Genomic DNA, 256,182 nt, shown 5'->3' with positions numbered 1-256,182 from the left:
GTCATGCCGGACCGAACTGCCAATTCTGTTGATTAATAACGCCGCGTTGCCAAAATCACCAAATTTATCGATAAATTCGAACAGAATTGTCCGTCTTTTTGGAACAGCATAGATTCGTTTGTTGACATCCATTCCGAACAACCTGGTACAGAAGCCTGCCAAAACATGATTGATAGGAATACATCCTCACGTGACGATGAAGTTAATTTCTGGGCTCGTGAATTCATTCTGTATGCATGATTTGAACATTAAATTTACTGTAAAGATTTTTCTGCTCGAGGGTGAATCATAGAGAAAACCCTGAATGGTTCACTGGAAAAAAGAACACATTGGATCTTGAGTCCAGACTCTTAAAAACATCCATAGGAAAAAATACCCTTGATTCAATCAGATTTAAGCCTAAATCAAGAACCAAGCCTCTTAATTTGAGCGGGTTTCCTTTCGATTTAAGCTTAAATCTGATTGAATCAAGAGTCCTTTTTCTTGTCAATGTTTTCAAGAGTCTGGACTCTAGATCCAATGTGGTTTTTTTTCCAGCGAATGGTTGGACCAAAAGCATATCACTGTATTTCAGCTAATAAGAGGCGCTATAATTCTACGGATTCTACTTGAATAGGGCAACGAGCAACTGAATTCCACCTCGACAGAGCTGTAGACAAAGTTTGGATTTTCGTGCAACTACGCGCCTGAACTTTTGAACTCTTCGACCGAAGAAAACTTTCGTCATTTGACGCGAATCAAGCGGTCTTACGCATAAAATGTTAAAAATCACTGTTCTAAACGATCATTGTAGTGCTTTTTCCATTAAAATGTGCCTATAAAACGATAAACGAGTTCAGAAATGTAAGAAAATAAAACAAAGCCAAATAAATTTCTCCAAACTAAGCTATTTGAGGCCAGGGCCAGTTTAGAAAAATGGAAAAATTGACTTCCCATTCAAGTGAGTTCAGAAATGTAAGAAAATAAAACAAAGCCAAATAAATTTCTCCAAACTAAGCTATTTGAGGCCAGAGTGAATTTAGAGGGATGGAAAAATTGAATTCCCATTCAAAACCGAATCCAAATGGACATTCACCATTGAGTTTTAAACATTCCACACTGCACACTCATAAGCACACCGAGATGGAAGTAAACATTGGGCCTGGATTCTCTTGTTTCAGGCTGAAATTATCGCGAAGTCACGAAGCAGCGGAATCGGAGCTAACGAATTGACAACGTTTTAATATGAATGTTGGATCGGCCGGACAGACCATACTCGACGTCCGACTCTTGAAATAATCAACCCCCATTGAACATTAGCGGTTCGCCCGTCAACTGGTCACCGCCCCCACCGCAACCAAAGCGCGGGGGGTGGAAAGGATCCGAATTAAGACTTCATTACCCCCCGTTTATGTTCAACATGGAGGGAGCTAATAGGGTTAGGTTCGTTGATTACCTGGGCTCCGGAGTAGGGCGTGTTGCGTGTAGCATCCACGTCCGGCAAGGGGTAGTTCATCAGTCATCCGTCGTCCGGGGGTGCTTTCGAATCGAAAAACAATCGAGGTCCTCCTTAGGGGCTCCTTCCGGTGCATAATCATATTTGGAGCATTAATCATTCCACGACTGCTTCCTCGACTCAGAGTTCGAAATTCCAACTTCTCTCATAAACATGTTACTGTTGATGCGACGATTTCACCCGTGCAGTTCAAGTCATGACTGATTTTAATTAAAACATGACGGAGTCGGCACTTAAAACTCTTTTTCCAGGAGACGCGATGCTACGGAAAATACGAGAGAAAGGTTTCAAGGAACAACAATGAAAGGAACGCGACCTATACTTGGCGCACAAAGGCGCGATGCAACTATTCGACCACCCGAGCATGGCACAGTATCACTCGATATTGAAGGCGAACTCAACGCACCAACTCAGACGGCTAATTTCTGAAACAGCTAAAGTCGCTGGATTTTAAGGACGAGGAATGAAACATTTTGAGCTCGAGTCAGGTCATCTAAAACTACCTGTCAGACAAAACTGATGAAGTGAAATTAATGTCTTGGTCTGATTTAAAATAAAAATGCACGAGAGAAAAATTGAAAAGGAGGGGTTTGCAGCTTGAAAATTTGGAGACAAAAACTAATATTAAGTAAACGTGAAGAAGTAAAGATACAAAACTATAAATGTTCTTTTTTCCTTCCTCGTAGACGACATCGCAGTTGAAATCCACGAGGTTTGGCTGGTTGCGGGAACTTTCTCTGGGACAGAGCGTTTATCAGTTGGATTAGATACATATCTCTGGCTTGATCTTCAACTTGACCTCAGCATAGGTTTCGGCACGAGGTACACGACTGATGCTACGTCACGCATAACCACCATCAATCAGTCGCGATGCAACTGAAAACCTGCAAGGCGTTGCACCTCGACAGTTCATCACGCGCAGGTGACCCCTCATCGTCTACCGACAGGGTTGCAAGTTAAGTAAAATTTCACATCCACGAGACTTTTCCCTGGTAATTCCTGATTTAACAACAACAACGTATAAAATTCTTTGGGATTCCTGATTTTCCTCAGCTTCACGAAAAAAAAGTCTTGCTGCGTCTGCCGAAATCCCCTAATTTTTTTCCATGTATATGTATATATAGCGCTCTACGATTTTTAACCACCTTCATTCTCTACTAAACCATGACTCTTCGGGAATCTATGAACTCTTATCCATTTTGGAATGCTTGTCATCCTTCCATCTTCTCATTGGGCGCCCTCTAAGTCTTCTCCCAAGAGAAATGAATTAGATCCCTCTCCTCTAACGCATTAACATACAAAACATTTGATACCCTCTGCATCCAATTCCTTGACTGCTCTTAGTTTTTCAAGCTGTCCCTGAAATCTACAGCCCGAACGGTTACTGTCGAGGGAAAAGTTGCAAAATTCTATGGAAGAATTAAAAACTGTGTGCCAACGATTAATAGGCGTAAGCGACGCATATTCTAAAACAACATTTACAAAATCCTGGAGCGAAGAATCTATTATTATTTCGTAGGAACCGCATTGCACAAAATATTTCAAAACTTTGTACCTTTGCTAAACCATGCAGGACATCGGAGAATGAAAAACGTCGCGGGATTGAGTTTCGGAAAAAAGATACTCGTGGGTTTATCCTCGCCCACAACTGACGTTAACCCTTCATTTTTGAAGAGTTAGAATTACTTTTCTGTTTCTAGGGGCTTTAAAAAATATTTAGCCTCACTCGGAGAGCCGCTCATTCAGCCTCTAGCTGAAATAAGGGTTATTTTGGGAAGAGAAGAAATGACAAAGTTAATTTGAGGGGCTTGGAGGACAAGCCGCATGAGTGCAGTTTTTAAAAAAATTGGGTTATTCATGAGCTCGACTAAATCTAATTAGAAAGTGTTCCTATGAAAAATTCACAATTGAAATCCAACTTTAAAGCATTAAAAAGTGCGTGTAAACTTTCTTTCCGCCTTAAGGCTGCATGTAAATTTGAAACTTTTCTTGAAATAGCAGAAACTGCACTTAAGCGCCTTGACCTTCAAGCTTCTCATTACAAATTGAGGACCATGCCGGAAGAAGGGCGTATCTCGAGATACGCCCTTTTTTCAACATTCTGCTTTTCTGATTCTACGTCGAATAGTGAGAGTATCCTCCAAGTTTGAGAAAAATCTGTCGATTTGTTACGTGAATAATTGACCTGTAAAGTACACCGAAGATACGCCCTTCTTCCGGCCAACGAACTTTCTCCTCTTATTTACACATTTTGCCTTCCGTGATATGGATTTTTACCTGTTTTCTGGTGAAAGAAGTGTCACTTCCATTTTGTTCTCATTAGAAGGAATAGTTTTAGCCGAATAGAATGATTATTTATTCATTTTTATTTACTGTACATCACAGAACGTGAAATGTGAGAGTTACGATTTATTGCACATATTACATTAGTAATGTTAATGCAGTCCGAAGCTTTAAGTTTCGGAGTTGTTCGGAGTTGCAAGTTTATAAACAAATTCTCGTGACTCTATGTATGTTTGATGTAAGATACACAAGTACGCGATAGTGAAATCTCCCAAATGGCTGCTGTGATGACGCGCCGCAGCGTGGAACTTCCTACATATATCAGCCACCTTACTCGCAGGCGCGAACGTATACTTCTCGAGAATATTACGAAAAAATATTGCAGAAACTTTGCAACATCGGACAGATCTTAAGTTTTTTAATCAATAAAAGTGGAAATCTGTCGCATGAACAACTACAGAATATTCAACATGGGTTTTTTTTATTGAAAATGATTACCCGGCGAAGCGCTTGGGGGGTTGGAGTGGGAAGCGGTCAAGGGGCGTACCTTATCTGAGAGTTAATTAAATTTGGCAACATTATAAGATCAATGAAGCTTAACAGACAAGAGCTTACAGAATTTTCATCAGATACTCTTGAAAAATGACAAGAAAAGTTCTCTATAGGGGCATTTTTTTTTTTTTTGAATGATTAAATCGACGCATTTTCCATCCTCATAAAATTGGAGCATTCGGTGATGAAGGTTTGGCCATTGAAAAGTTCATTTTTACGGACAATGTATCAAATTATTAAGCAACACTCGGTTCAAACATATAAGGAATTCCACAGTTTAAAATGACAACCAAAGAAAAGACAATAATTTTAAGAAGAAACCGCTATACCAATAAGGTTCATTTCTGGACGATTGGCAACACAGCATATCCCATACCGTTGGAAGGGGGGGGGGCAAGATATAATTGATATTAGACAAACAGAATCCAATGGGTGCAATTCGTAACCAATTGAATGTTCGACCACCTTTGGAGACCCTCCAGACTCAATAAGGAGCAACAGCGGATTATAACAGTTTTCCGACGACAATAACAATGCACTTTTCTCATGTACGTGCAACCGGAAAAGTTCAGTTTTTTCCGCTAATAAACCTCCGATTTTAAAAAACTATAGCTCGTTAGAAAGCTGAAGAAATTCTGCAGAAACCGTTTTCTTTTATTTCCTTTAAATTAATTTTGTCACGAGATACAAAAGAAGGAAATCAACTTAGTAGTGAATTTAGTGTCTTCAGCAATCACAAGTGCGCCCAGAAAAAGCTGGGTTTCTCTGCAACCAGTGACCCGATCTTTAAAAACTTTGGCTCGTTAGAATACTGAAATGTATTAGCAGAAAGTCATTTCCCCGATTTTCTTCTTTTTCATTACTTTATGAGTTATCGAAGAAAAACGATCCTCTTTTTTATCGTACATACAAGGATTCCGAAAGAAGGGCGTATCTCTGGCTTACTTTGTCCAATGATTACAGAGGGCAAATTATTTATTTCTTTTAAACTTTTAATGGATTTCAAAGCTGTAGGATCTAGTTTAAGAGAATTGACTTTGGTTTAACCAACTGCTGCATTTCATTTTTCGGGACACCATTTCAAATCTTCAAATGCGTTTTTCTAACGACGCTGAACCTTGTACATACGCCCTTCTTCCGGCATGGTCCTCAATTGATTCTTGAATCGCTTCAATTTTTGAATTATTTTTCTGTTTCTAGGGGCTTAAACAAAATGTTTAGCCTTACTCGGAAAACCGCTGATGCTGAAATAGGGGTTATTCTGGGCAGAGGGGAAATGCCAAAATTAATTTCAAATTGATTCTTCAATCGCATGCTCCTCTATTAGCATTTAAGCATATAGAAAATCGTTTCTTGAAAAACGCATTCGATGGAGGACAGGTGACATGGTGACAAGCCCGTTGCGAGGTGCCAGGGCGTGAAGAGAAGCGGCAATGGGTGACGGCCGATGCGGAAGCGATGGAGGGTGGCATGAGAACACGGTCGTGAACGTGGGAACTCTCAGTTGGGCGGCGGAGATAGTGGCTGTCTGTCTACTGTCTACAACCCACAAGAACATCTTCAGCACGGAGGAGATGTGGAGTGGCCGTCGGGTTGGGCGAAAGGGACGCCGTTCCCCAAGCGCTGCCCAACAACTTCACGGCTACGTTTAATCTTCGGGAGAAGAAGGAGTGGAGGGCATACTTGCCAAAACAGCACGCAGCTCGCTTTTCAGAAGGAACCACACATTTACCTCGTTCTCCGAATGTCTGTAACTGTGTTACTGAGAAGTAAAGCATACCGTTCTCCTCCAAAACTAAAGGAAGTTTAGTGACCTGGAGGGGCTTGAAAGACAAGGCGCATAAGTGCAGTTTTTGACAAAATTAAGATACAGATTACAAGTAAAACTAGTCATAGTTCATATTCACTGGAAAAAAACACATTGGATCTAGAGTCCAGCCTCTTAAAAACATTGACAAGGAGAAGGAATCTTGATTCAATCATAAAGCTTAAATCAAAAGAAAATCCGCTCATATTAAGAGGCTTGGTTCTTGATTTAAGCAAGTGTCCGATTGAATCAAGAGTACCTTTTCTTAACGATGTTATTAAGAGTCTGGACTCTAGATCCAGTGTGTTTTTTTCCAGTGTTCTGTAAACAATTAACTCCCAAATTCAAATTTTTAAGCATCAAAAAGTCAGTTTGATCTATCTTTCCGCGGTAAGGATCCGCGTAATTTCGACTCTTCGCACGTATTTCTCGACATAACAAAAACTGCACTTGCCCTATTTCCCGGTCTTAAAATCTTTGCAGATGGTGAAAATTTAATCTGTATTCTCGTTTGCGACACTGTGGAAGCCTAAAACATGGGAACCAATCAGAAATTGATTCGCATTGTCTTTACTGTCAGTATAAAGGGACTCTAGTATTCAGGGTCAAGCTCGACTTTTACTTCGCGAAGCATCGCGTGTAAATTCCCGGAGTGGCAACACGGATCGATGCACGGTGTACGGTGCGGTCGGGGTGGGCGACCCGGGCCGCGCCGCGGTAGATCTGCAACCCGCGCGGCGCTGATGTTGCGAGATTTTAATCGGGATCGGAAACCCACGGAGGCACGCCCGAGACCGTTTTTCGTCGACGCGTTCGACCGGACCGAACACCGTCCGTAAACTCGGCACTTGATCGGCTTCCTTCCGTGCGCTACCGACTGGGCTTATTAGTCGGGGCTAAAGGCCGTTTAGCCTTGTGCAGCCAGTCAAGGGCTCGGCGCTGCGTGCCGCTCTTCCGCTCTCGCCGTCCGATCGATTTATCCTTTTAGCTCGGATTTAAATGTTAATGTCCTACGAATCGTCGTCGAGGGTTGGAGATTATAGAAGGTGTCTGCTCCTCAGCGGCCGTCCGTAAGTTACGTAACGCTCTATGGATGGGGGGGGGGGGGGGCGCGTGGAAATGAGCGTTACTCTATTTTGTTTTCTATGTATTAAACAAGGTGTCTAGTTTTTTTTCACTTGGGGAAATCCTGATTTTTCTTGATTTTTGACACCTAAATCCTGATTTCATAATTTTTCCAAATCCTGATCAAATCTTGATATTTGCGGAGAAAAATTAAAATTTCTACAAAAGCGCATATGTGAAAGCAATCCGATCGGACGGCCGAATTTTCTCAAATCCTGATTTTATGACTGATTTTGCCTCAAATTCTGATGGACCTTAAATCCTGATAGATTCAGGAAAATCGGGAAAATCCTAATGCTAGACACCCTGTTAAAGGATAGAGACCTAAGTCACGATCCGTCACGACCAGACCCCGTCTGCGAGATCGAAAATGCCGAAAAAGTGCGTTACATAATTTATGAACGCTCCAAAACTAGCATTTCTGAGGTTTCTTCATCAAACAAATCGTAGTTCCCCTCACCACAAAAGAACGTATATACACTTTAATGTTGCCAAATTTCCTCTCGTAAATTGCAATTTTCCGAGGAGAATATTCGGCACTTCTAACTAAAATGGCAAAACGGCACTTCTAAATGTCACTGATATCTCGTCTGATCATGCGTAAAAATCGGAAAAATTTCGGACAAACATTGCGCAAGTAAGATACTGTTAAAAATTGAAATGTTTGAGTCAATCTTACAACCTTGGAATGGGGTTCCGTTCCTCCGTTCGGGGGACGACGAAATAAGCCAGAAGTTCTCCTTCAGAAGTTCGTAAAAACCCACGATGAGATTAAATTTCAGTCGTTCCCTCACGAAATTATTTTCTAGTTACCTGTTTACCCTAACGTTTAAGGATCAAATTTTTCCCCTCGCAAGGGTCTCGAGATTTTCCGGCTCCGCGGAAATTCCGGAAATCATTGCGCATTATCGAAGCACGCACGGCTGAAATAAAATCAGAAGAGTACACTCTGCGATATCCCGTGTCATAAGAAATCGGATTCAGATGTTTTCTTGATAGGCAGGAGCTTTATCAAAGGGAATATCCTCGATTTAACCGGCGTCGCAGGAGCTCACACGCGTTGGGCAAACAGACGTATAATTTTTCCGCCGGGATACGGATCCGGCCGCCGGCCGGAGGGGGTACATAATTTCACTTTGAAGACAGTTAATGCTCGAGAGGGGGGAGGGGAGGGGGAAGGAACAAACAACCCTTAATAAGGGCGCCGACGACAAGCCGCCGCGCCGCCGGTGGATGAGCCCCCAACAGAAAATAAATTTGAAACCAGAGATGCAAATAAATTACGTTACGTTTGGAGCATGTAACAAGCTTCGCAGTTACTTTTCGTCCCTGTTTTTCATCCCCCGCCCTTCGAGGGCCGCCGGATCAGGGCGCCGTCTGTTTTCCCGGATGTCGCGCTTTTTGGACGTGTGAAACGGGATAAGGGTGAACCTTGAACTCGCACATTGAGGCTTTCTTACGAAAAGTTTGCCCCGATTTTCAAATTAGAGATACAGCTGTTAGGTCATAGTTCGGCGAGAGAGAAAGAGGGGGGTAGAGAGGGAGGAAGAGTGAGGACATATACATTGAATATAGACTCTTTGAAATCGGAAATGTCTTAAAATTGTTGATGCAGCTTAACCTTATGATGTCAACTTGCAGTCAAATGCTAATGTATACTTATTCAGGTGATAAAACTAGCATATTTGCATTAGAGAGTAGAAAAAAGAAACGGAAGAAAATAGTGTTGAAAGTTCATGAGTTCTGCCAACACTGTCGTGAGAGGGCATTAATTGATACATAGTCTGAAATTTACACATGGTGGCAAAATATTCTTGAAATTGAAAATTTTCAGATTCGTCAAGGACCCCAAACGAAGTTTCTGAATTTTTGCATTTTCTGGCTCTTTAAACATTCATCGGCGTGGATTTTGTTGCGATAATGTTGGGACGTATCGCGAAATAGAGGATACAAAGTGTTCGTCGGCTGTGGGGGAAAATATCATTCACTGAGTGACCTCTATGTACTTACCATACAGACTTTACTGGTGTTGGTTTTTCAAAGAAATCATCACCTTCTACGCACATAGGAATAGGTATCACCGTTCGCGTCTAACTTCATGAACAATTTTGCTCGGAACTCTATAAATTATTTCTTTAACTTTCCTTGTTCATTCAATTCAATTTTCTTCCACAGTCTCCTCCATGTACAAACTAGAGAGGATTCAAAGAGGCTCATCGATTATCCCGACTTGCACCTCCGGCCAATAAGAGGGCCGGAAAAGGCATCTTGAGCCTCTTCGAAAGCCCCAGCTCGTACGTGAAGAAGAGCCTCATCGATTGGAGCCGAGTCTCGAGAGCTGTGAAAACAATGAGACCCATCGTTATCTCCGGGAATCTTGAGCTTGCCGGCAAATCAAACCGGAACGTCGGAGACCGCGACACCGCGAGTGTGAGTTCGGGGGACACGCGACAAATCCGCAGCCGCCGGGGCCGGGGGAAGATAGATGAGGGGACGGTAAAAAATTAGACACTTAGAAGCGACAAGCATTATTCTCGGCTTCCCCTCGCCGCTCTTCGGCAGAATTCCGCGCGAGACAAATAGCTCAAACCACCAATGAAGTATTGTTACGCCGAAAATCCGCCGACCGGCCCGACCCACAGGCGTCTCCGTCAAAATCCACCGTTGTTGTCGTTGTTTAAGTTCTCAGTTCAATTTCAGAGTGTCTTTTGTTTTGGGAAATCCTGATGAAATCCTGATTTTTGACTGTTAAATCCTGATCTCATGATCTGGTCAAATTTTGATCCAAGAAACACACAAATCCAAGAAAATTTTCAATAAGCTTCACCAATAGTGATTGACATTCTTCTCACAAAAACCCACAAAAAAAAGGGAAAAGGAGGACGGGGGACCGACCTTATTAAGTTATGCTAAATGTTGAATTCAAAAATAAATGTCAAAATTAAGGATTTGACGTACTAACATGAATCAAACAGAAATGTTGCCACCGTACATTTCATTATCAATTATCACTCTCTTATTCAAACCTTTAAAATTGAAGAAGAAAAAGAAATGGACGGAGTTAAACAGAAAGGAACCAAGCCACATCTGGATCGAACCGAGAAAAAGAGGTTTAAAGTTTGGCTCCTGCATAAGGCTCAATGTAAAAGATAAACTTCAAGTTCAATTTCTGCAAAATTTGCTCCATCAAAAACTTTGAATTTTTGGTAATAGATAGTAGAGCAGTGGTTGAGTTCAAAACCACTCATAACTCAATTTTTCCCAAAATGTGGGTTGGTTCCTTTCTGCTTAACTCAGTCCAAATATAAAATTATATTTTCTGTACAATAAGAGCAAGGAAATGTCCTTTTGAGGTATTAAGCTGTTCTAGTCCGGAATGATCCTTGGGAAATAATACTCAAAATTTAATAGACAAAAGGGATGATTTCGAAAATCTGGCAACACGAAAGCGTCCGACCCCCTCACCCCCAGCGACAACAATAAAAAGGAAAGGGGGCGCGGTGCGGAAAACAAATAGGCCGATGTCGGGGCTGCACCGGCACCGGCCCGAAGAGGGGCTTCAGTAAATAATACCGGAATAAGAAAGCGCGAAATAGCTGTACATCAACGGGCCGCCGTAAGTCAAGAACGGGAGGCGGCCGGGAGGGGGGGGGGGGGGGCTTTTCAACTGTCGCGACTTTGCCCCCTCGCCGCAACCCGCTCATCACCTAAGTGGCGCTTTATCGGATGTTTTTTGGCACACCGGACTTATTGTTAGCCGCTCGGAAACCACCCCGTCGGATTTTTCTTGTCGCCTCTCTCGGCCTTCTGCCGTCCTAAGGAAAAATGCCGTATAAGTCTTCAGGCGCTGCCAAATTTCCCTCGATAACGTACGAAATTCCTGGAAAACTTGTTGGCATTTTCCCTCCAATTTTTTACACACTGGAAAAAAATACACATTGGATCTAGAGTCCAGACCCTTGAAAACATTGACAAGAAAAAATACTCTTGATTCAATCAGAATCTAGCTAAAATCAAAATGGAATCTGCTCAAATTAAGAGGCTTGGTTCTTGATTTAAGCAAACATCCGATTGAATCAAGAGTATTTTTTCTTGTCGATGTTTTTAAGAGTCTGGACTCTAGATCCAATGTGTTTTTTTTCCCAATGCAGGAATTCATTTTCAATTTACTCCGGAAAAAAGTCGCTTGGATCTGGAGTCCAGACTCTTAAAAACATCGACAAGAAAAAATACTCTTGATTCAATCGGATTTTTGCTTAAATCAAGAACCAAGCCTCTTAATTTGAGCGGATTCCCTTTTGATTTTAGCTAGATTCTGATTGAATCAAGAGTATTTTTTCTTGTCAATGTTTTCAAGAGTCTGGAATCTAGATCAAAGCTACTTTTTTTTCCAGTGTAATATACAATATCTGAAAATGTCAATGGAAAATATTCATAACTCTCCTCACTAATTGACATTTTACTGTGGGAAATTTGGCAACTCTCGAATGGTCATATGGCGTTCTTCCTCAGCACGGCAGCCTTGCTCCGGCCTCCGATTGGTGGAGCCTATGCTATTTCTAGTTTTCCACGAGGGGAGACTCGGTCAGAGACAGACGGGCCTCATACATCAGAGCTTCGGTTTGACCGCTCTGGAAAAGCTTTTGAGACCGTGACTCCGAAAACTGTCGCGTGAAAAGTAACTTCTCTCGATAAAACTGCTCGGTTATTTATTTCAGTCATACAATCCCTTCATTCTTCAAATGAGGGGCTTGGAGACAAGGCGCGTAAGTGCAGTTTTTGCTATTTTCGAGCAAAGCGTGTTTGGAGTTTTGAAATTACATGGATCCTTATGACAGGAGGAAGGTTAAAACTGACTTTTTGATGCTTGAAATTTGAAATTTGGGGGCGCATTTTTCATGGAATATGCATTAAGACTATCTTTACTTGAGATCATTAATATTTCAATTTTTTCAAAAACTCCACTTATGCGCCTTTTCCTCCGAACCCCTCAAGGTTCAAATAACAGTTTTGACGAAAATCAAATTACATTTTGATCGGCAGGCTACAAAATCTTTTCTGATCAGGGAAATTGGCTTTTCGCGAGAAATACGGCAACAATTAAGACTTGGGAAAACTTAATTGTTTGGCGACTTAAACGCACGATTCGGAACGATGTTCTTGAATTACGAACGTATGACAAGTTTGACTTTTAGCCTTGCGAATATTTCAGATAATTTCTAAAGCACCAATAAGTAAGTTTCCTATTGAAGGCAAATGGCTAAAATCAACTTGAGCCAAAAATCAACTAAAAGCTACTTCCCAATGTGATATAGAGGAATAATAAAGATTCAAACTGTAAACTATCTCTTGTTTTTTCTTTTTTCTTTTTTTTTTGCGAAAGAAATATCTTAGACTCGGGTGCTCTAAAACTTAGTCAGAAAACGAATCGATTCAACATTTTTGGCGTCGATGTTCATATTTATTCCCCGTTCAATTTTACTGTATAAGATAAGTTCCTCTCTTGAACGTTAAATTTGTAGAATTAGTTCACCAGCTGGCAATTCATCTTGGTCCGCACATGGAGCGGTGATTGATGACACAACACTTCATACAGATGTTTTTAACCAAACTTTTTGCCTCCGAATTCTCCCTCACTGACGTGGGAATCTGATACATCAAGTGAGTAACTCTTGAAACCTACCCAAAATTTCACTCTCGATACAGTTAGTCAGTCGCTGTCTCGTTTACTTTTTCTCACGACCAGCACGACCTCGTCTTTAAATTTGAAATCTTCTTTAGAGAACGATTACAAAAGGAAAGTAACTTTGAAGTCGCTCGGTTATTTTTCAAAACTTGTGCATGCTGAAAATTTCAGTTGAGAGAAACTATCGGCGGTAAACGCCGCAAAAATCATTTAGTCACGGGTTGGATAAAGATGAGGAAAGAGTATACCGAAACACGCAAAATATGGACGTATCCATATTTTGCGTGTTTCGGTATACTCTTTCCTCATCTTTATCATAACAGCACGCGAGATGCGTTCTTCCGGTTATCACGGGTTTGACTTTAAAATGGATTTAACTAAAATATTTTACTCTCATTTTGAGCAAAAAGCAATGGTTTTTTTCCCTTCTTTAACGTAATTTTCTGTAGTTGCCTCATGGCTAATTTTAGCGGGTAGAAAGCACGGATACGTCTACCTTCTATCCTCCTTTTATCTCCCCCTCTATCGTCCGCTTCTTTTCAATTTTTTCCCGGAAGTTTGAAGAAAATGGAAGATACAAGTTTCACTTTCGAGCCCCTTCCCCCGTCGTTCATTTTAAAAGAAGCTTTCGGGTTCCTCGACAAACTCGAGTTTATGATGATTAGCTGTGGAAAATGCACCATTCGACGTTTCACGAAGCGGACCATTGAACGTCAAAATATTCCATCGCAAGACGATAAGACGTGATGGGAGGACAGGGGAGTCGCGACGGTAAGGGGGAGAAGGGGTTTTAAATGATCGACTTGATTCTGCGATTCGGGCTCATCTCGGGGCATTTTCCACGGATCCACGAGGAAACACGTGCTCACGCCTCGTGTAACGGCCTTTTTTCGTCACCGTATTATTTTATTAGCCTTTATGTCTCCCCAGCGGCGCACTAAGGCAGTTGCGCGTTGCCAACCGGCAGAAAAACGCAAGAAAAGAACCTCTATGCCTTCCTGCTGATCACATTCAGCTATTTTATCCATTATACGCAATCCTGTTTGCTTTTTAACTACGCAAGAAATTTCAAATTGTAATGAGACTCAAAAGAGAAAAAGTCTCCAAAACGCTATTTCTCACAAATTGAATTTGACCCGTAAATACGGCGAGGAAATCTTGAATATTTGCAAGGTTAAGATTTTCAATATTTTAAGGCAAAAACAAAAATTGAAATGGTGGTATATTATATTCAATCTTTAATCCAAGTTCCAACGAATCAAATACAAGGCCGGTGACTTTTTGTTACAAGGGACTCGTGTTGCATTCAGCAAAATTGAAGGCATAAATACTTTCCTTTTCAAAGAGTCGCGCCGCATATGCTTCAAAGCGCAGCGAGAGGCATGCTAGTGAAAAATTACACTTTGAGTAGCTTTTCTTGGCAAGAAACCAAGACATTAAAAATCTTGAATAATGTACCACAATTATTAAAATTCGTTCCAAAAACCTACTTAAACAAATTTAAAAAATGACATGTTTCTTGATTCCACCGACCTCTCGAGTTAATTGATTTCACGCGGCACCCCACCACGAGATTGGAAAACATCGACTGTGAGCCCAATTCGGCAACATTGCTCCGGAATCACTCGAACATTTTCCGTTTTAATTCCAGGCCTAGTTCATTTCCACGGTTTTCCCGCCGTTTCGTTCCCGCGTTCTTGCAAGGAATCGGCAATTCCCTGCGGCTCCATTTCCCGCCCCCGCCTTATCCCTCAAACACATGTTTGTGACATTTTGAAGCAAGTTTGGTGTGGCCTTTTTTTCTCCCTCTCCCTTCTGTGTGCGCCACACACGATACTCGAATATTTCTGAGGAAAACGTCTTGTATCTACCTTGGATTTTCTCGATCCATTTTGTTTCGACTTTAACGAACTTTCGACTCAATTTTCTGGTTACATGCATTTCAGGGCGTAGTCCTTGTTAGGGGACGTTCCTAAATTACGTAACGCGCTTTTTCGGCATTTTTGACCTCCCTCCCACATTGTAACGCTTTTGTTACTTAAGCCATTATCCTTTAACACGTAAAAACAAAATTGCATGATACTCCCCTCGAGTCCCCTTTCACCCCTAGAGCGTTACGTAATTTAGGGACGGCCCTTAATGGAAATCTGCGGAGTGCCTGATGTTCAGCAAAAAGAACGAAACAAATTAAGATATTGAAAAAAGTATAATTAGTTTGATGTAGAGTATGTATCTATCAGTAACGTCTCGGCTATCGCAACGAAAGCTCTGTGTGGAATCAGCATTGAACGTGCAGATATCTGAGCTTTGAGTACGGTATTTACAGGCAAGAAAATAAATTTTGTATTACTTATTGTTAGATTTATCAGTAAGGGTGCGAAATTTCCTTTGAAAAATGGCTTCGAAAAAATGAAAAGAAAGTGATTTGTGGACGTGAAAGAAATTTACTCTCACAGGTAGCTCAAAGACGACAAGTGGTTTTTTATGCAGGAGGCAGAGCGATTGTGATTCCGAACTGTGCTGAAAGAGACCTTAAGAATAAAAGGAAACATGACGTCTGAAGTTTAGAAAAAAATACAAGATACACATATGAGGCCTTATATGTAGCAATGGCGGATGTGAAAAATTACCATTTAGAAACACGCTTAAAAAGCTGTTTTGGTCACACAAAAATGTAATATGTTTGGCTCTGACATAATTTACAGATCTCGAAGATCACATCTCAAATATTTTCTCAAAATTTTCTAGATGCCAAAACAGTTTCTTGATAGTGTTTCGAAAATATAATTTTTCACATCCACCGATTTTTCATATGATACTCATATTTTGATTCGAAGTAACTTAAATTGCATAACCTTTAAAATAAAATTAAACACAGAGTCTGATTTAGAAAGGAAGGGGCACGATACCACTATTTCAACGCCGCGAGTAGCTCAAATTGCATAGCCGCAGAAATACAGGCGAACATGGTGAGCTCGTATGTGATGCAACAGCAACAGCCGTAGTTTTATTCATTTGGGTAAAATGATGTAACGAAGGTGTGGGTTGGTTGGATGCGAGTGAAAACTGACCCTGGTGCAAGTGTCCCTCGTGGTTCGTGACTTTTCCTCGCCGGTAAGCAGATCCCGCCCTGGCGATTTTGGATCGAAAAGCTCTCGATGACTGACGAAGCCGTACACCCTCTCATAAATTTCCCTCTTTTTTACGCTGCGTTAATCAAACAAGGGCTCCTGAGTACCCTGTTGCCATGTGGACGAGCTGGTGAAGACATCCAAAAGCAGATCGTTTCAGCTGTACGGTTTACAAGAGATTTTTTACGGGGATACACATTTGAAGTGCATTACTTGGCGTATAATGGATGTGTTTTGCTTTTTTTTCTTTTTTTTCGCAAAGATTTCAATTAAAACCAGTTTTTGGAAAAATTTATTCGATACCTCAATGTTAAAACTATAAACTAGCACTAACCACTAACTACTAAGGTACCTATTTTTAGTCGTCTGGGAGTGATTGGTTCTTTTCAGATATGAAGTTATATTTAACTAAATTCCAATAGATTTTATTCACGACGGCGAATTGGCCAACGATTAAATTTGTAAAAACCGGAGGAAAAACGTTGCTCGGTGCAAAAATGATATTTTCCTCCTCGCAAAAACGTCTACACTTTTAGAAAGTTATTGACGTGTTGATGCCGTCATCAATTCGATAGTTGATTTTTTAAACACCACTGATGAGATCATCGACATCACGCTGACCGTTGGCCTGAACATCGGATCCATCGGCTACTTAACACATTAAATCATACACATTTTAGTCCATCAGGATTTAAAGTTTTTCGTTGCTCCCACCCCTTCTTTTGCTAGGCATAACCGTATCTATCGCCGCGTTCTGATGACATCCAAAAATGCATATGCTGCTCCGAGAAAATTTAAAACTAAAGCTGGCAACCGTAAAAAACGAACGTTTTCACTCACACACGATCGTAGTAGTTACTTTGCGAACAACGACTTCACCATCGACAGGGGGGCTCCTTCCTCCTCTCCAATCCCCTCTTAAACCTGAACGCAAATTCATCTACTCCGGGTCACGTACTGTTTACTTAAACTAATATTGCCCCCCCCCCCCCACCATGTGCCCTCCGCTATCCAGTATTCCCCCTTTCACTCTCGTTTCTCCGCGTGCATAGTTTGATTTTTCAACAAAATTTCCAGTGCGTATGTCTATTACTTCCCCTCTTGGGATCTCAGAACTGATTATTTACCTCCGAGATCAGCTTATCTCTATTTTTTCGAGTTCAGGTCCCCCTCTACCCCTCTTAATCCCTATATCTGTCTCCGTCGGCGCGCCGTGTCATCCTCGTCATTCGGTGGAAATTGGATTTGGTTTCGAGGTGTGGGTGTGGGTGACCGCCGTTGGTGCGGTGAGAGGCCCTGAAATTATTTCCAATTCCACTCCGTTTTTGTCAGGAGGAATTCCGCACAGTGGAGTTGACAACGAGCGAAGGTGGAAATGTTACACGATTTGAACCTCCGAAGAGAGATGAAATGAACTTTGCAACTTTGCAAAATTGTTTGTGAAATTAACGGTTACTAATTAAATTTACATAAATTTTATTTTAGTTTCGAAATTAAAAATTATGTTAGATGTGTAAAAAGAGATACTTAAATAAAAAAAATACTAAATTTTCAGAGTTAGAGTAATCTATAATAAGAACTGATATTACCACCTGATAGAGTGCCAGCAGCTGCGGTTAAACTTAAAGTAATTTAATTTCGTTTATTGCTTTTTTCGGCGCTAATAATTATAATCAACTTTTTTTAAGAATCCGTTTAAACCTTTCATGAACGCGGATAAGTTGGTTGATCTTCATTGTGACAGGTTTTAAGAGGTCCCGTTCAAGATTTCATGTTTTTTGGGCACAGTGAAGCCATGTTCTTTAAGGAGCCAAAGCAATACACATTTTGGAAGTCATAAAATTAACGCGATTCTTATCTCACCGCACCAAAAAAAACGAAAAAAACCAACAACAACAACAACATGCAGCGAATCACACATCAGTGGTAGAAATGAAGGAAAAAACTTAGTTCAGTTCATAATTTTCATTTTTTAAAAAATGAACACTTGACATCCTCACCCCTCTGATTTTCTGCGCTTCTTGTGCATGCTTTCCCGTTACATGAAGGTTTTTTCAATTCTACGGAAAGTAACTTTTGATTATTTTTCATTTTTTTTAAAAGTAAAAAATCTATATTCCTCCAGGAAAATTAAATCCAAGCAGAGATAATTTTTTAACACTACTGATATTTTAGTTTTCAGGTTTTGGAGTCCTCCAATAGAGACGAAGCACAGCAGACTAATTGTGGACTGCATTTTGCAATTTGGAGCTATAATTTTTTTTTTTTTTTTTTTTTTTTTTTTTTTTTTTTTTTAAGAGCTTGCGCACTCTAGGTATAGTTCATTGGCCTTAGTCGTGTAGACAAACAGCCACCGCTAAATGATGGAAAGTTTAACATGAGATTTGATTACTGATTATGTGGGATTCTAGTTCCTGGTATAGTTCGATTTCAGTTCTTGCTAAGATTCTGACTCATCTAAAAAAACACTTATGTGCATAGGGAAACTAATGTCACATTCGTTGTTTTTAAACCGGGCTAGAATCGATAGGTCCAAATTGCAAAATGTAGTCCAATTTATGGTTGAACGTCTGGACTCGAAGCTGCGTGTCCCACTGTGCGATGGCTCTCCCCTTGGAGACGCGCGACGCCTAGTTTGCTATGGAAATTAGAGTATTGAAGTTTTGTTTATTCTAATTTATCACCGGTCCTCCCCCTTCCCCTCCTTTTCGGCCCGTGATTGTATTGTTCATTGACGAGGGGAGCCCCTTCCTGCCCCGTCCCTCCAGATTCGGCCCCGAAGTCACCGACTTCGGAGGCGCATCACGTTCCAAGGTGACAAATATCGAAAATTAGTTCGCATATTTGATCATGTGACCAGGATACCAATGAGACGGCAGCACTCCGCCGGAAAACTTCTTAACTATACACTTCACCCCTTAGGATAATCCTACAGAACATGGAAGATCGTTCATCTCATTAGAACGTTGGCTCTTGGATATCATTCGAAGTAGCGTCATTTTCGGGGCCTTCACACATGACGGAAGGAAAGAGAACCTACAGTAACAGCCTACACAATTCTTGTCAAATTTCCTTGGGAGTAAAGAGGAAACAAAGTAATTTACATTCCTGCTTCACATAGCGTGAACAACATAGTGAGGGAAAAAATTGGTAATTACCTCTTAAGTTACAACAAGATTTTCAAAAAGAGATCGTGAACTTCAAGAGGATTAGCTAATTTTCAACTTCCTTCACTGATCCATTAGTTTTATATTTCAAAAAGAAAGAGAGGGGCAGAATGAATTTAAAAAAACCGATAACTCAAAGTATCTGAGGAACATCTTCTCCGAAATTACTGAGTACGATGTCTGGGGCAAATACTTTTTTTAATGGTTTAAAAAGTTAAATCCCATATTAATTCAATCAAAGATACTTGTTTCTCTCACTCTGTGAACAAACACACGTGTCAACGAAAACTGTCTCAACGAATGAGATGAACATTTGCTCTAATGTTAGGGAATATTCGAGGCGTGTACATTTGGCAGCCTCGGGAATTTCCAGGAAAGTTCGGAAAATTTCATTTCCTTTAAGTAGAGGTCCTACACCTGATGAGCTGCGGAAGCCCATTGAAAGTTGGATCAGTGAATAGATAATTCGTTGCTAGTGTTTTCCTGAACTTGGACACGTGCGTAGATGAGCTTTGGGGCACGTGTCTTTCTCTTGAGAAGAGTGGAGGAGAGAGAGTGGTTAAGGGGATATTGTTTTGCTTTTCCTCTCTGGGTCGCGGAGAAGGGTGGAGCAAAAACTTGGCCGGAATGACACTTGAGAGCTAATTTCTTTCTCAAATTCTTCTCTCTGCTTTGTTGCCTGGTGGTTGTAGAATTGGTTACCCGTTATTTTCAAACATTGCGAGTGGGTGGGGGGGGGGGCAATCTAATACATTCAATTACGACAATAAAGATACGTAGTTTTAACGTTTTTCTTTACCTGCACCTTGCTATACTTACTTAAAACTTGAATATCTCGAGGTATCGTGAAAGCTGTTATACTCTTTAAGTTGGTTGGTTTTAGGTTTTGTTGATTTCATTGCGAACGTTACAATATTTGCTGCTTCTTCGTTCAATTCATTGGTATTTGGGTAAAAAAAGCACCTGTTGAATTGCGAGAGGCATATCATTGGTACTCCACCTACATGTTTTTGCTGAAGTTTTAGATCTGAATCTTAACTTAAAATTGTATTGGTAAAATACATTCATTTGCTTAACAAGGTGGAGAAATGGTGCTGGGTCCACACCATTTCGCGGGGAAACAAAGCCAAGAAATACCAAAAATTAAAATTAGAGTCAAAAATAAATTTTTAGAACTATAATGCGTACCAGTACGAAACTGGGGGGGGGGGGGGGGGGGGAGTGTTCAGCTCAGGCAGTTTGCAATGGAATATTAAGTTGGAGTCACGCCGAGAGATCTTTACCGGTTTGGGCCGGTGACTCCAACTTAATATTCCATTGCAAACTGCCTGAGCTGAACACTCTCCCCCCTCAGTTTCGTACTGGTGCGCATTAGAGTTCTAAAAATTTATTTTTGACTCTAATTTTAATTTTTGGTATTTCTTGGCTTTGTTTCCCCGCGAAATGGTGTGGACCCAGCACCATTTCTCCACCTTGTTATATACAGTTTTGGGCCGCTTCTTAGTGTTTAATTTTTTCATTCATTTGCTTATTTGTAACTAAGGTTTATTAAGAAGTAAAGTCAATTTAGAGGGGTAAAGTGATTTGATAATTGCTAAGGACAGAGCAGCGTATTACAGGGGAGAAACCCCTTCAATGGCTACAGTTATTGATAACCGTTAGGGTAGGGATGGAAAAATTCAATCTTTAGATGGCAACATTGACTCTAGATTCCTTCGAAATTCTGTTCCGGGCTAAATTGGCCGGAAAAAGGAGTTATTCAGCCTGTAAAATTAAGTAACGTGGGGAGGCGGCCGAGACTGGGCGGGCGGGCGGAGGGGGCTACTTTTTGAAGGCGCGTTTTAATAAAAATAAGCTGCGCAGTGTACAGCAACGTTCGAAGAATGAGGGTCCACCCGGAAGAGCTAAGTCGTAACGGTAAGTTATTGGGCCACTTTTGGATATTACGCAGGATGGGACTAATTTCATTTGCGATGGCTGTCGAGATTTTTCTTGCGTCTCTGGTTCAGAATGTGCTCGTTCGAACTTCAGCGATTTCCGGCATAGGCCCTATGAGAGGAAGCGCCGTGAAGTGTATAGGATACATTTTCTGTAGTAAAAACTGCAGTTCTTGGCACTTATTATGTCTCTCTAGTATACTATACTCTAATACTAAAATATATGCATGGCATTCTCTCTGTTGAGAACATGCAAGAGGGAGGAGGAGAAAATGGCATGAATACATTTTAGTTTTTTGTAAATTAAAATTTCACATTCCTCGTCTTTTTCTTCATTCTCCTTGTGAGAAAAAAGAACTTTAGGTAAGGAAAATGGATGCGAAGTACAAATTCCTGATAGTTTTGAGGCTGACAAGAGCTGTAACTTTTTAAAGATTCGTGGGCAGAGAGATCAGCAATTCTTGGTATTTGATCAAATTACGAGACAAATCTCTGTAAGGTAAAAAGCTTTGAAGAAAAATATAGTACACTTGAAATTTTACAGATTTTTAGATTTCTTGTACTCCATTTTTCAGGCAAATTACAAGGAACTGCCCCAAAGATTATAGAATTTGATTGCTGACATCCAACTTTCACGATCCGCTCTCAAATGGACGCTACTACTACTACAATAAACATTGAACGATGGGTACAGTAGTGGCAACAATTAAAAGCTGTCGTGAAATAAATTCTGTCATAATTTAATCACGTTGCAAGAGCCTACGACCAAAAGGGTAGAATAAATGAAAATGGAGCGTAAGTGTTGAGATTCGATAAAAATAAGTTTAGTACATTTAAGTTTAAAAACGTCAAATTATGAATTATCCTGAATTTATGACTGATTCGGGGACGGACGGATCAGATCAAAACGGAGTATCGAACGCTTGACAAAGGATGTATATTTTGTACAAGTCGTGATACCATTTCGCAACATTCTCGACGCCATACCGAATGCAGAACGAGACCCGAGTAGCAGCGCGAATAAAATACTCTCACAGGGCCAAATAATGATTCGTGAGATCTCAAATCTGCCGGGGGCTCATAAACGAGTTGAGTTCATTTCTCATACGTTCGCAATCGTCTCGTCTTAGGTCCGATATCTAGGAGGTAAACGCCGAGTCTCGAAAATTGCGCGGGGAATTAGATCGGCGTGAATACGAATAAACCGGGCAGAAAACGAGTGCCGGAACACTCTTGAGTTTTTTACCAGCATGCCAGATTCCAAAATATCTATCGCCCGCAGAGCAGCGAACTTCTTCCATATTCCCCAAAAACGAGGAGATGATCATCCAATCTTTTAGCGATAACTTTCTTTAGGTTAGAGTCTAGGGAAGTATCACTAATGGATCGTATTCGATAGCGGCTCAATGTATCGTTTGGTTAAAAAAAATAAAACAGAACCTCAAATCAAAATTTTAGGATATTGATCAGAAAACCTGAAAATGAGAAATTTCGTACGTAGCAATTTCACTACTCTTGGCCAATTAGTACTCATACGAATCAAAAATCTATCTCAAAAAACCCGTTCCATCAGGCTACTCAATTGATTTTGGAGGCTATGTGTACGTTTTGAACCAATCGATATCGATACAATCTCACTCGTGTGATGTATCGAATACAGTCTATAAAAGAAAAGATAAAAAAAAAACTAGCGGGAAAGCTCTAATACATTCGCATTAGAGAAGCGCTCAGCGTTTTTCTATGCAGACGCGTTTTTAAGATCCTTAAAGGAAATGAGCACCATTTAGGCGAAAAAATTCGCGCTCCAATATTTCAACGATCGATTTTGAGAAAACTACACTAACGCTAAAAAAATAAATTGTAGAAAAACATTTATCGTCCTCCGTGCTATAACATCGGAAGCATTCAATAAAGATATCACAGATTAATCTATTCTAAATATTTTAGGCCCCTCTCCGCCTTCTTGTTGTTGTGCTGGTGCGCCATTTGAACACATTGCCACTGGTAAAATTCAAGAGGCAGGTTGGAATCATACACTGGACAAAAAAACCGCTTGGATCTAGAGTCCAGACTCTTGAAAACAATGACAAGAAAAAAATACTCTTGATTCAATCGGATTTTTGCTTAAATCAAGAACCCAGCCACTTAAATTAAGCAGATTTCCTTTTGATTCAAGTAAAAATCCGATTGAATCAAGAGTATTTTTTCTTGTCATTGTTTTCAAGAGTCTGGACTCTAGATCCAAGCGGTTTTTTTTTCTAATACAAAGCGCTGAGGGCTTATTAAAAACCCTAGATGGGATATTTCCCCAGACAGGTATTATAACGACATGTCATCTGACAACACCTCAAAGTTCCTCCTGTATTACCTTAAAATCCCCCGAGGGGGGAAGGAGTAAGGTAAGGGGTAGGCGTGCACGGAGGAGTCGGAAGAAATCACCGACGTGGAGAATCCACTGACCCGTTCCGCTGCGCACTACCACCACCGCACGGGAAACAGGACAAATAAGGGGGGATCGCATCGCTCTCCAGGATTCGTCGCATGGGGGTTGACTTGACTTCCGTGCCCCCTCAAACTCATCCCCAGTGACCTTCAGACTGCACAACTATGACGCATTGCTCGTACAAAGAGCAACCGAAATCAGAGACCTTAACCAACCGACGAACTCCGATGCCGAGTTTACATAGATACATAAAAATGCACTGGCTCAGATTTCAGTTTATTCAAAGCATTTTCTATTTATGACCTAAGGAAATATGAAGGGCTCTTTCACTTGCCACGCTTCAAGTAGCATTTTTCAACGGGATAATCGCGATATTTTGAAATTAAACCGCGATTTCTTTTTTGCTATTTTTCGGCGAGAAAATCGCTAGGATCAGTTTATACACGGAATATTCTATTTAAGACTTCAGGATGTATAAACGAAGCTCTAATACTTGCCACTTCTCGAGTAGCATTTATCAAGGGAAAATCGCGATATTTAGAAATTAAACTGTGATTTTTTTACGATTTTTCGGCGACAAAAATGCTAGGATTATCAACATCAGAGCAATTTCTTCCATCAAACCGCAATTTTCAGCTCTATCAAATCGTGTTCGATAAAATCGAAATTTTATCTCCATTTATCACGATTTTTTGTTGGATAATATTGCGATAATCTTCGTCGATAGAATCGCGATTTCGTTACAAATTTATGCGATGATATTGCAATTTATCGAAATTTTTCATCCCATAGCACCGCAATTAATGAACGCCGATAAAATCGCGATGTGTTCTCCGATCAAATCACAGTCTACAGCGATCTCTGCTACTTGGGTCCAGGGAAGACGCTACGTGAAACAGTGAGATACAAAACGTTTAAGATCGTACTGTCGTGATACCATAGAGAGCGGTAAGTGCATGAGAGATGAACCTCGAGACCCATAAAAGCATGTACTAACCATGGCTCATACAGAAATGCACTTACTGCTCTCTAACCATGGCTCATACAGGAATGCACTTACTGCTCTCTTCGCTATCACGACAGCACAGGGGATGCGATCGGTAAACTCGAGGATTTCAGCGCCATCTCGCAACGTCGGCCGGAAGCTCTTCCACAGAGACTGCGGTTTTCCGAAATCACTTCCTCCGCGCGCACGAATAAGCATCCCTCCGCCCTCCCTCGACTGACAAATTGCAATTAGGCTTCGTTTTGAGACCGGAGGATGAACTAAGGTCGCGCCGAGGGCACGCCGCGAGAATGCAAACGTTTGCTGCCGGGAGCCGGGCACCGGGACGGGGAGTCGGGGCCTAGAAAATGGAACAAATAGCAAATATTTCAGCCCCGGAGGCTAATACACCCGCCGAAACGTGAGTTGAGTAACAGGAGGTAAATCTTCCTCTCGCCGGAGTTAGCGGGGATTAAGACGTCACAGGATAACACGGAAGGGAGGAGGGTGTATTTTAAGAGCCCGAGGGGACGCGTGGGGCTGTCCTCGATCGGACGACACCCAAAAATATATATGCTCTGACCACTGAAATCAACACCGTCCAATCATGGCCAATAATACAGTAATGGTAGTAATAGTCCATAATATGAACGTATTTCTGCCAAACGGAAGTATGTGCATTAAGACATGAGCCCTAAGATCAATTAGAATATATGCATAACAGGGCTCACACCATAATGCACGTAGTTCCGTTTGACAGAAATACGTCCATATGGTAATTGCGTCTGTAAATTCCAAGTATCTTTTTCAACATTCAACATGCGATGAACCCAATGTCACTATCAAACTTCTGAAACTCTTTGCCTCTCTATTTCTCTAATTTAAAAATCTAAATTTTGTAGATACACCCATTTTCAAAATTCTTTGTAAAGACGTTAATAGCTTATGACGCTGAATGTCTTTAAAAATTAACTAACTAACTAACTAACTAACTAACTAACTAACTAACTAACTAACTAACTAACTAACTAACTAACTAACTAACTAACTAACTAACTAACTAACTAACTAACTAACTAACTAATTAAAAATGCTTGGGTACGGCTTGGTATGCTTGGGTCTTCTTTGTTCTTTCAAAAAAAAAGAAGGAAAAGAGAGGGAAAAATGAATCGGCAAAAGAATCCAAAACTGAAGCTTATAGGTTAAGAAAAGGCCGTTACTATGAAAGATTTTGATAATTATTTGAATGAATAAATTGTACATTCAATGCATTTTTAATACAGTGTATATAGATTAAAATATAAAAAAAAATTTGTCATAGGTTTAGTATGAATGTAGAATTGTAGACTGAAGGTATCAAAAAAATTTTCTTGGAAATATGAACGAATGTTCATTCTACTCACGGGCAATCAACTTTAATACTGAACCCATAGCAAGACCAAGTTTAGTAGCTCACCTGCTCCTGAAACAAACCAAACGAGAAAAATTATTATGGGCAAATATGTACGCAGATGAAAAATTCCCGCTGATATTAAAAGCTCTGCAAATTCAAGGTGTGTAAACTGATTAAATATACATGCTCAACTGAAGCTGTAAAGAAGAAACTTTTTCCTCAAAGATTTTTGGAGAATTTCAAGTCGCCGGCGCGGCGTGCTCCCCTGGTATGACCGTACCTCTTTCGGCATTACAGCGAGTTGTTTCGGAATGAATATTCACTGGAACAAAAACACATTAGATCTAGAGTCAGACTCTTGAAAACATTGACAAGAAAAAATACTCTAGATTCAATCAGATTTAAGCTTAAATCAAAAGGAAATCCGCTCAAATTAAGAGGCTTGGTTCTTGATTTAAGCAAAAATCCGATTGAATCAAGAGTATTTTTTCTTGTCGATGTTTTTAAAAATCTGGACTCTAGATCCTATGTGTTTTTTTTCCAGCGTTTCGGAATGAACATTGGCGAAACCTTCAAGCTCGGTCAAAATCTACTTCGTCCATACACAGTTCTAGGAGAGCGAAATACGTTCAGGCGTATGATATCAATCTGAAAGGGTTAAGGGGTCGCGCGTTGACAATTTCGCAATTCGGTCCATCTCTCACTCCGGTTTTATTAAGGGCCTACCTGTGACGCCGCACCGACAAGATCCCGAGAAATAACCGACGGATGGGGCGGAGGGGAGGAGGAACGGATTCCTGCCTTTTTCAAAAAACCCAGTGGGAGGGAGCTATCTCACCGAGGATTAGTTTTCACTCGAATACGTATTAAACTATACTTCGCCCCCGCAAAAGAGGAGAAAAAACCGCGGATTTAAGCAGCCTTGCCACATTTCCTTCTCACACGGAAAAAAAACTCGTGTAGGGGACCCGAAGTTTAGGTCATATGGATCTCTGAAGTTTCAGATTGAGCATCTGAACACTTCAGGTCTAGCTGTCGAGGTTCAGATCACACATCTGAAACTTCAGTTCTTACATCTGAAGTACTTCAGTTCTTACATCTGAAGTACTTCAGATGTGAGAACTGAAGTTTTTCGGATGTAAGAACTAAAGTTTTAGATGTGTGATTCGAACCTCGACAGCTAGACCTAAAGTGTTCAGATGCTCAATCTGAAAACTTCAGAGATCCATATGACCTAAACTTTGGGTCCCACGCACGAGTTTTTTTTCTCATATCTGTGGAATTTTTGTGAATGCTGGACGTAAGAACTCGGTATTTAGACAAATCTAGTCATTTTCAGTCGATCAAAAATATTGAGCGATTGATTCTTGCAGGGTGTCTACTAAAATAGGCTGACCAAAAAACAGTACCTTTATAGAACTTTATCAGTACATTCCCAAGAAATTCAACCTCCTCGACAGCAAAATTCAGTACTTTTTCAGTACCTTCAATTGACGGAATGTCAAAAATTTCAAAAATTTGAGTCCCTCTCTCAAATTGCGACAAAAATGACAAAAAAAAGGAAAAAAATCCGAACTTCATGCGGAATTTCCCCACTTTTTCAGTACTTCCGGAGAGCTGTTAAAAAATCAGTACTTTTTCCGGACTTTCCGTAAATTCCGGACTTGTGGACACCCTGCTTTGACACGCGCGACTTACAAGGTACGTTAATTCATATGTCATCCAACCGACAACGTCGAGAGGTTAGATAAACTGGAGAAAAGAGAGCAAAAAATTCAATTATGAAAACGAGTCGAGAGAGGTAGCTGGGTGTCGCAAGCGAAAGGGTGAGGAAGGGATCCGAGGCAGGAGATAGTAGGCAGGTGAAGGAGGGGCCCGGGGGTGATGGCGCGGGGAGCGAGGGGGGATGATACGGATAATCCGTATCGATTATCAAAACCGCAAGCTTCGTACTAGATATGGGAGGAACAAATTAATTTCTGAGCCGGGATCAAAACCGCACGTGGGAGGGGGCCCAATCCGGGTGCGGCTCCGCCAGCGGAAGGACTTCGGACGGCCACATCCAGGGCCCACTTCCCACATCCAACATCACCATGAAAAGCGCACGGAAAAAGACACATTTTTGTCATCCACTCCAGGTGCAACAGGGAGCCAGTGCTCCCATTCGATGTCCGTCAAAAGTTCCGGAATTCGGAACTTTTTTGTTCCAATGGAGATGTTGCATGTGTGAGGAATTTACGATTTGACCGTTGATTCTTATGTAAAAGTTCGCGAGAAACACGATGTGGCCACTGGTTTTCTCTGAAATCAACTTCCAAGCTCAAAAAAAGCTCTCAAGTCGAGGCCAAAATGGAGGGATATCCCACGCTATCCTGAGAGTCCACCTCTACATCAAGACAAACTCTCCATGCAAAGATAGGGAGCAAATACATTGACAGGGCTGCCACTTGATTTGGGGACTCCAAAACTGAAAACACGGCATCACTGCTAATGTATTTACTCCCTATCTTTGCATGGAGAGTTTGTCTTGATGTAGAGGTGGACTCTTAGGATAGCGTGGGATATCCCCTCCATTTTGGCCTCGACTTGAGAGCTTTTTTTGAGCTTGGAAGTTGATTTCAGAGAAAACCAGTGGCCACATCGTGTTTCTCGCGAACTTTTACATGAGGATCAACAGTCAAATCGCAAATTCCTCACACATGCAACATCTCCATTCCCCCCACTCCATGACGGTCAAAAGTTCCGGGATTCTTTTAGTTAAAAGTTCCGGGATTCTTTATAGATTTTTCAAAAGTTACTGAAAATTCAGAAGGAACGAAACATTTCGGGAATGCAGGATAGTAAAACTCGCAACGAATGTACTGAAATACTTCAAATTATTTTTCTTTGGTTCGGCAGCTACGTCAATGAGCGGAGGGAAAGGACATCGCCGCGCGTGGGAGGATGAAGAGGGATGCGTCGAAGGGAGGTTTACAATCCGGGGGTTGAGTAACGAGTGGTTTTCGACAGGTAATAGATACTTGGGGCGGGGCTACTGTATTCAGGACAGAGTTTCCGAGCATTGTTCTTCTCACGAGAGGATGAAAGCTTGAGGACAGATCTCTGGCTCCTTTTAAGCTCAAGCGAGGAGCAAGGATTTGGCCGCCAGGTATCTATGACCTGAACAGAGACTTCCACTTTGAAGGAGCCAAGAGAGGACGTTCCAAACAACGAACGGATTGTTGCATAGACTAAAGACTGGTTTATTATAGGGTGGATTGGGATGAAATGATACCATTGTTTGATTTGAAAATCAAATAGAGAGAAACCTATTTTTTGCTCTTGGTTGAAAGAAGAAGAATACTAAAATTAGCCTTTTAACGATACGCGATGATTTAAGAGTATAGAATATCCATGTTTGGTGGTATAAAATGTGGACCTCAAGAGTCTGAGTTTGCATACACTTGAAAAATAGAACTAAAACTAGCAATCTCCATTGCCCTGTCTAAAAATTATGCGATCATTATTAGTTCAATATTGAAACAACGAAGAAGTCTCCGTATTCAAGTTATCTTGTGAATTTTCTGTTATTGAGCGAAAAATTTTAGAAAATGTTGAAGACGGCTAGAAGATTTTGTTGCTCCTTGCAGAAAATTAATATGATTACATAATTTCTACACAGGGCAATGAATATTGCCGGTGTTGGTTCTAGATTAACTAATCCAAAAATAAATTTCGTCCCAAAAAAGAGAAGAAATCTTATTATTTCGGTTCAAGGGACCTTCGATCGGAAGATTAATCGGCTACAAGACTGCATTCAGATGGACCAAAGATCACGCGTACGAAAAAAAAGGGAAGAAAAAAGTCATTGAAGGGAAGATGGAAAAGCCAATCTTTCGACAGGGAGGGAGGAAGGAAAATTTCAGCGAGGCTAGGGGCCGAGGCCACTTAAAAAACTCGACCCTCGGATGAATTGGCACCACGCCGGGATGAAAGGACCCAAGCGGCGCCGCGGTGAAAAACCGATCGAGAGGCAAAAGGGTGCTACTCCTTGACGCGAGAGAAATTTCTGATTCATGATGGATCGGTGCCGACCGATTATCAATCGTCAAAGCTGACGCTTTCCACCCCGACCTTCCTGCCCGTGACGAAGTTGTCTGCGGGGTGACAGCTTGCCACGACGAGTTCACGAAGTTCACTTGTTGCGAGTTATTAAGGATACATTAACGTCGACTAACGAGAAAATTATGAGGAAAAAGTGGGATGATCCAACAATAGAGTCAAAAATATACGGCTAGGTCAAAGTGGATATGCGACTCGTTAAACAGACTACTGCTTTGCCTTTTTAAAAAAAAGGCATTGAAAAAGGCATTGAGATCTTTCAAAGTAGAAATTATATATTTTCAATTAATTACAATTTAACTTCTGTTTTTGATATCGTATTTTGTGGTTTTGTTCGTCTCAATAAAAAAATAACATGATGAACTTCACGTGATAGCAATGCAAGCTTGGACGATTCATAAAACTGATTGTCAATCGGCAAAATATATAGGTACAAAAAAAAGCGAGAGAAAGAGGAAGAGAGGAAAAGAGGTATATTAGGACTTATATTTTAAAAAAGAGCAGCAGCATAGAAGACTTTCGTGTGATTACAAGCTGTATTGCAAAAATTGGTTGGCAGATTGAACTTCATGCAAAAGGTTTCGTTAAATGATTAACCCATTTGTCAAAAATAAATTACACTCTGTACAAAAAGCAAGACGGAATAATATTTTACTGCGTGCTTCATCTCGGTGATCCCATCATTTTGACCTGAGTTATTAAACTTCAATATTAACAAAGTTTTAAGTTAGTTCAATAAAAAGTCGAAACAAAAAAAGTGCATTCTTGATAAAAAAAAATGGAAGAGACAACACTCTCCTTCAAGTTTCAAGATATGCAACATGCTTTCACACACGTTAAAATAGTGGTATTAAAGCGCTTCTAAAAAATTACTCTGCGCCTTGCACCAACCAGATTTTCTTTCCCAACGTTGAATTTTCTGTTGATGCTGCCAATTTGAAGGGGGGAATACTATAGTGCCGACATTTTTTTAATATAAATCAGACAATATTCGGGAGACGCTGCGTGGTATTAAAATCATAATACAGCCTTTCTGAGGAAGAGTAGAGGCAAAATTATTTACGCGTTATGCGAGAGCGGGAGACACTTCATGGAAACTTCATTACCACAACACCATAATGCGAGTATACTTTATATACGGGGATGAAGTTGACCAAGTCTGGTAAAGGATGATCTCCAAGTTTGAGACGGCAACAGAGACAAATGGCGCGACGTCCACTCGAAAATGCACCTTCTCGAAGAGGGTGAGGGGTGCAGGCGATCAATTATATATGACAACCCCAGAGTTTAAGGCCGACTCGCGCAGGATGATTTCGACGGTAAAAAAACTAAAAATCAGGGTGCACCTTGCAGTAATCCTAAGTCCTACCCTATGATTGATTGCAGTGTAGGCTACCGGAAGGTGGGAGGGGTGGTATCAAGACGTGCGCACACTTTACAAGCGCGTCCGCGTCGCGACGATATGCTTAGGGGACGTCTTTAGAGGAAACGTCACCGTCGCGACGCTCATAGTGGCGTCCAGACGCTCTGCGTTGTTGTCAGTTCGTGAGGAAAAGGCATGTCCTCTGCTAGTTTGTCATAAAGTATGTCCTAGACTGGTCCTATAGTACCTGTATAGGGATAGTGCGGGCATGTCGCTAATTTTGAGGTTAGGTCATGGAGCTTTCAGAACCCAAAAGGGCAAACAAGCTATGAATGCAAATTATCCACGATAATTAATTATTACAATTGGATTGCATTTTGCCAAAAGGACCCGAGAGCATTCAAACGTCGCTAAGATGGTGCAACTGTTGTTACCTTGCAAATATAAACTAATCATCTTAAACGAGTTTTATCTTTACTCTATATAAACTATAAATCCAGACGAAAATTACCTTTGTAAATTTAGTTTTTTGCACGACTTCAGCAATTGTACTGGAAAGAATGTAAGTTGCACAATCCTAGCAACATGGGAATGCTCTTGGTTCCTTTTTGCAAAATGCAATCCATTTGTTAGACCCGTCGTTTGTAAAGCACGTATTTGACTTAGTTTTTGCATTAATTGACAATTGGACGGAGTTAAACAGAAAGGAACCAAGCCACATCGAGATCGAACCGAGAAAAAGAGGTTTAAAGTTTGGCTCCTGCATAAGACTCAATGTAAAAGATAAACTTCAAGTTCAATTTCTGCAAAATTTGCTCCAACAATATCTTTGATTTTTTGGCGATAGATAGTAGAGCAGTGGTTGAGTTCAAAATCACTCATAACTCAATTTTTTCCAAAATGTGGGTTGGTTCCTTTCTGCTTAACTCAGTCCAATTCGCTGTATAGACCTGGGACATCATGTATACTGGAAGTAGGTAATGACATTGATTCCCGCTCATCAGTGAAGTCAAAAATATTTACTGAGAAAAATATAGTAAGAGAATAGCTCCGATGACAATACACCTCTGGACTGCAGAATATACGCATTCTCATCAAAGCTTTACGGAAAACGCGCGCTCTGGTACAGTCGCTTGCTTTGTGAACGAGGCTTTCAATGTGGCTGAAAGAGCGAACATTGGTTGACGATATTCATAAACTCGCGCAGATCTTAACCTGACTTTTTTTCCCCAGGGACACGAAATCAAATTCAAACATCTACAAAGCACTGAAAAATCTCGGCACTGTCGAATTAACGATCTGACCCTTTATTGAAGAAGAGAAGTTTCGGAAGGAGTGGTGGGGCGTGAAGGATCGATTATCGATATTTCCCCCATTTGAAGCTATGGTAAAAAATCTATTATTAAGGTGTTCATTGCGAATACCCTTTTTATCGATCATTTTCCATTGGTTTAAATGGCAGATCGATCGATATACCGCAAAAACTTGAGATTCTGGCTTCGTCCGGCAGCGGCGCTGTGCATGGGTAATTAGGGCCGCTGCCTTAAAAAGCGTCGTGGAAAGCCACGAAAAGGGACCAGTATCAGGCTTCCTTACTTTGTCGGCGCCCGCCGCGGCCTTTGAGTCGCTCGTCCGACCTCAGGCCACAGCTTCCCGGGGCAAGTGATTGATAGCCTTTGGATATCGACCTTCTAGCTCGATGTTGCCTCATTGAGAATAAAACGTAAACGCAAAACGTACCTGACCGGAATGTTGAGGATATTTTTACGGTGATATGTGGAAAACTTCCTTAAAATCCGCAATAAAAGGAATATGGATTATTTTTCATTAACTACTACGAAGTTAGGCCAGCTAAGGATAAAAATTTAAAAAAATAACAATTCTTCAATATTAACGAACTTGGTGAAGGTAGAAGTTAGCGCGTTCGATACATGTCGATGCCTTTTCAAAAGAATCGAAACAGAAGATGTCCTGGAATTCTTTTCCCGCACAAAATTCCAAATTTTATTCTAGGATGACATGACCATTATGATTACTAGAACAGTAGGAATTGAGAGTAGGAACGGAGAACCTTGAAAACATATTTAGGCATTATTAATCCACCTTTTTCTGGTTCAAAAGGGAGGTATCGATGAGATTTTATTGAATACTTGACACAATTGAATTAGTGAAAACGAAAACACACCAACTAGGTAACTCGAAAATGCTCAACTTCCATTAAAGACAGTTGATTTACACAAAGGTCGTTGAAGTCAGCACATCTGTTCCAACTAGAACCTTTAAAGTGTCTATAAGGTCTTGTCTTTCGGCAGCAAAAATCTTTTTCTTAAAGTAACTTCTTCACCTACTGTGCAGTTTTGTGTGTGTTTTGATTATTTTCATTTTTCCGAGTTGGTGTGTTTTCGTTCTCACTGATTCAATTGTAAAGATTGCTAACATTTTTAAAACGGAGATTTCTCCAAACTAATACTGAGGTATTAACCTACATGACTATAGTTATAATTCAGTTCAGGATCTTCCGAAAAGTTAGATTCCGGCATCGTCGCGTTGTTGAGCGCAAGATGAAGAAACTATTTATAACCTGTCAACATAGCTAGGCCTGTTGCTCGACGCAGCCTCTAACCTCCAGCTGGAGGTTCGAGGGTTGATTAAGATGTCACCGAGTCCAAAGTTTCTTTACCCATTTGAGTTTACTTAACAGGGTAAGAGGGACGAGAGCCTTTCAAAAAAGCCTTGGTCTCATTTTAGACCGTCACGTGCCAATAATAATTCCGACTCTGTTCTAGACTTTACTCCCTTTCTTGCTACTTTTTGGAGCGTCATCGGGTGGGTCGTTACTGCATAATTTTTTTCAGGACTCTCACTTGCTGACGCCGCTGGTCCGAAGAAAGGATATTCCCCTTCGTACTTGATTTTGACGGGACACATTTTAAAGCTCGGTAAGTTTCATAATCATGAGTGAGCAGATCTTCCAGAGACCTGAGTCCTTTTTGGATTTGTTTGCAAACATTTGACCTCGAAATGCTGGGTCACAAATCCATACCACTTGGATGAAAGATAAGTTGACCGAGTTTAAACAGAAAGGAACCAAGCCACATCAGCTATTGCCAAGTTATACTGGGCAAATTACATTTTTTACAGAGAGAAAGTTTGTTCTGGATTTCTTTGAAAATTTTAAGAATTTGCTTCGTACCATGGAAAATTTTCACTGAATTTGCAAGAAAATTCGCGACAACCGTTTTTCATGTATCTCCAATTGACGAAATATCGAAAATTTTCACAAAATTTTGAATTTATCGCTCAAATATGCGACGAAAATTGTACAAAAAAATTAAAAAAAAAAATCCGGACCTACTTACGAAATTTCTGCACTGTTATCAGTACATGTCCGGATCCGCGCCTTAAAAAATCAGCACTATTTCCGGAAATTCCGGCTTGTAGACACCCTGTGGAAGTATTAATAGATTGAGTGCTCGTCGAGTCGGCCTCCATATGAATGAACTATGAACGAAATACATACAATACACGCACCCTTAGAGGAGACCACCGCTGGAAAGAACTTAATCCTTTCATGAAAATTAATGGCCGCGACATCCCTCGGTAAACGGTTACCGCGAGAGTAACTGGACCACCAGCACCGAACGCGGGGAGGGGGGACGCGTTGCGCAATTTTCGAGGGACCAAAGCGGTGGCGTCTAATCCGAAACCACCCCTGCTACGCGGCCGGCTAATAGAAAAACACTAATCCGGCTTGCGCCCCGCTAAGGAGCCGCTTTTCCGCCGACTGGAAACAAATTACTCGCGGAAAAAGCGAAATAAATCCCGGGGAAAGCGCAGTTTCGAATTACTTGATTATGAATAATAATAAATATTATGAGAGCGGCGGGAAAGAAAGCGGATACACTTTACATAACGCCGGCGCCGAGTGGATTAGTGTCATTAGACCTGGGCTCCTCCCTCCCTTTCAGCTTGGAGGAGGGTGGCGATGAGGGGAGGGGGGAGGGTACCCTTAATGCAATCAGCACCCCGCTCAGTGACACAGATTGAAGTATCGGATTTATGTAACGCGAGGGGCACGGCGAACAATCGGCGAAAAATCAATCCGCCCAGATGAAGTCAACACATTGCCCGGGAAATCTCGGGATGAAAAATAACTCTGCTTGCTTTTAGGGCCATTCAGAAAATGAAAATATGAGCGAGTGTAGAAAAACTTTAAATTCACCCGGATAATGATAAAAACAACTGAGGAGAGCAAATCTGCTGATCGCTGCTGTTCTGGAACTTTGACTAACAATGCAACTTTTTGTGAGTTAAAATCAACTCAGCAGATACTGAGCAACGCCCAATCCCGTCCAGGATAAAGGAATTTGGGAACTTAATTGAAATGTATGATTAGAAATTACTCATCCAGTTAATTTGTTATACACTGTTAAATAAATAAATAGATAGATAAATAAATAAATAAATAAATACATGCCAAAAAAAAAACCCTGAACACACCGGTCAGGATCCCCGAGTTTGAAAATGATTTTGTTTGAAACCATTGAAAATGATTGAGTTTTTTATTATTTCTCATCTGTGGAGTTGGAAATATTATTTGTTTAATTTATTTTGACTTGTACCTCGATTATTTTTTCAATCATTTTACCATTTTGTCCTCAAACATGCCGTAAGAGATACAGAAATGCGCTAGAAAACATACGGGTGTGCTTCTGGCAACACACCATATGGATGAAAGGGAATAAGGTCAAAATACACTCACTGGTGTGTTCAACTGCTATTTATTTCTAACACTAAGTTCGAAAAATCTAATAACCATACAAAAACGTTTGAACGCCTCAAAATATTCTTTAAGTCGGATTATTTTTCTCAATTTTGGCCTCTGAGATGGCACTTTCAACCAACTGTTCGGCGCTGAGGCACGGAGACGCTCACTTTTCATCCCTTGCGCGAACACAACGTCGGAGGGATGCTCTTTGGCGATAGGGAGGGGAGAAGGTCGTTGTCTTCCTGCCTCCAATTTGTTTCTGTTATCTTGTCTGGTGGCGTTATGGATATCGATTTGAGGCTGCCGATCATAATTTACTTACCGAGACAGGCTGCAATTTCGTGCGTCCCAATGTCGCAGGATTATCACTGCGAGTCTGGCTTCTGCGAGTCTTGTGAGGAACGTATTTATGACGCTCCTGGTAGACTACATCTGCGCGTATGCACTTGATCTTCGTTTCACCTTTTTACTCGGGGTCTCGTCTTCTCCTCCGATAACATTGTTACAGACTTCGTGCAATCTCAGAGATGAGGAATCAATGTCCTCTCACATGCAGACTGTTCGTCACGAATTTATTTGCAAAATAACTTCAACCTCCGACAGAAAATTCGTGTCGGGCTAAAATCAGAGAAATACCTCCGCGTGGACTTATGAGATTTGGTCGAATTTTTCGACAGGTCTGGCAGTCTAGCTCTCACTATGACAACCATGAAAAACTGAAACATGTATGCTGGCATAACTTAACTTTTGACCAAGACATCACACTTAAGCATTTTTTGCCAAAGATGCAGGGACATACGATGAATCTTAAGTCCAAAAATTTTGACTCCGACTGTTTAATGTGACGTCCTCTTGTAATATTTCGGTCGAGCATAATACCCACTGGTAAAAAAAAAAACCTCTTGGACCAATGCCGCATTGCATTGACTCAAGAGTGCAGTTTCTTGTCGCCGGATTTAAGAGTCTTGAACTCTTGTTTCAAGCGGATTTTGCATTGATTCAAGCGGATTTTGCATTGAAACAAGAGTCCAGACTCTTAAATCCGGCGACAAGAAACTGCACTCTTGAACCAAGAGGTTTTTTTACCAGTGCACTTTTTAATAGACCTGGTTACATATTCTGGTAGAATATAATTTGCTCATTAGATTTTTATGGTTATATACTCGTAGGTGATACAAAATACGAGCATTTTTACTATTCTCTATTTTGTGGTATTTTCCACTGGTTTCAGTTATAAGAAATGCTTGTATAGGCTCGCGCGAGAAAAAGAATATTTCCTAAACATCCTGATGCAAACATCGTCGTTTCCTTCACGAAAGAGCGTAACTCCATTTCAAGGTTGCCAGGCTTTCCCTCGTAAATTGCACATTAACCAGGAGAAACTTGGGCACTTCTAACCGAAAAGTACACTGGTTTTTCCTCAGATTTCATGCAAAAATCAAAGAAAATTTGAATTAAAATTGCACAGGTGCATTTTTGTAAAATATGCTGGTTGTTTGAGTCAATTTGGCAACCTTGGAATGGAGTTACGTTCTTTCGTCCGGGAAGTATCCTGCCCTGCTAAGGAAGAACGGCGTACGAGCCTTCAGGCGTTGCCAAATTTCTTGTGACAAATCATTAATTTTCAGGAAAGTTTGTGAATGATTTTCTTCCAATTTCTTAGATAATTTTGTTCGGAATATGGCCTAAATTTTCTGAAAATTTCAAGGGAAAATATTCATAAATTTTATCAAAAATAAACATTAATTCACAGGAATTTGGCAACTCTCAAATGTTCATACGGCGTTTTTCCTTAGTACAGCAGTATCCTGAGGATGTTTCCAATACGACGCGAATGATAGGAAGATGCGCAAGGGAGACTCATGGTCACGGTTGTCAACTGTGGATATTGACACCGGGATGACAAAAGGGGCTCGGGCACCTAAAATATTGCCGTGGAAGTCATCTGGTCGCGGGGAAGGGAGCGCTGACAGCCCTGCGCTAATCCCTGCGACTCGTTTCGCGGGGGCTCGGATTCGGGCGTTATCGGGCGCGTCCCATCTCCGCGGCTATCGTCGCTGTTCATCGCCCCCCCCCCACCTCCCCCCGGCCCACCCGATCGCCCCTAATTAAAAGTCAGTAAAAGTCGGGGTGCCAGCCACAACAGCCGGTCGCAGATGAGACTTCGCACCTTGTAGCCCCGCGATGGTTTACCGAATATATTCCTCTCATGCAGTCATGCATGCGTGGTTTGCGCACTGGAAAAAAAAAACCACATTGGATCTAGAGTCCAGACTCTTGAAAACATAGACAAGAAAAAGGACTCTTAATTCAATCAGATTTTTGCTTAAATCAAAAGGAAATCCGCTCAAATTAAGAGGCTTGGTTCTTGATTTAAGCTTAAATCTGATTGAATCAAGAGTATTTTTTCTTGTCGATGTTTTTAAGAGTCTCGACTCTAGAGCCAATGTGTTTTTTTTTTTCCCAGTGCGTGAAAGGTAACATCATTTTCTCGACAATGAGAACGAAAATAAGGAAGAAATGAGGGAGAAAAAACATGCTTGAATACGTGTCCCAAGGTGGCGAGAATACTTAATTTCCCTCGTTTCTTCATCATTTCCTGATCCCGAGGCAGCTATTTTTGGACGGTTTTGTTTATCCAAAATTTTCTTTAAAAAACGGAGAAATTCTTGAAGCTCAAAGAAATTGGTATTTGTTTTGGGGGTCTATTAATTGTTTCTTTGCACTTTTTATAGCGCCGAGTCAATGGCGCCGACCACCGATTTTGAAAATAAAATCTCTTGGAGGGAAGAGAGGAAAGGCTCTAGGTTTTGAACACCAATTTCCAAAAACAAAAAACTCAAGAGTTTTTTTTTAATATTTTTCTTGCCTTCACGATGATTCTTGGAAAGTAGAAAATCCACTTCAAAGGACACAGAGTCAACACAGCGTCTACGATCCTGGTGGTAGATCATTTCATGGCCACAGGTTCAATCAAGATTTTTTAAAAATTTGGAGCACCAAAACAATAAAAGCTGATGGTATACAAAAAGTATCATTGTTTGCAGGATTACAGTAAACCGACTTGCAATTAAACTGCGTCATCCGACGTTATTCTCTTTCGTATTTAGTCGCCTGTTCGTAAAAATATCGAAAACTTCCATCACGCATTTCGGATGCCCAGTCAAGCATCTTTCACGCATCCTCCATTGTGATAAGACCAACTATTAAGCGACTAATTGTAAGTTTTGCCTCGTTTATCAATATTAGGACCAGCAAGTCGACGCTGTGCACGCTTTCGATTCGGTTCAAAAGCTAAGCGCGCGGTCAGTAGATCCGCTCTGCCGTGCTAAGGAAAAACGCCGTATGAGCCTTCAGATGTTGCCAAATTTCCTTTAACAAATCACTAATTTTCAAGGATATTTGCGCATATTTCCCTTCCAATTTCTCAGGTATTTTTGCTTATAGTTGGATCTAAAACGTCTGAAAATTTCAAGGAAAAACATCGACAATTTTCCTCAAAAATAAACATTTTATCGGAGGAAATTTGGCAACTCTCGAATGTTCATACGGCGTTCTTCCTCAGCACGACAGCGCTGCCCTCGACACTGATTGGGCGGTAAATGGGACAGGGATGGGGAGGGGGAGGGGGCGGGGGCGCATCTAATGGAGACGAATGGACACTATGTCGATTTCATCGCATCGAATCGGGATACCGACTCGGGGTCACCCCACACCCTCGGCCACGGGAACGCATTCGCTACGCTACCTACGGAGCACGGATCAACTCGTTACTTATGATGAACGTACCGTAAATGCTATACGAGGAAGAAAGTTTGGATTTATAGGAGGTCACTCAGCGGAAGGGATCTTGCGATTGTATCAACAGAAAGAGCCAGTCTGTTTTAGGGATGGATTAGATTCGAATTTGATCGGGTTCAGAGGTTGGGCTGCCGTCATGGGATCAATCCCTTACGTAGCTAAAACGGAGCCGGGAGACTTGGGACTCGAATATTGTGCGAGTTTTAAGTTCTAAAAAGAGGGTGAGAAATGGAGAGAAAATCCCAGCAGATTTTGGACCCGATGACATGATTGTGTGATGTTCTTACTGCAATTGAAAAAATAAAGTTCATTCTTTGACTGATAAAATTCAAAGCTTACAACGAACTTTCTTTGGGATCTTGGCACAGTATCAAGATCCGCAAACTGCATTTTTTTTCTTCTTCTTTTCTTTTTTTTTACGGAGTGGCGTTTTGTAAATCGCAAAATTGTGGCAATTTGTGCGTAAAGATACATGAAAGAAAAGTCATATTTTTGGCATTTCATTTTTTTTTACGGAGTGGCGTTTTGTAAATCGCAAAATTGTGGCAATTTGTGCGTAAAGGGACATGAAATAGTCATATTTTTGAAATTTCAAAGGAAACAGGGGTTTTTAAAAAGGGGAGGTCATAATTTGAAAAATGGGAAGGCTTAGAACTTTCAGCATACCTGCAGGCACTTGACTTTCATTGATTCAAATAATCCTATCATTTCTATCCTTAAAAAAACGGATCGTTCCTTCGGTTGATGGCGATTTCTCAGCTTCACAAAATATTGGACACCGCTCAATAATCTTCCGTTTGATCAAACGATTCCTCAATCTAGATAAAAATGTAAATCCGCGTTTAAAATGGGGTTTTAGGCGTGATTATTCCGCTCGACAACACTGGGAGACGTGAATCAAATTTGACGAATCCATCGTAAGCCGATACGTCTGCGGCGGCACGGTGTGGGGTCCCGAAAGTTGGGAAACGAGTTCCGTTCCACGCCGTTCCCCGTCGAAAACCGCACATTACAACGAAACACACGCGGTCCGGGCATTCCGGCTATCTCCGGTATCCTGTCCAGCCCCTCCCCCTTCCCCACGACCCCTTATTTCGATGCACCGATGAAATCTGCCGTCCACCGAACATCAAGCATCGTCCAAAGCTCGTGATTTGATTGTTTACAAGCTTCGCGCTAAAAGTTGACAGCCGGACGAGCTGAAATATTCGACAGAGTTGATGTTTCACTTAAAGGTGCCGAATCCTCGTCTCCATAACATTATTGCATTCGTCTCCTCCCAAGGAAATATTTATGACCTGGCAACTGTGTCCTGGTGGAGGGCAGCGGAGGGAATATTTTGTCATGATAGCATCGGTTAAAAGTTGAAACACTGGAGTGGTGTCCATTCAGATTGACATTTCAGCCGGTTGGGAGAAATATTTTCCATTCAACCCAGTGAATGATCACAATGTATCTTCCAAGTCGGAACAGAGACTTGTGTCACTGCCGCGGTCCGACCAAATGTAAAAAATATAGACGATTTGGGGAGAAACGAACTAGCAAAGGGTGAACTTCCTCATAGACATCATAGAGAATATTGCAAGTTCATTCAACGATTGATAATTTTATTACTTCGGAAGATTTTTGTATACAAGAATTGGAGCCTTCTTGCAAGTAAACATTTCTTAGAATACGAAGAAGACGTAACGTAAATCGTACATTAAAAAGACAGAAAAGAGACTTTTGTTTAAATGTTTGGATAAGAGTGTTAATTTCACAAAAACGCGTGCAATGAAAGATCATTACATGTGCGTGAGAATTTTAAATTACTTCTCTGTTTCCTCACATTTGATACGCCGCGAGATCTCCTCCACTAGGAGTAAAAAAAGTAAGAACAGACGGCGGAATACTCACGGTTGGAAGGAAAAACTGCAGTTTCCTTACGAAAAGACGAGCATAACATTTCGCACAGCTCGAGGATTCAAAGGAACCCGAGTCGTTGAGGGAGTTAATTTACCCGATGTTTACTTCATCATTCTTCTCAGGGTATTACCCGCTTTTTTGCGACAACCACCCCCCCCCCCCCCCCACCGTCACTTTCCCTTGCTTTTCTTCGCCGAGTAGATGTAGATTAACTTCTCTGGATGACGTTGACGAATCTTTGTACGGAGTGCGTAAGACCGTTGCCAAACCTGGCCAGCGAGACGTACTCTGGATGATACTTCACTTTCGGTTTATATTTCCGTTGATGCAAGGAAAATAATTCGAATGAAAATAATGTTTTGTATTCGTAACAACACAATATTGACTGCCTAATAGAGCGATGGCTGGTCAAAGCTTAGGGAGGATCGCAGGGCAAGCGATACGAAGAACAAGTTCAGTATCTGGATAAATTGGACTGCATTTTGAAATTAGGAGCGAAAATTTCTGGCTCAGTTTAGGAACAATGTATACACCAATGTCCAATAGTTTCCCTTTGAAACTAATGAACTAATTAACTTTGAAACCGTAATGAAGAACTCGTTTTTTCGTTCTTTCCAGTTTTCTTTTCTTGGTAGGTTGTATTGCCTCCATGATTTGCACGAGCACGACTGTCTAGCCCTTGCTCATGAACGATCAACCTGGAATCGAAACTTACGATAGCTAGCTGGATAGTTTTGGTACATAGACAGTTTCACTACGCCGGAGATCAGGGTGTCTGCTAAAACAGGCTGGTCAAAAAAAGTACTTTTACAGTACTTTTTCAGTACATTCTCGAGAAATTCAGTACCTCCTCCAACAGAAAAATTTCGTACTTTTTCAGTACCTCCATTTGACGAAATTAGAAAAATTTCAAAAAATTCCGGACCTTTTTGCAGAATTTCCGCACTTTTTCAGTATTTCCAGACGCCTTTAAAAAGTCAGAACTATTTCCAGACTTCCCGGAAATTCCAGACTTGTAGACACCCTGGACATGAGATCACTTCCAATCCCTTCTAAGCGCTTACATGCATTGAGAGAAACTTTAAAACGCTTGCCTCCAAAGCATCAGATCAAAGGGTATTTCTCAGAAATATGGCTTCATGAGTGCGAAATCAGAGCTCCGTCAGAGGAAAAGCACCGGGGTACACGGTAAAGTAATTATGTGATTGTGCGCAGCGAAAACGGGGCGGGGGTACTTAAAACGTCATTAATCAAAACTGCGATCGGTGAGCGCACGATCTGCACGGTTTTCGTGGGTCCTAGATGAAGCAGAAACCCAGGCGGATGAGGTGAGGTGGAGAATCCAGATGCCAGTGAGCTACTCTGCCGTGCTAAGGAAAAACGCCGTATGCACATTCGAGAGTTACCAAATTTCCTTCGATGAAATGTTTATTTTTGAAAAAAGTTATCAATATTTTTCCTTGAAATTTTTAGACTATTTAGATCAAATTACGAACGAAATTCCCTGAAAATTCGAAAGAAAAATGTTCATAAATATTCCCGAAAATTCGTGATTTATCCAAGGAAATTTGGCAACGCCTAAAGGTTCATACGACGTTTTTCCTTAGAATGGCAGAGTGAGGTACTGCACCGAGCGAGAAAATTCTCCTGAGGTGCGGCAACCCACCTTCTGGCCCGAAAGGCGCATAGCTCATCGTTCCACGCGCCGTCGCGGAAAATTAATGACTGATAGCTGAATCGAATACAGGATCCGCCGAAGAAGTCTTTCGAAATATCATTTTCGTTATGATGCTCTTTAATCTAACAGCATTGCCGAAATTTATCTCATGTAAAAGGCTTGGGACACAAGGCGCGTTAGTGCAATTTTTGCTGTTTCGAGAATCACGTGTTTGAAAATTCGAAATTTCACGGATCCCTATGGCGGAAAGGAAGTTCAAACTGACTTTTCGGTGTTAAAAGTTGGAATTCGGGAGCGAATTTTTTTACAGAATATGCATTAAGACTAGTTTTACTTGAAATCATTAATACCTCATTTTTTTCAAAAAATTTACTTGAGCGCCTTGTCCTCCGAGCCCCTCATTAAAGATGATAATTTTTTTCACGACGACGATTGATTTTATAGAACTCAAGCGACTTGACAAAAATTGTGGGTCTTCTGATTCAAACAAAACTCAAAATCATGGTTTTGAGACTTCAGGGTGTCTACTAAAACAGGCTGACCAAAAATCGGTACTTTTACAGTACTTTGTCGGTACATTCCCAAGAAATTCTGTACCTCCTCAACACAAAAATTCAGTACTTTTTCAGTACATCCAATTGATGAAAATTGAAAAATTTCAAAAAATTGAATTTCTTGCTCAAATTGCGACAAAAATGACAAAGAAATTAGAAAAATTCCGGACATATTGCGGAATTTCCATACTTTTTAAATATTTCCGGACCGCCCTTAAGAAATCAGTGCTATTTCCAGACTTCCCAAATATTCCGCACTTGAAGAGGCCCTGGACTTGAAATTGGCAGTTTTACGTTGTAAAAATGTTCCCTGCTTCTTTGAACACGCCAGAACTGCATCTGGTGACCGCTTGCCTCGGAAGCAATATGCTGAGTTTGCTCTGCTCTGGCCTAGCTAAGCGTCATCTTTTGCAGAAAATGAAGAAAAGTAATTTCCATCGTCAGACATCGAAAATAAACAGAATCGGAGACAACTGACTCCGCATCTCGAAAGGCTGCACGACACTTGCGCACACTTTTCGTACCGATAACGGTTGCGCACAAAATTCCGAATTTTCATTTGCGCACAGTTTTACCGATAACGTTTGCGCACACTGCACTATGTGGCAACGCTGCACCTACGCAACGCGAATCACCCGGACACCGGGCCCGGGTTTGTTATTGTCGGCGAGGTGCATTATCGTGTTGTGATAAGGAAGGTCCACGACAAAAGGAGGAAGAGGTGTGTCTGGAAAGGAGTAACTCAGTAACCTGCGGACCGTTGCTGTCAACACAGTGCCGAATTTTAAATTGTTTTAATGTGCAACTTTTTAACGTGTTTTAGCTCGAGTTTTAAACAGTTTTAATGATAATAATCGTTTTTAATAATCGTGAGTTGTTTGACAGCATATTTTAAACCGTTTTTATTCCTTTATTCGCAAGTGTGTGTGAGTGTATTTCAGTTAAAATTTAATAAAATGAGTTCTGATACGGGCTTTCAGATAATGAGAAGCAATAAAGGCAAACCAATGATACTAGTCGAAGGCTATAAATTCCGACAATTTCGCGTTAAAAAAAAAATATACATTGGCGGTGTTCGAAAAAAGAGTGCCGGGCTACGATCAAAACAGATGTACCGATGACTACTTTGCTTGAAACGACCAACAAGGAACACAGACCGCAACATGCTCCACCAAGTGATAAAGAAATCGAGCTGCAGCTTATAAGAACCAGTCTGAAGAGAAAAGCAACCGAAAATCTAAATGAACCACCATTGAAATTGATACGCCATGAGGTTGAGAATTCAAAAAAGGTAACATTTTCTGACCTACCGTCCCTTTCACAGTCCAGTTATCGCGCTAGAAAAAAATTGAAGAAACCCGTACCAAAGAACATTGATGGGCTTTGGACGGGATGGCCAGTACGGTAACCTCTTCCGATGAAAAGATTATTAGAGTTGATAAAAAACATCAGATTGTCGCCGTAACATGTAAAGAAAGAAACCAAAAATCTGTAAGTATAGCCAATACTATTTATTCAATTAATTTAACTATTTTTTACATAATTCATGTGGAAATAAGCACCTCACACACACTCTCAAACTCACTCACTTCTGTTTCATCACTCGTTTACTCGCCCCCTCTGTTCGGTTTTAAACAATGCGTGCGTATAAATATGCTCCGTATAATGCAGCGTTGCCACATAGTGCAGTGTGCGCAAACGTTATCGGTAAAACTGTGCGCAAATGAAAATTCGGAATTTTGTGCGCAAACGTTATCGGTACGAAAAGTGTGCGCAAACGTCGTGCACCGTCTCGAAAATGACTCTCCCCATCCTTACCCACCAACATCCGATACCACACGCTGCCAAGTTTCTTTCAACTTTCAGCTTTCACACAAGCATCTCTGCAGGAGTTTTTCACACGTTGGCAAGGGCGAAGGTGGCCCTATCAATTTCCTGAAACCCAGCAAAACGTATTTAATTTGTATTCAATTTCTCATCAATATTGTATCACTCGTGCAGGGCCCTCTTTCGGGGGAAACTGAACCTTCTTGCGCTGAGCAGCAGGCGCACTGTGTCAACAGTATCATTTTTAGACCTTTTCCCACCCTCCCCACCCCGGCGCCCGTAATTTGTCCCCTTCGAATCAGTTTTCTTTTTTCAATATTTGTATTTTTCCTCCCGGTTTTTTAGGGATTTAATAACAACTGTGAAGTTTGATAAGTGGGTGCATCTGTGTATTATTTTAAATCGCTCCGCGATTTTAGCTCGATGCGCGGGTTATTTAAACAGATGCTGATTTCTCAGACCCGGCGCGGGGGAGCGTGTATTTTTGATTTATTTTAAAAAGTTCAACTCCCTTTCCACACCATCTCTTCGCTCAAAGCCTGTCTCGTTCCGATGAAGAAACAAAAAGCTGATCATTTTCGATTTGATGCGATTGTTGCGTTGGGGACGCACAAGATGAAACTCATTCCCCCGATGTTTCAACATTTCAAAAAGTTTTATACATGATTTTACAAACATTGAACCCTCAACAGAGTATAAAAAAAGACTTATTTTGAAAGTTAGAGTAGATAATCTTTAGTTTGTAGAAGTATTACAGTTTTGTCTTTTGGAATAAGACGTAATGCGAACAGAATAAATTGAACGCATAAAGCAAGGAAATTAGTTCCAAGAAAGGATGAGGCAAATTAAATACTTTTGGATCCAGGCTTTTGAAAGAATCTACGCACTACAGGAGCTTGATGTGAGTAATGAGTGATGAATTGCAAAAAATTGAGAGGGGCCCATACGACACAAACTTATAAAGTAAATTGCAATGAGTTAAAGTGGGTTCATGTTCACGGGGGAAATAGTCCTACTCGCAGTTTCCGATTTTGCCGAGCAAAATACTTTTTGTGTCAAGATCTGTCAAGAGAGTGGCCCATTACGTGGAGTATTTCAGTTGTAAGAACGGAAGTTGCCTTGTCATAAACTTCGTCTGGGTTTGGTAATATCGTTTAATATAAACATACCTAATCTGTACAACACACACTTTTGATAGGAACGGAAAACTGAAATTTTAGAGATGGACCTTCCAACAAATAACCATTCAAGAGTTTTGCAATTATTTTTTTTTTTTTTTTCAACCGTTCATAAACTAAAATAGAATCAATGATGCAAAAATGACGCCGGCAAGTTTCAAACATTGCACGCGAGTTCGTTGCGCGTGCACACTAGTATAAAAAAAGAAACCCTTAGTGAGGATTTTGAAACAGGTGGCGTCTCACTCTCTCTGATCTCGCAGCTCCACCCGCAATCTCATTAACGAATAACTTCCAAAGTTGAGCACGAAGTCCGCATCAAAGTATAACGAAATCACATTCTCCATCACATTCTTCGCGGGGACACATCCTCGGATCCCTCCGATGCATATCGGTAAATTATTCCGCAGATTAAATCGAGCGGGACGCGATGGCATCCAAATCGACAAAGACCGAGAAATCACCCCCTTTCTCCCCCCCCCCCCTCCCAGATCCGCCCGACTCAAATTGATAGGATAGCCCGGCTAATTAAGTTAGTCGTCGAGTCCGGTCGGTTAATTAGCGCCATCCGCAGCCAGATTCCACGCATACCCCTCAGCCACCCCCACCCCCTTCCATCAAATCCACTCCCCCGTCCACCTTTTCGCGGCGATCAAATAATTCCACCCCATTGTATGAAGCTGTTGCGAGTTGGACGACGGACTTATGAAACGCTTCGAGCACACATTGTCGAAGTTCACCACCTCTGCACGAGAAAATAAGCAAGAAATCAAGAATGTATGTTACTTAAAATAAAAAAAAATAAACAGGCTTCTGGAAAACAGACTCATTGCACAATCTCTGATCAACCTGAATTTTTGGGCGATAATACAAATTTAGCTAGAATCAACCCAGGTGCATTTTATTTCGCATGTTCCCTCCTTATTTGACATATCTTAACTCAAAACGCAACAAAATTTATTGAAACTTTCTGTAAACTTTTCCATGTAGAATACACTTTACAATTTTGAGGAGGAATATAACACTGGAAAATCAAACACATTGGATCTAGCGTCCAGACTCTTAAAAACATCGACAAGAAAAAGTACTCTTGATTCAATCAGATCTAAACTTAAATGAAGAACCATAAGATTCTTAATTTGAGCGGATTTCCATTTGATTTGAGCTTAAATCTGATTGAATCAAGATTCCTTTTTCTTGTCAATGTTTTCAAGAGTCTAGACTCCAGATCCAATGTGCTTTTTTTCCAGTGCAGCTATGGTTTTACGATAAAAATGTAAAGCCCAAAAGAATCGTACAACACTCCTCTTCGGCTAATTTTTTTGAAAGCGTCCAATTCAGAGGACAAGTTTCAGGCAATACTTTCAGAAATTCTAAAAAATTGCAAGTGAGTAAAACACATCGGAATTTTCATGAGTATGAGGGAAAACTCCAATTTTTGTTAACGCATTCAGTTCGCTATCTCCTATCAAGACCTATCGTCAGGCGTGGACAAATTCAACGGGTTGCTATGAAATAGGAGCGGATAATCAGGATGTCCAGGGTGCACATCGCTGCCCATCCTTCAATAAATTGGCCTCGACGTGACATTTACAGCCCTAATTCAGCCCCCTCGCCCACCCGCCCGACTGCGGTTGCGTCCAAACGCCCCCGCCCCTCCGCTCGCTCGGCGGCCGCAATTTACGGGTCTCCGGTTTTCAATTCGGCCCCAATTCGCGGCCCATTTGGTTAAAAGCTTTCGCGCTTGTTTTCGGTTATTACACCCCCTCCCCTCCCCCTTCCGCCATCAATATGCTCCCTCGATCGGACGGTCTTTCGGTGTCGGCTGTATCCTTGTGGATGCTCTATGAGCGGCTCTTCGCAGATGGGCTACTGGAGGGGGGGGGGGGGGGGGCGATCGCACATGGGGCTTGGGCGTTCCGATCGAGATCAGCAGGGCGCCCCGTCGTGTCATCCGGGGGATGTTGCTACCGAAATGGACATTGTTGTCGTCGCCTGGTTGTCACAATGAAATAGTTCGGGGCGTAAATGGACTGACCCACAAAAACTGTTGGACCTGGGTTCTATTAAGTTACCGGGGGTTGCGCCTCTCTGGCACTTAGTTACCACTGAAAACCTAAACCTCCCAGAGTTTGCAAACACGGAGAAAGGATATTGAGCTACACGGTTGACAGCTATAAGAAAGCACCGAACAGTTCACTCAATCGACTTTAAATTTACTGCATAGGGCGCTGGGCAAGGTGCAAACGGAAGCTGTCTTTACTGCATATTTTCTCTTTAAAATTTCACAAAGCGAGGAGCTCATCAAATCTACTCCGGGTAATTACTACTACGGGTAACTACTAGGTAATTTAAGTATCTTTAATTAACGTTCAAGTGCAAAATTACAAGGGACTTAATGTAAAAGATTTTTCTTTAATTTGTTCAATGTTGGCTGCGATCTTTAATATCAAGCTCTGAGGTTTATTTCCGGACTTCCCGTTGCGTGAGTGGTATCTGTTATTGAGCCAAAATTTCTCCCTTTGAGAGGGCAGAACAATTTGTGGTGAAGTCAGTGAAAACTTTAAAAAGCTAATGAAAAAGAACAGCTTTGTGATGCGTATTATTAAGTCAACTAATGGAATCTTCGTAAAATAGTTTTAGGCAATAACTTACATAATGAGGAAAAATGTGTGTGGGAATTTCACAAACCTGCAACAAATAGACAAAAAATTAAATTAGTGTACATGCTTAACGAAACTCTTCTCAAGAGTTAAGACAACACACAACACTTGGTAAACAATTGAAAAATTCATATAGAAGAGGCTTTTCTGCACACTTATGAAGCAAATTTCAAGACTGGAATGGTTAAAAGTATTGAGAACTTCAGGACGTAAGACTATTTTCAGGGATTGTTGAATGATTTTAAATCTTCACTGAGGAAAAAAACACATTGGATCTAGAGTCCAGACTCTTAAAAACATCGACAAGAAAAAATACTCTTGATTCAATCAGATTTAAGCGTGAGTCAAGAACCAAGCCTCTTAATTTGAGCGGATTTCCTTTTGATTTAAGCTTAAATCTGATTGAATCAAGAGTATTTTTTCTTGTCAATGTTTTCAAGAGTCTGGACTCTAGATCCAGTGTGTTTTTTTTTTTCCAGTGTTGCATCCTCCAATGAAGCAAACACTCTCGTAAACAAAAAAGGAAAAAGAAAAAAAAACAACTGTAACGTTGGAGTAAAATCTGCTAATTTAAATGTAAATTCTAACTACGAATATCATCCGAGTCTGATGAAAATGCGCCGCAAGCGTTGGAACTTCCGCGACTTGCCTGCCAGAGCCATTGACTCCTCTTGGCTTCCAAAGTTGTGACACCGTCGGAAAATCCATCCAGAAAATCGGTGGAAAACATCCTCGGAGCGACGGCTCGGAAGCACCCGAGAGACTCATCTTCGGTGTGGTGGACGCTCCTCGGATTTAACACTTCCGGGGGGGGGGGGGGGAGGCGCAGCGTAGGCGGATGGAGGCAGGGGGGGCGTTAAAACGGACAGGTGTGGGGGTGGGGGGAGGGGGCCGAGGACCCCCGCAAAAGCGTGCTCGAGTGCTGAGTGCGACTCCGCGCGCGGCATTAAACTGCAGCTCCAACTCGGGTCGATCGTTTTACGACCGCGTTAATATCGGCGGCCACTTAGGTGCCGAGATGTTGCGGCCGTTTCAACTCCTGCTTATTAGTTATCGCCGCGGTTGATTCGATTAACGCCGGCCGTGGATTCTCATTTGCTAATTGAAATTCGGGCCGGGTGCTGTTCCGCGGAGCCCCCCCCCCCCTTCGCCCCCTGGCACCCCCCCCCCCCGCGCCCTGCGGTCGGACGCAGAAATCCCGACGTCGAAATATTGCGGGCGACTGAGTTACGGCGGGCGCGGGCCGTCCGAAAATATTCACACTCCGTTTCGAATTGAAGTGGCCTCGCTGCGATTTATTTACTGAGTTCAGCGGCGTTGAATGGAATTTAGACGCTCGGGGTGGGTAGGAGGAAAACTGGATATTTACCTACCCTGGACTCGGAATGAAGGGATACAGGAAAATAATAATTTTCGATTCCGCGTTTAAATATTTGGCGACGACACAACTGGTGGAAATTGCGTAATTAGCAGAAACATCATTCGAACATTCGTGCGGTGATCGGCCCTTAACATCGAGCCAGTCCGCTTCTGGTAGAAATTTGAAATCTTATTTTGCGTTTTCTTCAATTTCGATTGAGAAAATTTCCCTTGTCTCGTCAACTTACTCGTTAAAGAGCTTCGCCGATAAGTTTAATTCCCAGAGAATAATTCTTCCGTACATGAAAAGCAATTTGAGTTGACTTTGATGATGAAACTGCCTCCTAGATCGTACAATATTTCCTTAAAAAGGCAAAACGTGGATTTAAAGGCCGCTATAGACTGACATTGGCGCTAGCTCACCCTCTCTAAGAAGTAAAAGATGGTAATTGTAGCCTTGATACTTTAATAGGAGTTCATTTCAATTCGCGCTCAGTGCTCGTCGGCTTCTTGGAGCCATCATCAGGCATCACAACAAACAATCATAAAAAACAGAAACAATATACTAACAAGAATGTTAACTCATGATAAGGTATCAAGGCTACAATTACTATCTTTTACTTCTTTAAATTAGATACCTATACCAGTGTGTCTACTAGAACAGGCTGGCCAAAAATTGGTACTTCTGCAGTACTTTTTCAGTACGATCCAAAGATTTTCAGTATCTCCTCAACGGTGAAAATTCAGTACTTTTTCAGTGCCTCAAATTGACGAAATTCGAAAAATTTCAATAATTCTAATTTCTCGCTCAAACTGCGACAAAAATAACAACAAATTGAACAAAAATTCCGGACCTTCTTGCGGAATTTCCTTCCTTTTTCAGTACTTCCGGATCAGTGCTCCCATTCCATGTGCGTCAAAAGTTCCGGTATTCTGAGCTTTTTTGTTCCAATTTCTCCCACTCCATAAGTGTCAAAAGTTTCGGGATTCATCTTAGATTTTTTCTAAAGTTCCAAGAAAGTCCCGGGAAATGCAAAAGATCCGGAACATTTCGGGAATTTCAAAAGTTCCAGGATTTCAGGAAAATCTCAAAAGTTCAGGGTAATGGGAGCACCGATGTTCCGGATCGCCCTTAAGAAATCCGTACTATTTCCGGAATTCCCGGACTTGTAGACACCCTGCTCAGTATACGTACAAAAATTATGTTTAAATACCTCTCTAAGTCTCTGCTCGATGAGCAAACAGCTTCAAGACGATAAAAACGCAAATCCATGCACCTTCGCGAGACGCCGGCTCAAGACCCACGGCGCGGCGCGGCGGAGGATAATCGGCGTCCGGTATAGGTGTTCTTACGCGGAGCCCCAAGGCGTTCGCTTTTACTCATCCGAGCGGATATCGAGTGGAAGTAATCCTTTGTTTCAAAAGCCCGTCCGTGCGAGCTTTCACCACTTTGCCCCTTTTTTTACCCGCTTCCTTTTTTTTTAAACCCTCACAGGTGGAGTGCACATTGCACCACCACCACCGCCACTACCGCTACCAACCCCTCCACCCGCCCGCCAGAACCTGGTCGGGACAATGCCAAGGGCACTTGATTTATCAGCCCTTTGTATCGGGGGTTTTCTTCGCGGGGACACGCTTCCGTTCGCGGCTGCCATGATGAGTAAGGAACTTGGGATATTATGCGTTATTTCACGACGAAATTTTTACGGATTCATGATCACACTGGAGAAAAACTCCGGCCGTGGAAGCCGTACTTACGGGCTACAGGCGTACCGTCCGCGTTCCGGGCTTAGGGGCCGAAAGTTCCGGGCGTAACACCCGGAGCGATCGAAATTACGGCTTAAGCACCTGGAACTTTCGGCCTCTGAGCCCGGAATGGACGGTATTTCTACATAGCCCGTAACTTTTTTTTTTCAGTGCAATATGTTCGTGTGAGCTTTCAGTATGATCATGATACAGGAATTTCAAGGTTTTCGAGGATTTTTGACGAATCCTATCCGGCAGCACGAGAATTTCAAGGTCTCATCCGAACGTTTTTGGTTAGTTTTACAAGAATTTACGAGAGATATTCTTGTGAAAACGACTTTCACATGTATCTTCCCCGATATCCGTTTACACTTGCCGACAAAAACATTATGGTGACCAAAAATGTGATGCTGGTATTATTTTTTATGATTACGAAATCGATAAAACTGTGGAAAATTGTAGACACGCAAAGTAAAGACTAACCATCTGAGAATTTTCGAATTTTTTAAACAATAAGTATTTTTCTGAAATAAAAATTGACGAAATAAAAAAAAATTAAATAATACTCGAAACTAGTGAATTAGAGCGATATGTAAATAGGATTTGATATAATTGGACGTATTTCTGCCAAACGGAACTATGTGCATTATGACGTACACCCTGTGACCCATAAGAACAAATGCATAACAGAGCTCACGTCATAATGCACATAGTTCCGTTTGGCAAAAAAACGTCCATCGGAGAATTCCTCAGGGGAGTAAAAACCATAAAGACGATCTGGCAATATGCATTCAGCCTCTGATGCTAGGGAACAGCGACCGTGGGTCTCCTGAAATAAGTGCTCACGCAAAAGAATCTGCTGAGTTGCACTTTCTGGAAAATCTACCATTGTCTAAACGGAATTTTTTTTCTTCTTCTTTGCTTTACACACCTTTTTCCGATGTTTTACCCCGGAGCTAGATAGAAAAAGAGAAGAAAGGAAAGAGAAAGGGAAAAGCAACTGCAATAACAAAAATTAGAGAGTCCAAAGGATAGATTTCATGCAGCGGAGAACTGCTCAACTTGAAACCAGTGGCAAGACGTGAATGATAGACTATCGATATTTCCCCATTTGAAGCTGTGGTACAGAATCGATCATCAAAAATTTCGTTGCGAGCACCCTGCTTGTCGATCCTTTTCCGTAGGTTTAAATGACAGATAAATCGATTTACCGCAAAGCACGTTGCCACTGGAAACCACTCTCCGATTACATATTAAACCGGATTCTCTTTAAAATACCTGCCTTATGTTAGTTGGATTGCAGGCAAAACACATATTTCGTCAATATACGTTTTACTTTAAAAGTATGAGATCGTGTGAAAAACATGTATCAAAGCAAGTGACTTCGTGGCGTAAGTTAAAAATGCCTTAAAGAAAACTAATTACTGAAAAAAGCCATTTATTTCTCGCATAGGGCATGATACTATTCCAATAAATTGGTACGACCATCCAATACATCGACCTCTACTGAGGTTTTTTGCGTGTTAAATCCCTGTCTCACGTCGAGTATCCAGTTTCGCAGTGATCTCTCGGAATTTTAAGTTTTAATAAAGCTCAGAGCACAAGATTCCGCCATTAAATTGAATTAGACCGCACCCAAAAGGCAAGCAGGGGAGGAGGGGAGGCTAATAAAGGGCGACAAACCGCCCTTGTTTGCATACTTGACTAGAATCGTGATGCTCGCCTCTGGCAAGTACCGTGAGGGGAAAAAGAGAGGGCAGCATTGTCGGTGCCATGGTTTTCATACTAATTTCGATTGGCCGATCAGGGAAAACGTATCCAAGCTCAACTACGGTTAAAAATTTGAATCCAGAGAACACTGAATCCACTTTTTTTTTCGCTAGGAGGTTTCTTCTTGAGATACTATTCTAATAACTACGATTCTGAACATGAATTGCATGGTTGCAGGAGCTTCCCCCACCCAAGAACGGGGAACAATGGGGGGGATCCCTAATATAACCGGGAAAAAATGAGGGAACCCTGTGTATTGGATGTTTTCTATTTTCGTGGCGTTTTACTGGATAAAAGTCTCGATCTGGGGAAGGAAATCGTCAACTTCCAGGCAAAATATCACAAGCGCCATGCGACGTTTAAAAATTTCCGCCGCCATTTTATTTTTTTACAGAGAAATTGTTCAACGAAGCTGTCCGAAAATTTCACTGAATTTTCTTTGTGCTGCCGATAAAATTTAGTGAAATTTCCAAACAGATTCAACCAACAATTTCTCAGTAAAGAAATAAAATGGCGGCGGAAATTTTTAAACGTCGCATGGCGCTTGTGATACTTTGCCAGGAAGGTGACGAAATGTTCTTTCCTTCAGGTCTTCGAGAGAGGCTGATCATGAATGTTGGTTGGAAAGTGGAAAGAGGTAGGTTCGATTTGAAGAGAGACTTGGAACTTTCTGCAACGTTTTCGAGCGCGACGTCAGGCACGCGTTTTTCCTGGCACATACAGTTGCGTAAAGCTTGAAAAAGAGGATATCAGGGATCGATATTTTCGTGATCATGAAAAGAGCTATCATTCATCGATTCGAGTGGCGTAGAGTGCTTTCCGATACATCGATTGATCTGTCATTTGAACGTATGGAGAAGGATCGATAAAGAGGGTGTTCCTTGACCTTAAAATCGATTCTTTACCTTAGCTTCAAATGTGGAAATATCGATCATTCACGTTTCGCCACTGATCGACTCATGCTGCACTTTTCCTTCATCAAAAACCATTGAAAGAATCGATGCAATGCAAATTGAACAAGCAGCGGTGGCTTCAAATCTGACTTCGGTCCCGAGGGAGCTGATCGTCAAAGCATGACCCCCTCCCTGAAGGAACTGCCGCACCGCGCCACGACTTTCTTTTCATCCCTCTTACGGTCTACTCCCTTCCCCGACGCCTAATAATCCCATTCAGCAACCCTCATGACGAGACTCTTTTTTCACTCGATTTTCCAGATTTCCCTCGACTGCCGCTCACCTTGCCGTTGCTGCGGCCGAGTGGAACACGGGAGCCTTGTTACCCAGGTGCGGGTTACGACTTCATCCCTCGAAAAATCCGCGGATGAAATTTCACGCTTACGACGATCCGCCGCGCCCTCTGCCGGATTGAACGAGTACCGGCGCTCGGCATTCCCCATTAAGACGAAAAGAACAGTAATTGAGGTAGCGCCGATGTAAAACATCCGGCGTGCAATTAACCGTGCGTCCAGATTCGATTAAGCGGATCGCCTCCTGTTTACGAGCGTACCGACGAGTTATTGAGGGGGTGAGTCGTCGTTTCCAGGCGAAAGATCGTAACTACATTTCAACCAGCGTGGCGTAGATTGCGATGTATTGATTGTTCTGCCATTTAAACCTGAGGTAAGGAATCGATTATTAAGGTGTTCGCTGCGAACACCCTGTTTATCGATCCTTTTCCATAGGTTTAAATGGCATAACAATCGGTGTATCGCAAAGCACGCCACACCACTGCTTTCAACGTTGTAAAATCGGTATCCGTGACTTATAATCGCACAAGAAGACTTTGGGGCATTTCTGGTTGAAAATTTCACCGATTTTCCCTCTGAAAAAACTGAAATCAGCAAAATTATGGATGGGAATTACGATCACATTCCTGACAGTAAATAGTTGAGTGAGTTAATTTGCAACCTCGGAACAAAGATACGTTCCTTCGTCTGGAAAATGACAAAGGAAACCTTTTATTTACAATGATTTTGAGATTTTTGTATTCAGGCGCCAAATTTTGACTTCGGAACGAATTTTCAATTAGATATGCGTTGAATTCATGTGGAAAAGCTGCTTTATATATATAGCAAATACATTTCAAACGATTCCGGAAAATATTATTAAAGTTTTCAGAATTGATCATTTTGAAATCTTGTTAACTTTTCGAGATCTGTTTTCATGCATTTAAATTATGTTGACTTAACAGAACTTTTTTACCCTGAGACAGTTTCGAGAAAATATTTAACGGTGGGCGAGAAAAGGTGAAAAAGGCCCTGTTACAAAACTTAGTTAGGGAAGGCAGAATTGAAAAAACATTCAAGTTTTTAGATTTCCTTTGATCTGAACTCTGTAGAGGTTGAAAAGTTCGATGCCGATGTTACGATGCACGCCTCGTGCTTCGGTGCTTAGGTCGTTGCTTAATACCATCCTTCAGCGAAAAGGAAAAAGATAATAAAAAAAGAGATATTCCTGCATGCAGAACTGCAAGCCAAGTGGAGGAAGCTCGAAAGCTCAGAAGTTCAACAAACTTACCCTGTACCCTCGTTTCGTGAAAGCGCCTCCGTTGGAATCAATTGAGAAGCCTCGAACTTACGAGCGATTTGATTGCTTAAGCTCAGGACCGAGCTTCCGCGCACGCACGGAGTACGGATTGCAGCAATCCTTCTCTCTCCTAACCCCTTTCCTGTTTCAAACGGAATCATTGATGGAGGATGGGGTTTGGGGAGTGGGAGGTAAGTGCGGAGGATTCGCACGTGACAACAGTGAAAAAAATCAGAAGAGGTACGCTCGGTTTGGTTACTTTTTATCGTCCTCCCCATCCACCCCCCCCCCCCCAACCCAGCCTCCCCGGAAAAATTAGATTGGGTACAATACGGGCGATGATGAAGAGACTCAACCCTTCACCCTTCCAATCTAACAGGCCCGGCGGTGGTGCCGGTTCTGAAATTTTTCCCGGATCTCAATCTCAATTTTGCTAACTCAAATGTGTGCATGTTGAGCACGGAGATATAAAACTACGTGCCTGACCCGAAGTTCAAGACTTATGAATCTCTGAAGTTTCCGCATCTTGCATCCGAAAAATTGAGATCCAGCTGCCGAAGTTCGTGACACGCATCTATGGTATTCCGATGATTTGGTTGACTCCCTAAAGTTCCAACCACGAAGTACCGAAAGACACTTCAGATGTGAGATCAGGACTACTGAAGTATGTGGCTAGAAATCAAGTTTTCGGATTCACGATCGAAAAACCTCAGAGAGCCCTAAGAATTGAATTTCAGGTCCCTTAAACGAAGTATTTTCTTTTAAAGGGGTGTGAAAAAAGAGCGACAGACTCGGTGCCTGACATTCTCGACAACTGCAAATTCGGACACTTAAAAATTGAGGCTATAGCACCAGTGGCGTAACGGACTTCCGCTGGGCCCCCCTGCAAAATTTTTTCTAGGGGCCTCCCAAGTCGATAAAATTCCAAAATTATCTCCTCCCTCTCCCTTCCTCACCCCTTCCCGTTTTTTCTCGTATGATCTAGGCCCGCAGCCCGAAAATTTTTGAGAAAATCAGCCTTAACCACCAAAAAATCAAAGTGGCAGTAGCTTATATCTTTTTACCTTTAGGTATGGTATGTGCAGGATTTAGCCTACTTTTACTTTATGTTCTGAGGTGGAATTTGATTCACTTGCATGTTTGCGCAAATAAATATATTTAAAAAAAAAATAAAAACGTAAAAGTACCCGATTAAATGGAGCCCCTAAAGGATCAATGATCTAAAGGAAAGCGGGGGCTCAGCCTAGGCCCATGAATCAAAGGGCCCCCAAGGCTTTTAGATTCTTGGGCCTCCCAAAACCCGAAATACGAAAAGTGGAATCATTGAGTGGACATGGGAAGGCAGGGGCCCTCCAGCAAACAAAAAGTTAGGAACAGTCCAAAAAAAGTATGAAAAACCCCGAGCTAACAATAAAAATCAAAGGAAGAAGCCCCATCTCGATAAGTAAAGGCCCAAAGTTTGAAACCAAAGCTGAGGATCAAAGAGAGAGAGAGAAAAAAATTCCGGCGGCCGAGGGCCCCCTAGGCGCCAGGGCCCCCCTGCATAGCAGGGTCTGCGGGGGCGCCCGTTACGCCACTGTATAGCACCCTTGCTTAGGATAATTGGAGTGACGCAATGTATATGAGGACTTATCTGTAACAATGGCGGATGTGAAAAATGACCTTTTCGAAACACATTCGAAAAACTGTTTTGGCATCGAGAAAATTTTGAGAAAATTCCTACTTGAGATGTGATCTTCGAGATCTGTATATTATGCCAGAGCCAAACATTAAATTTTTGTGTGAACAAAACAGTTTTTTAAGCGTGTTTCGAAAATGTAATTTTTCACATCCGCCATTGTTACATATAAGGCCTCATATACATTTTTTACTGTAGACGTAAAACGATCAATGTTTGATTTAGAATAAGAGTGTATCCTGTTCCGTGACTAAATGTGTATTCGAGGGAGCTATATGGGAGACTCTTCAAGTCAAGGGATTCAAGTTTAAACGTTTCCCAAACTTTGATTTTTTACATTTAAGGGATGTCCCCGTAAAAGGAGGTTCCCTACAACTATAGTCAGGTTGAATTTCGGCGTAAAAATCGTCGCCTACCTGACATAAGGGCGTAACTACAATCTGCGATGAACCCTGGGCTCCATACAATTCGATGCTTTTCCAGGCTCATCTCAATGTGTACGAGTAGTTACGCCCTTATGTCAGCCAAGCGACGAAATGATCGACTCCTGGTAAAATGGCGTCAGCTCAATACGAGAAATACCGTTAGCGTTTCGGCAGGATTTGGGAAACGGCTCCAGCCGGCAACCTGACAAGCTCATTGACAAACGGAGAGGAGAATGGTCTTCGACACGGCGTGACGGCCCTGATGAGGATTAATAAATAATGACGAATAGGCATGTAACGCACGTTGCTCTTGTTACCTGAGACACGTAGTGACGTCGACGCTAATTTATTCAGTTTAATTAACTCCGGGCTCCCCCGGCCCCCGCGCAGGGAGGAGGGACACGGGTCTCCGAGAGGGTCGGATCTCGGATATTATATTCCGCGCTAATTTCGGCAGGCCCGTCTCCCGCTTGTCAATGAGCTTTCGGCTTTTGCTCCGAGTCACCGCTGCCAAGGCGAGCTTTGATGGAGCGTTATTGACAGTCCCCGGCATTTCGTAGCGGGGTCCCTGTACCGGGTGGACAATGTATTCATCCTGCATGATTGATCAATTGTCTTCAAATCGTATTATATTAGCATACAGAGCGATTGCCGGCAACACTTGGCTCGAATAACATTCTATTAGCGAGCTTCCAGGCTCTAACTACGTACCATTACTCACGGATCAAATTACAGAGATACGCAAGGAACGGCGAATTTCAAAAATACGAACCAGAGTTGTACAGAAAATGAAGAAAAAACAAGAATTTACTTGTTGATTAATTGCGAGGAAGACCAATGGTTTCACAGCAGATCAAGAACCGTTAATGTTGTCTGAAATTGGTATATTTCAAGTGATTAAACCTATATCGGGGGTTGATGAACAATACCACCTAACTGACAATTTTGGCAAAAGTGAGTTAGCAACTTTGCCACGCACATTCTACAATATACACTACGCAAGTCGATGGTTTTAGTTTTTTCCAATTCTTTTGAGGGGCGCTGTAATCAGGCTGAAATGTATGAAAAAATTGCAAATCAAACCACCTAGTGCGACAAATACACAAGAAGAAGAAGAAGAAGAAGAAGAAGAAGAAGAAAAAGAAGAAGAAGAAAAAGAAGAAAAAGAAAAAGAAGAAGAAGAAAAAGAAGAAGAAGAAGACGAAGAGGAAAAAACCTCAAAATTACAAAAATGGCGAAGTTTTCTCTTCGTCCTGCAAAATTATCAGTTTGCAGTTAAGCGGTATTGTTCCTTAGGCATCGATGATTAGCTCCTTCTCTTTTTATCACACGGAAAAAACGAGTTTAGGGCTGGTACCTGCGCCGAAGGTCCCAGCTCTAATCGGGTAGGTAAAATTGCTTCACCTCCACCGCCATAGGAGCAGGCCCGGCGCGCGTAGAGCCCAAATCTACCTGCTCCAGGGTTCAGCCCTACCTGGTAAGAGCTACACCCTGTCCAGGTAGGGCTGGGCCTTACCCGCGCAGGGCCTGCCCCTGTGGCGGTGGAGGTGAAGCAATTCCAGGGCCCAGCCCTAATCTCGTTTTTTCAGTGCAAATGAGCTTCGCGACGAATTTTCAGTCTAGCTGTGTTGGTTGGCACGGATATTCTATTTTAAAAATGTGTACAAAGTTGTGATTTTTTAGATGAAAAATTTTAAGCTTCCAGAAGACAATGAAGCCTCAATCTGGTCTTCATCCGTCAGTGAATAAAGTTAAGAGAAGAGGGAAAGGAGTCTGAGTCTTTTCGAGTAACGAGAGACTACAGACACCAGAGAAGTATCAAAAAATCTTCAAACTTCCGCGGAAGCTTCACGTTATTTTCCGTCGAGTTATTCTCATGATTTCTTCACTCGGAGGTCGGAACTTTTATTGCGCGATACTTAAAGAAATCTTTAAGCCGAGCGCCGACGGGAAACAATCCTTCGCGGAGGAGCGATTCAAAATCTGCTCCGGGCCAAACTTCGGAGACAATTAATACGCAGCAAAGAAACGCCCGTGAAGAACAGAAAAGAGATTAACAGATAAGACGCAGGATTAATGCAACATCAAACGGAGTCTAAGAAGGGGAGGATTTCAGCGAGGGAAATTCGCTTTCATCGCGCATCTAGTTTGTCATCTATATTTTCAAACTTGCGCAACATAGTCGCCAAATATAGAGAAAAAACGCAGGAATTTTAAAATTGAATTTTCAGAAATCCTAAAATTCCTGATCTCTGAAAAAAAACGCATTCAACGGCTCAATATTGAGAGGCAACGCTTAGTTTAGTCATCGGTGACGAACTAAAGAGGAGTTAAAACAGTGTAAAGTGTGCAACATTTTCTGTTCCCTGCAAACTTTTCTGATCTACAAATCGTCGTCCCCGGTCAAAAGAACGTAACTCTATTCCAAGCTTGCAAAATTGACTCAAATAATTCGATCCTTCAAAAGAATATACCTGCGCGATTTTTGTCAAAAATGTTCCTCATTTTCGCACGAGACTAGATGAAAAACCAGTGAAAATTATAGTTAGAAATGCCCACGAACCTAAAGTTAAAACTGTAATTTCCAAGGGGAAATTTGCCAACATTGAAATGTACTTACGTTCTTTCGGGGGGAAACGACGAAATGTGAAGCTCCCCGATTTAAAAGGAAAGCTTTTCTTTCTCCCTACATGTTGTCGCCTTCCTAACATAAGGGCGTAACTACACTCGAGGATGAGCCCTGTTGTCCATATAACTCAGTGCTTTCTCGGGCTCAACTCAAATTGTAGTTACAACCTTTTGTCAGTAACTCAAAATCTTATGAATCATCTTGAAATCATCGTTGTTGATATGAATCTCGATGATAAAACTAGAAACATGTCCGCCGCGACATAAGGTTTTCTTCAAGAGTTATCTTTTGCAAAATTAAACAAAACATTTAAACAATTATTTTGAAGAATACATCACTGCTAAAATAACCGGCAAATCTGCAAGGGATCCTGAAGGACGCCGAAGACGCAGAGAAGGCTCCACCGGGGGGAAAAAGAACATAGATGAGGAAGAGGCAGCGCTCATAACCCATAATTTATCGGCGGGACAACGCTGGAAGCGATGTAATTTTTTCCTGACGTCTATCAGACGTCTAATCAACTCCTTTTTATCTCCGCAGTCACACTTTCGAGTCGGAGGCCGCCGGGGACGCGGAAAAAATGTTTGCATTCGGCCCCTTCCGAAAGAGCGGCTGCAACCCGCCCGGCGCTGATGCGACGCCGGTCCCGGCCCTGTCGGGGGAGCCGAGTCTTTATCTGCTGCGGACAAGTTGCTCGCTCGTTAGAATGCGAGGCGGGAGACGCGACGAGAATAAAGGAAGACGGCATGCCTAATGCCCTTCCGAATTGCTCAAGCAACCCGCCTCACACATCTTCTTAGATGAGTTCGTTGGCCTTAAAGATCGTCTACACGCGAATCGTGAATCGTTCATATTTTCCGACTCCAATGGCTAATCAGAGGCGTATGTTAAGCATCTAACGTCCTCGTCGGTTTTTCGAGTTGACTGTCATGCGAGCAAATTAAATACATCTTCATCTTTGACAAAAATCATTTTTTGAAAGAGGTGGAAAGCTATGTCGATTTAATAGACATCTAATACAGCAAATCACCGCTCATGGGTCCATTTTTACAGGATTGAAAGTCAGACGAACCCAAAAATGCCCTACCAATTCAGGCATTTTTCTTTACAGGTGGGAAGAAAAAACTACGGATAGAACTTTGGTATCAGCACACTCGTCCGAACAAATTATTTTTCTCTACAGTTTTATAGCAGAAAGTTAATTGATTCGTAAACTTCAGATCTATTCATTTTTTTCGTTTATGATAAACTATTTTTATGCTTTCCTGTGTTTCAGATTTGAAGGTCACCAGCGATCTTGAACTGTTAACTGGCAAAGTCAAAAAAAGGTGAGATAGAATTAAGAGGAAGTCCCCAAATTTAATAAGGGTCAATCAGTCAAGAAGAAAAAGAAGAAGATTAAGAATACGAGAAATAAAATTTCATCAATCTTAACTAAAGCGACGAAAGATACGCGGTTAGCGCCGTCCTGTGATATAGTCAAAATATTTTCAAGACGTTAACTTTTATATTAACCTTCAGATATGAAATGATTTAACGAAAATAAGTTGACGCGCTTCGAAAATTTTCAACCGGGATTCATAAAATAACACAATGGCTCATCCATTGATGTAATTACCGGTTTCACTCATTGGTGGGTGCGATGATTACAATTCAATCAGTGGCGTGGCGTGCATAATTGATTATCGATATTTCCTCATTTGAAGCTATGGTAAAGAATCGATTATTAAGGTGTTCGCTGCGAACACCCTATCTATCGATCCTTTCCCATAGGTTTAAATGGCAAATCAATCGATATATCGCAAAGCACGCCACGCCACTGAATTCAATGTAATTCAATGTATCTTGGGCTGAAACCGCGAGCGAAAATCGCAACACCGTGAATTCGTGAGCCATGAAAGCGACTCGCTCGGACGGAGGTGGACCCTGGGGAGCCGGCTATTATTTAAAATATTCGCCTTGGGCGATCGACGCACGAACCGCCACGCACCCACGTCTGGCGGGTGGCCTGTCCGGCTTCAAGGCGCTTTTTATGAAAACTGACTAAATAAAGGCGCGGACCGCATTCCGGCTTCTCGTGGCTTTGTGGCGCGTAATTTCGGATTAATATTTAAACCGTCCTCTCGGCGATACGAGCAGTCGACAAACGGGGGAGCGGACAATGCGCCTTCAAAATGAATGATGTGACCAGCGTTGCCGATGAAACATCATTACACAACATAGGGTAAACTTCAGCAGAGAAAGAGGTAACTTGCTTCCGGGGAAATTTCCCTCGCTCTTGAAGCACGTTTGATGGGAGTCAACTGCAAGAAATCAACGTGTAGAGCGTCTGGTCGGTTTCGATACAGCTAGATGTTGGCAACGAATTTAACCCTTTATGGCATAGCGTTACTTCTTCGTAACAACGCACTTTTCGGGTTTTTTTTTTTTTGTTTTTTTTTAAATTTAGCATTTCTCTGTGGCTAATTTTGCAAATTTTAACAGATTTTTTTTTCCAGAAAATTTGCAACCAAAATTTTGAAATTTTGTGGAAAAAATTTGAGACTATGATCTGACGAAGCTATCCAGCATGGATCTGTGCCCCCCAAGAATCCGACACTGCATTAAAAGGCCGTCTGGCAGGTGAACTCTAGCATTTTCCGAAAAAAAAACTTAGGTGACTGAAGAACGATTTCCAGACGTTTCGCAAATGAAATGTAATGTTAAAGGGAGAGTATTAAAGGGAATCTGTGTTAAGTACATCGCAGTATAGATATGAAAATGGGAGGACTATGGAAGCTACGGGTTGCCAACTAACAGTAACATTAGCTTACGGCGGAAGACACTTAGATGCAGGCTTTAGAGAAGACTTTCGCACTATAACTTAGGACATTACAAACATAAAAAGATATCACAATATTCCGAGAAACAAAATTTGCTCTCCTTTATTTTGTTACATTCTTCAAAAACCTCAGTAAAAATAATAATATTGCGGCCATGATTTAAAAGGACTAAATTGAAGAACTAAGAAGAAATAAATTCGAAAATAAATGGGATTAAATGACTAAGAGAAATAAAAGAAAATACGCTCGCATTGCAGGTTAGTGGACGGGAAATTCGTAAAAGAATCGGAGAGAGAGGAGGAGAGGGTAAAAGAACCAGTGAAAAATAATCAACTGGAGCAGACTTAAACGTTCTCGGTAACTACAAACTACAAGGGTTGCGCGTCGCACAGAGGTACCGAGATCCTCAGTTCGAGTTCCACGCCAGGCACCGTTGGAGTGCCGAAGTCGGAGAATTGTCTCCCTCTAAACTTGCAGCGGTTGAATTGAGGGAAAAAAATAATTCTGATAACAATAAAGTCGGTTGAGCCACACACACGCTCTAGTGAATCGCAAGAATCAGATTTGCCCTCATCTGGATGAATATGCAATAATACACCATACGTATCAATTTTTTCCGCAGAATACACATCATTGCTACTATGACTACGCTTATACGAATTGGCAGAACTCTTATAAAGATGTTTTTCTTTTTTGGGTGCAACTTCTTTTCTTGGAAAAACTAAGAGGAGTTAAAACGTCTTCTTATGGAAAGAAGGATGTGAGACTAACAAAAACTAAGAGGGGGGTGAAAAGGAAAATCGCACGTTCTTCAGAAAAATAGAGGAAATCACATTTAGACTGCATTTCGCGATTTTGAACTACAGTATCTCGCTCAGTTCTGAAACTAAGTATGTATACCATTAGTTTCCCAGTGCACATGAGTGATTTTGCGTATCGATCAGAATTTCTGAATTCCAATTATAAAATCCAGTCTATTTGGTAACAAGTTGCCACCGTGTACGCACAAACATGGCACCATGTTCCACCTCATTTCACCAAAAAAGCAGTTTTTGACAGAACTCTCCTTGAGGGCTCCCAAATGGAATTCCTATTGCATGCGTTTTGGAAAAAAATAACCTTTTCGTCACTAAAAAATCTTCATCTCATCTTCCGAACTTTTCCCCGAAACCGTCTTCGATTCGGCACTGTGCGGCGAGGGTTGGCGGAATTTCCTTGACCGCAACGCTGTCTGCATCCCGTCCCTTGCAAAACAATACACGTCGGTCGTCGCGCCCTTAAGTGCTTTTCTTTGTTACTCTGAGGGGGTGCACTCCGCGACCCCCAGCCCCCGCCCCCTCCCCGTCTACGCTCATTAATTCCGCTGATCTTTCGCCGGGCGACCGCAGCCGAGCCGGGCGCAGATCTGGCATCGCGAAATCATAACTTATTCCATCGGTAATTAACGCGGGTTTCCCGCGCTTGATCTCCGCTAAGCTTCCGACGGATTCCCGACAGTGGCGAGGCGTGAATGATCGATTTTCGATATTTCTCCATTTGAAGCTATGGTAAAGAATCGATTATTAAGGTGTTCTCCTGTATCGATCCTTTTCCATAGGTTTAAATGGCAGATCATTCGATACATCGCAAAGCACGCCACGCCACTGACGGATTCCCGACTCCGGAGTTGAGTGGATTCTCGCGGAACCGTAAAATGCCTCCCGCAGACCCGTTTCCCGGACTATTATACTTGTGCGGTAATTGTTCTATGAAGAAGGGGTGGATTTGACCTGATTTTTCTGCGATAACTCCCTCCTCAACCGCAACTTAAGGTGCGCGTTTTAATGATGCGGAGAAGGCGAGAGCAGATTTTTAAGCTCCCTGGCACGGGAAAAACTTAGTTACAGGCCTCCGACTTGAGTTCGCAAGCCATGTCAAAGTTTTCGATTCCTAGTGTCGATAAGGTTAAAATACTCGGTACAGCTTACCAAAAAATTGGTTACGTGAGCCAAGGATCGAAAAATTTGGTCAGGGTGTCTACTAAAACAGGCTGGCCAAAAATCTGCACTTTTACAGTACTTATTCAGTGCGTTTTAAAGAAATTAGTACCACCGTAGCAGAAAAATTCAGAACTTTTCCAGTACCTCCAATTGACGATATTAGAAAAATTTGAATTTTTCGCTCAAATTGGACAAAAATTACAAAAAAATGTAACAAATTCCGGAACTTCTTGCAAAATTCCCGCACATTTTCAATACTTCCGGACCGCCCTTATAAAATCAGTACTATTTCCGGACTTTCCGGTATTTCCGGACTTGTAGACACCCTGTTGGTGTAGCATATGAATCGACGTCTACAGTGTATTAAAGTACTAACAGGAGTGACATCCTGAGAGACTGCGTTTGAGAGGTCCCAAATTAGGTAGATTTTGTGAGGATTTACGTTCAGCATTTTCGATTGAAAAAATGGCGACGTTTTCCGAAGAAACCCAAGAGAAAAACCTGATCAGCATAGAGAAAGTTATACGGCAGGCACTACTGATGACATGATAATGGGCTACGGGCTCCAAATGCACGATGCTGAGGGGGCCCTGAAAAATTTCGGAAAAAGATCGGAGTGCTTTCTCCAAGTGAGAATCGAAAAAATAAAATGATTGAAAATTCCTATCAGAAAAGTAAGAACACGGGATGTATAAGAGGAAAAATTGGCCCACGGGTGAAAATCGAGTGATCAATAAAAACACAGAAAATCGTCTCAATTCACGTGGAGTGAACTTCGTTCCGAGTCTCGTAAGAACTGGCGACGTGATGCGACAGACGCATTTTCGTTGCACTTTTATGGGACAGCTGAAAATTGTTTTCGCAATCCATCAGAGAGGCGCAAGAGGGGGGGGATGGGGGGCTCGCTCCCAAGGTCGCGAAATGCGCGTTCAGGGCGATTATTTTTAGGCCGGTGGCGCGGGCCGCGTGCGTTTAGCTCCGCTCGTCCCCGCTAAGAACCTCGTTTCTCATTCTGTCGCTTTCCCGTTTTTCGGTCTTCCCATATGATTTACAGCTCTATCTCTGACTTCCACCGCGTTGCCTCTCTCACTAAAAGCAACAGCTGAAGTTTATAGTCTTCTGAAAGGTCTTAAGGTTGCAATTTAAAGCGAACAAGTTGCAACAAAGTAGTTGCAAAATAACGCACGAAGTCTGAAACACAATGTGCACAACTAGGCGCAGAGTACTTTATGTAATGATTACAATGATATTCGATTTTTAAGACCAACTCCTTTTTCCGATCGACTGTTTTAATGAAAAACTTTCAGAGATACTTTGTTTTTGATGGAATAAAATACTTAACATAGAACTTGGAAAATTTACAAAATTAAACGAAAGCAAAAACATAAGCAAAAACATATGGAAATTATAAGGTCAAGGTCAAGTTTAGGAGTATTACGCCAATACCGTATTTACTGACAATGAGTGTAGATAATAAAGGGACTTTAGTCTAGTGGATGTTTGTCGAAAAGCGTCTTTCTTCACAAAGAGTTGAAATGATAAATATATAAAGATAGGATTATGTTTAAATTTTTTTCGTTTTTTAATTATTTTCTGTTTTATTACATTATGGTGATACTTTTTGGGCTTTTGGAATTGCATTCCTGGAAATAACGAGGTAACTTGTTTTTAAGATCTGTGATTCGGGACCTTCGTCAGTATACGTCTCATCGTAGGCAACTAAAATGATGCCGTTTCTTTTGAAAAAGATGTGGCAACAATGTTTGATGACTCGGTGTTCCCAAAATCCCCCAACTACATTATAACGTTTCTAGCTCTCGGCCATTGATGCTCTCCTTCCCATTTTCGGGACTTGCACATAATTGCACCATTCAAGTTTGAGATGCAGTAACCTATCTCCCATCTCAGCCACGCGATAAGATACTTATGGCATAGTCAAATATGATATTGCCTATAGTCAATTTTAAAATTTATAAAATTCAAGAGCTGAAGGATGTCACACAGGTGAAGTAGACGATGGGCGAGTCGACTACGAACGATTAGAAGAAACCTATAAAAGGAGAAGGGCGATGGACATATAAGGGAAAGTAATTATGTTCATTCTCCGTAATTGTATGGTATTGAATATCGATGGAACTTCCATCAACACTGGAAAAAGAATCACTTTGGATCTAGAGTCCAGGCTCTTAAAAACATTGACAAGAAAAAGTACTCTTGATTCAATCAGAATCTAGCTTAAATCAAGAGCCAAGCCTCTTAATTGAAGCGGATTTCGTTTGATTCAAGCGAAAATCTGATTGAATCAAGAGTATTATTTCTTGTCAATGTTTTCAAGAGTCTGGACTCTAGATCCAATGTGTTTTTTTTCCAGTGAACTTCACAATTTAATTCGTGCTCAATGTGTCTGTTTGGTAGCCACACTGAATTATTTCAAGGAAAAAAAAACGTAGACGAAAAGTATGAGCAGTAAATAAGCAGATTAATTCCTCCTTGTAGTCATAACTTCTAGGAATCCTATTCAGATATTGATAATCTGAGTTTCTGCAGGTGAATAAGAAATACAAAAATTCTTCCCGTGCCTAAATTCAAATATTCAGTCATTTGTAAATGCTGCAAACTTTTCGCCAACATCAAAATGACGAAAATTTCAAAACATTCTCAGCAGATTGTGGCATACGAGCAGGAAAGATGAATCATCGGATACCTCGCCGCCATGAACAGACAGGGTGACTGAAAAGTCACACTACATTCCAGTATTTCACATACGCAAATTACTCGTGATATAACGCACATAACGACAAATTCTGCAAAAATTGATGAAACCGCAAGGATACATTTTTATAATAAAAGTAAATAAAAGTACAACTCTACTTTTTTAAGAAATTTCCCAGCTCGAGGCCGATACGCCGCAGAAACGGCGTCGCTTTTCCGTCTCCCGGTACACACGTATGCTCGCATCGCATCGGAACGAGCACGCTTCCGCGGCTGACATTTGCGAGGTGCCGTTGAGCTCATTTCCCAGGATAAATAAACGCTAACTAACCGTCGCGTCGTTGAGCGAAATACTAATTTCACCCTCGAGCCCGCACCGCGCCGCGCCGCACAAAGGGACGAGCCCTTCAGAGAAATTGGACATACATTTAAAACCAAAACCGCTTATTTTTGCAAGAATTTCGTCCTATGCGGAGTGTTCATTGAATGAGATTTTACGAGAAAACCAATGAAACCACTTCTAAAACCCCTACAGGATTATTTTCATTTTGGACAATCCTGATGAAATCCTGATTTCATAATTTTTCCGAATCATGATCAAACCCTGATTTTTTGCGGAGAAAAATTAACGGACCTATAACGGATTTTTCACGAAAAAGAAGCGGACGGCCGACTTTTCTCAAATCCTGATTTTAGGACCGATTTTTCCACAAATCTTGATGAAATCGGATTAAATACTGATTGACCTCAAATTCTGATAGAATCGGGAAAATCCTAATGCTACACACCCTGCCCTAAGTTCCGTGTTGACAAAGATATGAGCTTTAAAAGTTTCGGCATTTTGTCCAAAATCCCACCGATTCGAACCATTGTGCGCCGCACCACATCGACCTCGCTCGCCAAAGCTCACGTGAGTGGGTGTACGAGCATCTCATCTCATAACGCACGTAGTTGATAGGTCGAGAACGCGCTGCCATTCAGCGTAATGCATGCACCTGCTCAACGGACGGGAAGAGTCTGCATGCAACACAATTTGGCATATTGCACATGATTACAGAGGTAGAATTCGACATTTTAACTGACAGGCGGCATGTTTCGTTCATATTGCTTGTTAAATGTTCAGTTAATTAAGGTCTTCGGGCGAAGGTAGGAATATTGGCCGACTCGAGAGAATATAGGGATTTTTTGCGGATAAGGCTGAATATATTCGCTGTTCCTCGTCAAAAATGTTGACGGTGAAGAAAAGAGCATCTCTGTTGAATTTTTTTGATATGCATGCACGCGGGAAAAAAATAAACACCAAGTTTCGATATTGCAAAATCATTAATTCCCTTTCATGAAATGAATCTTTGAATTACACGTTTTATTTTTTACCTTATTTTTTAAGATAATATGCAACGAGTGCTGATTTATGCTAATTTTTTTCTTCTTTCAATTCCGTATTTACAGTTACCAATTACTTCCGTGATACGTATTTTTATTATATATATTCAGGAATTACTGGAGAGTTTACTCACAGAGGGGTGCAGTAAAACTTTGGTCTTTGTATTGAAAATAAATTGTGTATCATCGGAGCATTTTTTGAACACAATGTCATTGTATGCTGATTCGACGCTCCATGCACATTTAATACCAAAATGTGATGCCATCCTGCGGGCAAACTCTTCAATCGTGAAACTTAAGCGTGTTTCACCAAAAAAACTCAAGGCTTAGTCGTTCCTTTTGAAAAAATTTGGTTTTTCTGAATTATGGAAACGTTATTTTGCTATCGTTTTTTAATCTTAAACTTAACAACGGCAAAACGACGCTTCTTTAACTAAAAATAAACTGATGTTGAGTTGAATCTGCACGGATGTAACTCAAAAAAACCAAATTTTGTCGACACGAAACGACGCTTCAAGTCAAAATAATGTCTCAAGAAAAAAAATTCCCAGTGTAGTAGTTAATTTGTGTACCCTATATTTAATGTCACTGGCCTACATGTAGTTAATGTAAAACTTCGGTAATATGAGACATGTTTCGAGAAGGAACTAAATCGGCATTGTGATTGATATTAGTAATTACAAAAGCTAATAATATGAAACTTTTTCATTTTTAGAGAGTCCCGAAATATCTACGCAAAACACTTAGATGACAACGAATGAAATTGCAACGGAGCATTGCAACAGTGCCGGGAGGCGCCATTGAGCTAGTTACTCTATGTAAACACAGCTGTGGTGCTGTGGGCCAAGTTGCTTCATCACTGCCATCGTGGAAGTGAATGAAATAATTCCAAGCTACCGAACAAACTTCACGCCGGAGTAACGGTCCACGTGATGGTCGTCATTGCGTATACAGAAATAATACGGCCCATGTCGTGCTGTGAGCATTGAACCCGGCGAGCATTGAGTTCGATGCAGCGATCGATTTTTGCGGGCACCGCTAGACCGCTACGCGCGAGATGCGAAAAAAATTAGTGACATTTTCGACGCAAGACGATTAGCGCGGTTTTCATCTGTTTACAAATTTGCACTGTTTATTTATGTAACTCGTGGTTTCATTCACGACCGCTCGGCTTCTCGATGACGCCAGCCGTTTGCGATAATTCAGGGTCAATGACAATTTCCACGCGATGGAAACCTGCGAGAGCGTATTCAATGCATCATACAGTGAATGAACTTCAGTTCCAGCTGAGGGCAAACAAATTGATAGACTTATTTTAGAGAGGAACAGTATTCGCTACTTAAATTCTTACGAGAGTACTTCCAATGCTAAAGTAAGGAAAACGTTTTTTGTCGCACTTTGAAAGCTGATTAATCAGTTTCAAGGGAACTCGGTTTAAAAAAAATAAAAGAAAGGAGAGAGAGAGAGAGAGAGAAAAAAAAAAAAAATCAATGAATTTAAAAACTATGCTAGTTTATTTCATTATCATTACCACTATCCTTAACTTCTGAGAGTGAAATAATTCTTATGGAGTAAAAATATATAGTTATCATTCATAGTGAAAGGGTCGAAGATTTTGGGGGGGTGATATGTGTTAATCATCGATTATCCCACATGAATTCCAAAATGTAAATTCTTGACTGTAGTATTATATCAGAAGTGACTTTCAACTGCTTATGGATACGCATTCTTCTAAATGAAAGAATTTGCGAATAAAAGGGTGCTTATTTGAGTTTAATCAAGGCTGAGGATGAATCGAATAACATATCCTCCCCCAATTTACATTGAAAACGATCACTCTGCTGAAAGTGTTAGAACAAATTTTCATACTGACGACATCTTGCTAAATGTAAAATAAGAGAGATTGAACTTAAAACGATAGGGCACTAGAAATCGCTGAGAGGGAACGGATGGAAATCAAAGCGAACGTTTAAAGAGAAGGTCTTACAATCTTAGATACATCGATCTGCGTTTTCAATTTGATTTATGATTTTATTCTTGAAAGTAAGAATATACTTATAGCGAAATTATGCTTGCATCTTGAAGTAATCCGGTGAGACCCACATTATTTCATCGTTTGTCTACCGAGTGTCTCCATTATCACCGGAGACTTCAACGCAAGGGTAAGACAATAAGACACATGGCCGTCATTCGGAATTAGCGCGGAAGAAGTTTTGAAAATAATTCGTTTCTATTACGAATCACTTCGTTAAACTTCTTTTAACTTTAAAAACTTTTTAAATTAGAAAAATTGGAGATACAGGCATAAGAAAACAAGCATGTTTAAAAGAAGAATGTCTCTACATCATATTTCATATTCCACGAGAAAGCACACGTCACAGGCGTGGTTATTCCCGCACTGGAAAAAAACACATTGGATCTAGAGTACAGACTCTTGAAAACATTGACAAGAATAAATACTCTTGATTCAATCAGATTTAAGCTTAAATCAAAAGGAAATCCGCTTAAATTAAGAGGCTTGGTTCTTGATTTAAGCTTAAATCTGATTGAATCAAGAGTATTTTTCCTTGTCGATGTTTTTAAGAGTCTGGACTCTAGATCCAATGTGTTTTTTGTCCAGTGCGATTTTGAAACTGACGCACATTGGATCGAGTCAATAGGAGAGGTCGGACAAAATTTGGAAACTTTAAACGCTTATGATTCCATTTATACACAACTTTGAGGTTCTAAAAGTGATTCCATTGGTTTCCTCGTGAAGTTTCCTCGTAGAAGCTCTCTTTAAAATTTAAAATGAGACGAAATGAACATCAAAATTTGCAAGTTCATCAATGTTTCAATCAAAAATTTCAGGTCCGACCTCTCTAATTGACTTGTTACACTGTGTGACGTCGGAAATTCCAGGAATCTCGGCATCGCGGCCTCCTCGTTGTGGGAATGGCGTCTGCACTGGAAACGACGTCTTAATTCCGAGCTGGACCGGAACCACCACGCCTTTCCCGAAAACGAACCCATCATTTACAATTATACGCTATCGAAAATAATCCCGACAAATGAGAGGGGGGGGGGGTGGGGGGGCACAGGGCGCGCCCTCGAAATAAGCCGGGTCCTCCCCGCCGGACGACGATATATTATCGGAATTAATTTGACTGTTGAACCGATAAAAAAGCGCTCGTTCCGACTCTTGTCTGATGACGCCTCGCGCTCGCGCCCGCGCGGATCCAGGCTCGAACCGCTCGGGGAACGCCATCGATGTGATTACGCCCCGATGGTTCAAGGCCTCCACCTGACGATTACACTGATGGATTTATGACACTTCAGAGAATGTAGAAGGAGTGTTGGGACGTGAGGATAGGAGTTTGCGCGAAGTAAAGGTCCGTTATTCACAAAGAAAACACATTGGATATACAGTCCAGACTCTTAAAAACATCGACAAGAAAAAATACTCTTGATTCAATCAGATTTAAGCTTAAATCAAGAACCAAACCTCTTAATTTGAGCGGATTTCCTTTTAAATTAAGCAAAAATCTGATTGAATCAAGAGGATTTTTTCTTGTCAATGTTTTCAAGAGTCTGGACTCAAGATCCAATGTGTTTTTTTTCCAGTGTTCAAATGAAGCATCTGTTTCAGCGTGGTGACTAATATTTAAATCTATTTCAATCTCCTGACTTTTCTAAAAAAGAATCCTTAAATGATTTCCGCGTTTACCAACTTTCCGTGGTGTTAAATAAAAAAAGCTATCCCTCCACTATTTTTGGAACAGAGATTTTGGCTTAAAATTAAAAAAAAATACCTTAATAATTTTATTCCGTACGCTTAAAATGAGATTGAGATCTGTTAGTATGCTTGCTCCTGCTGCTTTGGCACGCAAGCTCTCTCAAGAGCCCCCCCCCCCCCCCCCCCCGCGCCCCTCGATCCCTACTTACACCGCAGAAATTGAACAAAAATGAAATGGTGGATGCCAGAAGTTATGCTCTGAGCTGAAAGAATGATTTCACCCCGCTGTTCAGGAGGATAGAAAGGTTCATTTTCATTGAGAGCAACTCACGAATTGAAGATACTGTGAGGATATTGGGATCACACATTTTACCGCGTGAACACTTTCACAAAGATATAAGTGTTTTCTTCACATACCTGAAACAGAAAGAAATAATCCAAATTAATACAGTGTGATAATTGCATACATAAATTATAGGATAATAATTAAAATTACAAGGTCAGAATGTAGATACTGTACAATGGGATAAGTATGTCCTGTACTTTGAAGAAATGGATATCGTAGAGTGACATGCCACACTAGAAAATTCCAACAAGAAGAACCCACCACCTCGGTTCAGCAAAGCGTATTTATCAAAGTTCTTGCGCTGAGAAGTGGGAAATGATAGAGAAACAAGTTTTATTGTGATTAAAAATTCTCTGACTTCTTAAAGCGTTTTTTTTTTGAGAGGTGAGGGGCGAGAGAGGGCGGGACACGATTTTTCTTGAAAAATTCTTTCCACGAAAAGCTTAATGCGCTCAATCTATAGAATAGAAAAATGCAATGTTTTGTCTTGAAAAAATTCAAAATTCCGTAGCAAGGTTCCCTGACTTCTCAAAAAAAAAAAAAAAAAAAAAAAAAGTAATCTTGTACGGATTTCAACGAGAAATATTTTTTTCAACTCGGTCAGTCCCTTGGAATTCGACATGAGTCTTGCAACAGGGTTCAACGAAATAGCAGCCCCCCCCCCCCCGCCCAGGTCGGCGCGTACTTGACAAAAGCACTACTTCAATTAGGAGGCGAGTTCTCGAGCTTTTGTGCCCCCGCGATCACGGCCTTTACGAGTCCCCGAAGACGTCAACAGTGTCGCTCGCCCTGTGTACATGACGCCACCAACCAAGGAACAGAGCTTAAACCTTTGCGCCTCGCCGAACTTTCACTTTACAGCCTCCTTTCCCTCCATTATACGATCGCATAGCGAAGCTGCTCTATGAGAATTGCGGAAAAATGAGAAATATCATGGACCAACTTTGGAAAAGTAATGCATTGATATCACAATTGCCTCGTATTCGTGAGACATCGTACGATGATTTCCTCTGAATACTCTACTCAATACCTGGGAGGATATACGGTTCTGTCGATAGCTTTCAAAAAATTAGCACACTGGAAAAAAAATCCACATTGGATCTAGAGTCCAGACTCTTAAAACATCGACAAGAGAGAATACTCTTGATACAATCAGATTTAAGCTTAAATCAAGAACCAAGCCTCTTAATTTGAGCGGATTTCCTTTTCATTTAAGCTTAAATCTGATTGAATCAAGAGTCCTTTTTCTTATCAATGTGTTCAAGAGTCAGGACTCTAGATCCAATGTGTTTTTTTTCCAGCGCACTAAATGCTACTTGGACTAAGGTTACCATGACCAAAGGATCAACGCGTAAAAATTTAAAAGCCTTTAGGTGGAATTTACGGTACTTTTTTCCGTGCTGAAAAGAATAGTTCTTGAACAATTTAGTGAAAGAAATCATACTATTTACAGCCACGTTTAGGGAAAATCTGCGTTGGCAAGTAGTGAAACTGAGTATTTTGAGAGAGAATCCGAGCTGAGTGAAAGCAATGAGTTCATTTTCATTTTACTCGCTTCGTCTGAAAGTGGGACAGTGTCAGGAGTGGCCAGTGTCAGTTCTTAAGTTGCAGGGGTTACAGGCTGTTCTTCAGTCTAAAAACCGCAGCTCCGAGTATAGAGCCCATTGGCACTTGCGAGTTTCTGCGCTGGACTGGTAAAACTGCTCATAACTACGTCGAAGAGGAATCCGGTGGTCGCGTTGTTGGCTGGATCTCTGGGATCGCGGGAAAATTCCCAAGAATCTCGGAATCGGATTCCGATTCGGAGACAGCGGGGATCGCCGGCCGGCCGTCGCGTCGCTTTCACGTGTCACGGCTAATCGAGGCTCTTGTCTGACGTCCGGCACTTGCATACCCATGCAGCTGCGCTCGAAAACCTCCTGGATCGTCTTCTTCTATTTCGCGAGGATTTTACAATAACGGTCGTGAATCTGAGATTGATCTCCACCAGTCTCATTCTACAATTCGTCGTTTCTTGGACGAAGGAACGTAACGCCATTCAGGGTGTCTAGCAGAACAAGCTGATCAAAAATCAGTACTTTTGCAGTACTTTTTAGTACATTCTCAAGAAATTCAGTACATCCTCAACAGAAAATTTCGGTGCTTTTTCAGTACTTCCATTTGACAAAGTTCGGAAAATTTCAAAAATTTTAATTTCTCGCTCAAATTTGCTACAAAAATGAAAAAATTCCGGACCTTCTTGAGGAAATTCCGTACTCTTTCAGTACTTCCGGACCGCCCTTAAAAAATCAGTACTTTTTTCGGTTTCCGAAAATTCCGGACTTGTAGACACCCTGGCCATTCTAAGGTTGCAGAATTGACTCAGATAATTCAATCAAGCATGTACCAAGAAAAATGTTTGTCCGAAATGTGTCGTATTTTTGCATGGGATCAGAAGAGAAATCAGTGAAATTTTCAGTCAGAAATGCCCCAGATTCTCTTGGTACAAATGCAATTTGAGAGGGTTTTGACGACATTGAAATGAAGTTCTTTCTTGATGCATGGAAGGGACGAATCCGTTATTTTCAAGATGAAATACCGTGGCTACATTACAAAGGTGCGAAATTTTCACTCGCAAATTGCGTTTACACAGGGAAACTCTTAGAGACTTTTAACCGAAAATTTTACCGATTTTTCTTCTGATTCCACGTCAACGTCAGAGTAATTTTGGATAAGATTTATTCAGTTATACTCTTGCAGGAAATTCAACTTTATGAATCAATTGTGCAACCCCGGAGTGGAGACACATTCTTTCGTTCAGGGAACGACGAATGGTTGACGTTTACATGAGATGCAGTTTCAAATTTATAATATTGCTGAACTGATTGAAGATTTGAAAACGCTTGTCTTCCACCATATTCTTGACGAAGATTTCACTAATTAGTAAATGGAGGAATTCCTTTCGGTTATTCCTTAGGGACCAATTCACCTCGAATGGTCTCAGATACTTCAATTGACGACTCGACAGGTTCGATAACATCTAACAGGAAATGTGACATCTCACAGGCTGCATGAGGCGCCACCAGCTTATCCTCGGGGGCTTGAGAAAGTTTCGTTTTCTTCCTCTTCTTCATTTTTATTTTCTCCTTCTAGGTCAGCTTCTGGGTTTTTGACGATTAAAAATCAAACCGATATTTGGGATCTTATTCCTATAGAATCACTGACAGCTGGTAAAATAATGTCAAGTCGTAAAATACTGAGCAAATCAGCGAAGGATGTTTCGTGGCAGGTTAGCAGCTGGGTGAATTCAAATAAGGGTCAAATTCCAGGTTCAATTTCCTCCCAAAATTTTTTTGTGAATTTTTGGGCAAACCAAACTTTATTTTGACTATCATTAGGTGTAGACTTAGGAAATATAGCTCGTCGAGCTTAATAGTTGGGCTTAAACCCGAACTTCCACCGTCAAGTGTATCACTTCCCAAAATTTGCTCTAATTTTGCCTGATTTCCCAAATTTTCGTCCCAGAGGTGACATATGATACTTTTAATTGAAAATTGAACACAATTGTCATAAAAGCATCATCGAGCACTAAATTAAAGCATATTGAAAACATGTAACCCTTTCATATCTTGCAGAACCAAAAAAATTGAGGAAAAATCATCCATCATTAAAGATATCTGGAGCTTATTCTGCTTGTCTTTTAGACAGTTCCGTCTGTTTATCAAAATGCGCACTGTTTTCCTTTGACACGAGAAGAAGCTTTTATTTCTTGGAATATTGCAATACAAAATGCATCAAAAACACCGAATTTTAAAACTTCGAGTGGGCGTGTACCCGCTGAAGTGGAGATAAAGCCAGGAAAAGTTTGAGGACTAACACCGGGCAACGTTTTTTTATTTTTTTATTTTTGATTTTCCGAAGATTTGCCAATGGTTCTGGAGTAGATTTTTGGCGCTGATTCTGAAGAACACCTCCATTTAACTGTATCAGTGCGATTTATCCTGGGAAAGTTCGGAATTTTTCCGGAGAAATCGGAATTTTCCTTAAAAATCTAGCTTTTCCAGTAGAGTCAATTTTCCGTAAGAATCTATGCACGATGGAAAAAACCCAGGAATTTTTCGATTTCGTAGCTTGAAACCCTATTGCACCCCTATTAAAATTTCCTTTCTTTTCCTAATAACAAGGTTTTCCGGTCCAGTTTAATTAAAATCAATTAATTAGTCACCGAGATAGTGTTTTAAGCCACGGCCACCATCTTAGATTTTCGAATCTTGGAAATTTGACTAAAAGTCGAGTTCCCCATTCAAAAATACCCGCGGGTACCAAGTTTCGCGTAAATCGCTTGATTAGGCGCTGAGGTAGCATTTTAGGCTATGTCCGCCATCTTGGATTTTTGAATTTTGAAATTTCGACTAAAAATTCAAGTTCCCCATTGAAAAATACCCCCGGGTACCAAATTTCACTTAAATCGACTGATTAGGTGCTAAGATAGCATTTTAGGCCACGTCCGCCATCTTGGATTTTCGAATTTTGAAAATTCGACTAAAAATTCGAGTTTCCCATTTCAAAATACCCCCGGGTACCAAGTTTCGCGTAAATCGATTGATTAGGCGCTGAGATAGCATTTTAGGTCATGTCCGCCATCTTGGATTTTAGAATTTTGAAAATTCGACTAAAAATTCAAGTTCCCCATCAAAAAATACCCCGGTGTACCAAGTTTCACTTAAATCGGTCGAAAAGAGCGCCTACAGGGCTTAAACAAACAAGTCTCAGTTGATTAGGCGCTGCGATAGCATTTTAGGCAATGTCCGCCATCTTGGATTTTCGAATTTTCAAAATTCGACAAAAAATTCGAGTTCCCCGTTGAATAATACCCCCGGGTACCAAGTTTCACTTAAATCGGTAGAAAAGAGCGCCTACAGGGCTTAAACAAGCAAGTCTCAGTTGTAACAGTTTTCCACTCTGTCCCACTAAACTGGGACATGGGACAGGATGGAAACATATGGGACAGGATGGAACGGGACAAGATGGAACGGGACAGGATGGAATAAGCTGTTTTTTAAGCTTATCTCTAACAGTAAAGACAATTTTGGTGTTTTTTTTCACGGAATATTTAGTAGCACATCCTAGAGGATCGGAATAAGAGAAAATTTTCCCTAACGCACACTTCGAAAGTATTTTACGAGCTGATATTAGTGTGTGTGTGTATGCTTGACGCCCTGTTAGTTATCGTGTGTAGAATTCTGTTTGGCATCGTTAATGGCGTTAATCTTGCACAAAAATTTGCGAATTTCAGAATTTTTGCCATCTACGACGTGTGAACTATTCAATCAAAACAAAAAAAGTCGTTTTTGGAAAAACCTCAACGTTACGGCAATCATTTAGAGCTTATTACATCGTTGCCATGTCTCTCCTGACTGTTGCTGACTGTTGCTCGGGACAATGATTCTAGGGCGTGAAAAAGTTATTGATGGAGCAAAAAAGAAATTGACATATTTTTTTTCTCAAATTCAAAAGCATTACCTATCATCTCCGATAAAGTTTTCTCAAATAATCACTCTGGTTATGCTGCAACATCGATTTAAAGTCAAGAACCAGGCACGGGGGACACGCAAATTTGGGACAAATATAGGCAATTTGCACATTCAAAGTTCTCCTAAATTTTTATTTCAGTCCAAATAAAGTGGGAAATAGCATGTAATAGTCAACAATAGTGTGGAAAATGAGAAAAAAATTTGATTTGCCCATGTTTCTCAGATTATGACGATTAAAACAGCTCGGGACACCAGATTAGACGCTTATTTGAACTCACCCAGCTATCCCAGGAATGGACCGCATTGAGCAGAAAGGCAGGAAGTATTTTGCAACGATGATGTCACTTCGTAACTTCTTCTATCTTCAGAAATCGATGTATCTGCCTTTTTGCTGAATCTGATCTAAATATTTCTCTTTTTCGCTGAGGAAATACAATCTTCAGCGTGTCAGCTATCCACAGTGAGAAGAGGAGAAACTAGGATAAATAATGGTAAATGTTTCAACATTCGCTAGGTGATACAATTGTCCTGCGAGAGTAATATCAAATGTATAAAATTAGAGTAAAGTCCTACAAGCATTGTTTGGGACACCAGAAAGAGCTCTTAAAAGGAGCGTCAAAAGAAGAGATGTCAGAGCTTGGAAAGAAAATACAGCAATCTAAAATTAATAGACTCAACTCCTTCGGAACTCCTACCGAGTGCTGTGATTAATGGATTGAGATTAATTGGTTTAACTACTGCGGATTGGTTTTGAAAAGGAAATTAAAACGCGCTTAATTGATAAAAAAACGTGGCCGGCGTTTTTTGCGTGACTCGGCGGAATTTGAAGTTTCGACGGGAAAGCCCGGGTAAAAAGTTTAATGAGATCAAACCGAGAGATAAGTAACCCGACATCTGAAAAGCACGGAAGAGAGCAGACAGTTTCTAAGCTGAAAGTTTATCTCTGAAAGTTTATTTACAAGTCGTGCGGACGCCTCAAAGGAGCTACCTTCGGGGTTGCCAACTGATTCGACGAGGTGTTTGACGCTCACTGATTAATTCCTTAGCAACGGGACAATTTTGACAAAAAATTACGCTGACCCGCTTCGTTAGTTTACAATTTCCAATATGGGCAAATGAAAAAGTGGCCAGTCAAATAACGAAAAAAATAAAAAATCATAAGGCATTTCACATTACAATTATAACCGAGGTACTTTACTGCAGTTTCTCAGGAACAGAGGAAGGTATGTTACGGAGTGTTGATTCTGACGAAGATCTAGCAACACGAACCGGGAAAAATGCAACCCGGTGCGAAAAAGTTACAACTACAAGAGAAAGATATTCAGATCGGTGTCTTGTTCCGGCCCGCACACGTTTCAGCATTCTTCAGCATATTTTCCTCTCTTTACATTCCGGGTGTAAAAGAATTGCTCGCATACAAACGGCTTAAAGTTCCTGGTTTCAAAAATGACGTAGAAATTGAAATAGTCAACCGAATAGGGAAGATATAATAAACCGTCCTACAATCACTGTTTCTACTTAATAATCTCACATGATTCCCGTGCATATTCAGTGGTACGCCTGAGTGCAGCTTCACATTGAAATTCCTCCAGATCTCTCTGAAGTATCCGCGAAATACATATAACAGTCATTTAAGGTTGTTCTTTTAAACATTAGAGCTCAAAAAATCTGCGATCCTATTTTTCATACGTTGCACTGTCGAATATTTGCCTAACTTTTACCACAAATGAGCATGCACTGGTTTCTCATAAAATGTGATATCATTATTGGGCCTGATGGTATAGTTATCTGATCGGTTCAAGCTGCTTTGAGTAAAGTTCTTGTGAAAATTAGAGATTATTATACCGTATGAGACGCACAAACTGGTGACTACCTCATACCAACTATACTTTCATGGCATCTTTTAGTTAAAATTGTGTAGTGTTCTTCTACATTAAGACTCTGCCAATAACGTTCGCAAACGTTACTTCTGCGGTCGCGGTCGTGTCCACACGATCATGGCTCTCGGAACTTCGGATGAAATTGTTGCAGTGACTTAACAGAATTCACAATCAGCTATAACTTGTTCCTAGAACTCCCCAGTTCGCGGAACTAGTTCGTCCAAACTGCGTTACTGTGGACAATACCCAAGAACTGTTGAGTATTCCTAACCGAGAGTTCCACTAGTTTTCTTCTAATCAGGTGCAAAAATCAGAAATATTTTGAACCGAAACTGGGCAGCCATATTCTTGTAAAAATTGAATTACTCGATTCAGTTTTGCAACCATGGAATAGAGCCCCGTTGCTTCGTCTAGGATACATCGATGAATACTAGCTGGTCAGTTGTCACACCCCTTCGGTGATTTGCAGCAGCTCAAGTTTGAACGTTGTCAGACTCGTAAAATTTACTTCCACTTGGCTTCAAGGGCGCGCGAAGGGACACGAAAAGACCAGAAATCAAGGAATTCCAATTAAAATTCGCGGTGGGTCGAGTGTCGAGGAAAAACGCTTTTTTTGTTTAGTGAGGAAATATCCGGGAGCCAAGAGGAATTTCTGCATTTCCGGCTGCAGGCACACGCGAGGTCACCCCGCGGAGCTCAAAGGCACAAACGTGAAGTCAAGTGTGCGCGCGGATTAAACCCTTCTTGGGGTTGACCCCGGGGCCCGGGTCGGCGATGGCGGGGGGACGATTCATCTTCGTAACAAGAGCCGACAGAGGCGAGATTAAAGGGACGATAACGTGGTCCCGGGGTGGAATTGAGGTTGGAAGCCGCGAGCCGCGCCGGCGAAGGGGTGACACGTCGACGGCGACTCTCATCTGCTCCGGCCCCGGGCGCTACTAATCAACGTGGCTTAGTCGCTTAGCTGACCGCACCGCACCGCAAGGTGACGCAGATCAAGGGGCGCGACCCGCTACCATTCAAGAGCACCCGTGATGATACGCGAGTTCCTGGAAAGGATTCTAAAGGAGCGCGCAGGGAGAGGGATAATAGCGGAATAAAAACGGGAAAAAAGAGAGAGAAAAAACTTGTGTCTTGGAAGGGGTACCGATTATTTTAAAAATGGAGCTCTGGGGCCGTTCCAGTATTAGGTAAGGCACTTGTGGAGGGGGGGGGGGGGGATCCGAGCTTTTCTTACGGAGCCAAACGAAGGGGGGAGGGGGGTCAAGCCAAGTCTTACATAAGCTTTCCGCTGTAAAGAAGACACCCCTGAAAGTCCCCAATTTCGGTTTTTTTATAACTGGTAAACGCCCTGACAATTAAATTGCAATTATTTGCTTCTTTTTTTGCCTAAGTTGATTTTTTCGTCCACAATATGACCAAATGAAATATTGAAGGCTGGCAATTTCAATTATGTGCTTTTTTTTTTTGCTTAGTTGATTTTTTTGTCCACAATATAACGAAATGAAATATTGAAGGCTGGTACAAAAACACCCGTCGAAGCCAATAAAAATTGCAAGCCTAGAGCTGTTAAAAATTGACATGACAACATGCATGCAAATATTTAAACACTGCTGAGTTTTAAGTATCGTTATGGATTGAAGGCGCATGCCTTGCGCGACAGATCTTGAACTTGAGGGAATTTGGCAGACCCAGGGAATATGAAACACGAGGTACGAAGGTGATACACAAATACAAATAAATGAAACTAAAATTAATAAAAATCAAGCACAATTGGATTATAAAACACTCGTGACTAAAAAAAAAAAATAAAAAATTCTGAATTGCTCTCTGATTATATGACTACACTCAAATGCCACTAATCGTAATCGCGTTTGGAAGAATCATTTCGACCCTTGAATAGGAAGCGAGGAGAAAGACACGGGTGATCTAGTTTCACCACCGCATACAAAGTAGAAAAAAACTGTCATCTTCTGAAATGGGGATGCAGTTCAAACCCTTCAAAATGAACCTTTGAGTGATTCGAACCCCCCGCCGAACAGAGCACTTAAAATCTGTGCTACACAAACACTTGCGACAAACAGATCATGTTTCTTATAGAACGGTTTGTATATTATCGATGTCTGACCTCAAGCTTCGGTGAGCTGCTGGCAAATAACGTTGCCATATCCCGTGTTATAATCGGTTTTTAAAAATTACTAGCTGCTTCAGCTCGCTACGCTCGCTTGCGCCGCTAGCCGGTGGCTTCGCCCCCTGGACCCCCAGTCACTCGCTCCGCGAGTGAATGTTGGCTCGCTTCGCGAGCCAAATTTTGCTACTACGAGTAATTAGAGGACTTCCTGGAGGAAAAATGATAAATTCAAAAACAAAGAATAAGAAACTGATAATGATAACCACCTACTTCTAGAAAAAGAAACATCTTTGAAAAATAAAAAACACTCCTTGAAAAGAAAATCAAAACACTTTGTGAAAATTTAACGGTGCGAAAGGGTGAACATTAATCACCGATTCTCTTGGAAGAACACATGAGCTGCTGTAAAAAAGTTAATTATTAATAAAACCTGTGCTGCCGTAAAAAGGAAAATTATCTTCTGAAAAATACACATCAAAATTAAGTAATTTTCATGTAAAAAAAAACTATAATGATAAAATCATGAAAGCAAAACTCTAGACGCACTACTGAGAAACCTGGACAAACCGAAAACTGATTATGAGCAATTCGACGGAGGAAATGCGTAGTAGGTGTTCCGAGTCAGACGGCATAAGAAAGGGAGTGATACTGACAAAGGACCCATGCCAGAGCAGAAGGGTGACACGTACTAACGGCAGGTAGGGATGGGTTTACGTGGAGAGGGAAACGGAAAATCAGAGGGTGGGAGGTCCCCCAACCTTATGACTCGTCCAGCGGCAAAGACGAAAATATTTCGTTATCAAATCGAGGTAAATTTTGCAACGTCGGTCGCGCAAATTGAAAAACTAAGGAATGTTGGCACGTCTACAGCCTAAAAGCTTTCATTCAAAACAAATCCGAGCAAAATCGGTCCAGTAGTTTCCGAGATCGAATTAGCACAAACTGTCCAACGTCAAAAACGCAAGCATGTCGTTATCAAATCGAGGTAAATTTTGCAACGTCGGTCGTGCAAATCGAAAAACTAAGGAATGTTGGCACGTCTACAGCCTAAGAGCTTTCATTTAAAACAAATCCGAGCAAAATCGGTCCAGTAGTTTCCGAGATCGAATTAGCACAAACTGTCCAACGTCAAAAACGCAAGCATGTCGTTATCAAATCGAGGTAAATTTTGCAACGTCGGTCTCGCAAATCGAAAAACTAAGGAATGTTGGCACGTCTACAGCCTAAGAGCTTTCATTTAAAACAAATCCGAGCAAAATCGGTCCAGTAGTTTCCGAGATCGAATTAGCACAAACTGTATGAGGCCAAAAAAGGCCTTAGGATATTAAATATATAGAGAAGATTGGGTCAACTCAACAGGCAAGATGGTCATTATCTATTCGGCGATTTCCAGAGGTATGTACCTCCTCTCATCGTCTACATTTTTAAAAGCAGACCTGAGACCCTCATTGTGTCATCCACCTTACATTGTCAGACTCAAGACATTAAATTCGGTCAATTAGATGAGATTCAACATGAATTTTATTGGAGCGATCGGAAACAGTGGGCCGATTATTGAAATTGATAGACAAAGCTGAGACAAAGAAGACAAAAGGGATATGGAGCAATCCTATTGGTGGAAGCGGGTGGTTGCAATGGACAACGGAGGTAGGTGATAGACTAACTAACAGCAACCAACGAGGGAGTGGGACTCTTTAAATTTTCTCCCTTAGTCTATAAGAACCACCCATTTCAACCGATAGGATCGCACTAGACTTCCTGTGACTTCTTTGTCTATAGCTTTTTCTATCAATTACAATAATCAGCCCGCCAAGATTTCGGCCCCTCGAAAGTACTCGAACGAGTTGACGATTTTTCTATCATTGTGGTCTCGTAATTTCACTTAAACAAGAAAAGCAGTGATTTTGGAGTCGTTGCATTCACAATACGTTGATTGATTTGATAACTGACCAAGATGTCTGCATCGCTCAAGTGTGTGCTTTCACCGACAAGATGACGATTTGACAACGCAAGCTGACTGCAAATGATTTCCTCCCCTGAGGTCAAACCACGCTGTATACATATAATACTGCACCAAGGAGTTAATCAAAGTCATGTTTACTCTGAAGGTCAAGGGATGGAGGGGTTGGCGGCAGCGCTCGATAACCACTAAACGGAGTGCAAGTCACGACAGGGATGCGCATTGCGCATGAGCAATGCCCCTTACGTTTCAGGTTTCCCTGCGTGAAATCACAATTTGGACACTAGTAGATGGAGAGGGATCGACCGAGTCTTACGCTAAAGCAAAGTATATGTTAAGAATCTAAGTTGCTCCGTGAGATTTTATGAAAAAGTTATAGAAAAGATACATTTAATTGGGTATTCTATCAAACGACTTGCTTGTGATTAGCCCGATATATATTCTTATGGTATAGGTCATGCTAATGCACATAGTTCCGTTGTGAATACGTCAATTGAAGTGCATAATTGCGAATGCGATAAGGAACGAAAAGAAGGTGAGACCGCCATTAACAGGAACCGAACCTTCGAAAATTTGAAAATCGAGTTGTTGCCACCCGAGAGATGAGGGTTGATGAATATTTTGGCAGGTTTACCTGAAACCACAAATTTTCAAAAACTTCACAGAGACATACTTTGTTTGGAGTCAAAAAATTAGAGCTTCCTAGTTTTTAGGGGAAAAACTCAAAGTAAATTGTGAAAGATCCCTCTCCAAAATTCAAATTATTGACTGTTTCTCACAGGGATTCATTTCTTGCGTTGAGAGAATTTGGTGTCAGTTATTTGCACCAAAGCAATCATTTTTTCGTGTATGTATGTACACCACTGAAACGTAGGTAATTCTTGGACACCTGCAGTAGACCCACTCAATACTAAAGTATGTCTTCCGGATTTTTGCACGAAATAGCGACACGTCTTCGTGACAGCCCGAACATCCTCCCTCCTTCCCGCGCAAATTCGTCGGAGCATGAATGAGGCAATCCAATGAAATATGGATACCGGCTCCGGGCTCCGCGTTGGAACCACACCTGCCGTGCTAAGGAAAAACGCCGTATGAGCCTTCAGACGTTGCCAAGTTTCCCTCGATAAAAACCGAATTTACTGGGAAAATTGTGAATATTTATTTCCAAAATTTTCAGACAATTTTGTACGTAATTTAATCTATAATATCTGAAAATTTCAAAGAAAAATATGCATGAATGTTGTCAAAAATACATGTTTCATCGAGGGAAATTTGGCAACTCTCGAATGTTCATACGCCGTTCTTCCTTAGCTCGGCAGCACACACCCGGGGCAAATAAATGGGAGCCCGAAGAGATACTGACATTTGCGCAGCGTCAACCGCGTGAGAGGAGCGCCCCCCCCCCCCTCCCCGCAGCGGATGAGGGGGCGGGGAAGGGTCAACATGTAATATTCATAAAGCTCATGAGCCGCGGGAAACGCCTGAAAGCTTTGATTTTGAGTACCACGAGTTTAAAACGCTTGGCCAGATTTACTTTTTGTGCTCATCGTTGAATGGATGAGTCTGCGCCGCCGTCACCGCAGAATTAATTCTTGTAAACAGTTGATTTTCATTCCGTCTGTCGGCGGTTAATTTCCCCGTTATTTGTGTCTTGACGCGGCCCGTAAGTCTTTCGATGTTTTGTTAATCGATTATAAATTATGGCCGGGGCTAGGCGCGGAGAACAGGAGGCTAATTTTACTCACGAAATTTGCGCAAACATAGGTTCTGTCGAGAAAAATTTGCGGGGACTAAGAAGCATGATGCAACATAGATTATGAGAAACAATATTCAAAAATCACGCATCGCTGGCCATGAGGGGGGTGGCCATTTGAAATTTTTCAGTTGCCCTCCGCCACCCTCCCCCGGAGGGGATCAAAAACTGGAAAGTACCTGAAGAAGTTTCCCCCTCGATATGAGGAAAAACGTCTTAAACCGCAAGTCTATATCATAATTAGAACTAAAGTTATGGCCAGTGGTGCGTGACCCTGAATAACCCTGCACTGGAAAAAAAAACACATTGGATCTAGAGTCCAGACTCTTAAAAACATTGACAAGAAAAAATACTCTTGATTCAATCAGATATTTGCTTGGATCAAAAGGAAATCCACTCAAATTAAGAGACTTGGTTCTTGATTTAAGCTTAAATCCGATTGAATCAAGAGTATTTTTTCTTGTTGATGTTTTTAAGAGTCTGAACTTTAGATCCAATGTGTTTTTTTCCAGTGAGCTCATTTTCAGCTGCAAAAAACACGTATATCTATACACGTTTAGACTTCAATCGGACGCAAAAACACTCTACTTTGACGATGATGAAGCCAAGAAGCGAGGTGAATTTCATTAGAATCGTTTAGAAATGATAAATACAAACATCATGAAGAGAGCATGTACCAGAGATAAAATACATGGCATCACATGAACCGGAGTGCTTACCAGGTGCGACGACTATCGATCGTCTTAAATCGTCGCTCATCGGACGTAAAGCATTATCTCGATTTACTCATGACCCCCAGAAAGCATGGATTATATGTAAAACAGGACTCAAGTGGAAATCGAGATACGCCCTTCCGTCGAGGAGCGAGGAAATACGTGACGTCATCCGAAGCCGCGGGAACCTAGACGCGCCTCATCTATAAGCGACTGGAAGAAGATCTCAAAGCCCCGGATGGCTTGAAAACGGTACCCGATCGCGAAGCACCTCACGACTGCTCGCCGAATCAAAGCGTGCTCGTCGCGCGTTTGACACGCAATAATTCCTCGGCGACACGCCTTCATTCATCATTTAGACATTCATTAACATTCGGCGGGCGTCCGGATTTCTTTCCCGCCACTTCCGATCTCCGACGAGCGGAATTGCCCGATCGCATCGGAAAAATCTCCGAATCACATATACATTACAGGGTGTCGCATGGTTAAACGGATGAGCAGTGAGAGCGTGTTGAGCAGGTCAAAAATGAAAAGTTTCAGCTTCTAGGTAGTGTTTTTCATCGGGTAACCCCTGTTTGAGCGATGACCTTTATAATTTTTGATAAAGGATAATTTCATTTCAATTTTAATGACGGTTATACAGACCAGGACTCATGGAGAATTACATACTTTTTTGCTCTGAATCCATCCCTAGCTTAGAAAATATCGAAGTCTTAAGTTCAAGTTGCAAGAGATTTTCGGGGAGGTCTTGGATCCGATCAGGATGAAAACTTGATTCGCCTCATTCTTGGACATCCTGGAATTTCTTTTCGATTTCAAATTTTGATATTGTGGAGGCCATTGATGAATTCAACGTTAAAAATAAATGTGTACACACATTTTTATGAGATTTGATTCATAATCACCGCAAAAAAATCAGAAAAGACGCTAACTTTCCCCAAAACTTTGGAGGCCATGGCTTTCACTGAGGCCACATTGGAAAAATCACTTCACACGGGATGACAAGTATATTCCTGAGGGCTCTCAAATTCTCAGAATTTTTCCTGACTCCTCAAGGTGATATTATTTTCTTATATGAGACGATCTCTCATTTAAATACTTTTCACAAGAATTGTAAGGTGTATGGTGCAAAATTTCTTGAAATCGAACGAATTCAATCTTACCACTGTAATTAGAAAAACATTATAATGTATCACAGCTAAATTCCCTGAATTTTCAGAACTGGGCAAATTTCCCTGACCTTTCAAGAACTTGTCACCCAGTAATGGAGAAACAAATTTATTATTCCTAATAACATTAGACCCTGCTCATAGAGCCAGAAGGTTCAACCCTGAGACACCCTGTATGCGTTCCATCCCTAGACGGCAACTATACGGGCTCGAATTTGTTTTCAATTAACTCCGGCGCGTTCCGGAGGACTGCGACAATCCCTCCCCCACCGATCCGGGGCCCGGGTACTCCGGAAGCAAATCCCCGCCACACGCCGCCGATAAATCTTCCGGAGCACTCATAAGTCAATCCAAGGGGAGCGATTCCCGATTCCCGAATTCGGGATTCCGGGACCACCGTCGCGCGTCCCGTAAATCCGTTTCGTAAATAATTCCCGGGCGCCGCGACGCGAGCGATCGATCGTCGATAGTCACCGCTATCGGGGCGGATAAAGCGCCCATTATCCTCCTATTATTTTCGGCCAGATTTTTATCGGTATTTTTATGACGTCCTTTGATGGGACGTTCCGGGGGTGGTCGGCCATTTATCAGCCGCCGCGGTTGGTTCCGCGTTTCCAAACCGTCGGCTCCGGTGCCATGTATCGGTCCTAAAAAGAGAGCGAACAAAAATTGCTTTCGATATTTCTATTGTCTGAAGTTGAAATCGAACATAAAACATTTTGCAAAAGTGTAAAATTTGATTCCAACTCATAAATGGAAAATACTGAGTAGATTGGATATCATCCCCTGTGATTGAGGGAAATTAAGAAAATAATTCATTCTGCTAAAATAAATGTGTTTACATGGGAAAGGGCGCAATAAGGTGATACATATTTTCTTACTATTCACCCTATTTTTCTCCGATAATCCATAGGAGAGAAAAAACTGTAGAAACCCCTGCAAAATCGGCTCATCAAGTACTTCTAGATGGGCAATAAAAGTTTCTCATGCAAATTTAATATTAATTTACCATCACATTCGACTTGCTGATATATAGTGTCGCTAATGATGTCCGTCCTGCACGGACGAAACGCATCCGATTTTAAAAAGCACGTGATTTTGAAGTGCATGATGTATGCAAGTGTCTACAACTTGTTTAAATTTTAATGAGGTTCGTGTGCGGGGTTTCCTAGTATTTTCATTCATTCGCGGGACACTTTTCCAGATCGCTAAGTTTGATTTTAATAACTGGAAATATTTCAAAATCACCAACTAACCGCACTTCCGCACTTTGAAAGTTCGTTTTGTATCAGTTCGGCAACAGCGCGTCACGTTAATGCCCACTGAGAGCGTTCGAGCGATTTCCGGTGATGAGACAGTAAATTATGATTTAAGGTTGTCTCTTTTCGGGGGCACAAAGAAACGCTTTATCGCGAGCCCTCTTAGGGATGAGATCACGCCCCACGCTCCAGCCCAACGAGTCAACTTAATATCGAGATCAGATAATATTCGGCCATCCGTCGGCCAATGGCCCATTCAATGAGGGGATACAGAACGCGGGAGCGACATCGGAAAACTAGGATGATCCGAAATGTCAAATTCTTAGCTGAATAGCAGTAACTCTGACTTTGATCGGATTAACTATAGATTTCAAAAGTGCGTGTGCTTCACTTGGAAGGAAAAACGCATCAAATTTCCACTTGAGTTATTAAAGGACCGTTGGACTATCTAATTTGATTGTGCTTTACAAAACAAAGAAGAGAAAAAGGCTGAAAGGTTTGAAAAAAAATGAGAGAATTACTCTGTAAATTTCATTTGCGTTGCATTTTCAAAAATTAAATTACAAGGCATTGCAGTTCTACTGAAATAATTGTGTAAATTTTCTTCATTGAAATAGTTACTATTTGCGTTGCGCGCGCTTATCCCCCCTCCCACCACCAAAACAGTCTATTAAAAGAGAAATTATGTTTTGATCTACTTTCAGTCATTTTACTGTAAGCATAAAGGTTGCACAACCTAAGAAATACTACTTAGTTCCAACAGTAATATGTGATTCATTAAACACACAACTAAATAAGTAAGTTTAAAAAGTAATTCCACTGTTTGTCTCTCAAATAATGATGAAAAAGCGAAAAAGCGACGCCAGAAGCTATTTTCTCCTCCTTTAAAAATTTAAAACAAATGATACACTGTCTCAGTGGCCCTAATTTTCGAAGCCGTAGGAGGAGTCGTTCACCCTGACCTTCGACTCGCGCCTGGAGTTAGGTGTCGTGAACTTCCCCGCGCGACACGGCTGTCAGGCGGGCGGCCTACTTGCCAGGCGCCCGGCGGAAAACTCTTGAGCGCGAGCGGAGCGGAAACCCTTGACCTGTTGATTGAGTTTCGCGGGCGCTGACACGGCGCGCGAGAGGAGCTGTTAGCGCGCGTGACCCGGTGAACACGCACCTCTCGAACATCCACCGCGAACCGCGAAACGAAACCGCTCCAGACGTGAAGACACAAGTGCAGACAGTGAAGGACGCTTCGCGGGAACGGGAAGACAGACAGACACTCGCTTTGAAATGTTGCCGGATAGGATTGTTCGAGTCCAGCGGCTTGGCGCACTTTGCGATATATCGATCGATCTGCCTTTTAAATCCATAGAAAAGGATCGATGAGCAGGGTGCTTCTTAATAATCGATTCTTTACCACAGCTTCAAAAGGGGAAAAATTGGTAATAGATCAATCACGCCTCAACAATGATCCCAGCGTGGCTTCATCTCTATACACTGAGAAAAAAAACACACACCAAAATAAAAAAAAAATATGTAAGTGGGTTGAAACAATTCATGGTAGCCTTTACCTGTGCTTTTACATGGACTGGTGTCTTTAGTCTGCTCATGCACTGGTAACTCTCCGTAAATCATCGTAAGAGCATGGTAGTATACCAAACCATGGTATGCAATGACGCAGTACATTATTTCATCCCGCGTTCACACTTGTTAAGAAGTGTTAATCTTTGTTAACGAAGGAAGCAGAAACTTTGGGCGTGGATAAAGTCACGGGGAGTCTATAGGCTCGGGGGGAAAATTCCCAGATTTTTACACGTTTTCCCTAACCACGAAGATTATCAAAATTTTCCGACTTTTCTGACTGAGACCCACTGCCAGTTTTATGGTCGTCGACACCATGCAACGTTACCTTTCTTTAGGTATTCGAATTTTTTTATACTTTTTCAAATTGCCTGCTTATTTTATACAATTCCTTGACAATGCTTGGTAATCCCGGGTTTCCAGGCCCATAGACCCTTTAATAATAGTAGCAACCGTCAAATCACAATTCGATTGTGAACTGTGACTGGGCTTCGGGACAAAAATCTGATAAAAAATGTAAGAAAACGGCACATACGTCGTCATTTTCACTTATGGGTGACGGCGAGATAGAGAGAGAGAGGAGATGAGAGCGTCACCTCAGCACAAAAAACTCGAGAGACAGAGGAAAGCCAACTTAAGTGCAAGACTGTCGAGGGGTAATTCAAAACCCACGCAGAGTCTCGAAAAATCAAGACGATTCAGCAACAACGTGCGACAACGTGGTAGCGCGGCGCTACCGGTGTCTAATTACGGGAGATTTGAGTAAAGGAACGTGAGAGCCGTCTTGTAACGTTGACTTTCCAGGGAAGACTTGAATCTTGCGGATGAGGGACTCGCATGTTTTCAACATGGCCACAGGCACGTTCACCTCCGCGAGGAGACTGACGAGATGTTCGTCAGAAGAAGTGAGATAGCAGTTCTGCCGTGCTGTGGAAAAACGGTATATGAAGATTCGAACTTCGTCAAATTTTCTCTGTTAAATTGAGGCATTTTTCTGTAAAAGGGCGTGCGAGACTTCCAATCCTGCTATGATTCTGGAATGTAGTTCTTTAGTTGTAAGTAACTCATCCGACAGTTCCACTACGAATTTTTCCCTGAATCTGCTCTGAGTTTTTCCTCTATATTGTAGGGAAGTAAGTCGATTGAGAATGGTTTTTCATCTGCCGCAAACGCTGTAAAAAATTTCACAATCTTAGCAGCGTTGCAACCCTTATACGCCCTTTTACTGATAAAATCCTCAATTACGAATTGAGGAATTCCTTAATATTTTTTTTTTTTAATTCGTAAGAAAATTTAAATCGCAATGTATATTGTGAATCAAAGTTCGCAAGGAAAATTATTCATAAATTTCCTCGAGACTAAAAATTGAACTTTGGGAAATTTGGCAACGTGGGAAATGTCATACGGTAGTCTTCTTTTACAAGACAGAGCTCGTTAAATCGTACGATAGGACGCACAAGGCGCCGAGATGCAACTATTCGTGCTTGAGTGTTGTCCGTATTGCATATGCAAAAATTGAAGGTGGATCAAAACTCATCTTCACTGAAACTGAAGGTGCTTCAAAAGAAGATGCTGTTGGGAGTTGTGCTGTCTGCAGCATGTGATGATTAATGAATTAAAGTGGCGCATATTTTCATTAGATACGAAACAGACGATTTGCTGATTAACGGTCATTAATATTAAATTGAAGAAAAAGTGTAATAAAGTCCTCGGAAGTAATTTTTTGGCTGCGTAGTATTTTCAAAGTTCCCAATTCTCCTCGTTTCTCCCTCGAGTTTCTGGGATCCGCAAAGGATAAGAAAGCGCACCGTTCAGAAATAAAAATCATTTGGAGAGTCAAAACTTAACATTTTTAATCGCCTGTACTGTAAAATGCCAAAGTTCCTTCCAAAATTACCGGTGTTTTTTGTGGTTCCCCCTATCTAGGAGCATTCCCAACGAGTTTCGCAGGTTCTATCTATTTTCCGGTCGTCAAGAACCCTTGAACAAGATCAACGTCATCAATTCAATTAAGTTTTTAACTTCTTCATGTTGTTAATACATTCAGAAAGGTATGCCCGACTAAATTGGCTATATCGAGGCGCTATTCACGAAATATTAATTAGGTCAAAAGCTTCATCGAAATCAAAGACCGCTTAATACCCCCGACTCTGACGAACGCCTTTCGATACGTTCAATAGGAGTAATTAAATTCTCCTTCCCACCAGCACCAGCACGAGCGCCCCTTTAACTTGACACTTGATAACCGATGCCCAATATCGGACCGACCCGGGGCTCCCTTGGAAAAGGGGGCAGACTAGTGGGGGCGTCCACTCGACAGCGCGACGCACGTGAGCTCGCGAGTGGCGGGGGAGGGGTGGAGGTCAAGCGATTGAGTATATCGGCTGTAGCTTGTCAAGCGGCGGGAACCCACCTGCATAATAAAAGCTGTCTTGTTGCCGTGTTTAGAGGAAATCGTCGTTTTCGGTCTCGTGTTCAGAAACCAACCAGGAAAAGAACATTTTTCCGTGGAACGATTAAGAGCCCAAAATCATTTCGTCTCCATAGAACTTTACGAGGAGTTCTGGGAATGCAAAAATATCTCCGCGGTCCCGATTTCCATAGAATTTGGAAATGGAGGATGTTGGCTATATCACCACGTTTTAACTTATGCTTTTGGCACTAAGTTGTGTTAGTTTGAGCTTATGGGAGGTGTGCTATATGGGTGGCTTGGTTGGAGGTGGGAGGTGACATGACTAAAAGTTTTGGTTTTGTAACACTTTATCGGGTGACATGATGAATTTGGTAGCAAACTCACTTGTTTTTGTTTCGGCCCCGAGCTATACGTAGAATTTTCTTTTTCTATACGATGGCCAAATAGTCCATCTTCAGATACATATTAATGTTCACGAATACTAAGCTAGGGTATAAAATCCACGTATTGTACATTACGAGCTTAGAAGAGATCGTTCGATCAACAAGGCAAACGGCAAAATGATTCTCTTTAGCTGCATCTTTTGGAAATTCAACTGTCATAAGAACCAAGACCTTGTTTTTATAAGGCATTGACCCCGAATGTTGTTCAGAAACAAAGGATTGATGGCGGGCTTACAGAACTATCGGTGTGTGTTGTTACGTCTGTATTGATTGCGTCAGCAACACAAGTTTTCACAATTCGAGCATCGACTTGGGTGCGAAATTTATGTCAGCTCAAAAACACGAGCCTAAAAAACCACAAAAAATTTCAGAGAGTGTCAAAACTCGATTCAATTTCCACAGCCCCACGTTCGGCAACAGCCAGGAGCCGAGAACGTAGAGGTGTCGATCAAACGACCAATCGGCGCCCACTTGGTATTCGGAGCGAGTCTGGCGGCGAGGGCGGGGCGGGTGGGGGTTCGGGTGACCCCCTCCCGAGATCGAACGTCATTTACATGACGCCCGAGCCCCCCTCCCCCGTTGGAGGACCGGCGTGCCACTCCGGGGGTCAGGAGGCTCCCTCATTTCCAAAAAGATGAAAGTTTAAAAAGCGAGCGCGGTGCCGGAAAGTTTCGGGTTGTTGATTAGGCGTCGCGGCTGGCGGGATCGGGGTTGGGAAGGGTTCGGGGGGGGGGGGGGGGTTCGAGGGGCCCGTTTTACCTTTCGTCCGTGATAGGGTTACGAAATGAGGCGCGGAATCGAAAGCTGGTGACTGGCTTTTCGGGATACCCGCGCGACCTGCGGATTGCATATTTTATGCGTACGCACATACGTGGATACCCGCTTGCAAATTGCGGGTTCCTCGGACCGCCGTTTTCAGCGCGGTAAATGAAGGGATCTAATTCGATAGAAAAAAGCGAACCCGCCCGTGTTAATTTGTGTCTACGGATGAGACTACTAATTTTGAAAATTACGACGGGTATTGAGGCACGAATGAGCTTCGAGACGGAACCGAGAGACTCTCCCAATTAAGACTTTTCACAACGTATTGGATTAACCGTAAACCCTCCGCCCACTGCCCTATTTTTAATTTATAGGGTTATTTTATTTCTTCTAATTCCATCTAGGAAAGTTCAATTGTAGATGCTGTGTATACATACAAAATAGCAAATTTTCAATGAAGACAATAGCCACGGAAAAATCCCTGGTTCTCCGTGAAGACCAAGCTGAAGGCAAAACGAGATACACACTAAGCTATGGAGGTCGCAAAGTTATAACAAAAACAGCAAAATAAGGTAGTTGCATGAAGCTGAAATTTTGCATTTGACTAGACACTTCAAAGGGTCTTTTTGTGAAAAACCGATGGAACCAGTTCCAAGATTAAAAATTAAGTCAAAAGCTCCGAAAAAGTTCTGTAAAGTTTCGTCAAATCGCGGAGGGAAATAAACGAATGATAAAGAAAGAAAGCAGTAAAAAGGTTCCCATAGGACTCCGACGTTTCCCGGAACTATCTCAAATGAGGTGCTCAAGTTAAAAAACTCGGGAATGGAATTTAATTTGAAGCATTGTTCATTTCCCCGTCAACATAGCAAAAAATTCAAACTTGCTGAATTTCAATTTAAATAAATAAAAAAAAAAAAGAAATAATTCTCGATTTTTCCATACTTTTTCCAGGACTTGAAATATTTCTTACCATTATATCACTAACAGGTTTTCCGAGTTGGTGGCAATCACGAGGCTCTAGGGCATTAGGGCTGCCTTAATATTGCATTCATTGAGGACCTTCCAAAATGTTCTGAAAAATTAGATTTCGCCACAAACAGCGAGTGACAGGGTTGTCAACACTTGAGCGCGTTACAAACACACCCAAGCCCACGGATCACACACATAGGAACGAGGCTGCCATATTGGGCTCCTCATCATAGCGTGTCATAATATGAATTAGGGGAGTATACTAAAAATAATTTCCGAATCTGGCAACGTTGCAATAACCAACAATTACGAGCCCGTCCGCTAAGAGTCCCGAGGGACCGATCGGGAAACGAAAACAAAATCGATTTGCGGACGGGTGGGAGGCGGGGGTGGAGAGGGGGCGGGCTGTCGTTTAATAACATAATCAGGACCCGTTGATCAATGCAATAAAAATTGGACAGGAAAAACATTCGGGAATGCCGAGTGTCGCACCCCTCAGGCCCTTCAATAAGAAATGGGGTGGGGTCGACTCAGAATAACAGTGTCGCGAACCCTCTCGATAAATCGAATTAGAGATAACCCTTCGACCCGTCTCATAGATACACTCTGACGGCGAAATGCTGAGGCACAAGATACGTACATACATTAAACCGATTGAGCATTCGGGCGTGGGGTTGGGAGATTTTTACGATTAATAAAAACAATTTTGTAGTAGCTCTTTATCTCGGATTGGTGAGTCACTTGCGTACTAAAATGTAGCTTCGTGTCTTTGCAGGGGCGACAACATGCGAGGGAGACGAAGTATTAGACAAAAAAACGGAGTATTAAATAAAATTTACGTTCAAGTTTTCTTCAGTGATTACTTGAGAGTTGTTCGTTCTTTTTGAAAATAAAATTCGCTGCATTAATTTTCCGATATAAAGTATTGGATTATCATCAATTTTGGAGTTTTTGAGCGATTTACGAGTGCATTGTTCCTGTGTCATGAGCTAAATTTGTCAGTTTGCAAGTTTTTGTCTAGGGCGCTTTTGTAAAATATAGAAGAGCAACATGCGTACAAAATCTGAATCCAATTAAAAAATCTTGTCGATTATATTGCTCAGTCATTCATTTTATACCTTCTTCGAATTTTTTTGCACAGAACGTTGCTTGCGAAAATTGAAAAATTAATTCCCCTCCACTTAAGACTAGTTTTCCTCATTCTAATCAGTAGGCATCAGCATATTCTTTTACAAAAAAATAGGAAATTTCAATAACCTCTTCAATGTTGATTGAAATTATGCTCTAAGACCTTCAACTATAACTTTGTAGGTTGTCTTTTCTTTCTGTCTTCATTTTTGTTTTTGTTTACTGATTTTGAACTTTGCAACATTAGGTCGCTTCGATTTCGCTGCCAGCGTAGTATTTGTATAGTAGAAAGCTCGATCACTCTGAGAAGCGTGTTACAAAAATGTGATGTCATCTGTTCATTCATGACATTATCATTAACCCTTGTAGCAAATGCGATACTGCCGGTGTCTATCGGCAAAACCTCGAATCTCGAAAAAATCGAAGCCTGCGTCGAAGTGTGGCGATTTTTGAAATGAGGCGCAAGGCCGGAACGGCGGGGCGCAAATATTTTGATAGAGATATTAATGCGAAGTGACATATCTTTTTCGAGTGGTTCGTGTCCCCGACTAAGATGCGAGAGGAAGGGGCGGTCGCGTGACAGGGGTGGAAAAATGAAAAGAATAACACAGGGCATCGGGTTCGGCAGGGACGAAATCCGTCAAGCGGTCGAACGGCCAAATTCTCCAAATTGGATTTGGAATCCAGGCGCGACATTCGTGGCTCTGATGAGCGATTAGACACGACTGCTGGATTTAGCGTTGTTGCCGCCTCAGAAAGTCACTCATTTTCACAACGTAAAGACTACTTGGATTGCATTTTGCAAAAAGGAACCACTAGCATTGCAATGATGCTAAGAATGTGCAACTTCATCTTTTGCAATAAAATTGCGGAAATCGTGAAAAACTATGAAATTTAGATGGTAATTTTTGTCTTAAATTTACAGTTTTCAGCGAGTAAAATAGAAACCATGAATGGATAATCGGGTTTTTCCTCTCAGACAAAAGAAGTTGCACAATCTTAGCAACATTGCAATGCTAGTGGTTCCTTTTTGCAAAATGCAATCCACATCATGATTGAATCATCAAGGTCAAGCCATGGGGCACCAGTGACATTTTACGCTTAAAAACAATCGGTTAAATGATCGGGGTGTCTACTAAAACAGGCTGGCCAAAATCAGTACTTTCACAGTACATTCCAAAGAGATTCAGAACCTTTTCAGTATCTCCATTTGACGAGATTCGAAACATTTCAAAAATTAGCATTTCTCGCTCAAATTGCGACAAAAATGACAAAAAAATGGAATCAATTCCGAACCTTTGTGCGAAACTTCCGCACTTTTTCAGTGCTTTCGGACCGCCCTTAAAAAATCAGTACTAATTCTGGAGTATCCGTGCTTTTAGACACTCTGAAGATAGCTCAAAGCTCAATAGATGAATATTTTCTACGAAAAAAAATCTAACCAAATTTCTTAGATTAAACTTGGTTTTTTTATTACCTTGAGCGAATTTTATGTGCCCTGCTTGTGTTCATCGCCTTCGCCATGCGTTGATTAAAGCCCGTCGAAAGTTGTACAAATATAGCTACCGCAATATACTTCATTGGACAAGGGTTCAAATCTATGCCGATAAGGCATTGAGATATGGCTCTTTCATAGGTCAGGAAAAGTCATTTTTGAAAAACATGCTTTTAGATTTCTTCCTTTATTTAATCTATTTACTTGACGTCCATTCCACGATACAAGTATACACGTGCCGAATCGTTTCAAGGCTCATTGAAAATATCTTGGATAATCTCGTATTCGAAAACGTGAGAGAAAAACAAACGATGAAAGCCTTCTCAGAAAATAGAATAGTTTTTGGAGGAGCTACTGAGCGATTTTCATCGCAGAATTGTGTACGCTAGCGGTGTTAAATTGGAGGCCGCCTTGAGGAGAACGAAGGAGTCCTAAAAGGTGGGAGGCGAGACGTCTGGCGGGTGGAATTATTCAGCTCGTCATTTTTATGAATCGAATTCCGAACCGAGCTTCGTCTGGATATTCGATAATACCGTTCGAAAACTCAGCTAATTCCGTCCGCTTTTGAAGAGCACTCACAATAAATTTCGTATAGCCATCGCGATAACGAGTCAAAAGCAGCTTTGACATTTTCTTTCGAATCTAATTAAAGTCATTGTTTTGATTTTCCTATTTCGTCGGTGCGGTACTGCAGTATCCTGCCCTTTCTGGGGGCATTTAGGATAAAAATCACGTCTTATAACCGCATCAAATCTAAGGGGCTATGATGAGTCTGTTGCAAACTTCAAAGAAACTTAAAATAGAAGATATTTCTGATGGAAATAGCTCAAAAAACCGATGGGAACATGGTCGAAATTTGAGATTCACTCTGTGCCTCATAATTTGCGAGTGCAGTAGCGCATTTTTTAAATCCCCCCACCTCAAACAGTATTCTGCTGCGAGGACATAATTTGATGCAGACTGCAACTGGCGATTTGGTCTCACAACTCCATTCCCGAAATTCAAAATGATCCCTGTCATGTTTAACAGTCTCTCCATTTAAAAAAAAAAAAAATGCTTCTATAACTCAACACTGATAAGAAGATTTGATCTAATTCCACGTTTGCTGAATATCTTGACTGTAAAGCGGGGGTTTTCTTGGTCGCATAATTGAATATTGGATAAGGCGGAGGCTCCTGCATAAGGAGGAGGGACCTCATAAGTTGCATAAGTGATGCTAAAATTACCAATCAGCAATTTTATCGACTAATTGAGGGGACTATACTGCCTCTTTTGCTATCTCAAAATGGCGCCGTCCGATCCCTTTCCGTAGAAATTTTATATAAGTTTTTAAATATTAGAAAACAGTATTGAAGCAATGCGCATTAATTCCTTACTTTAAAAAGGCCTAAAAAATGAAAGATATCATCTTCCTGCGAAAAAGTCGAACTTACGTTATAGAAAGAGCTCGCTTTTCCCACATAGTTTGAGGAGAGAGCAGAGGTTGAAACAAATTCTTACCTGAAACACACACAAAAAAAGAAAATATTACTCATCAAGTTTTACACTGTGGGATGTACCGGTCGATGAGTGAAGAGGAATCAATTAAATGATGATACAACACCGCCCACAGTATCAAGGTAATTGACCTCCCGTGTCAGAGTTGATTGACTGGAAGGGAACAAAATACGCTTGCCTCAGTCTGATCAGGAATGCTGAGTTTAATGGTTGCAAACTTGTTTAAACAAAAAGTCGACATATCATACCTAAAATATCTGATAAAAAGCGTCATGGGGAATTCGTTTTAAGAGGACAAAACTCAATAAATTTCACAACTTTGAAAATTAACTTCCTGCACCATGCTCTCGAATTCCAGAAAAGACTGGCAAGGTAGATTTCCGTATTTTGCTTTCAATAAAGTAAAATTATTTTTTTTTACATGTCCATGATGATCGCGAAAAGATATAGAGTAACCTCCCTACCAGCTGAAAACAAACGTTCTCCGACATTCAACATACAACGCTGCACTGAAAAAAGTAATGTGTAACATAGAAACTCCGGACGTAGCACCCGGAGCAATGGATGTTACGGCTCCAGTACCCGGAACTTTCGGCCTCTGAACCCGGAGCGCGGACAGTAAGTCTATATAGCCCGTAACTACGGCTTCCACAGCTGAAATTTTTTCACAAAAGGCTGGTTGAATACGTTTCATTTGCTCGGGAAAGAGCAAAGCTCTAGCCTCCTTTTTTCTTTGAGGATCAAAAAACGAAAATGGGCTTTTGACGTATAAGAATTGATCAATTTAAATTTTTCGATGGGATCGGGGTTCATGCGTCATCAAACGCTTTCTTCATCCTCCTGCTGTTCTTGGAGGGGTTGTTGGCCACGTGCTTGCAACTCGTGACGTCAGAGTCATATCCCGTGACGTCAGTCCCGCCCGAGCAGGATTCTCATGCCCAGCCGAATTTCCGCTGGAAATCGAATCGAATCCTCGAAATAGTTTGGCGGCTTCCTCCACGATCTCACCCCTTCCCTCTTTCAAGCCGCGACGAGGGGTAGGGAAACCTAAGTGGGATCCTCAGCCAGAAGCCCCGCAGATGCCTCACCCGCAACCGACGACCCAAGCTCGTCCACTGTTGTCATTATCGAAAATGGGGAAATATTCTGCAATATTCACCTACTTTTGAAAAATTACGTTTACTTAGGATTCTAGAATTGAGGGGCTTGGAGGGCGAGGCGCATTATTGCAGTTTTTAAAAAATGGAGATATTCATAAACTCAACTAAAACTAATTTGAAAGTATATTCCGTAAAAAATCCACAACTAAAAACCAACTTTGAATCATCAAAAATTATTATGGTTTGAACTTTACTTAGGCCATAAGGCTCCATGTAATTTTATAAGTTTAAACACGCATTTCTGGAAGTATCATAAACTGCCTTTATGCGCCGTGTCCTCCTCCAAGCTCCTTAATTCCAGGATTTCCAGGATGACTCACGGAAATATCTGCGGTGGGGTTCAATGTCAAGAAACGATTTTACATTGGAAGAAATTCTCTTGGATCTGAAGTCCGGATTCTAAAAAATTTTGACGAGGAAATACTCTTGATTCAATCAAATTTTTTCATGAATCGAGAGGCAAGACACTTAATTCAAGCGGATTTTCTTCCTTTTTTTTAATCCAGAAAAAACTCGACTGAATCAAGAGTATTTTTTTTGACTTCTCCAATTTTAAAGAGTCTGGACTCTCGTTCCAAGAAACTTTTTTTCCCGGTGTAAACTAGATGCGGAAAATCACGGGATAAAAAAACCGACGTATTATTGATATGATTTGATGGAAGGGCGTATCAACTTTGAGGGGTGGTCGGGAATCAATTCGTTATTTTTGACACGGCCGTCATGGGCGACAGCAAGTTTTTCAGGACAAAAAATAAAAACTAAACAGGCCTTTGGACTTTCGGGAGCGGTTTCAGCTAGTTAGACACTAAGTAGGAGCTGTTTTTTTGGTGGGAGGTTTCGCTCGTTTCAAGGAGCTTGCAACTGTCACCCGGCGCCATGTTTACAGGGGACTAACTGCTCCCGAAAACACGACTTTTTTCGGGTACGTGATCAGGTGCGTTCCCACCGAGTTAAGATGAAACGTGAGCCGACGACGGGTCGCCATACTGCTGCAACCACGGAGTCAGAACCGAGGAATTGCTGCCAAATCCACCAGAATATTCAGGATTCTTACGTATCCATTATCATGGGATATACTGAAAAATACAGAAATTTTATACGAATTTTCCATTGAAAATATATCAATTTCTTAGGGGTTAACTTACACAGAGAAACCTCAAAGGGCACGATGAATAACATTCTACTGCGCGCGAAGAAATAGGTCTTACGTTCAACTAACTTTTCTATTCGTAGTTATGATGTTGGGGAGACAGAAGATTCGGTCCCGAAAATATTGTTTTTTTGTTAAAAGGACCAAAATAATTGTTACACAAACGTGACATTGTACATACGATTAGAATAGTGACGAGAGGATCTGGAATTCACGAAAAGCATAGTAAGAACAACGAATCATTAGTCTTCGTGCTGGCAAAGAAATATAGAGCTGTATGAGAAGTATGAAGTGTAAGTATAAACTCAGATTTATATTTCACGATGCTTCATTAAGGCCTAGCAAATCAAAGAAAGAGCAGAGCAAAACTTTCGGCATGAAAAGCAATAAAATTATGTACATTGATACTTTCAAATTGAACGGCGACGAAGATTTAGACTTCCGACAAGACAGCATGGACGAGAGCATCACATTAGTAAAAATATTCGAACAATCCGCATACTAGATCACTAGATCAGCCTTTAGATAGCTCAGTAATAACTTCTTGTAATGCAAGGGTTTTAGTACTGATATCATAACGGCAGGGTGTACCGGAATAATTGTCTCATTTTGAGGAAAGCCGACAACAGAGGGGCCAGTTAAGCTGTGGTTTTTTGGGCCGACCTGGAGCATGACCTCCCGCTGACCACAGAATCGTACCCCGTTTGTGCGGCGCGGTTCCCATGCTGAACCCGGGGTCAAGATTGTTTGGATAAAATTAATTTTGACAAAATCCTGAGGCTCGAAGAGATGTGCCTTCCTGATGGTTTTGGATATTAATTTCACCCGAATCCCGGATTGCTGCTTAACGTTGGGACAAACCTCACGCACCTCACGCGTCCCAGACTGCAAGGGCTCACTTAGAAGCCACCCGAGCACAGCGTTGGTCTTATTAATGACGGGTTTGAACTCCGTGATTATTTTTTGAGATGCCCAAAAGCTCACGCTTAAACGATAAAAGAGATGTTGCACACACTCCTCGCTGAAAGAAACGCTATTTTCACGGGATATGAAAGCTGGGAGTGAGTTCTTAGTAATCGTTAGGAAATCTAAGGGCGAAGTTCATGTAAAGCTTTTTTTTTTTTACTTTTCTCTACTATAAACAATTAAACGCCAATTTATGGAATGGAAAGAGCGAGATGAAACTCACACGAGACCACAGGTTGCCAAAATTTCTTCATCTTCAAATTCCATGACTTTCCCTAACTCTCCCCTGATATTTCCCCGACTTTCAAATTTTTTGGATTCCTTGACTTTCCCTGACTTCAAAATTTTGGGATTTTCTAACAGTCAAATAAAACTTCCGCTCAGATTTTATCCCTTTACACTACTCTCACTTTTGCTAAACGCTAAACGCATTATACTCCTTGACTTTCCCCTTTTTCTCGATCGCCGAAAATTCCCTGACTTTCCTGATTTTCCAAAACGCCAGCAACCCTGAAACCAGCGACAACCAAACAACAACGTCACAGCGATGGAGCCATTTCAAAGACACGAAACCCAAGCTCAGTGTTTAAGAGTTTCTACTTTAAGTTTTCTTTTCCACTAGGAATGATTATTAAAAATCACTAACACATTGGATGAATATTAAATTATTTTAATAAACACGAAAATTTCAGAGAAAATATGCCAAAGTGTGCTACAAGTATGAAGATTAATTGTTTTTAGTCTTCCTCAGAGGAATGAAAAGTTGAATACCGAAGCGAATCCGCAACTCGGCGCTTCGAAGTTTATGTTTATGACGTCGTTGTATCGATGCTGATATTCCGTCGTGGCGAACGCCTTCGGTGCAATGTTATTAAGCGTCGGAAGACGATGGCATCCGTTCCTTTCCGTGTAACAGGCAAGAGAATCTACGATGCAAAAAACACGGTCTTGGGGGAGGTGGAAGCGAGGGGCCGCTACGGAAACAAAGACTACATTCAGAAAAGAGCGATTGCAAGGATTCAAAACAATGGGAAACAAGTGTTCTTGTTCGAGGGAAAATCAAATAACGATCTGGGAGCCCCAACTGCAGGAGCCCGGGATTGCATCTTGCCGTTCCGCAGGCTCCGTTACACCAGCTTCCTGCAGACGGAGGGAGCGAGAGACCAGAGAGACCTTACAACGCGAATACACGATTGATCGTTTCTTACACTGAAAAAAAAGTAGTTAGCGTTGAGAACTAATTTGGTAAGTTCTCGCCAAGTAGAATCAAAATTAGGCTTCAGAACTAATTTATTGTACTGAAGCACCAATCAATTCGCTTCATACGCTGACTTGACTTTACTAGAGCGCGAACCAGAATTGGAAAACAGCACTAGCTGTAAAATTAGCGCTGTGGTAAGACAAATTCACCTTCGGGTCAAACTAATTCGCCCTCAACACTAACTGCCACATTGTCCGTTACATTTATTTAGTTTCGAAAAAGTGGCGACGGTACAACAGCCTCAATCGCGTCAGCTCGTGAAAATCAATTAAAATGTGAAGTTTCGGGCTCGTTTGACAATGTAAATACTCCCGGTATGATTTATAGTGTCCTCTCTTTCTTAAAACGTTCGAAAGCAACATAAATAAACCTGTTAAGGTTAGAAATCGTCTGTTCGATTCAAAACGTAAACAAGCATGATATTCGTTGGAGTCGTCAATCTTCTGTATTAAATTGCGATTAAAGCGTTCCGCGTTCAGTTTATATTTTACGAAAACCTGTGAACTTACTGCTTACTTCTATAGTTCGTGTTCTCCCGTAATTTCAAAAGAATATCTCAAGTGTTCGGACGGGATATGTTTATTCAGTGTGAACATTCGCTACCGTTTCATGTGTGAGTGTGTGTCTCTCTAAAGGATAATTCTGTCTACTTGCACATACCTATGGGATATTCCTTTCCTCTGTCGTTCATTTGGAACCGGTCAGTTGATTTTTACCTCTCATCTTTTAAGAAATCTTCTTTTCCTGAAAGTATTGTCCAGTTATCATTCGCTAAGCCGTTTTCTCCTCTCTCAGTTTTGAGGTTAGGTTGACCCAACCCTACCGAATGCGAATTAGAGTAGCGGAATTAGTTTCCAGCACTAATAGTGGTTAGTGTGCAGAAACCAAAAATCATGTGTGTCCAAATCACACAATTTGAGTTAGTGTATAGAAACCATTTTTAGTCATCTGACGCTAACTCATTTTTTTCAGTGTAATATTCTACCATAGCTCATGGGAATGAAATTTAACAGTCGGAGGCTGTCTAAAGAGCCTCGTTCTTTCCTAAGTTGATGCGAATTCACCGAGAAAAAGACAGTGGGCAAAAATAATTTAATGATGGGCTTGTTTATACACTGTTAGGGAGTGAAATGCGGAGAAGCTCACGCCGCATTAGTCAGGGTGTCTACTGAACCAGGCTGACCAAAAATCAGTATTTTTACAGTACTTTTTCGGTACATTCCCAAAAAATTCCATACCTCATCGACAAAAATATTCAGTACTTTTTCAGTACCTCCATCTGACGAAATTCGAAAAATTTCAAAAATTTGAGTTTCTCGCTCAAATTACGGAAAATGACGGAAAAATGAAAACAAATTCCAAACCCTTTTGTGGAATTTCAGCACTTTTTTAGTACTTCCGGACCGCCCTTGAAAAATCAGTACTATTTCCGGACTTTCCGAAAATTCCGGACTTGTAGACACACAGTTGGTGTATGATTTCTGCCCGGCAGTCTGAGTGTCATAAATCGTCATGTCCTTCACAAAAGAACATAAGGCGCCGTTCAAGTACTAATAACAAGTTTTTCTCCAATTTTTTTAGCCCCCTCTCCCCTTGTATTGCACCTGTACCGCAACGGATCTTCCAAAATTGTCACATTTAGGTATTAATTTCAAATATTTTTGGAGAATGAAGAAGCACTAGCAGTGTTCCTCAGCTTTTTCCTTTCCCCATAGAAAGTTTTCCCATACCTCATATCCTACTCGTATATTAACCATGATGGTTGCAAGTACCCTATTTTAATGGCCAATCATGCTTTTGCTAGTGCATGAAGCCTCTCAAGTCCATGGAGCGCGTAAATATCATCTTTTGAAAGCATTTCTCAGGAACTCAAAGATAATTCTATCGAAAAATATCAAGTTCTTGAGGAGATTGAACGGAAATTTTCCGAAAAAAGTTCGTTCGAATTTATCCAACTCAGACAGCTTTTTTCCTACAATTAAACCTAAAAAGGTCTCGGCGCCTGATCGAGAATCATCCGATTCATCACGCGAAACAGCTCTTTCCGATCCGGGACTCGCCCGCACGCGACGGCCACGCGAGCCTAGAAACGGGAAACCGGGATGAATGGAAAGCAGGAAGGTGGAGGCGGAGGCGGGGGCAGCATATTTTCCCGACAGACTCAAGCTGCAGCGGGCAGACCCATTGTTTTTCCGCGACCCCCGCGACTTGATCCCCTCGCGGTTACCAACTCACCCCGAAAAACCCCCGAGCCCCCGACTCCCTTCAAGGGATTCACCGTCGACCCGACAACGCCCTCTGACGGGGAGTTAATGACTTATCGCGCGAGGAGAGTTCGATACCCATTGATCACTGGTAATTAACTCAGGCCGGCGGGCAGGGTTGCCGAATTCTTGTAATCCGTCGCCGATGTCGTTGACTGGAACGTGCGATGTGGCAAAGGTGCCGGCGATTATTCTTTCCACTGCCTCGTGCATGCTAGCCGGGAGATGTAACGAGTTTGATCCCTTTCTTCGGGGGATTAGAAAGGCGCCAAGACTCCCGAGCGGGGGGGTTTTTCCCGGCGGGCGTCAGGGAGGTTTGGGTATCGATACAGGGGAGATTAAAAGTTCCGGGAGAAGAACACTGCACAGGGTGCTGTGCTTCGCTGTTGAGATAAAATTAAGAAAAGGAGGATGTCTGACCGGGCTGTATTGGAATAATGAGGCTGATAGCTTTTCGAAAGAATCCAGGGTGAATCGATTTGAGAGGGCGCTTCTTTGTCCCCTGTCGAGTGAGCATAGAATTCAAAAGTTATTAGAATTTTTAAACAGGGTATCTAGGTTTTTTATCATTTTGGGAAATCCTGATTTTTCCTAATTTTTGACTGCTAAATCCTGATTTTTCCTAATTTTTGAGTGCTAAATCTTGATTTCATAATTTTTCCAAATCCTGGTGTTTTGCGGAGAAAAAGCGTGCGAATGTAACTTCACAAAAATAGCTCGATAAAAAATCCGATCGGACGGTCGACTTTTCTCAAATCCTGATTTTACGACCGATTTTCCCTCGAAACCTGATAAAATCGAGATTAAATCCTGTTTAATCTCAAATCCTGATAGAATCGGGAAAATCCTGATGCTAGACACCCTGTTAAAAGAACTCTGATATTATTTGGATCGCGTTCCCCCAGCACAAATGGCACAAACACCAAATCCAAAACGATGAAACGAGCACATCAGAAAATGACATGGGAGAATTATACATAGTATTAGCAGCTAAACTTAATTTCACACCACACGAAAAAGTGATGACACGAAAGACATCGAATTCTTAAAAATGATGAAGCTGCATTCACATTCACTGAGAAAAAATGGTCATTCAGACATTTGAGCATTTTTCAAGAAAAGTAGAAGTAATTTGGAGCTTACGTTAACCGTGCGTTATGTACGTCATTCTCATTCAGTGAGTTTTCCTCATTTTTTACTCGATCATAAGAGATGTCTGCGATGCCATTCATATTCATACGGAAGAAATTCGCTCCACGTAAGAGCGATATTCACTGAAAATTCTCCCAAATTCGCTTCAAAAGGTTCTATTGTCGGAGTGCTGCGTACATAAAACAGTCCCGGTCGCTCTATGTGTAGCACGGCATTTCTACCGGTATTTAACGCAAAAACCTCAGTCTGACAGCCCCGCATTTAAGACCGTTAAGCGGAGACTAGAAGCACGTTCCCGACAATATTAATAAAATATTTATTCGGGCGGAGGCCCGGAGGCGGAGGGTGGCGGAGAGCGGAGAAAAATTTCACGGCGGTAAATTTCCCGCCGGAAAACGATTGATGGCGAGAGCTTTGTACGCGCAGTCGGGCAGTAAGCGCGCAAAAGATTAATTTAGGAGCTTTTCAAACTTGTTGAGGAGGGATTTCGTTACGGGTCCATAAAACTCTGTTGCCGAGCCGGAGGATGAAATTAAAGCCCCGCTAAAATGGCCGCTTTCAATCACTTGAATAATTCCTTTGAACAGCGTCATTACACAATTTGACGCCGTGTACTTCGGGAGGCAGGACCTGATTGGTGAGAAATTAACGGAAAAATTAGGGACCTCACAACGTTCAGTTTTACACACTTTTGACAATGTAACGATCACAGTACAACCATATTATTTTACTTGAAATAATGTGATGTTCCACTCTCAATATAGGTGAAAATATGCTGAAACCCTCTTCACTGATAAAAATATTTGTTCTTGTGTTACTTTTGGTTGAAATGGGAAGAAAATTTTAGACTAACCGAAATTTGGTGTTGATTTTGGTACTGTTTGCGGTGAATTTGAGCGCAGAAAACAATGGAGAGACTGGGAAACCCCAGAGTCAACCGGAATCTTGGGTTATTTTGTGTTTTACTTCCCGCATTAACCAAACTTTTGTGTTAAGGTTTTCTCCCTGTGTCGCTGATAGATAAACTCTTACAAATTCAGGGGTTCGGCGGGCTACTATATAAAATTCTTTGTTTCAATATTTTGCTTAGGCAACTTGTTGCTTTTTAGTTTAAACACGCAAAGTTATTACCACATCATGACGGAGAATCGGTTATATTGGAGTAAGTTCACATTTTGATGTAAGTGAACTGTAAAGTCTGTCCGATTGAGCTATTTTGATTCTAAAAATTCGGTACTTTAGGCCATAATGGTTTTTTACTCTCTCTACTCTTTACCTATTAAGGCTGACCGGTGGAAGTTCACACGAAAGAGTTCTCAAATTGTGATTATCATAGTCGTCCTGACCAACCAACGATGGAACAGTAAAACCTTCAACGCAGACCAATAGAGATTCAGCTTGCTTGAATGGTGGTCATCGAATATCACTCATGGCAACATCACTCGAGTTCGGCAACTATGGAAAAGCACACCTTCTTCGATGAGAAAAGCTCCAATCTGGGGAACTGGACTGCGAGGGTCAGGGGAAGGGAGGGCGAGGGATGCGGCTTAGAAGACTTGGAAAAGTTCCTTCCGGATCAGCTGCAGCGGCCGCAACGCTGACGTATAAATTCATTAAGATCCACACGAATTAAACTAGTGACAGGTTCCAACAACTTAGTTGCAACTGCGGCGAGGATCTGTTGGCCCAGCATCTGATGCTTGTTCCCGACTTCCCGGATCCACCCTCTTGGGTCAACTTCGCCGAATTCTATCGGAGGAGCTTCAGCAATAAGGAAAGGACGATTGGGGATCGAGCTCCGCTGCAGATCTATACTACCGTGCTAAGGAAAAACGCCGTATGAGCCTTCAGGCGTTGCCAAATTCACTTAAACAAATCATTAATATTTCAGAAAATTTGTGAATATTTTTCTTCCATTTTCTCAAGTAGCTTTGCTTGTAACTTGATCTAAAAAGTCTGAAAATTACAAGGAAAAATATCGACAATTTTCCTCAGGAATGAAAATTTCATCGGAGAAAATTTGGAAACTCTTGAATTTCATACGGCGTTTTTCCTTAGCACGGCACTACACTAGGAAAAAAACACATTGGATCTAAAGTCCAGACTCTTAAAAACATCGAAAATAAAAAATACTCTTGATTCAATCAGATTTAAGCTTAAATTAAGAACGAAGCCTCTTAATTTGAGCGGATTTCCTTTTGATTTAAGCTTAAATCTGATTCAATCAAGAGCCCTTTTTCTTGCAATGTTTTCAAGAGTCTGAACTCAAGATCCAATGTGTTTTTTTTCCAGTGTATAAGAATATATGGTTGGTTGGTCAACACAGTTCCTTTCAAGAAATAAGAAACTTGCTTTAAAATAAAGCTCATAAAAATAGATGAGAAAAATCGTCTACAATCACACGTGTAAGTATACATGCGACCTTCAATTCTGGATCAGAATTAAACCCCGTGATTGTCGAGAAGAGACAATTACTTCCCGAGCAATGATTTATGCCCTACTATTCAATTTGAGGGCGCTTTGCTTGAACTTCTGATTCTTTTGTCTTCAGTGTGAGGACCTGGCTCTAACTTTGGGCACTCTAATGATTACCGTAAGTCACTATGTTCGTACACTAGGTTCCACGGGAAGACTAGTTTCTATCCAACTAGGAAAATTACGGTACATCGCATCATCAGGCGATTCTGTTGCTCACTGCTGCCGCTACAGGGCTCCAGCGGTAAATTGGATTGACCTTAACCCTAAAATGGCGGTAATGAGATGAAAAAAAGTTCGATGCCAACATTGAATCTACTTTATGTTATACAGATCAGACTTGTTTTCCCTCTGTTAATGGTTCGTGCAGCCTTAAGTGTAAAAAAACATGCCCTTTTAGAGATCTTTTTTTGGAATTTTTCCTCAAACGCACAGTTTGCTCGTCGGATATTGAGTCCATGCCGACAAATTTAGTTTCTTTTCAAAAATAAATGACGAATTCCTTCGTAAAAATAGAATGTCTCATTTCCAAACGATATATTGAACGTCTAAATATTACGTCAAAAATGAGCTTTCACCGCTAAGAATCCAGGTAAAGAGTAAACTTCAAGTATATTTCGAATAACTTCCAAAAAACTGAACACTTTGTGGGCACTGAAAGCATGTTTTAAAATCAAGCACTCTTCAGAGCCGCACGAAACACGCGGTTTACCATGATTCTTCGAAGCGTTAGAGCTCAAGTCGTGGAATATTTCCTAAATTACAGAGCTCGCAGCTGATCAGTTAAATTTGATTACGCTACATGAGATTAAACCACACTCTAAAAAAAAAATCCCGTGCCATCTTCGCTACGGGGTAGGTAAAATTTAGGACTTTCGAAATTAAAATCCCCGTTTCGGGCGTAAGTTATTATGCTCGGCTCGAGAAGGCAGCTCGCGAACATTTTTCAACCCCCTCCCTCCTCCCTCCGGTGCGTAATGTTGCAAGACGTTGGGTAAATTACGTTTACACGGTACATGCGTCGGGACCCCCTCCTCCCGGCGTATTTGCTTCCAGACGCAGGGGACCTGAAAAGTTCGCGAAGACGTTCCGGCCTCCCACCCCCGCACTCCCTTTTCCCGGCAGGTGGAAACTTCCCGGGGAAGATTATGAGGCTCGAAGTGTAAATGTCATACATACACTCGCGTTTATAATGGGTCGGAAGCGTCCCCGTCTTGCATTGCCAGATTTAGACGAATTTCTGCCATCGAATCGCAGGATTTGGGCGAATTTTCGCGATCGGATCGCCTGATTTGGGCGAATTTTCTCAATCGTATCACCAAATACGAGAATTCTGTCGATCAGCAATGGGCAGAAATGAATATGCGCTGTATTTTGGGCATCCTGTAGTGCGCAAAATCGGCATGGCACGGTGTCTCAATTAGGAAAATCCTGTATTTTCCTGATTTTTGACTGCTGAATTCTGATTTCATAATTTTTCCAAATTCTGATTTCATAATTCTTCCAAATTCTGATCAAATCCTGGTCTTTTGCGGAGAAAAATGTAACTTCACAAAAATAGCTCGATAAAAAAATCCGATCAGACGGCCGACTTTTTTCAAATCCTGATTTTGCGACCAATTGTTCCTCAAATCCTGATAGAATCGGGAAAATCCTGATGCTAGACACCCTGCATAATCTGTTTTTCAAAGAATTTTCGTTAGGAGCATGAGTTACTCATCACGGGCTCAATCAGTCACACAACGTCGCTCCTCTGACGTAAGGGCGTATCTCAATTTCCACGTGAGCTCTGGTCTACGTATAACTCTATTCTTTTCGGGGTTCACAGGGAAATACAGATACGCCCTTTTATCACTGGAGCGACGGTAATACTCTTCCAGAGGAACCGATATGAACGTGGTCTTAAGGAATCCGTCAGCGGTAAAACTTTCTGCTTATATTGATACGACTGCAGTGCGAATGTGTATTACTGTGAACGGGGAAAGCAAATCTGGCTGACCGTTTTGAAAACACGAAAATTAATAAAATAATTGCAACGATGGAATGAAAGTTGATTACTTGACTCGTCGAAGGGATAGATTTGGCAATTGGAAACTATTCACAGAGGAGGCATCTGTACACAACACGGTTTGCGGGATACGGCGCGGGTTGGGGGTGGCGCAACTGCGGGGCGGAGGAGCAGTTAACAAGAGAGTCCCCTCACTTATTAACGCGTAACTTGTTACTCAAATATACTTGTAAGACTTGCGGGCGATGGGGGCGCGAGGAACGGGTGCTAAACGCGACAAACAAAAGGCGCTCTTGTCTCCCGAATTGGAAAGGAGTTAGCTTATAAAACGCAGATTCCGCACTACGAGACGGAGCACTTGTCGACACACTCAATGTTTCTCCCATAAATCCAACGCACTACGGGGTCCCGAGTCATGATGAGGGTTTCATGGCAATGATATCAAATTTCAATATGTCGCTGAGTGAAATAGCACCTGGTCTGAAGCACGTCTCCTTTTACTCTCTCTCTGCCTCGTTCGATTACGTTGTATAACTTTTCATAATGTTGTTTTTCATCTAAGGTTTCCACATGGGTTTCTCATTATTTCTCTTTTTTTAAAATTCTACACATGCAAGTATTTGAATAAATCACGAGAACTCCTGCGGAATTTATCATAGTGATCAAACTTGCGGGGTGGGAAGGAGCAAGAGACTTCGGTCATAGCTATACGAAAAATGAGAATGTAATGTTCTCCCCGACAAAGATCGGTCATCTGTGCCGGGAACGATAATTCTCTGTAACATCTTCTATACAAACGCTTAAATATGTATAAAGTGAATCAAATTATGAAAATGTTTTGTTTCCAATAACGACTTAAGGTGATTCGATGGACGCCATTTTTTGTGTCGCCCGTCGCTCTGACACAAAAAATGGCGTCCATCGAATCACCTTAAATATACGCGGCTCACAATCTGTCAGTTCGCAATTTTAGGGGTGCAGACATGCGCCAATATGAAACGGTTCATCATCATTTCCCAGATGAAGCAACATAACTCCATTCCACAATTGCACAATTTCCACTATTTTAAGAAAATTACGGACATGCAATTATTGTTCGAAATTCTTCTGATTTTTGCGTGTGATCGGAAGAAGAATTAGTGAAACTTTCATTCGGAAACGCCCAACCGTTTTTTAGTATGAATGCACCTGCGGGTCGATTGTTGAATCGTTATCGAATGACCTTGATCGATATAGAGCATTGTGAACATAGGGAGTTATCGATCGAACTTCTTCAATAACGATTTAACAACCGATCTCCTGGCGAGTGGAAATCTTGCAACGCTAGAATAAAAACTCGTTCTATCGTTGGGGAAACAACGAGTTGTATGAATAATCAGCAATTTTCAGATTAGAGAAGGAGATTTGCCTCCTCGAGAGCACTTTTGATTAACCATTTGCAAAAGCTAGAGGAAAAATTCACCGGAAAGTAAAATATTGCACCCGTCCGTCAGAACGGAGGAAAGTGTGGGTGCGGATAGGACGGGATGTTAACTGAGGCATGGTAATATCTCCGAACAACACCGACACTCAGGAACCAAGCATCCCTTGCTATACTTCTGACCCGGTGCCGTGGAGCCCGGGAAAATGCTCCCACTTCGCGCGGGCCGTTAGGCGCGGTAATTTATCGAGAAATGGCCGTAATTTATATTTATTTACTTCGCCCCCTCCACCCCACCCGACCTTAATAAATACGAATGAAGTTTCCTCTGCTTGTCTGCATTTTATTGTTACACGCTCTTCGACAGCGCTGACAAATCTGACTCATTTTCCGAACCTGCCTCCAGATTCACGCTTCGTCTCGAATTATCATCCTTGGTTAGTCAATGGACTTGCACTGAAAACAAAAAACTCCGGCCGTGGGAGCCGTACTTACGGGCGCTATAGGCATACCGTCCGCGTTCCGGGCTCAGAGGTCGAAAATTTCGGGCGTAGCACCCGGATCAATCGACGCTACGGCTCCAGCACCCGGAACTGTCGGCCTCTGAGCCCGGAACAAACGGTATATCTATATAGAACGTACCTTTTCTTTCAGTGTGCAGGTAAAAGACGGGGAGCAAACAAAAAATAAGAGAAACAAATTGCTTCGAGAGATAAATCCGTGCCATCGCTCAATACGCCTATACTGATTGCGCTGGAAAATCTGCAAATTGGCGGTTGATGTCGATAACTTCTCTCGTCCAAAAGGTCCTGCGTTTGTTTACATTTGAACCAAGGATTCGATATTATATCGAATAAAGTAGCCGCTTTATCAGTCTCTTGGTTAGAACCGCAATGACACACTGCAGGCACATAGATCGTATTCGATACATCAAACGGGTGACATTGCATCGATATCGATTACTTCAAAACATAAACATAGCCTCAAAAGTAAATTCAGAAATCTGAGAGAACGGGTCTTTTCTAACAGATTTTTCATTCCTTTGAGTACCAATTGCCGATGCAAAGTGAAATTGTCAGGAAATTTCTCATTTTCAGCTTTTCCAACTTAAATCCTTACAGTTCGGTTTGAGGTTATGTTCTATTGTTTTGAACCAAACAATACATCGGACCGTTATCGAATACGGTCTATTGTGGTCTCGGGCAAGGATTTTGCTGCGGAAAAAGTTATTAATTGACTAAAACGGCAACCCTGAATTCGCACGGCGCCCGCACATTTAAAACTCTCCGCCCGATCCATCTTCATACTCGAGCGGACGAGATACGGGAAAATAACTTTGGAGAAGTTGGCTGTACCGGCGGAAGAGGGGAGGGGGAGGCCGAGGAATCAGTGTTTTTTGAAATATGTCATCCAATTTATTTCGTGTTTATGAAACCGCGACCTGAGCCCTCTCGTCAGCGGCGGGATCACCTCCCCGCAGCCGCGAGACACCCGGGAGCAGCATCAATCATACGCATCAAATGCCCGGAAAATTCGCGTCCGAGTTGCCAGAAAGTGGTGAAAATCAGAATTTATACCATCGAACACGACAGGAAAAAAACGAATTTTTACGTGATTTGACAACTGAAGAGTTACCCACCTGGACGATCCGCGGTTCAACCACCGAAGGGGGATTGCAGTCCTCAGGCGAGGAAAAGGAAAAACTCGCAGTTTCCCGGATGAAGAAAGAACGTAACTAATTTTAAACGTTGGGAAATTTCCAATCGCAAATTGTATTTTTGCTCGGAAACTGTTGGAAATTTCTGACTATGAATTTCAGGCTCTCCTTCTGATTGCACGCAAAAATCAGCAACATTTTGGAAAGACAGTGAAAAGTCATATTCTTATAATTAAAAAATGTACCGTTTTAACAATTCTGCGACTCTTGAATGGAGTTATACGTTCTTTTATCCGGGCAACGATGAACTAGAATTTTTCAAAGCCTGCAAGCTATCTTGCCTGGGACCACGCCGAAAAAACGGATCTTTAGTACGGATGGTGAATCTGCAGAGATGGGTATCTCTGTTTGCAGTCTTACCGACTTTCTGCCATACTTTATTCTCTGCATGGAAAGCTACTGAACGTCCTTTTTTGAGAATTTCAGTGATTTTTCGTCTCTTCATGAAGAGTATTCTGTGACAATTTTAAGTCATAATGTTGGTTTCGTCTTCTTCTAAGATATAAAATGAGCCACGTTTAGCAGAAAGGAACCAAGTCACAACAGCTATTGTCAAATTTAACTGAGAAATTTAAAGTTTTACAAGGGAACGTTTAGCGCGGATTCTTTTGAAAATTTTAAGAAATTTGCTTCGTAATATACGGAAAATTCGATTAAATTAGCACAAAAATCTGCACAGCCGTTTTCACGTAAAAAGATTGCCCAATTAAATTTAGCTTGGTTCTTTGTGCTAAACACGGTCCAAATAGGAACAGAAATTTCGAAACACCGCGACCGAGATACGCATTTTTGCAGTTTCACCCTCGATGTCTCGAGGACAGAAATAAGTTGAGTTGAAGTAAAGAAATACGTAAAGTCGTACTAAATTCGCCGTTGCGAGAATTTCTGCATGGTGGCAGATGATAAGTAAGTCTAGATCTACGTGTTCCTCGGCGCAAAGCTGTTGTGAGACAAATACAGAGTGCGTGCGAAATATTCAAAGCTCAATTCACCCGGGTTCTGCTTGTCACCCTCTTCCACTCGTCCTGAAATAGTAACGGTAATCACCGTAAATCCCCTGAAATTAGAAAACAAGAAGCCCTTTAGCGAGAGCGGCGCAGGAAATTCAATTTCCGAAAGATGCGGTTCTTGCGCTGTCCGCCGCGTTGCCGAAATTCCGTCGCGGCGAGCAACGAGATTATTATCTGCTAGACGGTCTCATCGGAAGAGAAGAGACTACCTTGAAGGACTTTTCGTCATGCAGAAGTCGCAGTGATGTACTTTTCGATACCTTCGGAAAAAACATAATGCTGTTATGATGGAGAATATAAAATCGTTGCTTTCACACAGCTTATGAGCTTTCCAAGTCACACCTACTTTCCTGGTCTTAATCGAATCAGTGAGATCGAAAACACACCAACTAAGTAACTAAAAAATGCTCAATTTTCATTAAAGACAGTCAATTTTTATAAAGGCCATTGAAGTTAGCGCATCTGTTCCAACTTGAAACTTTAAAATGTCCTTGAGTGCTTGTATTTCGGCACCACAAGTTTTCTTCTTAGACTAATTTCTTCATCTACTGTGCAGTTTTGTGTGTGTCTTGATTATTGCCATTTTTCTGAGTTGGTGTGTTGTCGTTCTCACTGATTCAATTGGACTTAATTTTGCAAGAAGGGACTGCCTGGCTCAACTGTAAAATCACTTGTCTGCCTAGGAAAACTAATCGCACATACGTTGTTTCTTAAATGGACAAGAATCAGTGGTTCCTCGAAAAATGAGGTCTTATCACAGTTATAGGTATTTTAATGGTATAAATAACGTCAATCTGGCATCGATACAACGGGAACGAAAAATGTCGGTACCGCAACAGTGGAGTGGCATTATAACTACAGCTAAAAACATAAAGGAGACCTTTGTCTTGAGACTGATGTTAACATTGGACGTACTTCTATCAAACGAAGCTATAAGCATTATGACGAGAGCCCTGTCATGCATATATTCTTATAGGTCGCAGGGCTCATGTCTTAATGCACATAGTTCCGTTTGATAGAAATACGTCCAATTAACCATGCGAAGGCTTAAAACGTGGCTTCAGCCTATGTATTTTAAGGTGGAGAGGAGACGCACGGTTAAATGCACTTAACCCCGTAATGTATTGCAACTTTCGCTACTTTACAGTGCAATCATTTTCTACAGTGCGGAAAAAGAGAACTGGAGCGCTTAAAATTATCGATTTACAGCGCCGAAGTGACAGCGCGGCTCTCGTCGCCGACAGCGCGGGGTGGAGGAGTTATTTTTAACTTTTCAGCACACATAATTTTATTAAAACAATCCCGCACCTCCGAAAAAGCTTGTTTGTGAGCTCGATTCTGAGGGTGCGCGGCCCGAGCGGAGGGGGCGAGATCCATCAACCCCTGGTTACAACGTAATTTACATCCCCGTGTTCGGGGGGCTCTTTTATCAGTGTCTCGCAGATTCCGAGGTGGGACCAGGGGTGGCGCGGCGGCCCCGGTCCCTTTTCCGCTCAAAGCCGGCAGCTGGGCTCCGACATCCCTCGGGTTGCAACATTTTCTCGAGAATCAGTCAACAGATTTCTCCCTAAATCAGATGCTCATGATTTACTTTCCAATGTTGGTCCAACCCTGATTGACACTAAAACTGTTTCCGATTATACTCCGGATTTAATTCTACAAGTGCACGGCAAATTAGGATCCGGCCTAAAATGCAATACATTTTATAATAAGGAACTACAATGGAGATGTTGCATGTGTGAGGAATATGCGATTTGACTGTTGATTCTAACGTAAAAGTTCGCGAGAAACACGATGGTGCCACTGGTTTTCCCTGAAATCAACTCCCAAACTCAAAAAAAGCTCTCAAGTCGAGGCCAAAATGGAGGGGATATCCCGCCCTACCCTAACAGTCCACCTCTACATCAAAACAAACTCTCCATGCAAACATAGGGAGCAAAGACATTAGCAGGGTTGCCGTGTTTTCAGTTTTGGAGTCCCCAAATAAAGTGGCAGCCCTGTCAATGTATTTGCTCCGTATTTTTGCATGGAGAGTTTGTCTTAATGTAGAGGTGGACTCTCAGGGTAGGGTGGGATATCCCCTCCATTTTGGCATCAACTTGAGAGATTTTTTTGAGCTTGGGAGTTGATTTCAGAGAAAACCAGTGGCACCATCGTGTTTCTCGCGAACTTTTACATATGAATCAACAGTCAAATCGCAAATTCCTCACACATGCAACTTCTCCACCGGGGGTCTTAGAGGAAATGAGGGAAGACTAACTCCCTGAAGAGCTCCGAGAGGATAGGGGACTTTGGCGGCTAGGAGTCGCAGAGCGCCAAAGAGCGCTGTAAAAGCGGCCTCTATCTTTGTAGCTACAATTTATCGGCATAGGAAACCTACCGGCACATATGTTGTTTCTAAAACGAGTCTGAAAGTAGTTCCTTACTGCAAAATGTAGTCCACATGAGAGAGATCAGTTTTTGACCCTTGTCAGTTACTTTTCTGAATTTGTCTCAGATGAACTCATGGATATTGCATTTTGGTACCATTAGTGGCATTTATTTCTTACAATATCATTAAATCATCCACTGCTGAGGACGAATAATTGAGGAAAACCTAACTATAGGTTAAAGGTCTGTTGAAATAATGATTGGCAGAAATATTGTTTAGACATCGTTATGTCGATGCAAAAAGTTCGTTTCAGTGTCACCTTCGAAATTTTCTGAGATTTTTCTAGCAACTCAAAGGAAAAATCGCATAATGAAACCATTCAATCTGATATCATCGCATTCTAGATTCTGAACATAATCAATTTCACATTTCAGTTTGTTTACCACACGCGAGAGGACGATACAAAATCACGCTTGAAGCTTCTGCGGTACATGCTGCCGACAGTGCACTGCGTGATGCTTCACCAAAGGATGATGGTGGAAGGTAGAAACAGGAGAAAGGCACGGGAGGGGTTGCGTTCCCTCGGGACGAGTTGGAGACGTCTCAAAAGTTGGAAGCCGAGGACCACTCGACTGAGAGTTGGAGGTGAGTAGAGTCTCATCATCAAAGGGACGTCATGATCGAGGAGTAAAGGGATTCTCCGAGCCACCACTCGTGTCGGCACTGTCCCTGTTGTCAAGTGAGGGTCCGGCATCTTCATCGGAATATCTTGTACATTCCGGTAACGTGCGAACATTTACACCTGCAGAAACGAATTTTTTCACCGGGGATAATGAGGAGGTCTGAGAGGAGTCTCGCTGGTGGTTTCAGAGGAGTTGGTGAGTAAATTACTCACGTATTCCAGCGGGCTGATTATTGAAAGTTATAAATAAAGCTATAGACAAACAAGAAAAAAGGGATACGGAGGGATCCTTTTCTGCTGTGCTAAGGGAAAACGCCGTATGAACCATCGGGCGTTGCCATATTTCCTTTGATAAGATGCGAATTCCTAGAGTCCAGACTTTTAAAAACATCGACAAGAAAAAGTACTCTTGATTCAATCAGAATCTGGCTTAAATGAAGAACCAAGCCTCTTAATTTAAGCGGATTTCGTTTTGATTCGAGCAAAAATCCGATTGAATCAAGAGTATTTTTTCCTGTCAATGTTTTCAAGAGTCTGGACTCTAGATCCAATGTGTTTTTTTTCCAGTGTATCAAACTTGATTTAATAAATTCTTGATTCGAGAGAAATGAATATATCTCTATAAAAAAAAGTATGACGAGAGAATAAAATTCAAAACCCGGTGAAAGAGGGATCAACGTCTTACCAACGATTCAAACAGAGCCTTACTGCATATTACGGGCGAGGGATCGCACGGTTGGTCTCCAACATGTTTCTCTTCTTGAAATTGGTTTGCATACTTGTTATTCATCAGCCGAAACCTTCCGTCGCTTTTCAGGCGAGCAGTGCCTTTTCGAGGCAGTCGAGTGAAATTCTACGCGCCCGATGACCACTCTCTGACCCCTTTTCCCTCCCAGACGCGAAAGCCTCGTTATCGCGGGGTCTTTGAGGCTCAGCAATGCAATTTTTTTAAGGATAGTCCCTTGGGAGTTAAGGGACACCGAGGCGAAAAGTTTTCGAGCTATCCCCTCCCGCAAAAAAATAAAAATAAAATAAAATGCGGAGACCGCTCTTGCAATGCTCGCAAGGAGAAACGCCGTATGATCCTTTACAACGTTGCCAATTTCATTTAAAAAAGAAATTACTGGGAAAATCTTGAATGAATTTCTTCAAATTTTTCAAACACTGTTCTTCGAAATTTGATTCAGAATATCTGCTGAAAATTTCATGGAAAAGAGAGAATGCCTTTCCTAAAATAATTCATGTTTTGACACGAGAAAATTTGGCAACTCTCGAATGTTCATACGATGTTTTCCGTAAGACGGCAGAGTGCACGTGCGTTCCAATCGATGAACGATTTCAGCTGCGGCCATATTCACGCGATAGTGCCTTTTGGACGTTTTTAGGCGCTGCAATCTTTACTATACTCGGCAGATCATCAGGGCGTCTACTAAAGCAGGATGGCTAAAAATCAGTACTTTTACAGTGCTTTTTCAGTACATTCCCGAGAAATTTCAGTACCTCCTCAACGGAAAAATTCAGTACTTTTTCAGTACCTCCATTTGACGAAATTCGAAAAATTTCACAAATTTGAATTTCTCTCTCGAATTGCAACTAAAATGAAAAATTTCGGACCTTCTAACGGAATTTCCGCACTTTTTCAGTACTTCCGAACCGCCCTTAAAAAATCAGCACTATTTCCGAACTTTCCGGAAATTGCGGACTTGTAGACACCCTGATCATTAGATGATACAGAATTAAAATTTACCTACCGGTGCAGAAGGTGAAAGATGCTAAACTAAGTCTGGATTCATTGTATTCTAAGTGGAAAGTTTTGAGGACGACGAGAAAATTAGAAAGCAGATAAGCGAGAAGGAGAAGGTAAACGGGTCATTGATCTCTGGTTATAGCAGTTGTTAAGCTGATCACAATGATATCAGCAAATTTCAACTATACGATAGCCTTATTAATTATTTTCACCGAGGATTGAGCTTGGAGCCCCGTGCACAGTATCACTTTTCCGTGGCGGGAGGCGGGCACCGAGCATTCTGCCTACCAATTACTTCGCCATGAAAACGATTATTTTCAGATCCGCGCTGGATAGGGCTGCTTCTGCGCACAACGGGGAGCATTTGTTTCCCGATGGAGACACAGCTGAGGTTATGCAGAATCACATGGACTTAAACTGCAAAACATAAGAAAATCCGAGTAAGCTTCTGAAGTAAAAATCAGCAAGAAATGCTAGATCTTAAAGCTGTAGGGCTCAGCATAACTGCCTGTAGTTGGTTTTTTTTACCTTGAGTGTTACGGCTCAGCGCTAAGTTGTTTTTAACGTGTATGTCTTTAAACAGTTATTCTCAATATATCCTTAATTTTCAATTTTCCCCTTTCGATTACAATCAATTGCGGGTGGAAAAAAAGATTGAGTGTTTTTGTTTACACATCCGCATCGCATATTTTAACTAAAATAAATTTACTCAGTGATTACTAATATAAAGACCTCTTAGTCAGATTTTTCTTGGTAAAGTTTTTCTTAACATTCACGGGTTTTTCAATACTTCCGGATCGCCCTTAAAAAATCAGTACTATTTCCGGACTTTCCGGAAATTCCGGACTTTTCGACACCCTGTAAAAGTAAGAGAAGACTCGAGCAAAACTATGAAGCTATCGTAAACTTAGAGCTTTCAGGGTATCTCTCTCGTAGCTTTTTGCTCAGTGTGCGATGGTGCGTCCAATTAAAAGCATTTTGTCAGATCATTTTCTCGGCACATCTTCAGGCTTGCCAGCTTGCGCGTCGCCGGACGGCGACCTGTAACAATGGTCATTAAGGCGGCCGTAAACAAACCGACGCGATGCCGATGCGGACCAGGTTAATATCTTTTTAATTGCTCCGGAGGAGTCGCCGCCGGTAATTGCGGAATATCTGTGTCTCCGTCTCCGGATAATGGTCCTGTCACCGGAAGACCGGGCACTGCGCGCCGCTCAAGTTTCAGACATGCGTCCGCGGTGCTGCCCAACTCCAAGAGAAAATACTCAATTTCACTTAATTCTACTGTGCTCTTGCTAAGGAAGAACGTCGTATGAGCCTTTAGACGTTGCCACACTTCCTTCGATAAAAAACGAATTTACTGGAAAAATTTCGAATTTTCTTCAGCAATTTTTCCAGATAAGTTTGTTCAAAATTTCTTCTACAATACCTGAAAAATGCGAGGAAAAATATGAACAACTTTCCTCAGAAATAAATGATTTATCCGGGAAATTTGGCAACTCTCAAAAGTTCATACGGCGTTTTTCCTTAGCACGGCAGATTAGTAGTTCAGCAAGGGAACTAATCTGGCAACGCTAAAATTTGTTGCAGTTTTCTTGGTGCACTTGTTCTTGTTCGGAGGCTTATGACCGACTTTAAATGGATGCTACTTCTAGTTCACGACTGCATTCAGGTGTGAGCACTGTTACCTCTTCATTAGAGGTGGTATGCAACCGCCCAAGCAGATCCAGTTCAAGAACACGAATGACAAAATCATAAAATGCCCTTCGTAAAGGGAAGTGTACTCAGGTAAATAGATTCATATATGTATGTCTAATTTAATTAAAGAAGGAGGGTTGGAAGAGAAATGCGTTACGCAGGAACAATTCAGCTGTTTTTCCTCCGCGATTGGTTGGTTCGTGGTTATTTCTGGTTAAGATACAGAACAACACTTCGAAGAAACTGTTACTAGATTGTTAGGCTGATTGTCTTCTATTGATGTTAGGGAACTCCACATTATAACAATAGTAATCATTTAAAGCCTGACGAAACGAATAGCTATTCTACAATTGTTCGCTCCTGGTACTAAACTCAACCACAAGACAACGATACAAATATTTTCCGTAATTTTTTCTACTACTTTGTAAGCTAAGCCAAAACGACGCAGTAGATATTAGTATCCGATTTGCCTCCGATTAATTTTAAAAAAAAAAAAAGGAACTAGGTTACGATGAACTACACGTCCAAGTCGGATGGGAACAAGAAATGGACTAAAGAAACAGGATAGAACCTTGCATTTAGAGGGAAAATTAAATAGGAGTGGTTTTCCGTTCAATCAGCTACCCCATTTTTCCTGTCAAAAATTCATGGTCAAGAAGATATGAATCAGTGAGAACGAAAACACATCAACTCGGTAACACGAAAATGCTCAATTACCATTAAAGGCAGTTGATTTACATGAATGTCATTGAAAGTGCATCTGCTCCAACTTTGACCTTTTAAGAGTCCATGAGTACTTGTCCTTCGGCAGCAAAAATCTTTTTCTTAAACTAACTTCTTCACCTACTGCGCAGTTTTGTGTGTGTCTTGATTATTTTCATTTTTCCGAGTTAGTGTGTTTTCGTTCTCACTGATTCATATAACATAGTCATTGAACTTTACCTACATATAACATTAAACTGGCAAAGGTTGAAAACTTCAAACCATTCAGTCTCGCTTCGAGTATGATATGACTTGATTCATTATACTACACTCGATGCAAATGATTTCAGTTTGAGCTTCTTTTTAACATTTTCTTAGCTTGAAGATTGTCAGACTTTTTGGAGAAACATTCTTAATTCCTGATACACTGGGAAAAAACGCATTGGATCTAGAGTCCAGACTCTTAAAAACATCGACAAGAAAAAATACTCTTGATTCAATCGGATTTTAGCTTAAATCAAGAACCAAGCCTCTTAATTCAAGCGGATTTCGTTTTGATTCGAGCAAAAATCCGATTGAATCAAGAGTACTTTTTCTTGTCAATGTATTCAAGAGTCAGGACTCAAGATCGAATGTGTTTTTTTTTCCTGTGTACATTTCGGAGATTCTTAGTTAGTGCGGCAACAGGAAGGCGGCAGGCGTCTCAACATCTTCGATCCCTCTTAATCACCTAAAAAAGCTCTTGACAACACGTGCGATGCTATTCTGCGGGTATATTAAAAAAGTTCTCTCCTCCGAGAGGGACAGTGTTGTAACCCGAGCTGGAAAAAGCCCGCGAGAATCAGTCCGAGACGCGCTCATCCCGGCGCGACCCGGAGTTCACGTCCCGGCGAGCCGGAGCCGGAAGGCGCGCTTTTCTGCGTGCTTCCGGAAGTGCCAACATGCAGTTCCGGCTTGTTAGGTCCTCCATTGAACGGCCATGAGATGTAAAAGCTTCCGAAAGCGCTGTTGATTTCTGGACTGAAGTGACTGCAGATTTCATACCACGCGTGGAGCGCTAGTGACGCATAAGTGGAGCGCAAAGGTCTGAAGATAGCTTTAACGAATTTTCCGGTTTATTTTTCCTCGAGAGCGCGGGAAGGCTTCCTTATTTCTCCGGGTGCAAAACTCAATCAAAATCGATTTCTTTTGATGCCTTCGTTAATATTTCACATTCCTAAGGATTTTTCCTCTGAACTATGCATGATTATCCTGAAATCCGACGATCCAGATTTCCTTATTCCACCGGGTGCAAGACTCAATAAAAATAGATTCCTTTTGATACCTTGGCTACTTTTTTTTAATTCGTAAGGATTTTTCCTCTCAACTACATGATTATCTTGAAATCCAATGATCCGGGACGTGTTCTCACAGATGAGACTAAAATGGACCAAGGGCTTTTTACCCGATTGAACTTTTGATTGGAAACACTTTTTCAACAGCAGAAGAGGGAATCCGTTCAATTTTAAATAATATTCGGTACTTATTAAGAATATAACATTTTTGATAGCTTACCGGCTTGGTTCAAGTTCAATGAATGAAAGTATGAGACGGCTTACCTGATGAAACTGCGACTGAAATCAGAGAAAAATTAAATAAATTATTAAGCTGTACACGTACCGAACACAGGAAAAATCATTTTAATGTACGTAATTTGATTCGAATCGACTTGAGGTTGAGACCTTCAGAAGTATGATATATGTTAAGTATAATTTACTCACCAATGAAACTTTCATGACGAAATTATCTTACAATTTTACCAACCGTTTTAAGAATCAGAACGTATCAGAATGCTGAAATTCGTACCTTATCTGGTGGTCCATTACATCAGCGATTCTCGAAAAAAGTAAAATAGGACAATAACTGCGAAAATCAAAACCGAAATACATGGTTTCACGATACATTTGAGGTTTCGCCCCTCGGAGCCGAATCTAGATTTCTGGAGACGGCTATCGGGCGTCGCTTGGCGGGGTCCTTCCCGGCTGCCCTTGGGCGCGGCGTCTGCATCATATTTTCCAGCCATCATCCCTCATCCCCGTCCCGCGTCGCCCGTGCAACCCTTCCGCACCTCGTCGGGCGTCGCGACGCCGCGCCGTGGCCGACTCCTCTGTTCCGTCGCCCGCGGCCACCGACGCGACGCGACGACATCCGACCGAGTTGTCGTGTCCCTGTCACTTTTCTGCTCTGTTTGCTTTCAACCCCCTCCCCCACCCCCTCACGCCGTCCTCCTCTTTCCCTCGCCCACACAAGAGCCGTCTCGGGCTCAACTTGCTGTCAGATCGTTCGCGAATAGACGGATTTTTCTTCTGAGAGAGAGGCTCAAATTGAGTCTCTCGGTTCGAAAACAAACCTTCTCAATACTAGAAAAAAAAACGCATTGGATTTAGAGTCCAGGCTCTTGAAAACATTGACAAGAAAAAATACTCTTGATTCAATCAGATTTAAGCTTAAATCAAAAGGAAATCAGCTCAAATTAAGACGCTTGGTTCTTGATTCAAGCAAAAATCCGATTGAATCAAGAGTATTTTTCCTTGTAGATGTTTTTAAGAGTCTGGACTCTAGATCCAATGTGTTTTTTTTCCAGTGAAGAAAATGATATTTTTTAGGAGACGATAAAAACAGCGAACAGCCAAAAAAAGAGCTGATTCTACGAAAACAAAAAAAAAAAACAAAAAACAAAAAAAAAAAAAAATTAACATCATATACGTTTTTGACATTGCAAATGGAATGTCAATACATTACTTTTTCCAAGTTACAAAATGCTTTCAAACTTTACGCTCACTTTTTCTATCTGTAACTTTCGAATTGCATGTGTGAAACTTCGGAGTCCTGAATTGATGCTCAAAATTAGGTCCGAAGAAGAGGAGGCTGTGTTGTTTAAAAAATATTCGCTGTTGATTATTTTTCAGCTTTTGATGAGAGATCAGCAAACGCCTATCAGTAAAGAAACACAACGAAGTCCTTTTGAGAAGTTATCGGAATATACCGAATATTCGAACCATACAACACCGCATCAAAGCCCGAGTCGGATACGATAACTCCTTCAAGACGAGTGCAGTTGGTTTGGCCCCCGTCGATTTCGGCATCAACCCTTGCCTCCCCCTCCCCCCTCCCATTCTGCTCCAAACGCGGGCGGGCGGGGGGAGGGGGCCGTGGCACGAGAGCCAGCTTTCAAAACATTTGTTTCCGCAACTTTAATTACCTTTCTTTTCCCTTTCTTGACTTTGTACGAGTTCCTCCCTCCCCCCTCACCTCGCGTTTCCACGTGTTTACCGACCTTTCGAAAATAATTTATTCCATTTTATTGGATTGTTCCTCAAAGGGAGGGGGTGTCTCGAATTCGCTGCACTCGGTTGACCCCGGCAGGGGGAATTTGTTTGTGTTTCCGCGGTTCGGAAGTCAAAATTGGAAACATAAATAAGCATGGGCCCGGTGCCTTGACAAAGTATCCGGAGGAAATTACATTCACTCGAGGGTTCATTTCGGTAAACCGGGATCTTGTAGCTTTATGGATACCTACGCGTGATGGAATTATAGCTATCACTCGCGCTGAGGGCTCGGAATACAAACATTCAAATTCATCGTAATGTTTTCTGTTCAATATGCGACGTTCGAACTCAGGCAAGACGTAACTCCGCTTGCGACTTAGGAATACTGAAAATACGACTCTGCAGACATGTATGTCTTTGTTGGGCAAGCAAACACTGGAAGGAACACTGGAACACTAGGTATTTGTAAAGAATTGATAATGGGATAATGTGTGTTCATTCTCTAGAATATGCGATGATTAAGGGTTTCTGTACATCCATATAAATAACTGATGAAAATATGAATTTTTAAAAAAAGAATTATGCAAGAAACGGTTCCGGGGTGATTAAGCTATATTTCGGAGAGTCAAAAGTGCCATAAAAGTTGTGGACAGCTTAAGTCGAGTTCCGATCTGCACTATATAGACTCGCCAGAGAACAAGCGTCTGGTGATAAATAACGGTAAATATAAGTTAGGGAGCACCTATGAGGATATAACCTGAAATTTGAAAAAGATGATGCTCAAAATTGTCGGATTTGATGGATGGTAACTTCCAAAATAATCATTAAGACAAAGTTGCCAGTTCAAAGAAGAGTTAAAATTTTGAATTTGAAGAGATCTTACCCAGGACCCAAGTAGAAAAAGTGAAGACTGAAATTATCGTCAACGATCGCTTTTGACTAGAGACGAAATTGAATATTCGAAAAGGAAGCGTGATTGTGCACACGTGTGAAATATTTTGGCGCAATTCAACAGAATTGCTCGAAGCAGATTTAAGATTTAACCGAATTACTTGTTGACCCTAGGTCTGGAATTCGGGACTGATGGAAAAGCATAGTTAATCTATTATATTATGCAGTGTTATTTATCAATGATCGAGTAAGTTCAGCAAGCTGATTTGAGTCCATCTAAGAACTTTGTATCAATGCTTCGTCCCTAACACTTTGAGAATACCGATTCAATAGCGAACACCGGAGTCATCAAAAACATCTCCAAAAGAACCTGCTGACAGGAATATGTGCATCAGCCCGGCAGGATTCGAAAAACTAATGTGCAGCTTAGTAAAACAAAAACAGAGCCTAACTAAAAATATAACTTCACACGAAGCAGCTGTGAAAATATCTTGGAGGAGAAGGGGGTAAAAAAGCCCGGGACCAAATGAGAGGACGAGATCCAACTTCACACCAGAGGTGCTGGAGTGGAAGGGGGAGGGGGGAGGGGGGCTGTTTGAAAAATGGCCTAAAAATCTACGGCCGAGCGCCAAATTCGCGGCCAAAGACGGCGCGTGGCCGCATCGGAAGGTGCCTTAATAGTGGGAGATGAATCAAACCAGGAACGCGGCCGGAAAAAAGAAAAAAATAGACGGCGAAACAAAATGACAATTAAATCGAGCGAACAGGCTCGTTCATATTTTCTGATGGTGTAGGATGCGCTTGTGTCGCGCTGAAATGAATTGGACACTGTTGCCACACTGTGCTCGATAAGAACTCTCAAAAATGAGTAGAATGTAGAATGGTTGATACTTGAAGGGAATCAGAGGATACCACATCGGCTCACTGGAGATCAAAATTTCCTCTTCTAAAGATGCACGCAGACGACAAATCAACATAAAGTGAAATTACTTGCCCACTGCCAAAATTTACCATTTAATAGTCCAGGCGCCTGGTAGCTAAAAATGAGGCTACCTGGAATTTTGGGTACACAGCGATTTTTTTGGCTTACTTTATGTTTTTTGGGTCGCTGAATCCGAATCTGAAGTTTCCGCACGCGTATCTGGTGAGCATTTTCCGCTATTTTGAAAAAATGGCCTAAAAAGGCCTTTTTTTGCGGTTTTTTTGATATAGCGGCTACGGATGAGGAAAAGTCCCGGATTTAGCTAATGTTTTGAATAGCTGACATAATTTGGAAGAAAATGGTGTATACATATGTTAGGTTTGCTTAAAAATTGAGGAAGATACAGCATCGTGAACATCGCGCCTATTCACGTTTTCGCGGCGCACCCGTTAACGCGTGATCCGGCTCGCCGCGGTCAGCTAAGTTCCGAAGCGTTCCAAAGTTCCGAGATCCGAGGTTCCTCAATTTTTGAGCAAACCTAGCATATTCATATACCATTTTCTTCCAAATTTTGTCAGCTATTCAAAACATTAGCTAAATCCGGGACTTTTCCTCATCCGTAGCCGCTATATCAAAAAAACCGCAAAAAAAGGCCTTTTTAGGCCATTTTTTCAAAATAGCGGAAAATGCTCACCAGATACGCGTGCGGAAACTTCAGATTCGGATTCAGCGACCCAAAAAACATAAAGTAGGCCAAAAAAATCGCTGTGTACCCAAACTGCAAATTGGCGGTTGATGTCGATAACTTCTCTCGTCCAAAAGGTTTTCACCGAAAGAAAAGGATGCTGATTTAACATTCTGGTTGTAAAAAAGGGTGCAACAACTCACAAAACGCTGAATTAACCGCCCCAGTGTTAGTTTTACATCTTGATACTGCTAAAGTAACTGTCGTAGCGGTTAATTCAGCATTTTGTGAGTTGTCGCACACTTTTTTACATCCAGAATGTTAAATCAGCATCTCTTTTTTTTCGGTGTTGCGTTTGTTTACATTTGAACCAAGGATTCGATATTATACCGAATGAAGTAGCCGCTTAATCAGTCTCTTAGTTAAAACCACACATGATACACATTGTGGTCTCGGGCAAGGATTTTGCTGTGGAAAAAGTTATTAATTGACTAAAACGGCAACCCTGAATTCGCACGGCGCCCGCACATTTAAAACTCTCCGCCCGATCCATCTTCATACTCGAGCGGACGAGATACGGGAAAATAACTTTGGAGAAGTTGGCTGTACCGGCAGTAGAGGGGGAGGGGGGAGAGGCCGAGGAATCAGTGTTTTTTTGAAATATGTCATCCAATTTATTTCGTGTTTATGAAACCGCGACCTGAGCCCTCTCGTCAACGGCGGGATCACCTCCCCGCAGCCGCGAGACACCCGGAAGCAGCATCAATCATACGCATCAAATGCCCGGAAAATTCGCGTCCGAGTTGCCAGAATGCTGCGAAAATCGGAATTTACACCATCGAACACGACAAGGAAAGAACGAATTTTTACGTGATCTGACAACCGAAGAGTTACCCACCTGGACGATCCCGCGGTTCAACCACCGAAGGGGGCTTGCAGTCTTCAGGCGAGGAAAAGGAAAAACTCGCAGTTTCCCAGATGAAGGAAGAATGTAACTAATTTGAAACGTTAGCAAATTTCCGATCGCAAATCGTATTTTTACTCGAAAACTGTTGGAAATTTCTGACTGTGAGTAGGCTCTCTTTTTGATTGGACGCAAAAATCAGCAATATTTTGGAAACACAGTGAAAAGTCATATTCTTATAATAAAAAATGTATCGTTTTAACAATTCTGCAACTCTTTAATGGAGTTATACGTTCTTTTATCCGGGCAACGATGAACTAGAAACTTTCGAAGTCTGCAAGCTTTCTTGCCTGGGACTGAGCCGATAAAACGGATCTTTAGTATGGATGGTGAATCTGCAGAGATGCGTATCTCTGTTTGCGGCGCTGCAGACTTCCTGTCGTACTTCATTCTCAGCATGGAAAGCTACTGAACGTCTTTTTTGAGAATTTCAGTGATTTTTTGTCTCTTCATGAAGAGTATTCTGTGAAAATTTCAAGTCATAATGTTGGTTCAGTCTTCTTTTATGATATAAAATGGACCACGTTTAGCAGAAAGGAACCAAGTCACAACAGCTATTGTCAAATTTAACTGAGAAATTTAATGTTTTACAAGGGAACGTTTAGCGCGGATTCTTTTGAAAATTTTAAGAATTTGCTTCGTAATATACAGAAAATTCGATTAAATTAGCACAAAAATCTGCACAGCCGTTTTCTCGTACAAAATCAGATTGCCCAATTAAATTTAGCTTGGTTCCTTTCTGCTAAACACGGTCCAAATAGGAACAGAAATTTCGAAACACCGCGACCGAGATAAGCAGTTTTGCAGTTTCACCCTCGATGTCTCGAGGACAGAAATAAGTTGATTTGATATCGAAGTAAAGAAATACGTAAAGTCGTACTAAATTCGCCGTTGCGAGAATTTCTGCATGGTGGCAGATGATAAGTAAGTCTAGATCTACGCGTTCCTCGGCGCAAAGCTGTTGTGAGACAAATACAGAGTGCGTGCGAAATATTCAAAGCTCAATTCACTCGGGTTCTGCTTGTCACCCTCTTCCACTCGTCCTGAAATAGTAACGGTAATCACCGTAAATCCCCTGAAATTAGAAAACAAGAAGCCCTTTAGCGAGAGCGGCGCAGGAAATTCAATTTCCGAAAGATGCGGTTCTTGCGCTGTCCGCCGCGTTGCCGAAATTCCGTCGCTGCGAGCAACGAGATTATTATCTGCTAGACGGTCTCATCGAAAGAGAGATACTTAATGGGCCTGTTGCATGCAAGAGATACAGCCGTGCGAATAGACTTTTTAGAGGTTAAATGACACGAAAATTACGATGGTCACATTAAAAAAGTCTGAAATACACTCCTTACTGCGCAATTTGTGTTGTTAGGAACGCGCTTTTTCAAATTTCCCGCGTCTGGGGGCAGTTTTCTAACGGAAACAATTAACGGCAACTCGCGGCTATTTCCGGTCAACTAAAACTGACAACATAACCTAAAAATCGGAGCTCGTGACATCGTGAAATGAAATGTAGAAGGATTGCGTTGGATATTTAAAAGTTGATCGATTTGGTTACCGCATAAAGCGTATATGGACCACTGTAGGAGATCACGTTGGGTTTGTAAACAAACTGAAGGAAAAAATAACAACAACAACAACGACTCGGCATCTTCCGGAAATCACCGAGCCCGCCGTTTGCTCGTTTCCGGTGATTAGAAAACTGCCCCCAGACGCGGGAAATTTGAAAAAGCGCGTTCCTAACAACGCAAATTGCGCAGTAAGGAGTGTATTTCAGACTTTTTTAATGTGACCATCGTAATTTTCGTGTCATTTAACCTCTAAAAAGTCTATTCGCGCGGCTGTATCTCTTGCATGCAACAGGCCCATTGAAGGACTTTCCGTCATGCAGAAGTCGCAGTGATGTACGTTTGGATACTTTTAGAAGATACTTAATATTGTTATGATAAAGAAAAAAAAAATCATTGCTTTCACACAGCTTATGATTAATTCCAAGTTCCAACTCCTTTCCTGGTCATAGTTCATCTTCATTTTGCAATAAAATACTACCATTTCTGGCTCATCTGCACGGAGAAAACAACTTCGTGCGTGGGACCCGAAGTTCAGGTCATATGGATCTCTGAGGTTTTCGGATCACGTATCTAAAAACTTGAGGTCCAGCTGCCGAAGTTTGGGTCAGACATCTGAAGTACTTCGGGTCACACGTCTGAAGTGCTCCGGAACTTACCGAAGTGCCTCGATGTCTGACCCGAATTACAGCAGCTTGATCTCAAGTTTTCGGATGCGTGATCAGAAAACTTCAGAGATCCATATGACCTCAACTTCGGGTCCCATGTGCGAAGTTTTTTTCTCCGTGTGGAAAATCACCTGTCTGCCTAGGAAAACTAATCGCATACACGTTGTTTCTTAAATTGACCAGAGGTAGTAGTTCCTAAATGAAAAATGTAGTCCAATTACAGCTTTAGGTATTTTTACGGTAGAAATAACTTAGGCTCTGGCATCGATACAGTGGAAACGAAAAACTTGGGTCTGCAGCGATGAGATTTTAACTTACGGCTAAAAACATAGAGAGGATCTTTGTTTTGAGACTGATGTTAGAATTAACCATGCGAAGGTTCGAAACGTAACTTCAGTCTATGTATATTAAAGTAGAGAGGAAACGCACTGTTACATGCACTTGACCCCGTAATGTATTGAAACTATCGTTACTCTCAGTGCAATCATTTTCTACAGTGCGGAAAAAGAGAACTGAAGCGCTTGAAATTATCGATTTACGAGCGCCGAAGTGACAGCGCGGCTCTCGTCGCCGACAGCGCGGGGTGGAGGAGTTATTTTTAACTTTTCAGCACACATAATTTTATTAAAACAATCCCGCACCTCCGAAAAAGCTTGTTTGTGAGCTCGATTCTGAGGGTGCGCGGCCCTGAGCGGAGGGGGCGAGATCCATCAACCCCTGGTTACAACGTAATTTACATCCCCGTGTTCGGGGGGCTCTTTTATCAGTGTCTCGCAGATTCCGAGGTGGGACCAGGGGTGGCGCGGCGGCCCCGGTCCCTTTTCCGCTCAAAGCCGGCAGCTGGGCTCGGCCATCCCTTGGGTTGCAACATTTTCTCGAGAATCAGTCAACAGATTTCTCCCTAAATCAGATACTCTTGATTTCCTTCCTACTATTGGTCCAACCCTGATTGACGCTAGAGTCCCTGTTATACTGAGAGTCAAGACAACACTCCGACAACCATCAGGCCTTCACCGATCCACCGCGAATAAAGATTGGGCACAGAAATTGCAGCAACTATGATTTCGTAATCTTGATCGGCTCATTCTCAAACTTCTCTCTCTCCGTTCCCTTTTCTCATTCCGTATTTGACTTAGTTCTTGCATAAATTACTCATTTTTGTGGACGCTCATTTCAGATTATAGCATCTTGTTGCAATCGGCAAAACATGAGTGAATCTTTATTGCCGTTTGGTGACACGTGTAGTGCCTAAATTACGGCCTAACCCATCATGAAATGCGATTCACATTGTCCTTGACTCTCAGCTATACAGGGACTCTAATTGACGCTAAAACTGTTTCCGATTTTACTCCGGATTTAATTCTGCAAGTGCGCGGCAAATTAGGATCCGGCCTAAAATGCAATACAAACCAGCAACAAATGGACTACATTTTGTAATAGGGAACTACAATTTCCGGGGGTCTACTTAGAGGAAATGAGGGAAGACCAACTTCCTGAAGAGCTCCGAGAGGATAGGGGACTTTGGCGGCTAGGAGTCGCAGAGCGTCAAAGAGCGCTGTAAAAGCGGTCTCTATCTTTATCTATAACTACTTCTCTACAACTACAATAAGCGAATTTTCGCGATCGAATATCATTCACCGTTGAATGATATTCGACTTCTTCGTTGGTCTCACCAGAGACCGTTGAAATCCATCAATTTGAAATTTCGAATTCACCTCGGGACTTGAATTCGATTTTTGAATTGATGCAATCGATGTCAGAAACTTCATCTCTCACCAAAATTTTTGTTCCGTCATCTCTATCTGTTGTTGTGTTTTGTCAATTCAAGTCTGGTGTTTTCGCAATTTCTGTGTTTTAGTGTTTCGTCTTTTCTTATTTTCTTCTTAATTTCATTTAGGAAAAAAATCTGAGCTCTGATTGGCTCCTGACATCACCGATCATCGGCATCACTCAGCAGTCAGCACTGATCAATTCGTTTGATGAATGACATTCGATCGCGAAAATTCGCTTAATTTATCGGCACAGGGAAACCTACCGGCACATATGTTGTTCCTAAAATGAGTCTGAAAGTAGTTCCTTACTGCAAAATGTAGTCCATGAAAGAGATCAGTTTTTCACCCTTATCAGTTAATTTTCTGAGTTTTTCTCAGATGGACTCATGCATGTTGCATTTTGATACAATTAGTGGCATTCAGTTCTTACAATATCATTCAATTATCAACTACTGAGGACGAATAGTTGAGGAAAACCTAACTATAGGTTAAAGGTCTGTTGAAATAATTATTGGCAGAAATATTGTTTAGACATCGGTTACGTCGATTCAAAAAGTTCGTTTCAGTGTCACCTTCGAAATTTTCTGAGATTTTTCTAGCAACTCAAAGGAAAAATCGCATAATGAAACCATTCAATCTGATATCATCGCATTCTAGATTCTAAACATAATCAATTTCACATTTCAGTTCGTTTACCACACGCGAGAGGACGATACAAAATCACGCTAAAGCTTCTGCGGTACACGCTGCCGACAGTGCAGTGCGTGAGGCTTCACCAAAGGATGATGGTGGAAGGTAGAAACAGGAGAGAGGCACGGGAGGGGTTGCGTTCCCTCGGGACGAGTTGGAGACGTCTCAAAAGTTGGAAGCCGAGGACCACTCGACTGAGAGTTGGAGGTGAGTAGAGTCTCATCATCAAAGGGACGTCATGATCGAGGAGTAAAGGGATTCTCCGAGCCACCACTCGTGTCGGCACTGTCCCTGTTGTCAAGTGAGGGTCCGGCATCTTCATCGGGATATCTTATACATTCCGGTGACGTGCGAACGTTTACACCTGCAGAAACGAATTTTTTCACCGGGGATAATGAGGAGGTCTGAGAGGAAAGGAGTCTCGCTAGTGGTTTCAGAGGAGTTGGTGAGTAAATTACTCATGTATTCCAGCGGGCTGATTATGGAAATTTATAAATAAAGCTATAGACGACAAGAAAAAGGGATACGGCGGACCTTTTCTGCTATGCTAACCCACAGCATGATGCCATATGAAGGAAAAACTGCTGATACATCAATCCGAACACTGGAAAAAAACCACATTGGATCTAGAGTCCAGACTCTTGAAAACATTGACAAGAAAAAATACTCTTGATTCAGTCGGATTTTGCTTGAATGAAAACGAAATCCACTTAAATTAAGAGGCTTGGTTCTTGATTTAAGCTAGATTCTAATTGAATCAAGGGTACTTTTTCTTTTCGATGTTTTTAAGAGTCTGGACTCTAGATCCGATGTGTTTTTTTTTTCCATTGAAGATTTTACAAGTGTAATGTAATCGACTTTTTCTTTATAATCAAAAGTCAGACTGAACAATCAATTCTTGATTCGAGGAAATGAACATTATTTCAAGAAAAAAAAATTGACGAGAGAATAAAATTCAAAACCTCGTGAAAGAAGGATCAACGTCTTAGCAACAATTCAAACAGAGCCTTGCTGCATTTTACGGGCAAGGGATCGCACGGTTGGTCTCCAACTTGTTTCCCTCCTTGAAATTGGTTTGCATACTTGTTATTCATCAGCCGAAGCCTTTCGTCGCTTTTCAGGCGAGCAGTGCCTTTTCGAGGCAGTCGAGTGAAATTCTACGCGCCCGATGACCACTTTCTGACCCCTTTTCCCTCCCGGACGCGAAAGCCTCGTTATCGCGGGGTCTTTGAGGCTCAGCAATGCAATTTTTTAAGGATAGTCCCTCGGGAGTTAAGGGACACCGAGGCAAAAAGTTTTCGAGCTATCCCCTCCCGCAAAAAAATAAAAATAAAATAAAATGCGGAGACCGCTCCTGCAATGCTCGCAAGGAAAAACGCCGTATGATCCTTTACAGCGTTGCCCAATTTCATTTAAAGAGAGAAATTACTGGGAAAATCTTGAATGTATTTCTTCAAAATTTTCAAACAATGTTCTTCGAATTCGAAATTTGATAAAAAATATCTGAAAATTTCAAGGAAAAATGAGATTGACTTTCCTTAAAAATTCATGTTTTGAACGAGAAAATTTGGCAACTCTCGAATGTCCATACGACGTTTTCCGTAAGACGGCAGAATGCACGTGCGTTCCAATCGATGAACGATTTCAGCTGCGGCCATATTTACGCGATAGTGCCTTTTGGACGTTTTTTGGCGCTGCAATCTTTACTATATTCAGCAGATCATCCACAACACTAAAACACACAAACAGGCTGGCAACAGGCAACAGCAAACAGGCAACAGGCAACACAGGCAACAGGCAACAGGCAACAGGCAAACAGGTCTACTAAAACAGGCTGGGCAAAAGTCAGTACTTTCACAGTGCTTTTTCAGTACATTCCCGAGAAATGTAGTGCCTCCTTAACGGAAAAATTCAGTACTTTTTCAGTACCTCCATTTGACGAAATTCGAAAAATTTCAAAAATTTGAATTTCTCTCTCGAATTGCGACTAAAATGAAAAATTTCGAACCTTCTGACGGAATTGTCGGACTTTTTCAGTGCTTCCGAACCGCCCTTAAAAAATCAGCACTATTTCCGAACTTTCCGGAAACTGCGGACTTGTAGACACCCTGATCATTAGATGACACATGGAAATTAAAAATTTACCTAACCGGTGCAAAAGGTGAAAGATGCTGAATTAAGTCTGGATTCATTGTATTCTAAGTGGAAAGTTTTGAGGACGACGTGAAATTAGAAAGCAGATAAGCGAGAAGGAGAAGGTAAACGGGTCATTGATCTCTGGTTATAGCAGTTGTTAAGCTGATCACAATGATATCAGCAAATTTCAACTATACGATAGCCTTATTAATTATTTTCACCGAGGATTGAGCTTGGAGCCCCGTGCACAGTATCACTTTTCCGTGGCGGGAGGCGTGCACCGAGCATTCTGCCTACCAATTACTTCGCCATGAAAACGATTATTTTCAGATCCGCGCCGGATAGGGCTGCTTCTGCGCACAACGGGGAGCATGTTTGTCCCGGTGGAGACACAGCTGAGGTTTTGCAGAATCACATGGACTTGAACTGCAAGGTCTAAGAAAATTCGACGGTTACTTCTTGGGTAAAATCCAGGAAAGCTGAGAATAAAATATAAATTTCATAAGAAAAAATAGAAAAAGCAAAAAGCAATAAACCTGTACTTTCAATACGGGAATTTTCAACAGTAAAAAAGTAACAAAGACCTGTGTCTGTGGACAATCATTCTGAATTATCGATTTTTCCTCATTTATTTTCAATTGGCGGGAGAAAAAACTAGTAAGATTGACTCTTGTTTGTATACCCGCATCGTACTTCAGCTAAAATAAATTTACTCAGCGATTACTAATATTGAAACCTGTTAGTCAGATTTTTCTTGGCAAGGTAATTTACATTGACGCATTTCCCTACTTACTTCGACAAAAGCCCAATTTAGAAACTGATGATGGAGCTTCCCCTGGTATTGAAAAAACATTGAATTAAAAATCTGTGAATGGTATATTTTTTCCCGCGAAAAAAATTAATATTATGAAAACCGGAGCGTCAGACGAGACACGAGCATTTTTTGAGAACTGATCAAAAACTGAATGGAAAGATCTAAAGAGTTATTTTTAGAAAAAAAAACCCAAAAAACCTTAAGTTTAAAAAGATCCTGAGTTGGCTCTCATCGAATCAATTATTCTTAACATACAGATTGGCTCTCGTAATGTTGGTGCTTTTTTATGAACTTGCTGAACTTGAAAATTGATAAAACAGGGTGTCTACTAAAACAGGCTGGTCAAAAATAAGTACTTTTACAGTAATCGTTCAGTACATTCTCGAGAAATTCAGTACCTCTGCTTCCAACAGCAAAAATCCGCACTTTTTCAGTACCTTCATTTGACGAAATTAGAAAAATTTAAAAATATGAAATTGCGACAAAAATGACAAAAATTCGGGACCTTTTTGCAAAATGTCCGCACTTTTTCAATACTTCCGAACCGCCCTTAAAAACTCAGTGCTATTTCCGGACTTTCAGACACCCTGTAAAAGTAAGAGAAGACTCGAGAAAAACTATGAAGCTATCGTAAACTTAGAGCTTTCAGGGTATCTCTCACGTAGCTTTCTGCTCAGTGTGCGATGTGGCGTCCAATTAAAAGCATTTTGTCAGATCATTTTCTCGGCACATCTTCAGGCTTGCCAGCTTGCGCGTCCCCGGACGGCGACCTGTAACAATGGTCATTAAGGCGGCCGTAAACAAACCGACGCGATGCCGATGCGGACCAGGTTAATATCTTTTTAATTGCTCCGGAGGAGTCGCCGCCGGTAATTGCGGAATATCTGTGTCTCCGTCTCCGGATAATGGTCCTGTCACCGGAAGACCGGGCACTGCGCGCCGCTCAAGTTTCAGACATGCGTCGCCATGCTGCCCAACTCCAAGAGAAAATACTCAATTTCACTTAATTCTGCCGTGCTCGTCCTAGGGTAGAACGCCGTATGAGCCTTTAGACGTTGCCACATTTCCTTCGATAAAAAAATAATTTACTGGAAAAATTTCGAATTTTCTTCACCAATTTTTTCAGATAATTTTGTTCAAAATGTATTCTAAAATACCTGAAAATTGCAAGAAAAAATATGAGCAACTTTCCTCAGAAATACATGTTTTATCTGGGGAAATTTGGCAACTCTCAAAAGTTCATACGGCGTATTTCCTTAGCACGACAGATTGGTAGTTCTGCAAGGGGACTAATCTGACAACGCTAAAATTTGTTGCAGTTTTCTTGGTGCACTTGTTCTTGTTCGGAGGCTTATGACCGACTTTAAATGGATGCTTCTTCTAGTTCATGACTGCATTCAGGTGTGAGCACTGCTACCTCTTCATTAGAGGTGGTATGCAACCGCCCAAGCAGATCCAGTTCAAGAACACGAATGACAAAATCATAAAATGTCCTTCGTAAAGGGAAGTATACTCAGGTAAATGGATTCATGTACTATGTATGTCTAATTCAATTAAAGAAAGAGGGTCGGAAGAGAAATGCGCTACGCAGGAAAAATTTAGCGGTCTTTGCTCCGCGATTGGTTGGTTCGTGGTTATTGCTGGTTAAGATACAGAACAACACTTCGAAGAAACTGTTACTAGATTGTTAGGCAGATCGTCTTCTGGTAATGTTAGGGAACTCCACATTATAACAACAGCAATCATTTAAAGCCTGACAAAACGAATGGCTATTCTACAAATGTTCGCTCCTGGTACTAAACTCAATCACAAGACAACGATAAAAATATTTTACGCAATTTTTTCTACTACTTTGTAAGCTAAGCCAAAACGACGCAGTAGAAATTAGTATCCGATTTGCCTCCGATTACTTTTAAAAAGAAGGAACTGGGTTACGATGAACTACACGTTTAAGTCGGATGGGAACTAAAAGAAACAGGATAGAACCTTACATTTAGAGGGAAAATGAAATAGGAGTGGTTTTGCGTTCAATCAGCTACCCCATTTTCTCCTGTCGAAAATTCATGGTCAAGAATATATGAATCAGTGAGAACAAAAACACACCAACTCGGTAACACGAAAATGCTCAATTACCATTAAAGACAGTTGGTTTACATGAAGGTCATTGAAGTTAGTGCACCTGTTCCAACTTTGACCTTTAAAGAGTCCATAAGTACTTGTCTTTCGGCAGCAAAAATCTTTTTCTTAAACTAACTTCCTCACCTACTGTGCAGTTTTGTGTGTGTCTTGATTATTTTCATTTTTCCGAGTTAGTGTGTTTTCGTTCCCTCTGATTCGTATATCATAATCATTGAACTTTACCTACAAATGACATTAAACTGGCAAAGGTTAAAAACTTCAAACCATTCAGTCTCGGTTCGAGTATGCTATGACTTGGTTCATTCCACTACACTCGGTGCAAATGATTTCAGCTTGAGCTTATTTTTGATCTTTTCCCAGCTTGAAGACTGTCAGACTTTTTGGAGAAACATCCTTACTTTCTAATACACTGGAAAAAAACACATTGGATCTGGAGTCAAGACTCTTGAAAACATTGACAAGAAAAAATACTCTTGATTCAATCAGATTTTTGCTCAAATCAAAAGGAGATCCGCTCAAATTAAGAGGCTTGGTTCTTGATTCAAGAAAAAATCCGATTGAATCAAGAGTATTTTTTCTTGTCGATGTTTTTAAGAGTCTGGACTCTAGATCCAATAAGTTTTTTTTTTCAGTGCAGCTTGAAGACTGTCAGACTTTTCGACGAAACATCCTTAATTCCTGATACATTTCGGAGATTCTTAGTTAGTGCGGCAACAGGAAGGCGGCAGGCGTCTCAACATCTTGGATCCCTCTTAATCACCTAAAAAAGCTCTTGACGACACGTGCGATGCTATTCTGCGGGTATATTAAAAAAGTTCTCTCCTCCGAGAGGGACAGCGTGTAACCCGAGCTGGAAAAAGCCCGCGAGAATCAGTCCGAGACGCGCTCATCCCGGCGCGACCCGGAGTTCACGTCCCGGCGTGCCGGAGCCGGAAGGCGCGCTTTTCTGCGTGCTTCCGGAAGTGCCAACATGCAGTTCCGGCTTGTTAGGTCCTCCATTGAACGGCCATGAGAGGTAAAAGCTTCCGAAAGCGCTGTTGATTTCTGGACTGAAGCGACTGCAGATTTCATACCACGCGAGGAGCGCTAGTGGCGCATAAGTGGAGCGCAAAGGTCTGAAGATAGCTTTAACGAATTTTCCGGTTTATCTTTCCTCGGGGCGCGAGAAGATTTCCTTATTTCCCCGGGTGCAAAACTCAATAAAAATCGATTTCTTTAGATGCCTTGGCTAATTTTTCATATTCCTAAGGATTTTTCCTCTTAGCTACATGATTATCCTAAAATCAGATGATCCAGATTTCCTTATATCCCTGGCTGCAAGACACAATAAAAATAGATTCTTTTTGATACCTTGGCTACTTTTTATAATTCGTAAGGATTTTTCCTCTCAACTACATGATTGTCTTGAAATCCGATGATCCGGGACATGTTCTCACAGATGAGGCTAAAATGGACCAAGGGTTTTTTACCCGATTGAACTTTTGATTGGAAACACTTTTTCAACAGCAGAAGAGGGAATCCTTTCAATTTTAAATAATATTCGGTACTTATTAAGAATATAAAATTTTTGATAGCTTACCGGCTTGGTTCAAGTTCAATGAATGGAAGTATAAGAGACGAATTCGGCTTACCTGATGAAACAGCAACTGAAATCAAAGAAAAATGAAATAAATTATTGAGCTATACACGTAACAGAGGAAAAGCCATTTTAATGTAATTCAATTCAATTTGACAACACACACATTGGATTCTTCACACACAATTCAACACATTGGATCTCGAGTCCAGACTCTTAAAACATTGACAAGAAAAAATACTCTTGATTCAATCGGATTTTTGCTTGAATCAAAACAAAATTCGCCTAAATTAAGAGGCTTGGTTCTTGATTTAAGCTAGATTCTTATTGGATCAAGAGTACTTTTTCTTGTCGATGTTTTTAAGAGTCTGGACTCTAGATCCAATGTGTTTTTCTTTCAAGTGAAAGATGAATCGAATACATATCATTCGATAAAGATCATCACAGATTCTAGGAAAAAATAAAATGCGAAAACCATAACCGAAATACATGGTTTCACGATACATTTGGGGTTTCGCCCCTCGGAGCCGAATTAAGATTTCTGGAGACGGCTATCGGGCGTCGCTCGGCGGGGTCCTTCCCGGCTGCCCTTGGGCGCGGCGTCTGCATCATATTTTCCAGCCATCATCCCTCATCCCCCGTCCCGCGTCGCCCGCGCAACCCTTCCGCACCTCGTCGGGCGTCGCGACGCCGCGCCGTGGCCGACTCCTCTGTTCCGTCGCCCGCGGCCACCGACGCGACGCGACGACATCCGACCGAGTTGTCGTGTCCCTGTCACTTTTCTGCTCTGTTTGCTTTCAACCCCCTCCCCCACCCCCTCGCGCCTTCCTCCTCTTTTCCTCGCCCACACAAGAGCCGTCTCGGGCTCCGCTTGCTGTCAGATCGTTCGCGAATAGACGGATTTTTCTTCTGAAAGAGAGGTTAAAATTGAATCTCTCAGTTCGAAAACAAATCATTTCAAGAAAATGATAGCGCAACACACTGGAAAAAAAAAACACATTGGATCTAGAATCCAGACTCTTGAAAACATTGACAAGAAAAACACTCTTGATTCAATCAGATTTAAGCTTAAATCAAAAGGAAATCCGCTCAAATTAAGAGGCTTGGTTCTTGATTTAAGCTGGATTCTGATTGAATCAAGAGTATTTTTTCTTGTCGATCTTTGAATTTCGAATTGCATGTGGGAAACTTCGGTATCCTGAATTGATGCTCAAAATTAGGTCCGAAGAAGAGGAAGCTGTATTGTTTAAAAAAAATTAGCTATTGATTACTTTTCAGCTTTTGATAAGACAGGGTGTCTACTAACACAGGCTGATCAAAAATAAGTAAAGTACTTTTACAGTGCTTTTTCAGTACCATATCAAGAAATTCAATACCATCTCCAACAGAAAAATTCCGTACTTTTTCAGTACCTCCATTTGACAAAATTCAAAAAATTTCAACAATTTGAAATTGCGACAAAAATGATATCAAATTAAAAAAAATTCCGGACCTTTTTGCGGAATTACCGTACTTTTTCAGTACTTTCGGACCGCCCTTAAAAAATCAGTACTATTTCCGGACTTGTAGAAACCCTGCTTTAAGAGAGCAGTAAACGCCTATCAGTAAAGAAATACAGCGAAGTCCTTTTGAGAAGTTATCGAAATACACCAAATATTCGAAACATACAACACCGCATCAAAGCCCGAGTCGGATACGATAACTCCTTCAAGACGAGTGCAGTTGGTTTGGCCCCCGTCGATTTCGGCATCAACCCTTGCCTCCCCCTCCCCCCTCCCATTCTGCTCCTACCGCGGGGTGGGGTGGGGGCGGGGGCCGTGGTACGAGAGCCAGCTTTCAAAACATTTGTTTCCGCAACTTTAATTACCTTTCTTTTCCCTTTCTTGACTTTGTACGAGTTCCTCCCCCCGCCTCACCTCGAGTCTCCACGTGTTTACCGACCTTTCGAAAATAATTTATTCCATTTTATTGGATTGTTCCTCAAAGAGAGGGGGTGTTTCGAATTCGCTGCACTCGGTTGACCCCGGCGGGGGGAATTTGTTTGTGTTTCCGCGGTTCGGAAGTCAAAATTGAAAACATAAATAAGCATGGGCCCGGTGCCTTGACAAAGTATCCGGAGGAAATTACATTCACTCGAAGGTTCATTTCGGTAAACCGGGATCTTGTAGCTTTATGGATACCTACGCGTGATGGAATTATAGCTATCACTCGCGGCGAGGGCTCGGGATACAAACATTCAAATTCATCGTAATGTGTTCTATTCAATATGCGACATTCGAACTCTGAAAAGACGTAACTCCCTTGCGACTTAGGAAAACTGAAAATACGACTCTGCAGACATGTGTCTTTGTTGGGCAAGCAAACACTGGAAAGAACACTGGAACACTATTTGTAAGGAATTGAAAATATTATCAATTCCTTACAAATAGTGTTCCAGTGTGTTCCCAAGAAAATGGACTCTTGATTCAAGTAGATTTAAGCTTAAATCAAAAGGAAATCCGCTCAAAATAAGAGGCTTGGTCCTTGATTTCAGCTTAAATCTGATTGAATCAAGAGTATTTTTTCTTGTCGATGTTTTAAGAGTCTGGACTCTACTCTAGATCCAATGTGTTTTTTTTTCCAGTGTATTAAAATTATGCATTACTATTTATCAATGATCAAGTAAGTTCAGCAAGCTGATTTGAGTCCATCTAAGAACTTTGTAGCAATGTTCCGTCCCTTTCACTTTGAGAATGCCGATTCAATAGCGAACACCGGAGTCATCGAAAATATCTCCAAAAGAACCTGCTGACAGGAATATGTGCATCGGCCCGGCAGGATTCGAAAAACTAATGTGCAGCTTAGTAAAACAAAAACAGAGCCTAACTAAAAATATAACTTCACACGAAGCAGCTGTGAAAATATCTTGGAGGAGAAGGGGGTAAAAAAGCCCGGGGACCAAAATGAGAGGGCGAGATCCAACTTCACACCAGAGGTGCTGGAGTGGGAGGGGGAAGGGGTTGGGGGGGGGGGGCCTGTTTGAAAAATGGCCTAAAAATCTACGGCCGAGCGCCAAATTCGCGGCCAAAGACGGCGCGTGGCCGCATCGGAAGGTGGCTTAATAGTGGGGAATGAATCAAACCAGGAACGCGGCCGGAAAAAAGAAAAAATAGACGGCGAAACAAAATGACAATTAAATCGAGCGAACAGACTCGTTCATATTTTCTGATGGTGTAGGATGCGCTTGTGTCGCGCTGAAATGAATTGGACACTGTTGCCACACTGTGCTCGATAAGAACTCTCAAAAATGAATAGATTTTAGAATCTTTGATACTTGAAGCAAATCAGAGGATACCACATCGGCTCACTGGAGATCGAAATTTCCTCTTCTAAAGATGCACGCAGACGACAAATCAACATGAAGTGATATTACTTGCCCACTGCCAAAATTCACCATTTAACGCTTCTTTGCAGTGGAGGTTCGCCTACGCAGGGGACAGAAATGCTTGCGCCGCCGGACGGTCATAATTCAAAAGCAGCAATTTGGGCCTCAACCTGGCGAAGAAGCCTGCACTTAGAGAAAACTAAATACATTTTTTTTTTTTAAAAACGTGCTGCAGTGGAATGTGCAGTGGAAACTGGAATAAACTGAAAAAGGCGTACATTGATTATGAAGCGCTGACGAGGGAGCAAAAGTCGCCTTCAAAATTACCAGTATGCAATTCCACGACGAGTGCGTTTCACTCTGAAGCGCATTGTTCTTTTTATTCACCTATCCTGTGGACTGAGTCAATTTTTACTTAAATTTCTCCTGATCTCTATCGTTAGCTGATGTTTCCAAATCCCCCCTTCCCCCTTAATTTTTCTTTGCGACTCTTCCTTTCATGGGGGAGGTGAATCTTAGGGCCTATATACTATTATTGTACACTCCATTCTCCAGCAGATGTGTGCAACGGGCGCATTATGGAGTGTTCTTTGTTATGGATCATTGATTGATGTATCGTTTTGTTTTTTTTATAAAGAACAAAATTTAAAGGAAAAAAATTGTTGGCTAAAACCGTAATCCCGTGGAGTCAAACCTCATAATTTCCTCTTCCGTTTTCTCTTATATGAAAAAATGACTACTTATAACGAGTGAATAGCGGTTTCATCGCAAAATGTACGGATTCTGTGTTACGCGTTCACGACGTTAACGTACGGAAAGGTTGACAACGCCGACGTCGACAGCGACACCCGCGCAATGTCAAGAACCTGCACTGCACCACTTACTCTCCTTAGCGGGGCCGGAGCCGCATCCTGGGCCAGGGCCACAACAAAGGAGACACAAAGAGCGTTTACCCGTAATGAGTTACACCTCGAATATTTCTAAAATTAATTTCATAGCGACCGTGTCGCGACTGGTGACACACGCGATAAATACGCGTCACCGTGATTAATAAACCATCCGCATTTTTAAACGGGGCTATTTTTACTTTTTCAAAACAAACCGCTCTTCAGAGCCACCGTTGTCGGGTGAACTGAGACATTAACTTTGAAAAAAAGCGAGTTAGCAAGGGTGAAAGCTGAAATTTTTGTACCCGTTATCTTGCACATTGATAGGACGAATTAGCCATTGTCTTACTGTATATTACACTCTACATACACTTTTTGGAATGATTGCATTTGGAACACATTTTGCAGTAAGGAACCACTATTTCTGGCTCATTTTAGAAGCAACATATATGCTAATGGTTTCCCTATGCAGAAAGGTGCTTTTATGGAAGAGCCAGAGATAGTGGTTCCTTATTGCGAAATGTAATCCATCTACGAAGGCAGTCATTACTTCTGTTTGAGCACTAAACTATACAAATTTGTTGTTTACTGAATCCTGAACGCAAAATAATACATTATTGCGCTGGGTAAACACATCAATTGAATTATGATTGTTTGTTCTCTTTTTAATCGTATTATGCTCCAGAATAAAGTGTAGTTCTATTACTGGTTTTCCCGATTCGTTTCTATTTCTAAGCTGTTCGGGTTTTCTTCTTTTTCTTCTGATTAGACACGTTTGGATATCTTTGCGTCCGATGGATGGATCGCATTTAGCAAAAAGGAACCAGCCCGGTTACAGTGATGTAAAAATATTGCTTCTTCATAATTATCCAAAACATTTCCCATCAGAATAGCAAATAGTTTTTGCTTCCACCAAAAAATTGTTAATTTCAAAAGAAAATAATTGTGTAAATTTTAGTACAGCGCATATATTAAATATTTTTGAAATGATTTGAGAAGTTGCACGATTTTGAGAACACTGTAACCGCGCTGGTTCCTTTTTGCTACATGCGATCTAGATATGCTTGAAATATGGATAACGGAGCAAGACGATCGCTCAATGAGGAAAACTGCTAAATAGAATCATCAAAAATCAGACCAAAGATGAACCGATGGTCAAATTTCTACTGGAAAGATGAAAATAGTGGCGCCAACTGTCAAAAAAGAAAGATAAATAAATTGACGAAAAAACAAACAAACATTAGTGTCTCATCCACAATGATTTACGAGGAAAAATATGCGAGCAAGAGGCGCCTATAAATCAAAACGATGAACCATCAGACTGTCAAATGTGTGTCACTTTTGCTTTGTGCGTTCCTGGTGATTTATTGATTGATCCGGTATGCATTATACCATAGGGGAGATATATTTGGATAGTTCTGGTGTCTTGTAATCTTTTTACACGACATTGAATATTAAAGCTCGGAATTCCATAAGCTTTGGATACAAAATATATAAAGCTGTTCTCGCAGATCGTGACCGGAGTCACAGTAAATGCCCAAGCTAGTGACTTCGGAGTGCCACGGAAAGTCGCACGTGAAAAATTGTTTGAAAAAATTTGAAATTTGCTTTTCCACTGAAGATTGCCACCAAGGTCTACTAAAACAGGCTGGCCAAAAATCAGTACTTTTATAGTACTTTTTCAGTACATTCCCAAGAAATTCAGTACCTCCTCACCAGAAAAATTCAGTACTTTTTCAGTGCCCTCATTTGACGAAATTCGAAAAATTATAAATATTTGAATTCCTTGCTCAAATTGCGACAAAAATGACAAAAAAATGAGAAAAATTCCGGACCCTCTTGCGGAATTTCCTCACTTTTCGGGAATTCCGGACCGCCCTTTATAAAATCAGTACTATTTCCGGACTTGTAGACACCCTGTCCAAGTTTTATACGATAGTACGGAATAAAGCTGAAAGGTACGGAATTTTTTATTTAGCTGTTAAAACCAGGAAATAGTCAAGACGTGTGTATAGTAACTGTTCACTAAAACTAGTGAGCGAACATTTTGCAATTTTATTCTCTCCCCGTGCTCATACGGCTCTTTTCCTCAGCGCAACAGTGAGGGGCAACGCCGTGGGATGAGTATTTTCAGCGATGAAACACCAGCTTATAACCTCCATAGCTTGCGCTCGATACTCTGCTTCTTGAAAAGCGCAGCGCTATTAAGATTTAAGCTGACAGAGGATGTTTTTTTACGAGCTCATCTGGAGCCCGCCCTCCCTCCGCAGCTCGTATTCATCGGTCGAAAGCTCGGGTGCTCGGCCCGCGGCTCGGGGGGGGGGGGAGGAGGAGGAGGAGGAGGGTGGTGGTGATCTGGGGCTCGTCGTAAATCAGGTCTCAGCTGGTTCCCTCGCTTTGTCGATGAGAAGTGGTGCTCTTTATGATATCCCTTCCCCGGTATTGTCCGAGCCTGTAGTGCCCGGCACCTTGATGCCGTCTCGACTTAACTCGGGAAAAATTCACGGGAATCATTAAGGGATCAACTGAAACGGATCGTATTCGATAGTGGTTCGATGTATCTAGATTGTACATATGTAGAACATAACCTCGTGAAAAATTTTAGTATTTCAGTTGGGAAAGCTGAAAATGAGAAAATTCTTTACAATTTTACATTTCATTGCCATTTGGTACTCACATGTATCAAAAATCTATCACAAAAAACCTGTTCCCTCAGAATTCTAAATTGACTTTTGAGAGTGTGTTTACATGTTGAACCAATCGATCGTCATCTCACCATGATGTCTCGAATACGATTTATATTATCAGGGAGAGAACTCGATAAAAATGAATAGTAAATTCGTCGTTCCCTTCACGAAAGAACGTAACTTCATTTCGGAGAATCTTGGGCATTTCCAACTGAAAATTTCACCGATTTTTCCTCTGATTTCTTACATGAATTAGAACAATTTAAGAAAAACATTGCATAAGCACATTTTTGTCAAAATGGAATTGTTTGAGTCAAGTTTGCAACCTTAGAATGAAGTTACGTTCCTTCGTCGGAGAATCGACGAATTAACAGAATACTTTGATCAGTGATAAGATGCCTAACTTTTTATATTAAAAAAATCCCTGATAATTTGTAGGGACGAAATACAGCAAATTCCCTAATAATCGGCCATTTCAAAAAATATTCCATGCAATTTTTTTTCCGATTTTCCAAAAAATCATCTACATTTTCAGACGAGAAAATGGAAACTACAAGATTTCACCCATTCACATGAAAAAAGATAAAGCAGTAGAAAAGAGGTAAAAGAGAAGATCTTCCGATTTTCAAAAAGTTGGAAAATGAATCTAGAAAACCGTCTTAAAATAAGGAATATACCTACTTGACGAAAAATTCCAAATATCTTCTGAGAAATTAGCCAACGCCCGCTGAGAGCCCGATTATCAAATATTTAAAACTATAGAGAGGGCGTTTTTACAGCCAATCTGGCCAGCCTCACGCATTTCGGCACTAGGTCCGGCAGTAAATCAAAACGACGAGCCAGCCGTTGCCGACTGCGTGAAATAAACCCAAAAATATTTCGTCAAGAATCATCAGTGGGTAAATTCTACCCGAAAACTAGCAACCCTGGTCAGGATACAGCTTGGACACAGTGCGTTAGGCGACCATTCCGAGGGGTTGGCGAAATCAAAAATTCAAAGTTCTGGAGGGCCGAAGAAATTGGCTCCGGTGGTGAAAGGGATGAAAGGGTGCACCCTACACGAGCCTCGAATAAGGGAGAAAGGTGAGGTCCGGGCGTATGATTTGTAGCGTTCATCCCTGTCGACACTACCTTTCCCGTTTTGATTTTACTGCGCCTATCGCAGGGTATTGCCATGAATATTTCACAGAGAACTTGGACGTCGTTAAAACAAATGCGATCTACTTATTCTCCGAGTTCGAAAAAAAATCCCTCAGATTTCTACAGTGTTTCAGCCCACGTCTTCCTTTTTTAACCCTCACGATGGAGGACCCGAAATATGCCCCCTTCGGAGCTATTTTAATTTCAGACGAGCAATTAAAGGTTCTGCTTGGAAACGAACACACGAATCGTAAAAGTAAAAAAAGTAACATCCATATTAGTGAATTTGAGACGCGAGAGTTTCCATCAAAAATCTACATCTTCATGCTGCCATGATACGTAAAAACGCCGAATGAGAATTCAAATGTTGCCAAATTTCCTCACAAAAATATTAAATTTTGAACCAAGTTGCGAATTTTTGTTCGTTGAAATTTTCGGACTTATTAGATCAGATTATGAACTAAATCCTCAGAAAAATCGGCACCGAAATATTTTCAAATTTTCCAGAAAATTTGAGCTTTGTCAAAAGAATCGGCAACGCCTGGTGGCACATACGCCGTTCTTTCATAACACGGCAGCATGATGCTCGACGATCTCGTTCACGCTAAGAAACAAAAATGAGACATGTGACAAAAATTAAGCGCTGCTAAGCGTCAAACACTCGATGCGTGAGTGCCTTAACAAGCCTTAAAACAGGCCATTACCGCGCGTTCAACGAACAGCTGAAAGCTTAAGGCCCTCCAACACGCGACGTTTCCAAACACACCTCCTTCTTTTCGAAGACTCGCACTGTTGTCAATCGAGACAAAATTACCCCTGCTGAAGTCTATGTCCGTTGATTTGTGAGGCTAGAATAAAACAAGTGTAAAAATAATTGAGCTAACGATTCCTTTTGCGTTTTCTGAAAAAATGAAAAAAGACGATACGCGAATATAATGACTGATTGAAGATTAACGAATTTCAATTTATGACAGTTTACGAAATTAGTGCGATACCAAATATTACAGAATTCAGTTACTGTTCCTCTCTACTTTTAGTGAGAATTTTACGAGCATTTTGGGAGGGAGTTGGGGTAAGCCCAAAAATGACGGGTCAAACTGGAGATATGAAAGTTAGAATTTGAAGAATGAAAACGAAATCCAGTTATCAGAGAATGTTATTTAAACTTTGAATATCCTATATGCTAAAGGCGGAAAATTGGGGGATAAAAATCCAATAAAGTGCCCAAGACTGGCCGAAAAAAATCAACTAAACTGGCTGCAGTTCATTCTTAAGGATAAAATAAAGTGAATTCCGTTAAAAAGATAAAATCGGTCTACTCCACCAAATTTGACAAAAATAGTGAAATATTTGCTTCAGTGCATTGAACCCTTCCCTTTATAGACGGTTACAAACGCAGATGGTTTTTTTATCTTGTTGTAAACTAGGCACAATTTAAAGTAGTTGAACGTGTTCCTCTTATTTGAGAGAGGGTATAGGCTTACTTGTTTGGTAAAATTATACATGATTTATTTCCATCAGTTTTTCATCCTTTTCTGCGAGTAAATAAATGAAGCATTGAATCTTGTGACGGATTCTTTGAGTGAAAAGATAACTTAGCTTCAAACAGTAAATAGTTTTTCTTTGAAAAATAATGAGAAAAATTAACTTTTTCAAACACGATTTTTCTAATAATGTCGTATTTATTTCAGTCCAATTGACCAAAATGTCTGATAGCACCCGAGTTTCCAATAGATTCCAGATGACTGCCATTCTCTCAAATCTTTAAGCCAATCGCAAAATTGGGCGAAAAGATTTAAAATTTGAATCCCGAGCGGCAACGCTACCCTTCGAGTCCCCTCCATCAACCGCAAACACCCTTTACCCTGTTAGTTACAGACGAGCCGTGACATCCCCACCCCTTCTGAGTGACTATTGCAACTAATTGCCCTAATATTCCATCAATAACGCGTGACTCCAGTCTTGAGGGGGTTGTTCATTCCGACGCTGATTATTTTTATCTCTCGAGTTCATTTAACCGCCCCTCGACTTCCTCCGCTGGACCGGAGGGGGTGTAAAAAATAGCAGAAAAACGCAAACGTTCCGGCCGATCAAAGAGGGTTGTTTGAAGGACTCTCTTTGCTCAAAAGTCCGTTTATTTTCAAGCGTTTTCACGCCGTTTCCGATAAATCTTGCGGGGTTGACTTTCGAGAGCGGAGGCGCCTTTGCCAGTTCGTCGCCGATATTGATATTCTTCATAGAAATTCGAAGTTTTTCCGGAGAGATTTGACAAGCGCGAAAAAGACAGGGGGAATCAGGAAAGCTATTTTTCAGTCGGGAGGGATGATTTACCTCGGCTGAGCTTCGAGGACGTGTTGGGCTGAAAAATAGAGCTAATTTCATGGCGTTGGCTGTTAATCGATTCTTAATTTTTCTTCTATATCCACCCTCCTATTCACACGGGGAGTTTCAGAAAAACGTACGGTTTTTGAATGAGAGAAAATTCTTTGCGTGGGCACAGATCGCTCCTAATTTAACACTTCAATCGGAGTAAAACCCCTACAGCAGAGAAGCTTCCCCCTTCCTTTGGCGTGGAATAACGTCCCCCGGAATTATTAGTTAGGAAGTATCTAAAAAGCGGTAAAGATAAGGTGCCTTTTTTTCGAGACTCATGAAATATTCAACAGAAGATAGTCGATCATTTGGAAAAATTCGTCAACACCCTCATTGTGATATGGAGTAATAACTAACTCTGGTCAGTCGACCGAAAAAAAGTGCGTAGTACGTTTTTCCTAAAAACTTACAACTTACCCATTAAAGGCCGTCCAGAAAAAAAAACGCATTTGGGACCGGGGGGCTTGCGTTTCAAAAAGGAGGAAATAAACCTATATTGCGTTCCGTGATGCTGAAACGCCGATTTTTTGGGCATTCACCATAAAAATTTGACGCGTTGTGGCAATTCGTTGCATACTAACAGGAAGCGCCGATTTTACGGGAACGAGGTAGTCGAACAAGGCGTTGAGTTCATATTCAAGTAGGTGAAAACTTGTGTTTGAGGTGCATTACAGGTGAAAACAGAAAAGGAAATGCTCCGATTTTCAGCTGAATTGATATTTTGGACAAGTTATGCTCCTGGGAACTTATCGGTACCTCAAGGTGTACATCCTCGGAGTCTTTTCTTCAGCACTAGGATTAAAAACACGGCTGAAATTCTCCAGATGGAGGGGGTTCCTTTCGGATCCCTGGTCGCGGCATATGTACAGGGCTGGGAGTCGATTAAATTCTCGGTTGAGAAAAATGTCGCCACCCTGAACAAGGATTAACCCGGCGTCCCTGCCTACCGTCCCCGGTTGCAGCTCAGGCTCCGTCGGCCTCGTAAGCTACTTTCATTTCAATTAAGCCCATCCGAGTCGAGCTCAAAGCCGCAGCAGCCCCTGCGAGGCGCCACCTAGGCCACCCGCCAGACTTCCTCGCCGAGGGGCGTCGTCCCCGCGAAATACAGACTAATTTTCTCGGCGCCGCCATGCCTCTCGGAAAGAGGTGCGAAACAAGCGTCGCCGCTGTTCAATTCATCTCACTTTTCAGTTTTTTTCCCTCTCTCTCAAGCATGTTTCTACGAAAAATCGTATTGTGGCAACCGTAAGTTCCACACGGAAAATGAAATTGCTGATTTAACAAATTTTTGGTTGAAAAAAAGTGTCCGGCATGTTTCGATGTAGATTTTACAATAAAAGAACATGCTAATTTAACCGCTCCCGTGGTTCCACTTTCCCTCGTGCAAAATTTTGCTGATTCTTACTTAAAATCAGATGAAAAATTGGTATAATTTTCGGTCGGAAATTCCCGACAGTTTCCGGTAAAACTATAGGTATTTAGTGGGTGGAAATATTGCCATGTTGAAATGCAGTTACGTTCCTTCGTCTGCCAGGGATCGATGAATTCATAGCTGTAATGATTGATTAATGAATTGCATCCAACACCATTAATTATTCGAGGCATTGCCAAATATTACGTTTATTGTACATGTAGATCTAGCTTAAATGTCAAAATGATGGTTTCTATTTCCAGTATATTGATATAGCATTCATAATATGAGCCACTGGTTCTTCTCAAGAGAGAACCAGTGGTTGTGTATCTCCAAGGATAAAAATGAAGAGAACGGCAAGAGAGTGAATATTGCTCTTTTACAGCGATATGATCAAACCCTGCGGGTCGATTGTTCAATCGTTATCGAATAATCTTGATGGATAACTCCCTATCTTAACAATGATATATATCGATCAGGGTCATTCGATAACGATTCAAGAATCGAACCGCTGAGCGCTTCAGATTAAATATTCATGCCTCAATTTAAATCTGACAAATACGCTCGTCGTTGCCCACCGACGCGGTTAGTGCGAAAATATATTTTCACGCCGATAGGACCGTTGAAGAGCGAGATAGGGAAGAGGAGGAGAGGGTGTATGAAAAATGCAACGAAAAGGGTGGCGGCCGGGGACGGGGAATGAAAAATGGAGACAGAAAAGGGTAAACAAGGTAGCAACGCGAAGATTAATTTACGGGTGATGCGTATTCGATTTTGCAGCCACCGCGGGAAAAAACCCCGACGAGAGGAAAATGATTTGCGTTGATGACGTCGCCGCGCCGTGGCGATCCTTTGAAGTTGCGATTGAAAACTGAAAAATTGCTCCGCGGAACGGCTAAAAATGGGCTCAGCAAACTCAGGGTACCTCGCAGCCGGTGAGAACAATGAGTTTTTCAGAAGCTTAATGAAACAGTATTGCTAGCGGAATAAATTTTAAGAAACTCGAGATTTTCCTCAAAATCTTCCGAATTTCTAATTCCCCCAAAAATGGGCATAAACACGTTGACCAAGAATTTTGGAACAATATTCCGGTTCAAACCCCCTCTCCCCGAGAAAACCATATCATAAGGATTAAGGATTCCCTGAAATTTGTTGTTTTTTTGCTTAAAAAATTGTCTGTACATTCCTATTTCCTTGCCGCTCCATTCTAATCCTACGAAGTTAAACCCTTCAGTGTTTGTACACTAAAAGGTAATGCGCTGAGCACCTTTACCAGCAAACTTTTTGGATAAATACTTGGAAGAATTACTGAGATTTCTGGTGAGGGACAAGGAAATTTTTTAGTTAAAAAAACCCCTTTAAATATTTTAAGAATGAAATAATTATGATGTGTGAAGAATTCTTCTTGCACAGAATAATGTGCATATGCGATTAAAATGCATAACTACCCTTTGCTTCTAATCAGCTAAATATTCAGCCTTTGAATAAATCACTGGGTACTTACAGTCCGCAGTTTACGTTACGGTACGTTACGTGGCGATATGACAAATCTTTTGAGATCTTGAAAAATTCTGCGTATAAAAATATGAGTCCTTTCAAGTTAAAAAATGAGTCCACAAATTGCTGAGCACGCCTGCATTTAAAGCAACATCATTAATCAGTAAAACGCCGACGCAAAACGCAGAAACAAACAGTCAAGACTTGGCAACGGCCCTTGAAATCGCATCAGATCAATGGCCAATCCAGTCTGCCGATTGCTCGACCGCCGTTGCGCGCGAAGATAAATATTTGAAATTTACGCTCGCACGCGGAGACGAATACACACATCACCACACAGTGGTCAAAAAGAAAAAAATGCAGAACCTGTCTGAAAGAGTTTCTTCACTTGCTAACTTAAGAAACACAATCAAAAACCATTTAGACGAAAATACCCCAGCTAATGAATTACATTTCCAGAAAACATCAATACCCACATACCATTTTCGCACCTATAACGCAAAATTATTCTTTACTGCTTAAAATTTCCGAGGGAATTTATTTTAAAGACCCTGCAGCACTCCAAATTTATAGGCAATGTAATCAGTTGAGGCAAAACTTTTAAGTTCGGAGGTCACTGCTAGTTTTTGATTAGTGATGATGGATGAATGTCGAAAACAGCACGCTGCTATTGCTTTGTTACGCGGGTTTTTGAAAAATAGGTGTCATCTGTTTTGGACAGTGGCAATCAATGCATCTCTAGATAAGACGTACAGACATCTTAGCATCGATTCAAGATCTATACAAGCACGACCATGCTAATACATTTTATCCGGGGCCAATCCTGCCGTGCTAAGGAAAAACACCGTATGAGCCTTCAGACGTTGCCTAATCTCCTTCGACAAATCACAAAAAATCGGAAAAATTTGTAAACATTTTTGCCCCAATTTTTTACAGGCATTTGCTCGCTATTCGATCTGAAGTGTCTGAAAATTTCAAGGAGAAACATTCATAAAGTTTTTCAAAAATAAATATTTTCTGAGAGGCAATTCGGCTACTTTTGAATACTCACACGGTGTGTTTCCTTAACACGGCAGAATCCACAACATTCATGTTCCGTTTACCATACAAACTACTCTTGCGCTCATTCCTCGGATAATTCTCCGATTTTTTCGCCGGTTAACTTTTTTTTCCACCCACTGTGCGGGACGCAGACAAAGCTCCGGGCTTTCTCGGCACCGCGCGCGTTTAATGATGTCTTCGCCAGACACCTGTTACGCTGCCACCCCCCACCCACACCCCCACCCCATCGACCCGGCGTGCGTGATCGCCACCCCCGCTCCAGCAAGCTTCACAGCTTTTATTTAAGCTCTCCAGAATCCTCGACGCCGATCCCCCCCCCTCCCCCACGCCCGCCAAAAGCTAGGCTCTTCTCCTACGGAGGAACCCGGAGTCGGTTCTGCACTGCAAGCCGTAACGGTGCGAGGAGCTGTTTTTCTTTCTACAGCATTCTATTTTTTTCCATTTTCCACTTTTACTCACCAAGAAAAACTTCAGGCCGCGGAGAATTTGATATTTTGAACTGTTTTCAGCCGCTTTCGGCGTTGTTGCAAAAGTTTCTTGAGAGGATTCCTCAAACTATGTTTTTGTAAGGGCTAAATCGTTACGCATCTTGTAGTAAAGTCGGCTTGTTATCGATATGAAAATGGATTAGCCTTGCGAACATAAAGATGAAGATACTACTCGGAAAGAATGTCAGCAAACAGGGTGTCTACCAGTTATAAAAAACCAAAATTGAGGACTTTCGGGGACTTGCAGAGGTGTTTTTTCAAGGAAAACGGGAGCTTTGGTCCCGAGTACTTCTTCAGCAGTACTTCTTCTGCAGTACTGTTTCAGTACATTCCCAAGAAATCCAGTACCTCCTCAACAGAAAAATTCAGTAATTTTTCAGTACCTCCAATTGACGAAATTCGAAAAATTTCTAATTCTTGCTCAAATTGCGACAAAAATGACAAAAAATGAAAAAAAAGTCCGGACCTTCTTGAGGAATTTCCGCACTTTTTCAATACTTCTGGACCGACCCAAACAAATCAGTACTATTTTCGGACTTTCCGGACTTGTAGACACCTGATTTTCTAAAATCTTCATTTATGCACTTACGGATCTCTTCCCTATCAAGGCAGACTTGTTTTTCATGATAAGGAAGTGTGGAAGTGCATCTTACATGTCGCTTTGAAATGCGTTTCGTCTTGCACTCTACGCATTCGATTTACGGAAACTCGGAAATCGAGAAAATTTTATTTTTGCGGAGAAGCGACAACGCTAAGACGCGAACCGTGATTGCGGATTACAAAGGCGCGGATAGTTTCTTTATTGAAACGCTAACGTCGACTCGAGTAAGCTGTCGAGAAGCGCAGTATCTCTGTTCGTTCCGCTTAAGTAAATTGTTCCAGACACTTTACATCTTTACGCTAACTTTTCTTTCTTCCTTTTTTATCCTCCCCATTGTCGAGAAATGAGCGAGTCTCCGAGAAATGCGGATAACTTTTAAGCTCCGTTCCGATGAAAGAAGCACTAGATCAGCCAGCACTCAAACCATTCGACCAAATGCTTTATGGGTCTAGACTCTAGATTTTCAATTTCACTGAATGAGCGGAGCATCTTTTCCTGGCTAAAATATTATGAGACAAATCTACACGGTAGCTCCGTTAAAGAGAGAAAGAGAGCAATACGCTGGGAAAAAAAGTCGCTTGGATCTAGAGTCTAGACTCTAGCAAACATTGACAAGAAAAAATACTATTGATTCAATCGGACTTTTTGCTTGAATCAAAAGGAGATCCGCCTAAATTAGGAGGCTCGGCTCTTCGATTCAAGGAAAAAACTGATTGAATCAAGAGTATTATTTCTTGTCTATGTTATTAAGAGTCTATAATCTAGATCCAAGCGACTTTTTCCCCAGTGTAAAGAAAGGGAGCAAAATGTGTTTCAACAGATCCATCCAAGAATTCATACTTGAAATTAGGCTAGCATTTCTATCTTTATGAAAGTGTAAGCCAACTATCATTCTTTAACCTCCGAAATTTAAAAATTAGTAAGCTTCACAGAGAACTTAGTTTGTTGAAGAACTTTACATCCATTGAGCAATACTATTTCGATATATGTTGGTAGGCTAAAGAATTGGCACTTCAAAAACGTGACTACAGACACAGACTTTAACTATCCATAAAAATGGCTATTACAGTGGAGGAATGTTAAAAATAATACACTTTGAAATTAATTACTCAAGATGACAGCTGCAGTTGACGGACTTGAATTTTCACACACGGTCACGCCGTAATATGCATGATTTAACCTCTAAAACCGCGACCAATCGTGATCATGAAGTGATACAAAGGGTAAGTCCCTTCGAGTCAAACATTTAGAAAACGTAGCGCTTCAAATTTCAATGAGAATTGACGTTATTTCGGCTTAATTTTTGACAAATTCGAAGAAATATTCGGTTCTCTAAAACCAGAAGCGTCACCTGAACCCAAACACAATGACACCAAATAAATGCACCTCACACACATTGCACACGCAGCAAAATTATAACTTAGAATATTCTGGTATCGTTGATAGCAACCATTTATTTTCAGTACCCTTGAAACTTGACAGCAAGGCAAGGATACTCATTATAGTTGGACAATATTCTGAGAGGGGATGCGTAATCCGTGACTAAAGATACGCACATGAATCAAGACACGGCAACGCAGTCTGGCGGAAATGTGTCGAATCAATCAAGAAAAGTTATTAATCATTCGTCGAAGAGCCACGAGATGGGTTTACGGTGTACCGGATCTTGAAAATTCCGCGCGAAAAGGCCACTACACATTTGCACAAAATTCCATGTTCTATTTAATGACAAACCGTAAGTTTAAACCGATTTAAATGGATTAAAGCCGATCCCTCTGTGGAGTTACTTTTGATTTATTAGAAAAAGTACAAAAACTATCACGCCCCATTCTTTAAATTTTTTACCACAAAAACCACAAATTTTGAATATTATTTTAAAGAAATTTCTTATTCATCTATTTACTTACTTTCACTCAACCTAATTTTAATATATAAAGAAAAAAGAAAAAACACCATAAGATTGCCTGAGTATGTACATTCAGACGTCATTAAATATTTTCTGAATGTTTGAATTGAAGGGATTTTTTAAAAGCGTTTCTTCAAATTTTAAGAAATCTTAGATCAATACACCTAAAATTCATCGAAAACTTGGAAGAAGAATACTCACAAATCCTCTGAAACTCAGTGTTTCTTCGAAAACAATTTTGGAACGTCGAAGCTCTTTCCAATTACACGACAGTATTGACGGCTCTGAATCTGCTCCGAAAGTTCAAACCAACTTTGATAGAGACGAATTCATGTAAGACACACTATCCCATCCTCAACCAGTAATTCATAGATTCTAGAATAGTGGCGTGGCATGTTTTGCGATATATCGATTGATCTGTCATCTAACCTATGGAAATAATCGATAAACAGGGTGTTCGCAACAAACAACTAACAAATCGATTCTTGACCGTGGCTTCAAATGGAGAAATATCGATAGATCCCGAAGCACGCCACGCCAATGTTCTAGAAACAACAGAAAAGAGCGACGAGGCCGCAGAAAAGCTCGAAGCCCGTCGGCCTGATTAATACCTCCCTGTGAAAGAGGTCCGGGGACCAAGGAGGAGGGGGGGGGGAGAGAGGCTCGAAAAACAAACACGGGACATTAGTGTCGCAGGGACCGGGAACGGGGAACGCGCCGGGGTTCGAACCGGAAACGAACTGATGAGCCCGGGGAACAGGAAATGAATGATTCAATTAACATGCGCGATCCCCCGGGAGACGCATCTTCGTCGTGGGGACTTTATTTCAGGCCCGGTTTTTTGCCCCGCTGACGCAAACTCCGGGGATCTGCTCCGATCGAACCGAAGACTTACGTTATATCTAGATTCCGGAAGATCCCGTTCGATTCACAGGGTGTCCCTGCCTGCTGACTTTTGAAAACATACGTCTCTTTCACGCTGGTGCGTCCTTCTGGAAAACGTATTTCGATGGCAAAAGTCGAGAAATGCGTTCCTCCGATTGCGACGTTGCACGTATCCGATCAAGTTTCATTTTGTTCTAAGAAACGCTGACCATTGGTTACTGGAAATCAAAAAGAAATCCGTAGTGCTGGAGAATATTGACGGTGTACGTCTGCAACACTGGAAAAAAAACACATTGGATCTAGAGTCCAGACTCTTAGAAACATCGACAAGAAAAAACACTCTTGATTCAATCGGAGTTTTGCTTGAATCAAGAACCAAGCCTCTTAATTTGAGCGGATTTCATTTTCATCTAAGCGAAAATCTGATTGAATCAAGAGTATTTATTCTTGTCAATGTTTTCAAGAGTCTGGACTCGAGATCCAATGTGTTTTTTTTCCAGTGAACCACGTATCTCGGTTTGCGGCGTTTCAGACTTTGTGGCACACTTTATTTTTTAAATGAAAAACTACTCAACAGCAACTCCTAAAAACTGCCGTGAGTTCTCCTCTCGGTGCCAAGATATCCTGCAAAAACTTCAAGGCGTGATGTCAATTTGTTCTCCTTAAAAAAATAAAAGAGAAGCAGAGATTTTCAAACACCGCAAATGAGATCCGTGGTTGCGGACTTACGCCGTCGATATGTTCCGTATCTACATTTTGTTTACTTCCGGTCGTTCAGGTATTGATTCACTTCAATTGGATTAAATTTTGCAATAAGGAGTCACTAAAATGACATATATGTTGTTTCTAAAATGAGCCAGAAATATTGGTTCCTTATTGCAAAATATTGTCCTATTAATGATCCCGATCCGATTCAGTTCTGTCGTTTCTGTAGCAAAGGCGTGGAGCTACCACTGCAGACCCGAGTTAGGTTAGATTAGGTCACGCAACTAAATCAACTTAGCAGCGATGCGGGAGGGATCGCACGGCCTTGAAGGCGCGTCACTGCAAAATCGCGCAACACTTGTTCTGAAACTGCAATTCTTGGAGGTTTCGAAAAAAAATTTAGAAAGAGGATAGCACGATAACGCTAGGTCCATACTATTCTGCGGCAGAAACAAGGGTAGGAAATCAATTTCATTAGATACAGAAATTTCGGGTCTCAGTTTTAGTGCTCTCTTCTTGCATATTAGCCAGAGTGGCAACAATTATTTACCAAAAAACGGAAGGTGCACATACACGCCGTTACTGTAAGCTACCTGACCACGTAAATGTTTTTAACATCTACTTAGATGACAGTTCGTTCTAGCATTTTACTGGGCCGATTTTCATGATTTTTGCGACTACCAACAAAATGATAGTCCCTATATAAGCCTTTCCTATTCAGATTTTAGAAATTTGACTCACGGGGACTCGGAAAGCGGACTGTGAAGGGCGCGAAGCATCCTCTAGGGATTGGGCCACGTAGCGGCCAGGGGCATAATCTTCCATCCTTTCATGAACTTCTAAAATGTGTGGGCTGGAAGAAGGACTGAAGTCCAAAACTCATGAACCATGCTAGATATTATTCACAACAGAGACAAGGGCTCATGTGGTCTTCTACATCGGCCCTTTCCGCATGTCTCGGTCCAAATGTGCCACCACGAGTGTGTGTAGGGAACTGACTGCACTAGGACTGTGCGGCCCGAAACTAGGATCGAAAGCAGATGCTGTGCAGCATCATGAGTTGAATTGATGGTGATGCTCGCCTAAAGCGCGCGGCTGGGGCGATCGGATGTCCTTCCCTTTGTCTTTACGATCTGAGCCTGCTTCTGTTTTGTTTCAACTGGTTTCCGATTTTGCGTCAAATGGGTCAGAGCGTGAGAAAAGGCGGGGATGGACGGACGGCGAAGATCCCTTGGCGCCAGAGGGATAACACGTGGTCCTCTTAAGCTCAATAATTTTTCGATGGAATGGCTCCTTGATAGCACGAGACGAAGTCGACACCGGACGCTGTGGCCATTCAGGACCACCTTGGCGACATCCTCTTATATGACTACTACCTTTTTAGAGAAGATCAATGATGTTAAGGACTCGTTGACTAAAAAGAAGGTTTAGTTGGTGAAAAAATCAATTCAAGTGCGTTGAAGAAATAGAGAAAAATGTTTAGTACGGAGACGAGTCGAAAAGAGCAAAGAAATGAGAAACTAGGATAAAAAGGCAACGACTTAAACAAAATGCCCGATTGGTGCTAAACTTGAGTCTCACGAATATTTTTGATAACGCGCACAAGTTTAACGTACAACCGAATTTTCCGAAAACAGGTCAAAACTGTGCAATAAACTTAAAGCTACGCACAGGTTTACAATCATCAAAAATAGGTATGTTTCCTCTCTCATAAATTGAACTTAAGACGGTATCTTGTCACTTATTTTTGAACCAAACATGACATGACCACGCACAAAATGACTAACGGTAATATCAGGGATGCGAAGTAAAGACGACGTGCATTATCAGCTCTGAAACGCTGAGAAAGACCTTTGTACGTGCATTCGGTCACTCTTTTATTTTTTCTTTCTGTTTTAAGATTTAGTGAAATTTTATTTTCGAATTTTTCATTGTGTTACGAAGAATTCGAGAAAAATTCCCATTTTGTCTCAAAAATAAATATTTTATCGAGGGAGAGTACCTTTATAACGACGTTTACCCTTAACGATAGAAACTGAGCTCCAGTAACGATTAAAAGCGGAAAGAGTCATAACATTTTTCAACAACCATGGCAACACCGAATTCATGATAATTAAGCCATGGATACTTGAACCAGGGGAAGTATAGTTCGCCGATAAAACTGCCTCAACATAGAATCGAGGAAGATCAATTTCGAGTCTTCCATTAAAATTAGGGATGGACTCATGATGGCCGTAAAAGCGAGTTTTCCACAAGATGGATGAAGTACTGGTCGAAACTATTTGCTTTGACCGTGGATATTCCTGTCCCGAGCGGCCCAACTTTTAATTGCTTTCTTTCCGCCACAACTTTCCAGTCGGACAATTAGATTAACCTCCGCGGGTGATAGTAATCGACGGATCAGGAGCTATCGGTAGCTGTAACGAGCATATAACCAAACCATGGATGTCGGATTGCCGTAAAAAATTGCGTGTGGTGGTAATTTTAATCGATATCGTTCTCTTTGAACATTAACCTTCTTCAAATGGTCTGATTCCTAACAACCTATTATTTCTTTGCTTCAAAAGAAATCCTTACTAATTCAAAGATATCGATGGGAATTTTTTATCCAATCGTGATGTTTTTAAGTACGAGTACTTACATTCCGTACCTCATTCTCTCATTTTGTATCATTTTTTAATGTATCAGGTATTCCTCACGAGTTTTGTGCGCAAAATTTAAAAACGGCAAAATTAAATTAGTGATTAGTAAGTAAAAGTCTATTCTAATTGTATTCTAGAATCTCCCAAATTTTCGGAATTTTTTATGGTAAATCCTTGTGTTGCCGGATTAGCTTTGTGTCTTTTGCTCTATGACAAAGAAAATAACTACACTCCATAGAGCTTCATCAGCGACTTTATCTGAATAGGAAAATTGTTCAAACTGATCGTAATTGCTCAATCCCTTTGTTGCTAAAATATACTGAAAAAAGGAATAGCAATTTGTACTAGAAGTATGGTAAATTCTGGCATTAGCCTCCTTGATTTTTGACTTTTTAATGTTCGCCGGTCATTTGAAAACACTTATCATACTTTTGGTGAGTTCGATGAGAATTATGATCTTGGCGACCATAGGGTCTATTAGTGGTTACTATACTCATATCACCGTCACTCAAACTGTACTTTCATTTTCTCAGTATACAACGGGAGGTATATGTATGCGTGTCAAACAGAAGTAGGAACAGCTGAATTAAATTACAAGGAAGTATGAAGCTTGGAAATTATGTAATGGTGTACACACCTCCTAAATTCATCTTTACATGGGTCCTTTTAGCATAAACACGTCCAAATATGAGTGAAAACTCGCTGAGCTGAACTTGTAGCTCGCGATAGCTGAAAGGTTACAATTACAACTGACATCGGTGTGGGTAACCGGTAACTGTTATGGCAACAGTTTTCATTCTCCAACTTCTCAACTCTTAATTGAGCCGAAAGCGAGCTCATACTCACACTGTGGAAGCCGATGCCGAAACCGATGAGATGAGATGAGAGCCGGGAGATGAAGAAAAACCAACAACACTTGTCCTACGATATTTACCCCGGGCCCCGGGTCGGGGTTCCGGAGAACCGGTAATTGGGCCGCGCACTGTTGCCACGTCTGGCATCTCAAAACGCGCTCCAAACCGCTTCAAAGGCATCCGAAAACTGGAGGTGAGAGATAAAGAAATGTAAATAAATATACGACTGCATTCCAAAAACTTGTCGGGTTGGTACTTCCGGTTTTAATACCCTGTCATTACGGTACTAATGTTGTCGCGCCGAGTCTATGTGACACATAACCTGTATGTGTGCAGTGCATGTCCATTTCGAAAACCAAATCTGGCATTTGAGATGATTCATATTGAGGATGAAGAAAATTGTTACCCTGCCTCGTGGGCCTTGTAAAGACCATATAACTGAAAATTTTGGTAAAAACGAGTTAGCAATTTTGCAACATTCTACAGTGATAGAATACACAAGCTGATGATTGTAGTTTATATCCAATTCTCTGGGATAGCGTTGCAAACTGCGATGACAATGTAATGTTTGAAAAAATTACGAATCTAAGTAACCTCAAAATTACAAAAATGGCGAAGTTTTCTCTTCGTCCTGCAAAATTGTCAGTTTGCAAATAGGCGGTATCGTTCCTTAGTAATTGATATTCTAAAGAATAGAAAAGGGGTAGTTAAGGGCAGGAGCCAGTCGAAAAAGAAACAGGGAAACTTACTGATGAACTTAGTAATGTACTGAGCATTGTCAGAAAATTTTCAAAAATATACTGACGACAAAATTTCTTTTAAAACAATAAAATGAAGAACTGATCTTTCCTTTATACGATACTGATTTACATGCCAAAAGATAGCTCTCGAGCATGTTACAGATTTTGAGATTTTGGAGAAATATATATACATGTATTAAAAATGCACGAACGTACAGAACCAAACGTATTCCTATGAATCTAATTATTGCTCTTCCATTTTCTAGCAGAACTATGGTCATCGAAGCGAACAAAATGAAATACAAAACTTCCGCTGATTAAATCTGAAGATAAATTGGAGTTTTGGCATTTGAATACAATAATATTAGAAAAAAGGAACATGGATCATCTTGCGGCTCTCGGTAATTTGCCGAAAAGTTTATACGTCTCGACGTTTAGTCGTGAGAACGTGCCCTTAAGTCGGCACACATTTAGGATATGATCAACGAAATTGAGTTTTACAAAGCGCGTCTTTAATATCTTCCAAAGCTCCAAAGAAAATTGATAACTACTGATCGACGAAGATGAAGGGGGAAACGATGGCGATGATTACCAAATGATTTAACAGAATTCCATGCATAAACTCATGTATTCCCGCACACACAAAAAAATGGTACGACTTATTAAAGGCCAACCAGCTTCACTATTATGAGACGTTGCCAAATTCCCTCAGATGTTTTATTTTGAAAATAGAGAATCAGGCAACACTGAAACTTTAAATCTTGAGCATACATTCTTTAAAATCTAGCGTAAATTAACATGACGTCTTGAGGCATTGAGAGGGTTTTTTCTCTGTTAAGAAAATAAAATGTGAGACAAATTTCGGCAACGGGGGATGCAGTCGCGCTGATTCTGTTGCGATCCATCCAAATGCTTCACAGCAGAAGAATCAGGGTTGCCACAGAATTTAGAAATTGAAAGTTCCTGACATTTTTCTGATTTCTCTGTCACAATTAGGTGAAATTCCTTGACAATTGAGGATATGTATATGTCAAATGCTTAAAAAGTCATGATTTGAAATTTTGATCCGGCAAAATTTATTGTTCGAAACGTCAAACCCACACTGGAAAAAAAACACATTGGATCCAGAGTCCAGACTCTTGAAAACGTTGACAAGAAAAAATACGCTTGATTCAATCGGATTTTTGCTTGAATAAAAACGATATCCGCTTATATTAAGAAGAGGCTTGGTTCTTGAATTAAGCTAGATTCTGATTGATTCAAGAGTACTTTTTCTTGCCGATGTTTTTAAGAGTCTGGACTCTAGATCCAGTGTGGTTTCTTTTCAGTGCATTCTAGAAAGGAAATAAAGGTGACTTGACAATTTTTCCATGACATTTACGTCATTTTCTCTCACATTTCCAATTTTTTCCCGGTGTTCCCTGATCGTGGCAACTCTCGGGAATTTTACGACTGCACATCTCCGCACTAACTCGTTATTACCTGCCGCAGTTTTAAAACCGAGCTTTACGAGAGATTTTAGAGGGGACAGCGGGAGAGCAACAAAAAAATCGCGATTCGCAAAAATTCCTACGATGCAGATTGCCCCACGACGGGGCTCGAGTTTCCGCGCAAATGTTTTTTACCGGAAACGGAGGAATTGTTTTTGATTAGCGAATTAATTACACGTTTCCGCCACTAAAATTCGCGCTAAAGGAGTCACGAGCCCCGCACCCATTCCATGCAGCAACAATCAACAGGGAACGCAGCCCAGTGCGCATGTGCACGGTTTCCTCGCAGCGCGATGGATACGATGATGAAATAAGCCGGGGGCTCCTTTGGGGCAGGGAGTTAATCCCCCCCCCCCCATCATTGTAGAACTGACACTCGGTAAGGGCCATTTGGGTCAACTTAGAATGAATTTAGAAGTTCTATGATTGTGGGCAGCTTTGGCATCCTTTCAGGTGGAATTACGAACTAAATTATCCCAAAACTTAGAAGAAACATATTCATACAATGGAAAAAAAAAACATTGGATCTAGAGTCCAGATTCTTGAAAACATCGACAAGAAAAAATACTCTTGATTCAATCAGATTTTTGCTTAAATCGAAAGGAAATCCGCTCAAATTAAGAGGATTGGTTCTTGATTTAAGCAAAAATTCGATTGAATCAAGAGTATTTTTCTTGTCAATGTTTTTATTAAGAATCTGGACTCTAGATCCAAGGTTTTTTTTTTTTCCAGTGTAAGTTTAAAAGGAAATTCGTGCTTTATCAAATGAAATTTGGCAACGCCGAAAGGCTCATGCGTCGTTCTTCCTTAGCACGGCAGCGTCAAAGAGTGGATTACAGACTTTTGTGACGTGCTTATCGTTATTTTGCGAGAGTTCACCCGTAAAAACTCTATACGTCTGTCTATCTCTTGTAGATCTAGGTATGCAACAAAACCATTGTTCCTGTTTTTTTCCAAGGTCACAAAAGAATTTGCACACAATTTTCGAGTAAAATCCGACAACTACGAAGAGAAACACCCAATAGAGAGCAATACCACGTTCTCGAGTATCAAGCGCAACAAGTGGCAGGCTCTCTAGACGTAAAGCCTTTTCGCGAGCGAGCAACTGAATTTAAAACCATCATTTACGATGAGTCCAGCGTACCGATGATAAAATGCACTTGTTTATTGAAAATAAACTGAGCCCACATTTACATCTAGATACTTCTCGTCAAAACTTCAGAAACTTTCTTTCATTCTTTGGAGTTACTACCTCAAAACAGTTTATCCTTGATTAGAAACGATGAGTTAACTAAGGGGACAGTTCAGTCGTGCTAAAGGAAGAACGCCGTATGAGCCTTCAGACGTTGCCAAATTTCCTTCGATAAAAACCGAATTTACATGGAAAATTATGAATATTTTCCTCCAAAATTTTCAGACAGTTTCGTAAGCAATTTAATCTAAAATATCTGTAAATTTCAAAGAAAAATCCGCATGAATTTCGTCTAAAATACATGCTTTATCAAGGAAGCCTCGTTAGAAATGCTCCTCTGATTGAATTTCAAACTTCATGGGTTTCATTGAGTGTTAGAATGAATTGTATTTTTTTGGAGAAATGAGCGAAAAGCAATAGGATAAAAATAATATAAACTCACTCGAGGCAAGGCAGGAAAGTAGAAAAACGATTCGCTTCATGATGAAGTTGGTTTTTTACCTGGAACAAAAAAATACAACAAATCAGTAAAACTGAGATACTTTCTTATTTTTTATAACGATAAAAAGATAAATGACATCCCTAGGCACTATTGAGTATCTAGTAGAGGAAGGTATTCTAGTAGTATGAGGGTCAAAACATCATAACGTCTTGGCAATGCGTTTTGCCAAAATTAGGCATAATATAGTAGAGGAATCTATTGCGTTCGATGGGTCATTGCAAAATTTGCTCGTATAATTGTATCTGCATGTCGAGGGGAAAGTTGATGTTTCAGTTTACTATAACACAATTTTACATTTTGAGCGACACTTGACGGCGATTCAGATGTTTAAATTTTTGCATCTTAAAATAGCAGTTGGTTATGATTTGCTCATGAGCATTCAGCAAAATGCTTTCAGCTCTTGAATAGGAATGGTGATGACTGTCCTCGTGCATCATAATATTGACGGTGGTGGGGAACTAACAGTACAAAATACACTTTACGTCTGAAGAACCCTGAACAAGCCTGGCACTTCTATTTAATTAATTATTACTAGTTGATAAAAATTATGGTCAGAGATAAGTAAAATTTCAAAGGAAATAAGAGGGGGGAAAATATTAAATATTTCTAAGACGCGATTAAAGATGTATCCTAAATAAACGTTTGTCCGTGAAGAATTTGCAAGCGATGATAAACGAAGGTCCGAAAAAATTGAAAACCGCGTAAGTGCGCTAAGTTTTTGAAGTTCTTGTTTTGTAAACATTAAATGAACTGAGTTCATTGACACTCTAAATATGCAATGTGGAAAATTTGGGAATGCATTAAAAACTTCTTAGCCGTTCCTCAACTAGAAATAAAGGATTATTACCAACTATCTCCTTGGAACGCAGGCACGTGATGAAGTACACACAAAAAATCCAACGTTTAATAATTAATTACACTTAGACGGGGAGGGTGGGATTCTGGTTGCACACATAACGAGCTTTAAAGACACAGGGAAGAGGGTTCAAAAATAAGTCAAGAAAAATCGATGGGATAATTTCCGGAAAGCACAAACAACACAAAAATCACTTGGTGTGGGAAAAAATCCAAGAGCGCCCGTCGCGTCGTCGAAACAAGACCGGTCTCAGCGGAGCGCCACCAACACAAAATCCCCACGTGAGCGCGGTTCACTTGCCTGCGAGAAACTGAGACACGAAACGGAGTGCCGGGATGACCCAACCGCGCGGCTGCATCGCATCGTTGCTACATAGTCCTCATAAACAATTGATTTTCCTAAGTAAACAACTTTCCGATCAGACGATGGATGGTGCTCCATGATGGTGATCATCATTTATTACACCCTTCAAAATTTTCATTGGGAATTTCGCAGGAAAAACGCCCTAAGGTCCCGGGTAAAAATATCGACGCAATTACGTTAAAATGGTTCGAAAATATCTTTCTTCCCTATTCTAATATTCTTTCTTCTACATGTATGGAAAAAAGCAACTCTTCAATGATTCCAATTTTAAAAATTTGTTTTCTTTTCTATATTGACACATAGTTTAAACTTTCTACTGCTTTAAAAAAAAAATCTTTAGAAAATATACAATTGCTTTTGTGTAGCCTTTTTGTGAAGCACGAATTTCATTTCCACTGGGGAATCAGGAGCGTGGAGAATGTTAGGCTGGATCTATAGTAAAAGCCTCGAAAAAAAAAAAATTAAACACAATAAAATAAATAAAAATAAAACATAAAAAAGTTAATATTTTTATAAGTTTTAACAAAGGTTCGTGTGCGGATTTCTGCCATTCACTTCATTTCACTCAAATAAAAATAAACGTAGCAAATTTCGTTGGAAAGTATTGAAATGAACGATTCATTTATTGGCCTATGATACTCTGGCCTCGCGTCACTGACTAGTAATACTCTCCGTGTATAGGCACTCTGTTATTATAGTGCCAAAAGCCTACAACTGAAGAGTATTGTGCACCGTGCAACTCTGAAGAAGTAAGAGACGCAAAAGTTCCTTCAATTTTGAACATGCAACACGCACATCCATGGAACACGAATAGTTGCATCAAGGCGCTACAGTCAAGTTATTGTTGGTCTTTTTGTATTTAATTTGTACAGAAAACATTTGAAAAATAAAAAAAAAAATAGGTTTTAAAATTTATTTACTTAACCTGTAAATTGTTTTGATAATTTTAAGTTTCGATCAAAATCTCGCGAAAAATTCTACAGAAGTTTGCCAGTGGACCCGGGGACAGTCGTCGACTAGCGTATGTATTGCATTTAAAATTAACGATCGGCAAGGCTCGTAGGCGTAATTTTCAGATTTTTAATCCACTTCACGTAATGGGCAAGAACATCGGTCAGTTCGTGGACTGGGCAACAGGGGTATGGAGTAACCTGACCACAAATGGGACAAAAAAGTAGCCAAACCTCCAACGAGACGTGACATATAAATCGATGCGTGTAATATCTTAACAATTTTCTTTGCAGAAGTGAAATATTCAGCTGGGTGGATCTGGATCATGAAGAACTGGCAAATATTAATTTTACCATACAGTCTGGCAAAACTTCCAAACTCCGATGAGCTAAATCGAAAGAAGGAACACTTGAATCCCGGCTTGGAAATTCGGAGATTCCGATTGGTCTCGACGTAATAAGCGTGGCATTTGTTTGTGTTTTCTTGCCTTTTGAGGGGTAGTTGAAACACTTTGTTTGCCCAGGCGTCGAGACTGGCAAATGTCACGCGCGGTTCGAACACAGGGAATTCGTGGACAAATCGCGTCGAGATCGCGATCCTGTCGCCGTTGCCAGATTTTATCCCTTAGGGAATCAAAGGGACCTCCTTCAGAATTGCTATTATAACATTAAGTTTCAATCATGATGTCATATTCTCACACATTTTCAATAGGACCGATGAATTTTTTACTGACATAGCATAGTTTTGTGAATTTTTCTGAAAATTGAGTAACGTTGGTCAAAGGCAGCTCCTTCTTTGAGAGAAGCCAATAAAAAACACCGAGTGGGTGCATTATGGTGCGAGTTTTGCCTAGTCAAAGATTTGAAGGAACTTGTCTGAAAAACATAAGTCTGGAAAACACGTTCTATATCAATGTCTCGGCCGAGAACTAAGACAAAGAAGGACTCGTGGTGACTATCATTTGTCTGATTCTTATTGGTTTTATCCATTTGCTTTATCAGGATACTGTAAAGTTGGGATTTGGAACAGCCTTTCCCGAGTAAAAATGATCAGCTTAACATCGCCATGAGGGGTTGATACTAATGCATGCATTTTTCTAGAAAAAGAAGCTGGGCTTCTTCTCAGGGTTGAACAGGGATTTCTAAAAGAGGGAGGCCGGAATCTGGTAACAGCACTGCCATGTGGATTAAAATTGAGGAATTCTTTGGAACAAGGGCGTATAAGACCTGCAATGCTTTTAAGATTGTGCGACTTTTTATAGAATTTGCAACGAACCAAGTTACACATTATATGCTAACGATTTTCACAGAAAAATTAACCAAAATTACAAGATTGTTTCAGAAAAAGTCCTAGTAGGGCTTTCAAACTGTTCAACTGGAAACGATGCACTAAGTTGCACAATCTTACCTGCATTGCAAGCCTTGTGCGCCCTTGTTCCAAAGAGCCCGGAACTTGGATACAAGCAAACTCAACTGGAGGTTTTCCAAACCCAGGATAATATTCGCTGAAACTGGCAACCGTGCCGGGCGCGTGAGAAGAGGTGACAAGCAGTCTCGCGTCTTTCCTATTGAGGCAGAAAAATAAAGCTATCACCACAGCCGCGCCGCAAGACAGACGACAGGACAACGCGACTGTACGCGGAACAGCCAAGTGTCACCGGGTTCACGAAAATCTTTTAATTCGCGGACGTGCTCAGAACCTCTTCGGCTGGATTAACACCCCCCCCCCCCCCCGCATCGAGGAGTACTCCGCGGAAGAAAACTTCAAGTGGAACGACTGCAGAGGGTTGGTGATCTTGAGTAGCTAACGCTGAGATTGACATTCGAGAGCACCGTTGTCTTTTCTAACGCAGAGACTAACTTGCGGTTTCGAAAGCTTGGGGTATGGATTCAGTTTGTGACGATGTCGACTGAGTGTGATATCAAACTAATGATATCAGGGTATGATATATTTTGAAGAAAAAAAGAAAACGATTATATACAAAAGATGATGTCTATATTATGACAATTTTGCCAAATTCGGCAACAGCGAACTCAGACTTAGAGAAGGAGGGTGTGATGTCCGCAAACAAACTCCTACTTGATACAAAAACAGCTCTCTCTTGCAGTTCGGCAAAGAAGAACGAGAGGACAATAATTGCTTTGTTTCGGCCAATTCATGTTTGTTTTTGTAGAATCACAGAGATGGCAAGACATCTCTGGAAGGACGATCTTGTCTTAAGTGACAGACGTTCGAAAACCGGGCGATCGCGGAAAAAATCTTTCAAACCAAATCATCGAAAAACCTTTTTTCATTGGAACTAGTCATTGCAGCTGGATTCAGCGGCCGCGTCAGTTGTTAGAGAATGGATTATTAAGGTATTAAGGTATCGATTATTAAGGGAACATCGATCATTTTCCATAGATTTCAAAGGCAGAGCAATCGATTGCAAAGGACGCTGCGCCATTTATCTGTTTAACTTGGACTTCTCTGTAAAGATGGAAGCAAATGGATAGGGAAAAAAATGAAAATCGATACAACTGCAAGAATTTTACAAGTAAATAAAAAACTTGTTACTAAAAAGAAAAAAAAAAAAAAAAAAACAACAACAACAACAGGATGACAGGTTTTCTTAACTTTCAAAAATTTCTGACTTTACAGGGATTTGTAACTTGCCTTTTTGATCGAGTTCATCGAGTAATACATACCTACTCAAACTTATTTCACTTCATCTCACAGAACTGTGTTTTTGGGGCCAATTGCTCAGTATCTCTCTCTTTGTTAGAGATCAAAAGTAAAACGGCGAGAGTAGGACATTCGGAGGCCCTCCTCGGTGGACCCTGCGAACCCTGCAGCCACTTGTCGCAAGGCCACTTGGCCACCAGATGCTTTTGACGTCACTGCCCCTACGTCAGACGCCGCAACGCCGCGCCACTCTCCCCGGGTGCACCTCCCCCGCCCTCCGCACCCTCCGGGAACTCCCGAAAACTCGACACCACTTCCTCGAAGATGGTTCCCGGGTTTCGTAACCTGACAGCGAGGCGCTTCTCCAATGAGGCGATAGATTAATGTCGCGCAGCCGCCATGCCCACCACCAAACCCTCTGGGCTGGATGGGAAACCCGGCTGTAGATCACTGGACGGCAACCGCTGGACCTACTACGTCACGAAATACACATGGGATATTGAAATGATCCTGTGATGCCAGTTCTCTATATTATTTTCCTTTTTACCTAAGCTACAAACATATACCTCAGAAGGAGGAATTTCAGGATTTAAAGATCTGATGCTATATGAAAAGAAAAATAAATTTCTAGTATATCAGAGTTAATAGGAAGTAACTAAGGGAGTTGAACCTGAGTTCGACTCGGAAAGAATAATTTGACTTGCGTTAGATATACACATGTTAATTTCAGTTCCTTTGACCTTAAACTAAAATAAATATAAAAATTACTAATTAATTTTGCTATAGTAATCTACTAATTTTGGTTCGCATAACTATTTTCTTTTTAAGTAGAACCTACAGAAATGAAGATAATTTCAATATAACTTGGTCAAGGGCAACGCCACGACTGAATGATAAACTTTTCACACAAAAAAAGAATTTTTCCTCGTGCAGGATAAGAGCAAGAATTTGTCACCAGCATTTTTTGTCCGTCAAGAGACTTACTACAACCAGAACTCTTTTGGGGATCATCGATGTGTATAAAAGATGACGCATTCCTTTATCAGATAGGCTGAAGACATCGGAAACTTGTCAAAAATAACTGCATGTGTTTTGTATACAACATAAGCATCGATAATTTGCGAAGAGAAAAGGCAAGCCTGCACGAGTTGTTACTGTTTCTGAAGACGCACGATGAATGGTATAACGCGGGGGAGGGGAAAAGAGAGGGCACATGTGCACGCTCGAATTTGAATCGACTGTCAGTGCTGGTGCCTCGTAATTTTGAAAAATAGCTTCTCCATCGACCGCGCCAAGATTTGTGGGATGGGTGAGAAACTGGGGCCAGCGACATGTGCATTTAAGCGCTTGTTACAAATAACGGGTCCAGGGTGTCAACACAAATTTCGGGTCTAAACCAGCTGACAAATAAATTATTTTAAGATAGCAAGTAATTTCAATTGAGAATGATTTTTGAAATTTTAGGTATCTGTGAGTTTGTGTGTATCGTACCGTTTGGAACGTGTTTAAGAAATAAAAGTAGAAATTAATTTTTGCGTTGATCATGCTAGTAAAAATTAAGAATGTTTGTAAGTAGCATTTCGATAAAATCTGAGCCTTTTTTTAAAAAATTCATAGCTAACGAATGAAGGCTCTTTCAACTCAAATTAAAGCGATAAGTATGGAGAGAACATGCGAAGTTGGGTTTGGGCGCAAGATGCGACTATTTTAACTCCGCAGTAGGCCGGGTTGCATACTCTCGATTTTGCGGGCGGATTCCCACGCACGCGCTCGCGCTAAACGGTGCAGGTGCGATGAGTGTTTTCCCCGAGCGTATGAAACCCAGACCACCGCAGAGTTAAAAAGCTGCATTTTGTGGCCAAATCCAAGTTTGTAGTGCAAGTGCATTAATGAAGAGCAGAGTTCGTCTCTCGGAGAGCATCTCAGTTTGTTAACATCCCGTTACAAAATGCGACAGGAGTGTCCAGATAGTTGACCGAAATGGACGGCACGCTCGAGGAAAACACTAATCGCTCTTGTAATCTAAAGCAAAAACCGTGGACAGATCTCACATTTCGCCCGCAAACTCGAGCGTATGCAACCCGGCCCACCGAGGAGTTCAAATAGTTGCAGGTTGCGCCCAAACCTAACTTCGTTTATTCTTCCATTGTTTGACACTCCAGCATTATTCAAATGAAGAGTTTATCTTCTGGAGGGGCATCTCAGTTGGTTTATATCGCGTTATTTTGTGGGTAAAGTTTTTCCTCTTTTAACTAGAGAACTTAGAGGAAGTTTTATGGAATATCCTCAGATGATTCCAATTCCAAAAGTGCTTATGAAAAACGTTAAAATGAATTTTAAACAAAAAATCATGTAACTTAAATTAATTTTTTGATGGAGAAAGAGACTAGGATAGCACTTGTTCCGCTTCACTCGGTTACGACAAGAGCCTAAAATATTGGTTCCTTTTTGAAATGTGTAGTGCTACTGATCAATCCTCTTTTCATAATTATGCTATTCTCAGTAAAAATTTCCCTGTTTGATATCACGCTGTGTTACTTTGTGTTACTTTCGTTGGTGCCATTTGGTTGCTGAACACAATTCTGTGTTAAATCGACCCAAATCTTAGGCTACTTGAAGACATGGGCTCATGAAGAAAGTGTCCTACCGAACTTATGTACTCTAGTTTATGTCCATCAAATTAGAGATGGCGATTTGCGAGGGGCTGGAGCATTGGACTTCCACCGATGAGATCCCAGATTCGACCAACAGTGGCGGAAAATTTTTAACGAAGTTGCAGATTTTCAACACAAAGATTTGGTCGCTTTGACACAGGATAAACTATCACCAAAAAAATCGACCAACAACTTGTTTATAGTGAGAACTTGGTACGTGAAGCGCAGAGAGAATATTTGGAGCAGGAGGGCATTGAGTATCGGTAAAGCAGTGGCACGTGTGCAGCCGGTGCTTGGCAATCGAATACAAAAACTGATGGTTCAAAGAAATGTTGCTGAATTTTAATTGATTTGCAATTGAATCGCATCGATTATGATGGGATCAATTATTCGTGTAAATCGATTTTTTCCCTCCAAATCGAAAATTCCGATTTTTGCTGACCGGTCCGTACTAAATCGGCACGTGAAATGATCATTAGACCAGAATTTTGGCAAACCTCCGGGTAAATTTTATTCAATATATCCCCTCCCCTCCCCCCAGGAACGCGAATTTTGAGCCTCTGCAATTTCCAATTTATTGAAATTGGTTTATCGAAGAAAATCGAAGCGATTCCATTGATCGGATTTTCCGGGAAAATCCCCGCCACAATTTCAAGGATCTATTGACATAACAGTCAGAGTGCGGAGTCAGAGAGTGGGAGAGTGAGAGAATGTCGCGGCTGTCATGATGAATTTGGAGGAGGGAAACTGATAGAAAATGAGGGCCGACTCTTGCCGACCCAATCGTGAAAAAGAAAATTGTTGAGCTAAACTGTATGGAAACGTCTACCTTGCGGCAGGGTTCCCAGTGACAACATCTGGAAATTGCCAATTCACCCTACCTGGTCTAATCCTAAGCGCAGAAGCAACTGAGGTTTCACTTACACATTCAGTCATAAATGAAAAAGGTGATGAGAAAAAAGGTGAAAAGTTAACTTATGCATTTACAGAATCATTTCTGCCAGACACTTCTGAAGAAAAAATTTAATGAAAAAAGTCACGGTGGTGAAAAAATAAACCAGAGGAAAATTTCAGGAGTGATACAACGAGTGACCGCCAGAGGTCTCTGCGAACAGTGGACAAGTTGGCCCCGCGCCGCGGCCGTCGCACAGTGAATCGAGCTAATAGAGGAGGTCGAACATGAAATTTTTGTAATGTTCATTTCTTCACAATTTCAGTTTCAGGGTGTGCCTCCAGAAGAAAATTCCACAATAAACTTAATGGAACCACTTTTAGTCCCTTCCGTCTCATATTTTCGGAGAGATTTGCTCTCCAAGTTTTGTTCGACTTCTTCCATTGAATCGTTCCGTTGTGCGTCGCGTGATTCAAGATAAGAGAGAATCGATCGCTTACATGCTGAAATCAGCACAGCATCATCCGATGAATCAGTACCATATCAGAGTGCACATATTTCGAATGAGGAATACCTGTTTTAGGTAGGGAAAATGTGCGATGTATCACTTACTTCAACTGAATTGTGGTAATAATTAGTTTTCAATTGATAATTTTTTTTAAGTTCTTCGTTCATTTTTTAATGTTATTAGAATTGACACACAAATGCACATTGGTCGATTAATTTACCGAAACGTAGAAAAGCACGAAATTTAAAATAATAAAAAAAATGTGCGAAATATCCAAAATTGCAATTCTTGTTGTTCTTCGTAGCAAATTATTGTGGTCCACCGATGGGAAGAAACACTTAATAAATGCCTTTTGTCTAAAAATGCACGCTGTTGAAGTATCATGCATGAGATGAAATGAACCTTCGTTATCTTCAGTTTTCACTGGAAAAAAAGTAGCTTGGATCTAGAGTCCAGACTCCTGAAAACAATTACAAGAAAAAATATTCTTGATTCAATCGGATTTTTTGCTTGAATCAAAACGAAATCCGCTTAAAGTAAGAGGCTTGGTTCTCGATTTAAGCAAAAATCCGATTGAATCAAGAGTATTTTTTCTTGTCAATGTTTTTATCAAGAGTCTGGACTCTAGATCCAAAAGACTTTTTTCCAGTGTTTAATGTAAAGGAGGAAGGAGGAGAAAACAAAACAACTGCGATGATTCACTTTGAACTTCTCGCATTTTCAAGGACGTCAAACCCGAAAATGGAGAAAAAATATTCATTTTTCGGTAGACAAGAAGAGAGCAGAGCGCCTGTACTCCACGTTAACTTCCGGTACCCATTGGCTCCCACTGATTAAGATAAGTGAGACCTCTGGCTAATTGAACAAAAGGACTCGACTTTCGAAAAAGCTCTCGGCCCGAACCCCAAAAAGCTTCTAGCCCGGTCACTAAGCTTCGTCTGCCGCTCTGGAGCTTGTAGAGATAGTCCTCTGGCCTCGACTTCCATCGGGAGGAAAAGGGGGAGGGAAAATAAGTCGGCAAACGGAAAGTTTTAACTCAAATTTGTTACCAACTCACCGAGCAAGGCGTCGGCGGGTCGTGAATGAGGGCCCAAGAGATTGTTGCCGGTTTGTGGGTCGAAAAATGATTTCGGTATCGATGTAACAGTATCCCTCAGGGACCGTTCAAATAGCGAGTAACACCAAAAATAGGATTTTTTTACCCTTCCTCCCCTTGAGACGCACCTATAACGCAGCCCCTTAAAAAGATGCGCAACACGCAGTTTGATTCTCTCTCTCTCAAAATAGCGTTTAATGATGAATTTCGGATTAAGATTTACTACCTAGCTTAATTCTTAATCTTAGATTTTCAAAGTATCGGTGTTAAGAGTTCATTGTACCTTCACGAAACGCAGCTTTTCACAATTCCTCCCCGGTATACTGTTAAGTATTTTATGAACGGCCCCCAATTTTGTACTCGTCTATTTAACCAATATTTTACAAAAATAACGCAACCTGTGCAGCACTGGCACAGTACCAGTTATGAAATAAAATTTTTTTTTGAAGATCTTCGAAGGAATTTCCTGCTCTTCTCGAAGAAGTAACCACCTTTTTTCTATTCTAGATCAGGAGCTAGGAGACTCAAGCTCAATAGCCGGACTGTTTACTACTATCATCAAGAATACATATGGCGTGAATGGATAAATTCTACTGTCCTCTCGGTGTAAAGCCCTTATGAAGCGCGCGGAATTCCGTTCGCAAAATCATTTAGAGGGAGGGAAAAAAACCGTCGAAATTCTCCAAGGATTTTCTAAAAGCATGCCAAAAAATCAGACTCCCCTTCAAAAAAAAAAAACCCTCGAAACCTAGATAAAAGTCGATACTCAGTTTGAAATATGAGTGACCTCTTCAGCGAACCAAACCCCGATTGAATTACTTACTATTCATACAAATAAACACACCCTCACCCGAAGGCAATTACACAAAAACAGAGCAGTTCGTTTCGAAGCTGGCAATGAGTTAGCGGCCGAGGTCCAGTTAGCCTGGCAACCGGAGGGCTGATAATGTAGGCCTCCCTCAGCAGGACGGAAGGGAAGGGCGGAAGTGAGATTAAGTACAGGTGCTTTAATCAACCACCGGGCTTCCGGCTTCCCCCACGAGGAACCCGGAGAAAAGCATCCCCTGACCGATACCGGTCGGCCAAGATTCGGGGGTGAGGGAGGGGAGGGTGTGGAGGAATGGGGTAGAAGCGCGACTAATGAGACATTCGGCGTTACCCAATTAACCCCGACCCCTCGCCTCCGGCCACCGCTGCCCGCTAATCCCCGATCCGAATTAAAAACTTCGTTTTCCGATGAGTTCGGGCCCGGTGCAAAACGCTGCTGTCAAGTCTGCCACGAGTAAAGCCCTGCATAGACGATCAAATTCCGAAACCAATTCCGATCAAAGTAGACATGCTGATGACTGGTGGTCACCATCTACCATCAAATTTTGACGGGACGCACTTTTTTGTTCAAAGTAAGATCAGAACGGAGTGCCACCATTCATCATTTCCTGCCGAAGGAAACATTTCTGCCAAGTTTTCATTTTAAAATGAAGCAAATTAATGAGTTTGAGATTGATGACTCCCGACACTTTGATGCTACTTTGATCGGAATTGGTTCGGGAATTTGATCGTCTATCGAGGCCTTAAAGACTCTTCACAGTTACGCGCAAAACGTCGTTTTTGAGACCAAAATAACTTAACTATATATTTCAGCGTGGCAGAATTGGACCGCGTTGAACAGAAAGGTATCAAGCCACATCACCTATTGCCAAATTTAGGAGGGCAAATTTTACAAGAGAACGTTTGTGCGGATTCATTTGAAAATTTCATGGAATTTGCTTCGAGCTATAAGGAAAATTCGCTAAAATTTATACGAAAATCCGAATAACCGTTCTCTCGTAAAAAATTAAATTGCACAGTTAAATTTGGCAACAGCTGATGTGGTTTGGTTCCTTCATGTTAAACGCGGTCCAATTAACCCTAGCGAATTGTACTTTCAAAACAAAACTTGGGAGCATTTCTAAAGGAAAATTTCAGTTATTTTTTTGTGTGGTAACGTGCAAAAATCAGAAAAAATTTGAACAGAAATCGTAGTCAAATTCTAGTAAAATATGGGATTGTTAGAGTCGATTTTACAACTTCGGAATGAAGATACCATCGTTTGGGAATAGAAAAAATTATCGATTTGTGGTTGTTGGAGCACTTATGAATTTTAGAACAAAATTAAAAGTTTTACTTTTTTTTGTTTTTTGTTAGAAGTGTATTCACTAATTAATGTGTATTTACCCATTTAATGTCCTTAGTATCTCGAAAAAGTGCCAATTCAATTATTTGTAAATATTTTACAGTGTTAAAATTAAGTGTAAAAAGACCTAATGGATCTCATCACATCATTGTATTATATATTTAACCTGTATATAGTACTGAATTAAAAAAAAAAAAAAAATAACCTGATCAGTTACAACCACCGACATGGTGACGTAGCTCGGAGTCAAGTTGATGCCCTCCAATTAATTACAACGCATCGATTCGGCAACCGAAACCGGTGGTGATTCATTTGGTCCGGAACGAGGGGTCATCGCGCGGGACGGAGGGGATGTTGGTCGTAGTCAAAAGTTATTATTTATCATTACGCGACGCCATTAAAACTAGAGCCGGGGCGAAGGGAGAGGGGGCAGAGAGGGGGGGGGGGGTCCTGCAGGGCCGGTCACTAGGGGGGCGGGTGGATCTGCGGCCAGGTCTGCTTGTAACGCACCCGACCATTTGTTAAAGCCGCCCGCACGGCGCGGCTGTCGTGCGGGCTGCAGCTCGGAACCTTGGAAGGCGCGGGAGTGTAGCGAGCGGATACAAATTGACTGGTTGTATCCGACTCGCTTTGTATGCGTCGCCCGCTGATTGAATCGCACCGTAGATTGATGCCCGCTGAAAATGATACCCCCTCAACAACATATTTTTCTGGTCCCATTCATCAACTCAAGGGGTTCTTTCTCTTTTTTACCCTCTACTCCGTGCTTTCTTTCGTACGCTAATGAACGGAGCCCCCGCTGAATAACCGGGTCAACGTTTGTCGTAGGGAGAAGTGGGCGTGGAATTGCGGTACTCAATGGAATCATGTCGCTGATTGAAGGCACAGAACTAAAGAAAGAGATGAGCGAGATTGAAAAAGGATATAATATGGAACATACACTGCATATTTGAATTGATAGTTTTAAAGAAATTAGAGATTGATAGGGGAACTATCGAGTTCCCAGGAACTCCTGGCACTACGCAGTAACAGGAAACTATCCTAGAGAAACACATACGCACACACGATTCACTCGCACTTCGAAGAGTTTTACAGAATTTACGCTCAAAGCATTTTACAATTTCGAGAAATTTTAAAAACTTCTATACATTAAAGAAAAATGGGGGGGGGGGGAATAATTAATTACTACTTTAAAAACTTTGATTCGATTATACAGGCTAAATATAAAACTTTTTCTTGCTCGATATCACACACAAGATCTAATTCGGTAAAAATGGGAGGAAGAATATACATACTCAAAGCGTACGTGCGGTACGTACGGTGTTCGAGGAGGCTCATAATGATATTAATCGAACACTGAATTGAACTTGAGAGTTATTTTTATTGACATTATTCGTTCGATGAACCGTTTCTCCGAGGAATTAAAAAACTCGACCAATGCTCTCTTTGACACAAAGGTGAAAACCCCCATTTCTCCGTTCGAATAGATTATGCAAGGCTTTAGATGTGCAGGCAACAAGCAAGGAGATATGAATGGATTAGGAGAGGAGGGGTATTTTAATCAAGGTATAAAACGGTGGAATCCCGGACTCAATCATAGTTGGACATATTCCTGCCAAACAGAACAATGTGCAATAAGACATGAATCCTGAGACCCATAAGCATGCATACTTGCTACAGGGCTCACGTCATAATGCACATATAGTTCCGCTTGGCAGAAATACGTCCAGTTGTCATTTGATTTATTGGACGTATTTCTGCCAAACGGAACTATGTGCATTAGGATATGAGCCCCGAGACCCATAATAATTTATGCAGAGCATGGCTCACGTCATGATGAACATAGTTCCGTTTGGCAAAAATACGTTCTATTGAAGTCGCGGCATCATGGCTTGTCTGCAAGCCTCTGCATATGTTATTAAAGTAGTGAGAGAGATCTGAGAACCTGATCTTGGAAATATACCGTTGCATTCGGCAACGATGAGCGATGGAACAGATCAGCGAAAAGCTTGTTGCTCCTTGTTCCGTGCATCTATTTATTTACTACTATTTACTTATTTATTCTCGGATCAGCTACTTAACATCGTTTACTGTATAAATAACTCGGATTGTTATGATTTACCAATGCGCATCTGTACGATCAACGTTCGCTTCGTGAGTGGTGCAATAGCAACCAAGGTCACGAGAGCAATGATGAGTCAGTGATCCTCAAAGCTAGCTATGAAATCATGCAAAACCACTTGATCTTTCATGATAGTAAGTTCTCAATTTAGAATAAGCGAATAGTGAAGGCCGCACTGAGCTTTTAAAAATGTTATTGCACCTTTACCCGTCAAAAATAGTGTGATTAAAATCATTGGATATGCGTTTTAATTATGCGTTGGATATGCGTTTATCGGTTTGCGCACGAGCCAAGGTGTCTATTAAAACAGGCTGCAGGCCAAAAATCAGTACTTTCTCAGTACTATTTAAGTACATTCCCAAAAAAGTCAGTACCTTCTCAACAGAATATTTCAGTACCTTTTCTGTACCTCAAATTGACGAAATTCGAAAATTTTTAAAAATTTGAGTTTCGCGCTCAAATTGCGACAAAAATTAAAAAATTCCGAACCTTTTTGCGGAATTTCCGCACTTTCTCAACACTTCCGGACCGCCCTTAAAAAGTCATTACTAAATCCGGACCTTCCGAACTTGTAGACACCCTACGAGCATTCTCCAGAACTCCAAGTCCTTATAATCTGCTACCTCGTTACTCCAAGTCCTTGTGATCCGCTACTTCGTTTCGATTTTAACCACCGCCGAAAGAAGACGGGAGATTTTCGCGGGAGCTCGGCGCGAATTTCAGGTGGAGCCGGTGGCGAAAAAATTGCGGACCCCTGAGACGCGAATGAAGACGGATGACGGAGGCGAGGAAACGGACGGATGATGGAGCATAAAAAATTTCCCCGTCACGAGCTGGTAAATGATGTATGCGCGCCGGGCCGGGCCGGGCCGAGGAGGGCGCTGGGCGAAACGGGAGTGATGCATTTGATCCGAATCGATGCCCGAGACCATCCCGACCGCTTTACAAGCCAGCCATTCTGTCCAGGCAACTTTTAACTATAACTTGAGCTAAAAAACGTGTTCGACGACACATTAAAAAGACGGACGACTCGGAGAGGGGGGCGCGGGGGCCGGGCGCATGCTCCGCCGGCGCAGCTGTCAAATCGAGCCAGCTCTATCCTCTGAGCACATTTTAATCGAGCTCCAGGAAATGACGGTCCAGAGTACTGCCCGTACTAAGGAAAAACGCCGTATGAACATTCGGTAGTCGCCAAATTTCCTCCACTAAAATATGTATTTTTAAGGAAATTTAAGAACATTTTCCCCTGAAATTTTCAGGAACTTAAGGTGACATTGAGAACATGATTATGTGAAAAATTGGTGGAAAAATATTTATAAGTTTACCAGGAAATTCGTGTTTCATTCAAGGAAATTTAGCAACGCCTGAAGGTTCATACGGCGTTTTTCCTTCGCCCGGCAAAGTAGGGCCCCGGCCCTCAATGGATCGAGTCAACAGGAGAGGTCGAACTGAATTTGGAAACTTTGAACGGTTGTAACTCCGTTTACACAAAATTTTGTAGTTCTAAAAGATGCTCCATTGGTTTCCTCGTGAAATTTTCGTCTGGCAGCATCCTTAAAAGTTTAAAATGTGACAAAATAAACATTAAAATTTGCAGTTGTAGTAATGAGTTTCATGTCCAACTTCTCTAATTGACTCGATCCACTGCACTGTGCGGCCCCCGTATTCAGCGGCGCCTAGCATACCGCAGCCGCGGTCTCTGAGGGGCCCATCGAAATCCCCCTTTGGGGCTTTACCCGTGACCCGTAACGACGTAACGTGTAACGCCTGAGACGCGAAGCGCCCGAAAGCGGTCAAAGGACTAACGTCACACATAACGCCCACACATACAACTCCAAAGGGGCCTCCCCCTTAATTATATAACGCACTTTATCGGCATTTTTGCCCCCCCCCCCCCTCTCTTTGTAACGCATTGGTAACATCGGCCCCTATCATTTAACACGTGAAAAGAAAATAGCGTATCATTCTTCTCGACCCCCCCCCCCCCTCCGGTTCTCCCTCAGAGAGATACGAAATTCAGGGATGGCCCCAAAATACTTAGGACAGACTGAACATTCAAAAGTGAATTAAGCTTCAGAGAAACCAAATCATCAAGTGATCAGAAGGCCCAATACACCGGATAATAATTGGTAATGTCATCATTTGCTTATTCTTCACGGGCAAACGTGTTGCAGCAATGGTGGGCCGTTCAAGAGGTTTTTTGCCAAAAGAATTGTCTTCTTGCAAAGGTGACTGCGCAAATCATGCACGGTTTGGGATTTTCTCCCGCCTTTGCTCAAGTTGATGCAAGGATAAACTACGGAAAAATGAATAATTCAAACTTGGCACATGAAAATTCATTTTAATGTATTTCAATTTAAGTATTTTTATAGATATGTGTATTCTTCTCTACAATACAGGAACAGCCAGGTGTTCTGAGGCAGGGAAACTTTTTGACTGTTTATTTGAAACGAAGGAATTCCATTTAAATTCCTCTAATAAATCGAAAGCAAGGAAAAGGCAGGAATAGCACTTATCATAGATTGTTAAAACGAAGAACAGCTTAATCCAAAGTACTTTGTGAGCAAACTCGAAATTAAACTGGATTCTTAGAGCCCACTCGTAAAACAGAGCGCTAGCTCATCCCGTGAGCTTGCGTGTTTTATGAAGTCGTTCCCCTGAGTTGGACGCCTGATTATTTACATCTTGGTCGTATACTTTCAGATAGAACCGACAAATGTCGCGATGAAAGCTTGACCAAGAGTAGACAGATTGGCTCTCGGCGAGATGCATTCCAAAATTGACGGATATTGGAAACACAGTCTTTAATCGCAACAACCGTCCGTCACTCCGTCCAAAAAAAAAAAAAAAAAAAAAAAAAGATCAACAAAAAAGAGGAAAATAACTGTCGTCCCCCGATGTTTTAGATCCAAAGAACAGAATTTAACTACGAAAGTTTCAGATTAAATACTTACAGGTATTTGAAAGTAAGTTTCCAAAATTTCCCCTCCGAAAATTTCTCAGCTAAAGGGAACAGGCCGAGGCACAGAAATTCATAAAATTGCAAGACACACGAAAACTTATGGTTACTGGCCAATTTTGTAAGGGTACTTTGGATCTATTCATCAAATCTGGCAACTCCTTATCAAAGGTCAAACTTCCGAAGTCTCCTCGGGCAAAATTCGACTAGAATTTGAGCAGCTTGGAATTTGCATCTCCCGATATTCATAAAATTAGAGAGCCTGTTAGAAGACTTAATAACAGCTCCAAGAGATTATTTGCTCAACCACCGTCGAACTCCTGTTATATAGGCACACTAATGCTCTCAGCGGATCTAAGAGCCAGCCGCCCCCCCCCCCCCTTCCAACGAATATTCAGCAAGCAAATATTCTGAAGAATTCACGGTAAATAAATACCATAAAGGACCAGCTTCAAGAAGTCGAAGTTGTAGAGTCCAAGCTTAAGCACGCAACGAAGACCTGTCGATTTTCGCAAATGTTCATATTACAATCAAAATCTATTATTCAAGAGGAGATACGGGGAGATTCTACCACTTGGAGCTGAAAATAATGCAACTGATCGAACTCCTCAAGCTTGGATGAAATAATATTATTTCATTGGGAGGAAACTTTTTTTAAACAATAACAATAAGGTGTATTTTTGAGAAATGAATTACCTAATTGAAAAAGTTCAGTTTCGGCAAAATTAATATCTTCCATCTGTAGATAAACGAAGCACAATGAACGCATCAAAATTTTGTTGAAAGCCGGCGATATGTTAATACTGACTCACATCTCTTCGCAAAAAAGAAAGCTAAAGAGGGGGAATGCGGTAAAATGCGGAACTTCCACTTGTTTCGTCTGTTTTATTACACATTTTTTTGCTCCTTCCCCTTCCATCCCCAAATAAAAAAAAAAAAAAAAAAAAAAAAAAAAAAAAAAAAAAGCTTAACTTTGAACTGAATGAGATGTATGGCACCTTCGGTCCAAACAGAAATTTCCATCATCAAAGGTTTAAAAAACAAAGATAAAGGAAAATTGGGAACTCATTTAAAGATATCACAAAAAGGATTTTAGCGAATGTTTGAAAATCAACCGTGAAAAATGATACTACTTACTCATTTCAATGAAGGAAACAAAAATGGTTCAAAATTTCTCTACACGAAGGAAAAAAGAGATCATGGAAGTTGACGTTTGAATGATAAGTCGATTAAATAGAATCAAATGAATGTGCTCAACCCCCCTCCCCCGTCCTAATTATAATTTCCAGGTTCTTCAACGGCGGAGTATCTTCCTACGTACAACGCGCTACGTACGTATTAAACGTATCGGTTTCCAACGGGGTATCCTGAATCGACCGGGTATCCTTGGAAAACGCCGATTTATCTGGAACCGCAAGCCTAGGGTAAGCTAATTAAAACTATACGGTACTTAATCTAATTATCCGGCGACATGAGTATTTACGTTTCCTTTCAACTAACCGCGGGGCAAACTGATTAAAGTTGTAGCGTCTTGTCGCTGCACTCGGGGGGGGGGGGGGTATTTACATTTTCCGATCGGGGGGCGCGGGACTAGACCCCGGGCAGGGCTGATTAAATTTTTACGAGCGGTTATCTATTCATCGCTTTGTTTACGTTCACACCGCTCGCTCGCTCGGCGCACGGGCCGTAAACGTAAAAGCGGTGACTTCTCCGTGTCTCGCGGAGAGCCTCGTAAAAACGGTCCGCGGCCCCGAATTTCCCGGCTCCCACGCCCGCACCCGGGAGATTTGTGGCGGCGCGTTTGTTATGACGCGGTTATAGGGCTCTTTAAGGATGTTGTTGTCAAGTCGGGAACTAATTACGCTGTGATCCAGTTCCGAGCAGTAGCCGATCGGGGTGCTCCAGATTCGACGGGGAGGAATCTTTTCATTTTATCTTTCGGCTAAAAGAGCTAGAGTCCCCGAGGCTGAAAATTAAAGGAGCTTTTCAAAATTACAACAACTGGGTTTTCTCATGAAAAAATGCGTACTGATTTTCAACAGAAAAGGACTACTCTGTATAAGGAAAAAAAACGAATAACGCTTGCTTTGTGGATTCTTTTCCAGGTGGAGCTGACAGGAATTCTGCCGTTCCAAGGAAGAACGCCGTATGAACATTCGAAAGTTGCCAAATCTTCTCCGGTAAAATGTTTATTAATGAGGAAAATTATCAATATCTTTCCTTGAAATTTCCGGATGTTTTGGATCAAATTACAAACAAACTGACCTGAGAAATTGGAAGGAAAATATTTACAAATTTTCTTGAAAATTAGTGATTTGCCAAGGGAAATTTGGCAGCGCCTAAAGGCTCATACGGCGTTTTCCTTAGCACGGCAGAATTCTACTCCTGAAATCACCATTCGTCACTTTGCTGGTGTAAGAGTGTCTCTCTATTTTGACTGAAGCTTAGGAAAGCATGGAGCCCAGAGTGCATCTTTAAATTAAGTTACACCCACATGCCTAACGTTTGAATAATTTGGCATTCCTAATCTCTGGAGAGCCGTTCTTTCGGTGGAAGGGATGAAAATCAGGCGGAGACATCGGAGCACAACCGGAAAAACATCAGAACTCCAAGATCAATATATTCTGCATAATCAGAAACTCATTTTGGCTAAAGACGGCAACGCTGTCGTAAGTCGCAAGTGCGGAGCGCATAGTATCTCGCGGGTCTTGGCCGCGCCTCGCTCCGACGCTCAACGCAAGACGCTCCGAAAAAAATAAATATGAGGTTAATAAATTTTAAAAGCTCCATTTAAAGCCTTCCGCACACCCGCACATCCCCACTCATGCATCCCAATTTTTCCATCTTTTCTCTCTTGATGTCGTCGCCCCCCCCTCCCCCCACTCCCCCGCCAAATTTCTTTCTCTGGCTTCTTATTCCGCCGGTGAGTCTCACGCACACATCGTCCCGAGTGTTGCCGCACGCTACGGATAAAAAAAAAAAAAAAAAAAAAAAAAAAAAAAAAAAAAAAAACCCTGATGCAGCAACTGAAAGCACGTAATGTTTCTCGATAGCTTTACGATTTTCCGTTTTCCACGAAGTTCCACCGCTAGTGCCCAATATAGTACGAGGTAACCTCTATTTTTAGAGAATTACGCGTGAAAGCGTGAAATTGAGGTGCTGGCCACTTAAGTTTCGATCACCTCCTTCTACGTAGTGTATGTATTTCCTCCGTGCAGTGCCAAAACTCTTGTACTCTTCATAAACGTTTAATGATCCTATTAAACTAAATAAAGCTATCGTGTAAAAGATAATGAGCTAAAGTAATTTTTTCTAAACTTTTCGAAGCACGAGTCAAGAGAAATTTAAACTACTCAAATCTGTAGTATTTTAGAAAAGTTGCCTCAATAGTGGATTGGATAATGCCAAGTACGTTGGAGCGGACAGAAGTAAAAATTTCGCTTTTTTGCTGACTTTAGGCCTTGCCCGAGGGTCATAGGGTTGTTCGTCTTTACTTCGAAGTACAGCCAGAAACGGCTTCTTACACGTGGCAACATTCGCATTCTGAAAATCTGCCCTCCATCTGATTCTTCCAACAAATTAATTACTTTATTTATGTTGAGGGATGTAATAGTCCCAACTCAATGTTTTCTTGTTACCTAAATGCGAGAGGTCATAACCCAGGAGTACTACAGAATCTTAGGATTTATTCGATGATCTTGGTTGAATTTCGCTAACATGGATCCAAATAGGTTTACACAGCCTTCTTTTATCAGGTTCAATAAAAGGACGACTTTAAAATTATACGAAATTGTTTCAAAATTTAAAAAAAAAAAAAAAAAAAAATACGTTTAATTTCGCTCGTCCAGGAACATTTGAAAAAGTAACTGGATTTTTTAGGGGTAGAGATGTATTTAATTCAAGGGATTCTTCATTAAAATATGATTATTTACCATCATTCTTGCAACGTTGGGACGGTGGATTAAGACAGCTTCCCGACATCGAATTGAAAACTTTGTCGACGACAACGCGGCAACGTCGCACGGGATGATATCAAATGAGTGCTACCGACTCCTCCTTCGCTCAGTCAGATATGACGTGTGCTTGGCTTGACGCGCTTTCATTACATGGCTCCGGGCGGGAGTGATGTTCCCTAAAATTTTTCATCTCCTCCTGGGCCGGAGATGTGACAGACCTTTATTACTGTTTCCAGTTTTAGGATGGAGTCCTTTTTTTGGCAGGGCCTTGCCCTGAGGCTCGAGAGGCGGGAGAAAGAGAAACCTCTGAACTTTTCAAAAACGAAAGAATCGCCGAAAAAGCGCAGCAGCAGAGCTTGGATGTAATGAATGCATCTGCCGCGGTATCGTCCAGAATCTCGCGCTGAGGTTTCATCTCGTTTTAAAAGGGGAGAAAAGAGGGGAAATTATATGATACCATGATGAGGCGAATAAAAGTAGAAAGTATAAGGTCCGGTTTGACCAACAAGTATTTGCGCCGAATATTATCAAAGTATCTGAAGAGCATATATGCACTTAAAGTTAATTACGAGAGAAAAGTCTGCATTTATTAGTAACGCAATATCTGAATATAAGAGAGAAGAAGAGGAAAAATGTAAAATTTCTCTCTAAAAATTAATGAATTGTGAGGCTAAAAAAAAAAGGTAGAATACAGAGACTCGCAAATGAATGTTTGAAACATTTCACAGCCATGGCAAGTTATTTGACAAGAATAATTTTAATTTTTCAATCATTAGAGTTCAAGCTGCACGTAATTTGTATTGATTTTTTGTAAGGGCTGACTGATTTTAATTTGAAAAAATTGACGAGAAAGAGCTAATAAAAAGTGAACTTCTTATTTTTCCATCATTCTTTACCATAGCTGATCTCAATCAGACATTCATGAATAGTTTTAAGGTAATGTGCGACGTATGCTGGTTTGTATTGTTGTTGGGAACGATGACTCTGCGGGATGTTAAAAATTATTCGGATCTTATGATCGTCATGAGCCGGAGCGCGCGTGATCCAGAGTATGTGAGGGCAGTCAGCGCGCCTTCACTATTTTGTCTATGCAACACGGACGTCCGTTAAGCACGAATAGTTGTATCCAGGGGTTTTTACCGGCACCGCATCACGTTTCGTCGGCGCTGCGGCTGCGCTTCCGCAACTTCTACAGTTCGTCTGCAGGAACGCATATCTCACGGCCCAATTATATTTATTCAAAGAGGGTAAAATAATGCTATTGCTTGCGATTATCATGGATTAATTTCCACACATACGGAAGAAAATTCAAGGATATTTTCAACAAATGACTAAGTATTTTCCTTGCATCATAAAAATTAAGTGCGACAGGAAATTTGCGAGGTCGCAGACGAAGATATCCGTTCCTGCAATTTTATCGATGCTTCTTTGATTACAACAAAATAAATATTTTTTTTTAATATCAACCCCGCATGTGTCCGCAACAATAAGCAAAGTTCGGCCCGAGGATGATAATGCTTCTAAGTGCACGATGTCGACAAGCTCCTGCAGTCGCGAACATGCGCTATCGAACGATTCCCAATGGTCAGTTTCATTTAAACAATATGAAGCTTAGCAATTGTGTTCTTACAGGAAGCCCTGTGACAGGTTCGGAGGAGACTTGGTGATGGTAGTGGTAAAGAGAGTTCTCATGCAGCGTAATTGTAATTAACCTAACCAACAAAGCGACCACTCTCCCGCGTGCATTGTCTGTTGATATGCACCGAAGCCAAATAAAGAAATAATTATTTCCCGCGCGTACAGTGTTGCCATGCTGTAATAACTGGTAATTACCGATACTTTTTTATCGCTCGTTGGCAACACTAGTCTTTAAGTCGTCTAAAACAATTGGATTGTATTTCACAAAAAGAAACCAAGAACATTCCAATGTCGCTAAGAATGTGCAAATTTTTTACCTCGCAAATGTAAACTGATCATCCAAACAGGTTTTATCTTTATTTCCGATAAACTAAAAATTCAAGACGAAAATTACCTTTGTAAATTTAATTTTTTGCATGATTTCAGTAATTTTATTGCACGAATGTACCTAAGTTGCACAATCCTAGCAACATTGAAATCCTCTTGGTTCCTTTTTAAAAACATGCGATCCAATTGATACTTACTGAAGGGAGCTACTTCACCTACAATGATTGATTTTCTACAATGAATTCAAATGAAGGAAAAAGAATATTATCAACATCGGATTTAGAAATTCGGATTGCCATTTTCTAATAATTAATCTAACTGCGTGCATTGCTTTACTTGGGCTTAAAATCTTATGGATTTAAAACCTCTTGCGCATTCATTCAAGGCCTTATTTTAAGGCAAAGGGTACATTACTGTTGACGCCTAGTCCATACAGAATGGTAAACCAGAAAGACTTGTGTATATAAAAACTAAGTTTCTCAATGGGATATCGAACTGTCAACGCAGCGTCTTTGAGCTGCTCGATGTTGTAAAACGCAGGTCCATCTCACCTCGAACCGATAGAATACGGAAGAAAAGGACGAGAAAAACAATTAATTAAAAACAATGCAAAACTGCCGGACGCGCTGCAGGATACGCACGGGCCTGAAAGCGCGCTTGTGCGGTGTGTTGCTGCGTGTGCGAGATATAATCGAATCGGAAGAAAGCTTGTTTAATTTAATTCGATCGGATCTGACATCGGTGACCGCTGCGGTTGAAAGGACTCGGCTAGCGCCGGCGACTTTGAAATAATTAACTACCGACAACAATTAATAGCAACTAGTTTGACACACAATGAAAAGGTTTTCTCTTGCTAGCGTGATAGGAGCCTTGTTAAAGTCTTTTTTGCTCTTTTGTCAACCTCATAGCATCCGACATTTAGAAAAAGATTATTATCTCTACTTTCTTAAACAGCTACCACCAAAAAAACTATAATCGACACCTGTATTTGGACAGGGTGTCTACTAAAACAGGCTGGTCAAAAATAAGTACTTTTACAGTACTTTTTCAGTACATTCTCGAGAAATTCAGTGCCTCCTCCAACAGAAAAGTTCCGTACTTTTTCAGTACCACCATTTGACGAAATTAGAAAAATTTCAAAAATTTGAAATTGCGACAAGAATGACACAAAATTAGAAACAATACCGGACCTCTTTGCGCAATTTCCGCACTTTTTCAGTACTTCCGGACCGCCCTTGAAAAATCAGTACTATTTCCGGACTTGTAGACACCCTGATAACCCACACCGTTATTCTAATTAGGAAAAAGCGAAATATTGGTCCTTAAAAAAAAAGGATATGACGATTGACTTTCAATCGTACAATGTGAATCCATGTGAAATCATCCTTATATCTCGTCCAAGAAAATTCTGATTCATCAACAATGTTGCAACAAAATGTCCCCGATCGGTGACAAAAATTTGAACGACCAAGCTCGGAATGAAGCAAGAGCATACGGAGCGAAAGGAGTAAACTACCGTGCTAAGGAAAAACGCCGTATGAACCTTCTGGCGTTGCCAAATTTCATTTGATAAAACACTAATTTCATGGTAAACTTATGAATATTTTTCTTCCAATTTATCGGATAATTTTGTTCGCAAGTTTACCTGAAGTTCCTGAAAATTTCAAGGAAAAATATTCGGAACATTCGACAAAAATAAACGTTTTATCGAAGGAAATTCGGCAACTCTCGAATGTTCATACGGCGTTTTTCCTTAGCAGGGCAGTTTACTGCCGTGCTAAGGATACGCCGTATGAACATTCGAGAGTTGCCAGATTTCTTCCAATATAATGTGTATTTACAAGGAAAATTATGAATATTTTTCCTAGAAATTTTCAGGGACTTTGAGTGAAATGACGAACAAAATTATCTGAAAAATTGAAAGGAAAATATTCATGGGTTTACCAGGAAATTCGTGTTTTTTCAAAGGAACTTTTGCAACGCCTGAAGGCTCATGCGGCGTTTTTCCTTAACACGGCAGTAAAGGCACTAGAAAGCTTTTTCCGTCCAGGCGTCCACCCGATTCCTGACTCGCTCATCCAACTTCAACAAGGCTCTCACAAGGGATAATCCTCGGCCGAGGCGCGTGGTCTAATTAATGTACTGGAATGTCCCGGATTGCCGGCCTTTACTCCTTTGCCTAGCAATCAATTCGTGCACGCTCCACTGCGTTGACTTTAGTGCGTCCTTTCGGCCCAGTGCCTCCTCCTCAACGATGTCTGAAATCCTTGTCGCATTCCTACGAGACTTTAAAAGCTCTCCGTATCTGGGCCGGCATAAATTTTTAAATAGACCGACGGGGAATCTTATCCAGATATGCTTTACTTTTTGAAAACACTGGAAAACGAATACCGTTATATGCGCAAAAATATTCTTCACTGGAAAAAATAGTCACTTGGATCCGAGTCCAGACTCTTGAAAACATTGACGAGAAAAAATAGCCTTGATTCAATCAGATTTTTTCTTGAATCGAAAGGGAATCTGCTTAAATTAAGTGGCTTGGCTCTCGATTTAAGTAAAAATCCGATTGAATCAGTAGTATTTTTTCTTGTCAATATTTTTAAGAATCTGGCGTCTAGATCCCAGCGACTTTTCTAAATACAGTCTTGAATTCACCGTCAAGGAGATTTTTTTCTGAGTGAAGAATATATTTTTTGGAATCAAGCCAGTGTCTGCTTGCTAGACCGACTTTCTCCTTAATTCAAAATTAATACTTCTGAGCGGTAAATTTCAAAGTATTTTTGGTTGAATCAAAACATTTCTTCCGGTGAAATATGTAATAGCAGCTAAATGCGAATCAAAAGTAAAGGGAAGCGGTAGATAAAAGAGTGAGTTTCTAAAACTTCGGAAAGAGCCAACAGCCGGGCAAAGATGTGAAAATCAATTTCACTGATAACTAAGATAAAAAAGGGAGAGAGACAAAGGGGAAAAAACTATGAAAAAGAAGAGATTTCAGAAAGAAGACTCGAGCTTACGGGAACGGCAACTTATCATAGGGTGGACTTTTTCAAAAAAATTATCTAGCTTCACTCATCATGGTTTTTGTTAAAGTTGAGCTTACAAAACTAGAAATATTAAACCAACTGAGTACACTTATTTGAGAAAAGATGGCTGAACTCACTTTCGGGATGTTCGTGCGGCAGTCTTATAAGCAAACAGGAAAATGTAAATTATAATACCTGTGAACAAAACGAGAAAAAATAAGCACGTCAATTTCAATACTTACAATTCGGACAAAAATAGAATGAAATAAAGTAAGGCATATTAGTATCGAAAACAGAGAGGTAATCTCTCTTTGATCAGATAAATAAAAAAAATATGTGAATAATAGACGTAAGTTAGTAAATAAATACACAACGAATTAAAAGCTGTAATTTTGAGCCGTTCTTATATTAACCTCCGATTGTCGGTCGTATATCCTTGCGGTCTGTAAACGTTCGAAATTATCTCACCAAGGGCTGAGGTAAGGGGAAAAAAGAAAAACCTGAAGAGAGGAAAAGTAAATAAAATAGAATTAACCGTCAAGTTATTCTATCTATTTTAATTAAAACAATTCGCAAGTGCCGGGCTCTTTAATTAAAGAACCCAATTATAAAATAACACCTGCTCTCCTATGTTCGACTCACTTTTTCACACTCCTTTTCTTCTCTCGAGCTGAAACGTGAATTTTATTCCTCGGAACCTGCGTTTAATGCTCCTTTTATTTTTACAGCGCCGGAGAGAACTTTCTTCTAAGTGTCTCCCTTGTTTAGCGTTGTCATTATCTCAACTAGCCCTCGTTGAAAGACCACTTCTCGCCCGTTCATTGCAAGACTTCATTTTAAAATTTAACGACACGACGTCCTAATTGACCCCTCACAGATTAAAAAAAAAAGAAGAAAAAAAACAAATTCTCAAATAAAGCGTTCTCCTTTCAATTATGATAATTAATAACTTAGCATAGTGGATGAACCAACGTAGATCACCAAACACGCTAAACGCGGAAGGTTTTCATCAATTACGAAAAAACATACGTCATACTCAGTAGGATTTACTTGGAATATTTAGGATCACCCAGGATTTTAATCATGAGGAATTTTAACTTAAAATACTTTGGAACGTGACTTAACTTCTAAAGGATAAGGAAAGAGTCCGCAAGTGACTCAATATCAACAAAAAATCGGTATCATTCATAATGTGTTTAAATTTCATCCCCATTTTTCCAAAAATCAATAGTAAATAACCACATATTTCATGGGCATACATTGATATCTTGAAATTTTTCATCACATTTTAAATCATGAAATTACGCATTAGATGTTCGTCGAATATCCCCATACATTTTTTAAGAATCTTCGGCTAAGGTAATTGAATCTTTGAGCACCGAGCACAAAAGAGTAATAAGACTCACTGGAAAAAAAAAAAAAAACACATTGGATCTAGAGTCCAGACTCTTGAACGCATTGACAAGAAAAAATACTCTTAATTCAATCGGATTTTTGTTTAAATCAAGAACCAAGCCTCTTAATTTGAGCGGATTTCCCTTGAATTTAAGCAAAAATCTGATTGAATCAAGAGTACTTTTTCTTGTCGATGTTTTGAAGAGTCTGGACTCCAGATCCAATGTTTTTTTTTTTTTTTTTTTTTTTTTTTTTCCAGTGCTGGTCTATAGTGGTTGCTATCAATGATAAGGCACTCCTTTCCACACTCCCTGTCCGGAAATTTTCTACGTGACAACAAACAAATTTCTCGAGAGAAAAAAACAATTTCGAATGGATCCAAACCCGCATAGCACCGTAGACGCCTTTCAAAATACCCCAGTGACCGGAGTGGGGGGGGGGGGAGGGGGCGGCGTAAATCAGTAACAAGTACCACTTGCGAGATGATTACAAAGTTCTCAGTGTTTAATGGACTCACGCCTGCCAATGCCGGCACGACTGCGGCCGCGGGGGGCTGGAGCCAGAATCATCACTCATTTCATCGCCTGTTGATCTTCCAACGCCCCCCTCCCCCGCCCCCCGGCGTCATCGGCGGGGCGTTCTGATGAGCCCCGAAATTGAACTAATCGAAATGCAATGGTGCCACTTATAGGTATCAATGACGGACAGGGAAGACGGGAAGGAGGAAAAATTTCGAATGAAATTGAGTTTACAGAGGATCGATGCGAGAAAACAAACGGATGAAGGGTAAGGAAAGTTAGAAAACTGTTGTGTGGAACCAGAGAGGGCTTTGATAGGTTTCAGTTGAAATAATTTATAGGAGAGCTTTAAATCGAATAAAATAGTGTACGAGCTGGGATTATACTTGAATCTCTAAGTTCGGAAACGATCTATCTCAAAAAAATGAAATTTTTCAGGAGACTACGAAAACTGAGTAACAGCCAGAAAAGAAGTGTTTCATCAGAAAAACAATGAAATTATAGTTATGTCTGACAGTGGCGTGGCGTGAATTGCGATACATCGATTTTTATGCCATTTAAAACTATGGTAAAAAATCGATTATTAAGGTGTTCGCTGCGAACATCCTGTTTATCGATATTTTTCCATAGGTTTAGATGGCATAACAATCGATACATTGCAAAGCACGCCACGCCACTGGCTCTTGCACGTCGTTTACGTGGCTACCTTGATTTGACTCTCATAATTTAATGATTCTCAGAGAGTTGAAGTTTGAGGCTAATTCGACCTCAAAATGGCATCGTCAGCCGATTGAATTTCCTAATTTTCCTACCGTGATGAAAAAAAAACTGCCTCACAATTACGAATCATACAGGAGTCCGGGCTGTTAATATGGGAACTCGCCGAGTGTTGGAACGATTTTCGGTAGGTTCAGAACGAGGATGCATACTAATGGGAATACTTAGCCGAGTTCCCACACAGGCTCACTAACACGTTACAAGTAGAGTTCCTTCATAGAGAGAGCTGAGACAACGCGGCTTATGCATTTCACAAACGGGAAGAAAGATTACACAAATCGGACGTTCTTTGTAATCTTTGATCAACCCATTCCCGAATTCCTCTTTCCGTTCCCTCTCTCATTCCATTTTTTCCTCGCTGCACCCCCAATGCCCCAAATTCCCAATGCATGTTTATAATCTTTGCAATTGGTGAAAATGTAATCTTTATTCCCGTTCGTGACACTGCGAAGGCCTAAAGTGCGGGAACCAATCAGAGATTGATTCGCATTCCATGTGTTCCTTCACGGAGAAAAAAACTTCGTGCATTCAGCTATCGATTTCGGTATCGAATGCGAGGTTTTTTTCCAAACACTATCCTGCTTTCATTTCTCTGAATTTTGCCGATTTTTGGGTTTAGAATGATTCTTCAGGCTCATGCGCAGGGGTTATCGTCCTTTTTTTTGCTGAAAATTCAAAATCTACCGGGATTTTTGACCTAATAGATGCGATATATCGCATGCCAGTTCGACCACGTCACTTGAGCTTGACGAACCACCTTAAGACACTGCGAAGGCCTGAAATAGGAGAACCGAATGGAAATGTATTCGCATTACCTTTACTCTCAGTATAAAGGGACTCTAGTTACATGCAAGTTGTCTTTGACGTCTGGAAATGATACGACGGCAACTGACAATCGGGCAACACCGCTCAAAAATTGGCCACGAGGAGCCCCCCGGGGTCTGCGTCCCCCTCGGTGGCTGCGTCCGATGGCGGGCTCCTCAATGACGAGGATACGGGACCAGACACTCAGACAGTGCATCCGATTGTTTCGAGCGGGTGAGCTTGAATGATTGATGGATTGCCGGCAGAACAAGTCCGGGTAGCTCGTTGACGGATTGGATTATCCAGTTCCAGAACTACAATCAGTCGGCCGACTCGTTAGCTCAAGGTGGGAGCCTCCAACGGCACTCGCTCGACTTCCATAAGCCGACGCTGGGATATACCGAGTATGAGAGTGGGTCAAATAAGGACGAGTAAAATTCACCGGATTATCAAAACTCGTGTTATCTGAACACATTTGTATAAAATTGCCTGATTTTTCGACATAGGCGGATCGGGGAGGGGGGCGTAAGAGGCGTGCCCCCTCCCCCATTCACCAGAAAAAAGGAGTAGGAAAAAGGAGATAAAGAAAAAAAGGAGGAAACAGAGAGGAGAAGGAAACACGCTTATATTGGTACTTATTCATAAAAAAATCACTCAAACTGCACATTAGATGCTTTAAAATTTCAAAAATTTCCTGGAGAAGCCCTCGGATCCACTTTACGGCGGTTTCCGCGTTCAAGTTTCTAGATTTGCCTACGCCTTTCAATGTTTTGTTTTGTTTTTTCTTTATTTTCTTAAATAGTTTCTTGGACAAATTCTCGTCACGAAAAATTGTACACGCAAAATCTCCTGAAATTGAAAAAATGCTATGTTTTGGCTGGGAGCGATTTCAAGGTTCTGCAGCAACATTTTCCGACTGTTCAGGGTTAGATTTTCCCTGACTTTTTCATAGTTTCCCCGACTTTTTCAGAATTTCCCCGCCTTTTCCAGGTATTCTCCGGCTGTACGATAACTTGTCACCCTGAATATGTATAATTTACGGTGTTTTACGTGTTACGTAGTTCGGTGTTCACATTTTGACAACGGCGAGCTAATTGAGACATATTCAGATAATATGTGGGCATATTTCCCAGCAGGGTCATTTCGAATGTTGAAAGTTGGAGCCACTCGACAGGGACGGGGACATGTTCGGTTCGCAGGCTGCGAGCATTTTCCGGGCGCCACCGCGACAAGGCTCGAGGTCAATTTTCCACTGCAGGGCGCCAACCAGCCACCTCCACCGACGCAACGGTCCAACGGCTGCCCCGTCATTTCCGCAATGACAAAGGCTTGATTTACGAGCCAGTACCGCAATATTAGAGCGCAACAGAGTCCATGTCATCGACGCCGAATTTACCGCCCAACACCACAAATTTCTAAAAGCGGATCTATTCGTTTCCTCACTGGAAAAAAAACACATTGGGTCTAGAGTTCAGACTATTAAAAACGTCGACAAGAAAAAATACTCTTGATTCAATCAGTTTTAAGCTTAAATCAAGAACCAAGCCTCTTAATTTGAGCGGATTTCCTTTTGATTTAAGCTTAAATCTGCTTGAATCAAGAGTCCTTTTTCTTGTCAATGTTTTCAAGAGTCTGGACTCTAGATCCAATGTGTTTTTTTTCCAGTGCTCGTGACATTTTCTTCTATAAGCCCCCCTTGAAATTTAAATGTGACGAAATAAACATCAAAATTTGCAGTTTTAATCAAAAATTTCATGTCCGACCTCTCTAATTGACTCGATTCACTGTGCACCGTTAGTCCAGCAGCAGGCAAGTAATATCATTCAGAAGTTGTAGCAGGGGTGTAGAAACTTCCAAGGGTTCCCCCAAAATAAATTTAGGTTCCCCCATTTTGAGTTTTCGCAGAATTTTGCCCGACACATAAATAACGCGGTCGACAGTTGGGTTCCCTCAAAACAGCGCGGTCACCAGTTTGGTTCTCCCAAAAACAGCGCCCTTTAAATGTTTTGTTCCCCTAAAAACAGCGCGCTTGACAGTAGGTCAGGTTCCCTCCAATTTGCGCAAAAAACCCTGAATGTTCCAGTTTCCAGCCAAATGAAATTTTCCAGGCCTTTTCCGCGAAAAACTCAAATAATTTGCCTTAAAGAGACAGCGCGCATTTTTGATTTTTGAAAAAACTCTATTTCATCAATTTGATCGGTTTTTTTTTCAGTCTGAAAAAATCCGACTTTTGAGCAATTCCCTACTTTTAGTTTTCAGCCTTTCCCGACTTTCAGTTTTCAATAGCTGGACCTGTCCTCACACTCCAGTCAGTTCCCCTACCTAAAAAAAAAACCCCCAGGTTCCCCATTTCACGCGAACGGCCGGTCGAGTGGTTTGGAAGTTTCTGCACCCCTGAAGCTAGATCATTCTGCAACTGCATTATTCTAGTTAACTTGAGCAGCGAATGCAAAGGCCGATTTTGCGTCCCTTCAAAGGCTAGACAGCGACGAGGAATAATCGAACATTTTTATACAGTCTGGCAACAGTCGCACCGACTTTGTTTTTGTAAAAAAGGGGAAAAAATTAATTCTACTTGAAATGGTTTTCAGGTCATCGACAAGGATGACACCGTCAGACACAATAAATACGCGTTATATTTCCGCAATTTCCCGCCACGGACAGCTTGCACGGCCACTTCATTAATCCCGCACCCCCCCCCCCCCCTCACCCGCCGTGCTTACCGTGCGGGATCCCTTTCAGCTCGAGATCCCTTCTGCGGTCCGTTGCTCTCAGGATTCACCTGTGTTACGGGGAAAAAATGGAAAAACAAATATTCATATCGGCTGCGTGTCCCTCCGCGCCACCACGTCCGACACCCCTTCCTGTCCACTTCCCCATTAATGCTGTCGGAGCGAAAGATGTTTCATTAAAAATGAGATGAGCTTCCGCACTCGTCAATGTTTTACGCTCCTCAAAAGAGAAAAAATTCACATAAATAATTCGTCCCGGATAGGTTTTTCGATCGACGAAGCGCCTCCGAGAGTTTGCAAAATAACAGAAGAGATCAGTCGATTGAGCCTAATGGATAATATCGTGAGGAACATTGAGGTAGTAATTTTTACAAGGGTATATTAAACTATTATTTTGAAAATAGAAACTGATGCTATGTCTTAACCCCTGGGGTGGAAACTATAAGCATATTCAAAACCTGCCGACATGGGATAGCCTATTCGGATCCATTACAAGGACGATATTTGCACTGAAAAAAAAAATACGGGCTATATGGACATACCGTCCGTTCTGGGCTCATAGGCCAAAACTTCCAGGTGCTAGAGCCGTAGCTTCGATTGCTCCGGGTGCTACGACCGGAACTTTCGGCCTGTGAACCCGGAACGTGGACGGCATGTCTATACAGCCCGTAAGTACGGCTTCCACAGTCGGGAGTTTTTTTTCAGTGTGCACTCGTGCCAGAAAATAAACAATCGCGTTTAAACGGCTGAAAAAAATGTTCTCTCCGCCGTAAAATATAGTTGTATTGGTAGGAATTGGAAAATTTTATACAAATCATTATTAATTGTTACTCATTTTAATCACAAGTATCATGATTCTCTTGAAAATAATAATGTTGTATTCGTGTGCTGAGAATTGGATCGCATTTAGCAAAAAGGAACCAGCGCGATTACAATGTTGTAAAAATGTTGCTCATTCAAAACTATCTAAAAATTTTCCCAGAGTGGCAAATAGTTTTGGATTCCCACCAAAAAATTGTCAGTTTTAAAGAAGGATAATGGAGTCGAATATGTAACATTGCTGCTAAAACTGTATACACCGTCTCTTAGTATGTGCAAACCCCTGAAAAGTTGATATTTTTACAAAGAATTGCATGATATTTCGTCGAACGCAGCTGACTTTGTTAAGTTCCTTATTTAACAACGACGTCATTCTCCATTTACAAAACGTGGAGGGTGGTTGAGATAAGAGGAGTTACAAATAATATGATACTTGTGAGAGGGTAAAAAGAATTTTGGAAGGTGAAGAAAAGCGTGGTACCTACGCCCCTACCGTTTTCTTCCTTCACCTTTGTTTTCTATACTTAGGCTTTCACTGAATATACAAAGGGCTTTAACAAAAGCTAATTAAAAGCAAAGTTCCCTGGCTGCCACTTTTCTACCGCGTGACACAATATAGCAGCATTTGTTTTTCCTTTGATCTCATCTTTTTGGCCTTTTGTTTGACACCTCTTATAGACTTTCTTTGCGGGTTTTAAAAGAAACATTTAAACTTCAGTAATTATTGGATGATATTGCACTCGTTGACATTCGTCTGTGGGAGGAGTGCAGACAGAGAGGCATATTCTTGAATTGCGGATGAGGAAATCGACAAGTTTCGCTGGCAGTTCGTTTTTCAAAATTTCACAATTTCTTCGTGACAATGAGACTTCATTCCCTCGGGCAAAACCCTATCATTATTGTACATCCTGACATCATAAACACGATGATATTTTAGATTCCTGGCAGGACCGGATTTACTTACTTGCCGCCCCTGGGCCGCCTGTATTTTGCCGCCCCCTTCTCATTCGTTTTGAAACATCAATAAAAACCATCAAGTGAACGAGCCGGAGGGGAGAAGCGTAAAAGACGCGTTTACTCGTGTTGGTCACATTTTTTGCGGAAGCCCTGTCAACACTACTAGCAAAAGTTCACGGAACTTGGCGCAAAAGTTAAGTTCCGTAAACCTATCTCTGTACGGACAAGGCCCTCCATTTATAAAAAAAGAACCAAAAAATTATGAAAGAAGAAACGTAGTTATAAATGTGGTTTCGTAATTTTAACTTCTGCCGCCGCGCCTCCGCGCTGATCGCACTGTGTTTGGCGCAATGCGTGAAGTATTCCTACAGTTTTACATACGCTATGCGTTTCGGGCCGACCGCTGCTGCACGCACTGTATTTGACGCAATGCGTGAAGTATTCATGCAGTCTTGTAGGCGCTATGCGTTTCACGCTGTCCGCTGCTGACCGCAGCGACCGCACTGTCTTTGGCGCAATGCTTGAAGTATTCATGCAGTCTTGTAGGCGCTAATATGCGTTACATGCCGACCGCCGCGCCGAGGGTTTCTCCTTTTCATCTCACGTTCTCGTCATCATTGCTCTCTTGCGCCGTTCCAGACCAAATTCCGTGTTCGGTTTCTCTCTTTGTCTTAACTCGACTAATTAAAGGTGCTGTCTATTGTATCACAGAAGGACGACAAAATTAAAGATATACTCTCAGAAATGAGAGATTTTGTCACCTTTTCTCGTTCGTAATTTTTCTTTTTCTGAATGCGATTTTCCTTTATAGCTACATTTAAAAAAATTGCAAAATTTGCCGCCCCCTGAATTTGCCGCCATGGGCCGCGGCCCATGTGGCCACCCCCTTAATCCGGCCCTGATTCCTGGAAAAGCCTCTCCTTGTATTGAACAGCAGTGATAAGGGATTTTCAAAATAAAATAAAAAAAACTAAAAATGAAAAAAATATAATCCACGTAATTTCAGGAACACCACGAAAGAATGAGTCCTTTAAATATTCTTTCTGTATCATTACTTGCGACCATTAGTGGATAAAAATTAACCTACGAACAATGTACTGTCTTACTAAGAAAGAGCATGTATGAGCTACTATATGAGCATTCAGACAATGCCTGCTTTACTCCAATAAAATATTAATTTTTGAGGAACGTTACACATATTTTCGCTTAAAATTTTCCGATAATGGAGATTAAATTGCGGATGAATTGACCGAAAAATTCACAGGAAAACATTCACAAATCTGCCAATTATTAGTTTATTAGACAAGGCAAGGTAAACATAACATGTGTTGGTGTGTTTGTTGTTTTATCCATATAAGGTATTTTAGCAAAGCTGGGCCATTAACACCTAGGGCAGAGATTACAAAAAGAGAAGTACACAATTTGAAAGAAAGGACAAAGCAAAAATAAATTAAATTTGGAGATTAAATCGTTTGAAAAAGGGAGGGATTTGATGAGACAATTTTGAAAGTATGGTATTGAGATCAAAAAAAGGAGGGAAAGTTTGTGCTACGATACTTACAAAAATGAATACATGTTTTTATGCTGCTTTCCAAAGGAGAAACAACTCGAAGTAAACATAGATACTTCGAGTATGCACACGAAGCTTCTTTTTCGGCACAACAGCTCGCCGACTGAGAATTTTATCTCAGAAACTTGTCACAGGATAACCAGCGGCCCAACTCAATGCTGATTTGTGCCGCTGGAAAAGAGAGAGGAAAAACTGCGTCCATATTTCTCCGCAAAATTGAAGCTTCGAACCCTCTTTTCGCATCGCATTCCCCACCTGGCTAACCAACGAGCATACATATATTTGTATTTTAAAACTTGTTCTCCGGGGAGCGCGGAGTTCGGTGCGGTGTTCACGCCGCATTTATTATGCGTGGGGTCACTATTCATCTACCGAGAGCAGGGCTGTCGCGCCATGACAAAAATTTAACTCTCTCCAACAGTTTCCAAATTTTTTCGTATCAAATTGGCAATATCGTATCGATGGTGTTGCCAATTTCCCCCAAAAATTCCGAGTATCCAGTGTACGTTCCGATGGAAAAACATACTTCCTACATCGGCAACGATCCGCGTGGTTGATGTACAAACATGATATGAATTTTCCCGCTTCGGCCGGGACCACCCTTGCTGGACAAATATTAGCACTCCACCGCTCGCTCGATATTTCACTTGTAGGAGCGGACTGCGAAAATATTTAAATTGAAATTAACTTCGTCACTCGGGATTCGGGAACCTATGTGCCGCGCCACAGGTGGGGGCATACATAATGAAAAATTGTCGATGTGTGATGAAAACGTGACACTTCGAATATTGCCGTACACTACTGCCGTGATAGCGAAGAGAGCAGTAAGTGCAAAAAAATGAAGTTTTGAGAAAACGGGACCAGAAGCTTCTGACCGGAAAATTTTATTGAAAGAATCCTCCGTTCTTTGTCATCCAATAATTAATTGTCCGAGAGACTCCTAGAAATAGTTTGGATGATTAAAAATCGACTGATTTTATATGTAAGTCCATTACATAGACAAGGTATTTCTCATTTTCATGCTAGGTTATTGTTCGGCAAGACATCCGTAAGTGCTTTCCTCTGCATGCTTTCGTGGTTGCGTTTTGAACGCACAACAAACACATTTTCAGCTGGAAATTCGCAGAAGAGGGCGGCACTTTACTTAAAAGCACTGGCTCTCTGGAGGAATATTGTCACTTACTGCTGTCTTGCCGTCAATTTTTTGAAAAAATTACGTCATTTTTTGCGCACTAACGGCTTCCTTATACGTCTCGTTTTCATACAATTAAGGTGAATTTGGCTGTTTTAGCTATTTCAGTGATTTTAACTAAAAGAGTTTCGACGAATTCCTTTTCCTTTTCCGTTGCCTCTATCTTGATTAACACATCTCGTTCAGTCGTCTCTTACTTTGTCCACTCGAGTGACAAAAAAAAAGAAGTCACATTTTAAACAATCAAAATAAACGTTTTCTATTCGTACGTCAACTAATTTAAATAATGCAGACAGCAACTAGCACCTCTCAGTTTCGCACTCCCTGGAAAAGAAAAGAGGCCCCAACAAAAATAACTTTAAGAAAATGACTGTGGCACGTATACTCCACTATTCTTACACCAGATCAAGATGCTTATTCCTCCACAAACTGGTTTCGATTCACGACTACGACGCAATGAAAAAATCGCTCACATCAGCCTAAATGACAGACACCCATTACAGAGAAAAAATCAGCCGTCTTGGCAGCGATTGCGCTTCCAGTGGGTGAATGCTAAACTTTTTGCTCCTTTCATGGGCCCGAAGTTGTCAACTTCCTTCTGAATACCTGAGAATTTTCGTAGATGTATAGCTTTTACGGTTTTATCCATTCCGAAAAATGCAACGCCGCGCTGCTGAGGAGGATGGTTAAATAGATACAGTAAAGAAATAATCAGAGGAAAAACTCACTGTATTACATCAGAGGCGTAAAGGGTTTATCATTCCGACGTTGTCAAGCCCAGTAATATGTTAGTACCGCAGAGTAGTATGCAGTTATATGCAAACTAACAGTGCCATCAGATCAAATTCTTTAAACGTACAAGTATTTGTTGCATAATTAAATAAAAAAAAAACAAAAGACTACAAAGTAATTTTTTATCACAAAATGGTGTTATGGAGTACAGTACACCTTGTTCAGCCTACTGAACGTCACTGGGGCTGTTCTTCGATTTCCCTCGGAAAAATATGCGTGAAGATTGAAATACTGCAACTAATGACGACATTCTTGCTTATGATACCAATACATGTATTCTGTCGTGCTAAGAAAACGTCGAGCCTTCAGCTTCACATTCCTTCAATATAAAACGAAGTTATTCGAAAATTTTGAATATTTTTCTTCAAATTTTCATACTATTTTATTCCTACTTTAATCTAGAACATCTGAAAATTTCAAGGAAAAATACACATAACTTTCTTCAAAAATTCATTACTTGTCCGGGGAAATTTGGCAACTCTCGAATGTTCATACGGCGTTTTTTCTTAGCACGGCAGTATCATGTCCTTTGTTTCTCGATGTCGAGCAATTAGAGTTTCTCTCGATGAGAACATTCTTTCCCGGTTCATTTCACGGAGAAAAATTCACTATTAACTGCAGATGAAACATTTGTAACCAAAGCCTGTTCACGGAAAAAATAAGCTACATTCGTTGTCCAAATCGCGTACACTCGAGTTTGCGACGCATGAGTCGTTTAAAAAGAGCGAAGACGTAAATGATGACCTCTACGATACATTTTTAACTCGCGGGCAAAAACTGCTTCATTCCGCAACACTCTCCTTCGTTCATCCTCCCCCCCCCCCCCAAACCTCTCCACCGTGGTTGAGGTGGATGCACTCTAAATCCGTATCTTTTCGAAATGCTGTTTGTGGCGCCCGGCAAAAAGTTGCACCGCAAATCTCGGTACTTGAGCTTCTGTGAAGCACTTGACTTGTCAGGAAGAAATTGCACCGTGCTATTTTGTTTGATTTACTGGTCTAAACATCCATAATTCAATAACGAAACCCACAGTTCGGACGAGCTACACAGCCGCGCTGAGGAAGAACGCCGTATGAACCTTCAGGCGTTGCCAAATTTCCATTTATAAAACAAGAATTTCCTGGAAAACGTATGAACATTTTTCTTCCAATTTTTCAGACGATGTTGCTAGAAATTTCACCTAAAGTTCCAGAAAATTTCAAGGAAAAATATTCATAACTTTCCTCAAAAATAAACATTTTATTGGAGGAAATTTGGTGACTCTCGAATTTTCATACGGCGTTCTTCCTTAGCACGGCAGTGCACAGCGTGGCTCCACGCCAGTGCCGGGGACCGCATTGTGGGGTCGCGAAAAAAATTGGGAATTTCAGGAGAAAGAGCGTTGCAGATTCGGGATTTTTCGCTGAGATCAGGCAACAAGGTCGTTAAATCAGACGAACTTAATCCGTTGAACGCACTCAAGTAGGCGTCCCAACGTTTTCGAGAGGGCTTAATGGCCGGTCATACCTGAAGAGCGATCTCAGCGCAATTTCTATGTAAATTCTCATTGTTTTTGATACGTTCTGCACTTCTGCAGGCATATCTGTGGTCGAAATGTGAGCGAGCAAAGGAAATGGCATCGGTTCATGGTCAATGCTCTTCAGAACCTCACACTGCAGTGACGGCAGGTGTTAAGTTCGCAAAGAAAAATGGTTTAATGGATCGTATTCGATACATCAAACAGGTGAGATTGAATCGATATCGATTGGTTCAACATGTAATGTAAAATTGTAAACATAGCCTCATAAGTCAATTGAGTATAATCTGAGGGAACGGGTCTCTTGTGATGGGTTTTAGATTCTTGTTATTGAAAAGAGAAATTGTTAGGAATTTTCTCATTTTCAACTTTTCCTACTTAAAAATCCTAAAAGTTTTGTTTGAGGTTATTGTTGTTGTTGTGTGTTGTTGTTGTTGTTGTTGTTGGGTAGGTTGATTAGCCTAATTCCGCTTTGCAGATGTTCTGTTGTTCTGCACCAAACGATACATCGAAGGTGCCAATTCCTTAGCCTCTACGCAGCCCAACCACCGTGTTGTTGCTGTCATTGGTCTTATTGCTGTTTAACATAACTCTTGACAATTTTTCAGAAGTTGCCTTTTATTTTTCAGGTTTTTAACGACTCTGTTACACTATTTACCTTGTGCGCATGTAAATAAATACATTAAAAAAAAAATACATTAAAATTCTATTTTAGTGCAGTTCAAGGTACAAGAAATTGGACGTCTGTTTTTGTTACACTAACTCTTCCGCTTTCCTTTGTTTTATTCCTTGTGTACGTCCCGCCCCGTCTTTTTAATTACACGTCTTTCCAGATTCGATTCGGCTGCGTTTCCCAGGCGCAATTTTTAGAATATTCTCTTTGAAAAGAGAATATTTTTCTAAGAGGGAGTCGTTCGCTGCGTCGAGTTATGCTCGCGCTGGTGGACCAGGGCTTCGCAACACCAAACTCCGTTGCAGAAATTTCGTTTTTCCGGAAACGACGAACAGATTCAATTTTCGAAATCACTGTCGAGGGCTCCGCCGGTGAATATTCTCATGAATAAACTAGGCCCTGCGACGGCAAAAAATGAATAAAAATGAAAAATGTCGGGAGGGGCGGCCAAAAGGGGGTCGAATTTCTGCCGCTCTCTAGCGCGACGACTTGGGGGCGGCGAAAAAAGTGGGCCTTTTCACACACCTTGGATTATTCATGACATCTAGACATCCTCGAACTCACCCACCGTATCTTTTATGCCCTTTTGATTTTACGCGCCGAGCGCTCCTGTCTTAAACCCGAGGTTGCCGTCAATATTACCAAAGAAAAATTATTCCATACTTGCAAAGATATTTGATACCTTCGGAGCTAAGAATTTGGAAAAAAGTTAATAAAAAAAATATTTTTTGATAAAAAAAATTCATAATTACTATATCTGTTCTGCGTATGAAACGCGATAGATACAAAGGATAGCATTGGTGACTAGACTGTCTATGGTTGCTTGTAATTCCCTGAGAGTTCGATGACACTTTACAGATTTCTCGGACTGTTAACCTGGCGGAAAGTACAGACTTTTCGAACGCGTGATCAGAACACTGCCAAAAAGTTGGTACTATTAGATTCCTCGGGGGCAATAGTAGCCAGATATAGACTAGCAGCCTCTATAGTATCCGAACTAAAATACAAAAGTCAAAGAAACAAGTTTTCTTGCAATTCAAAACTACCTGGCTTTCTCATGACTTTTCAGGGTTTTCACACACGAAATTATCCGACTTATCTATGAACTTCCTACGTTTTTCTGCTATATATCTCATGTAAATACCTCCAAACATCTTTTGCGGCAATTGGAAATAATTAAATATTTTGGCCTGCAGAAAACAAGTTCTAGTGTGAAATTCATAGCAATTCAATGGGAAAAATTTCCTGACCGCGCAGGACTTCATTCGCGCAACAAGGAACACTTTGTATAAGCAACTTCTTCAGGATTCTGTTAATATTTTCCGATGAAGCTCGTGCACAGCAAGGGGTTCCTATTAGTACAATTACGTCAACTTAACTGAAATAAACCTTTTTAAATAATTTCATAATTTATTTTTCCATTTGCAACAGCAGAAATTAACAATCAAATACGGAAAACTCCTTACTATTACTGAGAGTGGCAACAATGTATCTCTTTCAAAAGTGAAATCCCTCCACGGCCGTTATACTTCGTTTTTATTTTTCTTCAAATTGCGAGAGGTATGAATAATATGTACAATCCTGTTTCCCTTTGAACCGGACGAAATTTCTCCATCTTAAAGTACAGTTTGCATTTCTTAATTGAGTTCATAGGCCTCGAAAGCAATAGTTTTCTGGTTTGGCACAGAGCTCGACTCAATAAAATGAAATATCTTTCAGCTGACTGGAGTGCATTCGAGTGATTCAACTCGTAAGTGTTGGCAGATTTAATTCCTAATCCTGTGCGATCATCATGCGCATGCGTCAAAGTCGTCGGCGATGATTTATGGCATTCGTGGAAAGATCAAAATGCTATGAACTGATTCGCGAAAAGATCCTTTAAAAAATGGATTGATCGTCACGTGATACCTAGAGGAATTTTAATACTCTGGAGCATTAAAAGATTGACGTGCTAGCTGCCATTTAGCAAGGGTCTGATTTATTATGACATCATTTTGATAGGTTCCGGGACGAGAATCTAGGAAATTAGTCTGAAATTGAATGAAAAATGAAGGTTTTGGGTTATAATTGGACTGCGTTTTGCAATTTGGAACTATAAATTCTGGCTCTTCTGGAAAAAAACACTTATGTGCATAGGGAAACTAATGGCACATATGTTGTTTTTAAAGCGGGCTAGAATTTATATGTCTAAATTGCAATAAATGTAGTCCAATTAGGGAACATTCACCAATCTAAGTAGAGTATTGTATATTCGACTTTGTTTAGTGATCTCCAAAAATATTCACATACTGAGATCATTCCTTGTAAATCATCGTACGAATATTCCTCCACGGCTTGGGTGGCTGTTTAAAATTGTTTTAAATTAAATTATGCCCATACGTTAAGGTTTATTAAAGGAAGTTCAAGTATTTTTTCTTTCGGATCAAATTTCAATAGATAGAAGAGCGAATCCATTTTCGCATAAAATGCGTGGCAGCGTGCGGCCGTTCGTATAAACCGAAAAATTTAGGAGGTAGAATACTAGATGAGGCATAATATCTGCTATTTTAGTGGCTTCACCGCATCATGTCAAGGAGCAGCAGGGCGGTATATTTATCGTCACCGAAATCGCGTTTGATATTCGTAACGCATAACTTCGGGGCTCTATCAATTTTAAGGGCGATATTTTCGGACGGAAGAATTTTGTTTTTCTTATTTCGTCACCCTCGGCGACTATTTCGAGCGTCCGGTGCTTATGGTTTCAGACAGGACTTTCCTGGGCGAGACAGGTAGTATCGGTTACCTGGCATTAAGCGGCTTTATTTTGTCCACCAGCTGCGAAGAAAACGACAGTGCGACCAGAAATATCGAGTTACGCGCCAAAAAGTAGGGGCAGAGTAGCCCGACAGGATTCGGTTACTATTCGTCGCGGAATGATGGGAAATCTATCTGCTCGGTTCCTATCGTGACGTTGCCGAGATTGTCACGGCGACTCATGAATGGAATGCCTCCGCTGACTTTTTCGGCCATTTTAGAGTGTCTACTGAAACAGGCTGGCCAAAAATAAGTACTTTTACAGTACTGTTTCAGTACATTCCCAAGAAATTCAGTACCTCCTCAACAGAAAAGTTCAGTACTTTTTCAATACCTTCAACTGACGAAATTCGAAAAATTTCAAAAATTTGAATTTCCCGCTCAAATTGTGACGAAAATGAAACAAATTCCGGACTTTGATGCAAAATTTCCGCACTTTTTCAGTACTTCCGGACCGCCCTTGAAAAATCAGTACTATTTCCGGACTTTCCAGAAATTCCGGACTTGTAGACACCCTGGCTATTGGTTTAATTTGTGAGACTTTACAGACAGTCAAAAAAATCGACTCTTTAAACGGATGATTGTAGCTTAGCGGGTAAAGGAGGTTATGAAAAAAAAATGACCCTCCCAGATTTCAATGTACATTAACAACCTGATTAAAACGGTATATAACGTGTTACAGTTTATAAGTTTTTCTTCATTTTCATGATTTTGTTAAAAAACATTTCCTTCAATGGTCACTCTCATTCCTTTTATTTGTTTCCTGAAATTTGGTATTTTTCAACTTAGGTACGCTTTCTTGGCAGCATATTCTCTTTTAAAGCTCATGAACATAGTCATATTCAACTGCTGTACACAAATCTCGTAATAAGCTGTTCTTTAGGTCAATTTAGAGCAACAAAGAAGTTAGCAGATTATTTAGCTCTTTATGAACTGTAAGTTCCCGCAACATTTGGGTATACATGTAATTCTGGTACTAGTTTAGAAAAGAAAACCACATTATAAGCCAGCAGAATCGCCAGGTATCATACCAGATACCAGAAGTGCGCCGAGAATTAAATACAAATTACATTGGTATAGAGAGACCTACTGCATGCAAATCCCTGAAATCAAGGACATGTGGAACGAATCGATGATCGAAGATTCCACCAGCACCTGACTGATTTTCCTTTTTTCCAATCATCAAAAAAAAATTGCGACGGAACTGTAAATCATGTGCACCCATACTATTATTTGGGGTGTCTTTTCAACCACAAGTTGACACGGTTCTCCTTCGTGTGGGATAGAGAGACGGTTCGAAAAGGCTGTGTACTCCATGATCGGATCTGAATTTTGAGTTGATACCAGAAAACTTCGAATCAGCCCCTCTGAAACTTTTGAGGTACGTCAAATGTTATCTAGATCTGCGAATTATTTTAAAGAAATCAAGAACCGCTGGGTAAACAGTTAAACACCGATTTTTGAAGAGCAGTTTGGCAGCGAGGTCGGATATTAAACTCTCCCACAAAAATGCCCCGCGACTACTGCGTGCGGAGAAAGGAAATAACGAGGTTTTTGAAGGATGACGTTCTTAATCCTCGAGGATTTATCTCGAGAGATTAGAGGCGGGTAAGTCGGGAGTGGACAATAATACGGGGATCCTAACAAATAACCAGCTAGCAACAAAAAGTCAACTGCGAAAAGGAAAGTAAGAAAAAGAAAAAAAACGCTTTCGGGTTTCGTTCTCCTTCCGCATCCTGAATGATGTGTGCAGTTACTGGGGTTTTCTGGTCCCTCGCGGGCGCAAAAAAAAGGAATGATCATATGATACACGGGAAAAAGAATGCGATTGATTGAATCTATCATGGTTCATTTTTTCCAAGATTACCGAGAAAGATGACGACTTAAAATAAGGAAAGCTTAATTTTTGCAATTGGAAATTATGCCACGTTGTATCATTAGCGCGTACATTTGTATTCAATAAAATTCAGAGTTTAGTAAGATTTTTGCCTTTCCTGAATAATGGACGAATTTGCCTTAACGTTCCCCCTGATTACATTTTTTTCCTCCCGGGAAGAAAATTTGGTGCCTACGAATGTAATTTTTCGTTACAAAGGGCAGGTTTTCATACAAAGAAAATTAAATAAATTTTAAAAAAAAAAAAAACTTGTCTTTACTTAAAAATACTTCCTGAGTACAGACAAAGACGTGATATGAAGTTGAACAGGGTAATGAGAAGGCAAAGAATCCGTTTCATACCTACAATAGGCGGTTTCTTGGCGCGAAGCAAAAATCGCCTTCAAAATAGCGAACAAGCAACCCCACGACGCCCAAGTTTGAATAGTTGCCCCTCAAAGCTGGACATTCAGCAGAGGTTCATTCATTAGAGCTGAGATGCGTTAATATATGTTCAGAGGAGGAATATCGTAAACAGCAGTCTGGAACATCAGTCTTATTTCTAATGCTGCTTAACCTCACAGTTTTCTGGCATTCACTAGAGTTCCTTTATACTGAGAGTTAAGACAAGACCCCCTCATGGTGTCACAAACGGGAATAAAGATCACACAAATTGAACGTTTTTCGTAATCCTTGATCGGCTCATTCTTAAATTCCTTCCGTCGTTCCTTCTCTCATTCCGTTTGTTCCTTGTCGATCCCGTGATTCCCCGGTCCATTCCAGATTATAATCTTTGCAATAATTGGTGAAAATGTAATCTTTATTCCCGTTTGTGACACTGTGGAGGCCTAAAGAACGGTAACCAATCAGAAATGGATTCACATTGTCTTGAGTCTCAGTATGAAGGGACTTTAAAATTTACAATCCTGGCTCTCCGACACGACGTCGAAACGAAAAGGAGGAAAATGAAACACCCGGAGCTAGAGGTGTGCCCTCTGATTAAAAAATAAATTATTCTCCACGACGAACTGGAGCGTTTCCTATCAAAGCGTGGCATTTACAAGCCGTTCTAAACAGTAGTCGAATACTCTTTGTTTAGTCTAGCATGGGTGTTCGGTTCGGTCGCGCATTATGAATCCCCTCCCCGTCAAATCATTGTTTCTTACTCATTCTGCCAAGAGCTGCAGGCTGTCTGTCGGTGGCTCGTCAGGAATTATGACATAATCCGATTAAGTCGACACGATCGACTAGCCAAGCTCTTGTTCACACCGTGCATAATATTGTTCCTAGTCACAACACTAGCACCCGCCACCTTCAGCGTTCTCCATCCGCTTTTTTCCTGAGCGTGAGCTTCCTCTAACAGCGGTCTGTTGCATATGGAAGGATGAGATGTGAGAGATGCCGTAGGAATCTTGTAACTGGCTTGACTCATGACGTCATACTGGTGTTGTGATATATGGCAAGCAAGGAGATCGAATCGGGCACTCCCGTCACACTGGAAAAAATAAACACATCGAATCTGGAGTCCAGACTCTTGAAAACATTGACAAGAAGAAGGACTCTTGATTCAATAAGATTTAAGCTTAAATCAAAAGGAAATCCGCTCAAATTAAGAGGATTGATTCTTGATTTAAACTTAAATCTGATTGAATCAAGAGAATTTTGTATTGTCGATGTTTTTAAGAGTCTAGACTCTAGATCCGATGTGTTTTTTTCCAGTGCAATGCGAACAATCGATTTTTCAGGGGTGCAAATTGTTCTCGACCGAATTGAGGAATTTCCCTGGAAATTGTGGAGGTTGAGACTATTTTTTTCCCCTTCAGATTTTTCAGTTTTCAACTCTTGCGGAATGATGCGACTTTGGCACACATTCTAGAAGTAACAAAAAAATCAACGAAAGTTTAATCAACGCGTTGTATTGGGATTTTTGTTGAAGAAATCAAAAGTTTCGCAAGTTTTCAGCGAAAGTTCGGCAATTCGTAAATAAATTGAAGAGAAATTTGATCGAAGTACTGATTTTTGTTCGCATCAGCCGTTGAAGATTTCCTCACACGGCGTTAACTCACAAAAATACCGAAACATAAATAGAAACATTTAAAAATTAGTGAATTACTGAAAAATTCAGACGCGAGCTTTTTTCCGAAGGAACGAAATGGATGGGACCACAGACATTATGCAACATACTACTATTTTCGTCGATAATTTTGTAAAAGTTTCATTTCTGCGTGTAGACTTGAATTCGTGTCGTAAAACTGCAAAAATAGAGACAACTTCTACGATAAATAAAAGAAAATAACTGACTATTCGCGTAAGTATTTGACAATAAAACCTGATTAAACTATTGTCCTGCAAGAAATACGAATCAAATTATTTCCGAGACTCACCGCACGATTCAGTGCTGATCGTAAATCTTATTCCGAACGAACAGTGTGAAAAGTACACCAGGTTGGCAACCTAGAGGGTGTGACGAGAGCAACTCGACTTTTATTATATTTTCAATTGACTCATTTTTCAGGACCCTTTACGATGACCCATTGTTTTGCGTGCGTCTTTAAATTAAACATCGGGAGAGGGGTGAGGGTGAGTGTTTCCGCATTAAAGACAGTCTGGATAAATCAAATGCCAACATGTGCTCCCGCACTTCCCGTCACTGCTTCCGTGATGCCTGATGTCAAAATATTCATCTATTCCCATCGAGGTTTCGAAAACTAAGTTTAGAATCTGCTTTGTATCGTCACCTTCCGACCAAAGTATCACAAGCGCCATGGGACGCTTAAAAATTTCCGCCGCCCATTTTATTTTTTTACAGAGACATTTTTCGACGAAGCTGTCCAAAAATTTCACTGAATTTACTTTGTGCTACCAATAAAATTCAGTAGAATTTTTACTACTTAAAACTAAAAAATTTTGTTACTATCCTGTTTTGCTATACCTGCTGTTTGTCTTTTGTTTTGTGAGTATATCGTGTATTTTTTCCAAAACGTAACTTAACAATGTAGCCACTAGCTGTACTTTGGGTAGTGATCTGAAGATGGGATGGTGTTCCTGAAATGCATTAGCATCAGTAAAAATAAAATTGTAAAAAAATTATGCATCTTTGGCTCACGTTTTAATCATTTACCACAAAGAAGCGCAAGTCCAAGATATATTCTTGTCATTGAAGTAAATTTGAATCAAAAAGTACTATTTGTGCAGGAGATTTGTTGACATTCTAGAAAATTCGAATGATGACAGGTTGTTTAAACTGAAATGGAGTCTGCTCCACCACAAACAGTTATTTACTGAGAATCTAGGAACCATTCCTTTTGCTGTACGACAGTTGGAAATAATCAAACCTCTTAACTCTCCGATATAAGGCCGTGAAGAAGTTACAGGCTAAGCTTTACGGAGTGCGAACATAGCCGACCTCAAGAAAAATGTTAACATTAGTTCTTATGAAACTCTTGCTTCTGTCTTCTTCGCCGAAGGATTTTGGCTTGACGTTGAAATCCAAAAAACTTTAATCCTGGCTGAAAGCTTTCCTGCCGAGAAATACTTCCAACTTCTCATGTTGCAACGCAGCTGCGACATGTTGGTTTGTCGCATTCACCAAGGCGTCTCGGTGGAAGACTTACGCCGTTGGGGGGGGGGGGGGTTACGGAGGGTGGGGACGGGAGCGTATTTTGCGGAAGGATAAAATATTCAGGAGCGATGAAAAAGCGACGAACTTTCACGCTTTATTAATTTCTTAACCCTATGCGAAAGCGCAAACTACCGTCATTGCACCGTTGCACCGTCTAACGAAAGTGAAAAGGTCTAGGTTGAAGGTTATCATAACCGGAATATACTTCTTCCGAGAGTTCCTTTTTTTCTTCAACGCTTTTCATTAACTTTTTTCCTCTTCTGCGAAACTTACGAGACAAAGCTTTTCGTAAAGTTGCGCGTCTCCGGCAAAGCACTGCTGCAACAATTCTTCGACTCCAAAGAGGTAAAAGTGTTGTTTGAAACTACTAATCTTATGTTTGCAAATTAATAAGCTAACAAAAGATCAACCCCTTGCAAAGGGGCTTTTTTTGAAAGCGCCTATCACATGGAGCCAAAAAGATCTAATTTAATCGATCTTAAAGGATCGAGGCATTCAAAATCGTGTGCCACTCTAAATACGTCTGAGGGTCATCGAATTTCAAGTTGAGACACTGAGTATCTAATTTTAAAAAATGGATCTCTCTGAAAAGAAGATCAAGAGCGGTGGCAGGCGAGACATCGTTGCCGAGTAAAGTGGAATTCCTTCCTGTAAAAAGTTTTGCTTGGAGAGTTGCAGCTCAATTTCACTTGTCAATTGAATGCCGCGTGTTGTAATCGGGTGCCAATTCATTTTGAGACAAAAAACGGGTAATTACACAAGGCAAACTTGTTAATTGACGGAAATATTTTTGTGCTGTCAACTTGTCATCGCTGCGATCTCACAGAGAACGCACGGGTAGATTAATCAGAGCTCCTGGCTAACAGCTTCTGTCCACAACCAGGACATTCTTGGGCTCGGTACTGGTTCAAATTAATGAAACCACAAAATCCGAATCGACCGCGTCAATTCGACGATCTACGGCCATCAATTTCAATTTTACAACAGTATAATGACTATTACATCAGCCTCTTCTTCGGAAAACTAAATGATACCGACATGAAAAGTAAATGCGAGTTTTCAACGTTTATCAAGGAATATTGATTGAAATTGCGACTGGAAAAACCGACGGAAAAATATTCTGCATGAGGATACTTGGAAATAGAGGAGAAAAAACTAGTGGTGCTAAAGTCCTTTCCCTTCCTCCTCCTGACAAAACCTTTTGCGTATTTTCAACTAAGAAAATTATCGAAAACCGAGAGCAATGCCCGATTGCCCAACATGAAAGTGATTCTCTAAACTTGATAAAAATCGTCGCTTGTACATTCCTGAACAAAACAATCACTATTATAGGTATGGGTATCCGGGAATTTTTAGTTTTTAGCCGATCCCTCTTCATTTATGACATTCATCTGCGGCAAATTTGCCGCGACGATCAACCGTTTTACCAGTTACTGAAACTTTTTAGCCGGCCAGGTTGGCCTAGTGGTCAGCGCGTCTGACTCTAGGTCAATAGGTCCCGGGTTCGAATCCCGGTGGTGGCGTCTAATTTTCACGGAATTGACGAGTAGATCTGCTGAAACAGATTCTCCTCGGCCCTAATCCCTGAAAATTAGAAAAGCCTGGAGCATGGAGCCTGATGTCTACGGACACTTCTTAACATTGTCTAAAGTTGGCTGAAGGTGCTATAGACACGAAGCCATTAAACCAGCAGAAAAAAAAAAAACTTTTTAAAGGCTAATCGATAGATGCTTATCATATCACAAGGGTTGACAGTATAAGCTATGTTTGATGATAATTGGCTCGCATTGTTTTGAACTAACAAACCAAAGTCGGAAAAAGTGATAGACGCAAGTCGGCAGCTGAAGTCGGAAAAAGAGGAGGTTACCGTCCAATTTATTCAATTAAAGTAACAAGGTTCACTCGGGTTCAGCACCGATACCCCTCGCGCCCCTTCTCATCCTCCGAAAAACAGCTACTCGACTGATGACAAGACTGTTTCTGGCACTAGTGCCAATTAATACAAATCACCACTTTCCGCTTGTGAGGGAGGGCTAAGGAGCCGAATTCAGTTATACACGCGAGACAATTCTTTCAGAACCTTTTAGTCTGATGGCAGCAAAAAAAGGCGAGTAAAATTATTTGCAATGCGCATCATTGTAAATTGCCAATCTCTGAAGGAAAATTACACTTGACGGTTCTCAAAACATGTATTTCTCTTTCATAAACGTAGTCAAACAGTTTTAGCATTCAATAAAACTGTAATCTACGTTGCTAGATAAACTGTTGCCATACCTACGTCATAGAAAAATTTTGGCTATGCGATTGGTACATCCTTTTTTGTCATTTGTAGGTATCGAATAGTATCATCTGTAGTTATATATGAAAGAATTTACGTTCATGTGTGTTTGGGGGGAGGGGGATGAATTTCACATAATGGATGCGAATTCAGCTTCCCCGCGGTTACGTCACGACTAAGTCAGTAAACTCAAAATGTAAACAATTATAGAGCTATAAATAGATTCCATCTCTTTTTTTAAAAAAAAAGGGGGGGGGGAGGGGGTTCTTTTTAGATAAATTAATGAGCCTTGATGAGACCAAACATTTTATACACGATGGCACATTGTGGGCAATCCCATTCGTCGTCAAGATGCTCATGAACAACCAGGGCTAGTCTTTACGAACAAAGTTTTTTTTCTAGTAAACGAGCCTATTGACGTCAAAGTATCGCTCCTCTGACGTAAGAGCGTAACTCGATTTCTACATGAGCTCTGTCGTCCATATGCTTCCATGCCTTTTGGGGGCTCACGTGGAAACAGATACGCCCTCACGCCGCACAGTGTATCGAGTCAATAAGAGAGGTCGGACAAAATTTGGAAATTTCAAACGCTTATAACTCCGTTTATACAAAAGTTTGAGGCTCTGAAAATGGTTTTATTAGTTTCCTCGGGAATTTTCCTCTAGAGGCACCCGTTGAAATTTAAAATGTGACGCACTGAAAAAAAATACACATTGGATCTAGAGTCCAGACTCTTAAGAACATCAACAAGAAAAAGTACTCCTGATTCAATCAGAATCTAGCTTAAATCAAGAACCAAGACTCTTAATTTAAGCTGATTTCGTTTTGATTCAAGCAAAAATCCGATTGAATCAAGAGTATGTTTTCTTGTCAATGTTTTTAAGAGTCTGGACTCTAGATCCAATGTGTTTTCTTTTTCTAGTGCGACATAAACACCAAAATTTACAGTTTTAGTCAGAGCTTTCATGTCCGACCTCTCTCTAATCGACTCCACCCACTATGCGCCGAAGGAGCGACGAAATGCTTACTAGCCGCACCCGTTGGATGCGGGTTCCTCCTTCCCGCGAAAGAGAACAACGGCTGCTTCCCGAAGATTGCGTAGCCGGAACAAGAGCGGAACTTTAACCGTGACGTCACGACACGGTTCACCCGTCGGACGAAAAAAATCCGCATGACGTGGCCGAGGGAGCTCGTCCGGATCACGTTTGGCGCGGAGGTTTTCCGGCCGATCGGCAGCGATCGTCACGTAATGCCCGGCCGTGACGTCGCGGGATCGTCAATCCGGAATGATTCAATTCGTCGAGTAATTCTCCGGCTGATAAGAGACGTTCGGCTGATTTTTCGGCCGCTCTTTCCGCTACCCCCGATTCCGACTTCAGCTGTGATCGCCAGGGCACGTCCGTGGCTTCCGAGATACTGTTCAGTCAACTGCTTTAGTCACCACGTCATTCGATACACTAAATTTCCAGGAGGAAGCAGATACCTCTCTTTCGATTTCCATGATCTGCCTTTGAAGAGACTCCTTTTCCTTAGTTTCGTCAAAGGGTTCATCCTTATCCATTATTCCAATTTACACGCTATCCAGTTATTTGTCCTGGCACCCTCATAAAAATTACTTCATTCAGAGCTTACTTCTTGGTTTGATTATCAAGAAGAAAGGACGCGAAGGGGGAAAAAATTAGATATTTAAGTTTTTCATTCCTTCTTCCTCTAGATGTTGGAGTATTTCAGATTTACTATTAATTATCATAAATTGTTTTTAAAACACCTTCACTGAAAAAGAAAACTCCGGACGTGGAGGCCATACTTACAGGCTTCATAGACCTATCATCCGATCCGGGTTCCGCGGCCGAAAGTTCGGAGTGTGACACCCGTTGCTCCGGCTTCTGAACCTGGAGCCGTCGAAGTTACGGCTCCAGCACTCGGAACTTCCGGGCTCTGGGCCTAGAACGGACGGTACTCAAAGCTTGAAAGTACGGCTTCCACGCCTGGAGATTTTTTTCAGTGTTAGTGAAGCTCTCTCTCGTCAGCTTTCTCTTCGAACTTTGAAGTGCTTTCAAATTAGATCATCTGATCGCTTTCATGCCGTAAAATGTCATGACGGATGTATTTTTATCCGAGCAGAAGCGATTAACTACATTGCAATGACGAGCAGTTATCCGTTACAGGATCATTGGAGGTTGTCGTTGGGAGGTGAGCAAACAGATACGAATCTGACGAACACTCTCACGCTCCAAATACGAATTAGCTGGTAAATTATTGGTAAAATCTGTCGAGAATCTCTTTTCTCCTTATCTAATCAACTCCAGTCAAAGGCTTTTGAAGGGCTAAGTGAAACATGAAATTCTCAGGACGAGTTATAATGGTCTCACACAAAATCAGTCGTTTTCGAAGCCATGTTGCATTGAATACTTGATTTCTTTCCTCGCATTAAATCTCATCAGATTTCAAGAATTATTAATGCAAAAAAAAAAAAAAAAAAAAAAAAAAAAAAAATTGCTTGATGCTGCTTCAAACCACGCAGAAAATTGCGGGGACCGAGAACATTTTGCACTTTTTCTGTTTCTCTTATTCAACGGGAATCCAGGAGCTTGAGAAGAGAGATTCTTGTCACGAAGAGGGGAAAAAAGCGAAAATTTCCCAGTAATATGTCCACGACGTGAGGGCATGCAATTTATTCAACAGTGCCGAAGACCATGGACATGCTAAGCAAAATCTGATGGCGCTTAACCGGACGTCCCTATAAATCAATCTACGATAACAACTTTCGAATTCAAAACTTGGACCTACCCTCCGTCCCTCCGAGCTCCGACTCGGAACGTAGCGCGCTTTCGAACGTACCCTCCGCGGCAGCCACCATCCGACGCGGTGTCCGTGACTGCGTCGCGTCGCCTCACGCCCAGCCCGGTAGTCGCGACCCGGTGACCGACGATTATCCGGTCGGCGAATTCAAGTTCAGGGGTCGGATCTTCTGCCGACGCGTGTTTTACGACTCCCGCCCCCGCGGTCCGGTCGGCGACCCACTGACCCTGGGGTCCGCCGTCTCCGACTCCGTCCGGGGGACGATCCCGATAAATCATCGACGGTTTAGCCGCTCGACTCAGGTGGGAAAAACGTGGCGTTCACACACCGCACCGGCTCCGTTCGGGTGGGGGGGGGGGGGGGGGGCTGCGATTCGTCCGATCCGAGTTGTTGTGCGGGGCGGTCAAGGTGCCAAGTTTTATGGACGGCCATTGGATTCTTCCGCGGTTGCCGAGTCCATTACCAGATTTGTCCAAAGTAATTTCACATAATTTCGCCAGACTCTCTTTGAGATTGGTAGACAAATCTATAGACAAAGATGACAAAAAGGATACAGAGGGATCTGTTGGTGAAAGCAAGTGGTTGCAATGGACAAAGGAGGTAGGTAATAGACTGACTAACGGAAACCCACGAGAGACCCTTTAATTAGTCCATCGTGTTCTCCTTTAGTTTATGAGAACCACCCATTTCAACCAATTAGACCGCTCCATATTCCGTATGTCTATCAATTTAAATAATCAGCCCAACTCGAACGTTAATCAAAGGATACCCACACGTTACAAGTGAAGTTCCCTACCTTCACTATGACGGTTTCCCGACTTTTCCGGCTCACCGGACTGCCGAAAACCTTGGCCCGTCTGTTCATCATTTCTTTTATCAGGAAAGAGACGATTAACTGGATTGCATTTTGCAAAAAGGAACCACTAGCATTGCAATGTTGCTAAGATTGTGCAACTTCTTTTGTCTCGGAGGAAAAACCCGATTATCCATTAATAGTTTCTACTTCACTCGCTAAAAACTGTGAATTTAAGACTAACATTTTCATCTAAATTTCATAGTTTTTCACGATTTCCGCAATTTTATTGCAAAAGATGAAGTTTCACAATCTTAGCATCATTGCAATGCTAGTGGTTCCTTTTTGCAAAATGCAATCCAACTTTAAGGAACTTTTTGGCTTTGATTTCCCCGCGAAATGGTTCTGGACCCAGCGCCATTTCTTCACCTTATTACATACAGTATTCGGGCCACTTCTTCGTGTTTTTTTCTCATTTAACTTTGAGTAAACTGCACAAAAGTACCGCTCTTCATTTCTCAGCTATTCCTTTCAGATGAGACGTAATGGGGATAGTCAAAAATCGCAAAAAATTCGATGAATTGCCGCACTTAAGGTTCAAGAAAGTGGGGTACAACTTTTATATTGACGTACGTAACAGCTCTTACCTATATATACAACATATCAAGCATTGCATGGTGACTAGGCAACAGCGACGAAGGAGAGGAGTGTGTAAGGAGGATGCGGTAATTGCAGGGGGCCTCCACCTCCATCTCCACCTCCACCTCGACCGTCCAGGCCAGTTGCACTCGGCGGACGCTGCAGGGCTGGTTGCATAAACGACCTTGGCCAACGCTCCGCGGCGCGGCGTCTGGCTCCTGCTCGCCAATCCGCCACGCCGCGGCCGCGTCCCAGACCGCAAGCTCACGCCCCGCACATCGCCAAACGCGTGGGTTCAACTCTGTGCGAGACGCTATTTTGGGATCTCACCCACTTCCATTAAAATATAAAAAATGAACGAAGATAATCAATATTTAAACCACACAAACTGCAGAACAGGGTGTCTGGTTATATTAGATTGCGCGAAATCCTGATTTTTCCTGATTTCTGACTGCTAAATCCTGATTTCATAGTTTTTCCAAATCCTGATCAAATACGGAGAAAAACCAAAATTTCTGCATAAGCGTATGCGAAAGCGTAACAAAATCCGATCGGGCGACCGATTTTTATTCAAATCCTGATTTTACGACCGATTTTTCCTCAAATCCTGATTCAATCCTGATTGACCTCAAATCCTGATGGAATCGAGAAAATCCTGATGCTAGACACCCTGTAGAATTTAGATTGAAATGACAGCTCCACGTCCCCCTGCTCAACTTTCATGCTTCGTCTCCGTTTTTTCGGGCGAAAAATAATATCGGCATATTCCGATACAGCTAGGAGACAAGCAAAAGCTATGGGACGCGTCAAGGATTTTGCAATTTCTCCGATCGCTATTTTCTCGTGGCTCCTGGGCCGCATAGTCCTTTTCTCTTGACTTTTCCCGGTTTTTCATGCCCCCCTCCCCCCGCCTTACCACATTTCTCCTGGGCTTCTCTGCCTGTGGCTATCTCGTGAATTATTTGAAGCCCATATTGCACAAAATTCTTGCTTTCCAGCTTAGGTAAATTTTCAACAATTCGCAAAATTCAAACCCAAAAGTAGATGTGTGGAACTTTAAAATAGCAATTTTCTGCTATATTCCCGACACGCATAAAACTATGCTTCAATTGAACTCAGATGCTCTTCCATTCGTTGCATTGACTTTTCACGGTTTCAGTCTAACAAAGGTTGCACGACCAGGCAACTGCCATTTGGTTTTCATTTACCTTGCCATTGTCTTAGTATCACTTCACGATCTGAACTCTTGTGGGTTGGCAATTAATTGCACTCCACAATTCATCGAATCCCAATACTCAATCCTTGACAGATAAAAATGAATAAATAGTAGAAAGTACAGACAGTACAAGGCACTCAAGAAGTTTAGTCTCCTTATGTTATTTTTAATGAATCGAAAGAAATGAAAATCTGGCAGTAAAAAATAATATCCAAGAACATTTAGACCTTGGTTATCAAGGGCAGTACATGCTTTTTTACTGATCTAAACGCGCAGCTTGAAAACGCCGGAATGCTTTCTACAAGCCCACACTTTGTGAGGACTCACGGATATCTATACAGTGTAAACCTATAAACGGATACCAAGGCCTAATTTATTCTTCTCCGATATTTATTCGGCACTTGGTTGTTATTAAAGTTATGAAAGGCGCATGGAATGGTTAAAAATAGGATGTAATCCTCGATACTTTTGCGAAACGGTGAGTCGGCACCGCAATCAAGACCTCGTGAAGCTCAGTTATCCCAGTGGGAAATGAACTTATTTTCGAGGAAAATAACTGAGACTTTCAAACCAAAGTTTATTTAACGAAAGGAGATCGCAGCGTTTGGGGAGTATCTTCTAAGAACGCTTCTAAGTTTACAGTTTTCATCGAAAATACGAGAACAGCTTCCCTTGAAGAAGGTGCGTGATTGAAAGTTGCTGTGAAGAGTGTATAGAAATAGAACTTTCGAAATAAAAGTGAGTGAAGGTCACATGAAAAAAGCGAAGTTACAATCATGTAGAAAGAGAGGAATAAAATTAGTTGTTTTGTCATAAACCTGATAGAATTGCAACGGGTTATAGTTTTATTTCAGAAAGCCACCAAACTTAACGAATCAAAAAAGGGCGAAAAAAATTGACAGTTCAATGGCTTGGTTTTTGTTTCCTTGCGTGAAAATTTGGTGAATGTTGAAATATGGATAAAGGAACTTTGAACTTTTTTGAAGAGCGATTGGAAAAATTGACAGAAATTTTGATATTCATGGTGGAGCTACCTTGATAAAATTTCAGTGAATTCTATCAATCATTACTCAACGATAAAATTCACACGACAAAAATTACCATGATTCAAATGCCGTTTCGTTGCGCAGAGTAAAAATTGCTTGAATTGGGAGTATCCTTTTTTCCCCCTCTTCCTTAACGTCCCTATGGGTTTGCGTGAATGCGTCATGGTGTAAACGTGTTTTACCTACATTGAGTGCCAATTCTTAAATTCCGCCGATTGAACATAATTGTCTCGCAAAACCTCTCCTACAAAATAAATATTACCGTATCGGGGATAAAATTTGTAGCTGAATCTGCAGGAGGGCAACTTAAATGCGAAAAGCAAAGATATCATCTGAACTCACGAGGTGTCACTAGATAAGTCCTGGATTATGCATTACCTGAAACACAGAGACAAACGGAATGTTGTTAATTCTATGCATGTGACAAGATTTTTGGAAAATCATGGGCAAGGAAAATAGTATCATTATCACGGATGAGGCTTGCACAGTGAATAGAACACCTGGAGTTCTGTCGGATCGCTACAATATTCGACCACCAAGATCTCTGAAAATTCTCAGGATCGAAACTCGCCATACGCTCGAATGGGCAAGTGTTCCGCCCACTGCGATTATTTTAGAGTTTCAGTTTCATGAATATTTAAGAGACCACAGTTAATTTATTACAAAGTATTCGAGGGAGGCAAAACAATACGAAGGTACCAATTGAATCATGATAATTGAAGTTTTTTTGAAATCGTCCATGACACCAGGTTTAATGAGTCAGGACGGTTGAATTATCCATAACCCTGAAAGGATTTGTTTTTTTACCAAGATGGATAATAGCATGAAACATGATGTAATGATACATATGAATTTTTGTGGTATCTTAGTTGCTGCTGATTCCTGCAGGGTCAAGACAGCAAAGTCGTGTAAGTTTTAGCATTTAGCAATTAGTATTTGTATGTTTCGAGTTATCAGGTAGAAAAAGGTAAAGCACATAAATTGGTACTATGAGACTTCTAATACTTCTAAGTACACGAAAGGTTTGAAAAAATATTAGATATTTTGAAGTGTCGGCAGCAACGCATACGTAGTGATGGAAAGTATTTGCAAAAATGCAAGTATACTATTTACCTCAAGATTAAGTAAAATATATTTTCGTTCAATGGGGCTGGGTTTATGAACAACACTGGGAAAGAAAACACATTGGATCTAGAGTCCAGACTCTTGAAAACATTGATAAGAAAAAATACTCTTGATTCAATCGGATTTTTGCTTGAATCAAAAGGAAATCCGCTAAAATTAAGAGGCTTGGTTCTTGATTCAAGCAAAAATCCGATTGAACCAAGAGTATTTTTGCTTGAATCAAAACGAAATCCGCTTAAATTAGGAGGCTTGGTTCTTGATTCAAGCTAGATTCTGATTGAATCAAGAGTACTTTTTCTTTCGATGTTTTTAAGAGTCTGCACTCTAGATCCAATGTGTTTTTTTTTCCAGTGCATGACATTTGAAGGGTTTTCAGAGAATCGTAAAATCAAAAACTACCGCTCGATGGTTTCCTCTCACATAAAAAAAATCGAGGGAAATGCTGCAGGAAGTGGAGACTCGTTTCGGTCAGCTGTTTTTATGGGCAATAATCACAGTTCGCGGGAGCGGCTTCGAGATGCAACGGGCTGACGATAAAAAGGAGAGCGAATGCACTTGATCGCGAGCGCGCATAATAATTCGCAGCTCATTTTACAACCGAAATTGGCACGAGCAATTAAACGATCCCACCTCCGCCAACCTCAACGAGGAGAGGTTACCATTATTGGAAGCCGAACGGTATCCGATACCTTAACGGATGGGACTGGGAATTGGAATATACCGAACGATTCGTCATTCGCAATTATCTACCGTTTGCTGCGTTTGGCGTTGCTGGCGCGGCTCGAGTCCGAGCAAAAAATTGGCAGCAGCCGCCGTTAGGTTGTTGATCTGGTTACCGAGCCCAGCGTCCAAACCCCAAAGAGTTTTTAAACCTAGATTAGGAAAGCATAGATTTACGACCTTACACTGGTTTCCCACTTATATGCTGGAAGAGACTGGAGGAGGGGGGAAGGGGCGGGAGAGAGGGAGAGGGGAGGGGGAAAAGGGGGATACGTGGCACAATTTATTGATGCAGTTGAGCTCTGTGATAACAAACTTCGGTTTAAAAAAACACGCAATATTAGTCAAATGATAAGAATTCAACCGACACTCGTGACGTATCAACGAATATTTCCACTTTTTTTTTAATGTAGGATACTGACGGATGATAAATGAATGCGATTGATATTTTACAGAAAATGATCGAAAGCTTTCCTCACCTCATGAATCTGTAAACAATACCAAAGGCTGATTTGCTCCTACACTCTCATACCACTTGCGGATTAATTTCAAACTCAAAATGTCTCTTTAACTCTCATTTGCTGTGCGAATTAGGCCTGGTTAAGTTCGGTTAAAGATTTAATAGTACATTTCATTAGATTTTCCTTTCCTTGCATTAAAAAGATAGACAGCATGAGAGTATTGGTGAAATTTATTCACTTTAAGCGATGCTCCTAAGAAAAAGGCAATTCATATTTCTATTTGCACAGTAATTTATGGCGAATGTAATTAAAAGAACAGATTGATCTTAGATTTGGTAGGAGATACATCACTTAAGAGAAAAAATAAACGCTAAATACAAAAAAGGGACGAAATTAAAAACATCAGGCACTTAAAACAGCCGGCTGAGTATCGGGGCATGTTTACTTTTGCGTCCTACATTTTCCAATTTTCACTGAACAAGGGCTCTGCTTCACGGAGCAGACTGAAATTAGCCGAGATCACAAGCGCTAGAGATTTGACGTGAAATGAGGGGCTACTTGCCAAGTTCATAGCTCGTCTTGAACTTATGACGACGCGATGACCCTCTTACAGAATTCCAATCTCTTGAAGTTTAGAGACCTTCAGATTCTCTGAAACATTGTCGATTTTAAATAATTGTCCTACATCGATAAAACTTAGGTACCTATAGCCTATTGCAAGATACCGCACCAAACCAAGGCAGTCACTAGAACATACACTGATTATTGTGGTTAATTGGTAATTAACTGATACATTCCGAACTTTCGTCGTTCGCGTCATTGTGGCAAATGCGTCCGAGTCCTTCTTGCAATCAAAATTTCTCGTGTTTAATGAGTCCTTAATTGATTTTATGACCTATCGATGACTAGATTATAATGAATTAACACAAGTACGTCACACAGAATTTGTACATGTTTTTGTTTGAACCACTGAGTTCGATAGTTTATCGAATGACGTAGTCACTAAATCAGCCTATTACAAGATTCCCTCTGTTTGAGATTTTTAACTTCATGCTGATTTTTAACGCACGTTGGCTAAAAAATTCCAACTAACTATATTACAAGATTGGTAGGAATTTTTTTCGAAACCAAGGACGAATAAATGCTAGAAATGATTGGACCGCCGAGACAAAAGAACGATAAAGTAAACGAATGACACGACGTCGACGGAGAGAATTGCATCTCCCGATCAAACGGACGATTAACACCTTTGATCCCTTTGTGGGTTCGGAGGTGTCAACTGATGGAGACGACTGACGACTCCCTCTGCGAGTATGTAACATTTTCGGAACACTTACGATTCCTCGGGACCGAATTCTTGGGAAACTAGATCGAAACGCAGCCACGTGCGAATTCTGTCAATGCTCGCGGGGATCGGCGCACAGCGGCTCGAGTCAATGAGAGATGTCGGACAAAATTTGGAAACTTTAAAAGCTCATGACTCCGCTCATACAAAACTTTGAGGTTTTAAAAGTAGTCTCATAGGTTTTCTCGTTAAATTTTCTCCTAAACCACCCCTTGAAATTTCAAATGTGACGAATTAAACATCAAAATTTTCAATTTCAGCTCGGAATTTCATGTCCGACCACTCTAATTGCCTCGATCCATTGTGCGGCGGCGCGCGCGGTGTGGAAACGCAAGCCGAGCGGGGGTCGACACGCTGTTCGTAAAATATTTGCTCACTCCAATTTCCCTTTGACGAAAAACAGGTTTAATATATTTATTTATTTCGCATTTGTTTACGCGCCGGTCGCTTTTTTGCCCCTCAAAGGCAAACAATTTAAGGTTAGGTGCATTGTTTGTGATTGCGCGACGCGCGCGGCCCGGCCTAAGAAAGGAGTCCTGTTTGCATAAGTTATTCCTTTTGTGCTCCTGCGCCCGACTTCTACGGCTTCCTACCCGAATCGTCATACTTTTTCTTGTTTTTCCTTTTCCCTTGCATCTCTGAATGGAACCGAGGGCGGGGGGCGTATCTCGGGTTCATTGAAAGTATGATGACGTGGAATGGAGGGTTCTAGGGGGCGGTCAACGGAAAATCTTTGGAAAAGGAGTGAGGTTGGAGGTCCGGACGCCGGCAAAGACGAATGTTTGTATCTAGAGGTACTCGACAGACGAGCACTGCGCTCGGTGGTTGCGGTTGCGACGATCGGGGATAAGGGTGCCTACTACAGCAGTCTGGCCAAAAATCAGTACTTTTTTAGCAAATTCCCAAGAAATTCGGTACCTCCTCAAAAGAAAAATTCAGTGGTTTTTCAACACCTTCAGCTGACAAAATTTGAAAAATTTTAATTTCCAGCTCAAATTACGACAGAAACGAAAACAAATCCGGACTTTCTTCCAAAATTTCCGCACTTTGTCAGTACTTCCGGACCGCCCTTGAAAAATCACTACTATTTTCGGACTTTCTGGAAATTTCGGACTTGTAGACACCCTGGGGATACTTTTACGGAGGAAAGTTCCAACAGTAGAAGGGTGCTTGAGGTTATAGAGATGCTGATTGATAGAAATTGTGTTTCATGTATGACAGACATAAAATTGTGGTTTCACGCTTCTAGCGATGGTGGTACTTTAATCGAAGTATGGAAACCATTCACTGCATAAACAAATCAGTGATGTGGCGAGCTTTGCGATAAATCGATTGATCTACCATTTAAACCTATGGAAAAGAATCGACTATTAGGGTGTTCGCAGCGAACACCCTAATAATCGATTCTTTATCACAGCTCACATTGGGAAATATCGATAGTCGATCATTCACACCTCTGCTACTTTGCAGACATGATAAACGCGCCAATAGTTATGCCACGATGTAAAAGGTGACCTCTCAATATTTAAGTAAACGTAACATTTTCGGAGTTTCTTTGGATACATTGTAGCCCACAAGAAAGAAAAAAGTTCAAAGAGGATGGGAATAAGGATAATTCAAAAGTTCGAAGCGTACAAAATTGAAAAATAAATTTGCTACAGAAGAGTTTGCATGACAAGCAAATCCAAGTTTCTGCGAATAGACCACCGGTTCCCTATCTTAGATTATATGAAACTACAATGGAAAAAACCGATTAAAATGATTGCTTGGAAGTTTATTCAAGTTTTTTGGATTTTTTAAAGTAAGCGAAAGAAAAATACTTCACAGAGGTTTGATTGAGGTTTTGAAGGATTATAAAATTGAATTGCCTCGGACAATGGAGCAACAGAAATACAATTCAAATCCTCGATGAAAAATTCGCAATTTCACTTGCAGATCGGAGGCGCGGAGAGAGTAGAGACCCCGTGAGCGGCGGTTGCGACAGCGTCTTAACAACTTCGACAACAATATTTCTAAGTTCCCTCTTTGAGCTCGGCTTGACTTGACTTAGAGGAGTTGATAAACAATTCACCGTGGTTGACTGCTCCAGTCGCGAAGAGAGGAATTCCGTTCACCCAGACCGCCACCGCCGCGCCGCACTGGGATAGAGACTTCAATTTCAGTTTAAATACGATTCCAGAGATCTTTTCACCGCAAAACAGGAATAGAAATAGGCTTTTCTTCTCCTTGTTTTCCCCGTTCAAATCCCGCTCATTTACATGCATCTTGGCTACTGAGAGAGGTATTTGCGAGTATACCTCGCGAGATCCCATTTGTATCTCGTTTTCAAAATACCGCCCTGTGCGAGGCATGGGGTACGCAAGTACCGTACGGTAAAAAGTGATACGGGTTTCCTCCTAAAATTGTGGTGCTACCCAATTTGTTAGATGATACGGACATTTTCAATCAATTGTGGTCGTACCGCAAGGTTAGGGTTCATGACCCAATTTATTGGGGTGCTATCACGATTAATTGGAAATGTCCATATCATCCAATAGCCAAAATATAAAATGACGCTGAAAACATTGTGTCAACGATTCGTGCTAGGAGGGAGCCCGATCAATAAGCAATTTAAAATCATATGTCCACTAACCTAGCGCAACCGGCCTCTCATGTTCCATTTTACAACTTCAGACAAGACTTTCATGTAACTTAAGCTAGTGGAAAGCTCCCAAGTTTCCGACTCCTGCGAGAAACCGAAAGGCGTATAGAACTTACGCACAATCACGGAGTCCGAGCTGCCCACTCCGCCTTTCCAGGCGCCCACCATCGAGTTACGACCATGTCAACCTTGAGTTCCCATTTTCCGCGCATGAATTATTGTGTTTACTATAACCCCTCCCCCTCCCGCTCCCGACTGGATCTGCTGCGATCCCGTGACATGGCTTTCGATTGTGCAACGACGAGTCGCATGCCAAATGTCGCTCTGGCCCGGCGCAACAGCAACAGCAGCAGCAGCACAAACACAAAGGAGTAATTGGCGTGAGACACACGCAAGGTCGATGCCGTTGGCGACATCGTGCGGCGATGCAGCGAACCACGTAGGGCTGCACGCGATAAGGCGCGTTGCCACAGTAAAACTAACGTAAATAGTAATTGGAAAAATCCGTAAAAATCAAAACCGGGGACAAACTGAGTGAAGAAGTTACCACAAAAAAGTTATTACTTTAAAGGTATTGTCCGAAGTGCTTGTCCTTTCTGCCCAAAAAAAAAGTCTTTTTTAGTGACTTCCTCCCCAAAGGTGCAGTTTTTTGAGTCGCAGAAACATCTTCATTTTTCCGTATTCGTGTGTTTTCATTCTCACTGATTCAAGCACTGATCTAGTCTCTGATGAATCTGAATAATCACATTCTTAGAGTTCTCAGAGGTTAAATGGGAAACTTGTGGCCGTTCACGGAAAAATGGTCGCGAAAAACCTAAAAATTCCAATATTGGTGCCATAAGTTACAAAATAATATAAAGAAAATTTTGACGCAAAAAACGCCCAAACACTTCAAATCAAAGCGAAGTTGTGGCGGTAGAAATGTTGCAATTCAAAAAACGTTGTTGAAAGAGAAATCTATTTAAAATTTTAAATTACCACGTTGGAGGTGATAAATTATAATACAAAATATGGTGGCCCATCTGGAAAGAGCTAAACTGCTCAATACTCAACGGCGTTTCCTGGTGCAAATTCCGATAAATTCCAATTTTCCGACCCAACTTCGGTGACTTCACAAAATCCGATGTTATGAAGCTTGGCCTCTGTACACTGAGGTCCCTTTTACCAGGGATGGTCCCGTTTTTTCCTGGATTTAAAGTGCACACCTGGCGACCGTGTAAGCGCTAGAGGACCACTTTTGGCGGACAATGCATAAAGTAAAATGCACTACTGGAGACCGAACACAATTATGGAAGCGTCCTTTATCAATCGGTCGGACTGATAAAATTGCACTATACGATGTAGCGGCAAGTGCGAAAATGCGAAGCGATTTTATGCACGACTGCTCGGCCATCGAAGCTTCCGGGCTGTCCATGCACCGGTTATCAACTCACTGCATGGGATATCTTTTCTACCGTGCCTTTGTAAAATGCCATATGAACTTTAATACCTCCGCATATTGACCTACATTTCTTGATAATTCAATATTAATTATTTTACCTGAACTTTCCCACAAAATTTTGTTTACAATCGAATTTGAGGGGTCTGAAAATGTTGAAATAAAATGTTCATGACTGTCTCCAATAATTTTTAGGGGGTGAAAAAAAATTAGGCGAAGCTGGAGTGTTCAATTAGACAAATATAGACATTAAACATACATACGTTTCTGATTTATGTATGAGGGATTTTTTTCTCTTTTGAGCAACATTTTTGCAATTTCAGATTATAGATCTAAAGTTCGCTTCGGTGTTCCTTAAATGGCATTCTGACCGGAATTTTGAAAAAGTTCTTACCCATCATTACACATTGATGCAGTTCTTGAAGAACTGCATCAATGGGTGATTATCATTTTCTCATGAGATGAAAGTAGAGAATAAAAACTAGGACACATTGTTTCGATTGATTTGATTCAATTCTCACGACACCAATTGTCGATAATAGTATAATCAGGGCGACCGAGGCGCTATCTGGGCGGGGCTACTAAACTATCGACCCTTCGGATCGCGTGCCGGAGGAGTCGAACTACCCGAACAACTCGGATCTGTCCGCGCGAATGCGTCAAACTTGCGCGCGTCGAGCGTTTATTACACGCTAACCGCATCTGCGAATTACTCGCCTGGCCTCATCATGTACAATCCGTCGCTTGGCTAACATAAGGGTGTAACTGCACATTGAGATGAACCCGGAAAAGCATTGCATTGTACGGAAGTCAGGGTTTATTGTAGAGTGTAGATATGCCTATGGTAGCCAGGCGACGAATTGCCTGTTTTGCGTCTCCTCTCCGTTTTTCGGTGGCGTGCATCGAGAATCGAGATCGACCCCTGGGCCAGCAGCTGCGCTTTGCCGGACGACCTTCAAACTAATTACCCGCGCAAAAATGTTCCCGCGATGGAGGGGGAAGGGGGAAAGGAGTTGAAGAGTTGTAATTCCACTTTTCAACTGAGGAGGAAAGATCTTTTCGGCAACTTGAGAACGGGGTTCTCCCTCGATTACAGGGTTTGCAAAAAACCGTTTGGACAGGATTTGATTCGGCTGGATTCAGACAGGCCTACATCCAGGTATTAAAATCTCGGTCGCTAAAGAGTTGAGGTCATGTTCCAGGTTGTGAGACCTCGGGATGTTCTTGCGAATCCTCTTCGGTTTTGGATACCCATAAAGCAATTATATATAGAGACAGTTTAATTTTCAGACCAATTTTCAGGAAAAGAAGAGGGAAACAATTCTTTCGAGGGAATGAAATGAGGTCTACTTAAAACTCAAAGGGGCATTCTGCAAATTGAAAAAAAAAAAAAAATTAGGAAAAAAGGAGGTTAAATGATTGGATAAATGAATTCACGGTTCTTTTAAAGTATGCACAGCGTACACATCAATTCAAAGTTGCTGTCGGTGTACCGGGACAGATGTTCAGGGTTATGCATAAGAAAAATTATGGATACCTTATAGAGTCTCTCCTGGCATAATCCTTTCGATTCTACTTCAGAATGTGAAAACACATCACTTGAGGTGAAGCACCCAATTCATATTTTTAGTTGATTTTGGAATAGTTTGCAGTGAATTTATAGCGCAGAAAACAATCAAGAGACTGGGAAATCCCAGCATCAACCAGAGACTTGGGTGATTTTGTGTTTTACTTCCCATATTAACCAAATGTTTCTGTTGAGTTTTTTCTTCGTGTACATATTTTCGTACGAAGAAAGGGCAAAAACAGTATTCTTGAGCTGTCCAAGTTTTTTATTTGCGGTAGCTGAGGCGACATTACGGAAAAACCTTGGTTTTGGGAGGATGTTACAACTGAGCGTTTAATTCCATCCCACGCGTGCAATATCCGACGCGATCGACCGCACTGATATTCTTTCTGAATGTGTGCGACGCTGAGGATGGTGCGATGAACTAGAAGAACCCATCCATCCCTAGACAGTGAGGTTATGGTTAAAATTGCAGTGACCTGAGACGATTTGGCGTTGACGCCTGCAGAGTACATTTTAAGAGACCGAAAAACCACGTGGGTTGACCCAACAAGATGTGCGTAATCGTTGTAAGGATGTAAGGGTTGGTCCAGTCGGCCGAGCTGCATTGATTCTGAGACCGTGGAAAAGCGAGTAGGCAATGTGATCAGCAGTGGCGTGGCCTGAATTGCGATATATCGATAGTCATGCCATTTAAACCTATGGAAAAGTATCGATAAACAAGGTGTTCGCAGCGAACACCTAAATAATCGATTATTTACCACAGCTTCAAATGGGGAAATATCGATAGATCGCAAAGCACGACACGCCACTGGTGATCAGCACCTGCCAAGCACGCACCGGATATTATAAACTATTAAGTGAAAAACCTGTGACTAAAATCAAGGGTCTTGACTCTCTAGATGCTTTACCAAAAATTATTTAGTAATTACTCTCTTCATCTTCCCCTTCCTCTTTCGTTATCGTGCCTGAAACGAATTCGCCGACAGAAACCGTCTGACTGTTATACGGCGGATGATACCACTATTCGAGCACTTGGGAGCGTGTGTTGCCTACACTAAAAATTGAAGGCAGACCGACATGCCGTTAAAGTAACCTCTTCCCGTTCGGTGGAAAAAACTCTAATTTGTGCGATTCTCGAGAGAGCGTGCCATTTCACGACGATACCACTATTCAAGCACTTGGGAGCGTGTGTTGCCTACACTAAAAATTGAAGGCAAACTGGCATGCCGTTAAAGTAACATCTTCCTGTTTGGTGAAAAAACTCTAATTTGTGCGATTCTCGAGATGGCGTGCCATTTCACGACGATGCCACTATTCAACCACGTGGGAGTTTGTCTTGCCTACACAGAAAATTGAAGTCGAACTGATACGATGTTAAAATGACCTCTTCATCCGGCTAGGTAAAAACATATTTTGTGTGTTTCGAGTCTCTCCTCATCTTCTGATTTCTCTATTCTCTTCACTCTTCTTTTTCCTTTTCCTCCTCTTTTTCTTCTTCTCCTTTCTCATTCGATCTCTTTCTCGGGCATGAAATAATGAATATAAATAAGAAAGAAAGAAAAGAAAAAGCAGTTTAGTGGAAAACATCTATCACGTCCTGAAATTGGTCCTGTATTTTTGTGTCTTTTGATTAATTTTGCAAATTGCTCTTTTCGCAGTACATTCTTTCGTTCGCTCTCACATTGCAGCGCCGCGCTGTCTGCGCCGACTGTGGGTGCATGGAATTCTTGTGCTCATATTACTACTCCAAGTTCAATGATCATTACTCACTACATAGGAATATCAAGGTCGTTGAATGTAGAGTCGGAGGACAAGGAAATGTAAACGTCTTGGGACTAACAATAAATGTCTACCGTCAGGTTGATAATTTGGTAGAATGGCGACGGACTTCTTTTTTTGGAAATCAGCCGAGCAAAATTAATGAAAATTTTGAAATATGTGTAACTTGACAACCATGACAAATTAATCGTTTCCTTTTATTACTTTCAATACTTCAAAATTTGCTATATTTTCTAATTTAAGGTTTAATATCCACCCAAGTTCGAGGACCTTCAAGTAAAATTGCTTTTTAACTATTTTTAGCATTCAACGACCCTTGTACTTTTACTACATAATTCTTTATTCTCCGAGGATGATTTTACACTTAATACTGCCAAAAATATTTTAATTATTTCATTCACACAATTGCATTTCCTTTAAAATGCCTAATTGTGCAATTTAGTGCATTATTTTAAATTTTTGAAGTAGAAATACTCATAAAAAAGTGAGCTCTCCAGGGTGTCTACTAAAACAGGATGACCGAAAATCAGTACTTTTACAGTACTTTTTCAGTGCATTCCCAAGAAATTCAATACCTTCTTAATAGAAAAATTCAGTACTTTTTCAGTACCTCTATTTGACGAAATCCGAAAAAATTCCAAAATTTGAATTTGGCGAAAATTGCGACAAAAATGACAAAAATTCCGGACCTTCTTGCCGAATTTCCGCTTTTTTCGGTACTTCCGGACTTGTAGACACCCTGCTCTCCGTGTGAATTTGATAAATAATAGACAAAAAGGCAAACAACCGTAGTTGTAACAGCCGCACAGTAGTGCGAAGTTTAAATCGCCGCCCCGAGTGGGCCCCCGCGGTTTTGAACAACACCTTCCGACGCACAAGCATTATTCACGATCACGCGTGGGCAAGAGTCTCACAAAAAGCCCGAAAAACAGTCGTATCATCGAAAAAAAAGAGACTGAAAACCACCGTGGAATGCTCCGACACATTATCTCCTTCATTTATGCTTTCCCTCGTTTAGGTTCAGTCTTCACCGGCGCACGGCTGCCGATAGCGAGGGGCCTGTGAGGATGCACGTCGAATCTGGGCCGAATATCCGAGGGATAATCGTTAATTGTGAAAAGAATTCCCTGCTCCAATTCCACAGTATGTACCATTATCAACGCACGGGATAAGTAAGTGCAAGTTATAGTTCTGTGTTGGAGGTGAGAGGTAAGATTGAACATCCTGACTTGCCTGGGGCCGAAATTATTTCGAATTTTGGTCCTTTCACCATGCTTAAATAAACCTATGTATATCGATCGAATCATATCTGGTGGATTGACGAAAATGCGTATTTTTCGAACAGTTCTCAGTTTTAAAGGGACTCTACAGCACACGGAACTCTCGGCTCCTGAGCCCGGAACGGACGGTGTGTCTGTATAGCACGCGACTTCTTTTCAGTGTCAAAATTCTGAGATTTCCCTTTATTCTAACAGCTAACGTGGCGAAATCCTGTAGAAGATATTGACGAGAAATCACCGATTCCGTGTTTGGCAGCGGTTCCGAACTCGGCCCATTGAACTTCCAACTTGGGCCGCGAAGCTCGTGGAAGTTGGCGCTTCCGTCGGCGTCGGGAGAGCCGGTAAGGAGAAAGAGCCGATGGAAGATCCACCGGGTCAAGGAAAATGAAAAGCGTTTTCATTTGCCGCGACATCTGGGATCTGGGAGCTCCGTGGACCTAATGAGCTGAGACTCCCGGCTGGCATGCTGCCGTGCTAAGGAAGAACGCCGTATGAGCATCCGAGAGTTGCCAAATTTCCTCCGATAAAATGTTCATTTTTGAGGAAAGATATGAATATTTGCCCTTTGAGTCCCTTTATAGTCAAGACAACACCTCCTTATGGAGTCACAAACGGGGATAAAGATTACACAAACTGACCGTTTTTCGTAATCTTTGATCGGCCCATTCTCAAATTCCTTTCTCCGTTTCCTCTCTCATTCAGTTTGCTCCTTGTCCAACCCGTAATACCTCGGTCCATTCCAGATGATAATCTTTGCAATTGGTGAAAATGTAATCTTTATTCCCGTTTGTGACACTGTGGAGGCCTAAAATACGGTAACCAATCAGAAATGGATTCCCATTGTCTTTGACTCTCGGTATACAGGGACTCTATTTTTCCATGATATTTTCAGGAACTTTAGGTAAAATTGCGAACAAAATCATACAACAAATTGGAAAGAAAATATTCATAACTTTACCAGGAAATTCGTGTTTTATCAAAGGAAATTTGGCAACGCCTGAAGGTTCTTACGTCGTTTTTCCTTAGAACGGCAGGATGGAAGCCCGCGCCCGGTGCGCGAATCCAATTACGCTGAAAGCAAATGAAAAGCAGCGTCCTGGATCCTCGAATCGGGGGACGAAAACATCTTCCTGTCCACCTCATTGATCCCGCGTTTTTCGCCGCCACTTCCTTCTCCGCCGCCGCTTTCTATTAAAAGCCAAATTAAAGGCGAAGCGTGTAAAGGCTCTCGGCTCGGCATCGCCGATGAGAGAACTCGCGCTTTCGGCTATTGATATTGGGAAAGCGAAAGGGCGGTGCTGGCCTAGCTTTGATGTTCGTCCGCCAAATATACCAAAAAAACGCGAGATTTTCTTCCGAGTCCTTTCCATGACATCAAATTCACAGTTTCCAGGGTTTCTTTCATCTCCGATTTCTAACTTTCCTTGAATTATTTTGTTTTACTGCGACTCAAAAATTTCCAAATTTTTTAACCTTTTCCTGACCAATTAATAGAGCAACGAGAGCTCCCTTCGTTTTAATGTCCATCCAGTTTTCACAACGATGGAAAATCACATAATTTTCTTCTCTAACCTAGTCTGATGTCAGAAAATTTCTGTACCCCACGATTTTGGACGCCGTGCCGTGTGCCCACTTTAATTTGTTAAAAAACTATCCCTCATTAGAGTGAGCATGGAGTCAAAGCTCTTGGACGTGATTAGTAGCCGAACATTATCACGAGCGCAATTGCTACATTGCCGATCAACACAATTTTCAAACAGCGATTACAACATTAATATTCAAATTACATAGTTTTGGGATCTTCCCTGTGGTAGTTCAAAACAAAAATGATAATAAATTACTTTCCCAATGGCTCCCACATTTTCGTATACCATGAACCGTGAAATCACTACCCCTCACTACTGAACCTAACGGTGAATCAAAATCACCGTTTGACCTTCTGGTTTGACCACTCCAACCGCCAATTTCTGCGATGAAACACCAATTAGCAACGCATTTAAAGATGAACAAAGCTCAAACTCTTCAGGAATCCCGAAATCGACGACAAAAAGACACAGCAGCTGAGAGTCGCGCCTTATCCGCCCCCTCTTTTTGATAATAAGATGAGTGCTCCGTTAGAGCTCACGGAGGGGGGGGGTGGGGGGTTAAAAACGGGGACAGGACCCGGAGAGTATAAAAATAAACCCTGTGAACAGTACGCACCCAGCATTTAGAGCCGTGCATCGGTTAAATAGGGTGGAAGATCCTTTAATGCGTTGCCGCGTCGATCGTTGAACATCTCGCGCCCCGGAGGGCAGAGTTTAAACTCACCGATGCGGAAATTCAAGTGTCATTTCGCGATGAATCGTTTCGTGAGAGCACTCGAATGGGATCTTAACAGTGGCGTGGCGTGATTTGCGATATATCGATTGATCTGTCATTTAAACCCATGGAAAAGGATCGACACGCAGAGTGTTCGCAACGAACACCTGAATAATCGATCCTTTGCAATAGCTTCAAATGGGAAAATATCGATAATCGGTCATTCACGCCTCGCCACTGGATCTAAACTTAACTTGTCGGGCTTTGGCATAAGGTATCAACCGGAGGAAAATTCTGAATCGCACGGTTTAATCTTCATGGACATCGATGTGATTGTCCTTGCGTTTAATGATATTATTGTCATTAGTAGGATGCTCCTGAAGAGAAGCTATCCTGCTCATGGTTATTTGTAACAAAAGTAATTAATGAAATACTCCATGAATATTCGCCAATAATTACATGCAACTTTTCGACGGATATTGTAACTAGGTATCTAAGGCACTTATTCTCTCATTAATAACAAGAGGCTCATGAAGTTTCAAGCAAACTAAAAATGTGATACTATAATATTCCTATTGGCGATCGATTAAGAGCAAACATGGAAAGGAGCAGTGGCGCACAGTGGATCGAGTCAATGAGAGAGGTCGAACAAAATTTAGAAATTTAAAAAGCTTATAACTCTGTTCATACAAAATTGTGAAGTCGTATAAAAGTGTTCCATTGGTTTCCTCCTGAAATTTTCGCGCAGAGTCAACCCTTAAAATTTAAAATGTGACGAATTTAACATCAAAATTTTCAGCTTTAGTCAAAAATTCCTTAGACTTCTACTATTGACTCGATCCACAGTGTGGTAAGGCGATCGATATATCGTTTTATCGTGAATATATTTCCCACTTGAAGTTATGGTAAAGAATCAATTATTAAGGTGTTCGTCGCGAACACTCTATCGATCCTTTTTCATAAGCTTAAATGGCAGATTAATCGATAAATCGCAAAACACACCATGTCGCGCCACTGGAAGGAGCAGAGGCAACATAGCTTGTTACCTTCGACGGGGATGCTTTATCGTCGAGGTAAATGGCTCATTATAATTTGTTTACATCAAGTGGGAACGTGCCGGAGCCCACTAAATTTTGACCCCGTTTTGCGACCCTTTTCCCAGCAGACTTCAACCCCTAAGACTTTATTTTTATCACTCGAGGGAGGACTGTTTTAAAATTAGAAAACTGATAAAACTCTTGCTTCGATGGTGACCTGTTGCACTTTCTTTCAGCGAATTGGGTTCGTGTCCTTCAATATGTCGTTTTCCCTGCGAAAGAACGTAACTATACTTCAACGTTGTCGAATTTCCCCTCGCAAATTGCATTTTCACGGAGAGAATCTTGGGCATTTCTAGCGGAAAATTTCACTGATTTTTTTCTAGTATCTCATGTAAAAATCGGACAAATTTCAGACAAAAATTGTACAAATACATTCTTACAAAAAATAGAGCTGTAAAAGTCAATTCTGCAACCCCGAGGAGGAGCTACGTTTCTTCGTCCGAAAAACGACGAATAGAGTTTGTGTAAATACAAACATTGATAATCAAACACTTTAATGAGCCCAATCACGGTTTGATTTTTCTTTTCTTTTTTCTTTCCTCAGGGATGCAAATTTAAAACAACTTTAAAATTTCCTGACTTTTTCCCCTGACTTCTTACAAAAAAAAGAAGAAAACGGTTATTTTAAAAACAGCGATGCAAACTTTGAAGCACCGCAATAGTCCGTAAGAAGTTGAAACTTGCAAATCACCTGAATACAGACATGAGCGCAAAAGCCGTGCTAAATGCTGACTTTTACAACTTATTTCAGTTTACTATCAAAACTGTTTTCTACAGAGAGAACCGAGTAAAAGTAATTGAACATTTCCCCACGATGGTCATTAAAAACAGGAGGATTACAGTGCATGTCACTCGTCTTCCGAACATTAAGCTAAACTACATATAAAATGAGTAATACAACTATATCAACTCCTAAGCCGCTCAAATTGTATCCATCGAGTTGAAGGCGAACTTTATTTCTCAATCTCGTTTTAACTCATTTAGATATGAGCGTAAGGGCGAGACTTCAGCCTATCTTTTGCAAATTCTCTCAATATCGACCAATGAGACTGGAAATCACTCAAGTTCAAAAATAGGTGTGTATTCTCATAAAGCATACTCTTTATCAAAACATTCTCTTTTTTAACTTCCAGTTTTTTGACAAGCTCATGGAGAATTTCATGTTTTGATACGCTTGAAATATTTTTTCCCTATTTCGTGAGTAGGTAGACTGCGTTATTGGTGGTATTGGCGTTATGGTGTGGATCTGGTTACAGCAACCCTTTTTGACACACGCTGTTAACACAAGCACATCATAAAATAACGATTGCAAATCTTGCGATCGCGGAAAAAACCAGACAGACTGAAACGCGTTAACTCTCACATTTCGTTGAGGTGACATGAGTGCTCCTTGGCGCATTCCTCTCATACTCGGTGTGCTTCGGAGATCATATTCAACTTTGACGAACAATTGAAGCGTTTGAGACGCGGAGGAGTGTCATGTCGGTTTGTCGCGTTGCGCTTATCGCAGCGCGATTATCGAGTTTAGAAATACATGAGCCGAGACGCCACCCTGCCAAATGGTAAAAGATTTCTCACGGTTATATTAAATAAGAGGACACTGTTGCCGCAAAATTTATCTTCGGTTATTTCTACTCGAAGGTAGCATTTAGACCTTTCTTGCCCCTCCCCCCTCCCTCATTCATGTACCTAAATAAATGGACTTGAAGGAGTATAATTGGACGGTTTTACGAGAGCCAGTCTACGAGCTGATGACTAAAATTGATAGACAAGCAATAGACGGAGGAGGTACGCAATATGAGAACTAACGACAACTTATGAGGGACCCTACAGTAGTTAGTTTAACATTTTCCCCTCAGAGCCTACAACAACTACCCATTTCAACCAATAGGATCGCTCCATTTTCTCTTCGTCTTCTTTGTCCAATTCATTTGTTTAGCAATTTTGATATTTTCTTTTAAACAGAAAACTAAGAAAAACTGAGACTTGAAATTCTATGAGTAAATTTTGTACGACATAGAAGAAATTCATAGAGAGTTTAAGGGCGTTATTTACCTTCCTTCTCTGGATACAAGAAGAAAAGAAAGGAACAAAAATTAATAAAAATTAAAGAAACCTGAGAGAATGGTAGGTAACGTCATGTGAAAGAGGCAGCTTTTGGGTGAATCAGTCCAATTTTAATGATTTGAACCAACAGATATAAGAGAAGTGTGGCGTAGAAACTTCAACAAGAAAAATGTCTGTTGGAATTAATGGGAACGTATTTTTCAAGATTTTCCATTCTGAAATGGTTGCAGATAAAACACAGATGAATTTTACGACAACTGGAGCCTTTTTAGGATAATAATATTAGTACTTTCAGTTGCCCAAAAGGTGCAGCCAAAATGAATTTCTATCGAAAGACTGACGCAACCGGAGAACAAGTTGTTGACATTTTAAATCGACAACAGTGGGACTTCAAATGAACATTTCTAAGAGTATTATTTTGACTCTGGTTGAGCTAGAGCTGGTGTCCCGATGGTATCGCCCTCTAATCGACTAGGCATCTCCCCGCCCCATTCTCAACTGGTGAATCCATTGTCATGAAAGCGCCCAAGTTGTTTAAACAACATCTGAACATGCGCTGTTGCATGTTCAAAACAAACACATTAAATATGAAATAAGTGTGTTTTCGGTTTTACTTTGAAAGGCACATGAATCTGTATTCTTGATTCGTACGCTGATACTATACTCGGATCAATGTCCTCCGTTAAACGAAAGGTTTGAATGTATTTATCTAGCAAAGGACCATGTTCATAGTGAATACTTTCCTTTCAAATATTGTGACAAATTTCGGGGTTAAACTACCAAAACGCGGCGGCAAATCACGACATAAAGAAAATTCAAGATTTGATGGATGGTGTCGCTTAGCTGAAGTACTTCTACGCTGTAAATGCATTTTTATTTGAATCTGTCTCTGTTAGGCGGGCACAAGTCCAACAACTCATGAGCCCTAGCATCCTGCGTGATCAAATAAAGCCAAGGCTCATGAGTTTTTGGATTTAAGCCGTCTAACAGGGATCAATTTAATTGCAAGTATTTACTTAAAACCTCTAATTGGGTAAGAAAAAGTTTTTCAAATTGATCTCTGGATCCAATTTTTCTCTCAGGTGTACTTAAAGTAACAATTTCACAAGAATCCTTCCTATTTCACTTCTTATCGATCCATATTTTTGGTTCATCTATGAAAGTGTCTATTTGCATAGAAAAACTCGTGACACATAAGTTACTTACTAAGAGCCGGTTCTGTCACCTCTGATAAGATCCGATTGGAGGGGGGGGGGGGGGCCGATGGGGTGATGCAACAATACTTTCGTGTTTATCCTCTGGTCAAATGTATCTAGCAGTTGGACCAAAGGTGATAGAACCGGCCCTAAAAACATCGTTTCTCTGACAAAAGAGCGTAACTCTATTCTATTTTTTACATAAAGTAAAAAATATATATATATTTTATATAATATATATACATATTTTTTTTAATTCTATTTTTTTCATATTTTTTAATACGTGTACATAAAGTAATATAATTATTAATATTTAAGTGCTGACATAAAACAGCACTTAAATATACTAAATCTATAATTAAAAAAAGATATTAATCATTAGCATTCGTGGAATTTTTGTCCAAAATCCAACAGATTTTTGCATGAAATCAGATGAAAAATCAGTAAAACTTCCAGTCAGGAATGCCAAAGATTCTGCAGTCAAAATTGCAATACGCGAAATTCAGCGACACTGATATGTAGTTACGTTTTTTTCGTGGGGGAATCGACGAAAAGCGACCAAAAATAATGGTTCCTCATTGCGAACTGTAGTCCATTTCATTTACTATCACCAGAACCCGTTGCGGCAACACTGCGTAGTAGCCGTAGCGTACAGCATGTACTACGGAACGCGCTGCTCGCTACTGCAACCACTGCAACGCAATCGTGTCAAGTCTACTGTGAATACGGGAACATCATCGATGTCACCGAAGCGAACTTTCCCCTCAGACTCCTTTGCTTGGAGTTCTGTCGTGCTAAGGAAGAACGCCGTATGAAAATTCGAGAGTTGCCAAATTTCCAGGATAAAACGTGTATTTTTGGGGAAAGTTATGCATATTTTTCCTTAAAATTTGCAGATATTCTAGGTCAAGTTTCAAATAATAATGTCGAAAAAATTTGAAGAAAAGTTTTCACAATAGAGAAATTGCAGGTGTCTGAAATTTGATGAACTTCGTGTTTAAGTAGAAACTACTGACACTACACTGTGAGTACTGTGAGTGAACTGAACACGAGGACACCCTTGGTTCGTGAATTGAACAATTATTGGAGAAGATATGAAAAAATGATCTAATCTGCTAGAATACGTGTGTTTAAATGGAAAATGACGCCAGATGACGTCACAAGGCGGTGCATTTTCTCACTTTTAAATCTATTTTTATACTACATCGCATATCGGAAAAAAATTATAAAAAATACTGTGAGGTCATACCTCTTTAGGTATTATCAGACGAAGCAATACAAATCTGCATGCAAATTCTCCATTTGTAGATATCCTAGATTTTTCAAATAATAATGTCAAAAAAATCTGAAGAGGAAAATTCAAAATTATTCCAGTAAATTTGTATTTTATTGAAGGAAATTTGGCAACGTCTGATGGCTGATACGGCGTTTTTTCTTAGCAAGTTGGAGTCTTGGCGCGGAAGATTAGAGGGCGCTGCCATGCCCGTGCCCGTGGTCGGGTGAAAAAACTCACCATTTGTTGGTGACACGGTGTCAGGCCCTGAACTCTATTTGGGATTAGGGCGGCGGACGAGGCACCCGGCTGTCATCACAGAATGAAAACTCAAGCACCACTGACTTATTAATCTTATTACCGAGCGCTCCCTCCCCCGAAATAATCCAATCGGGCATTCAAATGTCTCGCGGTCGCCCCGAGAGGCACGGATCAGCCCGAGATTGAATCCGTCCTGTTTCCGGACGTAGAGTCCCTTTATCTCTGTGCAGGGTGGCCCAAAAGCGCAAAAGAAATCACCAATTTTTCAAGCCTAAATCAAATCTTGATTCTGGAAAATCAGTTGTCTTGGACTTGAAGGGAACACCTCTGTACAGGTTGATCCAAAAGCGCAAAAGAAATCACCAATTTTTCAAGCCTAAATCAAATCTTGAGTCCAAAAAATCAGTTGTCTTGGACTTGAAGGGAATACCTCTGTACAGGGTGATCCAAAAGCGCAAAAGAAATCACCAATTTTTCAAGCCTAAATCAAATCTTGAGTCCAATAAATCAGTTGTCTCGGACTTGAAGGAAATACCTCGGAACTTGTAAAATAGCAGCCCGTGATTTATCTCTAAAGGTACAGGGTGATTCAATGGGTGAATTTTTCAAGACTAAATCAAGTCTTGAGTCTGCAAAATCAGTTATCTAGGACTTAGCGGGAATACCTCGGAACTCCTACAATAGCTACACTGTTAAAAATCGAGAGGTAAAACTCGGTGCCGGAGTCTATGTTGCGCCCGAAAACCCCGAGTGATACGCACTGATAAATATATTCGTGCTTTTGTGTTACGTTTGGTTAATATAGGAAGTGAAACACAAACCAACACAAATTTTGTTTTGATTTCGGTGCAGTTTGCGGTGACATTAGCGCATAAAACAATGAAGAGACTAGGAAAATGCAATCCTCTGATTGCGAAGTTGGTATTCACCACTTGCTTTTTATGAAATTTCCGCAAAAAAACTAGCTCGCATTTTCACCGGATTATTTTAGGCAAAAATCCGCGGATGAAGATGAAAGTGTTCAATTCTGAAATCAGGTTCAGAACTTTTTATCGCGGATGGAGGATAGAATGTTACCAGACTTTTACTCCGTCAATAATGAGTTTTTTTATCTTCTTTCAAATTGTATTAATTGCATGTCCTTGTTATGAAGGTCGCCATTTATGATCCGGCTATAACATAGGAAAGTACTGTTGAAATTGGCTGGTAGAACGGATGTTCAATTGATAGAGAGATAACGGAGAATCAAGACCATTCGTAGGACCTGGGAAAGAATCTTCGAATATATTAATTGTATTAAGACTTAACACTTTTTATTGTTGGACAAGGCCAGCAGACTGAAGAAAGATTTTATTTATAACTTTTTTTTTCATCTTTGAAAAAAAAAAAAAAAAAAAAAACCCACTAAAATGAGGAGAAAACTTAATGAATTTGTCAGGCGGATACTGCTACTAGTAATGTATCAAAGCCAACACAAAGGCATGCAACAACCACGTGGTTAAAACCGTTTTCGGAATTTTTTTTTTCCAACGCTGAAATGAAGAATAATCCACGAAGCGCCACGCTCGGATAACGGCGGATTGACTAAATATAACGTGAATTCGTTTTTTTTTTCTTTGTGTGTGAGAATTTCGCCTCCGCGCCTCCTGATTCTGAGAGGATGACCAGTAAACAACAGGAAAACGCTGTCGAGTAGTCGTACCTGCTCGAATCAACAGGTTCCCGCCGAAAAATTTCAAGGTGAGGCCGTCGAAGTGCCACTGAACTATCGAGAGACGACTTGTTTCACGAATTTACGAGATGGTTCCAATCACACTTCCATTCCGAATCTAACGATCGATAAATTATTGCACAGCAGGTATGCGATTGGACGCCGCGCCGGCTGCCGATTTTCGGGCGTAATTCCGTAATATAACGAAGGATTAGGGGGGCAGTCACTGCAAAATGGCAAGGATCGAGCGGTGATTTCGATCCATCGAATCGTGATACTTGCGAAGACTCGTGCGGGACATCAGCGCCCATCCTTTAATTAGCAACCGTTATTTAGCAAACGGGAGATCTCACACGCTAGGTTGTCGTATTTGGAATAAAAGGAAAAAGTATAACAAACGCGTAAAACGCGTAGAACTAGCACGGAAAAAAGTGTTCGATATTATCCCCTAAAATTGTGGTGCTACCCCAATTTACCGCAATTCAAGTTTGGTAGTACTGTAACATATAAGTCAGTAAGCTAATTCATTGGGGGTACTATCATATTGAATTGGAAATGTCCATACCACCCAACAAATCGAGGTACATTCCAAAATGAATGACAAAGGGAAAAACGTATTAGCTCTGTCCAAAATTTAAATACATGTATCAACGGTGAAAGTCGCCAATCACATAACTCGTTTGCGGTGTGCATGTGAAAATCTCAGCCTCTACGTCATTTTTTTAAAGGAGAACAAACTGACATTATTTCTTGGAGTTTTTGCAGAATTTTCTTCGCATTGAGAAGAAAAATCATGACAGTTTTAAAGAATTGCCGTTGAGTAGTTTTCCATTAAAAAATAAAGTATGACAGGAAGTCTACGACGTCGCAAACCGAGTTATGTGATTGCCGACTTACACCGTCGATATAATATAATTCTAATAAATTACCAAATTCAGACGATTTGAACCTTCTGTTTTTTTAAATATTTGGGGGTGGCCGGGGGGGGGGGGGGGGAGGGGACCTCGATTTTGCCACTTCGCAAATTCCGCGGCCGTACCCTTGAAGGTTATATCGGACTACTAGTTCAAAAGTGTACAATACCGATAGAAGTGGTTTGTCCTAAAAACGCAAAAAACTGTTTTGAGTAATGTGCGTCTTGCTGCGACCTTTTCAACACTGCTAATTAAAAAAGATTTTGACTGTTTTGGCACATTATTTTCCGTTTCTCCTCTGATGACTGATCAAAAATCCACTCCCGACTTAATTTCGACCAAAATGGACATAGTACACTCTGGAACTAGTGGTCTGGTCTCATGTAGGGTCACTAGCTTTTCGAACCGTCAGTGCCGTCCAATGATCGATCCTCGCCTATCGTCGTCATTCCGCCTCGAGAACATTCTGCATGCTGAGGACTAGATACTGCTAACTCGAGGCAACAGCGTCGGAGCAGATTTCCCGGGCTGATTATCGCCAGGACGCGATCCGCAATCCGACTCATAAATAATTTATTGGGGGACAGCAGAGTTGGTCAGAGTCGACAAACTGCAAACGAGTCTAACGAGGAACCTAAACCACCCGCCACCGCCCGCGTCCGGAGAAGCCACCGCCAACTCCAACAAATCGCCACCAATTAACACGAATCATTAGTATTCGCCGGGGCTAGCCCTTGCAGCGGCTCGATATCGAACGACCTTGATCGATAGAAAGCATTGCTAAGATACGGATTTATCGATAGGGATCATTCGATAACGATTCGATAATCGACTCGCTGCTCGGCAAAACGACCCGGATCGCTCCCAACGCCAGAAGTTTTCGTTCCCGACTCCATCCGATCGGCTGCCCGCGAAACTTTTCCTCGGAATCTCAACTATTATTGTGGCGAGGGGACCGCATTCATATCATGTTGCCGCTGGAACCGGAACAATATTCGGGAGTGGGGAGGGTCTCCAGGAACTCTTCCCGCCGCCGAAAAAACGGCTTCTGAGCATTCGAACGTTGCCAAATTTTCTATCGCAAAATAGTTATTCTTAAGAAAGTTATGCACGTTTTTCATTAAAGTTCGTTTATATATTTTGGGTAAAATCCCGAACAAGATGCTCAGAAAAATTCGAGGGAAAATATTCGCAGATTTTCTTGGAAATTCATATTCATCAAAGGAGATTTGGCAACGTCTGAAGGCTTATACGGCGTTCTTCCTAAACACGGCATGATGGGAGTCTGACAGATTTCTCGGTATGTTTCACAACTGACCTTAAACATTTTTAATTTACTTTTGTGGAAGTCCGATTCCACAAGATTTGGGAGTTCTGAAAAACTCGCCCGAATAATTACACGAAAATGAGTACTCTAAATTTTGCCTACCTACATTTATTTTCGATGGCCGGCTGGCCACCACCGGACCGTCGCGTCAACCGTCAGCACTAAATTAAAGAGGAAAAGCAGCCTCGGAACTCGCACACTGTGAGCAATAATCATGATACAACTATTTTAGCTCCTGCGTAGCCCTCGTTGCATAAGCATAGAGTTGAAGGAGCACTAGATTTCGCGAATGAAGCCTGGTGAGAGATAGGTCACTGAGGGTAACTATTCTTGCGCCCCGGCATCTCTTATCACAATTTTTTTCCTGGAAGATTTGCTCCAGCCGAGTTTGGTCGCCGGAAAGCCGTATTTTCACACTGAAATTTTGCTTCACATGATGAGATGCCTCCATAACGCAACGAGTGTTTTTCTTACATACATAGAATCCGCTTTTACAGCGCTTTTTGGCGCTCTGCGACTCCCAGCTGCCCAAGTCCCCTATTCGCCCAGAGAACTTCATGGAGTTGATACTCCCCCATTTCCTGCGCAATAATTTTCTGTTTTTCGTTGCGCAATAAGAAACTATGACGGTGACGGACACCTATAACGTGTTAAATCTGATTTTTCTTAGTATCCTCCGCAAAAATGATTGAAAAGAACTGACCGAACTTAAATAAATATCTATTCAGGGCTGTTTTGGCGATATTCCAAGAACGTTACCCTGCCATCCTTGGACAAACCAACCTGGCTGGCCTCGAATCAAGAAATATCAACTCGGACGTTATGAAATTTCACTTCCCCCTGCACAATCGGACGCATTTTTTCAAACGGAACTATGAGCATTACGACGTGAGCCCTATTAAGCATATATCCCAATGGGTCTCGGGGCTCATGTCTCAATGCACATAGTTCCGTTTGCCAGAAATACGTCCAATTTTCATTGTTGCTTTAGGAAAAGCTGAAGCGGAGGGCGCAGGTGGAGGGGCGAGATAAAGAAAATCCAGGCGACAAACTTCGCAAATCCTATTACGAAACCGATCCTCGGGGCTTCGTTAAACGCACGTGAAAAATTCCGCTGAAAAAGGCCCGAGCCTTAAATGACGTGGCGCGTTAATTAGTTTCATCGTCAACTGACGGAGACTAAATTAACGACGTCAACTCGGAGCTTCCGCCCTACCTCCCGTCATTGAACCAACATCGACAAAAACTCAATTTGAAGCTCCATCACGACAGTGGGGGGGGGGTGTTGGGGGGGCGGGGGGTCGGGGGTTGCGAAAGGGGCGGTGGCAGCGGCTTGGCGCTGCAATTTTTCCACCCTCCCCGTTGACGGCGACGGCTTGTTTGTCGGAGTCATTTGACGCTTTATGATGCGATCTTAAGTGAACGACTAAATTAGCTTTTTGTCGGGTGTCGTCCGACCCGCGGCGAGCGGTTGTGCACCGAGAGGGAGAGCGGGAGGGAGAGAGGGGGAGAGAGGGGGGGGAATTCTTCCCGCGTTTCCGGTATCCTGAGGAAACTTTGCCCTTATTCCGTGATGAAAAAAGTTATATCTCCTATGCCTCCTATCTTTCCAGTAATTCGCACCTGGTAACAATACTGCCGTGCCGAGGAAAAACGCCGTATGAACCTTCAAGCGTTGCCAAATTTCCTGTGAAAAAGCTAATTTCCTGGTAAACTTTTGAATATTTTCCTTCCAATTTTTCAGATAATTTTGTTCGAAATTTCACCTGAAGGTCCTGAAAAACTCAAGGGAAAATATGCATTACTTTCCTTGAAAATGAACGTTTTATCGAAGGAATTTTGGCAACTCTCGAATGTTCATACGGCGTTTTTCCTTAGCACGACAGAATATACCTGCTGTCTTCACTTCGATGTCCTAAGATTTCCAATTACTTCCAACCCCCTGCCCCCCTTCCTTTATTTTTTAGTCCTTCTAAGTGCGTAAGAGCGACGAAACAACGGTTGATTTGAATGGTCCTATCGGTCGAAGAACGAAGGGATAAGAAATTGAATCCCCTTTCTCTATTCGTAATGGCAGTGAGGGAAAAACACCTACTGACAACCTGGAAAAATATTTACATCCACATCGATATCGAAATTACAGCTTTAATGGATACTCACATCCTTATTCTGTAAATTTTAATTTGATACCTCGTTTTTTTTCGGATATCCCTGCTTATGCTGATAAGTAAACATTACCTTTTGGTCGATTTGACAAACTGATGACATGAGTTGCAGGATTAAGTTGTTGCCGGAAATTGCGGGCTTATTATTTTCGATCATGAGCTCATTGAAAAGTGATAGAGACTTGGAAGTTGCTTTGCGAAGGAACAAAGAACACAAGGAAAGTCATCATATCAATCGCTGAAGATGAGCCAAACGCCAAACACGGCTTAAAACGTGTCCACTCGTTTGCCGTGAGTGGCGCTTGTAAGAAAATTTCGTCGAACTTAAACTTGAAATTTAATTAAAGGTAACATAATAATTGGCAACTTTATCACTCACGCATGGAGAGGGTGGCTAAAAATGTGATTGAAACGTTCGGCTTACCTGTGAAAATAAAAACAAAATATAATTAGTTACATGATGAATTAAGGCTACCAAAAATAGGGAGATGTGGAGAGAGGGGATGAACAAAAGGGATAAAGAGGGAAAATTAACAATTACGATAAAATCCTGAGAAGAAAAAGAATAACGACAAAGGGTAGGTGAACAGAGTCACAAAGCGCGCTCGCTGGGCGTTCCGGCCGAAGAGCAACACTCAACAACTCAACAATGACGGAATTCGCAGACACGGCTAAATTCACCGACAACGCTCGACGATTTGTTGCACTGTAACCCGAGACGTAATCCTAGCATCCATGCTTGTCAATATGTTACTATTTAACATGATTTTCATTCAGTTTCAGAGGAGTTGCAAACTAAGAAGTCCTACACCTTCCGAAAGTATAAGTATAGAATTTGACACAAGGGAATCGACATGAAAAGCGGACTGGGAGAGGGGAAAAAAATGAATTTGGAGTTGTTGAGTAAAAAGTTGACTGAAGGTCGGATTTTTTCATCCTAAGTACATATTTTCTGCGGAAATCAAATTTTTGGCTGAGTATTATTAACAGTGACTTTGCCAAATGCTGCTAAGACAGCATTAATGATTTACAGGATACACGATGAAGCGCATTCCACTTTCATAACATTTTGGGTAACTAATTTTAATAACGCGAGTAGCCTTTAATGCAAAGGCTTCGACCAATGAGATGTTTGTCTTTGATGGAAGGAAGTGACAATCTCACTTAATTCAACAAGCGCACATTCGTCGCTAAAAATGGCAACAATTCGTTTTCGACGACGCTGACGCGACACGACGGTGAGGAGGTCCTCCCGCGCGGATCGCGGCTGCTTGCAAATACACCGGGACACTTGTCAACCTGCACAATGCACATGCATCCGTGCTTCTGGAAAACTCCCGGATTCCCAGAAAAGCGGTAGAATTTTCCCACGAGCAAGGCATGCACTTGCAGCGACAAGCAAGGAGGCTCCGATGTAGATGTTAGGAATCACGACGTCTGGTGACCCGTTAAAATCAAGACGAAAGATTTGTGTTTTCTGGAAGTTTACGGATACAATTATTGTCGGTGTGCATTTGTGCAATGGTGAGTATAATATGGCCGGAAGATCCAAAAATCAATTGAAAATGGGGTTTTGAAAATTGAACCCCTGAACCCCCGGAGAAAATTGCCCTGAACTTTTGCCAAACATAGTTGTGAAAAATGGTCTCTGGCTATAAAACATGATGGGGTTTTCCTGGGAACCTACCCAAAGCTTTCAGTTGGATTTTTACATTTTTTTTCGCTAGCGGTGCTGTCGATGAAGTAGTGAGATATTACCATTTCAACCTTGAGGTCACTCACCTGATGGTGGGAGATTTATTTCCAAAAAAAAAAAAAAAAAAAAAAAAAAAAAAAAAAACCAAGATACCTTGGTTATCGCACCATAACTTATTACCTGGCGCTTCAATTATCTGGCGTGGTGATGAAGAACGTTTTTAAAAAGCGTTTTCCAAAGTTTTCGAAATTTTCCTCGTTCATTTCGTGTTTTATGTAGTTTCTTAAAATCTCAATTTTTTCAAAGACTGCACTGATGCGCCTTTTCCTCAAGAGTAATTACCCTCAAAAGTAATTACGTTTTTTCTTGAGAGAAACGACAAAATTACACCGAAGGCTGTATTAAAGTTACCGGTACTGCAACAAGGCACCACTGCGTACAATAGAACTAATTTACTCTGCTAAACCCCGAAACCTCAGTGCAAAATAATTCAGGGAAGCGCTCGATTTGAGGCTGCGCTGCGAGCCGGCCGGGCTTAGGCTCAAGAGAGTCGCGCCGGTTTCAAATTGAATTTATTTCCGAGCGCAACAGGCTACAGAGAAAAGCCGCTCTTTTTCGAATCACGGATAATATCCCGCTTGCCAGTAAAGAGAAGACGAACTGCCTCTACCCTCCTCGCCATCCACCCGCGGTGATTGCGGTTTTCAGAGCGTAGCTTTTGATTAAGGTCCGAACTGGTTGACAACGTTGCCATCACTCGAGAGGGAAATCATTCCTCGAAACTTATTACGGGACGTGCCTCCATGAATGGACCAGGATCGAAGGGAAAAAGAGGCTTGGAAGACAAGGCGCGTAAGAGTAGTTTTTGCTATTTCGAGAAACACGTGTTTCAGGTTT

At 41.3% G+C, this 256,182-nt stretch overlaps 1 long non-coding RNA gene across 3 annotated transcripts; it reads right to left on the bottom strand.

Moving 5' to 3' along the window:
- Window positions 1–24,410: 24,410 nt before the first annotated feature.
- On the bottom strand, window positions 24,411–171,595 carry LOC140224256 (uncharacterized). 3 transcript variants are annotated; one of them, XR_011899558.1, is made up of 4 exons: window positions 170,772–171,595; window positions 169,865–169,923; window positions 143,554–143,568; window positions 24,411–26,073 (listed from the first exon to the last, which is right to left on the bottom strand). It is a non-coding gene; the product is annotated as an uncharacterized lncRNA (long non-coding RNA). The 3 variants fall into 3 exon arrangements; XR_011899557.1 differs by lacking the exon at window positions 24,411–26,073 and adding an exon at window positions 99,646–101,591; XR_011899556.1 differs by lacking the exons at window positions 24,411–26,073; window positions 143,554–143,568 and adding an exon at window positions 126,662–126,984 and having other exon boundaries at window positions 170,772–171,594.
- Between the last annotated feature and the right edge of the window lie 84,587 nt (window positions 171,596–256,182).

This window comes from Bemisia tabaci, chromosome 3 (assembly GCF_918797505.1).
Source record: "Bemisia tabaci chromosome 3, PGI_BMITA_v3".
In the NCBI taxonomy this organism is placed as follows: domain Eukaryota; kingdom Metazoa; phylum Arthropoda; class Insecta; order Hemiptera; family Aleyrodidae; genus Bemisia; species Bemisia tabaci.
The sequence above is the reverse complement of the archived record's forward strand: the minus strand, read 5'-3'. Positions and strand labels throughout refer to the sequence as shown.